The following is a 288358-nucleotide window of genomic DNA, read 5'->3' on the forward strand; positions in this document are numbered from 1 at the left end:
CTTTGCTGCAATAGGAACCAGAGCAGCTGCTCTCAGTGCTGCAAAGGTGTTTTCAGATTCCCCAGCAATTTGGTGTGGTTAGTTTTCTTTTTAATTTCTCTCTCAAGGGGAAACAAAAACAATTGACAAAGATGCTAAGAGAATCTTTGCTATCTTAAGACATATCCTGCTCTGCAGTTTACATCTTCTATTCTGCAGTTGCTTTGGTGGTGTAAGCCAATATTACAGAGTATATATTTATCTTTGTGCTTCCCACAAGCTGAGCACAGCTATTTTATCACATCCATTTCAAATTAGAGGGTTTACCTGTTTCCTTTCAGGAGACAAAGAGATTACCAAGGGTAAAGCATTGCTCAACAAAGTTCTGAACAGCATTCCTACTAAAAGGGGATTTTTTTTCCCTTTTGAAAGATGAAGTGAGAGAAGTGTAACTAGAGATGGAAGATGAAAGTATCTTTGTTGCTTTGGTGATGAAACGGAGAAAGGGAGATACAGCTTAAGAAGTTTTCTTGAGAGGAATGATCATATTAGAAGAGATAAATATTGCTTTACAAAAAAAAATAAATCAAACCACAAAAACCAAAATACAAAACAACAAAAACCAAAACAAAAAACAAATAAACACAACAGAACCCAAAGCATTCCTGTGCTTTCTATTCAGAGATTAAAACCAAGCTTATTACTTAGAAAATAACAGGAACCACTCCATGCAGGCAGGGAGCACCAGAGCCTTCTCACTGAGCAGGGGATACAAACCCAACTCCTGTATGCTCATCTTAGTGCTAGCAAGTTATTACTGATTCTTAGGTGGAATTATTTCATAGAGTAAGGGACAAAGTTTTTCAAATTTCATCCCCAGCCCAGGCTTCTTGACCACTTCTTTGCACAAGCACCAAAGAATGGGATTTTTTCCCTCTGCACAGTGGCCATTTAAATCTTACTGTTTTCGAGAGAATCAACACAGTATTAAAACCAAATGGGTTTGAAATTTCCACCACTATATGCCCTAGTTCATGGTTGAAGAAATGCATAAAATACTCTTTTTTTCTCATAGATAAGTAGTGTCTACTTAGAGTCAAAGCAGGGAGTTCATTCCATCATTTGCCAGAAAATTTTCTAAAAATTCCTCCATCTTAACATTTCAATTTACTTTTTCATTCTTGAAAATGCAGTATAGTCCAATACTAGTGAAAATTGTGGTTTGACCCCATTTGTTTCTGCTCATACTTTCTCCAAGGCTCACGTTACCTCAGGGATGCTGCGTTTTCTGTATTTCTAATGGTCAAGCTCCTTTGGAGAAGCCTCACAGATCTGGATAGAAAGCTCTATTGGCTTATGAATCAATTTATTGTTTACACACACAATAGTAACTCTTCTCACCTCCAAAAGTCAAGCCAGATACAGAATCTGAGAGCTTTGGCTCAGGGACTATCTAAGTAAGTAATTGGCCCCATGGTTATCAACTGGAAATGTGAGACATCTAACATAATCTGTTTTGCTAGCAATCCAGTTCTAGAATGCCATGATGTTTGCCATGAGAACCACAACCAGCAGCTACTGCAACCAGCTCAGCTGGGAGGTCAAAGGAAAAACAGGTTTCTTGTTCCATATTGGACTGATACAGTTTGAGCTCATGGAAATGAGATGGCCTTCTGCTCTTCTTTTCTGGACAGAAATTCTAGTTCACTCCTTCCTCCAAAAGGACAGAACTCACAGGGAGAAAAATAAACAAATAAATAAATATCCTCCAATTTGCCACTGGTTGTTATTTGACATACAACATAATACTGTCAGGAAGTAATTCCCCTTCCCAGTCATCATCAGAAGTCACTAAGCCAGTGTCTTCTAACAACTAAAAAACCTTTGACCTCAAGAGTTGGCCTTAAAGAAGGATAATCCCAGCATGTGGTACTCTGGTGCTAAATATTCAAAGGGCAGGAGGTAGAGCTGTGTAGGACACCACAGGAGAGAATCCAAAAGTGAATCAAGCTTTGATGAAATGTCTCCCTCCTTGCAGTCTGTCCCCAGTGCTGTTCCTTCTTGACAGTGTTATTTTATCTTTATCGAGTGCTCTTTGTTTTGTGGAGATGAATGCCCAGAGACAAGCATCAGCGGGTTGAGGGCACGAGGCACCAGGCATCATCATTTAACACTTAGAAATGCCATGGCACTGCTCTGTAGCTGGAAGCCAATGTGTCAGCACAGAGAAGTGGGGCAGAGTCTGTCTCAGAGCTGTGCCCATCTAGAAGACTAAATTCTATCTCAGCAAAGTAGTTGCCAAGTGTCATGATCTCCGTGGCCTTGACCTTCACTTATTAACTCCTGTTGTCTAGTAACCTGTCACAAAACTAAAATATATCTCCTACAGTAAGAAAAAAAGCAGAATTAATCCACTGACTTTCTGGATTTCAGTGAGGAATACTCCAGGCCATCCAGTTTCATCCAGTGTTACTCATTAGCAAGGTACTGACATTTTTGCTCATTGGCTCTCAGATTCTTGGGATGAGGGGAAGCTTTTCTTTAAAGAAACTTCATTCCAAAGCTTCTATTTAACTGGGAGAATTTTTACAGCCTGTAGTGTTATGTCTGTATCACTTCTTGCTGCTGGTCCCAGTGGGAGGCTGGAGAACTTGGCTACTTGCTCTATTGCTTCACTGTCTCCAGATCCCTTCACACATCCTCACACCACAGTGCCACTTACAAAGGGTTACAAAACATTTTAGTGAAAGGATTATCTATTTTGGATCCAGCAGACCCCCAGCATCTGGGGAAATTAAAACAGTGGCATACACCAAAGGTTTTCTGCAGGGAACCCTTGGTCATCTTCTCACAGTAGCTTTACAGGCATCTACACTCCACCTATAAAAAAGTAAGCTGGATGTTATTGAAGAGTATTTTAATCCAGAGGGAGTTTTTCCTCAGAGGGTGTTTCTAAGTCAGGATAGAGGAAGATGTTTTGGAGGAAACATGAATGGAAAATTTCTTTCCAGAATCCACATCTATCTGTACCTAGTGTTGAAGCCTTGAGCAAAATGTGGGCAGCAGTATATGCTTCTCCTAATTAACAAGCAGTTTTGTTTTTACAAATCCTTTCACAGTAATACCCAGGCCCTGCCAGATGTGGTACACATCAAAACTAAAATTCAGAAGTGTTTCCTTCTCTGACTTAAGGACCACATAATGAATTTGAAGAGCTTTGACCCAGTGCTGCTGACAATCCAAATGATTTGTTAAATTCTCTATAGAGAGAAACAGAGCCAAGCCTTTAATGTAATCACTCAATGCTTCAGAAGCCAAAGAAATGAGAATTCAAGTTCCACATCTTGTTCCTCCCTCAAATTTAACCATCAGACACTGACCACTTCCTGCCTCAAAACAGCCTTCACATTTTTAAGGAGAAAACATTCTGCTGGCTATACCTACACATCTTCTCTTGATTAATGCTCAGTGGAAGGAAAGAGATGAGACCAAACCCCTGCGGATTAAAAAGCTTAAAATAAATCCCACTTGAGAGTTACTTGCTCTACTCCAGACACAGAGCAATGCTGCCACTCTGCTCTTTTTCAGCCTCTTCGAAAATCTCAAAGCATGATCTTATGTGCATAGCTTTGAGCTCACAGAATGCTCCTACTACAGGGCTTTTGGGGTGCCCTTCCACCTGATATTTGGCCTCTTTCTGCATTTCTGATGCCTGGCTGCACGAAATCTATCAAGTGAAGTGCAACTGATGCTCCCATGATGCTGTCCCTGTAGGGTCATGGACTAAACACTGCTGTCCTTGTTGGTTACAAGCTCTTTTCTCTTGTTCACAATGTTAAAGAAATTCCATCCAATCACTCAGACTGTTAATTAGACCAATTTACAGTGAGTGCTTGAAATTAGAACTATTTTTCCAAGTGCCTTCTAGAAAAATCCTGTTGTAAATTCTTCTGGAAATATGAAGCAAAGTGGCTTATCTGGGACCACATGATTCTAGGCAGCTTAGTGCCAGACCTACACATGACCAGATCACTTAATTACAGAACACCAATCCATATTCTGTGCTGAGCTATGGGATACGAGTGAGACACAGATGAGATGGAAAGAAACAAAAAGCTCATCCTAGACAACCAGAAGCAGAGAGGGCCCAACCCTGGCACAGGGATACAAAAAGAAAGAGGACTAAGCTCCTGGATGAAATGCAGTGCCAGGCAGAAAGTGCAATAAAGAGCACTGCTCTCACAGACACCATTAGCAGATACAGATGTGTTTGCATCAAGATGCTGGTAGAACAAAGAAGGCAAACACCTCATGTCTGAAAGACAAACCTACCTTCTTCCTTCACCACGCAGAGGAAAAGCATGCCACTGGAAGCCAGAGAGATCAGGGATGGCTGCCTCTCAGAGACAAGGTGCCTGTGAGCTCACTAACAGTATTTATATCCCAAAAACCTCACAGGCAGGAAGGAACCAGAGACTGCCTCGCTGGGAACACCCTGGCCCTCAGCTCTCAGTCTGTGTCTCTCTCTAACCTGCCCATTTGCCCTGCTCAGGATCTGTGGAGGAGCCTGCTGTGCCTTCTGTGGACACCTTGAATATGCCAAAGAAATGCATAAACTGTGGCTTTAAGGTGATGGGCAGGATATGAAATGAGCCATAACTGCAAGGTAGCCAATTGAAACTCACAATAGAGTCATGATCCACTAAAGAGTTAGAAGTGAATAGCACCAAGGTAAGAAAAAGAAGACTCTAACTGACTGCATGATCAGAAACCACCAATATAAACACAAGTTGTGGCAGGTCAGGTTTGGCAGAGCTCCCCCAGAGGAAACCCATTGGTGAACTCGAGCACCAAGGAGAGGCACCTGCCTTGCACAGTGCTGAAGGCAGAGGAGTTTCATGTGGAGACAAAATCTGGTCCAAATCTGCAGGAGGATCATCTGATCTCTCTGTAGAAATCAACCTTTTAGTTATCAAGCTTCAGCAGCCCTGTGGTAGTGCCTGTGTCTCAGGCTACTGACTCCTGGGCTGGGGTATAGGGATCAGCAACTCCAGGCATGCCTGGGGTTACAGAAGTGACATGCAGGGTGGAAGCAAGACAGCTAACGCAAGAGCTATTTGCTTCAGTTTATCAAATGGGACTTCCATGCCCCAGCTCTCCACATCTCAGGAGATGGCTCTGCTGTGACAGATGTGTTGAACAGCCTGGACTCTGACTTTCTGCACTGCCCTGCTGCTGTTTCTTCCTCTCACTGGGGTCTTTCAAAGGAACAATTAGTTCTCCAAGTTGCTCAGCCTTCTCACCTTCACCATGGAATGAAAGACAATGGAAGGGGCACCCTTCTGAAACACCACATGTCCAGCTCATCACCAGAGTGTGCGTGACACAAGGAAACCAAAGTGTGCTAAGGTTGTTGAGTTTCTCAACCTTGTCAGTCTACAAAATAAAGACAGAAGTCTGATCAGAGACTTACTTCCTTGTAGAAGCTCAGCATGTTGCTGCTCTTCTCCTAGAGGGACTTGGGAAAGCAAGAACACAAAAAGTCTTTTATATACAGCACTGGCTCCTCCACTCTCAGATGCTGCATTGCTTTCAGATGCGTTTATTTGGAGCAATGGTGCAATCCAGTGGCCAGTTTGGATAGTAACACAGTAATACTGCACAAACTGTAATACTGCACAAACTCTAATCCACTGCAAAACCAGAAAACACCTAAAAGGAGCTACAATACCACTGAGTCAGCAGGGGAGTAATGATGTCTATCAATGAGCCGTGTTAAGAGATGCATGGAAGATCTATGTTTCTTGTTAAGAGGTGCTCTGGACTGAGGTGCTGGAATCAATAAATGGCACAGTTCTTAAGGGGCAGTAGGGCCCATCCTCACAAAATTGTACATTAGCATTTTTCCAAGAATAAGTTCCTTGTGTTGCTAAGCAGGGATGCTGTGCATAGCAGCACCAAGCCCAGCACCACACTGCACATTCCAAAAGAAGGCCTACACCCCAAAACAGGGAGCACAGCACTTCCCCAACAGCCCTCCAGTGAGGGAGGAGCCCATCATCTAAAAGGCATTAGCACTGCCATCAACATTTTAAATCAGCTGATTTTCTGAAGGCTAACATCTGGAGGCAGGAATGGGGATTTATTTGACTGGTTGCTCTACACAAGGTATTTTAGCCTAGAAAGTACATGGAGAGAGGCAAAGAAGTGGACCTGCAACATCTTTTTAGCTCACTAGGAAATGGTATATGCTTCATATCACAGCTCACCCAAGGAATCACAGAGGTGACACCATGGAAATCCTGCAGAAATAGAAAGTAGAAAATCTTTTTCTGAACACTGAAGCTACCCAGCCACTTGTGGATATCCCTCCTAGAATTGCCTCTGGACTCCTACACTGGCAAAATATCAGCTTGTGGCAATGACCTGACCAAATGTTGTGCTGTGTAGCTCCCTTGCTACACAGATTGCCTCTGGATACCCCAAGAGGTTACCAACCTTCCCCAGAGACTCCTTACTCTGTGTGGCTTTTACATATGCTTTAGCCTGGGGAAGAGACAGACGGAGGTTGTGCTGAAAAAAGCTGCTCACTATGTTTCACCATATGACATGAGAAATTGTCTTCCACGGGCCAGGCTGCAACAGGAGTATCCCCAAGGAGACACTTAAAATCACAGAATATGCTGCATTGGAAGGGACTCACCATGATCATCAAGCCCAACTCCTGTCTCTATGTATGGCAGACCCAGAATCACACCAAGTGCCTGAGAGCATCTTCCAAAAGCTTCTTGAACTCAGGTAGGCTTGCTGCTGTGATCACTTCCCTTAGGAGCTTTTTCCACTGCTCAACAGCCCTCTGGGTAAAAAACATGTTCTTGATATCTAACCTAAACCTCCTCTGATTCAGCTTCCTACCATTTCCCCCACTCTTGTCTTTAGTCACAGGAGTGAAGAAATCTGTACCAGCACCATCTCTTCCCTCATGAAGAAGTCATATACTGCAATGAAGTCACCCCTTGGCCTCCTTTTCTCCAAGCTGTACAATCCAAGTGACCTCAGCCCCTCCTCCTAAGTCATCCCTTCCAAACCTTTCACCATCATCATGGCTTTCCTTTGAACCTGGCTCTGGGCACATGTCATTGCCTCCCCTCATCAGCAAGTTTCTTGGCTGTGCAAAAAACCACATCCCAAGCCCCAACAAACATTATTGTAATGTTTGTCTTTGCAGCATATAGAGCCAACAAGATTGGTCAGAAAATGAACAGCAGCTTGATTAATGAGGGCAAAGAGGAGAAAGAGCAGAGAGTGGAAAGAGCCTGGCCATTTTGAGGCTGATGCAGTTATAGATCCCTTCTTGAACACACAGCCTGGCCACTGGCCTACTGCTTACTGAGCATCTCCTCACATGAAACCAGCAGTCAGCTTTTGCCACAGGGTCCCCGTGAGCTAGCTGGCAAGGTTACTGTACAAAAGAAATAAATATAGAATAGTCATCTGTATTAGAAAAGGCAGAGATAATTCCAGCGTGTGCCAAGAGGAGAAAAGCAGGAGTTCAAGTTTCAGTCAAAGCATCCTCTTGGAAAAAAAAAAAGGTGAAAAACCCCTGCCCACCACACACATAAATCTCTGAACTCTGCTTAACTAGCAAGAGGCAAATATGACAGTTTCAAGAGTAAAGACAAAAATATGTACATTTGTGTATGTATGAAACTGTTTAGCAATGACTTGGTTCTATGTTTGAATACTCCTATAATGTTACCTGATACATCTGCTGTCAGCATTTAAACTGAAGTATTTAAACTGTAGAGCTACCAGCCAAGAACCCCTACCCACACACAGCATTGAAGGAACAACTTTTGGAAGGTGCAAAAGGTAGAATATCAATTTAGTTCTTCAGCATGAGCAAATCATTAAGCTGACAGAAAGTTGGATTCACTTCAATCTCCAAAGTAACCCCATGCATGCCCCTTCCAGGCTGCAAATGCCAACTGGAGGCATCAATATGCAGTTTCTTTCCCTGCTGAACATGGCATCAGTTTTACTCTGGTTCTTCATCATTTGCTAATTCTGGACTGACAGGGCCAGACCCTGAGTTCTGCTGGGCTATTGCAGACTCTGACTGCAGAAGGCTCCCTGATATTTTGTGGATGATCCTAGTGGAACTACCTGACTACATCCATACCCTGTGGATAGATCATCTATAGTACCTTCCAGAGCTTGACCCATGCAAGACCAATTTCAAAATATCAGAACTGGTTGTCAATAATCAGCAGTTACTTGTTTATAGGTTGTAAAAGAAAAAGATGACACAGGGGGACTTGTGCTCCCACAGATGCGTGGCTACATCTGCAATGGACAGTAAAATTTGAAATGCCACCTTGGGTCTTGCCATTCAAAGATCATTTTGTGTGTGAACAGAGTCCTTGGTGTTTGACCCAAGAAATGGAAAAGTGAATTTAGAAAATAACTAACATCCTGAGCCTGTTTTTCTCAGCAATGTTCATGATAACCCAGGGAGTGCAGCTGATCACCTTCCCCCTTGCTGTGCACAGTAGCAGCAGGGAACTTGTAGAATTGCCTGCAATAGAACTCTTGCTTCCTCCTCTCTGTCTACGTGCCCTGGAAACCTGGAATTTTCTCCAGAAAGCATTTATCCATTTGAGTACTGACCAGTTTGCTCATGGTACAATGTACTCAGATGCCACCATGCCTCACTCCTGGAATGGATGACACAAAAAGCATTATTTAAAAAATAATTTTAAAAGCCAATGTTACCCAAGACTGGGGACATTTGGATGACAAGTCAGGATTTAAATTGAACCAGAGAAACCAAAACTTTTCCACCCTTACCCTGACAAATTCTTTACCTCACAAGCCTTACAAGATTCTCCACTCAGAGCTGTGTTCATTTTTTTCTTCAGAATAATTTCTGTTCACCCTTCTACCCCAGGGAGGCTTGAACAAGATTTATGAATAGGAGTATTGCAAAGCTGATGGTGCAGATGTGGGGCAAGGTCTTAGCTGCATTTGAATTAAGTTTAGTTTTGCCTTTAAATGGTTTGCATATTTTGCCTGCTCCAGCATCAACTTTCTTTGAATTTTCAGGTGTAGCATTTTCATTTCTATTTTCACTAATTTTATTGTGTAAAGAGATTGCCTGTGGATAGCCCCAAAGTTATCAATGTCCCCAACTTCCTGTAGTGTGTAACCATACCAGTTGATTGCATATGCATGAGATTTAAGAATGAAGTGGCTTAATAGTTCCCAGTAAATGGAATCCTTAGGAAAGATTTTTTTTTAAATTATAATTTATATCATTAGTATTTATTTACTGTTTTAGAGAATTGGACACCACAAGTACCATACCTGTATTTTAACATAAACCTGAAAGTATGATCCAAACACTTACAAACCAGCAACCTTTACATCTGTATATGGGGCAGGGGGGAAAAACAACAGTCTGAGGGATCATGAAGAGCAGAACATCATGAACTCAATTTTCTACAAAGCTGCTGCAAGTGGGAAGGTAAATTTCCCTCTTTGGAAATCAAGCCTAATTCCTTCCAGTTTTTTGATTGGAAGAGGTGGATGAAGTGTGAAGCAGAGACATTTGCTCCTGAGGGTTACTTAGCATATTCAGGACAGAATAGGAGAAGTTTCAGAGGGACCTAAACTATTTAGCTATAATGGGCAATAAGCAACTTGATGCTAATAAGAACAAAGTAAAAAACCCCAACATTAATTGCTCAAAGCTCACAGAGCATTAAAGTGATAACACCAGCCACATAAACAGAGCCTGGTGTAAATGTGTCTGTGGAGTTTGCTGTTGAGCAAGAAAGCCAAACAAGGCTTGTAGACAGATAGGGAATGGACCATAAATAAGAATTAATGGGCACATACAGACGTAAATCAGTGATGCAGCTACATTAAAAGGATATGAGGACAACAAAGCTAAATACACAAAAGTTAAATACATGAAAGTTAAAACCACAAAAGTTGAATACACAAAAGTTAAGGTTGTGTTGCTAATTTACATTCATTCTTCAATACACTGCCTCCTCTCCTCTTGCTGTCCGTATTTTATCATGAAACCCCTAAGCAACAGACAATCCACTCAATTTAAACTGCAAGAAAGACAGATAAGAACTTTATCTCCATGTTCTGAAGAGGTATAGAGCTGTTAAGTGAATTAAATCTATGCAAAAAGTCTGTGGAGGACATGGAATTAAGGCATCCCAGCCTCTGAGTTCCAGCTCAGCAACTTGATCCCAAGACTAATCCCTGTAAAGATGACAACTGTGCCCTAAGAATTCCCTTTAAATCCTGATTTCCAAACCTACTTTAGAAGGCTATGGTTTATAAAGGGAATACATTTTTAAATCTGGCTAAAGCTCTGCTTAAAACTATTAGCTTTTGCAAGGGAAAATACTGAGAACGTAAGTATGTTTTGGAAGAATTAGCAATCATATGGTGAAAATATTGAAACAGACCCTCAATAATTAAAATACAGACTTAGCCCTCCCTAACTCATCTTAAAGCAACTAACCAAGTAACTAACTAACAGCAAACCTCTGGCAGGTTTATTAGCCCAGCAGTTCCATGGGTGTTCTCACACCCCGTTTTCCCTGCCCTCTCCTCTGGCTTTGGCTGAGCATCCTGGCAGTTCCTCTCTCAGGTTGTCAATCCTGCTACAGGTAGGTGAGCAGCCAAATTGCTAATCCAATTATGGACTACAAAACCCGAGGGGTGCAGTTTACCATTTGTGAAGGAATAGGGTATTTTCATTATTTGATTACTAGACAAGTTACCTGCCTGAAAAATATTATAATGCCAGTGTAACCATGACATGAAGACGCCAGGTCAAAGCTATCTCCTTTCTGTTGCTCCCCCCAAAAACTGGCAGGGGAGGGTGATAGAGAAGAATAAATAGCAGCTTTAAGTCAAGTAGGGGATTTCAGGGAGACAATGCATTAGCTTTATTCTGAGTCTTATTAAACTAGTCAAGTTTAACCACTGGTTTTGATGGAGAAACTAGGTCAAAATACAGTATCCAGGAGAGTTACTGCCCACTTGTCTACAGTATCCTGGGCCCACATAAGAATTTGAACCACTTTCTGGGACTTCTCTGAATAGTTTGGGGAGTTCAAACATTTTGTGTCATCTCCATCCCCCAGAAATCCCTAAACAACTGGCATCTTCAGAAAATAGGCAGAACACCAAGGTGCTTCAGAACATGTGGAGGGACAACGAGCCAGCTGGATGCCTCCAGCAGCAATTCCCTGGCAACTATTTTCTGCTCAACCTTCTGGGAAGGGTGGGCTGGTGGCTGAACCACAGCAGCCCAAAAATCATGAGGTAGTCAGAGGTTTTCTGAAGCCTGCCACCAGGTAAGACAAACTACCTTAAGTAGCTCTAACCCCAGCTGGGGTTTAAGGGACACAACAGCACAGCTGCTTTCTTTCTTGCCATCTTTCACACTACACCCAGCTCAAGATGCTGGCCTGCTCTTCAGGCCTCTAGCATCATCTCCACCCTTCATATGGCAAGAGGAGTCTAGGAAATCACTGAGCACAGCAATTTGCTACTGTTGCCACCATGCCACGTGGAGAAGGGGACATTAAAAGGCTCTTAAGGATAAAATATATTTATTCTCCATTTAGAAGTGTATTTTTTCTTTTTTGGAAAGGTGCAAAAAATACTTCAGTAATTAAGGTGACTGCATATGTTATTTGCAGCATTGCCAGCTCACCTGATATGTGGGTTTCTGCTCCCTGCCTCCAAGTTTTGGTGCCATGAAAAAAGTTTTGGAACAACAATCACACCTCTGCAGACCAGAGTTCAAAAAACACTAAAGGCTTTCTGACATCTTTATTTCCAAGATGTTCTTATAGCACCTAATAAAACTGATGAAGGGGCAATCCACATAGATGTAACCAAAACCTTAGAGAGAGATCAGGTATTTTCATAGACATACAGCAGACCTAGAAGAAGGTGGCCCATAGCTCTTCTCTCAGCTTAGTGGTTCAGATATCAGAAAATAGGTTTGTTTCAGTCAAAAGCACTATCAAAACCAGCTTGCCAGGAGCTAATTGAACAATTGAAAGTAATTTTTCCTTTTTCTACAGGAAAAAAAACAAGAAAAAAAAAGAGGAAAGAAAAAGAAAAAAGAAAAAAGAAAGCGCCTCTATGTAGGCAGCATTATTTGCAGCCAATTACTCTGCAATTTCCAGCTGTACACCAGGGGGCTGTGTTACTTCTCCACAGAGATCAGCAGCTGTTCATTAGGTTACTCTCCCAGTTTCTTTTCCTTGTGTAACATTCATCCTGCAGTGCCAGATGATAGGAGCTTGAAGTGCTATCTGTTACTCTTACTCTGTACCATCCCTCTTAGGGTTTTGGAACCCATCCCAACCAGGGACAGAATAAAGTACTTTTGATTTTTGGATTAGGATAAAAAAATCTCCAGTTTATCATAACAGAACAAGGGTGGAGAGAAATAACTGGCATACTGAGAATGCTCCCTTAGGGACAAAGCTTGAGTACCACTGGTGCACTGGGACACTGCCATGAAGCAACATTTGAAAGCTGAAAGCCATCATTTCATAAATACATTTTGGCAAGGCCCTGCACTAGTTTCTTTGATACACATTTCTCCTTCCTAATGACTCCTTGATCTGTCTCCAAGACCATATTCCCTGACTTGCCTGCACAGGGATTCCTAGTAAGAGGAGGATCACAAATTAAGGTATCCTCACATTTGTGCATTATTTAATGTCACTGAACACTGGGCTCTGATTGCCTGCATACACCTGGTCCAGCACCTCTCACATCATCTGTCCTCCCAGGGCCACATCTGGCTGTGTGCCCCTTTGCACCTCACACGTTCACACACAGGATCTTGAAACTAAAAACCAGACCTGCACAAAGGCTCAAAACACAGAGCCAGAGCACAGCTTCACCTGCATCATTCTACAGAGTACATGGAGCCAAGTCACTCCACTCCTCAGGGAATTAGATGAGAAACTTCATCTCCAAGGACAAGGGAGGTGGTGGCTTTCACAGAAATTAGCCAGACCACAATTTACAGTCATATCTACCAACACATTTTAAAACTTGCAGGAGAGACAAAATGTCACCCTATCACTTATTGCAGTAGGGAACTTAACTCTTTGGATTTTTAGGCTTTTCATAGCAATCTCATTAAACTTATCATGAATTTAATTAAAAAATAGGCCTAAAACTACAGTTTGAACCTTTAGAGTCAGAATGCATTTGCTCCATCCTCAGTCATTACCCCAGTAGCAGAGCTTCAGCATAGTGGACAAAACCCTTTCGCAACTACCAAATTTGCTGGCAGAAGCAAGTTTAGTTCAGCAAGCTCTAAACCATAGCAAGAGCTTAAACCACTACAGCTTCATCAGCTTAACTCAAACTGAATCCCTTTGAGATGTTACTCACCTTACAGAAGATAAGTTTTTTACTTCAGCCCAGCACCTCAGAACAATTTCCATGAGGTCTGAACCCAACTTCCTTAAGCAGTCATTCAGCCCCATCACAGCTGATGCTCATAGCTTTGGGGGCAGAGTGGGGCTGGACTGGGCTTTGTTTGCTTTGCTTTTCTTTTCTTGCCTTCTCCAGGATGGTCTTGGTGAAAGGGCCTTGGTCTGTACTTGCTGAAAGGTCTGCATGCTGCTAATGAAAGCCTATAGAAAACCCTTCAGCTGCTGGAGCTTTGACTCTAAAGAGCCCACATAAGTGCAAAAGACATGTAAAGGTGAGGTTAGAGGTGCTGGGCTGCAATGCTACAATGCTTCTGGGCAGCTGGTTCCCCTTTCAATGTGTGTGAGAAAGCACAGTGCCCAAGAATCAGCTTTTACAACAGGCACCAGGCTGCCTGCCTTGGCCTGCAGGAAACACAGAAGAGAAGACTGCCCAAATCCTGCTCCTCTTCCAAGATTTTCTGAGGTGGCTCTTAGGAATACTCCTCTTCTGCAGTCACTGCCAATGAGCCCGATCTTTAAACAGCCTTTAAAAACAACCAGAGGAGTATCTTCATTCCCTCCATGCCTGCAGGGTGGGACAGGTTAGTTTATTGTCAGCACACCAGGGGATTCAGGGTCTCCTGTCACAGGGGAGGGCACTAACCATGCAAAAGCTCAGGTGGGAAGGATCCTAACAGTCTTTCAGTTGAAACTATTCTTAAATACTCTCCAATAATTAGGTAACCTTATGATTCTTATTACATTTAATGTTCCCTAAGGGAAGAAGGTGTGCAGAGGCCTTGATTCTCTTTATATTTAAAATTTTCTTGTAGGGGGTTGAGTCTATCTTCTCCTCCCCTGCACCGTATGCTTACAGCAGGGTTGTGGATAATGTTTTTTTTTTCCAACCTAAAAATAATTCAAGAAACAGAATGCTGCCCACCAGAAGGAACAAGGGTGGAGTCTGAGAATGCCATGCATGGGGCTTTTATTATTTTATGACACTTTTAGAAAACACTAATCCTGTCATATATGATCCAAGCCCCGCAAGATCTCCTCTCCCCCTTGTGATTTGCACAGGACCAAGGTGGCCCCAAATGTGTCTTGGGACTGCAGGTTTATCACACCCCCCAGCTAAGAGAGGGCAGGCAAACACATGTTGGTAACACCAAACAGTTGGTAGGAACCTGATAAACCTCAGATGGAAGTGAGCTGCCAGCACACTTAGTCCCACCAGGAGTGAAATGCTCCTGGGTATGCCTTGGTGCACAACAGTGGGAAGTGGCCAAATGGGTGACCAGATAAGCTGCAACTTTTACTTGCACATCCAGAGGACTTGGAAGGTGCCAGTCTCCTAAGCCACTTCATTTATTGAACCTGAAAATGCCCCCCAGGCACTGAAGCTGCTCTTGCTGAGGGCAGGTTCTGCTGCACCCCTGTTTCTGCCAGTTGCTGCCAAGTCCCTCTGCACTGACTACTCCACATCAGATGGTCCCAATCAGGTTTGGTCCCTGGCTGTGAGATTTCAGACTGCTGGAACATGGAAGCAAATATTTATCTCTGTGTGAAAGAAACTTTTAAGTGTCATCTGACTTCAGTGCCCACCTGCAGGGCAGGCTGCACAGCTGAACATGCTGAACAAAGAAGGAAAACAGACACTAAAGCTCTGCCTCATTGATGGGGCTGCTTCCTCAGCTGGCTTCTGAGGTTCTCCAATCTCTGGGTTATGTGAGGTGTCTGCACATCCATCTGGAAGTTGAAATCTCCAGCAGTGATGCAGGGCAGTAGCAAAAGACTGAGCTAACCCTTTCCAAAAGATCAAACAGTGAGGCTAAAGGAAATTAAGTATCAGAAGTGGGCCCTTGAGCCTAGAAATTAACTAAAGCCTGGGCAAAAGTTTGAGGAATGCTGGGGTCAGCAGTTCAAGCCCAGCCTGAAGCTGGAGAGTCCTTGAGCATCTGAGTGAAGTGCCAGGTTCTGCCAGACCAAACTGATGACCAGTCACTGATAAGCATCTCAGGAGTTACTGACTGACTTCTTCCAAAGGTGATGCCTAGAAGAGAGTGACTGGAGTAGTGTGAAGTAGTGAAGAGAGTGATTCTTTCTTCACTGTAAAACCATCAGATAAAAAAATCTATCAAGCATCAGGATTTCTAGTACACATAAATATCACATCAATCATCTTTAAAACCACTGACACAGCTCTTACATCACCAAGTTACTGTGAGGGAGGATCCAGTGCTCAGCACGTGCAAGTGCTGTACCAGTGCTCAGGATGAGAAGAGCTGCAAGGTTCAGTCCCCAGATACAAGACATAATTGACAGTATATGCATTACTGTATTTCTTAAGAACATAAATATATAATAAGGATTTCCATCAAGAGGTCATACTTTTATTTATTTAGAAAACAAGTAAATTGAGTTCTGCTGGAATCTCTCCATACAGTGGATGCTCCAGGAGTTGACAGTGCATTGATTTTTTGGAAGTGCCACATTCAAAGTAAATTCACAAGGCCTTAAAAGCCAGTTTCAAGACAACTCTCTCACAAACATAAGGTATTGGCTGTGAAACATAAGACATCAGGCATTGCATTACATCAGGTGGCACATTTCTGTTTATTTGCCTTTCTTCAAGAACTCTTACCATTAGGCAAGGAAGCACATACAAGATGTACAAGATTAAAAGACACTTCTTTATAACTTAGAATAAAGTGGCGCAAAGGCTCACATCTTCTAGGTTTTTTTTTGGTTTTTAAAAGGATTTTTTTTTCACTCTGGCTGAGGTGTTACAATTCAGAGAACAACCTGACGTCCACAGGAATCTCTTGAGAAAATTAAAAGTGCACACAACTTTCTGCTAGGCTGTTTTACTGAATGAACACTGCCAGCTGCACTAATAGCATTTTCTGAGACTCTTGTCAACTTGTGAACCCCTAAGAAGTTTGTAAAGACAACAGGAAATCTGACAGAGTGACAGGGACAGGAAGAAGTTGCTGGAGCTTCTTTCCCTTCACAGCAGATTTCTGTGCACTTCAGTACAGTTGTGATGACCAACAACAGAGGTTCTGCCCTAGACAAATACAGCTTGCCCACAGTTGGTCCAATTCAATACATTAGTAACTTTCATACATAATATTAAAACGCAAGGTTTGTCTCCCAGTGTCCTTCACATGATGCTCTGTCTGTTCACGTCCACGTTGTATGCTGATGAATTCGAACAGCCTCGGCCAAAATCAATAAAAATACCCTCAGAATCAGAGTCAATTGACTCCAAAATCTGATCCACTATGTTCTCAGGGCTGGAAGAGGGTACTGGAATTAAGGAAGGGTCCCTGTCCAGCTCAAATGACCTATGTGGGTCGTCCATCGAGTGGAAGAGTCCTTTCTGTTGCTCCACTGTGCTGAGTTTTCCAGAGCATTGGACTGACCCGGGGCTGGGCCTCTCCTGCTCTCCTGACAGCGAGCTTTTTGGGGCCGTCATGGAGCTCTTGGAACCGTTGTCCATGATGGTGGTGAGGTTGGAATACCCCTGTAGCTCCAGGCAGGAGGTCATTTCTGAAACAGAGTGCCTTCGGATGCCTGTTCCATTGGCAGCCATGCCCTCGGTTTCGTACTCGGCTACCGGCGTCAGCAGGGGATTGTTGTAGCTTTTTGATCGCACCACGGGGTTCTTGGCCAGGATGTCACCCGATTTTGAACGCCTGAAGAACCGCTTCTCTGTAAACAGAGAAAGACTCAGAGTCATATCTACAAAAACCTCACGTTTTCGTGGTACTAATAATTAAAAGTGTCCAAAAGAAAAGTCAAGGCCTGAATATTTACGCGCTTTTGTTGAATGGCAGAAACTTTCTTAAAAGAATACATTTTGCTGGGTTTAGAGAGCCACAGGATTCAGATTTCCTAAACTTTTTAGCATATTGAAGACCCCAAACATATCTGTACAAGTAACAGCTGAGGTGCCATTATTTGCATACAGCTTCAGCAGCTGGAGTACAACAGTAAATACTGTGGAAGCCTAATATGCCACTGCAAATACTTCCTCTAGACAAGAACAGAAAGTGCAATTCTGTTCTTGTTCAGGCTATAAAGGTCATTGCTAATTTCTAGTAGTTGAAATCTAGTTTATTTCCACCCTCTTGGGAAAATCAGGTGCCTTCAATTTTGAGGCACAAAGATTAAAACAAGCAGTTGTACTAATAAATCTGAAAAAAACTTAGATTCAAGGCATCATTTGGAGACAGCACAAGCAGAGAGCACCAAGAGTGTTTGGAAATGCTAGCTGCAGGACAGTGCTCTTAGCAAGGTTTTGAGGAACAAACTTGCATTGAATCCAGCAGTGATTGTATGAACAGTACCATTAACCAAGTGGGCTCTTTCCTAAGAATGAGCAGCAGGTGGCAGCAAGTCAGCAAGGAGATCTATCATCGTGTAAACGTTCTGCAAATCCTATTGCTCTGAATCACTTGTGGTAGGGGAAGGGAAAAAAAATGATGTGAATAACAGAAATATTGAATCATTCAGGTTGGAAAAGATCTGTAAGATTATCCAGTTCAACCTTTGACCTGACTCTACTAACCTAGGTCTTCCAGCCCACTGCACCAAGTTCTGTATCAATATGATTTTTAAGCACCTCTGGAGATGGAGATAGTAATTCAACCACTTCCCCAGGCAGCTCATTCCACTGCTTAATAACCCTTTCTGTAAAGAAGTTTTTCCTGACATCCAACCTAAACTTCCCCTGGTGCAACTTGAAGCCATTTCCCTTTGTCCTATCCCAGTTATGACTGAGGAGAGACCGACTAGCCCCTTGCTACAGCCTCCATTCAGGTAGTTGTAGAGCGATGAGGTCTCCCCTTGGCCTCCTCCTATCCAAACTAAACAGCCTCAGTTCTCTTACCAACTCCTCCTAAGGCTTGTTTTCCAGACCCTTCACTGGCTTTGCTGCTCTTTTTTTGGACACCATCCAGCAGCCCAATGTCCCTCTTTTAGTGGGGGGACCCAGAACTGAACACAGTACTCAAGGTCTGGCTTCACCTGTGCTGGCAATCACTTCCCTAATCATGGTAGTCACCCTCAGGCCAGGATGCTGTTGGCCACCTGGGCACACTGCTGGTTCACATTCAGCTGGCTGTTGACCAACACCCCCAGGTCCCTTTCTGCAGAGCACCTCTGCAGCCACTCTTCCCCAGGCCTGTAGTGTTGCATGGGTTTGTTGTAGCCAAGTGTAGGGCACACTGCTCTCATTTATGAAGTTTTTTTCCTGCTACTCTCACTTCAGGATCTCCGTGAAAGGGGCACAGCTGGAGAACAGAGCTGAATTACACTCTGGAAGTCAACCACAACCACTACATATAAACTATCTGCTTTAAATATGGATGTCATCCCCTCCAAACCATGCCATTTCCTTTACAGATACCAGTCTCTTCTAAAATTATAGTTATGTATAGTATGTATAGTTACATGCTTACCTGAACACAAATCCCAATTACATGCTGTAATAATGAAAAAACCCAACAGTTTCTATACTTTAGGTTACTTTTTTTTTTTTTTTTTTTTCAGTGGTTTCTGCCTCAGTAGTGAAATCAACTGAGCAAAGTTCACTTTCTGACTTCTTGTTTGCTAAGAGTTTGACCTGGCAAACAGAAAAGGGTCCCTGGACCTGCTCTGCCACAGGAAGTCTGGCTTTTTTGGTCACAACAAGGTGTGGCTAGAGGGGACAGCCAGACAGGGAAGAAAACAAGCCAGTGGCCTCACCAGTCCCAAGGAAAATATGGCACAGCTTTAAACCATTCAAGCAAGATAGCTGGACAGAACTAGATGCATTAGTTTAAAAACAGCAGAGACTTATGCACTCAGCTCCCCTAGATCCAATTCATTGACTACAGTAGGATGTGTTCAGGGGTACTGCCACAAACTGCAGCAAGGGGGAGTGTTCAGTCCACCAAAACCTTCCAATCTTCTGCAGTCATAATAAAACGCTTGTTTTCTAACAACCCACTTCACTGGAGTTTTATTCTCTTTGTGCACATATTTTCTGCCCTAACATACAGAAACTTGTATTCAGAACACATGAGTCTGGGGTGTCATCTAAATGCTCGTGGCCTTTTAATGGCAAGTAATGAATACGAAGTAGTAATCCTGAACCATTTTCCATGAATAACTGGCCTCCATTTATTCAGATGAAACTGATTTGTTTCTTAAACATCTACTGCAATAAAACCATTTTTCCATTCAGCTTCCAGGGAAAAATCAACTACTGTACTGACCATTTGTGACAAGTGAACAGATTAAATTGGCTGCATAGAAAACATGCAGTTAAACTTATTTTCCCCTTTATTTTATCTATTCAAGCAGGCTATCACAGTATTAACATCAAAATACTCAGGTACTGCCACATTTTCGTTTTGATTTGCACTGACAGTATCCCCCTTGCATTTTCAACAGATTTCATGATTAAATAGGATATTCCAAAGATCTTCATGGAAGTCACTGAATGCTTCAGAGCTCAAAGAACTATAGAGAATAAGCTGGAAGGGACACAAGAGAGTCACCCAGCCTCTGCCACCAGGCAGGGCCATGTTTACCCACCTTGCTCTTTGTGCATGCTTATGTATGTGATATATATAGTGCTTCTAGCAGCGAAGGCTCAACAGCTTCCAGAGGCAATTTATGTGACATTATTTTCCCATCCATATAATCTGAATATCCATTGGTATGTGTGCTCTACTATGGTTTTCTTATCTCCAGCTTGAGGGAGAACAGCATATTAATTTCCACTCTGCAGAAAACTTGTTTAAGACTTACAGCTTACTCTTCTCTACAACAAATTCCTACTCTCTTCCCTGCTTTAAAACAGCCTTGTATGACCTTTGTGCACTAATGAACAAGCACTACTCAGCACTCTAGAAATAGCTTCTTTCTTCTTCCTCTCGCTGTCCATAAAACATCCCATGTTAAAGTTCTCTCATTAAAAGGCAGAATGGGAATGCTAAATACACTCTAGAATCATGGATCTATTAATGAGCACATTTATGATGATGTTTTCATCTACCACTGGCAACTTTCACTGTAACTTTGCAGACTGCAAAATGTGTGGCCTTAGGAAAGGAACCCAACTGTGTTACATTATCACTGGCAGTCTCCTCTCATGTGGCCCTGGTCCTGTGTGCACCAAAGTTTTGGTGAAATCCTTTGTGTTGTGTCACAACGAGCCTCTGTTATTCTTACCCAAGATACAGGAAGAGTGTGTGAAGGGTCCATCACTGGAATACAGACCATATGTGCCCAAGTAAGGAGATACAACTTTCTGGATCAGGGATTCCAGTTTCAAATAATCTTCAGTCACACCTTTCGACTCATGAACCCCCTGAAAGAGAAAATATCCAAGGTGAACACTGTCCCCTCCAAACAAAAGCTTTGCTTCCTCTCTGGGGCAAGCATGAAGGCAACAAGCATTTTCACTAAGTTAAAATAGCAAAGGTGCAACAAGATGTGATACTGGTTTGTTACTGCAGTTGATTCCTCTTACTGTAAAGCTGAGGGATGTGAGTCAAACCTGAGAGCCTCACCATACAGACACTGCTCTAATACCCAGAGAGAGGCAGTAGCTACTTCCAGGATATTTAAATCCAGAAATGTACAACTTGCTTAGTGCAAATGCAGACAGGGAGGATGGAGGATGTGGTCTGTGAAGAAAAGTAACCTTGGACTTCTTGCTATTGCAATGTTACCCCGATTTCCTCAATGCACTACCACTGAGTCCTGCACTAGTGGCTGGTACCACAAGGTGTCACTGCCATCTAAGCAATACCAACAGGGCTAAGAGAAAGGTGAAACTAAGACTCTTGGAAATACTGCTTCCAGGATATTTTGAACAGCAAGTATTTCTAATGACAAGGTGTGGATCTCTTTCCTCATGCCCTCCCTGGCACCTGCCATCATCCAGACAAAAGTCACATTAAAACTTGCATGGTAAGATTCACCCACAGGCAAAATCTTTTGCCCTTAGCTATTGCCTCTGCACATGCAACCATAAACAGGTGTACAAAGCTGCAGAGGTGGCAGGAAAACCTTATGGAGATGCAGTCCCCCTTCCACTTATAGCTGCAGCATGTGTGCTCCTGCATTGCCTGAGAGAGCCTTGTGTACTCACGAGTAGGATTCCTCTTGCAGTTGGGTGTGTTGCTGTGTGGCCCTATGTTTAACATATCTTTTTGCAAACTTCAGAGCCTAAATGTCAGACTCAGCAAGAAATCTGCTGGAGTTTAGCAGAATTCTGGATTTCATATTATATGTCCCTGAATTACTGTAAAAACAACATGCTGGGATGAAAGCTTCCAGAGAGCAATATGCAGATCAAATGAGTAGAACTGCAACACTTTTTTCAGCATGTGGAAGGATCTTGATGTTCAGGATATCTCTGCTGCTCAGTATGATTCACCAAACAATCAATGTCTGCAGGTGACTATCAGCTTGCCATGCCAGTGACTTACTTCACCTCCTGGCTGCTGTGCTGCCTGAATGCCACCTGGTGTTACTTGATAAAACTTTATGAATGAACACTAAATAATGGCCAACAGAGAATAGACAGAATTTGGATTCCACTTCAGTGGGATTTAAATAATAAATAACAACCTCTGGAGATGTGCTATATCTGGTAAAACACTGGGAAAGTCACAAATACAAATATGAACAAAAGGGATTATGCAGTGAATCTGAAAGCCTGCAAACACCAAGGAACCAGCAGAATGATCCCACAGCTACTCAACCAATTTTAACCAGACAAAAATAATACAGGAATAATTCAGAAGACTTAGTGAAGGCGTATGTGTTTTTTCCAAGTTTTTTTTCACCTTTATCAGAGAAAATGTTTCAAGTAACAGGAGGAAGAGTCTGAATTCTCATCTTATAATGTGCTCTAGGGTTTCCATTCCTGCCTTGCTGGAATTTGGCCAAGATGTTTCAGCTCCTAGAAGGGCACCATGTGTGCTACCTTACTACGTATTTATAACTGCATCAAGCTCATAACCTGCTGGCACTGCTCCAGGCTCCCACTCCAATTACCTCTGGACCTGGTCTCTTAAGCATAATATATAAAACCAGTGGCAAAAGCCACTGATATTTTAGCCTTGCTCTCGCTCAGACTTCGTGGTAAGGCTCTATTAAATTTTCTGCCATTTAAGTACTTTTGATTCTTGTGAAGGAGGGTAGCTAACTATTAACTGTGGAGAATGATACCCAGTAATTCACTAGCACCATGCTGCCCACAAAATACATCACTGGCAGAACTACGGTACTTTATGAGTGATAAGTGTCTTTGCCCCACAGCATCTTAATACTGTCTGATTTCCTACCAGGCTTACATGCCTGAAAAGTTCTTGTGGTCTCCTCTGGGTTGTGAGTTATCTGTTCTGCTATACACTCCTCTTTCCCTGATGAACACCTCAAAAGCTTGGCTCTTTATAAATATAAGGAAGAATTTTTTCACTGTGAGGGTGACAGAGCACTGGCACAGGCTGCCCAGGGAGGCTGTGGAGCCTCCTTCCCTGGAGACATTCAAAGCCCACCTGGATGTGTTCCTGTGTGACCTCCTGTAGGTGACCCTGCTCTGGCAGGGGGGTTGGACCTGATTATCTTTGGAGGTACCTTCCAATCAACCCCTAACTTTCTGTGATTCTATGAAAAGGCTGAGCTGCATTCTGCCTTGACTGCTGCTCTGGCAGGGATATAAGGAAGCTTCCAGAAGCTCTGCTTTGTTGAGGTGATGCTCCTGGGGTGAGCTGAGAGGACAGAGGCTGCAGCCCCTCTCCATCATGGGGCTGAGGAGCAGCTGTGCTGGGGCACAGATTTCAGATTTCCCTCACCACTGCTGCCCAATGGTTGCTGTACCTGGAGAGCCTGTTAGCTCACTGTTAGCTGCTTCTTCAGTCTTGCCCTCACCCTTCACTCCTGCTCTCACAAGCACTGCTCATTTCCCTTTTGACTTCACCCTCTTTTAGTTCCCACCTTTGAAAGGAAGAGGCCACAAATTACCACCTGTAGAGTGTAAAACCACCCAGTTTTAACACAGCCTGTCATGAGTCTTCTTCCTCAGCTCTGTGATCATCCACAGGATGCTTTTCAAAACATATTGAAAAGTCAGCAAACATCTGGCATCCTCTGGAGTGGTGGTGACTTCTCTTCTGCTCTGCACCTTGGCACAAACGTGCCGTATCCACTTGTGATATCCTTCCTGTGTTGGCCATTGTTCCAGGCTTTCCTGCAGGTGCTGAATGGGGCAGTTCCCTTAAATATTTTTTTTTTCAGCGTTGAGCTTCTGTGAGAGCAGGAGCACAACAGGCTGCAGATCATGTCCTGAACATATAAAAGAGTGTTTTTCTTGAATTTCTTTCAACTGTGTTATTCAGTGACGAACATCCTCCAGGCTTTTATTTAACCAAATACAAATACATGCCAATATTCAGCAAGGACTACCTCAGTTTCCAAACCTTAACTTTCTACATGACCTCAACAATACTGTCACTTATTTACGAATTTCCCCAGCACAAGTGGCCTAGAGGAGTGTCAGCAAGCTCAGAGCAAGCTGGTTCCACCTCTGCCTGGCCACAGCCCCTGCCCAGGGGCAGAGCAGCACAATGCTGCTGTCACTGCATGTCCCCTCCTTTAAAGCCAGCTGGTCCTTGCTGCAGCTCTGTCAGTATGACATAGCTGGAAGAGTCCTATCCCTGGAGTCCAGGCTGTAGGCTATCAAAGATTGAGTTATGGGATGCTAGGCAGCCTCTGCTCCTCTTCATGAGCTTTTAAGATCATGGCCCAGGCAGAAGGGAGCTGCAGGTTCATACATCAGCACACAGCAGGTTAGCTGAGATATACCAAGGACAGTAACAGCAGCAGAGGTGCCTCACAACCCTATTGAGAAAGTGGGGCCTTCCAATTCTGTAGTTCTTCCAGTTTTGTTTCTTCAGGGAACCCTGGGTGTGGTGAAGCTGAAGGACAGCCAGAGAGGGGGCTGCTCTGACACCAGTGCCTCTGAGCCAGCCAGGAGCAGGACTCAGGGCAAAAGAAGCAACCCCACAGCAACTGGGGCTGCAGAAGCCAGCAGATCCCATGGCCCTGGGTGGGAGCTGCAGAGTCCCAGCTCTTTATGCTTCCCTGCTGTTAGTATACAGCATAGATGGGTTAGAGAGGGGGTCTGGAATGGTGACTGACCTGCTAATTCTTGTTACCACAGCAGTGTGCAAACCTCACTTTAGAAGGTACTGTAATTCAGCACTGAATGGGGATGGGGTGGGCAAGGAGAGGTGACCTTCAAGGGGAATCATGGACATATCCTAGAGCAGATCAGCTTCAGCAGACCAGGGGAAGCTTCTCTTTTGCTTTAGCTTTCTACATCTATATATAAATAGAGATATACCTGTATAGACATATATACCTCTACCTACATGGATATCGTATATACTTAAAGATATATAAAGTCCTTTTCAGGCCCTTTCCCAAATCTGTAGACGATTGTGTTTACAAAGGCAAAATTAGTTTTAGAACAAACCTAACCTGGGACTATCTGTGCCACAACAGTTTCTGAAAAACTGATGGCGAGACTTAAAAATCTCCAATAAAATTAAAAATAAAAAAAAATAGCTTGTAGGAAGCTAAATCGTAATTTGGAGGAAAAAAGAAAACTTGGAGCATTACCAGTAGAATAGAGTCTCTACCTTAATCTTTAATGCAGTATTTGCTCTGCAGACATGCAAACTCTTCTTTTTAAAAGATAATGATGATCCTTAATGAACCCAATTTTGTTTTAGCAGCAGAGTTTCATGCTTCTCTGCAAGGGTGAGATGTATTTATTAAATGCCTTTCAAAGGAATTTCAAAGGGCCTATTTATTTCTCAATTGAGGGCCAAAATAGCTCAACATCAAATAGCTGCAAGTACCTTAATGCTTCTGTAACAGTGTAGCATCAAATCCTCATCTTGCTCACACTGTTTTGAAATGCAACAAGAGACATCTCGTTATCTCTGAAAGGATCATAATGTAATATTATGACAAGAGTCTATCCTACTCTCAAGGCAGGCATAATTGGAATATAAGTCCAGAATATGTGAACACCATTGCAAATGGAAAAGGTCTACAGTCAGCATAAACAACAGAGACATATATTTCTGCATGTAACACAGTATCTGAGTCCCTTACTTCATTGAACTGTAATTACATAATTTAGAAATGGAGAATTGTATATAATAGTTCAAAAGCACAAAAAGGACCCTCTGCACTGTAGCAGGAGGAGCCATTCTTGCTCCTGAAGCTCGACGAGCTGCTGGTCTCTTCCAGGACTCCAGCCACCACACAGCGCTTCCAGGGTAGAAGTGTAGTGGGAAGAGCCTTTCTTGCTCCAGAGGCTCGACGAGCTGCTGGCCTCTCCATGCCTCGCACCAGAGTGAGCTCTCCTCTGTGGGTGTGTGTCCCACCTTTATTGGCCCCCTGGCCTTGCTCATGCCCAATAGGGGCCTGTCCTAACCAGGCACAGGTGGACTCACACCCACTCACTGGCAATTCAAGGCACCTGGTGTATCTTGTTTCTCTACACTGCACTACTAGTTTTGATACATATATCTATAAGTGCTCCCAGAAGGGCCATACTCCCACAAGACTACAGGTTATTGAGGTAGCTACTTTATGAAGTGACTGCCTGGTCTGCAGAACCACTGCGTTGGCCACGTGCATGCCCTGCATTGCTGCACTCAGTTTAGAAGCCAGTATAAAAAATTCCTTGTGCTTGGGAACAAAACCCCATGAGTCAAACCCATAAGTCATTGCAGTGAGAACAGATGCACTGAACTGCTCAGGTTTCCTTCCCTGTTAATTCCATAACTCAACCACAAACTCCTACTGAGTTTTTAAAGGTCACAAGGGCTTCTTACGAAAGCATGGAGGAAAGAATAAATTCTTCCTTGGCACTACAAATAAACAGATATGTTCAGAATAGCTGGAGGTTTTGTAATCCCACGTAAGGCCACAGCCTCCTTTTTCAAGGAGTCTGCCTCGAACACAAGCTTAAAACCTGCCTGAGGCTGAAGTTTATCACTTTAATACTCTGCATGCTGTACAACAAAGATGGATTGCTTCGAAAAAAGATTAATGAATGTATGTTTTAACAAAAAACATTACTAGACCATTTTCAACATTGTATCTAAGCAAAGGCTACATGACTTGCAAAACTGGCAGAAACCTGAACTCCTACTTTCATACCATTTGCCACTCTTTGTATTAAAAAAAGTATCAAAATCCTTTCTCTACTTTACTATGGCAATGAAATAACCACAAACAAAACTCTCTATTTCTTTATCCTCTTATATTAATTCATAAACACCTTGCTCTTCTCTCTATAAGCAGTGAAAAGTGACAGTGACACACAGGCAGGTCGAGGTGCCACAGATCCAACCCAGTGTAAAATGTAAACCTGACTGCAGCCTTTGTCCCCATGCGTACCTGCCAAGGCTCTGGATCCATCTTTTTATTCATCACTATAGTTGAAAACCTTTACATTTTGGTTAAAAAACCCCCACCTAACATGTAACCAGATAATATCAGCACTCCCAAACAAGTGCTCTGAAATTACCATAAACCTGACTGTACCGAGCCTGCCTGTTGAGGAGGCTTGCAGGTTGTGAGTGCCAAAGGAATCCATAAATTAATCATCTGCCTCCCACTGCTTTTCATCTGGTGTTGGCTACTTCACTTCCTCAGACGCTGGTAAAAAAAAACCCAGACATAAAGCAATCCCTTGAGACAGTCACAGCCATAAAGAAGTATTTAGGCTGATGATGGTCCAATATGTCTCATAAGACAGCCCAGCTAACTTAGGACACAGAGATTTAGGCTTCCCATGCTTCTATGAGCAGATGTAGGACATAGTATGGAAAAGACCTGGTTTGTGAAACCCTGGCACATGGCTGAAAGGGAGTTGGTTTGGGGTAATGTTTGCTGCTTATGCCTCTTGCTTCTTACCCCAAAACCAAAATGTGAAGCTGCACATCTCTTTTTTTACCTGTATTAGGGAGCCAAGACATTGCAAATTCTCACTATTTCAGAGAAAAAACTAACAACAAATTACAGTCCTAGGAGCAGAGCCTGCTCCTGGGCTATGATGCAAGCTGCATCAGTTTCTGCCCAGTCACTCCATGAATTACAGCCCACTCACCAGCGTTTGCCAGCATGATGAAATTTACTTCTCAAGTACTCCTGCTGGACAGAGCAGCCAGTTGCAGGAGAATGGTATATTCACTGCTTCATTCAAACATCTTGAAATCTTGGGAACTGACAGAAATGTCTTGGGATAGCTGACAGAAAGAGGACTTACCCTAAAAATCCTGCAATGCCTCACCCTCTTGATGGCAGGTGAGACACCAGCCCAGAGAATTGAGCTCATAAATCACAGCAGCTGGAGACAAAAGAGCTACAGCTAAAACTGTCACATCCTCTGGCTCTCAGGCATACCTGAAAGGGATATCTCATGCATGCCAAGAGGCTGGAAATAAACCTAGCTGCTGGCTGTTCTTTTTGCTACCTGCTTCTCCTGAATGCTTCTCATTGATATTTGGCTTGTATTATTCTACTTCAGTGTCTTAGCTGTATCTCCAAGTGGCCAGCACTCTCTAATGCTTGACTCTTTTTATTTTAACTCTTTGGTTTGTCCCTTTGACATCTGCTGTTTTGTAATGCCCCACATCCATTCTGAGCTCCATTTCCATGCCATGGGCAACCCCTTGTCATCTGCAGAGCTCCTCTGCTACATGAGCCTCCCTGTATTCATCTTTACTGCAGGCTGCTTCAGTTCTGGGCTGACAACCACACATTGCCCCAGGTAACTCCTCACTCATCCATCTCCAAAACAACCAAAAACTACTGTTAAACAGCAAACTGCTTTTAACTGACCAGCAGTAACTCAGTGTTTTGCTGAGTACTTATAAAAGGTCCTTTACAGTTTCCAGTTCTGACTAAAATAGCACCCACCACTATTAATACCCAGAAATTGTTTCACTCCATTTCTTTTCACTTCCCTCTTTAGCACAGAGTATTATAGGACCAGTTACGTAATAAATTATCTATGAAAAGATATCCCCAGTGTCTAAGTGTACCCCAACAATTGCATACAATTGTGAGAACTACTTCACCCCCCCCCCTGCAACTACAGATGTGCCAAAGTGTACACTGGTCAGTGATTAAATGATGTAGCACTCAATTTTAGCTTTAATGCTTTCAGCTGGTCGGGCTGCTATCACGAGTAAGTACTGGTATTGAAGAATGCCTCTTATTTCCACTGGCAAACTGCTGGATAGCTTTTCAATGAAAAATAAAATAGAATAAAATGTAAAAAAATGCATAAAATCTGTCTTCCCCTGGGTCAGGGTGGCAAAGTAAGGAGGCCAAGACCAGGGCCCTGCCAGAAGTGGACACAGCACAGAGGGAAGCCCAGCACACTTGGTGCCTGATGCAGGAGCAGCTCTCCCACAGCAGACCCCAAGCAGGAACAGCTGCAAGCCAGATTCTGGGTAATGGACTTCTGAACTCAAGAAAATGAGTAGAAGCCAGACTTCTGGAAGATTTAATGAAGCCATTTCAGCAATCGTTATTCTCGGTGACTCGATAGCTCAGATGAGCAAAGTCTCACATAGGAAGCAACTGTGTACAGCTCAGCTCACGGCCAAGTAACACAGCCTGAGCCTCACTCTGCTGGGGCATCCTCATCCTAGGTCTGTTGGGGAGTCTCTAAAGGCTGGCTTTCACCCTGGTCTACCAACAAAAATCCATGACCTACTGCTGAAGCAGTCCTGACCTTGTGCTATATGAAAAGAAACATACTGCAGGAAGCCTTCACACTGTCAAGCCCAAAGGCAAAGTAAGGTCCTGGCCTCATGTACTGCCCTGTCTTTACCACACAGGAAAACAGCTAAAAACCAAAACTGTTTTGTGCTTAAAAGCAGCAGATTCCTTGTAAGACAGAGAAACACATCAAGAAATGCATTTCTTTCTTTAACTGGCAACCAGTCAGATCAATATGACTGAAAGAAACACATGCAGTGGCTATAATCTGACAAATACTGCATAATAATGGTTGCCCAACTACTCCCAGGGAACACTGAAATTAAAAGTCACAAGACATACCACAAGGCAGACACAGAATAATATCTATAGTGAAAACATACATTACTCAGCCAACACTGCTGGTGAAGAATTGATAAGGGTGTGCAGACTGCAGCTCACACCTGGTGACCACATAAACAGCAAGTTCTGCTTCTTATTTTAGCCAAAGTGGTAGCAGCAGCCTTGCTTATATAGACATTTGGAAACCAGTGCCCTTACAAGTCATGACTACCTGTTATCCTGCTCTGGTGCACGTAACACTTGCCATTGCATCATATCTAACCTTCTAAAACTTGAACAACACAGAGCGACCTGGACTCTGAGCAGGCACAAAAATCACTGATCGGAGGAACTGGGGACAAAGGGGCCACCAGTCCTTGCCATGCCCACCACTGGCAGCAGCACATGTGCTCCCAGGTATGTTATGGGTCACATCCTGCATTAGGTCTGAATCTCTCCATTTTAATGTCCAAAGGTGAGTAACAAGAATGGTGAAGGGTCTGGAAAGGATGACTTAGGAGGAGGGGCTGAGGTCACTTAGATTGTACAGCTTGGAGAAAGGAGGCCAAGGGGTGACCTCATTGCAGTACATGGCTTCTTCATGAGGGGAAGAGATGGGGCTGGTACAGATTTCTTCACTCCTGTGACCAACAACAGGACTTGGGGAAATGGTAGGAAGATGAATCCGGGGAGGTTTAGGTTAGATTTCAAGAAAATGTTTTTCACCCAGAGGGCTGCTGAGCAGTGGAACAAGCTCCTGAGGGAAGTGGTCACAGCACCAAGCCTGAGTTCAAGAAGCATTTGGAAGATGCTCTCAGGCTCTTGGTGTGATTCTGGAGCTGCCATACACTGAAGTAGGAGTTGGGCTTGATGATTCTGATGAGTCCCTTCCAACACAGCATATTCTATGATTACTTTGAATAAATACACATGCACATACTTCATACCATCTAATGCCTAATCATCTAACTTTCACTGTTCCTGTGATGCTCACACTCACACACAAACCTAGGGCAGTGAAGTTATGTTATGGTTTATATGTTTGAGAAGAGGCTTCAGGAGTGGTTCCCAGATGTGTAGAATTTTTCTTTTCTCTAACACACAATGGCATTTTTGTTGAGCAAGCTCAAAGGAGACCACAGCTGCTCTTGGAGCAGCAACTGTTGCTCCAACATCTGAAGCTGTCCTCCTGTGTCTAGCTGGTCACAGCTGCTGCTCTTACTGCAATGCAGAACAATATCGTGGGTGTCTCCTGGACACATTTACTTCATCTTCAGCAGATGTGCACAATGCTCTACTGAAAAGCGCAAAGATCTTGCTCTTACATCCCCTGCTGAAACTCCCTGGGCCCCAACACAAAATCAGGAAGCCCAAGTAGGTGGAGATATTGGGCTCTCTAACCCTAAATTGCCCACTCACTTTGTTCCCTGTGTAGTGAATTCTCCAGTATTACACACATGGAATTTGTGAAGCAGCATCTGGCCTCCATTTACACACGGACTAAATGCAAACCCATGAGTGAATGCGTGGAAGTACCATATATGACAGCAGATTTTTCTCAGCCTTTGCAGTCTTGACACTAAAGGTAACACATTGAGTAGAATCAGCCATGCAGTGTCAGAATAAAAGTCAACTATCTGGAAGATCTTCTTGCTAACAGTGATAGCAGCAGAAGTGTAGAGGAAAAAACAAGGAAATAGGGCACGCTCAGTGTGGGGCTTCTTGTAGAATATGTTGGTGCTTCTGGCAAACAGTGATGTAAAAACTTACCACACGGGACTTGGCAACAGCCCTTAAGCATAAACAACCTGCGCTAGAAATCATTTAACCAACAAGATGAAAATGGTCAATAATTGATAGGATAACTAGTTTCCAGAAATAAGAATGAGCCAAACTACTGAGTCCTTTGAACAGGGGAGAGGATGGACTTCTTCGGTACTTTCACTAGGTGCTTTCCTTGTGTAGTTGCAGCTTTCCTATTCAGGAGGTGAGCGAGTCTAATACTGAACCCTTCTGCAGTCTGAAAGGGAAGGACAGAACTTTTGGCAATAATTATTTAGCTTAACCCTGAATGTTAGCTGCAGTTCAAGTCGACCTGTGATGGGTGACATAAGCTGGCAGTCCAACCCGACCCAGTAAGGGTGAATAAAGGATGGAAAACAATTAAGACATGGAGAGACTGATGAATTTTTTCACTTAACACTGACGAAATCCTAATGTTCACAGAATCACAGATGGCTGTGGTTGGAAGGGATTTCTGAAGTCACTTGGTCCAGCAAGGGCCAGCTTCCCAGGATCATGTCCAGACTGCTTTTGACTGTCTTCAAGGATGGAGATTCCACCACCTATTTGGGCAACTGCCAGTGCTCAGTCACCCTCACAGTAAAACAGTGTTTCCTTATGGACAGATGGACACTCCTGTATTTCAGTTTGTGCTTATTGCTTCTGGTCTTGTCACTGAGCATCAGCGAAAACAGAGTGGCTTCACTTCCTTCAGAAACATATAAATATTAACCTCTCAAGGCTGAACAGTCCTAGCTCTCTCAGCCTTTCCTTACATGAGAGATACTCCTGTTCCTTTATCATCTTCTTGGTCTTTTGTTGAACTCTCTCCAGTATGTCCTCTCATACTGGGGAGCCCAGGACTGGACACGCCACCCCAGGTGTGGCCTCACAAGTGCCTAGAAGAGTGGAAAGATCATGTCCCTAGACCTGCTGATGATACCTTATCTGATGAAGCCCAGGATACCACTAGCCTGCTTTCAAACAAGGGCATGCTGCCAGTTCACATCATTCTCTTACTTTCAATGGGGCTCAGCACTGCTGGAGGACTCTCCATCTGAGAGCTTCAAGTTCCTTAGAAACATTGAATTAAACTCTGGGAAGTCACTGACTGAGAGGGACTACAGGATCATTTGATCCATTCTGAAGAGACACCTGGGTAAAAAGAAATGCCCTATATCAAACTTACTTGGAACAGAACGGGGTCAAGGACTGGGAGTTTAATCTTTCTGCTATGAGTTCACCTGTCTGCGCTTGTCAGCATAGAAAATTTCAGGTACTTCCTCCTGGGTTTCCCTGATGATTCATCCCACTTTCATCCCAAGCAGACAACTCAGACATTTTTTAGCCTTTAGGAAACAGTCTCGAAACAGGATCAAAACTGCCTCAAGCAGGGACTAAATTTTGCTTTGTCCAAGCCTGTGTTGACTAAGCTGCACCTGATGCACTTAAACTCTGCGTGCACTTTTCCTCCAGGGGATTTCTCTGCAACAATCCAAAGGCAGAACAAGGAAATGTTCCTGGGCTGGGTAGAAATGGAGGCCATAGCTTTGCAGACTGGAATGAGCTGGCAGAAAGCAGTTTCCCCCCTTGGAGGGCTATCTCAGCCCAGTGGAGGGAGCTAGGAATTCATATAGGACTTATCTTCAGTAAACATCTAACACCATGCCACATGTGTTGACAAACAGGTAAATATCACGGCAGGAGGAAAACTGAAAACTAGGACTTGTACATCAAAATCTCAATTGCTTTAAGTCAGAATAACCTCTGGTTAATAATTTTATACTGGTTTACAGTCACTGGAGGCTGTACCCTATGTGTTACACGTCCATTTCTAGGCACTGGTGCCCTTTCTGCATTTGTTAGACAGATGTAGCCACACAATTCATGATGGTCTGTATTACTATGAGCCCCCAGCAGTGTTCCCTCACATTATTTTTTCCTCACTTCATCCTAAGCCACTGGCATACTGGCAAAGACTAGAATATTTTAAGGGTTAACTTGTATCTTGTCTCATCTCTGCCTCTTGCTTTTCTCATAGCAACAGCAATGATCAGGGGAGGGAGAGGCAGAGAAGCTTGCCACTGCAGCATTGACAGAAGTGAACACTTCAGATCCCTGTGACTGCCTCAGAAATAAAGATCTTGTCATACTCACTTTCATCTCCAGAAAGTGCCAAGTTATGTCAATGTCAGCATGAGAAGCTGCTCTGTCTCTCTCTTCCTTTCATTGGTGCCACTGAGATACAGACAAAAGATAAGGAAGACAAAACCCCCAGACATGGTTTGCATTCAGCTGTTTAAGAGTTTTTCAAATGGCTCAGCTGCAGAAAGACAGCAATAGGATTTTTCTTTCCAGAACAGATCAAATACTAAGAACAGGCTAGTCTTCCCCTGACCCACATAACTCCAATCTATTATCTTTCTTTAAACTGTTATTAAACATTTTGTATGAGACTGCAAAAGACAAAGCAGAAGATGAAGACTGAAGATAAGTAAAAAATACGAAATTATTAGAAGAAAGAAAGTTACTTTGAGGCTTTAAATAGAGTGGTTCAGATCCTGAAGAAGCTGAACTGCCAGTTTGCTAATAAAGATCCACCAAAAACAAGGTTATGCATTTCTGCCTTTCAGTTTTAGGGCTAGAGATTGTCTGATTCCTGGTTAAGTGACTCCTCTGGGCACAGAGAGATCCACAATCATCTCAGTCAAATACGCTAATATGACTTTGAAACAAACCACCAAGTGAGTCTGTGCAGAGCTGAGTGTCTGTGAAGAACTGTTCATAGAATAAATCTGAGCTGGAGTTTATCTGCATTTACAAATGCTTTGTCACTGCCACATTACAGTCATGGGCAAACACGTGTGCACAGAAGTGCATGTGCAGCCCCATGCAAAAATCACCCGGTGAATTGTCAAATAATTAGATGTGATGTTTAACGTCCAAGAGAATAAAGCTTCTAATTTCTTTTTAGTCTCTCTCCTGAAGTTCTTGCTGATCTTTACACATTAAGCTCATCTAACCTTGCTGGGGAATTGATGGCTTTTAACTCTGAGCATTCAAGTCTTTTACCTAGCCTCGGCTCCGAGTGTTTTCTCATTTAACATTTATTACAAGAAAACCCATCTTGCATTTATTTTTAGATGGTTACTCAAACTGAAAAAAGGATGGCAGAGCCCTCCCTCAGTGCATCCAGGCTCTTTTGAAGAGACATCCAAGAAATGCTTTTGAAGAGCTGCAAACATTAACTTGGCTGCTGTTACCTACTTGTGAGGATTTCTGATACTGCACACTCCCTTTTAAAATCATTAATGAACATCCACCCCCTAGCATCCTCCATGCTGCTTCATCCTTTGCAGGTGACCGAATCTACTCCACAAATTTTCTTCCTTTCTGAAGTACACTTGAATGGACTGAGCAGATGTGTCAGCTGTGCCTTCTGGATTTTTAAAATTTTTGCTACTCATGGTAGTGGCATGATTTTCACTGCAGATCACCTCCAGATCACCTACCCATCCTGGCTTAAGAAGGAAGGTGCATGGTTCAGCACCACCAGTTGGCAGCTGTCTGCTTGGGCAACCAGCCACTCAGGACAGCTACCTGCCATCAGCCTGCTGCTTGTGCAGGCACAGAGTAACCCACTGGTGTTGGAAACTAAGCAGCACATTCCTGAGAGACTCCTTTGTAGTTATCCTCTTGCACAAGGAGGCTGAGCTTCCATCAGTCCCAGAATACAGACGTTCCAGAGCTCAGATGCCTGGTAGCCCAGGCCTGCAGTAGCCCTCCTGGCTTACAGAAAAAACTTTGCTGAAAGCAACACATTTCTACTGAATAATTCAATTTTAGTAAGAAAGTCTTTATCAGTTCAAAGTACTTAGTAACCAACTGATTGGATCTAGAGCAAAAATGCTCTCTCAGCAGCTCCAAATGTGGAGGATAAAAAAGAAATTAAGAAATAAAAGCACACAAAATCTGAACTGACAGCCAGAGAGCACTGAGCTGTGTACTCCCCCCATGCAAACAGAAGAGGGATTAGGGATAGGATCACAGAAGTGGCTCTAAAGGGATGAGCTTCCCTCCTTCATCTCCACCACCCATCAGGGACACACCCATTGGCAACTCCACGTGCTAGCAAAATTCAGCAGCATTCAGGTTTTGCCACAACCATGGTAGGTCTCTATATAATGGAAACCTGTGTGGATGAAATCAACACATGCCCAAATCCACTTGCTGATATCACCCACTACTGAAATTATAGTATTTTTAAATTTCTACTCCCATCCCCTCTAAGATGGCTGATACTTTAATTCACATAACATCATAACCCCCACAGAGCAAGCCTTCTCCTGCTTCTGTTCTAATTGTTAACAACACTGCTAAATATATAAGCATATTCTAAAACTTTTAAGACAAAACTACTGTCCAATTCTTCCTCTACTATGTACAGGCTTTAGTAGAGCTGGATTGGCTTCATATTGCCTGAATGTATGTCCTAATGTGATATTTTAAGAAACAATGGAAAACCCCACTGTTTCTTCCAAGGTTTTGTTCTCTTCAACCGAACAAGGAAACCACAAGAAAGGCTCGTGAATGATACAGGAGGAATGAGGGATGTACTTTTTTTTCTTGAAACTTAACAGGCAGCCTACAATCAGAGGACAAGGATCACATTGCCCTTAGTCTCTAGAGGACATCTGGACCACTAAGGCCGACACTATCTGTTATAAAATCACTTCTAGTATTTGTCTGTCCAGACAAATGGACTGGGTCTTGCATTAGGCTGCACTTGCTTCAGTGCAGAGATGGTATTTTGATTGTGTTTATACAGCGACCAGTGCATGAAAGCTCTTGTCAATCCACACTACCCAAAAAGGAGGCTTGAAGCTACACAGCAGCCAGTAACAAGCAGCTGACAGCCTTGGCTGCTCAAGAATAAGAAATTAATTGGTTTTATGTCAGACACTCTGATTGCAACAGCTGTATTTTGCAAAATGCCTTTCTGATATATTTCAGCCAGGGTTAAACAATCACTTTTCCTTCTTGATTGCAACACACTTGCTTTTTGCTTTGCATTTAGATCGCAGAGCACCCCCTGCCTAATGACTTCAAACCAGAGGCTTCTGGGTCCATTTTGAAGGGCACATGAGTCTGGAGCCCTCCTGGCCCCACCTCATACCCTTGGCTTGCACCACCACAGTTCTCACCCTCTTTCTGCTGGATGGTTGCTTAGCAGAAAACCTGAGATGCAGCTGCCCACATGCCTGACTTGCAGGCAGAGACTTTCTCATAGTCTCACCTGGTGCTGCGGCAGTTTTGCTGCAACCACCTGGCAGTAAGCTGGAAACAACCAAAGGTTCCAGAGAGGTAATGGTTTAAATCAAAGAATGCAGTCTAAACCCTGCTCTGTCACCTGAGTAACTGTTTCCCTTTTAATTGCCTGCAATAATTGGGTAGTGGCAAATTAATGAATTTCACAGTACATGTTGCATATCACTTTGCTGCCTATTTGTTTCTTCTGCAACCAAAGCAGAGCTCAAGGGAAATTACTGATAGAAGACAATTAACCCTGTCCACTCACTATGGGAGAAATGATGCCTCCAAGAGACTTCTAGTTCAGTCACTCCCCTATCTTTTGCAGTCTGCAATACACAGAAGGTTGAGGATTTGCTGTTTTTTTTTTTTTTTTTTTTTTTGTTTGTTTTATTTTTGTTTGTTTGTTTGTTTGGGGGTTTTGTTGTTGTATTTTTTTCTTTTTTTGTGCCACCAGCCTGGTACATGCTGTCCCCACAGGTTGCTGGCTCTGGCGCAAGCAACCACAGGCTGGGAGATGAGAGGTTTGGGCAGAGGGGCTGAGTGCCACTGCAAAGCAGGAACTTCGTTTCATACCCTTCACAACTCTTTCCCTTCTAAGTATATCTTCTGGGGAGAAGGCAGAGGCTAGGACACTTGATATAATTTGGTTTAGTCACCCTGTCGACTTCAATAGAAAAACATCTTCCCATAATAATACAATTCTATAGCACAGACAGAGAAACAGGCAAACACCAAAACCCCAGGAGAAATCACTCCAGATGGAGAGCAACCAGCTGCCAGGGTTGCTTCCGAACAATTCATACAGGAAGGGATTAATTTCACTCCTCTCTAATTATAGGGGACTTTTCCACAAAGTTGCCCTTCACAACAGTGTGGGCAAACTGCGCAGTGCCTGCTGCGGGGAGAGATCCCTTTCCAGGGTAGGGAGTGCTGTCCCTGTCCCCATCTGTCCCCAGACCAAATGGGCAGCTGGCTGACAGCCAGAGACTGAAACCAGCTCCAGCTTCCACTGCCTACACAGCAAACAGAGCTTCACAGCATCTGCATTCCCACCAGCTGCAGCCTGGCTCTCCGTGACTCGCTCAGGTCCCTGCTCGCTTCAGGAGGACTCAGCAGTTTGGACACCACCGAGAGGTGCTCATCAGGCATCATCTCCCCACTGCTCTGTGTTCTGGCTCTCTGCAACCAGCTGCTCGCAGGTCTTGACCTGGTTTATGGGCATAACTGAAGACAGGAGGGGGGAAAGAGATCAGAGAAAGCTGCCTGCAAAGATGAGCTTCCAGCTGTCCTCCATGTGACCATCAGACTGTCAGCTACTGCCCCCTCAGAATTCCTCCCTTTGCCCTGTAGGAAAAAAGTAAGAGCTGGGGAAGGAGAAGAGTCAGAAGGCAACATATGGGAAAAAGAAAAAGTGACTAAGCCAAAGCAGACAGCAAGATGATGGAAGAAGCTGTGCTACCAGGAAGCAGCAGTGTTCAAAATGAAGCGTGCTGCAGCACTACAGAGCCCTCTGTACGTGGTAGGAATGGCTCAAGGAGGAGGAGGAGAAAGAGCACAAGGGCCTCTGAAATACACCAGATGCCAGATGCCACTACTGCCAGTGTTTAGGGACATCACCCATGGTGCTGGTGGCACCTAGGATGGCTTCAAGGTCTGTGGCTGGCCATGACAACTGAGAAGTTACTTCAACCTCTTGGGGAGCCCCTGCTGTACAGCCCTGGGCAATTCAGCAGCTGTGACTCCTCAGTGGCTTTACCTACCTGGGGACATCCAGAAAAATTAAAAAATATTCACTGAATCAAGAGAGAGCTATTTAGATAAATTGTGCTTAGGCCTCTGATGTAGAATTGAAGTGCCATTAATTTAATTCACCTCCCTCCCTACTCCTTTAATTCTCATAATGAGTGCCCATACAAAGTTTTAATGAGGTTTAATTAATCTTCTTTAGAAGGTAGCTTAGATTAACTTTCTTATGCTCCCCCTGTAGACAGCCCATGAATTACAGAATTAAAGCACCCTGTCTCAAAGGATTCTTTAACTGTGGGAATATTTCCTGCTCAGACTTTTTCAATACTCAAAATTTCTATACTATCTTTTATGCCAGTTTTAGTTTATTGGCCCAAATGGATTCACAAAAGACATTTGTACAAGCTAATGTAATTAGGTAAAACCTTCTCCCTCTTACTCAATAAAATTATAGGGTCTATAGGGATAGTCTAATTCAAGTTAAGAATTATTTTACTGATTTAACTCTGTTTTGGTAAGGATTAAGTATTCATCTGGCGCTGAACTTGTAATAGTTTTAATAGGTGAGTTTCACTAAAGGATGCATACGCCAGGAAACTGACATATATTTTAGTAAGGAAAATCGAGTTTAGTTGAGGTTAAACATGTGCCTAACTAGTTTGGGCTGAAACAACTCACACTTAGGTTGCACAAGTAAATTATTGTGGCTGAGGTAGTCCCAGGTGCCGTATGCAGCAGCTACACTGTAAGTCCATGCACGCCCACTCAGCCCCAAGGCAAGTGTTGGGTAATTTGAAGGAGGACAAGTAAGAGCAGTGCAAGACAGCAAATGGGCAGTATCTGCAGGGGACCTGAGGGATGTGACAGTATAACTCAGGGCAGCCTAGACAACTGCTGCAGCATTTGACCAACTTCATCTGAAGCTCTATTACTGGTTAATTACCTGGTACCCTTCACAAAAGTGACATTTTCCTTAAAGTGAGGTCCTCTTAAAATGCACTGTGAGCATATGCCCACAGGGAGTTTGCATAATGCAAATTGCCTTCCAAGCCAATTGTGTTTACTTGCTATGGACAAGGTTATGATCACGTTCCCCTGAAGCTGCTTTTCTGTTAAGTGGAGGGATAAGATGCAGATTTGAATTACTACACCATGGTGTTCAAAAGAGACATTCACAGATAGCAAAGCAATACAAGATTTTATTTTGCTTTCCTGTTTTTACACTACTTAAGGTTACAGAAGTGGCAACATGTAGTGTCATCAAACATGTTGAGAGTTAGTCTTGGAAAGTACTCCATTTCAAAACAAAATCTGTTCTTTTCATATGACAATGGACTTCCACTGAGGGTCCATATGAGAGTGTATCTCTTATGGTTCATGGTGTAGGAACACTGTCTGCAATGGAGATGCTATCAAAGAAGCCCTCTGTCAGTCATGCCTACAGAATGGTTAACAGCAACCACGCTTGCTCCCCCCCCCTTCTCTGCCCCTAGAGAAAACATACTTGTGGTGAGCTGTGAAATAAGTGCCAGGTGGAAACACAGCTAAAAACGTTAGAGGGAAAATGCCTTGGATGAGGTTTTCCTCCTTAACTATAAGCTTACAGCTCGTAAAGAGAAAATGGATAATCGACTCAAATCCTTGCCATGCACACCAAAGCCCCTTCTATGTCAGTGGAGTTGCTCTTGACTGACAGACATGCAAGCAAGTGAGGCTGTACTTTGGTTAGGACAAACGGTGTACGCAGCCTTCCTGCCTGGCACCACCGACTGACTGAAGTGTCAGCTCAGCTGTAATTTACATGCAGACCTTTCTGGTTCCCTCGTGTTGCACTCAGGCTTCGCTGCTGACACTTTTCTGAACTCCCGGTCAATACCCAGCCTCTTGTTTCATACTCATTCCAACTTCCTAGTGGCAATACCCCAAGACGTAGATGAAATAGTTCTAGTGGTTTTGCTGCTTCCATGCAGAAATTATCCCCAGCACTAGAAAACCAACCCAATAATAAAAAACATATGAAGAAATTAAAAATCAAATATGACAAATACTAGCAAAAAGGACAAGTTATTCCTTCAATAGGATCTGTATTGTGATCAATAGAATCACAATAAGTGAGACAGAATGAGAGAAGATATTGCTTAGAAGTGAGTGTTGTTTCTACAAAATACTCTGAGGTGAAAATCATGAGGGCCAGATTCTCAACTTAACATCAGTCAATACAAAATCAACTCTGCCCTTTGTGTCCTGATTGTAAGATGCTTTAGGTCTAAGGGACTTAGTAAGAAACATCTCAAAACAGCCACCAAATAAAAAACCCTATGGCCAGAAAGAATGGACCAAAGTTGGCACACACTGTGGTTTTACAGTGAATCTGTTGCTCCACAGGTAGGACCCTTCAGTTTTCTGATGACAAAGGGTTATTTTGTTTTTAACCATCACACTGTCTTTGGTTTTCTGTGTGGTTGCTCAGATGGAAAAACAGCACTCTCTGCACTTGCTTTCAGCTCTTGCAATGTGCTTTTCCACCCCATTAAAGTGCAAGGAGCTGAATCTACATTTAGGAACTTTCCAGAGATATCAGTTAGGTCCCACCGGGTAGTATTGTGTATTTACTTTGTCTTCCTTTAGAGTGAAAGGCAACAGGCAAGGGAGTTCAAATGAAGCTCTGAGAAGCCAAAAAGGAAACCACAGGTTTTGTTTTTCTCTTCAGAGCTTTTAAGTGAGGCCTGATCCCCCAGCATAAAACATACTGTGCTGTGCTTTTCTAGATTTTTTAAATGCCTTGGGTCAGCCAGAGAGATTCTGTGAACACAAATCATCCCAATATTAACCAAAAGATGCACATAAACACTCTTAAGTCCTTCTCTTCCAACTTTCTCAGGCCTCAAGAGAAATACCTGGAGATAAGATGCTGTTTAAGTGGCAAAGGTCTTCTTTCACAACAGGTTTTGGGAAATAAGTCAGACTGTTTATCCTTCAGCGATACTTTCGCTCTCTTTGGTTCACAGAGCATAAGGGAGAAAACACTGTTCTTATCCCTCTTTGTATTTATTCCTTTTCCTCCATCTTCCTAATTCCATCCAAGGAGAAAAGCCACCAAGGAGAGACTGACAACTCCACGTAGTCCCATGAGCTCCTGTGCATCTCCCTGCTCAAAAGCAGTTTTTGTTCTACTTTCCTCAGTCACAACTCTGCTCTTGAAGGTCCTAAAAGTTAAACAGGAGTATCCTGGAGGCACTTCAGATTATGTTGCCCATGAGCAACCACAAAGGAATAACATTTCAGTTTGAGCTTTTTAACTGCATCAGGCTATGCCAGCAAGAGAAAGTTTGTGTGGTATAAGGCCCTTCTTCCACACCATGGTAAAACTCACTGACTTTAACAGCATGGGAATATCACTCCATCTCCCAGTTCTGGGGGGCTGCTTCTTTCCTGGTAGATTACTGGCTTGTAATTAGTCTAGGTTACTAATTACAGTAACCTTGTGAGATGCAGAACTGGCTCTACTGGATTGGAGAAACCAAGTCTAATACTTCACCTGAGGAGTAATTTCTGATTGTTAATATGGAGGTATCTTACAAAAAAAAAATAATTCAGATGTACAATCTGCTATGGAAACACTTGCAACATTCATTCTCCACTTCATTCCAGAAGTGGAGATCCTTCTTTGAGAAGGGACGGCATAGAGAAGGTATCAGATTTTCCTGCCCCTCCCTCTTGTGCTTTTTTACCTCTCTGATGTCTCTGATATAAGGAAATCAAGGTATCTGGCTCTCTGGGTAAATTATGAGGTATCTATCAGGCTGGTGATCTCTTTTATCTCTGTCCATACTCTCTACCATGCCACTGTATGCCAGAGGACTTGTCTGAATGCTGTACTGCACGCTAGGATATTGAATGCACGGCTGGTAGGCACAATCCTATCAAATAGCTTTCTGTGGAAAGCATGAAAGATTAGATGCAAAGAAGGAAAGTCAGTCACCCAAACAATGAAGTAAGGGGCTCAGCTTCATTTCAGGCACTTTTGTTCAGAAGATCTTTGACAGGGACTTTTATTCTCCTTGCCAGAGTGTGGCCAGCTAGGCAAGCAAGGAATGCGTGCAACTTGCAATAGGTCAGTACTTCACAGAGGTCAACAAAATCACACACATGATGAAGCTGACAAAGCCAACCCACACTCAGGTAAAATGTGAAATGTCTGCTTACTGAGCTTTGCCAAATCAGCACCTATCTCCTGAATAAAGATCAAAGATGGCAGCAGCTTCCACTTCCTCTTTACAAAGCTTTCCTTTCCTTCCATAAGCCACGTGTCACCTTCTGACAAACTGAGAGCTCTTCCCTTACACCATGACAAGCTAAAACATGAGCACTACCAGATGCACTCTGCATTATTTACCAAATCTCTACCACTTTAATGCAGTGTAACAGGATAGACTGGTGCATGTCAGTCAGCATGGGCCTTTGTCAGCCTGTGACCTTCACCTGACATTACAGCTGCTGTCCTCAAGAACATGACCCACTCCTTATTTGTGTAACACAGACGCACAAGGCTGTCAAGGACAGAAACAGGGAAACTTGGTGTAAGGTTCAAAGCTTTGCTCAAGGTCAGTATCACTAGACTCATCTTCTGGCCTAGGGAATCTGCTGCAGTATCAACAAGTTTTCTGTGGATGGGATATCAATGGTAGACAGAAATAGGGATTAGAGTGTCCACAAAAAGACATCATGTCTCAGTCCGGATAATCCATGTGGACAAGACCACCATGTGCTCTTTGGACTGCTGAATTGTCATCTTTTTTCCACTCCTTTTCACATATTTAGCTAATCTAAGACAAGGAAATTCCATTATTTTGTCGTAAGTGTATAAAACCTGCTTTTGTTTAATGTGACATTTAGGACTGGGGAAAAAGTCTTTGATCCAGTTATTGACTAACACTGCTAAGCATGTAAATAGCTCATTCCCAAATCCTCTTCTGACCACTTCCTGTAATTCCATTAGATTTTAAACCACAAGTTTGGCAGAACTATTGCTGAGAATGGACTTTCACCATCCTCACCATACAACTGTAGTTAACCTATGCAGAACTAAACACCCAGGGGCAAACTCCCTCTGTTTTCGTTACTGATTTCCATCAATAGCTTTGCAATGAGAATGGATTTGGCCTTTTACCCTTAACAGCAATCTACTTTTGCTAACACCTGTAGTTATTGAAGAAAGCAGATTTGCAAAGAAATTGTTTTTTGTAGCAAATGACTTCACATCACCTCCTATGAACTTCCTAAATCAGAATGTTACTCAGTTCCAATCTCACTACTGAAGTAAATCAAAGTTGTGCCCTGCTCATAGCCAACACATTCTCTACAAAGAAACCACAAAAAAGTTAACAGATCTGTTACAATTGACACTTCTAAAGTCTGGTTTACAATGGGCAGTTTACCTCATGTCTAAGCAGGGATGAGGCCTCATATAAAACTTTCCTGTGATTAAAGTTTTCACAGTGGTTCTCTCATGGGAAGTCTCTGGTGTCTATTAACACAGCTGGGTTCACAGTTAAGTTACATGAATTCTTTGATGTCTCATTATGCAGTTAAGTCCATGCCTCAGTTTTTCCCTGAGGCTCCTCTCCTCTCTCCAGACATTAATTTCCATGAAATTCCTAGGAATCTTAATATCTCTGACATTGCTGTCATTGTGCCACAATCAGCCAGCAGTTACAGGAAGCATTTGGCAAGACAGAGGCTGGGGAGAAGAGAGACTAGGGGTAAGCAGGCAGTCCTATCACAGAAGAATCTTATTCTGAGAATACTAGGTTAAACACAACATTTACACACTCCAAGAAATGTACACTGTCATAGCAGAAACAAAATACCATCTCTCATCCGAGCACAGAGTATCTTCCTTTGCTCCATCTTCATCACTAGCCTTTAGATTATACTGCTCTTTAAACCAATTCAAGGCACAGAATGAATTCATATGATGATGAAGAGCAAAGAAGCTTTTTAAGTGAGAAACCATATCCTTTCATTTGCTTTAAATTTATTTGCTTATTAAAAAAAATCACCAGCCAGGAAAACCTCAACTTCTTCACCCACTGAGAATCCACTCCTGGCTCTCTGTCTTCTGCCTCAATCCCCTCCTCTCAACACAAGTTCATGGTTCTCTTTAATCAAGCAAAATTAAAAAAAAAAAAATCTTAAACTTACCTTTTTTTTTCCAGAATTCATCTTTTGGATTCTACTCACTACTAATTAAATAAAAACTAAAAATCTAACACTGAAGGCAAATATCATCTTTTCTTATTGTTTTTGTGACCAAATATGACCATGATTAAATCACTGTATTCACTTTGTTGCCTGCTCTAGAAGCTTCATATCCAGAACTGGTAATGCAGCAACACGCAGCATTTAATGGAAGTTGTGTTGCTACCACACACCTCTTCTGTTTGTAAAACTTTGAATTTCAAGGCCCACAGCTTCAAAATGAGTCTTCACTCTCAGACCCTCTGGATCTTAAGGCATATGATTTGAACCTTATACAGTCTCTGCTCTCAGATATTAAGAACATGTGTTTTTGCACAGAAGCTCTGGCATTCTGAGTAAGAAGTTTTCAATCAATGAGCAAAATCAGGGACTGCTTAAGAAGACTTCAGCAACACAGTACAGGAAGACAGATAAAGAAGACAGCCTGAGAAAAGTAACCAATTTACCTGAAGTATTAACAGCATCTGAATAATAGAAGGCGGAACCCTGGCTCTGGAACGTGATAATGCATCTTCCAATTTAATGTTAAGTGTAATTATATTCCTAAAGTGCAAAAGGGCCAGCTGACGAACGGAGGGCTCCTTCCCCTTAGAAACAGAAACAAAGCAATACGGATTATGAGCAGTGTGAAAATCAATTTCCAAATCCTCTGTCAAAATTCCTTCCTCCACTTCTCAAGGATTTACAAGAACAGTAAACCTGACTGAAAAGCAGAGGAAACATAACAAAGGGCACAGAGCAGCCTACGAGTCTGCACAGTGGATTTGATGTGGCAGTACTGAGCACTGCAGACAATGACAGTCTGACTGTGTATGAAGATGATGAGGGTTAGGGGTGGGACATGGGGGATCATACCTAAGCAAAGGATATATATGGATATATATTTTGTATTTCAATAGTAAAAAAACAGAAGCAACATAAAAGAGGATTTAATTTCCATTGTTTCTAAAGTACCAGCTGGGTACTGACTTTAAATTATGGTGGGAATCCTGACTCATTCTCCTTTACCCTATAGTTTGGGAGGCTTCACTATAAGGCAGAAGCAGAGCTGAAGTTTCACACTGTTTTTCCAAGATTTTGCAGTTCAAGAATACCTACTCATTGAAGAAAATCTCACCTGAGGACCTGACATCTCCAATGCTAGTTCTGCCTGCAGAGATTAACACTGATTGCCTTATAAGTAGTTGTAATACTGTTCTTATTTCTGGCATCAGGTTTGGGTTTTTTTTCTGGGTATATATGGCTGTACATTTATATATTCTTGGCTGCAGTTGTGAATGCTGTAAGCCAATTATTAACACTTCTGAAAGGTCCAGTCCTGATTTCTCTTAGTTTGGAATAAATAAGCCTGACCAACTGAACCCCACCCTTTCGTTTTGTTAATTATTTATACTGAAGTAAAGAAGGCCTCAAATCTGCTTCAGTTGCTGATGAATAGAATTTATAAGAGCATATAAGCAGCAGCTGGGCTTTTGGAAGTAATCTCAGAACATCAGGCACCTAGATCTGTTTGAAAGTACATGGGACTTGGGACTGAGGACTCTCACCCTTCTAGGTTACCTTGAAAATTCAAGCAATTATTGCCATCTGAAAGGTGAAGAGCCTTGTGTTGCTAAATTATTTTCAACAGCCTCAGGAACACAACAGTGAAAAGTGATACTTTGTGCAATTTTCAAAAAACATCTAAGCTAAGTCTAATTCAGTCAACTGCTTTGGAAAACAAGGTTGAGAACCTACCTGTATTTCTAGATGCTCAAATGCCTTTGATTTACATTATGTGGAACTTGGAAAATCTCCCACTGTGTTCTAATAGGCTTTTAGTAACAACTTATTTCTATAATGTTAAAGTTTTTACTCAGAAGACACAAGCCAGTGAGTGAAATAGTTCTGCATGGTTTTAGCATTCTTCTCTGTCAGAATCAAATTCTCTATTAACCAACAGCTTTTCCACTGAATTCAGATCTCATGCCTGTAATTATCTGCAGATGTAAATAGTAATACTGTTACCATTTACCAACCATTTTAGGCATAAAATCTACATGGAAAAATGGAAGTTTTCTGAAGTTTCCCAGATACATTCAGGCACCAAACTCCCACTGAGATCTGTAGGCATCTAGGAGCAACTTTAAAAGGTCACTTACACCTATCTGGTACAGACTTCTTTGGAATATGAGTGATAAACAATACTCTGCAGCCATACCTAAGTTACACTTAATATTCTGAGCAATCATCCAAATCAAATCAAGTACCTGTTATGAATTTATAATTACTGGAGTCAAATTTTATGCTTAGATAAACCAGTCTACTTCCACTGAATCTTGTTGTTCATTTACAGAAGCACAAAATTTGACCTTAGAAATGCATTTCCTTTTCAGAAGTGGAGATAATTCAAATTCACATGGCAGAGAAGGAAATGCATATACTGAAGCCAAGACTGCTCCACTTATTTCACTGCGTCCATGCTTCAGTTAACTGTTCATAACTATCTTTTGTTGAGTTTGAGTGTGAGTTGACATAAGGACTAAACCATCCTCTCAGTACTCCACTCCTGTTTTCAAAGTTTCCCTTCACCTTTTTCACCTAAGCACCTGAAACCCATTTCGTAAGTAACTTATTTGCATGACATGACTATACAGAACAGCTGCACTGGGAGGCTGGCCCAAGGAGAGAGAGTTAAGGATTGCATCAATCTGTTGATGAACCAGTAAAGTTTCTTTTTCCAGTTTTTCAAGATTCTGTAGTAGCAGAGTAATTTTTCACCTGCACAGGATAGAAAATAGCCTGAAGCATGGGCAGGACATCACTGAAGAAAAAATCCCAGGTTTCAGCTAAGGTATCCAGTAGTTTCTGCCCTGCAAAAACACAAAACAAACTAGTGAACCATTTAGGTTGTAATCAGCTAACTGCAAAGAGTAAAACACACAGGAAACAATGTGGATCTGCTATTATACACAAAGATGAGTCATGTAACTGCTACTATTAGCAGTATGGAATTAATATTCCTTTCACTCTATTGAATCATTCAGTATTTGTGTTTTTACATGACACATCTAATGTTCTTAGTAAACTCTGAGAGTTTGAGGTTAAAGCTTACTCAGAAAAACCCTGTGAAGAATAAAGAACAATAGCTCAGGTTACCTCCTCCTCTTCTTGCAGTAATATCTACTATACAAGACTGCAGAGAAGAGCAGTAGGAGGAGGACACAGCAGGTTAAACATGGAAACATTCCTGCAGAGAAATCTCCCACACCATGATCCCCTCTACCCTCTAAGCATTATCTGGCAGAACAAGCTATGATCTCTGGAGGACCTCCACAAAGCATTCCTTCAGGCTAATCCCTTAGCTTCCCTCACATAGAAAATCTCACCCAAGATCTACAGAAAAAAGAATGGTGTTTTGGCTCTCCTTTTTACTGTAACTTTCAAAGGATGCAGCCAAAACCTGATATGACTTTAGAGTTCCCCATGGTCCTTGCAGTAATGTCACCTCCCTCACTGCTCCCTCCCCAGCTGCAGCCACCTGGAAGCCTCCTCACTGAAGACTGGAGATGCTCTGACTAGGTCCTACAAGCAAGTTGGACATACAGTTTCTCACAGAACACTCCATACAACAGGCAAATGCAAGAGCCAAGATCTACAGGGAGGTAGTCTGGCTTGACAGCTGAATGCTGGCTTCAAATCCCTGCTATCCCAAACAGCCTGTGTGGCCTTGGCCAAGCTCTTTAGCATCCCTTTGCCCCCAGCCCAACTGTGAAAGGAGAGCAATGCCACTGCACCTCTACCAGCACCAAGTATTACAGAGATAAACACATCAATGATCATAAGGCATTCAGACAAGACAATATGACTATCAGGAAGGAAGTCCAATAGTAATCCATCAGTATGACTGCTGGTATCAGAATCCTGTACTATTCTTAATTTTGGTATTACAGCATTACTCAGCCAGGGAACATTTTTGCCCAGAAATGATGCATATCATAAAAAAACTGCATGAAAGCATCTACACTCCAAGTTAGCTAAGTGCCAATCTTTATTATAGGATACTTGGATCTCCCTGCATTTTTAAGCACATGACAAATAGTGCCAGCTCTGGCCCATCTGCAACTCCTGAATTATTCCAAGGTTGATGACTTTAAGTGCTTTCAGTGACAAATGTGGATCACCATGCTATCTATACTGCAGCTGCTGGCTTGTGAACCACACCATACTCCTTGTTTCTGCACCACCAGGCAGCAGCTCTCCCTGCCCTACACATTAGTGCACAAGAGATAACAAAGGGTGTTCTTGGTTTCAATTTTGCTACAATTTATCTTGCATTAGTTCCAGGGAAACACAGCACGGAAACAAGACAAAAATTTTCCTAGCAGCTGTAGCAGTAGTAGTAGTAGTAGTAGTAGTAGTAATCACGTTGCATTATACTCTCCATAGGTTTGTGTCTGAAACACTGAAGTATTTCCAAGATATAAATCCAATCATGAAGGAGAAGGCAACTACTCTATGCCTTGAGGGCAGTTTTAAAAATAGTCAAGTATGTTAGCTACCCAGAAGCTGAGGTTAAGTGGAAACTAAGCCCTTATAAACTCAGTTCCAGATGTGGGACATACGTACTTTTCCAATTTTGCTGCTTGAATTGCATGAAATCAATACGCCTTTACTGTCACACACTCCTTCACTCTGTGGGCACCTTGTTTTGTGAAGTGATGGATTTCTGCACAGCATCTCAGAAAGGCTGCAGAGTTAAATGCCTTCTGCCAGGCAGAAGTTTTACTGGGGGCTGTGGATCTTTAGGGTTTGTTGATGATGAGCATCTTTCACACAAAGGGATGTGACTTCAGTGTCCTTGCAAGAATATGTTTGTTTTACTGTCGGGCAAAGATCCTTATATTTACCATAAGCATTTGCCTGATTCCAGGAAGCTGGGTTACTCTAAATGCTCATTTTAATGAAGCACGATATAGTTAATTTTTTATGACACAAAAATGCATATAGTTTTCACAGGGCTTCAAAAAGTTAATTGAAACTCTTGAAAGAAACATAAAAATTTAAAAATCATCATTCCAGAACAAAAGCTGAATTTTTCAAAACCTCCAGCAGGACGAAACCCCTGCAAAGTATGTTCTGAAGTAATTCTTTTTTCTTTTTTGAAAACTTCAACAACTGAATAAGAAACTCAAGCCCATGGGATGCAGGACAATTTGAGATTTGAAGGCAGGACCACCAGTGCTGAAGACCCAGGAATGGTGCCCTGCTCAGAATGGAATTTTTTTCATGTGAATTTGTTCCCTTTTTTGTGGTGTTCAGGGCTACTATAATCTTTCCATCAGAAAAACTGGATTCCTAAGACTATCTTAATCTGATCAGCTGTACTGTCAGTAATGAAAGGTCACATTTAGGATTTATAGATAGCTGAAACTAATGGAAACAGTTGTCTCCAGGCTACTGCTTAATATGAAAGCAGCTCTAGAAAAGGAATAATGCATTCTTTAAATTTTTCTCAAGACTCCCCAAAGACCATGGGCAGTAACTCTTTATGATATTCTGAAGCTATTTCACACTCTGATGACATATACCTATATAGAGGACAACACAGCATATTTAACAGCACACCTAAATTTTGCACAGTGGCATAGGACATGAAACAAGGGTGACTGTAAAACAACACACTGGGTTATTCTTGATGTTTGCTTCCATAAGGTGTCACTTCCAGAAAGTGCAGACAGACAAATGAAGCCTGGACTATAAAAAAGAGACAGTGTCTGACCTGGTTTATGTAAGCATGAATCCTGAATAACTCTCAAAACGACCTACAGAATTGTTTTGGACTTTGCCAGACACTTCACCTAACTGGGATATTAGTGCTTAGGTTTCTATTTATTAAGATACCTGTCTTTCCACTCTTTCTTAACACTGAGCAGGCTATTATTACAGAAGCACCATGTGTCCATGCTGGAGGTCATCTCTACTCCCTTGCTGCTACTCCAGGCAATCACCTCTCCTTAGCGAAAGGAGAACACCAAGGCAGGACACCACACAAACTACAGGAGTGAATTGATACAACCTCATCTACAGTCCCAGGAAGACAGTGGGAAGCACCACACTGCCTCCAGAATGCATTTCCTAAAGTTTCTGTGACAGACATAGATAGCCATGCTAAAATCCAAGTTACCTTCATAAAACCGGATCTTGTCTCTTAGGATCACCATGCCTTTTGTGAGCAGCTGATTCTGTAAATAAAATATAGACTACCTTTACTCAATTCTGTACTTCCCTACAGCCATCATATTTCACATTTTGCTCGTTTTTCTTACAGTAAAGGGGCTCTTTTATTTTAATGATCAATCATCAAAAGACTCCTCCTGTGTCCATCTTGTTTAAATCACTTGGGACACTTGCCAAATGATGATATAATCACCTCCTGCTTTCAGGATACAGCATGTATTCTGTGGGGTAGAAAGTGCTTCTCAAACTTCAAATGGCTGACCCACAAAGCATGCACTGGCTTACAGAAGCAGAAACAATATTGCTTCAATAGACAATGTATACTTGCTACTAAATGTCCTTTCTATTACTGTACTACAATGAACTTAGGATGTTTGCTCAGGAGTTTAAGTTTTAGGCTATTTAGAGAATATCTGAAGTGTACTGAAAGACAGCAATCCCACACAGAAAAACAATGACAGCCCCAGCCAGGGCTTTTTCTATCTAACTATGTGTGTGTGTGTATATATATATATATATACATATATCTATATATATTTCACCCAAATCTCATTAGTCCATAAATGACAAAACCCAGAGAAGTCAGTGGACATTTCTGAATGGTTTCAAGGGGCTCCAGGTTAGCATTTACAGTGACTGAAATGATTTTGCTCAATAACACATAACAAAATCTGATTTAAATGAAAGAAAACACATGCCTACCTGTAGATACTCAGTGAAAAAGGATCCCAGTTCTGTTTTCAATAATTGCCTGTATTAAAAAGAATAAGAAAAGGATCTGTGTAATCAGCAAATTGTATTAGCTGTGCACTGCATGGAAAAAAGGAAGTCACTAACAGAAAAATACTTTCATACAAGCACCGAGTCTAACTACAGGGTCAGTGATACCAAGACTCCCAAACAGCATTTCTGTGTGTTGAAAAGTACGTACCGTGCTTTTAGATGACTCAGTAGCATGAATACATATGAAATAAATTAAGAAATATGTACGAAAGGAAATTAAGATTTGATAAAAAGAAGAAGCTTTCCATCCTGTATCTAACCCTTTTTAAAAATGCTCAAGTTGTCCTGTTGTGTCAGGGCTTCACTGGCACCTAAAGTTGCAGAGACAGAGGAACTTCTAGCTCTCTCTGCTCATCCATGGGTGAACCAAAAAAAAAATGAGCACATGATTTTGCTAATGCCTTCAGAGACAATTCATCTTTGTCCTGCATAGGGCTGAAAAAAGAACTGTGACAAAACATTTAGAAAGAAATCTAAAGCAGGATACTGATCTGCAGTTTGTTGCAGGCATGAAACTTGGTCAGTTTTCATTGGAACACTCACAATCTTCCAATCAGGAGACCCATGACTGGGTCATGGCTGAAGTTCTACATGGTTTCAATTAAAACACTGGTAGGAATTTAACATCCTAGCGCTGGCTCTCATGATTCCTCTACACTAAAAGCTACAGAGCCATCCCAGAGAACAAACCAAACTCATATGCAAAAAAATACCCACAAATAACCCTCGAATTCAGAAACTGAATTCAATCCAATCTACGAGCCTATTTGTATCCAGGTTAAATTCATTACATTGCTAAAGAGCTGTATGTCATTTAGGTCTCACACTTTGAATGCCAGACTTACTTCTCTGCACTCAGATGGCTGTTTAGATGCATAAATGAGAGCTCAGACCTTATAAAAATGTAGCCCCATCTGGGTTTTCTGAACATTTGCAAATCTGGCCTGCAGCTCTTTTGAAAACCTGTCCCTGTGTAATCACCTCAGATCTCATGAAGAAATGAGGTCAAATTCAGCTTAAAATCTGAGCACCCACTTCAATTGGTGTAGTTATGTAAATTATACATTGGTAGCATGTTATCATCTGTCCCTTTGGGTTATGTTTTTAAATAACAAATAACTAATTAATGAAATTATTCAACTAGTAAACAAATACACATTGGGTTTTAAAACTCAAGGATATCCCTACACTCCACAAAAAGTCTGGAGGAGTTGCATCTCATGTTTTTAACTCCAGATGCTTCAGCACATCCTCCTGAGACCTTCTGAAAGTTCAGGGAAAGGAGAACCAGGTCAGTCCTTAGGACGCCAAAATACAGTCTTATTTATTTATCTTGAAGCACATGTCCACACTGACATCAAAGCACCCTGTGGAAACACTCCAGGCATAAATGACAAAGAAAATAAACAAAAGGAACAGGGTTTTCAGATGCTTCTAAGCATCAAAATCCTTTTCTGCTATGAACCTAAATAATTTGTACAGAATAGCTACAGAAAAAAAATATCAAAAGTGAACTCAGGCTTTAGCCATTTGTCTCTTATTGCCATAAATGGCCACTGAATGGCTAATCCCCTGGTTATGCTGTTGCAACATGTGGGAGGTGACCACCCTTGTTATGAGTTGAGTCCATCCTCAATGGCACTTATTGACAACCCTTCGTGGAAGTTAAAAACCACCTCCCCCAAAGACTGATAGAATCTTAAAGCATTAGTAGTATGTCAATGAGTACATGGATACTTATAGCCAAATTGTGCCACGTTCACTCAAAGGGGAAATTTACTGTCCAAGTGGTCCGATTTTTTTCTGGATCACAAGCGATGGCACTAAAGTTTTTTTCTCACTTGGAACACAGATAGATAAATCATTTTTAGGTTAAAATAACAAGAAGGTTACAGTTTTGAATTTTTCTATGACAGTGAACTTATTCCCAGATACCTCTTCATGCCATTGTTTTAAAAAGCACTGATAATTTATGCTGACAGGTTTTACTTAATTTGCTACCCTTTCTCCTGTCTAGCAGATTTTTAAAGTCTAGTCCTGGATTCCTCATAGTCTTGCAAATACCTTCTCTTTTCATATTTTATGTTCTACTGATAATTCCTGGCAGTTTGGCAAGAAATACAAAATTATGTTCTACTTACCAATAATTAGCCCTCTGATAAAACTAAATCCCACCACATTTCCATTTTTTCAACTGTGAATGAACTGAACAACCAGCCTGTAGTTAATTATATGCACTGGACTGTATCACACCAAGCAGCACTGTGGCTACATTAGCATTTCTGTTTACAGGCTGGAAGAGGAACTGGCAGCACAGTTGATGCATCTTGCCCTTTGAATTCCCAATAATACAGATACTTCACACTGCTTAATTAATGTCTCATGAAACAGTGAGGCTCTCAGGCCGTATCAGAACACTGGTGTTTGATGTTCTCAGTGCCCATATTCATTTAAGAGAAATCCACAACAAAACTGGATCCAAGACATTGTGTGTACTTTTTTTCCATCCTTATAACAAAAAAACAGTTAGGTTGTCACCTGTCAGATCCTGGATAATTCAGATTACTGAATAACCTTATCTGGATATGTGTACATCATGGTGGAATCCAGGTAAAAATCTGATTACACCTAAAAGATATCTCTGGTCAGATAGCAGACCTAATTCCAAGGACACTTCGTTTTTAAGCCAGTCATTTTCCACCCTTATGAAGTATATAATTGGTATGAGGTCTTCATTGCCTCTTTAATGACTTCATAAATTAAGATGATCACATAAATTCACATAAAAAATGCTAAAATAGCTCCTGTATATTTTGCATCTTCCTGCTGTTACTTCTTTGGCTCATTTTGAAATGAACTCTTGCAACATTATTCAGAACGGAAAGCTCAACACTGTATAGGATCTGTTAAAGTTAAACCAAATGGAAACAAGTGCCTGGACTGGATCTGAACTCTTGCTACAAAAGAGGAAACGCCACTAAAATGTGCTTTGTTTGCATCAAATCAATTTCCTAAACCTCAGAAAAGAGGCAGCTATAAATATGTATTAGCTTTAATACAGGACATCCTGCTTCCACTGTGTTTCCCTTCCCTTCTTTTTCTTTCTTGATTTACAAGTGGTGTAAATAAACACTTTGAAGTGACATACGGTGCATGAAATGACAAAGGAAAAAGCTCTGTGTGATCACATACACACATCAAGAGAAATACTAAACTGTAAGTACATACATATAGATTTTTGTTATCTGACTTCTGAATCAATTTCCTATTAATTCACCTAGCAAGGGATCAGAAAAATTAACGTACAGGCCATGCACTGGTGATACAGCCAGTTACTGGAGCATCATCTCACCACCTATTGCATGTCATTAGCTTTAGCAGAGTTATTCAGGAGCTAAAGCAACATGAAAGAGGCTGAAGTCAACACAACAATTTTATTAGTAGTAGGGCTTCTGAGTGCTACATGACTCGGAATCTAAGGCCACTTTCTAATGACAGAGGAATGCAAGAACGGTGTCTAAGAGTACTGGTGTAAATGAGTGGAACCTTTATAAGCAAACCTAGAAGAAAAGTAAATGGCACTGTGGAGATTTTTACCCACTGATGTTTTCCTAAATAATCTGTGCATATATAACCAAAGAAGCAAAATGTGTGCTCATGAAAGGTAGCTACAAATTTTTGTTTGCCCGTATGTGGAATAGACGTGATATTCCCAAGCCAAGATGATGCTGTGCTAATATTGCAGGCATGACTTAACTGTTCAAATATTTACACTTGTTCTGTGACTCAACTAGGATATTCAAGGTTTAATTATGAAAAGTATCCTAAAACCTGCTCTAATTAAGGTGGTAAAATAAAATAACTTCTTTTACTGTCCTGTAACTGAGAGAAAAAATTTCATTTACCTTAGCGCTTCCACACTCTGATTCTGTCCATTGGAACTAATGGCTATTTGTTTCTTTTTACTTGTGTACTTGTGGGAAAAATGCATCTATAGCAACTGTAAGGCAAATATACTCTTGCTCCACTTCTGAGTTCATGCTTATGAATCAGGTATTTTTTTCATTCAGTAACAGTATCAACCCAAGGAAAGTTATTTTGAATTAAAGAACAATAGTAGAAACATACTTTTGGTTTTTGTCATATCAGTTACTTTTTAGTTAGGTTTCAGCTGAATTTAAGTGAAGAAAAAGGGCTTTGGTTACAAATAGTCAGAAGGCCCTAAAACTTTATTGACTGTGGTTGGCAGTAAAATGAAGCACACAGCAGGAGTGCAGTAGCTTCTGGAAAGAGACCCTGGCTGGAAGTCAGGAAGGCTGGAAGTTACCAGGAATGTTTAGAAAACACAACAGTCATGCTCTCCTCTAGAGAAAGATCTTTGGGCTCTTGTGTCCTCTTTGCCACTCAGTTTTCTCACCTTAGCTATTTTCTATGAATGAAGCAAGAAGGACACACACTAGAAGTTTCACAAAAACAAACTTGGAGTTGTCAACCAAGAGGATGGACACCTTTTGGCAATAACTAGAAGGCCAAGTCAAAGGTAAGAGGGAAAAACTTAAATCCAGCAGCAGACAAGAACCAGTCTTGAAACTGTATCTATGCTGCATCTCACCAAATGCTTGCTTATTCCATGGGAATTACACTGCTGATGCCTTGTTTACAAGAGCAGATTTCTAGGTCCATCTAGATTTCACAAGATTTTGTCCATCAGCTCAGGTCTAAGTCATGAAGCGTTGCTCCCCCTGAAGCAGAGCAAAACTGAACAATCAGCAAAGATAACAACAAAGCAGAATTATCCTCACCCTGACAAAAAGAAATGGGTCTATCAAGTGGTGGCAAACCCATCATGAAGTGGAAAAAAAAATCAGTCTATCTGTAGTCATCTTTCCTGTTCAGCTGCCTAGGATGCTCAGAAAAATTAATCACAAATGCATGAGCATGCATCATCAAGATGCAGGGTTTATACCCAGATAAATTAAATATCTGGGCAAAATTCACAAAAAATATCTGTCTCTGTCTCTCTATCTACTTCTATCTTTATCTCTATCTCTATCTACCTATCTACGTTTCTCTCTATCTCTCTATCTATCTCTCTCTCTCTCTATCTACCTCTCTCTCTCTGTTCTATTTGTTGGTTCATAGAAGATTATATATGTCTCTGTCACATCAGTAGATAATATTTCATCTTTTGTCCCTCACCAGCAGATGAGCATCCTGAGGCAAATGCACAGGGCCAGGAAATCTCAGCTCACAACTACCCCTTTTTTGTCATTCAGGTAAAGCTGAAGAATTCTAACTGCACTTACAGTAATAAGGATCAACCATTATTCCAATAACTAATTCAAAATGATTGATGGATCATGCTAACTGACAACCATCCTAGAAAAGCTATTCTTTGTATGTCATTTTCTCCCCAGAGAAGTAAGAAATAACTGGAGAATGAATTTCTTTTCATTTCAAAAACAGAGAGAGAGAGGGGGAAAAAGAGAGATCGCAGGTCAAATGTCATTCACATGGACCTCTTGGAAGTCATTCCCCCACATAAAGGAATCAGACTGGGCCAGCTATCCAGAGTGGGAAACAGACAGGGACAGATAAACCTAAAAGATCTGGATATTCTGTGGATTTTGTCAGACTCCAGTGCCTGGATAGAGTGGGAATAAACAGTAAAGACAAGGGAATTAGTGAAGCTCTTATCTGAAGACAGAGGGAATGTAATAAGCTGTTTGTCTTTTCTAAGAGCAGCATCTTTTCCACTGTTTATTCTTCAAAGCATTGGGACAAATTTATAAAAGGAAATCTGCTAACTTGCCCTTGTCAGTGAGAGAGGGTTTAGTAAGTAATAATGTGTGCTAGAAAAAGTAGTAAAAAATAAGATGCTATAAATCCAGGTATCAGCTTACTTCTTGGTAAACTTCTTTGCAATTGTAACTTAAATAACTAAAATGGTAGGATTTTCACCTTCTCTTTTTTATCTTTAGGGAAAAAAAACTTCCCATCATACATCACACTGGTCTCTGTTTAGTCTATTGTGAACAGTATCATCACAGTATGACAAAGAAACACAACCATAAGCTGCTTTACCAAGGTCCCTGTACTGACAAGACAGCTTTATAACATCTACCCCATATTCAGCCTGTGTAGAAGAAGCAGCTAGATATAAGGGACCACCAGGCAGACCACCTTTCCTTGCTGTGTCACACTGAGCACCTGGAGGCTTTACATTCTCCACAGATGCAACAGAAGCAACTCAGACCTAAGCCTGGCACCCATGGAAAGGTCAGCACCACTGGAGTTGCACAGGGCTGCTTTACTAGAAGGGTCCAGGCTTTCCCTTTCTTAGTTTCAGTCCAGGACATCAAGACAGAGTCTGAAATAATCCATCCTCCTCACAGCTAAATCTCTTCTCTGCAGAAGGAGGAACACTTGCCATGCTGTGAGGTGCTGACAGCAACAGCTATGCACTACAGCCAAACTGACAGTACTGGTTGAAACTACCACTGGGGAAAAACCCTGTAATCCTGATGCAGAAGCTTTGAAGTGCAAGTGTTTGCAATCAGTACTGTGCACACTGGCTCATAACACCTTGCATGGAGTTGAGTCTCTTACCTGACTCCTTCATTGAGGTTGTAAAGTTCATGGTCCGGGAGACCTTTACGCTGGAACACTGCTATTACTCCATTGTGGATACTGAAAGAAGACATAAAGAGACATTGCACTGACTACACTTTAGAAGGTTATCACTTCCACAGAAAGCATAATATCTCTGCTTAGACATTTCAGGACATTTTAAAAGTCTTAGATGACTTCTGGTACCTCACCCCAGATACTTTACAGGGACTTATTGCCCAGACAACATATGACATATTTGAAAATTGGTTCTTTTTTATTCAAATCAACTCAGTAGCTTCAACAGTTGTACATCTGAAATCAGTAATTCAAGAAAACTTAGGCTTATGTATTTAGTTACTCTGTATTAGGCATATCAAGTATAACTTTAATATATTCATATATCAAATATAATGTCTCTATGGCTCACCACAGAGACAATTATCAGCTTCACTCTGAGATCAGTGATGATATTCTTGGCATTACTGGTGCATTATTTGTCTGAGCAAGTCTATGGTTACTTGGATTCATTATCAACGAATCAACATGTATCCAGGCTGGACACCATACCATAAGTATAACCCACAAATATAGCATGCCTTTACTACAATGTAATCTCAAGAACAGTTAGGTCTTTTTAGAAAAAAAAACCCTAAAACCAACAAAAAACCCCAATACTGGACAGTATAAATTCTAAATAAATTTTACTGATCTCTCATGTCTTTTCAACAACAGTAAAGGGGCCACTGGTAACAAAGACTGCTTCCTGTTACCATTTACTCATTTCTCAAAGATTTATACTCTTCCTTCAGCTAAAGAAAAACCAAGACTGTGCTGGAAGAACAGATCTAGAGTTTCTAAGGCAGTGCAAGAGGCAGCGATGTGCTCAGCATAGTCCAACCATCTGTTCTTCAAAAATGTTCCCTTTTCGTTTTCATTGCCATTAGTAACTGTTCTGCAAGCAGATGTTGCTTAGAGGTGGTGACTTTCTGCTGCAATTAGATGCAACCAAAGACAGGACCGAGGCCTAAAAATTCTCCAGTTCAAGTGAAAGTCACATGAGCAATGCAGTCACTCCCCCGGGGACTCCCAAGGGTCACTCACTCCCTTACTGCCACTCACTTGGCTGGTGTAAGGCCAACAGCCACGCAAACTCTAGGACAGTGAATGGCAAGAATCTGCCCAGGGATTCTAGCAATCCAGAGGGGATGCTTACTGGTCCCATGAATTTAACAAGACCACACCTCAAAGGGCTACTGTTGCGGGAGGAGCCTTTCTTGCTCCCGAGGCTCGATGAGCTGCTGGCCTCTCCATTGCCTCACACAAGAGTAAGCTGAGCTTCCTCTCTGTGGGTGTGTGTCCCACCTTTATTGGCCCCCTGGTAATAGGGGGCCTGCCCTAACCAGGCACAGGTGGACTCACACCCACTCTTTGGCAACTCGAGGCACCTGGTTTATCTTGTTTCTCTACAGGCTACTGAAATGAGCATCTGCTTCAAGATGAAGCCCTGAAATGCTCCTGAAATATAACTGACACAATTAGTGTGATGACACATCTGCCTAAATCACTGAGCTCAGTTCTGAGGGCAAGGGTAAAGAAATGCCAGTGGAAGGTAAGACCGAACCTCCTCCAGCACTAGCAGAAGTGAGTAGAAATCTCCTTCCCTTTCCTCAACCCAGTACCACCTTTTATAGCCTCACAGCTTTGACTCCAAAAGTTAAGACTCACGTGGTCACTTCATCTGTCCACTCACCCCCACTCCTCCACTCATGGAACAGCTTGGCGACTTCTACCACATTTAACTACAAAGTGAAAGTCCCCAGAACACAAAGGTCTTTTACATTTCAGCTAGGGTAGAAGGAGCATCTTTTAGTGACCCAGAACATACTCCAGAGTGAGGTCAGCCTTTATTCAACATGCAGATGCCTTCGCTTTCCAACACTAACACACATCTGCTTGTAGTCCTCTATTCAGTTTCTAATATGGCTGTTTTTACTGAAATGACCATTCCTACCACTGGCAGTAACTTATTACTTGATTTTTGCCTGCCTCTTTCATCCCACACGTAAAATAAAGATGATGAGACTCAGCTGATGACTCCATTCAAGGATCTTTAAGATATATTTATGAAAATTGTAACAAAAGCAGTATAATTATCAATAGCAGTATTACATGCCATCATCACACATTTTTTCTTTTCCCCTCACAACCCTAATAATTACAAAGATAAAATACAGACTTGGGCATGAGGCTTTTCCTATCATATTCTATGTTGCACTTGAGAAGAGGAGATGACACCTTAGGGCTTATTTCTAAAAAAAGCACAAGGCAGAAGTCATCCTGCTCTGTAGTATCTTCCTAGGTACTCTCAAACTGCACGCTGACACCCATCCTGTACTCAGCAGGACTGAGGAACAGCAACAACAAGCCACAGAGGTGCTCAGGAGGTATATTTGGAGGCCACCAACTTGGAATCTCATCTCTAAAACATCTGATGAAAAGATCTTCCGAAGATTAGGTGATACATCGTGAACTTCCCTCCTGGGGATCTATTTTAACCAGTGACTCTGAAACATCGCCTTTCAAAGCCTTGGAGCTGACCTCCCCCTGCTCACACTGCACAGGAGTCTAATGCAATGGAGAAAATTCAGACTTCTCGAATGCAAAAAAAGACCAGATTTGCCTCGTACCAGGATTTGCAGTTGCCCTGTCTTGTACAGAAGAGGTAAAGATGATACTTATTTCTAAGGTCTCCAGAGGGAGGATGCCTGATTCCTACTGGTGGATGAGCTTTCTCAGCTCAGGGCCAGATCCATCCATATGTGGCTGCTCCCACTGCAATGCACTCAACATTAAACCTTAGTAGAACATCGTACGACAACCCCTTTCACTGTTTGCTCAGAGCAGAGGACTGGGCTGGAATGTAGAACTGCTGCTATTTACTGAAAGATTCAAAATGCAAGCACAAAACAACACTGAACAGCAAAGGAATGCTCTATGAGAAAAGCTCAACCACATACACCTGTGGAAAGGGGAAATTAAAAGTAGCAGGTGAAAGCTATGACCCACCGTGGAGAAATGCACAAGCACATCAAAATAGGAACCATGATTATCCTCTTCCCTCTTTTGTTCCTTTGGTGAAGTTCTAAGGACATTAAGCACCCACTTGCTGCCGTTCCCCCCCTCCCATTAGTGTCTCTCTCTTCTTTAAACCCATGTGCACAGAAATACACATTCATGATCTAACCCAGCTTATTTTGGCTGGCTTGAACAGACACACTCCATTTACGATTACTTGAAAATTGGCAGCTAAATGTCTCTGGTATACAGGGAAGCGACTTGGGTATTTTAATATTATGAGTAATATGTGAAGTACGATTAATGTAGTGGATAAAACAAGCAGTCTTTACACGCTCTTCTGATTCGGAAATGAACTTTGCAATGTTCCCTGCCAGCCTTCTGCACAGAAGAATGACTAAATATCTCTCCTAGAAGCCAGCATGCTCTCCCTGCTTCTCTCTGGCACTCGTATCTAAATGAGGGGGAGGTATTCTCTTTCCAGCTTAACAGATCCATTATTACAAATCCCCAAAGAAATAAGAGAGAAGCAGCTTTTTTAACAAGAGCTTAAGGGGACAGGTTATAAGCACAAAAGTTATTGCCTACGTAGAAGAGCTGTACCTACTTATAACATCCCAATGGTGATCTTTTAATCTGTCTAGGATCTCCTTTGCAGTGTGGGACGACTGCCTTGTCTGGCAAACAAGTCTTGGCCCTGCTACGTTGACCAGCATCATGCAGGCATGTGGTCACCAAGAGGGTATGGAGATCTGCCCCTCAACACTTGCTCAAGAAGCAACAAAGGAGATGAAGTAACAGCGATGCTATCAGTGGCATAAGCTGCTGCCAAGATAATAAAAAGCTGGCTTGTATCTTCTTAGTTACTCTAAGCTAATGGAAAAACCAAACACAATCCCTGCTTAAATCAAAGTAATGCTATGGATTCTAAGACAAATGATTGCTTAAAAGGATTTAGTCAGAGTGGTACAACCTTTTATTGTAAAGAAAATCTGAGCTGCTGCATATACACAGAAGTCCTGCAAGATGTTTGAAGTGGGTGGATCACCTTCTCTTGTGTCTGTGACCAGCTGCCACTGAGACTTAAGACAATAAAGTATTTAATTAAGCCTGCATTCTAATAGTTAACTTGAATTGGAAATGACTTGCAAACTCCCTTCTCTGACTCTTTTACAACATGCGAGTTAATAATGGGTGCATTCATACACTGACATTACTCTGAACACCTTCATTGTGGTTGCTGTGTGTATAAACGAGTGCTCAAGGTGCACAAGAACAAAGCAGTACAGAGGAGACAGAAAAGAAACCAAGAGTCAGCTCTTGAATTGTCCATGCTTAGTACTGATTAAGGTTCCAGCCTCCAATCAAGACCAGACCTTACACTGCATGTCCAGGGTTACAAATATTTCTCATTTGCTGTATTGTACCAAGAGCCACATTTTCCACAGAAGCACAGATGTAGCCTCCTACTCCTGCATCACTGCATTCTCCTGCTTAAGGCAATGAACAATCCCTCCAGCAGTATCTTCTGCTGGAACAAAGGGGACCTGGACACAGTGCACCTTTGAAACAAGCTAGAATCACCCTCATACTATAAGAAAAGGTAAATCTTAAGAGTTACAGGACTATGGCATTTCTTGAAAGCACACCACCATTCATTAGCCAACACCTGAGCTGGTAAGAACTGGGGTAAACTGCTGTGGCAATTAACTAGAATCCAAGCATTAAGATAAATTGTGCAGGCAGCTTTCCATAAAAACATATGCCATGGGTCACCCTTGGTCTAAAGATAATGGCTAGGAGAAGACATTTTGAGAGATGAACAGCAGAGCAGACAGAAGCATGGGAGGAGGCTTCTCAGAGGTCAGTGGGTAGGAAGAAAAGAAAGATGCATGGCTAGAGCAGGCTGGCTGTAGGAGGAGAAATCAGGATTGGAAAACTGCAGAGTAGGTGGTTTTTTTTTTGGTTTTTTTTTTTTGTGTGTGTTTTGTTTTGTTTGGTTTTGTTGGGTTTTTTTGATTGGGGGGTGTTGCAAAATTAAGACAAAATGTCAGCTGGCTCAAGCAATGTACTGTACTCATCTATCACACAGTTGACACAGATTGCGGTTGATTGCCCCCAAAAAACTGCATATAGCCCAGAAGGCACTCATAGCAAAAAGAATCAACACAAAACACCAGCCAAATTTCACCTCTTTGGAAAGACTACTCATACTACATTCACCTAATCCTGCAGAGAAGGTGGCAGCTCCAGGAATTTCTATTCAGCCACCCGGAACTGGGGGAATGGCAGCTCTAGCACACACAGCCCAGATCCTCCCCACTGTTTGCTTTACAGCAAAGGGATCTGGAAGGTGTAAACCCCTAGAGCACAATGTTGGATGTTTGCTGACAGCACTCTCAACCAGTCTGACAGTGCAAGAGTCAAGAGGGAGAGGGTGAAGGTTTATTATTCTGATTTTTGCATAATAGAAACCACTTCCTAAGTAGCTTAAAATACCATGAAAACATACATTTCCCTTGAGGTGCTACTTGTCCACCCAGACACCACTGCCTTTGGTGAGTGGGAGGCTGGCTCCCCCCAGCACTGAAGTACCACCCCTTGTCTTTCACTGACATTTTTAAGAAGCCAAGAAGGAAAAACTGGTGTCATTAAAACACTTCCTTCTGACAGGTCAGAAACAGTTTGTCCACAGCATTGAGGAACAACTGCAAAATTGGGCTTCTGAGTGTCTGAATATCTGATGTGTTTGCTTTGACTGTGGCCCTGGTCCTTGCAGCTTGGTGCTTCCTGGCAAAGCAGGAAACACCTGGAGTGTTCCTGGAGCAGCCCATGTTTTCATTTGGTTACAGCATGCAGGTGATCTCAGTCCTCTGAAACAAGTCACTACCTTTGCTTGCAAACAGCAATGCTGTGTGAATAATCACACCCTGCAAGTGCTGGGTTGTTAAAGGCAACGTTTTCATTTTAAAAAGATTGATTTAGGGCTCCTTTCCTCTAGACAGTTATGGCAATAGCTAATTAACACTAACTGACCTGATATACTTGTATCAAAACCTCCTTGAAGACACTCCAGCTCCAGAAAAAAACATCATTTTTCTGAATTAGCTTAATCCAATTGGGAGGAGCCCATTTTCAGCACAGCATCAGTCCAGCTGCAACTCCACAGGCCTTCTGTGATGCCCTGACCCTTTCAAAGCAAGCATGCAGCTGCTCCTTCACTTACGTTTCTGAAATTTCTACCCAAGGTAAAGCAATGTGGGAAGAGGCATGGGCTACAATTACACACTGGATCATACAAGTGAAAATAAACTGGTCTGCAAAACTCCTTCTTCAAAGACTTCTAGAAGCATTAGTTCACGGACTACAGTAACTATAAACACTACTTGTAAGTACAAAGAGGATGAGACAGACAGATGAAGGGACTTCCCTGAAGTGTTACCAAGCACTAATATCTTTAAAAAGTGTAGGACTAAAGAGATTTTTTACACCAATTATACCTGCATTCAAGCAAGTATAACTGTGTCTGGAGGCCTATGGGGAGCTGCAATTCTCCACTGCCACCACTTTCTGCTACTGTAGTCAAGGCTGGCACATGCTCCATGCTGCAGCGCTGGTTTGAACAGCTGGGAAGTCCCCTTCACTACTCCATCCCTCCTCCCCATCCTGTGGCTCAGCTCTCTCTGCCTTCCATGCATACACATGGCTGAATGCTCCAAGGAGAGCTCCCAAAAAAGGGTCAGGAAAAAGAAGGCAATCCTCAAACAGGCAGAAGTATTTAAAAATCTTTCTGAATAAACACTAAATATTGCAAGAAAGAAAATTTCAGGGTAGAATAGTAGATAAATAAGCTGGTCTGGAATATTTTCTCCCTTAGAAAAGCCTCCCTGTGATCTGAAAAAAAAAACCCCAAACCATTCATTTTTAATAAAAATATGAGATACAGTTCCCATGACTGAAAAAAATGCTTTACAGCAAGCTATTGTGGTTAATACAACCCTGTAAGAATTAGCCCAAACCATAAAACTTTTTCTGATTTCATATGTCTCCTTGGATTTACTGCTGATCTCACTAATGTCATAGGCATCTCATCTAAGTTTTCCTTCTTCGTTACCTCCTACTTCTCCATGAATTTTCCCCATTATCTTACACCAACAAGGATCTGAGTGTCTTTGACTAGAGGCTTTCCCACAGTATCACACAGTATCAGCTCCTGATTAGGCAGTTTGTTCTAGCTCAGTCAGAATAAAAACCTTGCGATGGATTTTATCTGCCCTGAGAGGGGCCCCCCTGGCTTGCAAGCTCAAGATTAAAAACCCTGAGTTTCTCAGTCCGATTGGTTTAGTCAGCATTCAGTTCTCACTTTTTGCCTCAAGCAGAGAGGGGGGGAAGAAAAGGAATTGAAGACAATGCTAGTGAAAAAATCTAAGCTATTTTAATCCACTGCAAATTCTGTGAGCTGTAATGATTCTGTGTTGTTCCACAGTGTTGCTGCTGGTTGCTAGCTAACGTGCACTGCTGGTGTGTGGCTGTACAAATCTTTTGGGGTTCATGGGAAAGCAAGCTCAGAGCTAATTTGCATAGCAGCAGACAGCAGCCGAGTTCCAATTTCCCTTTGATCTGACGCTGTCAAGAAGTCTCACAGCATTTTAATTTGGAGGTGAAAGAAAGTTATCAGGGAGGAACAGAACTGCCTTGCCAGCACTGAGTGCTCCTGTACCCCTGCACACTGAACCCTGCAATTAAGCTCCTGCAGTTTGCCCTCCCTCAGTGTCAGAAAGCAGCAGGCATCCTCTGGTACCAGCACTCTGAGGGATGAGACTGCTCTGAGCAGAGTGGAGGCAGCAGAGGGTATATCGCTGGGCAGCCAGACCACAGTAACACACAAACCAGTTGCAGATGGGGAGCCACACGTCCTCCTCAGAAAAAGCCCACGGTCACAGAGCTGCTTCTGCCTTGCAGAAGACCTCAGCAGCAAAACTTTGGGTCGTCAGCCTTCCAGCATCGTCCCTGGCAGGGCCAAGCCTTGCTCCACCTCAAAGAGCTAACTTTCAGCATGAGGTCAGCAGCCTTGTCTGAGGCAGGGCCTGCCATGGGAGATGTACTTTTCCTCTCCCCACATCAGTTTGGATGAACTCGGTTCAAAGCCTCTTTCAAAAGTAGATACACACATGCCACACCCAGGCACAGCTGCTAACATTAGGCAAGAACCCAGCAGACATTTAAATATAGAACAGCCATGCTTGGTGAGAGGGAAGAGCTCTGCTAGTGCACCTTGACTTCCTTGATCAGCGAGCTCTTAACTCCTGGATCGGCACAGAACCAAAACAGCACAGGCAATCCTCTTGTTTGGAAGAACAAATCTTCCCAGAAGCCAAAGTATGGCATGCTGGGCCTCTGCTAGGATGTCTCAGTTTCACAGGGGGAAAAAGCAAACCTTCCACAGCCCAAGATTTTCAAAACCCACCCAAGATTTCAGATGAGTCAAGGTTTAGATGCCCAGTTTGCAACACCAACATTATGGTCTCTCCAGAAGAGCTGAACCCTGACTCTTTCAAGACCAGACCCTGTTACACATGCGAAGATGGGCACGCACTGGTGGCAGACAGGAGCGACAGTGGATAACTTAATACAACTAATCCTACATCATTTAAGCCCTGGCTTTCCTGAAGATAAGCTCTAATATTACAGCCTGTAGAATAGTTGTTTCTTAAAAACAAAAGAAGATATAAGCTTCCTCGTGTCTGAACAATCACCCTCACACTCTCTTCTGCTCAGAAGAACACCTTGCATTATAAAATCAAAAAGAAAGTGGCCTTCTGTTTGCCCAAGCAGCACAACCAGCTCGTCACCTGCACTACTTGCCCTAGCTTTAGGCAGCTGTTCACCCAGGCATGTGATGCCCGCTTGACTTGCCGCTTCAGGTGGCACCTGCTTGCCACTGCATGACAGCCACCCTGCCAATATTCCCAAAGCATTTTGGAGGCACAAGCCATAAACAACAGAGGTGGCTCAGTGATCCCTGCACTGGGAAAAGGCAAACTGTGGCAGGAAAGCACAGACATGCCCGAGATCACACAAAGCAGTGACAGGACAACTCACACTTACTCCAGGCAACAGGACAGTTCTATAGGCATTTGGATGCAGAAGTGTAGGTCACTGATAAGACAACCATTTCTAGCCAGAGCGATACCTATCCCAGAGCCGTACCTGTCCTGTCCAAATTAGAACTAACAAACTCCAGTTTCGGCTCACTTAGTAAAAGCCTCTGGGTTAAGTTGCATCAGTCCTTAAGCCTGGAGCCTTCCCCATCACAGCAAGCCTGGTGCCTGACCTGCTTTATATTCATATCCATCTCCACAGCTCCCTCCCTCCAAGCAAGACCTGGAAACACTAATCCCTGCCAACAAGAGCCGTCAGCACATCATCACAAAGAGGCTTTGGGGACTGTATTCTGCCACCTTGGTAGATGCCCAGGAGTATGTTACTCCCTGCTGCTTCCCATCAGAGTACTGGCCAAATGAAGCCCCAACTGGCACAAACCAAGGTGGCTTAATCTAGCCATTAATTGCTACCAACATTCAGACTTTGGAGTCAACACAGGGTCACATAAATAGCACAATATTCAAGCAGAAATTCAGTCTCTTTTGTGACTGGTACAGATTCAGTGCCTGGGTGTTGCTGGCATTAAATAACTAATTCATAACGCAAGAATGAAATTGCAGATTGAGTGGTGAGAGGGACAGAATATTTGATATTTTTTTTCTCAGAACTCAAATACCTTTAACAAATGTGTCCTTAGTTCATGAGTATTTCTCTTCCTACAGTTGTGCCACCATATTATTATAAAACATTATGAAATTATGCTTTCCAGGCTGTGACACAGGAGATGACATTTCACTTTCAAAAAAGACATAACCTCAAAGGATTTGGAGACTTAGACTTATCTTTAAGAGTGTTCCCCAACATGGTCATTAAGATGCTTTCTGTGTTAAGTTGCACATTCTCAACCAAATATTTGCATGAGGGGTATTTTGTCAAACAATAATAAAATTAAGATGTATCATCACAATAATGAAAACAATCAGGCCTTAGTCTTCCCCGTCCACATTGTGTGTGGTTGTGGCACGCAGAGACAGACATTTGTATTGATGTGAGTAAACTGAGTGGACTGTATCATATCAGTAGCAACACTTAATGATATACAGTTATGCAAATAAAAACTGTATTAACAGTTGCATGTGACTTTTTTAATTCAACCAAATTAACCTCAAATGAGACTATCTAGATAGAAACAAAGACAATAGTTGAAGCTGGACCCTTTGAAATAAGTCCTTGCACGTCACAAGGAAGAGCAGGCTGAGCTGAGCCATCTGCAGGAAAGGCTCTTTGCCATCAGCCTTCAGAGGAAGGTTAACAGCAACAGGAAAAAAAAACCAACCCAAACGCTCCCTTCTTTTAGGTGAACACGAATTCCAATACTTGTACTGCACTAATGCAGAAAGAAACCTGATGTGCTGTAACCTTGCCAAGCTGGGAGCGAGGCAACCCAGCCTGCAAGCTGACGGAGCAGCAACCTGCACGGGAAGGCAGAAGGGGAGTCGGCACGTTGTGAGAATCCTTACCTGTTCCAGGTAGCGTTGGAGCAGGCCCGTCGCTGCTGGGTCCCCCGCTCATCCAAGGCTGCCTGCTCTCTCTTGCCCAGATCACTGAGGCTGGGCGAACTCATGAACTTCAACCTGCGAAGAGTCCTCATGGTCAAATGTGTGTTTGTGCGTGGCAGCTACAGATACACCATCCTGTTTACACACACACACGCGCGGCTGGGGCAGCGGCAGCGGCAGTGCGAGCAGTTCCCTCCGTTTGCTGTTCAAAAAAGAAACTTAAAAAAAAAGAGAAGAGAGAACCAGTCTCTACGGAGCACACCTCTGCCAGCAAAACAAACCTTTAATCAGATCAACTCTGACGTCATCAACTGTGGTTAATAATTTCTCCAGTCCTTTCAAAAAATAAAAGTCAAACTTCTGGCTGCTGCTGCAGCACTTCGAAGGGGCCCCTTGCAATCAGCGGCTGCCCCGAGTGCGAGAGCCTCCCCTCCCCCTGTCCCCAGGACCCGGGAATCTCGCTCAGCACCGCGGCAGTGTGCTCCTGCTCCACCTGTCGTGGGAACTGCTCGGCTCCTCCGGCAGCTTGGGGAGGGGGGGGGAGGGGGGGTTGTTCTGTCAGCTACTCTCAGTCTCTCCCTCTCTCTCCACTCATAAATGGAAATGAAACTGGAGAGCAACAGACGGAAAAAAAAAAACACCAAAACAACGAACTAAACAAAAAAAACCCAAACAACAACCACCACAACAAAAAACAACAACAAAAGAAGACACCCAAGCAACCAATACTGACGCACTGAGAGTTTATTGGAAAGTTTCATAATTGCATGTGCCCTGCCACGTTATGACACAGCACACACGCGCTCTACCTACCCCACTCACACGCACACGTATGCACACTCCCGCACTTCCTCTCCTCTGTACGCGCACAACACAGCCCCACGGACCCCTGAAACAGCCCCAGAGCTCCCTGGCACAGCCCCAGAGCTCCCTGGAACAGCCCCACGGCTCCCCAGCGGGATCCTTTGGCTGGAAAGTGTCACAGGAGCCACAAGGAAGTGTGCATTCACAAGCAACACAACTGCAGAATGACAAGTGCTGGTTTGGGTTTTCGCATTTTGGGGCATTTCTGGTGTGCACAGGAGAGCCAGACATGTTCTCTGCCTTTTTGTTTTTTTAAATCGCGATAACAGCTGCACTACTTAGGGCATAGTTTCTACAAAAGCCCCAGGTGTCTTATCTTCAAAGGAAAAATCTTCCTTCTCTCCCTGACTGCAGCACTGGGGCTGAAGGATGTGCTGCTACAAGACTCCAGCCCATGCTTAGCCTGCTGTCACTCACTTGCGGTTCTGTTTTAATGTCAGCAGTGCCTGGCTCATCGGCTGGGACGCAATGTAACAAAACGGTGATTATTTTTTTTTCACAAAAGAAACAGTTTGCAATAAACTAAGCCACAGCCTAAGAACTGCTCTTCTGTTGCTACAGCATTGGTCTGCAATACTCTGGTAAAAGGGTCAAGGCTCCTTGCAGAGTAGCCTTCCACTCACCGGGAGGGGCCTGCACTACAGAGGAACTTAACCTTTCTTTTTTCCCCCACTTTGTGCTCACTCATTTGTGATAACCTATTGCCTAGACTCGGGCTATAATTGGATTTGTTTGTGTCCAAATAATATGTCAAAGCTTACATTACCGAAGAACTGAATTTCTCACAGCAAGATCAGCCCTATGTGCATCACCTACTGACATTTAGTAAAAACTGATTCCTCTTTGAATTTGCTCAAACTCACATCGGCTTATTGCATATAAATATTTACTTCCAACATTTGTATTTGGTATTACTTACATGGTAAGCAGTTGCAGAATCACCAAGGGCAATAAATCCATTTTTACCTTGTGCTAGTTTTAGCAGCAGTAGTTTTATCCAGCTGCTTGGATTAGCATTATATTGATTGTCCTTCTCACACTAAAACAGTCAAGTATACAAACGAGCATCACAGTACACGGCACGTAGCATTTCACTTTGGAAGGGACCTGAAGCTCCACAACTAACCTATGTACAAAGACATTGCTATCCCTGGTGTCCTCCAGATGTTTAAATCCTTCAAACAAATGAACAACAAACCACTATGTACACAACAGCAAAAGGAAAACAAACACAACAATATATTTCTGTATTCTAAGGAATGAGATGGCTTCTACAGAATACAAATCAGCAACCAGAAATAGATGCAGCAGAACATTGCTCTGTTCAAATGGGATGAAGGGCACTCCATTGCTGTGGATCACACAGCCTGGAAGAACAGGGGAGCACAACTCAGTCTGAGCTTCTGCTGAGGGCTCAGATAAACGTGCATCTACCCTGTTAAGTCAAACAACTAGTTAGAGAAACCTGTGGCAATTCCACCTAATTTTATTTTACACTTGGCTAAGTCACTTTTCTGCTTCTCACTTGCTGTGAATTTGATAGGCCTTGCAAAATGTTATTATACTGGATTAAACCTTGGAATTTTTTAACTCTTTGATCCCTAAGCAGCACCAGAGACCTTATGAATTGCACCCTGATGATCCCAGTATGTCAGCAGGTACATAATCACACTTCATCTGCTTTTTTACCTCAAATCCTCAACTTGCTAATTGAGCTGCTGCATCAGCCTTGGATACAGCAGATGACACTGCAAAAAAGCAGTACTTTCTTCCTTGTAAAATGCCAAATCCCATGAGAAGGAAAAAAAGGACCTCTGTCTGACTGTATGTTGAAATAGTATACTGATAGAAGTCAGACTATTTTTAGGCCACCCCATCAATCTCAGTAACCAGTACCAGATTCAGAGTCAATGCATGCACAGAAAACATGAGAGAGGCAGCATTCCAGCTTCATGAAAAATTTTAGATTGAAGTAACAAGAGTACAGCCTTTTCTACACTTCTTCTTCCTTCCTATGATTGCATCTGATCAAATGTTGACTTACTGTAAAATAAGTAATTTTCAACAATCATTACCTCCACCCATAATTACACAGTAATACTTCACATTTACATTGTGCTCTGCATCCATGGACATCCTTGACTTCATGGCACTCATTACTTCAGCCCTCAGTAGCTCTCAGGTCTGAAGGTGCGGATCCAATCCGCACTTCAGCGTTAAAAGCGAAGAGAAAGGTGCTGTGACTTGCTCGGGCCACCCCGTGAGCAGGTGGCAGAGATGTCAAGAGACCCCAGGACCTCCACCTCCTGTTCCAGCACACTACTGAAGGGATGCTGCAATGACTGGAAAGCTGGGGATGCCCTGGGCCCAGGCGTCTGGAAGGCAGTGCAGAAGATGGAGCTCCTCACAGGGCTTGTGATGCGGCTGCTCTTCCGTAGCCACTTGTGAAGAGAGTTGTTGCAGCAGAGCACTGCTTCAGGACTGAGAGGCAAAGCAGCAGGGATGGATTGCCTGCTATTGGTCATGGAGAGGGATAAGAGCACTGACCGGACTAATTGGGAGGGAGGGGAGAAGGGTGGATTGGCAGGGGCCCTCCCGGAGGCTCAATAACGAGCGCTACAAGATTCTTAAATAGAACAACTGCACTCAGCACATCTGCAGCCACAACTATAAAGTAGTGTTACATTAATTCATTTAATCCCAGTGTGCTGTACACGATGCTAATACCACTATTCACTCTCAAGAAACCTGCAGCTCAAAGGTTAAGTGATTTAACCAAAGCCACACATCCCCCTCAGTGTAGAAGGCACATCCAGCCCTAGCTCCTGCTCCTTCTCTTCCTCTCCAACACTTCTCCTCTTAAAAGCAGGCCTGTCTCTGCTAGAAACTGTTCTTTCATCTTCGTGGAGCCTACATCCTGCGTGGTAAGTCCCAGAGCTGCCACAGTACTGGAGATGTAGGGGAGTTCTGCTCACTTGGGCTTGCTTGTTATCTTGAGGCCTAAAACAACGTACAGGTATGTGAATGTAGGCTGATAACCCCAGAGTTTTTATGCTGTTATTATAGGACAATGTTAGCACAGACGCAGGACCTTGTAGCAAGCAACAGCTTTGAAAATAATCACCAAAGGTAACTGTCATTAGCTACTGGTCTGTTTATAACACCTGCAACAGTCTTCCTGGGAGCTGTGGTTTGAAGATTGCATTGCTGACTCTAGCAAGCACTAAAAAAACATCTAGCAGACCTCCCCCCCCCCTCCAAAAAAAACCCCAAAACCGAAACCCTCTTTATTTACATGAAGTTATGTTCATTTTTACAGTACAATCAGATTGCCTTCTTACAAGTTTCTTTTTTACCGTGACAAGAGGAGAAAGGAAGCAAAAAATAATGTTGATGAACAGGAACACTAAGAAATTCACAATATATGAAATGTACAGTAAAGCTGCCAATGTGGTGACTGCCAGGGGTCAATGTGTTTTCAGCTGCACTGCTTTGCTACTGCAATGACAGGTTAACACTGCAGCGATGCTGGTGCCAGGGGGAGGATATATTCAGCAAGAGAATTTGCTACCTCAGCTTTATTCACCTGAGCTTTGCCACATAAAAAATCCAACTCAATAAATATAAATTTTAATTGGGGGGGAAGAACACTTTATCTCCTCTCCTCTTTTGGAGGAGAGAGCAGAAATCCCTATGGAAATGCTGAATGGGGAAGGGAAGAACAAAGAGGTAAAGTGTATCTATGGCAGAAAGGACTTCAAAACCTCCCTAGACAAATGTGCTTTAGTTTTTCATGAACTACACCACAAAACTTAGGGCATGCCTCAACACATGCAGAAGCTCAGGAATTAGACTTCTGAAAAACCACACTTCTTAAAGGCACCGCACGTCCTGCTGCACCAGCAGAGGAGTGGCAAGGCGGGAAGAAAGAAGATTTGAGTATCAAGAAAAAAAATGAAAGGAGAGGAGGGGGAAATGAAGCTGCAGACCTTATGATTCATCAATTCCTTTGCTACAAAGCTCCTTTACCATCAAAAAACAAAGAATAAAAAGAATAAATAAAGTATGAAAGCAAACAGGCACTATTTACACAGTTTCCTATCCATCCTACTGACTCCCTGCAACCCCTGGAGATAAAGGCTCTCTCAGGGAGAGCTGCCTGTTGCCTACTGAGGCTGATCACAGGACAGCTTGGGTTTTTCTAGTCCTTTGCTTGATTTCTATCCTCACTACAGTCAAGCTCTGATGTACAGGAGGGAACCGGGGTTTACTGGGCCGTCTCCCCAACCTCTGAAACACCTCCCATCTACTCCTGTACCTCTGCATCCTCTGAGCAAAAGTGCCCTTGACAACAGCTGATCCCTTTAGAAAGAGCAGGGGGGTTCTGGTCCTTCAGCTGCATGCAGGACTCATACATGGGGTTTCTTTGTCTTTTATGCTGTGAAAAAGAAGAAATGTTGAAGGCAGTACTTCCTTCCTGAGCAGAAGGTGACACCTGAGTTCTTTTTTACCACTACAAAGGGATGATCTGCTGCCCTCGCCATTTCTGCAGTAACACCTGCAAGCATAACCTGTCCTGCAAAGCTTCAGACCTGACGTGCTGCAGAGCCACTGCCTGCCCTGGAGGCACCAAACTGGCTTGCATCAAACACAAGACACTCATCAGCATGGCAACCTGTGGAGGACCAAGGCTTATCTCTTGGACCTTTCCTTCCCAGTTTTGTTTGGTATGAGGCAGAGAAGTGTGAATGTGCCTAGGAGATCTTCTCAGTAGACAGAGAGATCTGCACCTGAGCAAAAGGTCATCTGAACTGCAGCAATGTACATGGGTAGTTTCAGGTTTCTGCTGTACAGTTTTTACCTGTTCACTGGCTGCTTGAGCCCTTCAGTCTCCCCATCTTGCTCCCTTCCTCTTTCTATGTTACCCTTTGGTCTTGTGCTCCCTCTTCCTGTTCTGTCTTTCTTGGTTAGCTAATTTCACCTCAGGAAAAATTTTGAAATATAAAGGAAAGGGAAAGGAAAAAGTAAAGGAAGACCAAAATGCTGATACTAACACGGTATTTGCAAACCCCTCTTTGGCTGGCTCTAAGGGAATCTTTCTTCCTGTTTGGACTGTGAGTTGCTCTTTATCTTTCTGACTCAGAGTGTGCACTCCCACTAGCAAAACAGGGCCCTGAGCTCAGAATAAGTTCCCAGTCACCAGCCTAATCTAACGCAGGTCATGAATCTAGCAATACCTGTAAGGAAACCTTTTCTCAAAGCATGCATGAAATCCTGCTCGCTTTGCCAGGAGCAGTTTTTGGTTTACAGAGCATAACAGTATAAGCAGTTCTTAAAATACACTAGATAGCTAAATGTTTTATCTTTGTCCTTGAGGACACAGGATAGGAGAGAATTAGGATAGAAATAGCCCTGTTATATCCCCTTCCAAAATACCAGGCTTTCCATCAAATGGCAGTTCCCCTAACCTGCAGTTATCATTCCTCAACATCACACATTGGGTCAGGGAATTAAAGACAGCACAGTGACCTGAATTACCATGATGGTTATGCTGGAGGAGGTGAGGACTGATGCTGTGGATTACAGGACCTGTGTCATTACCACCTTTTCTACTCACAGGGAAGGAGGTGGGTTCCCAAGCATCAGATGTGCCAGTTCCAGGCTTCACTGTTGTCTATGCACCAAATTCACAACTCTCTGCTACCAGCATAATCTAGGGCAAGCCCTCAACTTTATTAAATAGAACCCCAACTTAAAACTCTAATTCAGAAAGTAAGGTCTTAAGAGTTCTGATCAATTAGCAAATAAAACATCTAAAATACTTTGCGCTTTTATTACAAAATCATGAGACAGAAGAATATTAAGCTTAAAAAGTAACTGAGTTCCTAATGCATATGATGTTATTTTCCTTCCTGAATTCTATGTGAATTCTTTCCTAAATTGCCTATCTTGCATAATTTTAATTGGATCCCAGAACACCATGACCTTGATGCTGCAGCTACAGTATCTCAGTGCTGTCTTCCACAGTTATATATGGTACAGCGCCTTCCAAATCTGTGAACTCAGGGAGATCACCATGGTGTGCTGCGCAGTGCTATTTTTCTTATATCCAAACATTTTTGATTCAAGGTCTTCCAAGAAGGCTCTGATTGCCTTGGAAGGTCACCAAGATAAAGAACCCAGTTCAGAAACTAGCTGAGCTTCTAATAAAGTGCACTAGTGTACAGCTATAAGTTACAAGTGATATCCTGGATTTACTCTCAAAGCCAGGATGCTGCTTGTGTGATAGTCTCTGTGAGAATGTAAGGATGGCTGGAAACATGAACCATACCTTGAGATTACTGCCACCTCCTGTGCATAAGTCAGGGAGGTCACTTCAGTACTGAGTAGTCAAAGAGAGAGCTCTGCAAATTTGGGGGATCTTTGACTGTACTACACTGCTGTTACTCAAAGAGTACTACAGCTCTCTAGAGTAAATCTTGTTGCTCTCTCAAAGTCTCAAAAGCCTGGCCTTCAATACAAATGAAAATTGATCAGAAAATTTATCATTCTCCCTTGGCATCACAAGGATATTTTTCTGAATGGAAAAGACCACCATAGAGATTTTAAATATCCAATATTGAATCATCTGTCTGTGTAGTTGGACTCTGTAGCATTCAGTATGGTGGAGCTTCCATCAGGAACTTAAAAATGTGTGTTTTTTTCCATCTTTTCACACACACATGCTGAGACAGTCCTTGCAGACTGAGATATCAGGAAATGGAAACAGCAAGAGTAGAAAAGGCCTTTAACACATAAATTATTTTACACTTGCACTTTTAAATCTTCACTTCACCAGATCAGCAGGTCCAGCACTATGACCTCCTAGTATATATCACATTAGTGTTTCCTCAGGAGGCTGTGGGAAATAACTTCTCTCAAAGAGAATTTGCAATCTCCTGCAATTTTTAAGACTCCACAGCAAGGTTTGGAAAAACTTTCACTCCAGCCTGTTAGCCAGCCTAAACCTTCAATCAGACATCAATATGATATTGTCAGTTGAGTTCTCACCTGGAAGGAATACCTTGTTATTGAGGAAATAAGGTAAATGCCATTATATACCCTTCCAGAAAACCTGGAATTCCCCCCCCCCCAGAAGGTAGCAACAACTAGATAAGTAGTTGAGGTACTCCTCCCTCCCTAAAGGCAGCATAAACACCAGCCTCCTCACACTACTGAGGGATGTGACAGAAGAACAGGGATGTCATTCAGAAGGTCTGTGCATCTTCAGCATCTTTTTCGTATCTTTCCTGTCTCTCTTTGCTGGTAAGTCCTGCTACTTCTGGTTTCTTTCCTGCCTATCAGGGTTCCTTGAATCATTTCAAATTATATGTTCTCCAAGCTCAGGCTGCATTTACTTTACACTGTAAAATAATTCAAGTTCCCTAAATGTGTCAAAACCTGAAATTCCTTTTTTTTTTTTCCCTCTCAGAAAACTGCTGAGACCACAAAGGTTTTAGGCTTGACAGCATCTAGAGTCTTTCAGGCTTCCTGCTCTAGGGCCAGCAGATTCAAAGCTCACAAAGACAGAGCTCACCTACTCCAGTGCAGAAAAGATGAAGGACTTACGTCAGGCAAGGCTCCCAGATATTCTGCTATACCACTGTGATCTTGGTGTTGAAGGCCCTAGACCATGTTTCTAGGATGCACACCTCCTTCATACAGAAAGCAGCAGGTCAGGTAATATTGGGCTTACAGCCAGCACTTGCTTAAATCAATTCCTGCAGATATTACTCTATTTTGGGAAAGTTGTTGGGAAAAAATAAATAAATTGAAATCCTCTCATGAGTAGGAAAGCCTGGAATGTGGTGAGCTCCACGCTGAAATCTCTGTCTCAGGTCCTTTTACGGTACTTTGGTCTCTACAAATAGGTTGGTACCAAACTTCACCAACTTGATGTTTTCAGTGTGACACAGGGTGATTACTGCGAGGAGGATTACAAGAGGGCAGAGAAAACTCAACTTCACAGAGAAACTGCAGGTTTTCCTCACCCCTTAAAATATGAAAAAGCTACTTGAAAAAAAGTTTTTTTTCTTATTTTTTTTTTTTTTTAATTTCAAGTCCATCTGAGCCACATGCCAGGTCTCAGCCTAATGATACCTGAAGGCTCTGGGGTCCCTTCTCAGCAGCGTGGGGGCTGCAACAGCAGCAGCAGCACTGAGCACCTCCACCCATGGAGTTCATGGGGTGGAAGCCCTGCAAACAGCCAACTAAAACACACACACACAAAAACCCAATTAAAAAAATCACCATAACGCCTGTAAGAGCGTGTTCCCTGATTTTAACTTTTTCACAGAGCCTGACGGCTTGCTACGGCTTCCTCTGAGCAGAACGCACAGAACCGCCGCCCGACCCAAGAAAACGCTGTCAGGGAAGCGGCTCCGTTCCCGCTCGCCAGAGGTGACCGAACCCCGGTTCTACCCCGGTTCCAGCGGGCCCGGCGCTGCCCCGCTCCGAGCCCCGACAGCGGCGGCGCTGCCAGATCGGGGCACAAGGGGCGGCCCCAGAAGCGCCCCCTGCCGGCCGCGCCGTCCTCGGGGGAGGAGGCACAAAATGGCAGCCGGGACAGGCAGCCCCCTGAGGCCCCCCTCACGCAACCTGCCAGACTCACGCTAACATTTATACACTGAGAACAGTTCTGACCTGTGTGTGGCTTTTTTGTTTTGTTTTTTCATACATGGTTTGTAATTTGCCCATCCTTTGGTTTTGGGCACTGAAAGTCCTCTGTCCTCAGCTCTGGTGAGGCCACACCTTGAGTACCTTGATCACTTCTGGGCACCTCACTGTAAGAGGGACACAGAAGTGCTGGAGCATGTCCAGAGAAGGGCAGTGAAGCTCATAAAGGGCCTGGAGGACACACAAGTCCTGTGAGGAGTGGCTGAGGGAGGTGGGGTTGTTCAGTCTGGAGAAGAGGAGGCTGAGAGGAGACCTTATCCCTCTCTTCAGCTGCCTCAAGGGAGGTTGGAGCAAGGAGGGAAACAGCCTCTGCTCCTTAGTAAACTGTGGCAGGGCCAGAGGAAATGGATGGAAGCTGCCCCAGGGGAGGTTTAGGCTGGATGTTAGGAAACATTTTTTCACTGAGAGGGTTGTCAGACTTTGGAATGGCCTGGCCAGGACAGTGGTGGAGTCACCATCCCTGGAGGCATTTCAAAGGCATTTGGACCTGGTCCTTAAGGACATGGTTTAGTAGCTGACTATGGCGTTGGTCAAAGGCTGGACTGGATGATCTTGCAGGTCTCTTCCAACCTAAACATTCTGTGATTCTGTAAAGAGGCAGTGGAGCAGCACCATCGCAATGGGCAGGGCTGATCCCTGGTCCCCTGCTCCCTCAGGCAGCATCCAGAAGCAGCAGCATGTCATCCTCTCCTTTGAGAGGAGGACAAAAACCTGAGGCCAGTACCCCTTTTTGGTGAGAGATGTGTCCCAAGCAAGCAAATAAAACCTTTGTGCCTCAAATTGCTCTGTTCTCAACAGGTCGGCATTGAATGGGAGGCAAATCAGCATTGTATTTTCAAGCACTGCTTCTCTTGCTCCCACTCTTCATCCACAGCCACCTCAAGCAGTGATGGTGAGGTGGGTTGGAGCAGCAAGCAGCATCAGAGGCTCCAAACCAGCCAGGGCACTCAGGTGGCTGCAGGGGTTCCCCACACCACTCCAGTCTACCTGAGGAGCGCCATAGCACTTCAAGTTCTTTGGTTATGTCATTCACCTCCTTTTCACCAGGACACACATCCATGAATCTTTTGCCCCTGCTTGCAAATGTATGTCATCATGCAAAAGACAGAAAGAATCAACCTCCTTTTTTTCTTTTCTTTTTTCCCCCCCTAAGACTCAGAAAGGTCAGATGTGGAATTAATTTTGTCCTGTGTAATGTTTTGGCTTGGTTCATATTTATTCCAAGTGAGTTCACCCATTTCTATTGCAGAAATAAAAGGTCATGAAACCAGTAAATTGTCTCTCCTAAAGGGGTAAATCGCTTCTACAGAGTGAAGCACCACTGAAGTGTACCACAAGAAAAGCAAATACAAAAAATATATTCTGTGGGACTGTAATCACAGCTGGGTGCAATTATAAACACACAAGGTCACTTTGGATGCCTTTTGTTGGCATCAATTTTTAAGCTTTCTGTTTGATTGATGAACACTGGGAGAAAAAGTAAAAACTTGCTGGAAAACTAATAATAATAATAACAACAATAATAAAGAGATGCCTTCCTTTCTGCAATATCTGGCTATGCAACAGTAGGAGACAGCAAAAAGATCTGGCCAGACTGGGAGAAGGGAGGAGGAGAGGGAAGGCAGAGTTGAATCACTTTATACACAAATCTAAACCAATCGTGGCCCCCAGCTAATACTGTTAAAAGTAGGTACGTGTGTCATGATGTTAGTTCTATTAGTCATCTGGTTTAGAGACTGGGACCAACAGAAACTTCTGAATGCTCTGAGGAAGGAGAGTATCCAGAACTGAACTTTTGATTCTTACTGGCATAAAGATAAATGGCTTTTTTAATTCAGGTTTTTGGTTCATTGACTTCATTTGGGTTTCCTTGGTTTTAGTACAAGAATTTAGCATGTCACATAAATGCAGCTAAACTTACTCAATTGCAATAAAATAGAGATTTTCACTGTTCATTTATTGTAGCACATTGCTTCCTACCTATGCTTACATGAGAAAATATTATTGGATAAAATATACTGAACTGTTTTTATTTTCTTTTGTTTTAAATTACTGTTTGTAATCAGCTGTGCTTAAAAAAAAAAGGAGCTTAAAGTTTTAAAGACTGAATCCTTAACACTGTGTAACAATTTTCCCTTTGAGAGGACCAAACCCAGAGGAATCCAAAATTATCTGATAGTTCATTAAATCCTAGTAAAATGAAAACATGACTAGAACTCACTTTTTTTATCTACATACTTTTCTCACTACTTTATCAGGAAATGCTATCTAATCTTCAACGTTAGGTACTGAAGCAGTCCCATTTCTGTTCAAATGCAGAACACAAGTTCTAAAGAAATAATTAAAAAGTAATCAATTTTCAAGCCCACATCATTATCTTTTGAGCCTGGTACATAGTTTTAAGGCCTTATTTTGGTAATCCTCATTATGTACCTTTTGGAAGATTATTTGGACCTCAGCAAGGTGACTTGTCTTCCTTTGCTCAAATCTATGGAAGCTGCTTGGGCTGCATTTGTGGAGAGGTGGAGAAAAAAAAAGGAGTGAAAGATGGTATTTTCACCTCCCTTCAGTTACAGCAAAATTAAATGTAATGTTATACACTGTCAGCTGTTTCATAGTTGACAGTTATTTTACATACAGTTAGATAGGCAGATCAATAGACAGAATATTTATGCTTTTATCTACACTTTACCACTGCCTGTATTTTACTGAGGTGGTAAATACATAACAGAAGAAAACTAGAAATAATATTTGAAATTATTTCTTACTTTTGATTAAATTCTCTATAAGTGCTGTGAAGAGAGGGGAGACACTCGTGACTGCAGCAACAGCAGCATAGTTACCTGGGAGGCCAAAACTGGAAGGTGCAATTAAGACACTCTTGTGGTAAAGTTCAGTCACTATAGCTTGGCCTTCCCATTTTGTAAGCTCATTCAGCACCAGCCACCAGGAAATGGGGTAAAGGAACAGATGTGTGAGATGTGTAGAAGTACAGATAGAGATCAACAGAAAAATCCAGGCTTTATCCTGTGACTGCCAGAAAAAAAAACCTGGGTACATCAAGGGGGCACTTCATCACATCCTAAAAAGGTTATGTAAAGCTTCTCAGCTAAGTCATGCTCAGGACACGCTTGTTCTCTCACATAATGTGAGCAGTTTTGTGACAGCTCAGATACAGATAGGGTGTTCCAAGCTGTAAATACCTAAAAATAGGTGAGATGAATGCAGTCCCCATTTTCTTACTGCCTTTTTGCTCACGATACAAATGCAAGTAATCTGACAACCAATGTGTGTTTCACTTCCTCAAGTACATGCTCTGACCCCAGGTGAAGAGAGATGTCTTTGGTTTACGAGTTTAGTTGGTATTTCAAGTAAGGAGATATTAAATTAGGTGTGTATCTGTGAAAGGCTCCTGCTCACCACCAGCATCAGAGGACTGAGGGAAAAGGGCAAAGTTTGCAGTTTTCATGGGGCAGCCTCAACAGAAAAGCAAATGGGATTTCCAGACCAAGAACATGTGCTGGCTGGGGAATCAGCTGGTATTTTAGGGAAGAGTTGAGCTGAGAGTAACACCCACTCCAGCAGTGGATAAAAGGAATTAAACAATTAAAAAAAGATACTGTCAGGTTCCTTTGTTTGTATAGGAGGAGGAGAAAAAAAAGGGCAAACAAAGCATATCAGCTTTGCCAAGAACTTTTCATAACACTAATTATGAAAAAATTGAGTGCTTACCAGCTTCGACACAGTAAACATTGCTAACCCCCTTTATTACCTCAACACTCTCCTACACTCTCTTAACTTCTGATTTCTTGTGAGCACAGCAAATGCACTACTTTGCTGGTTCTGATTAGGCCCCTGCCATGCCCAGGCTTCTCTATGTGCTGGATTTGAAACTTGTGACATTTTCATGAAATAATATGGGACCCTTGTCATCCAGAAAGTAAAACCTATGTAAACCATTTGCAGAGGCCACAGCCTGCAGACATAAACCAATGGGGGACTGAAATCTTCCGTATGTGTTTTCTATGGTCCCTGTTAATGTAGGACCAGGCTCCTAAGATGGTTAAATTAATGAAGAGCAATAATTAATAAATGCAACTGTGAAAACATGGACACTGTTGGAATATAAAATTTTACTTCAATGCTGCACCTAAAATCAGTCACCACTTAAAATGCCAGCAAATGAGAAGTCACAGCTTTTGGAGTGAAAAAAAACCAAATAACCATGTATATAAAAATGCTGGGTTTGAAGCAGGCAACCAGTGCTTTCTCATAAGGCATTGATACTTCTAGTCAGCAAACACTTGGGTCAGGGTGGTGGTTAAGTTGCTGAAGGCATAATGTCTAATAATGCCTTCTCATGTGGTGGGAACTCTGATCTGACTGTCCATCAGAGTAAGGTTACAGATTATACAGCAATGTATAAACAGTTTACACCAGGATAATTTGCAAATGCTCTGCTAAAACAGAAGGCATGCACATGTCTCTCTGTTTACTCTGAGGGACAGTTATTTAGAATACCAAGAATAAAAAGTTTAACAGTGAACAAAACAAAGATGGACTGTTCACAATAAACTTTTCAAAATATTTCAGTGAAGCATTAGAGCAGCTTTTTGTTCTGCTGGAAATGCCTGAAACCTTCCAGCAGCTGTATTTGGAGTGCTGCTCCAAGAACTTGTCTGATAACCAATTAGTTGGTAAACTGCTAACTTAGCTATGGGCAGATATGGGTATTTGCTTTTGAAAAGGTTGTTAATTTCAGGAGCAGAACTCTTCCAGGTATGCTTGAAGTAACACGGGTGGCAGAGATTTCCTGAATCAGTTCCACCTAGATTCTCACCTCAAATACTCCAAAGGAATTGCTTACAGGAGAAGAGTGATTCCCATACCCATACTCTCCATGACCCAGGACTATCAGGTTCCTGTTGTACAGCACATAGCTGTCAAATATCCCCTTTATGCTACTGGTGCTGCTAGCTCTCTTCTCAGGGAATCCAGACTGGCAATAGGTACCAACAACCTCGAAATCCTTGGGGAAAAATGTGCAGTGCAAGTGAAAATTATTTCTTCCTCTTTTAAACACCAAGTTTTAACACCAAGCTAAATTCCACTGGATTATGGTCCCAGTGGGAGCTGTAGATTATAGGCGGCTATTTACCCCCCAGCAGCTTGAGATGAGACCAAGTTACTACTGTAGCAAAATGCAGCTATCACTCCAATGAAGTAGCATGGAATAGGCATTCCCATCATTTACAGCTTAATAAAAATGGGGAAGAAAGTGTGTGTTACAGCCAAGTAAGTAAAAACAGACGTTTTCATGAGTGAATCCTCCAGGAAAGACCTCTTTGCTTAAAAGAACGTAGTAAAAAAAAAGTTGAAGCCATAGCAGAGGTTGGATTCTGCAGCTTAGTGATAAAGTAATTAAATATTCAAGAACAAATAAATCTCTTAATATGTTCAGAAAAACAATTGTTTTAGAGGAGGAAACCGGCACTTGTTTTCTTAGAAAATTTCGAAGTTGTTTGGAAAAAGAAGAGCTTCTACATGGGATGATGATGTTAAACAAAAAAACAGAACATCAAAACCAGATTAGACACTTTTACTTTCAGATACATGCACACACACACCTCCATACAGACTCTCCATCAATAGCTGGTGTTTTCTGAAAGTGGTTTCAGAAAATCTGTAAAAACTTCCTCCTTCCTGAAAACCATGAATCTCAAACACTGATCCAATTCTAGCAATGAGTATTAAAGAACTCCAGAGGGTTGTGCCAAGCACTACTGCAAAAACAGCTGCAGCTGTGTAAGATGTTACTACCACTCAGCTGTTCCTGCCTCTTCTTGCCACACCCACATATACATCAATCATATATAGGTCACTTGAGAATTCCTCGTTTGCTTCAGTGCACAGTCAGCTGGGGTGGCTTAGTCTGTTGTCTGACTGCAGTCTCAGTGAACACTATCTGAACCCTCTCATTCGGATCAAGGTTGCTGTGGTGAGTTAACACCTGAGCTCTGCATCACCCATCCCAGCTCTCTACTTCAGGGCTTTTTTCCCCAAGGACATCCCAAGTTATTCAGAGGATCCTAGTTATTCAGAGAGCAGAAATTCAAGCAGTTTTCTGTACTGCTTGCTCAGAACCCTGATTCAGCTCTAGATTGATTCACAGCTGAAAGTTCATGCATACTATTTTTCAAGCTGTACTAAAGCTAGCGGGATGTGTAGACTGACAGGAGCTGATGTGAAAAATCCCAAAGTGCTACACTGTTATTCAGATTTATTTTTTTTTTTATAGCAGAAACTACAGTGGGTTACAGGGGAAATTCTGGAAGAGAGATGTTAACCCTAGTGAGTCCAACACAATGAACTCTCCGAGTGTCTGAAATGAGAAACAATTTTCAGTTAGAAATAGTGTTGTAGAAACGTGCTTACCTGCTAAAGGGAGAAGAAAACAGGGCTGAATAGCAAATAAGGAAGAATGTGCAGCAGGTTTCCGTTAAGTCACATGAAAATTCTTGACTGATTATACAAATCTGGTTGAAAAAAAAGTCGGGCCCTTGCAAAAAAGGCAGCTCTGCAACAGAAGAGGAACAAAAATCAGTATTGCGCATATTGCTATTTTGGGAACTGTTTCTCAAGAGCATACTGATAAGCATATATACCACACACAGAGATACGAAACAAGTGCTTTTCCATCTCCTCACTGACAGAAAGAAACATTTATTCTTGCACTTTTCCCTTTTCTGTTCATTTTTCTTCAGGGGGAGCAACTCATTGACAATGCTAAGAGCCACACCTATCTGTAAAAAGGATAAGGGAGTTTCCATGAGCAAACAGTGCCACTAGTTCTGTGTTCCAGAGATGTGACAGAAAAAGTTTTGAAGTGTGCTGCTTGATCTGTGATCACCTTTGGAAGGCAGCTGTCCTACAAGGCCTAGAAAAGTCTTAAATATATCAAATGTTTCATAGAGAAATACTACTTTCTTTCTTTGTGGCTTCAAATAATGGCTATAATATCATTGCCTGTCCTGAGCTGGCCTTGAAATGCCTCTCAGAGATGACTACTAACACAAAAAGCAACCCCTGAGTGGGTATTTTTGTGTAGCAGAGAATTGATAATTATGTGACTTAAAACCTCAACACAAACATCTACTTTATTTAAATATATAGTCTTTTTTCCCACTGGTCAAGAAATATAAAACACTACTAGGAAAAAAAAAATGGATATATACAGATCAATACCCACAGATACACAATGGTATCTGCACACTTCTGCACCACATCCTGAAAACAGTTCTTCGTACCTTGCACTTTGCATAGTCATTAATACCAGCCCCAACCCACTGCTAAAATTTAACTAGGAATCTACAGACATCCTTTTTGGCTCACTTTATTCTGGGTACAAACTGCTCTTGCTTTTGGTTTTTTGTGGCATGTCATGCCCACTTTACAAGGATATAAATAACTTCATGTGTTTAAAAATACATATTTGAAGGCTAATCTTTCCCGCATTTGAGAGAACTAAACAAACCCCTTATATTCCCACTTTTTGTCTGCTTAATGGGTGCGAGCTTCATTTTGTTGCCCCTTCCTTAAGTCAAAATCAGAGGTGTTTAAACAACAGTGCTGTGCAGAGTCAGTGCATTCTGACTGCAATGCGTTAAGGAGTACACACACAAGCAGCTCAGCAGACAGCCTGCAGAATGGGGGAAATCACCCACAGCTTGTAGGCTACAGAGACAAGAACTCACATTTTGAGTACCTGGGGGCAAGGTAGGGAAAGCAACCTGCTCAGTAAAGTACATACATCTGGCAGGTGACACACAAAAAATCTGAAGTGAGGGATGTATAGCAAAAAAACCAAGATATAAGCATAGCACACTGGGCATTATAATGTTATACCAACAAAAATGACTGTGGACACAGCTAGTCCTTGTACTACTATAAAAAAACTTGCTCTAAGCAAAGCAAGCTGTATCACAGCAGAACTTTCTGAGTATAGAGTGGTTTATATTATATACAGAGGTTTTGCAAAAACTTTCAGGGTGGCCAAGACACTGAGGTCTTCCAAAAGCTACAGCCAACAGCTGGAAGTGAATGCTTTCAAAGTATGTGTCAAAAATAATAGGCTTTGTCATTAATTTTGGGGTTTTTTTTCCCCTCCCAGCTTAAGAGAAAAATTGAAGGAATTCTTAATCTTTTCATTGAAAGTCTATGAGAAACTCTATTGATTTCCACACAGAAAGTGTAACAAGATTCTTATGGTCATAAAAATAGTGTCTTGCTTGGAGATCCTGCTTTCACATTTCTGTGCTAGCAGATTAAAAAAAAAACCCTCTCCATTTTGCCTATAACCTGAAATAATTTTATTCATGGGGATAACAAACCAATATCACAGTGCTATTTCTTCAGTATTTGAGGGGGTTATTTCAGAACCAAACTCTGCTGTCTTTTTTATTTAAATTGACCTAACTTCAATGATCAAAGCTGAGCTATTCCTTCAATGTATGCATGAAGTATAAATTATTATTTTTTAAAGCTCATGAATTACATTTATCTTGCTTTAACATCCTGTGTATCTTAAAATATTTATAGATTCAGGGGAAAGGGAAAAATGCTTTTAAAAAGCCCAACCCATTATGCTGTTGTGAAGAAGTTCCAGGAGACTGTAATTAAGCATATTCCTCACACCAGCTGAGCAACCAGTATGTTACTTTGGCAGGTAAAGCAAATTAAGAATTAATATAGCCTTTTGTTATTAGGTGTTGATACCATGCCCCAAAACCAGGCATTTCAGTGCTGTTCTAACAGTTGTCTCAGGCACACACTGCTTGTCCATCCCTCCACTTGGCTACAGGGAACACAGCAATACAGTTCCCTGAGGGCAACCGTGTTGAATGAACCCAAATACTTTTGCAGACAGAACCATCACGCTGTAGCTTCAGAGACCTCCTGAACAGCATGGTAAGAAACATAATTTCTGAGGTTTTTGGACCCCGAAGATGCCACAAATCCAGATTCAGCTCAAACTGATGAATATACTGCAGAATATACTCCACACGGTATGTTCTGCACTTGTGAGGCAGCGGAGGAAAAAGTGGTGATGCTACATGAAAGCACTGCTGGTTTGGAATTTGCTCATCTCCAGATGTTCTGTCAGAGAGGCTAGCTGCCCACATAAAATACAGGATCATGTATTACAGGTGCATTATAAATAAGACATTAAAATAACTGACCTCCTTTTCTAGAGTGACTGCGTTTTAACTTATTTGTGAGTGTGGATGAAATTAATTTTTCATACAGCATGAATGTGCTCAGCAAAGGGGCTGTCAGCTCCTCCTCAGGACTGATAAGGAGAGCTGCTGCACATCAGTATTCCAGTGGAACTGACACAGTTACCCTACTTACACCTACTGCTTCAGCCAGCTACGGCCAGAAAAATCAGACACAGGGACTCTCATTCCAGGTATTGCTGTGCAGACCTTTCAATTCAGCCCTGAGTGGATGGTAAATCAGCTCTATCATCCCAGTGACTGCAGTTTGCAAAGGGCCAAGCCAAGAATCAACACACTGACTGGAAATGGTGATTGCAATTAGGCTACAATCAGCCTGGCAGGCTGATGTGATGAAGGTTTGTTGTGTAAAAACCCACAGCAGCACTACTGCAGGCCTTCTTCTATTGGAAGGTTTTAATTTGGGGCTGAAATGGCTGGGAAGAATATTGATGGCTGGAAATAGCAAAGGGCTGGTCACTACTTTCAGAGCTTTGCAAGCTCAGCTCGATCAACCAGAAGTGTGGAAAAAAAGTGCCTGGGAAGAATGAAGTGGAAAGACATCGATATAAAATGTACCATCTGTACTCTTGGCTTTAGTCCTTGAGTTACATACGTGTAGATTTTCCTTCAGGCTAGCTAAGCCTTATTTCAAACTATGAAGCAAGTGGTCATTTTTGCACTTGGCCTTCCCTTTTCTGACAATTCAACAAGCCAGTCTGTAACTGGTCTCAACAAGCAAAACCATGGGGTTTAGCCTATGCTGTAGTTTCAGACTTGTGAAGGATTTGCAGTTTTTTGGGGGTTTTTTTCCTGCCAAAGATAAAAAGATGGCAGTATGCCTTCTGGGCTTTACTTCCCTGATCTTATTCCTTTAAATAAATATTTCACTGTAATGGAATTAAAACTAGTATTATAAATTCAAATTATAACTAAAGGATGAATTCTGGTGAATTCTTGTGACAGAAATGGAAACGAAAGCCTCTCTAGACTTTCCCTGGGGCAACATTGTGCCTCAGACAAATAATATGATTGTTTTTAATGCTGACTTCGTGTAGCTGATTTTTTTTTTTGCTGACAGTCTGTTTCTGTTGCAAGTATTGCTGAGTTTTGTTTCTGCTGCTATAGTGACACTTTATCTGCTCTTATATCTCCAAGGATATCCATTTATGAAGACAGAAACCTAAAGTTGATAATTTCTCCTGGAAATATTTGGTGCTACTCTTTTAAATAGGATGTAAAAGTCATAGAAAGCTCTGCATTAAAATGTGTCAAATTTTAGTGCACAAAGCCAAAACCAAAACTATAATCTTCAGGGGCTCATTCCAGGATCAACTGAGTCTCAAAGGAGCAAAAGATCTACCATCTTTACTCAGATTCTTACTTTCTCCACATTTAGAAGTCCTACTTAAAACCTCTCTCCATGCTCAAAACTACAAAAACTCATATTTAAACCCTCTCTCATTCTTCATTTCCTGTAAATGGAATCTGAAATGTAAGGACTAATTGACAGCACAGACAGGTGGCACACAGATTACTGCAACCGTGCCTGCACAGACGTAGGTGGTGATGCTCCAGTTCATAGAGAGCATCCTGTGAACTGGATTTCACAGGACCCCCAGTTTAATGCCTATTCAGCTAAGTGAAAACATATCACACACAAAGCTTGCAAATGCAACAGCATCACTGCCACTGCCTTCACGCTGCAGACAAGCTGTGAATTTAATTGTGGAGGTAGAAAAATAACATGTCTTTCAAGGGTGACTACCACTTAACCAAACAGATTTAAAAAAAAAAATACTTTAAATCTTTCTGCACTGCCCTGGCTCTGGTTTAATGAAAATTTTAGAAAAATATTCAACAATTGCAGCAAAAAGAGACCAGAAAATCCTAATCATAACATGCATCATTTTAAGCTAAATTCATATTTGATACATGAGTACCTTGGTTTTGCAGGTTGCCCATGTGTAAGTCTCACATGAAAGTCAACAACCCCTAACAATTTCCATAAAACATTAAAGCTTCAGGTTACTCGGGGAGAAGAAGCTCTTGGATGGGTGAACGCAGCATAACTGAAGACTCAAAGGTCCCTTTGAACTTTCCACAGGCTTTTTCAAGATGAAACAGAAAAGTCTCTCCTTTGTTTCCATTAAAGCACTCAAAAGCATTAATTTTTGAAACAGCATTTGAAGGAATTTACTGAGAAAGGATGCTGTAAGTGTAAACAAGGGCATTTGAGAAAAATTTTGCTTGAGCACCTGCTAGGTCCCCCTTGCTGGCTCAGTCACTTTCAGCAATCTCATGGACAGGGACTGTCGACTGCTTTACCCCTTTATTTGAAAACTGAGCAAATCCAGGCAGGATTTTTTTGCACAGCAGTCTGGCACTATCTCTGCAGCAACAGAAAAAGAAGAAAAAAAAGAAAAAAAAAAGAAAAAAAAAAGACATTCCCCTTCAGCTGCCTTTGCTTTTGACTAAAATGCCAACATTTCCTATTTAGCCTCCTTCCTCATCCCCAAGAAAAGCAGCAGGTGGAAAGCCAAAAAGGGAACATTTCAATTTGGCTCCTATTTATAAGCAACTCCTGCCCCATAGGGAGGTCTTGCCCACAGCCATCCTCATCTTGGCCCCAATCTGAGCCCAGTGCTCAGCCTCTGACTGCAGAGGTGCCAGACCACATTTAAGGCAGCTGCTTCTGAAACCTATGTGAAAAACATCCACCGTGACCAGTAGCTTCCTATTAAGAACAGCAGCAACCCTCCATGGAGGGATTAGAAGACTGATGGATTCTGGGCAACTGAGATTCATAGGCAGCTTAGAGAAACAAATCACACCCTTCACATCCGAACCATTGCTCCTGGCACAGCCAGCTTTGGAAGAAGCAACAGGAGAGGGAGAGAGAGAGGCACCTGACAGCAGATTGGAGCCAGAAGTGACTTGTAATGTAGCAAGAATTTAAAGTCTGCAAAAAGGAATGACAAGGTCACGGTCCAAAACCCCCCTTGACAACTTTATCTGTCTCTTTTCACAAATCTGTGAACTTTGCTGAACATGTTCTAAGGCCCACCAACATTAACATGGACTTTCACCAAGCTTCTGGTTCATCACGTTTCACAGCAAAAGATACTCACATTTCTCTGTTCTTAGAACAGAGCTGGGATTATTGATGATAACAGCCCGGATAACCAAGCCTAACAATGTCAGCATTGCCACCAGATTAGACATGTATGAAGGACCAGTAGTTGAGTTAGACAAGAAAAACAGATGCTTACAAGACCTAACTGGAAAAGAACATTTTGGTTGGGTAGCATGGATTTGGCAAAAGGGATGTGAAACACCATAATTTTCCATTGCTAGGATCACCATGATTGCAGGAGAAAAAAGAAAGAACAAACAAACAAACAAGAATCCTATCCTATCCTTGCATAGGTAGTGCTCCACAATCATGCATTCTGAAAGCAGGATTCAAGCAGTTCATCTTAAGCTCATCACAGCCTTTTTTAAAGTCTAAAAAGATAAACTAAAGAAATCATGACACTGCCACCCCTCTGCCCCTTACCCTGATCTACCTAAGCAGAGTTGGAAGAGATGTGTTATACTGCATCTGTCTCTGCGCAAACTCCAGTGATGTGAGGTTTGCTGCCAAGGAAGGTGAGGTTCCAGTGAAGCTGACAGATACAATACTGAGATACTTTCTGCTCTACCAGCCTTGCAGATTTTGAAGAGAAGCAGCAAATAGCTGGAGGCAGCAACTTTTTGTATTTCCTCTGATTTCTATTGCACTCTGAGACTCCGCTTCTGACTATGCATGAGACAGCAGCTGCTTAGTCAAAAGCTTCCCAAGGAAACCCAGTAACCTGAGAATACAACTCCAGAGCTCCACATTTGTTGCCATTCTTGAAGCAGGTACTGCTGCCTGAAACCCTTAAGAATAAAAGGAGGAAAGGATATAAGTAAGGAAAGGAGTTTTTGTCTCATTCCTAGCGAGGATGATGTGACTGGACAGGAGAGGACAAAGCACTGTTGGGATAAGACTCTGGGACTCTTATCTCTCAGTTGCCAAAATCTGGGGAGACATAAATGTTGGGCTTGGACTTAAACAGAAGTTGGCAAGTTTGTGGCTCCATCACTGAAACAAGCCAGAGGTCAGATAAACTGTACAGCAATGTCAGGACTTCGTGTGTTAGGGGCAGAAGATAGGGAAGGATTTAATGAGAAATAAGCAAGCTCCAAAAAAGCAGAGGTAAACAGAAGTAGCAGCACTTCCAGTACTACCATAAAAAGTACCTGGATTCAGCTCAGCTACCATTCTATGCACCTGCCATCAATAATTTATTGTCCTACAGCACAAACATTAGGGAGCTTTAATGTCACCTCATTATCACTGCTTTGAACAGCTATGAGAGACACACTGAACCTCTAAATAATATTCAATTTTTCAATAATGACTGAAGTATAGACCTCTACTTGGGGATTAACAACTGCCTGAATGGTTCTTCATGCTCAGGAAGGGACACTTGCCAGTGACTAATCTCTGGAAAAATCTCTGATCATCATTAATACCAGGTGAGGAAAACAAAAAATAGTGTTGGGCTAGATACTGGGTACACAAGATATTCTTTTATTGACATCAACAGATACTGCACCAGGACCTATGTTCTTCTGTGGCCCCCCTGAAGAGTCTCCAGGAGAGGTGCGGCGGACTCCACACCCACCTTGGCACTGGGGGAACCCCTCAGACACCTCATGAGAAAATCCCCACTGAGATTTCAAGAAAGGTGTGTTCACAAAAAGCCCATTCACAACAGCCCACTATACCCTCGGTATTTTTGTTTAGTTTCTAGTACTTGTTACCTTGAAGTCCATGTTTGTTTGCCATGTTTCCGAAGCAACAGATGCAAAATGCATATTTTTCACAAATAGAAGGAGGGCATCTTCCACATGCCTCCGGAGCTGAGACTGCCAGAAACTGTGCAACCCCACGTAGCAGATGGAGGCCTTGAGCTAAAGAAGCAGTAAAGCACATCCTTAACTAATTTTAAGCATAGAAGTAGACCCACCACAGCTCCAACTGGATGTTCCCCTTTGCTTCTAGGTAACCTTTTAATGTTCCAGAACTGATCACACTGCATTCAGAGAGGTACGGGATCTGATCCAGAGAAAAAAAAAGCGTACTGAAATTATGTTTGGCTTCTAAATTCTCTTCAGAGAGAAGGGAGAAATTAAAGAGGAGAGGAAGAGTGTACCTAAGGTTTCCAAGCAGCTAGAGGTTCTGCCTCCGGGTACGGTTTATTCTGACCAGGCTACTTTCTGTAAGTATTAATCTTAAGTGGTTTGTGTTGACAGTGCAAATCATTTGGCTGTCTGTGCTGAGCGGAGAGGCAGCAACCCCATCAGTGGCAGCGCACAGATGGCGAGGCCACCGCTCGATCCTTTTCTCCCCACATTTCCTTCCTCCCCTTCTCTCCCCCACCTCCCCCCCCAGTTCTTTCAGTGGGGGGGAGGGCGAGTGACTTGGACCTCAACGTGCTTGAAAAGCCAATTAAATTCTCCTAATCCTTCCTTCCCCAGCCTCCGTACCAGCAACCTGTCCTCACCCCAGACAGGCGGCGGCTGCTGCCTCACAGCTGCTGCGGCGCTGGCAGAGCCAGGGGATGGAGGGGAGGTGGGAGCTGGTCTGGCCCAGCAGCTGCAAAGGCAGCAAGGAAGGGAAAACTCTGCCCATTGTGGTCTGGAAGGTGTTCCTGCAGGATGGCTGGTGGTTTATCGAAGAAGAATCTAATACATACCTGTCCATCAGGACTTGGACAGTTGACACTGGGCATTTTTGGGGTGTCTGGAGGAGGGCGTAGCATCCTCACTGGTGCTGGCTCTAGCCATCTTCTCACTCCAAGGAGCTCTTACCAGACCTCTTGTTTTTTATTAACTTAGACTGTGTATACACACATTTCTGTGTACACATATGCATTTAAGCGTCTATTCCCATGTACTTATTAAATTATAATACAATGGTTCTGCTAATAAGTTGCTTAAGTACAATAATAATCAACTTTAACAGCAGCAAAAGCACAAACCATCTCCCATCGGTCACTTGACAGCCAGAATATGATGTCACTTTTGTCAACCATAACAGCACTGCTTTGCCCCAACCTGCCATTGTTGTGAGCATATAAACATCAAAGCCTCAGGACAATCTTGAGGGTTAAACTGGTATCAGTTGAACCAAAAGGAAATATTCTTACTATATGAATAAGAAAGTAAAGAAACCCTGATTAGTCAATAAAAATTAAACCCTAAATCTCCTTTCCCGTTCTCCTCCACTAAGAAAGACTGAGTTATCCTTGACTGCCCAACTGGCTCCCAACTTGGCTAAAATCCTACACAACTTTAAACTTCTTTTAAAAAGACCCTTTTCACTCCAATTTGGGTGATGGTGTCTTTCTCATTTTTATTTGCCAACTTGTCCTGAGATACTTCTATTGTCATGTCTTCATTCCTACCAAAGTTTCCATGACGGTTGAGATTTTTTACAGATGAACAGATGGGTAAATTTGTTTCCAGGAAAGGAAGAGTCTCAGCTGCCTGCTGAGAAGCCACAGGCAGCCTGCTACCTGCACACTGCTCTGCCAGCTTTGGGAGCAGGTACCAAAACACAAAAAAACACTCATACATGGAAGCCTCAAGTGTTAGCTTCTCAGGCCAGAGGAGAGGGAAAAGAGCTGCTAGAAAAACAATACTGGGCAATATAAAGGTGAAGATTTTGCAAATACAAAACCTAACATGTTGTGCAGGCTCCCAGGAGCACTTCAGTTCTGCCAAAACACGATTGATGCACTAAATTGTTTTTTTTAATCCACTCTGTGCTTCTGTTTAGATACTGTCACACTGTGCAAACAGATCCTTTGCAAATGCAAGGGGGAAGGGCTACAACAGTCCCCATGCTCCAGGGATCCCTCTTGTCCCAGGCAGAGGAGAAGTAGTCACACCAAGGCTAAGGCAGCCACGCTCATTTAAGCAGCTCCCATTTGCAGTTTAGATTGAGCTTTCTGATTGTGCCTGAAATGTTTCAAGAAGGTTCACAGCCTATTTTGCTAAGCTTATGGGTGCAAGACTATCTCCTGGCAAAAGGGCAACGGGAGCATCAAACAGCAAGGGCACAGGGTGCCTCTCCATATTTTAACCAGCAGCAGCAGTCTGTGAAGTGGATGGCAGTGCAGCACCTTTGCTATGTGTTTTCTGAGGCCTCCAGCCACAGTCCCAATGCAATTTTCAGCTGGTGCAAGGAGAAAAGCAAAGCTACAAACTTTCTCAACACTATTTCCACAACTCTTTTTGTGAGCAGGTAACAACCCTATGCAAGCAGGAGGAGTCCTTTAAAACCTGAACAGAACTACTTCTTTAAGAAATTATGTGAGCTGGAAAATTTTCAAGCCTCCACAAAACCAAAGGAAACACTACCCAATACCATGTAGGTGAAGGGTAACATGATTTAGATTCAGCAGCACAACCCAACCAGATGATCCCATTACAGATGAAACCAAACTTTGTGAAACCTAACAAAAACTCTGTGTTACAATAGGAAATGTTAGGTGATAACCAAAGAGAGGGAATAATCTGGATATTAAGACACATTGTAGAGTTTATCAAAATGGTGCTGGTGAACAGTTCTGGCTGGTAAGGGCTTTGATGATGAATTTACCTAGAGTCTTGTTTATCATCTTTCTGAATTACACAGAGACACAATCATCTGTATAGAATTTAAAATGAAGGGAGGGAGAGGGGGGCTTTTGCCAGGGCCACAGTTATTTATACTGGAGGATCTGTTATTACACTCATGTGTAGTGAAATGAGGCAACCAGGTGCCACTAATTGCCAGGGAGTGAGCATGAGCTTGTGTCAAGCCCACCTGTGCCTAATAAGGGTGGGCCTCCACTGCGCATGAGCAGGATTAGGGGGCCAATAAAAGGTAAGGCCTGATACACAAACTCAGCTCACACTGGAGCTCACAATCTTGGCATGCTTGGCTTTAAATACTTCTCTCAGCACTGCACTACCTTCATTGCACCACTAGCACTCATCGCCCTTAGGGTGAGACTCTGAGGAGTCTCAAACCCGCAGCCTCGGCATTGCGGTACTGCGTGCTAGCCGGCTGTGCCCCTCAAGCCTCACCCTTACCTTTTATTGGCCCCCTAATCCTGCTCATGGGCAGTGGAGGCCCACCCTAATTAGGCACAGGTGGGCTTAACACAAGATCATGCCACTCCCTGGCAATTAGTGGCACCTGGTTGCCTCATTTCACTACACTCCTGCAATAAAAAAAGAAAAAATATGCAAAAAGCCTGAACAACACTGAATCAGAAGAATCCTGAAGAGCAATGGCCAGCTTTGGCAGTACTTACCTGCACTGAGGCACGGCCAAGTACAACGGTGAGGAACCACAAGCTAATGCACATGTGGGGTAGGTGATTCTGCACCTATCCTCAGCCAGCATCTCTGACCTTTACCTAAAGTTATCACTTAATCTCTGCTGAATTAGCAGCGAGAGCACTGCTCCTCCACTTGTTCACAGCAGGTCAGAGAACAATGCTGGAAAGCTGCCAAGGTTTCAGATGCAAAGAGAATGAAGAAGGGGAAACCCTGAAGAATGCAAACCCCAAACCTGAAAGCTGGTCGAGAGGCTGCACAAGCCTCCTGTCATCAGTTTCTCATCAGGCTTTTTATTCCAGGAAAATTCTCTCTGAGCTTCAAAGGCAGTCATACCTCAATAAAAATTAAGTACAAGTAGGACAATTTTTCCTCCAAGTTTTACCAAGCAGGCTCCTAAGCATCTACAATATAGCATAAAGGTAGTTGTATCTAAAGATTTTTTTTATTATTATTTATTAGGGGGTTTTGAAACTTTGCAATAGTTATTTTCCAACTATGGAGCCTCAATCACTGATTCAAGACCAAAATTTGGTTGTGGAAGGTGCTGTAGGAAGGCAGCAAAGAAAAGATAATTAAGCACAAGCAAAACCAGAAGCATATGTTCTCTCAGGATATGTTCTAGGTACAATAATTCATGGGTAACTAAAGAGTAGTGAAAGCATTTCCATATAATCTCATAGCCGCAAGCCAGATGACTCAAAAAATTACTTCCTATTTCCCTTCATTTTAATGAGAGAGAAAAGGGCTTTTACAAAGGAAAGGCTGGTGGGCTCACTTTAACACAGAGCTGGCATTCGTCTCTACTGAAGACCTCACCAAGACAACTACAACACAGTGGTCCCCACAAAAGGATGGTCTGGGTCATCGTTGCTCCATCCCCTACAGAGAACTGATGCAGCTTTTTTTACTCCTCAGAGCTCTATTTAAAGGTAATTTAAAAATTACTTCCCTGCCTTGAAATTAATTCCAAAGCCTCAGAATAAGGTGAAAGCCTACTACTAATTCTGTATGACTGTTAAAAATCCTGCAGTTTTTTCTTCCATTTGTTTTCCTTCGGTATACATTAAGAATCTCCTGCTTTTGCTGAAACATTTGTTTATTGGTATTTGGTAGCTCTCATCCACCAGTTAAAAGGCAAGAGAAGAAAAATTCAGTTTCTGATGACTGTGATGCTCAAGGAATTGTAAAAAAGTACAAATAAAAATAGCCTTCCAATGTGAAAAACAAAGGAATCCCTCCCTTCTCTGCAGTTTTACTATAGTTTTGCTATAGTTTTATTCACTCATTTTATCCAGTGATGGAGCAGTCTGCAGGCAGGCTTTTATCTACTGCCCCTCTAAGGTGGTGCAGTTTGGCCAGAAAGCTACAAGTTTTGCTAAAGAAAGAAATGCAAGAGTCCCTCCCTGACTTTCTATGGTCATGAAGACTCACAGGCTGGAGTAGATCTGACTTTCTATGAAAAAAAGCAAATAAATAAAGAAGTTGATGTCCTTTCACAGTAATTTTCAAATCTGGAAAACTTGGGTCAATCCCCCTTACACACATCTGTTCCTCATTTTTACCAAATTGTACTTCAACTTTAGGAGAAATTTCAGAAAAATGAGGTGGGCAGGGGCTGGAAAAGAACGCTGAATCGCCTGAAAAATGAGATATTAACGCAGATGCCTTTGTATTCACAGAAAACACTCAATGAAATGCAACATCAGGAGCACTGCCAGGGTGCCATGAGAGCACGGCAAATAAAGACGCTGCAGCCGTCATCCTGCGAACACACCAGAGATGGGGATTTGTGATTTAGTAAAAAGATTTTCTTGTTCTTATTTGAATATAAATGTCTTCATTTAGACATTTTGCTAGAGGACTCTCCAGCCCTGGTACCCCCCATGAAAGGAAAGCTCTTCCCCAAGGAGTTGGCCAGACCAGCTCTTCAAAATATACAGCTGGAATACTGCCCTAGGGGCCAATTACAGAAGGGTTTGGGTGGCTGAACCAGAACTAACTGAAATGACGACCAGATTTCTGCTCTCCAGCAAGGGGGTGTCTTGACTTGAGTTTTTAAACTGCTTTAGCTCTGAGATGGCATCGAGAAGCCCAGGTTTTCCTAGGAGGGAGGAGAGACAACTGGAAGGTGGCTTCCCTTCTGTCCTCATTTCTTGCTGCCACAGTCCCCCACTGCACAACCTTGCTGGGACAAGGCAGGAGGTCACAGCTACATCAAGCTCATCTTCCATTTGGGTACCAGGGAGCTGCACTGCCTTTCACTTAGGTGTCCTGAGTACAGCCAGGTTGGAAAATTTGCACTCTCCCCTGGCAAAGTTAATCCATGCAGAGAGGCTGCAGTAAGTATTTCCCATATAGCTCTTCAAGCTTGCAATATTTGCTCTTCCACTTAGTGGGAAATAAAACCCTCCAACATGACCTAGTATGCTAATTAACATGGTCTTATCTTTCAGGGTTCCATTCAGTAAAACCAGCAACAGACAAACATAACCCCAGAGAGCAATAGGTTTACTCTAGTAATTTACAGTTCTCAAATAGAAGAATCTGAAAAGTAATCAGAAGGAGTAGGAAACAGGGAGGGATGGGAAATAGGACAGCACACAAGACTTTGCTGTCAGTACTGCAGACATCAGATAGCACTGGTTTCATGGAAAAATTCCAAGGGAAGAGGGCACATGGTGCTGCTTATAGACAGGATTCACACCTAAAAACCCAATACAGAATTAATCTATACCTTTAGCTACTCCAAATGCATGTGCTTACTTGACTACTCTGCACTTGTTGACATAAACCTCCTGCTACCACCAAAAGCACCACAACCCATTTGACCTCCTCTCAATGAACAAAAAGCATTATAAATTAAGAACTAAACTGAGTGCTGGTCTAAGAGTGACCTGCATCACCAGCATGCTGAAGGTTTTGTATTTTTTTTCCCAAGGTAAAAAGATAGGGGCTTTGCTGTAGAGTCAGCAAAACAAGTTGTTTTTAAAACAGAGGCAAAACAAGTCTCTCTCATATGACTTCAAGCATTCCTCATGACTCTGGACACCCTGACCAAGGGCAACATCTTTCAGCTTTATTCCAGCACACCATGCTGAGCTTCCCAGAAGTCACAACTGTCACAACTGTCTTCAAATTCGACTAAATTCACTGTTGCTTCCTGTTCTTTAATCTATCAGTTTAATAAATCTGCTCCACCACTGTCTCATTTGTAGAGCAAACAGAAGACTGTGCAAAAAAGCAAATGCAGGAGTTAAAAACAAAAGAAAACAAAAGGCTGTAGGGAGAACCTCAGCAAAGGGGTTTTATTTTATGATATTTGGGATTTCTGAATGCATACACCAAACTGCTGGGAACAGCAAAAGCAGTAGCAATGGTCACTTAAGCTCCCCATGCTCCTCCAGGCAATGTTCTCCTAATCACTGTGTCCATCCCAAACCACAACAATCCTCTAGACTTTATGTGGAATCATGCCGTGGTAAAGAGCTGGGTCACACCCAAAGATCACACCACAGGGCATCCTGCCCCAAGTTTTGTAAATATTGCTCCATAGGAAGGATAAAAAGTCATTTCAGCTCTTCAGGGCTCTACCAGATACATATCACCAGGCTTTAGAAACTGAAAGGGTAGGAACACCAACAAATTTGCCAGCTGCTTCACTGCTCTTCATGGCTATGTAGCATTCCATGTAATCCCTGTAAGAGCATGAAGCAAGAAGCATTCAAGGGCACTCTTGGCAGCATAAAGCCACAACCATTCCTCCTAGCACCTGCTGGTGATGGGATCATTGCACAGAAGCCATCTGGGGTCTGTCTGGACATGGATTAAAAGAACGGCAAGCTCCATACACTTTTTTCACCAGCTGTGTCAATGGAGGAAAGGCATCACCCAGGTACCCAGTGTGTCTTTCTGGCAGCTATATTCCATTAGATTTCCCAAATAATGTTAAGTGGGGCACTAGGGAGAACACCCTGCAAAGCCTGCAGAGTGGTGGCCTCTATTTTAAGAGCAGTGGGTCAGCCATCACGTTTTCTCTGCTAAACATCATGTGCCTGCATGTGTATCTATAGCTGCCTCTGCACGTTTAAGCACCCATACAGAAAACAAATGGAAAAACAAGGAATGCTTAAGAGAGCCCAGTTCAGTGAACTGCTCTCTGACATCCCCAGCCTCTGAGCCTCTGTGGCTGCTTACAAAATGGGACTCCAGGCTGTGGTCTTCAAAGGGTACAGTGTTCCACACAGGGGTTTTCACTCACCAGTGCAATGATTTTTATATTTCACTGTGTTTTTACCATTCTTCTGTCCATCACAAATTTTATAGCCAGCAAGGAACCTTTCTGGTTTGATCATTTGTGGAGAGAAGCAGAACATCTGTCTTACAGGATTATGTGACAACAGATTACCTCCATTTTTAGTAGTGGTTCTCTTCTGCTGTTGCTTAACACTTACCAGTGAAGTTGTTGAAAGAAGGCAAGCTAACAAGACAGACAAAAGGAGGAGCACATTCTGCCTGAGTGTTCATCAGCACATTTGCTTGAATGAGGGGAAAAGCAAGGCAAAGAGCAGCACATTTCTGTCTATGCACATCAATGATTGGAAGGCTTCAGAAACCTAAAAGCACAAGGTTGTTTTGGTTTTTTTTTTATGGGGTTTGTTTGTTTGTTTGTTTTCCCAAGAGGTGCACTCAGTTTTAAACTGCTTTGCCTAAATTGGGAATTTACTTTCTGGAATATCTAAATGCTGCTGAAGTGGCAACTGAGAGTCTGGCGAGGTCTGCGAGCAGATCAGTTAACAGGAATCTTTATTTAATCTTAAAGTGTTATTGTGCAGGGCAGGGACTGCACTTTGCTTTGTGTTTGTACTCTGCCAAGCACAGGGGGTCTTAGTTCACCAACTCAAGGGTTTAAAAGCAGAAAAAAAAAATCACCAATAAACAATTGATAGTAAGGCAGACAGATGAGGAAATGGAACAATGTGTTAAATAAGCATGACAAAGGCTACCAGAATAAGCATGTACAGGACTTTCCATATGCTACAAAATAATTATGAGGGCCACGATTAAAATGTGAATGGGAATTAAAGAAAGACCTCCATGTATTCAGAGGGTGATAATAGCTGTGCAATTCAGTTGCATTTCTCATTAAACATTGTTAAAAACTCCATGAAAGAGAAATTAAGTGAATTTAAATCAGCTAATAAATATTCTTTTGGATAACTTTTCCCAGCAAAAGTGCAAAAGGGGATGATGCCAGTAGTGTGTTATCAATGTAAAAAAAAACCTGAACCTAAGAACAGCAAAAAAAAAAAAAAAAAAAAAAAAAAAAAAGAGAGAGGAACTTACTATACATGAGTATGCTGAGTATAAACCTTGCAGCCTGTTTCTGGCTAGCACCGATCTTTAAATTAAATCTTCTGGTAAACTTTAAAAAATCCTTTTTGACTATAACAAGGTATACACAGTGCTGCAGATGTGACAAGTTTCTCTTCAAACCTGCATTAGTATTTCCTGTCCTGCCTGTATAACCACAGACAATTCTGGTGGTCACACAAACACATACTTAAGACTTGAGTATCTCCAGGAAATTGTTTCATAATGATAAATGAACAAAAGTCATGCAGAATAAAATGGAAAATCAACTTGTGCTGGAATTTTATGTTACAGAATTAACTTGGGAGGCATGCAGTAATGCCAAATTTGATTCATGCAAGTAAATCTCATAAGTTTGGGCCAACATCTGGCTTCTCACTTGACCTTTCCAAGCTGCTTCTCAGCTATACAAAACCGACGTGGATATTTCATGAGAACAAGCTCTCTGTCAAATCTTCTAATACTTTCTATCTTCAAGGATGCCAGAATTACCACAAGAATGTCTTTTTCCTGGCACTTCGAATTGCAGTGTTTCAGACCTCACTGACAGGACATACTACAGGACAAGTTATACCAGGAATGATGCTTTATTTCGTAGAAGATTTGTTATGCCAAGCCAACCCAATCATCTGTTAAGTTTGATAACCTGCTAACAGCAGCCTTTGCCTAGTCCACCAGAGCAAAATTTAAAATAAATACATAAAAAAGCCCCCCCCTCCAAAAAAAAAACACCAACAAAAAACCACCACGACAAAAAACAGCAAAACAAAAAAGCAGAACCATGACCAGAAAGTCACAGTGACAACAAACTCATAGCAATCACCAGTGGAGATGTCAGGAGGGAATCAAGACTTTCTGCATGTTATCCTCAGTGCCCATGGTCCAAAAGTAATTGGTACTGTAAACTCAAGTCATATTTGAAAACTAATGTAGCAAACAGTGAGTGTTTCTCTTACAGGGACAACTGGATGTGAAATTAATTTACTCATTGGAATCCATGAAAATAACCAAATTCAACCAGTTCACTGGTATTTCTCTAGATCAGGATATAAGTGGTTAAGCAAAGGAAAAGAAGAGGCTCTCCATTCTTCCTTGAGAGAACCTACATAAGGTATTTTACAGAAAGAAAAACTAATACAGTTTTGAAAAGAAAACCAGCAGTACTGGCTTAGGGAGAGACTGGACAATCACATCCAAGCTGGATTAATGCACTTTCTGGAAGAATGCTAAACTTCTCTCAGTTTTCTGATTTTCTTTCCAATTGAGACAACAATATTTCACATATTTTTTTCTCGCAACTTTCCATTTCAAATGGACAAAACAATAAGCAAAAACCTGGTACCAAGTCAGCAGATGAGGAAATTTTGGGTCTCAAGTTACACTTAAGCAAAGGAGAGTCATCATAAGTATTAAATGTTTGTCAATGTTTTCCCTGCCTGCCCTCCAATAAACCCTTCATGCTGAAAACAGTCCAAAAAGTCTCCAGTTTTTAAAGCAGCCACTATGAATCAGAATAAAAATATTCCCCTCCATCTAGCAACAACATACCATCTTGGAGCACTTATAACTCCACCTGTTATGCAGTAAGAGCATGTCTAGTTTATATAAACTCTGGTTTATTCTGGGATACAAGAAATTCAGTGGAGGAATGTTAAGACATCAAACCACCCCCTGAGTGTTGCGTTATCATACATCACACTAAGTCAGTGCTCTGTTTAATCAGAATTTTCATGAACTGACCCACCTCACATCTGAAGAGAGAAATAGAACAATAATCAGTAGTGTACAATAATGCCATAAACTGACTTAAGTTCAAAGCTGCATGTGCTTTATATCCTTAGAACTGAATTCTAAAAAAATACCTTAAGCCCAAAGAAATTGATTAAATCCAAACATAAGCAAACATGAGATCTTGGACTGAACACAACTGCTGGAGCTGATCCAAAGCAGCAGTCTCTCCCCAAGTCTGGTGCCTTCTGGATCACAGCCCTCGGCCCTTCTCATCTGTTTGTGCACCCAGCAGAGCTGCACACCCCTTTGAAGTTGTTCTTCACATTTCATTAAGTACCCAATGTTGTGTCTATTACAGGACTCAGATAAGGAAGGGGTAACTACTGTCCAAGAATATATATATGTTTGGGTTTTTTCCCCCTAATAATGGCTGGAAATTAAAGCAGGAAAACACCCCAAAGCATGTTGCTTTCTAGTTGTTCTTTGAAAATTTTTCCTTGACAATTCAACATGGGTCGAAGGACACAAAAGAGGCTTTAATGTAAATTGAGAAGTATTTCTAGCCCAGTCTGCTGTGCTCTACAGATAACGCATCTTCCACCACATCTCTCTTCCCATCCACCCTCACCCTGTGACCAAAAGTTACATGAGATGCGACAGCATTTGTTTTATGGAATAAGGGAGTGCATTTCAGCTGTAAGCAAGATAAATATTTGTATTTTTCTGGATCCCAGGCTCATGTGAGCTAAAGCTGGAATAAGATCTATTAATTTCTCCAGTTCATCTCCTTCCCTATGAGCATCTCATCCAGGCTGTCTGGAAGATGACTGTCCCTTCCATCAAAGCATCAGGGGAGCTGAGAAGTTGACCGCAAGCAGAGTTGATGCCTGCTAACTAAAGAGCCTTGTTTCTAAAACCTCTGCCCTAATCCCTGGGCACAGTTCAACCAGGCGAGATGTGACCCTGAGCTGCCAGCCCTGCAAAACCTTTTCCAGGGCTCTCTAAGAGCTTTGCAAAACCTCAACTGATAAGGCTACCAACATTTTCCATGGAAGATTATTTAGCTTCATTCCATCAAGAAGGTTTTGCTGATGTTCAAGCTACCATGTCTTTTGCAGCCTGCTTGGTTGTAACCTCCCGAAAAGACTAAATACTTATTTCTTGAGTACTCACACCTGAAATTGTGGGTATCTTTGCTTCTGAGATAATCTACCTATATATAATCTACCTATACCCAAGATTTTTTTAACCATGCCTCAAAAATCAGCCCCTTTGCTCTCTTAATCAGATCCTTCCCTTCCGTCTCAAACTTTCAAAGGGCAGGTGGCCTGTATTTAAGGCAGGGAGCCAGACGCATTCACACAGCACACATAAAGCCTGTTATTCTTCCATTCATAACCAGGATATCATGGACAACTGAGCTGCCTTCTATTACTGCATCACTGCAGCAGCCATGCCTGACCACAGGCCCTTGATTTGTTTCAGCCTGGTGACTCTGCCTGTGCTCTTTCCCACCCAATACACACATTAACCTATCATTCATTTTATTTTCCTGCTTCCATCCCCCAGTCTCCTACAATTTTTCTGCACCATTGCTCTGTCTGCAGAGGGAGAATTTGTTGCCAGTAACTGCAGACACTCAAGTTTTACACATGAAAAGGTAAAAGGCACTGAGCTCTTCTGATGCCTTTCATGTTCTTTCTTCAGTTGTCATCATCCTGGCTTCTACATCACACTGCCACCAAGCATAAATACAGTTTATTCTTATATAGGAGATACATCACTAAGTGTCTCCAAAAGAGCAGCTGCTTTGTCTGCTCACACAAGCAGTGCCAAGGGTACCTCCCTGGTGATACCCAATACTTTTCAGATCACAACTGTGCCTCAAACCACTTGTCCCAAGCAGAATGCACTTCAGTCTGAGCAACACAAAGACATACATTGTGGGGAGCTGATGGGCAGGAATGGATTTGGGGTGTACAGTTTCTCTGAATCTTCCAGAAGTCACGGGGTAATGTGACAGAAGAAAAACCCCGTAACACCTTTCAAGTGAAAACAGCTTGGAATAAAACTGATACCCCATTTTTTCCCCTGCATCTCTCTTTGTTTAAGTTCCATAATAATTAAAAGAAGCAATCTTCAACTCAACTGTCCAAGTGAGGGAATGTCCAGCATCATTATGTGCCACTTTCTGAGTTAACTGTCAGATTTCATTTAGCATTCTGCACGGGTCCTACAGTTTCATTTGCCTGGAAATTTTAAATGCAAATGTATTTGCAGAGTGGCATCAAAGAACAATATCAGAATTTTACCTCACACTACCACTCCACTACTCAGCTCCATTCAACTCCCTTTTGCTCCATGCCATATACAGAGATTTTCCAGCTAATAACAAAAATGCTTAAACAAGAAAATCTTTGCCTACTAGTATTCCTTTTTAAGGACTATCCCTGGCCTTCCTGCTTTAACAGTCCTAAACAACAGTTTAGAAAATGCTTTAAAATTGCCTACAGCTCCAACTGGGCAAGTAGAGAAGGCAAGCAATTTCTTTAATAGCAGGGAATAACAGTAATTAATTTTAAGCCTCCCCATACAGTATTTTTCATCTTCTAAGGGCTAGAAATGCACTAGCTCATTAATTGCTGTTTTCTCCACATCCCAAACTCGCCAGTCTTATCCTAAGAAACCAGGAGGAAAGCAAACGCCCCCGAGAGAATGTGCTTCTGGACAAGCATTTGTCATTTTCTTCATTTCTTTGTGCTCAGTGTCAATGAGTCCCAGGCCAATGATGTAGGGAGGTAATTACCAGCTCTCACAATTCAACAGATCCTTGAGAGGCTGCAGCCAGGCCTATGGGAGAGGCAAATTTATCATTGGACTTAATGTAAAGGCATTTGTCTAGTAGTGATATTGAAACACTTCAGACACTGTTGAATGATCAGAACCAGACCTGAGTGCTTTCTTTCTGGCAGAAGAATGTTCTTGCCCATGCGTGGGACCAACCACTTCTCTGAAGCCAGGCACAACCTGAATGCAGCTCAGCACAAACTGCTGAGCTACACACGATCAGAGTGTGCTGCAGAAATTACAGTGCCACTATTGTGAAGCAAAAAAAGCAACAATTTTCCCCTTAAAACTGAGGGGCTTGGGGCTTGGTTTTTTTTTAATCTGGTTGGTTGGTTGGTTTTGTGATTTACTATCAAACATATATGCAAGAGTGATTATTTAAAGGAAAACAAAGAAGTAAACCAGAATGTCAGCTGGTACCAATGGTCAGAGCCTCCAGCACCCACCAATCTACCCTGTTAATATCCATTACAATATTTAACTCTATTGTTGAGACGGGGAATACTATTTTTAGCCATTACCTATTATTTTTTGTTCAATGATTAAGTGCCACTTACAGTTCTACTACCAATCTTGCATTTTATCATGTGTACCTGTGGAGCTTTTCTTTAATACTAGAAGTAATTGTACTGGTTTGCTTTAGTGAGACTACATTTTACAGCTATAATTTTAACTCCCATAAAAATTAAAAGGAAATGCCTCTAAAATGGAAATGGTGGGAGGTATGACTGTAACCCAAGGATCAGATCTTTTTAAGTGCTCAGGGATAGATTATTTAAGGGTTCAAAGTCTCAGACCTTGGCTTATGCAGACAGATTTCAAGGTCCCCCAAAGAATTTTGGATACAAGTAAAGAACTAACATGAACAAAATCTAGAAATTTACTCTGGATCCTAAACACAAGCCTAGGAGTGCTCAAACCCTGGTTCTGCCTTGGGTGATGAGTACTTTTGGAAATTCCTCACACTGTCTACTTAGCGATGTCTTTTTTATTGTATATCCACTGGGAACGTGCCTTAATTCCATATTCCTTCCAGAGTCTTCCCCTGATTAGATTATTAATGAGAAAAAGAATGATGAAGCATGAAGTTATTCAATCAGTGGTGTATATTAGAAATACAAAACCACTGTCAATACATGTTTTATAGTAAATCACATATTAATAGACTGCCATAGAGAAACTGGACCTGCATTCAGTATCATCCTATTCTGAGTAATTAAGTTTTAGATATGCTATTCTTTGGTTACAGAAGTTATGAACAAAGAAGAGTTTTGCTATGCAGCAGCACAGCTGTACATTCAGCTATGTGCTAGGTGCCAAATGTGTCCATTATTCTATAACCAGCCTATACCAAGCCATTTCTGTTATTCAAAGTTTATGAAAGCCGCCTAATCATCCCCTCCTACTTCTTTCCTAAAAGTGAATAGGTATGGGAGAAAAGAAATTAAAATATACCATCAAAATTTAGTTTTATACCTATCTTTCCATGATTAATCAATATGCTGGTAACTGCTAAAACTGATTGCTTCCTGTAATTTAAAATGAAACACTTAAAAGTATGCTGGCTGGAAATGGTGAACATAAGAAAAGCTCAATCATTTCCTCGATCCTTTTTCTAAGGCTGCCTCTCTTGTTGCTTCTACAATACGAAACCACTCTCATACATCAAACTTAATGTACTCTTAAAAAGATACCGGACCTTTACCAATGATCCCTTACAACAAAACTGCATATCAACACACAAAAATTGAAACGGGCAAGCCCATCTTCTGCAAAAGCTACTAGGGGTTATACACTTCGGAGTACAAACATGCAAAATCATTCTGAAAAAATAAATAAATAATCTTACTCATGCATATAGATCTTACTTGGGTGAATAAGGCTTACAGCAGTCAACCCACAGGAATCACATTTAGAGTCAACTCCAGTTACCTGAGAGAGCTATTTCAGACTGCAAAGAAAAGGATATGAGTGTCTGCACAAATACGAGTTTAACATTCACGTTGTGTGCAAAAACTGCGAGCCCGAGGTCTAGAATCAGCCTTAATCACCAGAATGGCTAGGAGGGCGGTATATTACTGCAGTTCACATGAATAAACAAAGCCGGGAGCACCCCCACGATGAGAACAGGGAGCCCGGTCCCCGGCAGCCTGACCCTGTCTGACTGGGAGCCCCCCCACTGCCGCACGGCCCCGGGGTGACAAGCGGGGTCCTGGGAGCCGCTCCCCAGACCCCCAGCTCCCAGGGAACATTCCGCACCCCCCGCGGAAGGCGCCCTGTCCGCTGTGGGGAACGGGACAGGGACAGGGACAGACCCGCTTCCCATTCCGCAATTTTTCGGGGCGAGCCCCAGGCTGGGCACAGACGCTGCAGCGCCCGGTCCCCCCAAGACCGCGCCACCGGGCGTGCGTGGACCCCGCCGCCCCCCACTCACCGTGTCCAACTGTGACCGGCGCCGCCAAGGGAAGGAGCTGGAGGCCCGACCCGGCCCGGAGGATGTGTTGAGGGAGGTCCAGAGACTCCACAGCGCAGACCTGATGCCTGTGCCGCCCCCCGGGGCAGCGGCGCGATGCACAATGCGCGGCCGCGGGAGCCGCGCCGGCGGGGCGGGACGGGGAGAGGCGGGGAGAGGGGGGGCGGTGCCCGCCGGGAGGGGCAGCGAAGGGGCGGGGGGCTACGGGGGAAAACGAATGCTCAAAACCACCAAATCCACGGAGCCCCCGTTGTCCCTCCAGTCGTGGAGGGGCTGAGGCCCCTGGGGCTGGTGTTTGCTGCGGTTCTGTCTCTCTGTCCATGGGTCCGCAGGCCCCTCCCTGCCCGGGGATGGATGGACGGGCGGACGGACGGACGGGCCCTTCGCGGCGGGGTCTCCCGGCTGTGGCTTGGGCTCGGCCTCGGCGCCTTTCCCCCCACCCCCCGGCGTCTAAAGGCAGCCCCTTCCCTTCCCTGTCTTCCTCCTGCCGCTGGGTGGGCAGGGTGCCCCGGTTCCCCTTGCCCGGTACCGGGTATGGGCGGCGGGTGGCGGTGCGGGGTAGCTCCGCTCTGATCGTGTTGGTGCAGCCCCCGAGGGGGTGGTTGTGCGGAGCTACCGCCCAAGCAAAGCCTGGCTGATGAGCCCCCTCCTGACTCTAGCGACCTGCTGGGTTGCGGCTGCTGAAGGGGAAGTAAAGGCAGTAGTACCCAGGCGGAAAATCAAACGTGTAGTTCCTACAAGAAAAGTGCAGATGGAGGCTGGAGTTTGGTGAGGCAGGAGTACAAACGAGCCTGTCCACGGGTGTCATGCAAACCACGTCGTTTCTCGAGGTATGTCGATAATGCTCTGGTGATGGAAGAGGTGCCCTCCAACCCAAACCAGTCTGTGAGTCTGTGAGCTGGAAGCCCCCTGGGAAGCTTCCCGCCTTGTGCTGAAAATTGGCAGCAGGGCTCGTGTGTGCGGAGGTCCCAGAAGAGGATTTCTCCAGAGCATGAAATCTTGTGCAGGAACAGTTTAACGCTGGCCAGGTGAAGTTTGCTTTAATAAGGCTGTATATCAAGCAAAACTTGTGTCTCCTGGTCTGTAGTTGCTAGTTTTGATGTGAGTTACGAGATTTAAAGTACACCCTGCAGGGATTTAAACCAAAGGAAATTTTATACAAATCAATTCCACCACAAGTTTCAGCCACATCAAATCGTAGCTCGTTTGGGGTATCTGGCAGGCAAACTGCTCTGGTTTCCTAGCTCCTTCAGATGTCCCGACTGAGGGACTGACAAACCCGAGGAGCAGACTCAAATGATGGCTGGTTTTGGGTGTTAGTGCCACAACATCATATCACACTGAAGACGTGGATTCCTGATCTCAGAAGGGGCTGCTCATGCTTCACTTTTGCCCATCTCAGTGGAAGCAGGACGTCGCCAATGACTTGCTACATTGATTTGATACAGCTTAACTGACCCAGAAATCTAGAGAAGACAACTTTGCCCTTCTAAACCAGAGGTGGAGGAATAAAAGGAACGTTCCTGATTGCCCTTGTCTATGAATGCAGAGTTAATCTGAGGATCAAAGAGCAGTTTTCTCTCCAGATCCGGCATTTTTCTCAAACAGTATGTCTCCAGAACAAAGTAAAGCTCCTGGAAGAGACATTTTCATCAGTGTTTTAAGCTGTCTCTATTTTAGAAAATCTGAACAGTATTACTATAAAAATTAATTAACATGAGTTGTGTTTTTGATCCACAAATGTCATGGAAATCATTATTGAAAATATTTGTTTTGTTTGTTTGTTTTATAGAAAGTGGTATCTGAATTTGTCATCAAAAGCACCAAATACATTGGTTTATTTAACAAAGCAAAAGTGTACAGGTGACATTCTCTCTGGAAGTTTTCCAGAAACTCTGTTTTAAAAACTATGTACTCCCTAGCAGTCATTAAAATGAGAAAACAGGCACTTAAAATTTATTTTAATTAATACTACCAGCATCATAGCTACAGCCAAATGAGCAGCCTCTCTATACCTCTCCACAGCCCAAGTGGCTTCCATCAAAACCAGCATGGACACAAACCCCCTTCTGTTAGGAACCTCTTACGGGATCAGAGCCTCATTTTGCAATATTAATTTGTAATTACTCAGGTGGGTGAAATACCACCCTGATATGGTATCTTGGTGTGAAAAATATTTAAAGATGCTTGGTTTTTACAACAGGAAAAAATACTAAAAGATTCAGATTAATCTCAGAGCCAGATGGGGATAACATCAGTCAGACTACACAAAAAATACTTTGCTAAAAGCCAAAAGTATCCAGTTGCTTCAGAAAGAAACACACATTACTAGCCACATCTCATACTTTCTACTGCAGTAAGTGCAAGAAATTGTGAAGAGTTTAGTCCAGCATAGCTACACTGATAACAGTTCCAACATGCAAAATACAACAGTTCAGAGAAAGTGTCAACTGACTTTATTGCGCCCCATCAGTTCAATACTGATATAAATGCATCAACAAGCAGACTAGGAGTGTTATAACTGTAGTCAGCCCAGGTGGCCAGGTCAGCAAAATTGGCTGCTGTAGGAACATAGCAGGAACATCATAGTCTGTACATACAAACTAATCATTAATTTTTCCCCCCTTTCTTAAAGGTTGCATCCAGAGAGAAAGCAAGCCTGCTTCAGCAGCTGTATAATACTAGAATTGATCAACCAAAGCATACCCACCCAAAGGAAGGCAGCAGGAGCCCAATCAACAGGCAGCTCAGCCCCATTTTCTCTATTTCTCATCCTCACTTCTCAGAGCCAGTTTTAGATTCCTGTCTGAAGATGTGCTTCCAGCAAAACAGGAGGTGAGTGAAGCCAGCCAGCTGGGGTGATGAAACAGAAGGATCCCCTCACTGGTCCTCACTTTCTTTCAAAGATGGCTTTGCTAGTAGGCCATGTGTGAGAGCTGGCAGGGCACACTTACACTGCAAAAGCCTAAACTGCTGCCTTGTCATATGCAAGCACACTCTCAATCAGCTGTTGAGGGAGGCAGAAGTATTTATGGCTAGAGCTGGGAGTTTTCTGTACCTGTAGGACCTTGCCTAGCAGAGGATCTGCGCTAAGCAGCAAGGTGAAGATGCCTCACAGGAGGGGCCAAGTCCTGGGGGCTACCTTGCTGAAAGGATCCTAACTTCCATCTCACTTCATTTTCCTGCACTAAGTGATCAAAGGGAGCAGCAGCATCACACACACAGCCTGAGATGTGGATAGAGACAGCAGCAGCTTTTAAGTTAGATCACCAGGTTTATGATCTCCTTTTCTCTCCCACAGGTAATGCCACTGAGGAGACTTGATTAGATGGCAAAAATCAACACGAATATTTTCAAGGGCTGTCACTACCAGAGGTGTTACTCATTGGGACAGCCTGAGTGGCAGTAGTAAAGGCTGAGGTGATCAGCAGGAACATCTATATCAGCTGTGCTGAGCTGGGCTGTTGAGCTCTGAGGCAGCTCTACAAGAAACGTGGTCATCCATGTGCTGTTGGAAACTGGTGCCCTATGAGCTGGTGCTCTCAGGCTGCCAGAGAGACAGGAGGTGGGTAAAGCAAACACTTTAAGCAAACATTTCCTGGTGCCTAGTATGCTGAGGTGGCACGTTTTTTAGATGTCTCAGCTCTAGCAGCAGATAGAATATGTAGGGCTTTGGGAAATGTAGGGTGTTAGCTGTTAGCACTTTTTTTTTTTTTTTTTTTTTGTGCCCTCAGCAGTTCAGAATTATCAAAGCAAGGACAAACCTCTTGCCTCCTAAAGTAAAAGCTGCACAACAAAGTTATGGATGGAAGGAAATTCACACTAAAACAAGCACAGGAAACCACAGAGCTGCAGAAAGGATGAGTTAATGGAAAAAGGTTGATGTCCTGATACTAGCTAAAGGCTGTGGAAAACTACCAGCTCACACTGGCAACAGAGTATGACTGCCAGAATGTCCTCAGCTAAGCTGCAGCATGCCCACTCCAGGCAACTTCATTCCACAGATGTTAACTGGAGTCAGAAACTTCCCTCCATCTGCAAGAACAATACCTTGCCAACCAGTTATTTTTCTAAATAATGAAGTAAGAGCACAGAGAAAGCTCAGTTTTCACCAGCTGGTTAAAATTAATAAGAAGCCGGATTTACTTTATTGTAGACAGTTACAGGTTTTGGGTGCACACTGGTTTTACATGTCCCTGCTGGTGCATCTCTGTTAATTACACAAGAGATTGTTGTCAGAGGCACTGAAAATGGGAAGCTCAGGGAAGGCGAAGATGAACCATAATAAAAAAATTTCAAATAGGTCTTTCAGTACAGAGGTGCAGTTGCAGGCAGGGGAGAAGAAAACATACCTAGGCAACCAAGGCACAAGTAGATGATGAAATAATTTTCTGAGCTATGGGACACCTGGGATAAAGACCTCTACCCCCTGATTCTTAATAGAGCTATAGAACTTTGGCTTTCTAAATAGCTTAAGTGGCTCAGAAGTGGGATGCTTGTCTCAACCTTCTTCCCACACCCCTTCTCTAGCCGCAAAGTAATTACCCCCTATTTAACTTAGCATGGGAAGACTTTATTGTTTCTTGGCTAGTGAAATTGTTCAGTGTAGATGTCTTTTTCATGTGAGAAAGAAACGTCTTCTCTGATTAAGGATGCCCTTAGGTATCCTACTTTTTTTTTTTTTAATTAGCTTGTTGGGTTTTGCCATCAGCCTTAGATAAAGCAAGTATTTAAGAATGGAGTGGAATCTGATTTACAACATAAGGGATAATAATTTGGTTTTTTTGTAGTGTCTGTTATATCCAAGAATACCAAATGCTTCACTAACTTTAATTAATTAGCTCTCTCAGAGCATCCAGTTGAGACAGTAATAGCTGTTCTGCAAAACAGCTGCAGTAGCTAAAACACCAAAATACATGTAATTGTGCTTGCACCAAAACAAAAGAAGGTGTAAGTTGCTGAAGGACATGTAGCAAATCAGCAGTGTACCACTGATACATCTTTGACATCCTATATCTAATCTCATATTGCTTCTTTGTGGTCCAAGAGGTTTCCAACCTCAAGATGCCTCCTAGGAAACTCTCAGCAAGACAAGAGGGCACGGTCTCAAGTTGTGCCAGGAGAGGTTTAGGTTGGATATTAGAAAGAATTTCTTTACCGAGAGGATGATCAGACATTGGAATGGGCTGCCCAGGGAAGTAGTGGATTCTCCATCCCTGGAGATATTTAAAAAGAGACTGGATGTGGCACTCAGTGCCATGGTCTGGTAACCGCTTTGGTAGTGGATCAAGGGTTGGACTTGATGATCTCAGAGGTCCCTTCCAACCCAGCCAATTCTATGATTCTATGATTCTATGTTTTGGTAAGTTAAATTTAAGTACAGCAGTAGATGGCTGCCACCATGGATTCAGCATAAACAAACAGGTTTGAACATTAGAACAATTTTTTATTTTTGAGATGTTTTGACCAACATTGGAGAATATATGAAATTAAACAGAGGTTTCAACTTCACAGTCAGCAGAGAAGGAAAAGGAACTGCAGTTCAGCTGACATTTCAAAACCCAGCATCTTTGATGATGCAATTCAGTGCAATGTCAGCCCTGAGCACAGTTACTGGTAGCAGTACTGTAGTATTCTGCAGAGATGCCAGCTGGGATCTCTGCTCTTTTCACAACTAGCATTGCTCAAACACACACTTGGGTGAAGTCTGGCAGAAGCCCACAGTCCTAAACCCAGTGTCCCAGATATAACTTGGCTGTGAACTGCAGAAAGGTGAGAGAGGCACCATCCTTCCTTCTGTTTTTATCTTATCTTGTAAACTAACCAGGGTTGGATAATTTTCAAATGAAGCTTTTATTAGGGAGAGAGTCTCCAATCCAGACGGAAGCTTTTGAGCCAAATCAGCAAGGTTGCCCTGAGAATACATGATGCCCTGGAGGACTGAAGAATCTTGTCCTAGATGCCAGGGACCCAAGTTCCTGCTTTGATTCAGTTGCTGAAATTGCATGCAGATCTCCAACAGCTTCAATAGGAGCAAAACTACAACTTTGACTTTGGCTGCTGGAGGGAGAACCTCTCTCTGTCATGTCTTTGGAGCTATTAAATTAGGTGTCTTTGCTATGAACTGGGCAAAGAAACAGACTCTTGCTCAGAGACCTTCAGGTTGAGCATCAGGAAACTTCACAGTGATGATGTGAATCGTGGGAGTGCCTCCATCCCTAGCACATCGGATCCACAAGCAAAAAGGAATCTATCAAAGAAGCTGTTGCTGCCCTCTCATGCTATTCCCACCCTTACTTGCAAGGGCTGCAGAGGGGCTCACCCTCCCTCACAGTGTAACAAGGCTTCAATCACCACTCTCTCCTCCATCCCTCCATTTCTCAAACCTCCCTTGCACTCCTACACTGCCCCTGGGTCTAGCTGCTAAGCAGGGACCGGGACTTTCTTGGCCACCCGGGGTATCTGATGACTCCCTCGAAGCAGAACGGCTCTAACAAACCAACAAAAATTGGATCTTGCTAAGTTGTTGCAGAGAGGAAAAACTTCCTATGTTGATCTGCTGCAGCTCCTGCTGGCAATAAGGCAAATGGTTTCTAGCTGTCACCTGCTTGCCATTCTGAATCAGTAGAATCATAGAATCATAGAATCATAGAATTGTCTGGGTTGGAAGGGACCTCAGAGATCATCAAGTCCAACCCTTGATCCACTACCACTGTGGTTACCAGCCCATGGCACTGAGTGCCACATCCAGTCTCTTTTTAAATACCTCCCGGGACGGAGAATCCACTACTTCCCTGGGCAGCCCATTCCAATGCCTGATCATCCTCTTCATAAAGAAATTCTTTCTAATATCCAACCTAAACCTGCCCTGGCACAACTTAAGACCAAAAAAAGTAACTCGCTTTGGTCCAGGGAATTAGGTTATAAGACTTCTCTGGCCACCTGTTCTAAGGTTTTAGGTGATGAATTATTTTGGACCACTGTTTATTTCACTGATGGATCCGGCTCACCTGTTCCTTCCATGACTGTGAAGTCACACAGCACATTTGCCTTGTTAATAAGCAGTTGCCACACTACCTGGCAGGCCTGGCTTCATTTCCCTTATTACAAAAGTGACTCTTACATCTCATAATATTATAAGTTTTGTAAGTGCTAAGGATCTTTGTCAAAGAAGAGATGGTACATAATTACACTGATTAAATTTCCCAGAACAATGAAATGCTCAGAAGCCAGTGTGAAATGACACAGAGACTTTAAGGAAAAATATTTGGCTAAAGAATCCACATTTATCATTTCCAGTGAATCCAAGTTCTTGCAAAAATTTTTTCATTTTTTGTCTGATCCTTTTTTTAAACAATTTGTGTATCACAGTGCCTAAGTTCTTCCTTAAGAGAGTGTTTTATTTTTTAAGTACTGTTTTTCATACCCTGAAGTAGTCCTACGTAACAGATTTTAAATATTAATAGCAGCACACTAGGAATGCTGTAGGGAATAACATCTTCTTTAAAATCCATATACCAAAATTACTTTAATAAATAACATTACAAATTTGGCGCTAGACTAAAAGTAATGAAATTATAACTTACACATATTTCCTTCCTTATATCCATGGTTATAACAGTTCTTTCAAAAAGAAAGACCTGAAATTTCAGTAAGAGTTGAACAGCATATCCTATTTATCTTTTTGCAGCCACTGCTGTTTCTGAATAAAAAACCAAATGTTTGGTGTCTCTTAATGTATCCAAGCACCTTGCTTGCTTCCATAATGACTGGCTGCTCAGGACTGTTTATATCCACTCCATCTTATTTATACTTTGGCTTGCATGTCTTTGCAGCAGGACCCATAGCTGACCTTTGTCCAACTGCAAATTAACTCAAATTTTGTATGTTTTTGGCTAAGGAATTTCTTGAGTTTAAGCTCCTGGCCTGTATGGCTACACAAGGCATCAAGGCATTCCAGACACCTTTATACAGCACACATCAGGGGAGAGAAGCAGTAAGGGGAGGCTGAGAAAAAGAATTCCAGCTGTTCATAAGGATTACCATTTCTGGGCAATGGCTGAAGAGTTTGGGAGTTGTATGAAACAGAATGTCAGTAGGTAATCTGCTACTCAGTTGAGATACAAAGTCTGCAAATTTTGTATTTTCAGAAAGTCAAGCTACAGATATCCCTGTAGGTAGGTACCTCCCGAGGTTTGTGGCACTCCTGCTCCAAGGAGAGCTTTACTATCATGAGCAGCTCAGCTCCCTGGCCAGCCCACCGTGACATTTCCAGAGAACAGTCCTGTGAAACAGAAGTATCTTTGATCATGGAGCAATGTAGTCATTATGGAGGTTTTCTTTTTGATACCTTTGCGAGAGACAGTTCTAAAAAATTTTAAAATAGGGAAAAAAAAACATTGATCAATACAGAAAGAAAAACAACCTATGCAAATAACTGGAAGGAAAGCTTGTGTGCTATCACAGCAGTAAACACTCCCTATGTGGTTCAGTCCCTTTGGAGAAGGCCTTTGCTCCAATGTGGCCATTATCACTCAGCCAAAACATACATGGGTACAAGTGTGATAATCCTTTCTGTTCTCATCAAATCTAGGGTTTTCAATTTCCTTTTAGCTGTGCAGTTGTAAGGCCTTCCAAGTGATTCTGCAGCCTCCTACATGCCCATTGTGAGCCCACCTACCAGCAGGATGGCTTTTTTGTTTGTACGTTTGGGTGGACCCCTTAAAATCAGAGACATTCAAGAGTCCATAGAATGAAAAAAAACCAACAAAAAGCACAAATTTAAAAGGCTACCCCACAGGAGCAGCAGGAAACCTGTTGCATAGAAATTAAAGAAAAACAAAGTAGAAAAGCCCACTAAGAGCAACAGTCATAGATGAAGGCAGTGGGCAGAAGTTGGGGCATTTGCAAGTTGGGTTGCAAATATCTGCAGCATCCCCTCAGCTCTCTAAGTCTTCTCTTACATCAGCACAGAATACTGGGGCATTTTCTGACTCCTGACTGCTCCAACAGTGGAAATCCCCTGTGTGTACTCAGGAATTTTTTATCCCTGCCACTGAAGCAGCATTACTTTCCATGCACACAAAAGCAAGGTGTGTTCTAAAGATTGGTTAGAGCTCTTTTTCCCCTGCGCTAGAGATGTTATCTATGCCACGTGTTGCAGTTTCTGCCCTAATAAATACCTTTGTTTAATGAATAATATGTAGGGGAAGATTCCATGATGTAAAACACTGGTTAGACCAGCTACAAACCCACTGAAGGGTTTCAGAGTTATATTGTATAACATTATTCTATTTCAGCTGCACACTGATTATGCATTTTTTTTTCTTTCTTCTTTTTTTCTCTTTTTTTTTTCCTGTGGAAGCTAACTATTTTCCTTTTACTGTGCTTTCTTCTCACATGGACAATATGGCCTTGATAAACACCAGCATGTTTGTGAATACTAGGCAGAAAAGGGCTTATTCCTTCTCCCCAAGAAATTTTCCTCTTCCCTTGCCAAAGCTTAATGCTGGTGATAAGTCTAAAACTAGAGAGGGGGTGGAGGGTCTAGAGGACCAGAAGGAAATCATATAGCTCTGCTGATTCCTGGAGTCAGGGGAGGATGTACTTTTGCCTTGGTCAGGGCAGGGTCAATCCATAAGGAGCTGTGGAGAAGGGAAGGGAGAGCAGAGCTACTGAACCATCCCTCAGGGAGATTTAATGTGTCCTCCAGCCTCACAGAGTTTGGTTTGCTTGTGAGTATGAGTGAGGCAATATGACTAAATGCATCTTCCCCAGGGCAGCACAACATCAGTATACCTGATCTGCTAAGGTCAGAAAAAAAAAGAAAAATGCTCCTTTTCAGAGCATCTTCCAGCAACCTTAACCCAGAGGGACACCATCCATGTGCACTGTACAGTCACACAGCACAAGACAGCTCCTGGCCCAAGGGGTGCCAGCTCAACAGAGATGTGCAGAAGAAAAAGACACACAAAGAGGTGTTATTCCTTCCATCACATACCTCTCATCTGATCACCACTCCAGGTCCCTGACTGTGCCCTCTACTCCCCAGGACAGAGGAAAGTGTAACCTACCCCAAAACATTGCAAAACATTTTGTAGAGGCAGTTTCTCAGTGCTAGAGATGTACAGTGCCCTGATGAAGGAGAAAACTGAAGTTTCCACATTTCTGCAAAGATGAAGTCCCTCCACCTAGGCAGAGATAGCCCAAACATGCACTTCAGAGCAGAGCCCAGGCACAGAGGACAGAAAAGCACCATGATGATTCTGATGATTCAGGCTCAGGATTTTCTGTTAAGTGTGGTTACATGAGTACCAAGTGTCATTTACAACTATGGCAATTCAAATCAAGTCAGATTGCTAACTTATTTTATAAGAACTACTAGGTTGTGTGATGGGACCCCAGACTAGACCAAGCTTTCACACAAATATGTTAAGACCTTCCCTGTCACAGGGAGCTCCTCAAAAACATCATAGAAGGTGTTCAAAATTATTTAAAGCAAGTCTCTATCAGACCAAAAACCTGACTTGCTTACTTTTTACATCAGAAGATGCCAGGTGACTAGGTAAAACAGAGGAGTATTTTAAAAGGCTTATGAACACATCTCCTCCTGCCTATTGTATCCCAGAAAGGCAGGCCATTGCCTTTGGAGTATATTTGGAGGGGGTTTTGTGGGTTGCAAATATCTGCAGCATCCCCTCAGCTCTCTAAGTCTTCTCTTACATCAGCACAGAGCTTGAAGCATGCTCGTCGCTTCTCTCAGCAATCTCTCTCTTCCTCACCAGGCTGCAAATTGCTGCCTGGCTAAAGCCTTGCTGCTGCTTCCTCTGATCCACCCCATAATCCGGATGTTTCTCTTCCTTGGGCAGATCCAATTGCTCCCTAAGGCAAGGAGCATCCCTTCCCCTTTACAGAGGCCTCTTCACCCAGCTACTTTCTTCTTACAGTATGAAGTGAGAACTAGCAAAAGAGATATTCTCTGTCACAGACAGCTGTCATTGTTAGCCAGCAGATGTCAATTAATAGTTGTTATTCTCTATTCTGTGCTAGGCTACCTGGTGACATGACTTGATTTCTTTTGATTGCATCAGTGACACAGGAGCTCCAGCACAAGGTCCTGTTCACAGGACCAGCATCAAGAAATGCATTTTCCAGCCTCATTAGGAGACACAAGCAAGGCTAGAGGGGCCCATGCAGTGAGGGATCAGCCATCCAGTCTGCAGGGCAGGAACAGCTGATTTGCTGCCCATGATGATAAAAAGAGTAGACGTCATCAGATCCTCCCACAAGCTAGACTTAGCAAATATAAAGAGGAACTTTCAGCATGCAAAACTTGGAAAGAGGACATTTCTAAAGAAAGCCACTTGCTCTGACAGTATTTTGGGGGTGGTGGGTGTGAGATTCACAGTGTTGAGACACTGAATTTGTCAAAAGATTGGGAACATGCTTTAGCCAAGAAGCCCCAACAAATATCTGTTGGGAACAGACTCCTTGTCAGATCTGATTGAAGCTATCAAAGGAGTCAACTTGAAAATGGTATCACCGTATCTGCTGTCAGAGAGTGTTCTGAGAGAGTGACATAAAACTAAGCTACATGTATTTAAAGTAAAGCAACATAAGACTTACTCTAGATCTCATTTTCTCACATTTCGCATCAGAGAAGGCTGTAGAATCAAAGGGAGACCAGCACAATTCTAATTTTTTGCAGGAGTTTGCATAAATGTATGGTCAGTCATAGTGTGTGTGTATGTTTGTGTGCTACACATGCCAAATTAATTGCCAACAAAAGCCTGATGACTGAAGGAGTAATGAACAAGCTCTTCCTTGTTCTGCCAACAGTTTAAGATTTTAGTACCTCAAAGCTCATTTTTTTCCAAAAACACTTTCTTTTTTTAACATAGATTTTACTTGTGCATGAGGAGATAATTCCCACACAGTCAACTTCATCTTTCCAAAGTCTTAACTACACTATGAAGATCTCTGGAGCACCACCATGACAACAGCAAGAGGAACAGAAGCTGTTCCACATACACACGTCATGCTGTCTCCAGGTGAAACTGAGACTTCACCAGGTTGAAGAGGAAATTTACACTCTGCTGTCCCTGGGAAAAAACAGCCCTGTCCAGCAGTAAACCTTGTTCATCAATAGGTTTTGTTGTCTAAGAGAAGAGGTTCTTGCTCAGCCCTAGCAGCAGGTCTTCTGCAAAGTATCCTTGAAAGAGAACAAGATACAGGAATGTGTTACCCTGTGCTCATGGACTGTCACCCAAACACTTGGCTGTCCTTCTAAGTTAACTGTGTAGGGTCTTTCTGCACTCTTTGTGAAGAAAGAATTATATACACACTGTGAGCTAGGAAAGCTCAGCAAAATATGGAGAGAACCACTCACATAGGCAGCACAAAGGTGCCCAGTCCCTTAGGACAGCTTTTGGTGACAAATGGCCACTGAAAGATAAAGGCCATGGATTCTTGCAGGGGAAACACCACAATACCACTCCCACGTGTAATTAGTACTCAAAATTTATTACTCATGAACTAGCACATTATTAATACAGGCAGACAGCTCCCAGTCCAGCCAAAGTACTATGGCGTTCCTTCTGTGCCCATTTCATCCATTTTGACTCCTGTGAGGGTGCAGCTTTCCAACAGGAGGGCTTGCAGTAGTACCTCTAAGGATGCATGTAGCTCTCTGGAGGCCCTGAGCTAAAAACTCTGTAACTAAATGAAAACCATCCATGCCAGAAATTGGGCACACCCCAAGCTCAGGGAGGCTGAAACCAGGGGGTTTTGCAAGTTCCACCCATTTTGCTCCTCTAGCATTTTCACTCAACAATGCTAAATTAATTGAGAAAGCTTCAGGGGAAGAAAACAAACAAAACTCAGCAGTGCAAAACCTCGCTGCAGAAAATTATTCCTCACTCAGCAAAAAAGAAAAGGAAAGCGAGTAAAACAATGTGAACGATTTATATCACTCCACTTAAACAGCTTTTCAAAGGGTGGTGTGTGGGCACGCCACAATTATTCATTTTTAAGCTGTGTCTCACTACTGTTATGAAGTGGATTCTTTAAATTGGTTGGCTGAGGCCCCCTGGGGCTGCACCCCAGCATCTCTCCCAGTTTAACCTTTCAGAGGTTAAACTCTGAACATATCTTCAGTATATCACATGTCATTTTCACAACAAGAATCACTATCTTATCAACAATGGCATTGCAGCTGAAGCAATGAGCTGTGGGCATTTTGTGTGCAGAAGTGCCAGCCTCAGCAGTCAGCGGGGGCACACCGTGGAAGAATAGAATATCATGTGGTCTTGAGAAGATCTTTTGCTTAAAAAATCTTGCCATATATATAATATAATATACCACACACAGGTATGATGAAGCATACACATGTGCAGGTGCCTGGACTCAGAGGGCTCAGCTCTCAGTGAAACCAGCAGGGAAGGATATACACACTTTTCACTTTTGGAACAGTCTATAAGAGCCCAGCATACACAAAAGTTTTCTCTTCCTGAACTGCTTGAGCAGTAGGTCAAAACATATGTGAAGTGTGGTGAATATTTAATTTTCCTACATACACATTTGGATATCATTCATGGGTGTCTTTGCTCAGTAATCTGGACTTTCTGCTTTCTGTAAGCATCCTCTAATGAGCCCCTCTGCTAACCCGGTGCAATTTTCAAGCATACATGAAAGAACCGATCAGAATCTTATTTTTGCTTGAGTTTTAAGTGATGTTTTGCTTAATTAGAGCATTCTTTCATTTTTGAAATTTTTCTTTCCAAATGTCAAAGCTGGCTGCTTCAAAGGATCATTTCAATCACCCCTGCAGGAAGAGAGAAAATTGCTCAGAAAGATTAAAGAGAGCACAAGAGAGGGAGGTGCAGACAGATAGACAGAGTGCAGAACAAAATATCTGACGAAAGCCTGATCCTACTCCTACTACAGTGAATATGCAGAGAAAGTGGAGAGATCAAATATAATTTTTGCATCTAAGACACCTTCATGATAATATATCAGAATAGTAAATGCAATTTTTGTGGCATTCATGAGATATTTTAGATGAAGCTCCTCTCCAACAAGAGAGATCATAGCAATTTTGTGCTCCAGGTATCATATTGCTGATACACATTCCAGCTCAGAAGAGCTCCAGAAAAGCCAATTTTAATTCTGCTTTCTCAATTCCTTTCCTCTTTCCCCCAGTTGAACTTAAATAGGACAGACTTTAAACCACCATAATTTGTTGTTGTTTTGGGGTTTTTGTTTTGTTTTGTTTTTCCAAAATACACATGATATGAAAGCCTTATGGTAGAAATGCATTGATTGACATATTTCTGTAATATTTTAATGCTTTAATGCTCTGCAGTCACTTCACTGTGTTTCTGTTGTAGGTCATAATGACAAATAGAGGAATGTGTAAATGCAGAAGAATTCCAAAGAATGAAGTCTAGCTGCATCATTATGCACATATCAAAAATATCAGTCTTGCTTCAGCCTGGGCTACAGTGAAGTATCTGTATATTTTAACAACTGAAGCTGAGGATGTCAAGCTTCAAACAGTCTGTACATACACAACCACTTACTTCAGTGAGACTTTGCCTGAAAATAACAATACCTTTACACAGCACTGCACCATGCCATGAAGATGGAAAAATTCCCACCAGCTTCTTCAGGCATTTATCTGAAGCTCCTTTCATATTTGGACTAATGCTTATGCTGTCTTTGTAGTTAGTGAATAACAAAGGGGATGTGTGCTGGTGGGGGGAAGGGATGATTAAGAGCTCTGAGGCTTAATGCCAGCAGCAGCTGATGTGATTAAGGCCTTCCCAAAAACATCATCCCAAACAGACATCTCTTAGCTCTTGGAGGAAGAACCTACCCATGTTTAAAAATGTTCTTAGAAAAGCAGGTCTGCGTTGTATCACACAGAGGCACAAGTAAATCTAAGAAGCATGGATATTTCTAGCCTAAGTCTAGTATTAAGCAAATGCCCAGATTCCTGTGTGAAAGGAAAAGGAAAATTCATTGGCAAGAATAAACAATTTCACAAGTTCAACTCTCTCTCAATTTTCCCTGTTTTTAATTGCAAGGAAACAGATTCTCTACTGGTGTTTGTATTTAAAAAAAAAATAAAAAGAAGGTATACAGGTAAGATGGATGACCTGAGGACTGGAAACCCTGCCTTCATTTCATCACACAAGAGAGACATGTGAGAAGACCTGATAATTGTCTCTTAACAAGCTCTGGACAGAAAAAACTTGTGATATTAGATAAATAATTAAGCTAGTAGGAAATGGTAGCATAAAATGCATTGAATGCAAGGGAAAAATTTTGGAGCTAGAGAAAAGACACCTACCTTATTTTGAGGTATCACACCATTAAAATGGTGTCCAGGTAGGGAACCATTTCACTGACATCACCTCCTGAGTCTCTGCTCTGTAGTGACCTAAACACACTCCAACCCCAAACATGTTTGAGACACAATCTGTTTGGCTTAAAGTTAACTTCTTGGATATGTTATAGGTGTAAACAAACATACACACGCAGAGTCACAAAGGCGCACAAGTGTCAGTCACATGAGTCTCACAAGACTGCTTTTCTTGACTCTTTAGCCAAAGAATGTAAGGAATACATGGTCTAGGCAAAGCAGTAAGCCTGGTAAACATCCTTGCCTCAACTTTCTTGCTTTCTCATGGGTTCTTGAGTTTGGACTCATTTCCTCTGGATAGACAGGACCTCCTACTCAAAGGTTATCTTGTGATCCTTTATTCTCCCATTTCACCTGTGTATTCCTGGCCTTTTAGTAAGGTCAGAGGCAAAAGTCTCAACTCAGAGAATAAATTGAATGAAATAAACACCAACTTCTGATCATGAAATTAAGTAATTTGTTTGAGGGACAAAGGACTGAAAACACTTAAGACCTTTACTTTCCCCTGCCTTAGGCTCAACTTAAAGCAAACACTTCTTTCTCCTTCCAGCTTCCAAGTTTTTGCAGAAGGTCACTCTCTATCCAACCCAGTTCCTCTGGTGAGGAGCTGGGCAGCTCTGGAGGTTGGGGTTGTACATCTAAAGCTTTTATTCCTGCTACCCATGACTTTTCTCCCTCTGCTGCAGCACAGGACATCCACAGACACCTGCAGGCATCCCTGCTCTGGTGTGGACCACCATCCCCCTCAAGGGCACCCCTGTTCTTATAAACGCATCTGAAACTCTACTATCAACATCATCACAATCTTTTATATATTTTCTTTATTAAAATTCTCCCCTTTGTCCCTGGGGATCAGACTGTATGGGCTGGTCACAACATGGCAGCAAAACACACATGCACTCAATCTCTGGGAAACTAGTTACTGGGATTAACATCACCACAGACTGAATTTACTATTTGTCTCAACTTCCTCCTCCTCTTGCCCCTGCACACAAGACTGTTGGGTCAAATAATCTGTAATATGACTGATATCTATACCAATCTCAATTTGTACTTATTAAAATTCCACACGTTGCCCCATGAACCAGTTCCCAGGGGTGGTCACTGTAGCTATCTGAATATAAATTGATTACACACTCCACCACTTGCTCCTGTCAGCTGAACCATAAGGGTTAACACTGTCATAACCAGAATATCAAGGTGCAAACTTTATATCTTGTCCTTGCTAACCTTACAAGCAAAAACTTTATACCAGTTTAAGGTATTCATAAAAATAACCTAAGGTCAAAAATTAACATAATCACTGTGTTATTAATAAGTTCCTAAGTCAAACAGGGCTTCATCCAGATCTCAAATGGATGGTGAGCACTGTTCACTTGATAAACGTGAACATTTCCCCTTTTGGGGAGTAAAATGATGCACTGAGGAGAACAGCTCTTCTGGAGCTTTCTCCATGTCCTCTTGTATGAACAGAGGACATGGAGAGGACATGGAATGCTTCAGCACTAGAAATTCCTTAACCCTCACCTCCCCTTCTCCATTCAGGAACCTACATGAGTCCTTTAATATTAAAATAAATATAAAAAAACCCAACACAACAAAAATACCAAAACTGCAAAATATTTGGTTGCACTTACAATTCCAACCAAATGAGAGGTTGTACAGAGAGCAGCTATGGTTTTCCATTTTATTTCTTATCATCTACTACTGTGCTGAATGCACTAGAACCACACTTGCTTTATATAGCCAAGGCTGTGTCTCATTTTACAAGCTTTCAGAAAGGCATGAGTACATTTAGTTAATATTTGAGTTAAACCAAATGGGATGCTGAAGATAAAGCTCTGCAGAAGGCTAGCCAGGCAATGCAATTACATTTAATTAGGCTACAGCAGAAAAAAAAAGCTATGTAGGCACCACACACAAACACATATGCAAAGCCAGAACAATAAAGGAGGAAAAAGAGAAAGAGAGAAAACATAGAAAGCATGTCAGAAAAACAAATAGGAAGAACCAGGAGAGAAGGGGGTGACAAGGGAAGGCCTGGAGCCTTGCCTAGCTGAAAACTACAGGGAGGATCAGGCTCATTCAGAAATATTCTTAGGGTAAAAGAGAGCCCAACATTACCTAGAAGAAAAATCTTTAGCTCCTCAGGGAATTTTGGGCACAGAATGAAGACAGATTCCTGGCTGGGATTCAGAACACATGTCTAATCTCCACATCTTTTTGGCCTCAGAAAGAATTGCACTGAATGTACAGGGTGGATTTGCTACATTTTTTATCTTCTGCTACTGTGAGGGTAGCATGCTCCTCATACACTGAAAAAAACTGCATAGAAGAAGTAGCTGTAGATTATCAAAGTAGTCACTGTGAACTTGAAAGAAGTGAATACTTTTTGTCCCTTCTTTTGCTGCAAAAACTTTTGCTCTTTTACTTGGCCACAAGTCTTGAAACCACCTGCAGCCAGTGTGGAAATTCTAATGATATTCCAGTGAAATAATCATTGTTTGCTCCATAGCTACCTGCATTTGTTTCTGCTAAGGAAGGAGACAAGTAATCAGTGAGGAGAATGGGCTTCATAAATCATTTTCTAAAGGAGATAATAAATAAAATCTACATGGTTTAAAACACAAACGCATCAGAAGAGAAGCCAATAAATGTACTTGTCCTCAAAGCCCCCTGTAGCTAACAAGGCAGAAACACTTTGCTGCATTTCTTTACTCAGCATGCACATATGGCAAGTGACATTCCTAAATCTTTGCTACACTTACTAGTTCTTTACATGTGCCAGCTTTTTTTTTTTTTTTTTTTTTTTTCTTGTATTCACAGTAATCATCTCTGAGGTAGCTGAGGTAGCCCTCTTTCCAACATCTCCCTTTTAGGAAGATTTGCAGAGGAAAGGAACACACTATTACATTTTTAGGAGACCTGCATCACTTGATGCAGGGCTCCTCCAAACTCTCCTAAATTAATGCATTCTTCATCTGAGATGTTTTTTATTAGATTAGGCAAAAAAAACCAAAAACCAACAAGAAAATCAAAGAACTATGATCATGAATGGGAATGCTGACTTTAATCTGCTTGCAAGGTTGCCATGTTCATACCTCAGGAATACTTAGATGGCCTGAGGATATACCTACCTACCTGAAGAGAAGCCAAGTTTGTGAGATAAATGAAAACTAGATTATAACAGCAACAAAAATGCTCCCTGCTACCAAATTTGCACGAACTGCAAAAGAAAAGATTGTTTTTTGTAAAATTCTGTTCCCTGTTTGGAATTAAATTCTATATTCTATGTGAAATACAGATTTCATACAATGAGCTTTCCCAAAAGGAAGGACTTACAGTTTACACAACCTGTCCTTTTTTTTTGTCTGCTTGCAACTTGGATTTTAGATTGCATTCTGGAAGCGACCACAAAAGATAAGTAAATAATGAATTACATTAATCACTTTTTATTAACTCTTCTTTCATTTCTTTGTCTCCTACGTAAGGATTTAGGAGCAACTCAGAGCAATTGCCTTTAAACCTACAAACAATGTTAAGAATATTAGTAGGACTTAGTAGCACAGCTTAATATTATTCCTAATGATGCCTAAATGCAGGTGCTGGACTCACCTCTCTTGGCTGTTCCCTCCCATTACTTTTATTGTATCAAATACAGATTTTGTAGCCATGAGTTGAATCAGATCAGTTTGCAGAAACAAGAAAAGAAACTTGCCTTTGAGATGAATGAGGTGATCTCCTGCCAGTGAGCCTGCAAGCCACCATTTTCAGTACAGAGAGACTAATGGGGACAGGGCTGCCCTTATCAGCAGATCATAAATCCAAGGAGAAAACAGAAGTTGTTGTGTGGTCCATCCACCACATTTCTTTCATGTCCATAAAAGCAGCAATCTAAATCCGAGTTACAAATGTTAAGGTCAACAACCAACAAAGAGGAGGCAGCAATAAGGTGCCCTGGTTACTTGGTGAGTGGTTATGAGCCAGAGAACCAGTGCTCTATAATTGAAATCAGTTTGTCAAACATTTGGAAGCCCAGGAAGGATTAGTTTGGAATGCAATGCAATAACTATGGTCGTCAATCTGTTTTCAATTATAAGCTCCTTAAGACATATATTAGATGTGCAGTAGCACAAATAGTACTCTTGTGCTATTTGCAACAGAGCAGTGATCGTGCTATTAGCTTTCAACAGTACCTAAATGATGAGCATGAAATTAAAGCAATGCATAAACTAGACTGGAATAACAATTGTAATCAGAAAGAAATAAAAAAATAAATAATCACAGGTAAATTGCCAGGGCATAACTCAGAGACAGGCGTGGATCTACCATGCCAACATGTTTTAAAAAGGATGGGCTATAATGCAGTCTATAAAGTTGTGATGACGAAAAAGCTGAAAAAAGTTCCCTTTTTAATTGCACGTCTGCTGAGATATAGCAACAATATTGCACTTTGCCAAAGATAGTAAAGTTGGAACTGGAGGCCTTCATTCATCACAGGCAGTAGTGAACAGTCACCTTTCTGCTTTATTCTTTGACTTACCAACATGCATATTCTGAAGGGTCTTTTTGTTAAAGTTCAGCTAGCAACCAAAAATCTTATTCAGCAGCCTGCCACTTTGAGCCACAGCCCACCTAGCAGATACACTATCAAAGACCATGAGTAAAAAATATTCATCCCTTTTTTGGGCCACAGACATAATGGTTATAGCAAATCCATGCTGTTGATGGTGAATTCCTTAATGATTAATCTGTAAATGGAAGTAGAGAATTATGTATCCAGTGCATTGAAGAAGAGATATGTTGAAAGCAAATTGCTACATCTGTTTAATATAACTTGCAAATAATATATGTGTTAAATATTTTTCTTTTATTAAAAAAAGCTTTCTAGAAATGCTTTTTTCTTTCAGACTGTTTTTCTAACAGCTCTTTAATGCCATATCAGAGCAGTCTGGAAATTCCTACACAAGCACAGTGGCACTGAACAACAAACTTGTCCAATCTGAACTTGACAAATTCCACATTACTAACAGTCTGTGACTTGCATGAATTCAATTTTCATTGGTCATTGGTAATTTTCTCTGGAAGGTGTTCAGTTCCCCAACCTTAGAGCACTGAAGAAGGCAGAGTCTTTCTCCAATTTTCTTCCAAAAAATGTGAGCAAAAAGCAAGCATGGTGACAGGCATTCATGGGTAATTAAATTTTACAGCCTTGGCTGAAATTCAGATGATTTTTAAATGGGTGGTCTGCCTGCATCCTACAGAATGATGATACTACATCATAAGGAAATTATTCACAGGACAGAGTAAGGTATAAATTGTGTATCAGTATAGCTGTGATTGCATCAGCTGCATCAGATTATCACTGACAGATCTTTCCTGTGTCTGTACCCATTAAAAGAAGATGACTATGAATACCAGCATTGTTAGAATGTGAAAATCCTGTACACTGTGTACAAAAAGTTCTGAGGATAAAACTGATGCATTGCATTTAGTCTAGTAATAGGTATCATACAGACCCCAAATTCTTAGTTTTACCTCAAACATCCTCTAGTTTCTGGGTGCTCCATAAAGATGATCAGGATGTGGATAAAAGTTTTAGACTCGGCTGGCAGAACAGAGTCCTCAGTTGAAGCTGTGAAGTAAACTGTGTAAAGGAGAAGTGGGCTAAAAAATCATTTAGTCCTCCTCTGTTCACAAACACAGACCAAAGATGTTTAAGTACTTAAAGTCTGGCCATGGGCTTAGCAAACCCCCTAAGACAAAACCCAAATGAAATGCAATTGACTGTAAGTGATAAACAAGATGCTTAACTCAGTGGAGAAAGTGAGGTATGGAGCAGTTCAGGAGGTAAAAAGGGTTTCAGTAATAGCCCTACTAATTGAAAGACCTCTGTCAAAAGTAGAGGAGAATGGAAAATCTGGACTTTGTTAGTGTCAAATTTAGAGACCTGCAACCCACCACAAGTGTCAGAGCAGTGCTTCTGCCTCACCCTTTTGATTGTTTCAGAATTACACCTACTTCATTTAACATGCTCTTTTTACTCATCTGTTTACAGCAAATACTCAAAGGTTCACAGCAATTGGCTGGATGCAGCATTCTGCCTTTCTAAGGATGTCTCTGACAGTCATTGGCACTTCCTTCAAAAGATGTCTGGAACAAGCATTTGGCTGAACATCAAATTTGATGTCTGTCATCATTAAGAAAGTGGCTGCTGTTTTAACTGCTTTCCTTGACTCTCACAGCTTCACAGAATGTCCACAGCTGACCTTTACCAGACACATGGTCCTATTACTTGCAAAACACAGATGGATTCACTTCATCCTCTGAAGCATAAACAGCTATTTGGAAGGTAAAAATGAACAGCAGTGGCAGTAGAAAACAGCTACAGTTGTATGACTGGGTAGAGAACTCTCATTTGTAGGAGTAACATTTGTTCTGACTGAACATACGGAGAATTAAGATAATATCTTTGCATTGCACCAATATTAATGATGACTTTGGTACCCTATAATTACATAGTGACATATTGAACCAGAATGAGTTCTTCCGAGTCACCCCTATAAGACTTAGTCAGTAATACTTAGCAGAGCTGGCTGGAGCAGAAATAGGTGTGGGAAGGGAATAAGATGAAGCTGTAAAAGTTAAAACACCTGACAAGTCCATCAGTTAATTGTTCAGTCCCTTCTTTTTTATAACATGAGAAGAAATGTAGGATGCTCTGAAGTCTCATCTGACTGTGAGTTAATATTTACAGGAGCTGTAAAGTGACATACCAACTCTGCATAAACATCAGGAGTATCACATGGACTGATTCTCCAGAGTCTTTCTGTATAAAAAGGTAGGAATCAGTTGCAGAAAGGGAATGTAAGCTGTTAGACCACAGTACTATCAGCTAAAGAGTTTATAGGAAGTAAGTAGGAGCTTTATATCCAGTATGCATTTGCTTCAGTGCCTGTGAGATGCTTGGCACCTAACCACCTTTAACCATTCTTCCCTACGTAAATTGTTTGAAAACTTGCCACAGTCACTGTTGAAATACTTCCCCTGAAGGGAAGTGAATTGTAGAGTGTTTTCTGAGCTGTTCTCTTCATATACTGGTACAAGCTTTTTGCCATTGGAGGCAAGAGCTGCAGATCAAGTTTTGAAGCATCAGTTACACTGCCTTGATTCTCATCCAGAGACCTGGAGAAGTTAAGCTAAAACCTTCTAGTTCAAACAATTTAATGTTTTACTCAACAATTATCCTAGCTCCCATGCCCCCAGGGAGACCAAACAAGATGATATTAAGACATTTAATTCCTCAAGTACAGCTCTAAGTGTCCCAGAGCTCTCCCCTCTGGAAAGACAGCTGCTGTGATCAAGTTGCTTCCTTTCTCAACCCTACTTGTGGGAACTGCTCTACACTCTGGGACTATGAAGGGTCACTTGGTATCAAGACCTGTTCCAAGTCACCCCTGGTCTGGTGCCATGACCTGTTTCTCCTCTGCTACCCAGCCCTCATTCTGCTTGCCCACCTCTCCCAGGAGTATTCACAGAGACAAGCAGGTCCCAGATCAAGGCAGGAAGTCTGTCCATGGGCTGAGGTCCACAAAAAGGGTGATTGTAGCAGAAGCTGTAGACTTGCACTTCTCCACAATAGTTTGGGTAACAACAAATGACTCAGGGCTGAGTTTAAATGGAGGCCATGGTTGTCTGTGGAGGCCCCAGGTGAGGGCTAATCAAGGCCTTGACAGAACTCTGCTAAAGAGCAGTAAAAACTTTTCAAAACCTTCTTACCTTCCTCCAACCAGAGCCCTGTTAGCTTTTGGGAACAGGGAGAGGACATCACTTCTCTTTTAGGCTTCTGATGAAGTGTATTCATGCTTCTGTATGTTCCACCATCCATAGATCTATGCATAGCTGCATTTATATGTTTTAGAGATGACCGGTACTGCTTAGCAATAGAGCAGTAACTATCACAGGGAGTATCTGAAATGGAAAACATTTCCCTATGTGCTTACACATAATTCCAAAATAACAAGCTCTAAGATACTTTTCCTCATCCCCTGAACTGCTGCAAACTGGCTGCTGCTGGGCATGAGGTATAGGAACAGCTGGACCTTGCTCGTAGTAGACAAATTCTCTATCAAATTTCTCCACTGAGTGAGGAGCATCCATCTTCTTTCCTGGTGGCTGGTACTCTGTTTCAGATCTAGACCTTCTGCTGTCACCAGGACTGGCCAGAGAATTCAGCAGCATTTGAAACATGAATAAAGTGTTAGCATTCAGAGCATGAACCACCATGTCCCTGTCACAGCTGCTCTCCCAGTGCAGCACAACAACCTTGGAAAATCCATGTGGGAATGCCTTAATGGTCTCCTTCACCTGCTCTAACTCCAGGCATGACCTCTCCTGTGAAGCTTAGTACCTAACAAAGCTCAGTTTTAGCCAGAAACCCCTCACATCACGAAAATGCTGGTACTGTCACCAGTGGGAAACGAGGACCACACAGTGTTGAAGCATGGATTTACACCCCCTTCAGCTGAATGTGCCTTCAACCCCTAATCTACCTCCCCAATTACTGTGAAAGGGGACGAAGAGTTTCATTCTACTGCAGAGATTGACCAGGGGGCCTTGATTCTCCTCCTGCTACCCTGCTTAACCCCAGTCTCATGCTCTGTGGCTGTGCTGCAGAGATGGGCTGTAGGGCTACAGCTCCTTCTGCTCCCCCCTGAAACCCTCCTTCTGCAGAGGACAGAATGAAATTATGCCTTCAAGGCACCAGCTGTAGTGGGGGGGAGGAGCTAATGCCATTAATTAATAACAATTAATGTGCAAATTACTGCCTGAAGACTTTTTAAGCGAAGAGTGTTTTATCTCTTCTTGATCTCAATTTTCTGATTTTTATGTAGCAGAGGAGGAGAAAATGCAGGTTTTTGTCATTGTCTCTTCCTTAAAAACCTCTTCTGCACCTTTCAAATTCTTTTCCCCTTCTTTCCTTGTTTTCCTTAGCAGCATGCTGAGATTGGAAAAGGATAGATGGTGAGACAAAAAGGATATGGAAGAGGGAATACTAGACAGAAGACTATGAAAATGTTTGGAAGCTGTGTTGGGCACACAAAATTATCTCCTTTCACTACCTGTAGACTGAAAATTAATTAAAAAGAGGGCAACTTCTCCAATTTTTAGTCTTTTTTGTTTGTTTTGGTTTGTTTTGTTATCAATGTTTCCAGCATCACATTCATGTAATAGTGACTTTTCAGATGACAGAATCTTGCAAGAGGCATCCTAGCATGACAAACAACACTTCCAGGAGCACAGCTGTCACAGTTTAGGCCCAGTTGGTACCAACCGGGCCTCCCCTCACTCATCCCCCACCCCAACTGTGGGACAGGGAGGAGAAAATTCACCTAAAGGCTCCTTAATCAGGACAAGGACAGAGAGGTTTGCATTCCCTGGTTACGGTAACAGGCAAAAAACAGACCAAGTCAACTTGGGGGAAAAAAACCCCAAAACCAACAAACTAGTTAAATCTACAAGGGCAACAAGAAAACATGGCCAGACCTTAACACCTTCCCCCACCCTCCCCTCTTTCCGGGCCCGGATCGCTTCACTGCTGCCTCCCCCTCAAGGCACAGGGCACAGGCAGAGGGGTTTGGGGTCAGTTCCCCACACGGTGTTTCTGCCGCTCCTTCCTCCTCATGGCCTCCCAGCATCACAGCCTTCCCCAGCTCCAGCGTGAGGTCCCTCTCACTGGAGAGTCCTTCAGGAACCCCTCCAACACAAGTCCCACAGGTACAGTCCCTCAGGAACTGCTCCAGCCTGGGCTGCACACAGAATCACGGCTGCTGTGGGATCAGTCACCTCCTCGAGCACAGGGTCCTACATGGCTGCAGATCCACATCTGCCCCTCTCTGCAATCCTGCACAGGCTGCTGCTTCACATCTGCTCACCTGTGACACTTTGGGGGATACAAATCCACATTTATCCCATTGTGGTCCTTCAGGGACTGCTCCATTGTGCTCCTCCATGGGCTGAAGAGGCACAGCTGCCATCCCACCATGGGCTGTGGGGAAACCTTTGCTCGGGCACCTTTGCACCTCCATCTCCACTGACCTTGGTGTCTTTTTTCTGGCATCAGTCTTTGACCTCATCCTCTACCTTTTTTATATTTTTACTATTTCGTTTTCCCTTTCTTGAATATATTACTGGCAGAGGCATGTCCAGTGTCCCATATCTGCTTGGTCTTGGGCAGAAGCAGGGCAGAGATTGGAACCAGAGGAGCTTCCAGCAGCTCCTCACAGGAGCCATCCCTGTGCCCCCCCCTGCTTCCAAAGCACCACTGCACTAACCCAAGACAACAACCCAAAAAGGTACTTAACATGTTCACTGTGCTCAGGTTTACACATACCCAGTTGTCAGTTTTAGTAAGCACATTTCAGGTTAAGTCTTACAGGGTGTGACATACAGGAATAATAAAGGAGGAAAAATCATCACTTTGGGATATAATCAATTCACATGAAACATTGCATTGCGACAAGCAGAGAAGGGATAAAATGAAGACAGTTATAATTTTTTTAATAAACTGGCATAATGGTATGAAAATACTATGAGTTACATTGTCATGGAGGGTTAAACCATGAATCCTACATATATATTCTCATTGCATCAAGAGTCAATTGCTCAAAGAGTCTCTGACACATTAAATTTGTTTAAAAGTGCCAGAGCCTCAAGCAGCATAGAGTCACCTCCTTGCAATTAATAGAGCTGTGTAGATTTAACACAGAATATATGACCCTGACTTTTTTTTTATGAGCTAGTAAAACAGGAAAAGACTTCAGATGAGAACAATTCAAAACAAACAAAAATATGCCTGTGTCTTGTTCTGATTTATGAAGATGCACTCATAAAATTGGATTTCTTTTTTTAAACCTCAGTGTTTCCTTCATGTTTGGATACTGGATTCATTAAGATATTCATAGCCTGAATTTCCACTGTCTCTCCAGGGATTCTGGCAGCAATGGAGCTGCCTGGAAGCAAAGACTGAACTGTAGCTTGTTTTCCAGCTGCCAATAGAGGGAAGAGGGCATCAGGAATCTGGTGTCTCTGTGTCTTTCTCTCCCTGCGTGGGTAGCAGGGAGTCTGTACTGCATGTGAATTTCCTCTGATGCCCTGGAAACTTGTGTTAAAGACTCAAAAAGTACTGCCACAGTTTTCAAGAAAGGAAATCAAGTACCCATGTCTGGTTCAAAAATAGTCAGAAAATGTTATATAGAAGAAAACTGAATAGCTGTTGAGGAAGCCCTACAGCGTGGAAAGTGTTTTGGGTTTTTTTGCTATGCTGTGAAATTTGATGTATATGCATTTGCAACAGCAGTAGGCAGAGACCCTCATGACTGAATAAGCTGAAATCTTCTGTCTGTGATCATGTTATCCTATTCCTGCCTGATAAAGGGCTATGTTGTGGTTCATGAGATCCAAGCCTGCTGAAAAGACACAAAATAAAGTTCCTGTGGTTTGTTGTCCTTGAAGGTTTCTCAGGCCATTTATTAAGAAGGGAGATATGAACCAAATCATTGCGATCACCATCACTTCGCACTGAATCTCCTCCTGTACCTAAACTTGTTAAAGGTGTGTCTGATTCCATTAATTAAAGTCACATTACAGCTAAATGTATGTCATAGTCCTGCTGCTTTTCAGCAGAGGGTAAGGGATTGTACCCATGGCTCTGCACAAGGCACACTTCCCTTTATTTGCAGCCCAGCTGACTTACCCAGTTGACACAGTCAGCTGTGACAGTCCTGCCTTCTACATGCTTCAGGGTGAAAGATGTTAAATAGTCTAAGATATGGCATAAATTTGTCCCTAAATTTTATGGATTCTTGAGACAGGAATCTTCCAGAGATAAAGAATGAAAACTGGGCTCCACTGAGCTTTGCAAATTGATGGGAATCCTTCTAAAGAGGAGGCAAGTCCAAGCTAACCTGCTGAGGAACTGCAGAGTAAGCCTGCCTGACTGGCATCACTACTGGCAGGGCAACTGGTTGAACATCTGAAATTTAATGTGACTGGAAGGAGAAGCTTGAGACTATTTAATATGAATTATTGCCGTTTATCCAGAATTGCATCACTTGCTTTGGAATGAGAGCTAATTGAAGCCAATGGGAGCAGCAGAGCTAGTTAACAAAATTATTCAACTTCTTAACAGAAAGATTTCCCATTTTTTTTTTTTTGGTCTCATTGGAGTTCTAATTCAAAGTTTTGTTTAATTCCAATTGCTATTTTAAAACCAAATTTCAGACAACAGCTTAACAGTCATTGAAATGTTCACTGTACTGTTTATGTAGGCGAAGCCATGAGAAGTACTAAATGAATTCCTCTGAGTGATAAAAAAAAAAAGAAAAATACAAAGCATCCAAAGTTACACGGCTGTGACAAAACCAGATGCATATCATTACACAGCTCTGGATTTGATGTTTTTCCCAGGCAAGGGTATGCAGTCAAGGACTCCCCTCTCCTTTTCCCACAGAAGCTCAGTACTGATTTGACAGATTTTATTTGTGTGGTGTGGTATTTGCCAAGTTTGGCTGCAAATTCTTAGCTGTTGCCCTGGGTCTCATTCAAATCTTGATTTGCTTGTTTTCAGCCATCAGATGTGATTCTGGAGCATTCAATCAGTATACTCAAGTCTGAAATTCCTAATTTTGTTCCATGGTCCTGTCTTCATGGTCTGAAACAACATATTTTTCTTATCTAGTACCTTGAGCAGCTATGATCTCCCACACCTCGTTTGCTGAGATCTACTCTTCTCAGCTGGTTCTCATTCTGGGGACAATTAGTGAAACTTTGGATGCACAAGCCTGTCCTTTCAAGAAAAGTGAAAGGATTACCCAAAGTGAGAGAATGTAAGGAGAAAATACCTGGAAAAAGACATCATGGTTCAATGGTGAAATATTCTGCTGTTTTGTTTCTTTTCCCCAGATTTTATGCTGTTTCTTTTTGAGCAAAACAGACACAGCCACTCTTAAATGTAAAAATAGGGTACTGTAGTAAGGTCAGTCTTTAGTGCAGATTTGTGTTTCAGCAGACTGGGGGAAAAGCAAATGGATGAGAAAGCCAGTGAAGAAGAGGTATGGTTTTACTCCTAGGAACATTAAACATACTTGGAAAAGGATATTGGAAAGATCAGCTCACAGAGCTCAAACCATACACTGAAAAAACTCAGCAAACATTGCTGAAGGTACCACTCCACTGAGATGCCTGACAGGGTTGTAATAGGAATTAAAATTATTTCTGGGCAAAGGGGGATGGGCTCAGAAATGCTTTCTGTCCAGATTCCATTAAATTCCATTCCTGTAAATATTAAAACATAGACTTAGGAATCAAGAAGCATTATAGACTAAAAAAGACCCTCAGGAACATTAAATTCTTTTTGGATTTTCCTTAAGTCGCAAACAAGGGTCTGGATCATATGCATGATTTTAAATGTCACCAATCTTATTAATACTGTTTTCAGCCAACACCAAACTGAAAGGAACAGAAAATTGGACAGAAATATGTGGAACAGCTTGATTCTTGCTGTGGTTTCTTTTGTCACCTATAAGCTGAGTTAGAGGGTACAGGGATAATTGAGATCTCAGATAATCATCAGGTGGGGGTTCTCCCTGCAGTCCTAGAAACAGCACCTCCTCACTCTGACATAGGACAAGTCTCTGACATCAGTCCATGTCTCTGCTTGGATTCTCCTTTTCTGGAAGCAGTATTGTCTTAGCTGTATTTGCCTTGGGATAACTCACCTGCAAAAGCTTTTAAAATGTAAATATAAGAAAACCAAGTGGTAGTGCAGAAGACAAAAATATGAGCTAATGTCATTACCATGTTAACAGAGGTACGTTCTGCAACAGCCTGAACCTCTCTTTGATCTCATCATGTGCAAGGTTCAAGCTCATGCCAGCCTACCTGGCTGTGAATGCCTTGCCTCTGTCAGCAGGGGTATCACAGCTGTCTCTAGGATGTGACACTGAAACAATAAAGCCAGCAGGGAAAAGCTTTACAGCTTTCTGGCATGGGCATTTTGAAATCCCTTCTAGTGTCAGAAATAAACCCGCAGCTGCTAGGTGTGATAACTAATGCTGCTGAATGAAAAATAAGGGACTGCAGAGTAGTACCAGAGAGCTACAAGATACACTACTTGCTGCAGAGAAAAAGAAATAGGCATGACAGTCACAAGCTGACATAGCTGAGCAAATGAAAGCCTATCTGAGAACAGCCAAAAGGAACTGTTCTCTGTAAGAACAAAATAAAATAAAACACATATAAAACAAAATGAAAAAATTCCGTAACATTTAGGGATGGAGTTTTAATCTGTCCCATTCTGTGCAGAACCACAAAACCATAAATCAAAATTAATTTAGATAGATGAATTTTCTACAAAAATCTAGTGTCACCAAGATGAGTTTCTTCCTCTGTGCCAAGTACTTATGCTGTTTTCTGAAGCTCATGAACACACTGTATAGTTCCTGCATCCTGTCCAGCTTTTATTTTTCACCTCTAAGGGAATACAGGGCACAAACTCTTCTGAGACATTTGCCATGCTATGAAGGAAACCAAGAGAGCATCTCACATCAGTTGCTACCCAAAGGTGAATGCCATCATGGACACGTGTGACTGTGGTTCTCCGAGCTCTCCTAAGATCCCCTCTTAGTTATTATTGCCCTGCCAATGTCAGTCCTTTCCATGGTTGGAGATGGCCTTCCCTTGGCCAGCTATTCACTGCTGACACTGCCCATGGGACCTCTGGCAATGCCACACTCAGGTGTTTGAAATACTTCCCAGCGTGGCTTTCTGTAGCTGCACACAGAGCAGGTGCCGATGTCTGAAGGAGGAGAGGGTGACAGGGTTGTATGTAAACCAGGAAACCAAATCCTCTGAATGCCTCATCCAGCATAGCCAAACATATGAATACTTATCTCTAGTCTAGAGTAGACAAAGCAGCAAGCACTTAAAGCCTGCTGCAGGTATTGATGGCTTCCTTTAACACAGCACAGCCCTCTGCTTTACATAGACCAGCTGCACAAAGACCACTGAGGTGGTACAAGATCTCCTTTCAGATAAGGTCTTGGGCCAGAATGGTGCCTTGTTGAGAACGGTGGTGTGTCCTACCTCATGGACACCAAGGCACTTAATGCTCCAGGGGAATATTCCTTCCTTCCTTCCTTCCTTCCTTCCTGGCCAGTTTCAGTGTGAACAGTTGTCTTTCTCTGGGACAATGAATTTTGTCATTTATGTCTGTCTCCCTCCTGCCTTCCCAGTTTTATTTTTGAAGGTGTGCAGATCTGCAGGCAGCCTGTCTTTTGCAACTAGGCTGCCTTTGGCAGTGACAGGAATGTACAGCTCTTTTCCTGATGGTCAGGAGCAAAGTGTATGAGGAGCTGCGCCCAGAGGAAGGGCAGGCTAGCAGGATCTCCCCAGCTTCCTAAGCTCCTGAAGTGAGAGGCAGGCACTGAAACAGCTTAGTGTTGGATGGCCACCACTTGGGGTTGCCATGCAAGGACTATTCTCACCCAGGGAAGACTACGGTTTTCCAGCAAAGCTAAAAAACATCTCATTACTTGAGTTCTTTTCCAAATTTCCCTCATTCTGAAATGGCCCGGCATGACTGACTCTGGCTGGGGAACCCTCTCATTCCTGGAGCCTGGTTTTTACATGATGTTGCTTCACACAAGGTGACACATTATGAAGATAACCTAATACATACTAGCCCACTGTTATTCGTTTCAGGTTTGTTTCATTTAGTGAATAATGGAAGTAAATGTTTGTTCCATTTTTTTTTATTCAGATTGCCAACATATACTAAAGAGATGAAAAATGTTGATCAGTTCTCTGATGGGAAAAGTGTGGTCCTCTATCACTGTTAATACAAAGGGATAATATTCCTTTTGATGGTAAAAAACATTCACTTTTAGTAACAGAGCAATCCACAATAAGACCTATTCTTGTGTTTGTAAACATCTGAACAGCTCTTCTTAAAATGCAAAAAATTCTTCCAGTGCATGCAGTCCCACTCTTTTCTGTGCACTCCCACGTGTGCCTTGTGATCTGGACAAAAGTTTTACACTGCTGTTCAGTCATTTTGATTAATGTATTTGAAAACCTGCTGAACAGTAATACTTATTATACAATAATACTTATACAAACAGATTTGAAAACTTATCCGTTCCATAAATTTAAGTCTAATGCTTGTAACTCTACTTTAGGGGAAGATCTGTGCTTGCACAGCACTGCAGTTGGAAGCATGTTGTGCAAAACAGAGTTCAGAACACAATGTCCAGTTTGTAGGTACCTGAAGAAGCACGTTCATGGAACACAATAACTATTAGCTAAGAATAATAGAATTTACTATGCATGTAATACACACAGAAAACCAATATGACTAGCCATAAACTGACTATCCTCTAACTACCCTTTAATGATATATACAGTGTTAAAATGGCCTTGAGGCAGCAGTGGATGCTGAGAGCCATTCTTGGGTGACGCCTCTGTGCCCATCTGGACACGGAACAGAGCCACAGCAGGGATGTGCCTGCACCATCTCTGTTTCCCATGGGTGGGTCTTGCAGCCCAGCTGAAAGAAGTGGGCTGGGGGTGATTTTTCTCTGGGAAATTGTGTTTTCTATAGCTAGGCAGATGTATCCTATTACATAGTGCTTTCCACATTTCACGTACTTGCAGCCAAAGCATCCATTAATCAAATCAGGAGAAACAAAAACGCCTCCTGAAACTGTTCATTATAGTCTTCAGAACAATATTTTCTTGTACATCTTGTACTTCTTGCTTTGTGCAGGACTGCATGTTGCAAAGAAAAAAGGGAATATATTTTTAATCTGAGAAGAAAACTCCCTGCTCCAAAAAGAAAGAAAGCAATTCCAACCCATGTCAAGGGGTGTTTTCCCACTGACAGCTCTGGGCATTTGAGCAGTTCTTTAATTCTTCTGCTGTAGTAATTCTGAAAGAAAGGAGGTAGAACTACATTTCTGTACAGGCCTGCTGCAGATTAACTTTTGCTGCTTGGATCCAGGATCCAAGAACTAAGAGAAGGCACTGAAGTAGTGCAAAAAACCTCATACCTGCAAACCTCCACATCTAGTTATGTCCAATGTTTCACGGGATCTGACATAACATTTGTATGTTCATAAATAAGAACCTGGAATATTTCCTTTCTAATATGAGTGAAAAAACGACTACTTATACTTTCTAAGTGTTAAGCTCACTCAGCAAATCTGATTTTGAATTTACAAGCTTTTCCAATGCCCTCAGTGTGGATCATGCCCATGAAGCAGTTTCTTTGTTGTCCTGAAAGTGGGGCCTCCTGCCCAGTGTGCAAGAAGCTGATCCACACACGGAGCCAAGATATTTGCTTGAATTTCCAGTTCTGTGAGGAAAAGGGAGCCAGGTGGTATTTCACAAAGCAAACTCAATTTCCTGAAACACAAGTGCTACTTTTATACTCAGGAACATGTCAAATTATTTTCTCCCCAATTATATTCTATCACTTACATCCATGAGGGGTTAACCAGTTCTCCACTTCCATTTAAAGTCACTGCTTAAAAATTTCACCACATGTCCTCAAAGGTTAGGGGGCTTTCTGTTAGTAAGAGTCCCTCTACTCTAAGGGTGGGTATTTTAGTATGGTAATAGTATATTAATATGCTGATGAAATGTTAGTACAGCAAGTCCATTTAATGAGTGTTTTCTACCTAATGCTCAAGCCTAGGACCAAGAAAAGTTGTCAGGAGTACTCTCTTCCATCTCTTTCATCTGTCTTTGGGGCCTGTTTTTCAAGGACAGGCTGTTGATATATTTTTCTTGAATTTTTTGCTGTTTCAGTGTTGTGTACACTCTGTTTTTGTTCTACGTGTCTCTTTGTTCTCTTTTGTGTGATCTTCTCCCAAAATTTTACTTACATCAGTTACACACAGACATCACCTTTAGCCCTAGGATTTACATGTACCTGAAAACTTGAAGTGCTTTGAAAACTTTTCCTGCTGTCTCAAATTCTGTTTAGATGAAATCCAGAACTACAGATTATTTTAATAATGAATTCACCTTAGAGGGCTAAGGGTACTAAACATCAGAGAATCCCTTTTTCATTCCTATATTTCATGGAAACAAAAAATGCAAACTCACTTCTGCAGATAAGTTGGTTTGAACACAGCAGGATGGAAGGTTGTGGACAGTATAGCCCAGAAAATAGGAGCTTGCACCCAGAATAATTTTCTCAATGCTATGATGCCTATGTATAGCAGACTTTGACTTCTGTAGATTTTTCTTCCCTCTACAAGATGAGAAGAAAGCTCTCTGTTTCTCTGCTTACATGAAGGTATTCATTGTAATGGAATTGCAAGTCAAATCTACACAACTTCAGTAAAAATCGAAGCAAACCTCAAGGCCCCATGAAATTTGGAAAGGCACCAAACCTTAGTGTACAAATATGATTTATTGCTCTTGCTATTGGCAAACAACACATGACAGTTAATATTGCAAAATAATCTGAAGTTGTAAATTCCCATTGTCACTTCTTTAGTACCATCTTCAAAGGATCAGTTTCACATCAAAAGTTCCTTAAATTCAAGGAATATTTTATCACTCATATTTGAAACTATATTTTAGCAAATTACACCTTTAAGCAATACTATTTTCCAGACATCAGCTGCTTGCCAAACCATGCAAAGACAGCAAGTGATTGAGAGAATGAACTCTTGGATGTGTTAGACATTAAAAATGGATGGTGTCTGCATCTGGCCTTAACTCTAAAGCACTTGCACCACATTAGAAAAAAAGGCAGGACTTGCCAGCCCCATACACTTCCACCAATGCAAATAGCTGAACACTGCTTCGACAGAAAATCTTGAAAGGGATTGTCAAAAAATAGTTGCAAATGGAAGAAATGATAAATAAGTTTGTTCCTTCAGGCAATTCTAATGATGTGTGGTCTGCTGAAACAACAAAGTGTGCAACAAGCAGGACACTAAAAGCACAACTGTACTTATAACAAGCTACAAATTCCTCAACACAATGCAGAAGAATAAATATAAATGTACCCAATTAAAACCTAGCTAAAAGGATGAAGTTGCATGTTCCCAGTATTCCTACAGTAGTTTAAGTTGTAAGCAGACCACCTGGAAAGAAGACTGAGATTTCACTCAGTGCTTACAACATGAAGATAGTGATGGCAGCTGAAATAAGTGAATTTTTTAATGTGGTGATGCTAAAACTGGCACAAATGAGGCATAGAATGGATGCACAAGGGAAACCAAAACACATGCCCACAACAGAAAATGCACTGTCACATCCTTGCAGGAGTTGCTAAAAGATGATCAGGATACTTCTGCATAAACATAGATACCAAATACATTTCAGCTAGCATAAAATGATTCAGCTGCTGCTGAAAGTAACAATTATATACAAAGAAGTGTGTAAGAATTGAGAGTAATAAAACCAATTTTTTAATGAAATTATCCAGCCTATGCTAAGAGCATATGAGATACTGAGGATTCAGGAAGCTTCACCTTTGCAAAGAACAAAGCATCTGCGCCTGAAAAAGAGTTCCTTCCTAAAAGTCAAAGGAGTATTGCATAACTTGGCCCAACCCAGAATGTAGTCAGGAGTTCATGCCAAAGAGAATTAATGGAGAAAAAATACAGTCATATCATCAAATTCGGACACCACTTCATAGATACAGATGGTTGAGAGTGTTTAGAGATCAAATTGCCTGCAGAACACTATCTAAGTTTCCACAAAGATATGTTAATAGGTCTCACAGGGATCAACATCTTTATCACATTCTTGTATAAAAATATGGCCAAAAAAAAAAAAGAAGAAGTAACTATAGAAGGTTACAATCATAGTGTCACTTCTCCCACAGAAAAGTTTGGGGAACTAACCATAAACTGGAGGAAGAAGAGGTGAAATTGTGATTAAATGTGTAACAAAGCCAATCTTACTTTTAATGGTTACATTTTAGCCCCTCAAAATTTAAAACCTGAAGAACAGTTCTGTATAACTAATGACACTGAATCAGTTAGGGACCACTGGAGTTTGTAAAGTATTTGAGAACTTACCTCCATGATCTCTTAGGTACGTATGATGACTGAAGCAGCCACTAGAGGAAGGTGCTCAGATATAATTAGTTTAAATAAATGCAATCCCTAGAAACAGCAACAGAATGGTGGCAAAACTATTTCATTGGAAGCTAAAGAAGGAGACTCCAGTGAGACGAGGCATCTCTTGCATAAAAGACCAGCTTGTACATCTATATCACTGCTCTCAAGAGAGCCAAAAAAGCAAAGGGGTACTTGTGTTAAAGTTGTACACACCTAAGATGTGACTAGTATTTCCAAAGATATGATTTCAGGAAAGAAAAAGCTCTTGTAAAATGCCACAGGGATTTTCATAAAGTGTCTGAGGTTGGAAGGGACCTTAGAGATCATCTACTCCAACTTCCTGCCATGGGTGGGGGTGGATTTTATTAAAAACCATACCCCACCAAATGCCTTTGATGCACACTCTTGAACTGTCAATGCTCTGCTTAAGAGCATTTTCCCTTCCTTACCTGTACCTCCATGCAGCACAGAAATAAGGCTATTGCATATGTTTTTTCTGATGCCATTAAAAAAGCCAGTTATATGCCATTTTCATAGCAGAGGCCAGAATGAATAATTTATAATGCAGATTTTCATTAGTTCATGTCCAGGATGGCATGCCACTAGGTCAAAATGCCAATTTGTCTTTCAAGAATACTTGAACTTCTTAAAACAAATTGAGGAGAAAAAAAAAAAAAAGTCTTATACAAGAGCAGTGAAAGACAGATCACTTGATACATACTTGATAGCTCTTTATACACTACAGTGTGTCTGCTAGACAGCTGAAGACTTTATCTTGGTAAGCAAATCGCAGTTCAAGGTCCTGGAGACAAAGCCCCGTGGGGGACAGAGGGGCCAACCGAGGCTCCAGCTGCCTTTTGCACAGAGCAGCAAATGGTCTTTTCTGTTGAAAACTGTCCAAATTATTTCATTACTCTGCTCTTCTTCTCAAGTGTCTGGGAATGAGGAATTGGAGTGTCCAGGAGCACTTACTTATTGTGCACAAAGCAATGACATGTCATGGTCAATCAGTACAGGATTGTGAGATGGACATATGGACAGCTTTTCTGTGGTGGGAGGTGTCATGCCCTCTCACCCCTGCTGCACTGTAGGTCACAAGGCTAAACCAAAATTAAACTGGCAGTTTTAATGATCTTATTTTAGAGAGCTCTAGGTTCATCCCTTCTAGCATTGGAATGGGCTGCCCAGGGAAGTAGTGGATTCTCCATCCCTGGAGATATTTAAAAAGAGACTGGATGTGGCACTCAGTGCCATGGTCTGGTAACCGCAACGGTGGTTCAAGGGTTGGACTCGGTGATCTCTGAGATCCCTTCCAACCCAGCCAATTCTATGATTCTATGATTCTAAAGGAGACCAATATTGCAGATTGTTTGATGAAAAGGCACAACTATACCTTGTTGCCTGCAAGAGTGTTACTGATCTGGCATTGGTGGGCTTGCTTGTCAGGAAGGAGCAGCAAAGGGGTCTATGCTGCGCTCAGTGTACTTATGGATGAATAAATTTCTGCAAAATCTTTCTTTTCAGTTCTGTACACAAGCAGAGAGACAAATATTATAATCCATTAAATATATATTCAGTTTAATCTGATCACTTATTGCAATCCACAACATATACGTCCAGTTGAATCTAACCACTAGAAAGCAATGAAAAGACAATGAAAAACAAAAATACAATTATCAAATATACTGATGCACCACAGAGCTGTGAATCCTTGCCATGGCTGTGGCATGGGTGACTACCCATACCTGTCACTATAGATCAAACATATAGATACAGTTCCCATTTCAGCCTTCTGTCAGACAAAGCAGCAGTGCCCAGAGACAAAGGCAGAGAAAAATTCTTTCTGACTCAACACTGCCTAGAGCACTGGACCAGGGTACTGGGCATGGCCATAACCTTCCCAGCTCTGATACTGCTGTGTTGGAGCCTGCAAAGTTCCCCATTTCTAAATCAATATGTTTCAAGCATAAAATGGTCTGAAATCTCCTGATGAAGACTCAGAGAGCAATACGTTGCAATTCTGGATTATAACGGTAAAAAAAAATCCCTATTGTAAATGCTCTGTTCACACGTGTCTTGAACATCCACAAAAATGGAAGATGATTTGTAATCTGTAACATTTGCTAGTTTTGGCTTTTTCTTTTCCTTTTTTAAAACAAAATCCACACAAAATTCATTTTTTCCCTAAGCCCAGCTAAGCCTTGCCTGTATAAGCTCTGAGCACATCTTTTTTCCCCCAGCTTGCAGCTACAGCTGGAAGCGTTTCCACAAGACAAAAGATGAGGTCAGAAACTGCAATGCTTCATGTTTTGACAGCAACACTAGCTTGGCTTTGTTGCTCACATCCATAATTTTCTCCTTTTTCTTTTAGTTGTTCCTCCAGTGTGGAAACTCCTCTTCATCTCCTCTGAATGCTCACACTCTTAGTGGCTCAGAGGCCAATCATCTGGAAGCACAGATCAGTGCTGTGGAGATAGCTATTTCTTAAGAAATATTAAAAAGAAGGGGAGACATCTGTCTCTCCTAGGTGGGGCAGTAACAATCTTCAGCACAGTTTTTCTTTTTTGTAGAAACTGAGATTTCTACAAAATATTCCTGCTCTCTCCTTAGAGGTACTGCCCCACACCCCTTCTCTGTCTTTGTGGCTCCTCTCCAGTGCAAACTCTTTTTTCTTTGCACCAGTGTCAGTCCAGTGTTGCTCCTCAAGGCCATGGCTATGCAGTATGTGCAGTGCCATGCAGATACTGGAGACAATTTCACACCAGCAGACCTCTGACTCTGGGAGAAGTCTAATCACAGCAACATGGCATTCAGATGAGGCCACTGTCTCAGCATCCTTCCTTTCTCTCCAGCAATTTTTGCCACTTGTTCCCATAGGATTGTTACAGAGGAAAAGGAAGGGGTAGGTAGAAGAAACAGGTACCAACAGCTTGAAAAAAAAAATTAATAGGTTTCACTGGAATTTGTGAATCTACTCTTTCTTAGCCAAGTCCCTACTTCCTCCTGAAAACCTGTCCCAGTTGTAATAAATGCAAAGCTTTAGAAATCTCAGCTGTTTACAACTTAAAGTATTTGCTTCATATGACCAAAATTATCTAGGGACACAGAAAAGAGTACTAGAGGAGCTAGTAAGTCAGTGGTCAGAGATTTGAGTTGCAGCTCAAATACAAATACAACTGATGTAACATACTCAGCCCAAGCTGTATAGCCAAATGATCTTTTAACATAGCTCTTCTTATAAGAGCTGTTAGAAAACAGACAAAAAATGCAAAAAAAGGTTCTAGATACTTTCTTCTGTTTGATTTGGGTTTTGCTTTGGTTTGGGTTTTTTTTGTGTGTGTGTTTTCTTTTTTTTTTTTTTTTTACTTGCCATTTCCAAAGAGAATGTGAGTGCAAATGTAAAATTCAATCACAATACTCTTCTGATACACAGAAAACATAAATAGTAAACTAAACAGATAATTGAATAACATACCTGATGCATTTTTTCTCCATTAAGAGTAGCAAAATATTTTCAAATGCTGTAAATGAATATGTATCTGTATTGTATTTCCTTCCTGGAAAGGCCAACAGGCTTTCAGAAACAGTAAACAATAGTATGTCTCAGAATCCAAATGAAACTCACAAGAAACTGTTAAAAATCTTTTCATATCCAGTAGAGCTCAAAGCAGCCACTCCTGGGATGGAACATGGCATGCTTTCTGCACCTGATGCTGTAATCCCTCTAATGAAAAGACAGAATACTATGCCCTGTTGAAATTTAAAAGGGAAAGTATATAGGAAGACTACCTTCACCCTTGCTATTATTATGTGTTTAGGTAGCTGATGTCAACATTCTTATTATTTACTTCTATAAAATTCTAGCTCTGTTTTCATTTTGGCAGCCTAACCCCTGGCACCAGGATGGAAGTATCATTCAGGAAAGTGCCTGTTTGAGTCCATGTCACTGTGAACAGCTCCTGCAAGCACAGATGCTGTCTCAGGACCTCACCTGTACGTCCCAACATGGCTGGGTATGTTCTGACCCATAATTCAAGACATGAGATCACAGGTCTCCCAGATCCTACAAAAGGAAATCTAGATCTAACTAGGACTCATATACTTTTATTCTGGCCTCTCCTGATTGTTTTCATCACATGATTTGACTTCCTCCCACTGCACAAGTCAGACTTTAATCATCATTAATGGGTCATAGAGGAGTAGATTTAACTAATTTGTAGTCTGGAAAAAACTTGTGCCAGTTTTCCTTAGGGACTTCAGGAACTTTCCAAATGCAAGCAAACAAAAGTGAAAGCTCCTTAGGATATGTAATCAATTCATCTCCTTTCCATCTTCAGGATAAAAAGTGCAACCTGTACCTCCAAGCTTGGTGTGAAATAGAGATAAATAGCCATGCCACACCATTCACAGCAAGGGGCTTGATTTTCTCAGTAGGACAAAAAATGGGGACTGAGGCATGGTGATGCCTTGCTCCAGTCATGTTTGAGGTTAAGGGACCTGAGGGCAATACACATGCATATACATGTATACATATGTACATTGCTAACACTGGAAAAATAAACTTTGGCTTTAGAAAGCTTCCTAACTTCACCTAAAAGTGTGGAGGCATCACAAAAGCCTCATCCCATCCACATACCACCTTCTGAGGTGATATATAATGTATATGTCTAAGAGCATGGTGCACAAGGACTGCAGATAAAGTGCCTCATCTTACTCATTACTGATGTGAACTTTTTAGCCCACAATAAATCAGGACTGCGTTTCTTGCCCTCTTCCTGACACTACAGTATATAAGATGATGTCTGTCTGCAGGTTAGAGGAAGTATAGCTCCAAGTAGATGGAGAAGCAGCCATGCTGTGAAGCACATATATGTTTGACATACTCTCTCTCTCTCTCATACTCTCTCTCAGTCATATGCTATTTTTATTTTGAGTTAGAATGAAATCTGCCCTAAAAATCACTGATGTGCAGCTGCTGTTGCAAATGTGGTAGTATGCTGACAGCATACTTCAAAATGTCCCCCAAAACAAGCAAGATGCAGGTGGAAGGCATGAGAAAGACATAAAAAGCAAATGAAGGTGGCAGGTGGTTCAAGAAAGTACTGAGAGCCTTCATGTGTGCAGCAGCATAATTTATTTCGTTCTAATGAAGAAGAAACTTACAGCATGGGATCTGTCATGTCCTTCTGAGATGCCTACAGGCAATTGCTGCCAATATTAAAACTTTCATTGACTTCATCAGGATGAAGATTTTACCCCAGGCCAGTTTATAAGACATGTATTTTGAGGAAAGTGGAACTAAGGACAACAAAAAATCATATGTCCCTAGCATTAAGTAGCTAGAAGGGATCCCCAGTCACTCCAGAAGAACTGAGGAATAACTGTATCCTCTTTACATCAATTCACAGATGTTAGATGTGTCTTAATTTGAAATGATGACAAGAAGACAACTCTCTGGGAAAAATAAATTCTACGGGGAGGCAAGAGACATAAACAAAACTTTTCCAATCAAAACCCGAGTATTTTCTTCTTTCAGGTGTCAGAACCCATAAATATAGTCTGTCAAACTTCTGGAAAACATTTTCTGTGCTGGTAACAACTTAGTTTGATTTTCTCTTATGCATATATTCCTATTTAATTTGGTTTGGTGTAAACTTAGTATGAGAAGGCATAAGTTATTTTCATCATGAATACATGGAATATGGAAGGTAATCACAACAGGCTTTCTAAGAAAACGGGAAATAGAAATAGATGGAGAGAATAACATTGTGTAGAACTGGTAAAATGAAAACTGAGAAGGTATTTGCTTCCCTAAAAATAGAAACTATTTTCGTCAGAGAACTGGTATGTTCTCAGTTTAGTCCCATTTTTTTTAGTATCAGAAGTGAAATACTGCACCTTCCAAATGGCTTCCAGTATTGAATACCACACTGTTTGTTACATCTCCCATATTTTCCTCACACAAAGCAACCCAGAAGCAGCTAAGAAAATAGCGTAAGGCAAAACAGGCAGAAGTAGCATCCTATCAAATTGAAATATAAGCAATCAGAGAAAATATAAGGGAGCTGGGGCTGTTCAGCCTAAAGAACAGGTGGCTCAGGGGAGACCTCATCGCTCTCTACAACTCCCTGAAAGGAGGCTGTAGCCAGGTGGGGGTTGGTCTGTTTTGCCAAACGACTTTCAACAAGACAAGAGGGCATGGACTTAAGTTGTGCCAGGGGAAGTTCAGGTTAGATATTAGAAAGAATTTCTTTACGGAGAGGGTGATCAAGCATTGGAATGGGCTGCCCAGGGAAGTAGTGGATTCTCCATCCCTGGAGATATTTAAAAAGAGACTGGATGTGGCACTCAGTGCCATGGTCTAGCAACCACAACGGTGGTTCAAGGGTTGGACTCGATGATCTCTGAGGTCCCTTCCAACCCAGCCAGTTCTATGATTCTATGATTCTATGATATTTTATTTGTTAATGAATCAATGAATCTTATGAAACAATTTGAATGCCTACTGAACTCTGTGTCATCTTGTTGGTGTTGTTACTGTTCTCTTTTCTTTCTGTACCTTGATTGATTAGGGCTTTCCTATTGTATGAGTTACTATTTAATAAGAGATATAAGCTAACCCAGATATACAATGAAATGCATAGATTTCAAGATTATTTGGCTTATAATAAATAATCTTTAGTGAAGTTCCTTGGGGAGATATTTAAAGATGGCATTCCTGAAACCTGTGCAGCACCTTGCTTGATCAGACCAGGATCACAAAAGTATCTTCTCTCTACTGTTGGATGGGGCTTCTTGGGGGATACTGCCACAATAGAAACAAAATGCTTACCCCAGTCTTCTAACACTCTTTTCCTTGCTAACAGGGAACATAAGCAACTGCTTTAGGGCTTTCCACTCCTCTAGTAGCTGTTGCTGCCCGCAAGCCCTCACCAAAAGCACACAAGGGAAAGCCAAAGCATCACAGATGGCTGCCCAGTAAAGGCTGCAGCAGCAGAGGAAGGCACTGCAGATGAGTTACCTGCAAGAAGTTTATTCAGGCCATAAGAAAGCATGTCAAGATGAGAATAAATTATTTAATACTGATCCTAAGTGTAGCACATAGGAGATTTTGGGAAGTAGAAAAGAACGCGTATTCCAGTGCCTGGCGTGTTGCAAGACTAAAGAAATCTGTCTTTTTAAGGCCCTGTGAAGTATTTATTCTTATGATTGAATGAAAATGATACATTTTCCATGGAAGTTACAGTGAAAAACAGCCTTTTCTGTAAAAAAACCCAAAATACAGTGTTTTATTTACTCTTACAAAATTGATGGAGCTATTATAACTGCTCTCTCACTGCAATAACACTTGTTTTAGAAATTGTACATTGACCTGCTGAACAAAACTGGGCTAATCATTCTTAGTTTTCCAGAGGTAAGCTGAGATATTTAATGTGAACATGAGACTTAAAGTAAACTCGTAGTATAAATGACAATACATGATCTAAAGCAGTATAAAATAGGGAGCACAACCAATTTTATAATGGACTTTTGCACTTCTTCTCATTCTTCATTCTTACTCACATCTCAAATGCTAGCCAGACAAATGTGCTCCTCTCTTCAAGACTTTTCCATCACTGTCAATAAAACGTGGCTGTCTATAATTTGTTAAACTACTTTTGTGTAAAAGATTTGTAGCTTGAATGTGATGCTAACAAGTTTTTCATATTTTCTACCATAAAAATGTATTATGAGACATTTTATAGCCACTGAGAGGTAATTTTTATTTAAAGAAAATAATGAAATTTTTAACTATAAGCCATCATTTATGTAATAACCTAGTCAAAAATTTAATAATTTTTTCTCTTTTTTTAACTACAGCAAGCTGAATGTTTTATGATTTCCCATAGCCTTGGGAATATTTACTACAAGTTTCCTACTCTTTTTATGCTTCTGAAAGGAACTTTCTCAAGTCTGGTTCAAGGATTCTGCCAGTGAGTTCACTAATCCCAGTCCTGCCTGTAGGTTAAATAAACATAGTTAAGGAATTTAAGGGTGAAAAAGCTCTTTTTCTTCACCAAGGCATTGTGAAGTTTACATGTTATCCTGTTTGGGGACATGAAGCAGCACTGCTGATACTAAAAGATACCACAAAGGCATGAAATTGGGTAGCATGAAAATAGTGAGGGAAAATTTAATGATTTAGATATTCTTTCTTGCACATTTAGAAAGAGGGAAGAATGTGAAAACATACATTCATAAAGAATTCTTTTGCCATAGAAAATACAATTTTCTCTCAAGGATTTTTTTCCCTCTGCTGTTCAACTATTCTGCTACAAATAGAAAACAAACCTCTGGGGAAAGGGGGTGGGATTGTGTAGGGCCTTCTAGGGAGCAGGCAAATATGTTAATATTTTGATAGAAGTGTTACTACTGATTCTGTATATCAGTCTTTCTCTGGCATAAAACTAGAGAAAACAGTATTTCTTCCAATCTGTGAGGATATGCCCAAGCAAGTATAATGCTGTCACTAGATGTCACTTAATAAATTAAGACAGATTGTAATAACACCTCAAATCCAACAATTCACACTCAAATTGGAGAGAAAAATAACAAGTAGGAATTACTACATACTGCCAACTCAGAGGGCTGAACATATAGGAGGCCTTGTAAAGGTCATGAGAGAACAAAATACAATGGAGACAAGCAGGTTTCTACGTAAGGTCATACAAGATTTTCAAGATTCGTTTTAGCAATCCCTTCCCTATAACCATGCAAATTAGAAAAAATTGTCTTAAAAGGGAAGTTTCATGTTGCCATATTACCTGTAATGCTAGAAAGATATCATAGTTTTAAGATAGAACATATTATCTAGACTGGGACAGAGCTTGCTCTCTCTCTATATATATAATCTCTCATTAAGAACCTTCAATATTATATATGCCCTCTCAAGAAAACTACTATTTAATGTAACTAGGAAGTTTCCAGGGTTGAAAAATACACACTTTAATATTTACAACTGACAAAAAAATCCTCCAACACTAGCACCTCAAAACAAGTAAGCAACTGGAAGTAATTCAATCCTTTCAAAAACATCCACTCTTCAAAGCTGTCAGGAGGCAGCCGTGGCCCTTGCCTAGGTGGGAAAGCCAGCGGGGGATGAGGCATTTAAGGCCCATGAGGAATGGTGTTCATCACTCAGATGCAACTGACACTTATAGCAGTTCAATATATGTGCTTGCTCTAATGTAATCTCTTAATGAGGCAGAATGGGATGCAATCCTTTAATGAGGCAGAGCCTCAGCTGCTCTACAGCTGTCCTACTTGAGCTGAAGGCCCCTGGAGGGGTGAGCAGCACCCTTCATGACCCTGCTCCTGCTTCTCAACTCAGCTCCTGGAAAATGTTGCTGAGGTGCCTTGAGTGCTTTGTCTAGGCATAACCTTCATAATTAATTCTTCTTGTGCATCCATCTGAACCCAGGGCTAACATTCATACACACAAATGGCACGGGTGCACCTGTGAGCACTCAGTTGCTCTGGACATGGGCTGTGTGAGACTTTGCTTTTGGAAATTGATCCTTTGCATGATTTTGTCTGCAAAACAGTGACAAAGGCTGAACTAAACTAAAGGCTCATGTTGAATTTTCATGGGTTTAAATTGATTGTGTTCTGGTTTACCACAGTGATTGTCCTGATGATTTTGCTTTCTAAAACCCATTCCAGCTCCTGATCTTAATGCTTAGCAGGGAATTTGGAGTGACTGTGGAAACCTGAGAACCACAATTAGGAACAGAATAACAGTTACTAGGCATTTTCTCTCTTTTTTGCATGGAAGCTGCATATGTAATATTACTGAAATGAGGGTATGAGAAACATTACACAGGTATAATTCATATTTCATGAGATACTCACAGAGAAGGGAATAGTTTAAGGGAAGAGTAAGTTATATTAAATATTTAAGAATTTGCTACATTCCATAAAAGCGTTAGCAATGTGGTAAGCAACTAGTAGATGCTTATCAATGCTGTTGGGGTCTTAAATTACTCTTTAACTATTTAGATTAGGATTAAAATATGCAGACAGCAAGCGGTGGGATCCAACAGTGGGGAAGAATTAGGTCATATCTTCTGAGAAAGAAAATTATGGTTGAGTAAATAATTGTTACTCTTATTTAAAAAGCTAGTTGCGTGTATTTTTTTTAACTAAATAATGAGTTCCTTGACTGAGAATCAAGTCAAAGGTTCCCACAGAGATCAAGCACTCCACCAAAAGTCATTGACACATTTCCTCCGATTCACTTGGGCTTTTTGCAGAATGTAGATGTGATGGGTTCTGCTGTGTTTGAAAACATCCTTCTTTTAATGGGAGCATTTGCAGTATCAGATACCAAAATATAAAATACCATTATCACTTTTTATTTGCAGCTGATCAGCCTTTGTACATGTTTGGTTTCTAAGATCACATTTTTACTAGCTCATGATGTAATCTAACCTCATATACTTCTAGTTTTACCCTACAATATTTGCTGCCCCTTGATACTGTGTGTATGATGTACATCATGAATGTATGAGGGAAAGTATTAGCTACCTGAAAGTGAACATTTTAATAATGAGTTAGGTATAGAGAAAAAAAAAATATCTAGGATTTGTGCTTTTTCATGTTTTCCTGTCAAAAGTTTGTCAATCCATAGCTAAAGGAATATACTTTTGACATTGATACAGCTTGTACATATGGAATGCAAAGAATGAAGTAGCTGCAGTGTTTATATGAAAAAAGCTGCAGGAATGGTGCACAGTCCTTCCTAGCTGCTGTGGGACAGTCACCCTGGCAGCTGTGCTCTGGTTTTCCTAACGCTGTTTGTTTGAAACCAGATTTAACTGAAAGCTAGAGCAAATTTCTGAGAAAATGTTCAACAAATTTCATCCTCTTGTGAATTTAAGGAGCAAATGCCAGAACTTCCTAAATGTCAGCTTTCTCCAGGGTTTTGGAACCTTCCTTATTTACCCAACAGTCTTGTTCAGGTTCTTGCTCTAAGAGCTGTCCTTGGGTGTGGTAAGTAAAATTAATAAAGCTGAAATCAAGATGGACTATGCTTTGCTACTATGAGGGGGTAGAGGAATGTAAAGTTCTAATAAATCAATCTTTGAGAAATCAATTGCTTCTTTCTCCCCCCACCCCATCCTTATCTTTTTTCTTCTGTCTGAGGCAGCCACAATTTGCTGTGGTTTTCACCATTTTACATTGCACTCTAACAACGTACTGCAACACTTGTGCCTGATCTTTTTATGACCAAATGCCTTGATGGAAGGGGATAGGAGGAAAGGAAAGAATTAGCTGGCATGACTGAGAGTATTTTGGCAGGCTACAGTCAGCCATTTGTTCATCCCTTTTTCATTCCAACAGAACTGAAAGGCTTTTGCTGATCAGCCCTCTGAGGAGGTGGACCCCGGTGGTCTCCACAGACTCCCATGTTTCCACTTATCCATTCCTTGTTTCTTCCTGCATCATGGTACAGCCTTTGGCCTTACTACCAGCATATTGTCTGGACCACTGAGATCTTCTTTGAGACAGGACTTCCAGACACTGGAGACATTCAAGGTCAGACTTCATGGGGCTATGAGCAACCTGATCTAGTTAAAGATGTCCCTGCTCACTGTAGGGGGGTTGGACTTGATGACCTTTAAAGGCCCCTTCCAACCCAAGACATTCTATGGTCCTATGTTATTTATATACATAGCAGGAAAAAAAAATCTGTGATTTGAGCACTTAGGTGCTAGGTGAAGTACAAACACCTCAGAAAACTAAAGTAGTCTTGCCTGGGATGTCAGCCACAAAGAGCAAGCACAGAGACGCAATGGTGGGTGAGAAAAACAAGGGGAAAGCAGAGAGAAGGACAGATAAAGGTGAAATCTTCAACACAGCAGAGTTCCTCAGCATAGCTTTTCATTTGAGGAGACAAGTTTTTATTCCATCCCTCCACTGTCTCCTTACTTTCTTCCTTCTCCCTTCCCTCTGCCCCTCCTTTTCTCCTTAGTTTGTTACTGCTCATCCTTCCATCCTCTTCCCCCGCTTCCCCAGTCTCACCAGCACTAAACCATGTCCTTCGTTTTAATAACCTTGTTTTAACTATATTTTGTCTGTAGATAAAGCAATCCAGGGTTATGGGATCATAGCTGAGGGGACTTTCAGAACATTTATGTATACATAATTTGATTTTCTTAATCCTTAATTCTAGACTCAAATTTCTAGAAATAATATCTGCCCCACAGTACTGACAATATCATAGGGCTGGTACCACACTTAGGGAAATATTTTTTTTGGATTTATAGAGCCATAAATTACATTATAAGGATACAGGAGAAAACCATTAACTGCTTTCATGCACAAACTGTCACTTTGGTTGGAGCTCTGATATCTGAGAGTTAATTTAAAGCAGAGGACTGGAGGAGACAGGAACAGGACAATATATATTTATTATTGGGATACCCTAAGAAACTGAAAATAAGAATTTCTTACATATTTTTGATATATTAGAGATTTTACATTTTCTAAATAACTTAAATTGTTTTAACAGTTCAGAAATAGAAAGATGTGGAAAAAAAGCCTTGGCAGTAGAGATGTATATGTTTTGCAATATTTAGGCTGAGAGTGACAACAAAATTACACTTATAGTTGCTGTTCTGCACTCTAAATTGCCTAACTGCAACAGTGCAATCATTCACTGCATGAAAATATCAGTCTTTATAGGATGGTGGGCTGCTTGCTGACACACAGAGCTGAAAATGAAGGAGTTTGTGTCCAAATGCAAATATGATTATATGCTTATAATTTTAATATTGCCTGTGTGTTCCAGGTGGCAAATGATTGTATTTTTCTCAGCTCCTGGTAACAGGAAGATGATATCTCCCAGGGAAAGAATTGGCAGGTTTGCATAAGTCTAAAAGTCCACTCTTGGGGATTTTTTTTTTTCACAGAGGTGACTTCTATTTCTGATGTCAGTGGACATAATTCTGCTATTAAGCCCCCCAGCAAAACTAACAGAAAAAGGCAACATTCAAGACAAAACACATTCTTGAGGTACAGTTAGTCCCATCTGACATAGTTTATGTAGAGAATTGAAATTTTTCCAGTCTTCTTTAGAAAGAAAGTTATAATTTAAAAGATTTATCCAGAGATGGTAATGTAAAACAAATACATCTCATACTTAAAATTTTGTGACAAATGATGTATTATCGATCAGGGAGAAAAAGAGATCATCCTAAAAATGTTGGCAGGTGTGTTCATTTCTCATTAGCTCAGAGATGGAAATTATTGATCTCTGGTGAATGATGGCTAAAATGTTTTCATGGGTGGAAGTAGCTTTGCTGAAGGACATTGGAAAATACTTCTTAACTCTGTAAGTACAATATTAAGTGTTGGATCCTTTAGGAAAAGATACTCAAGTGGAAAATCCAGACAGCTCCTGTTTAACCATAGTCCCATAAGAGGCAAGAACAGCATTTCACTGGTATGGGTGACAGGAGCAGTGCACATCTCTAGATCCAAGTCTCTTTATGGAAGAGGAAAAATGACTGAGAGAGAAAAAAATTAAATTAAATCATAATTTCTGCCAGTCTGCAGTTCTTTTTGGCTGATTGTGAGAAGAGCTTTGCTTGCAGCGTCAGCTAGTGGCCATGGAAGAAACTGATGAAAACAGGAGAACTCAGGATTTCGTGCCTCTGGAGTACTTGAAAGCTGCTGCCTTCTGATAAAAGCCATCCACTGGCTGTAGTGGATCATCACAATTTTGCTTGGCTGTTTTTTTTCCCCAGACCCTCAGTCATTTCTGTGCAAGGTTTCTTTTGGCATTAACTTCCTGATCTTGAGCAAGTCTTGTAAACCCTCTGAACAAGTTTTTTCATTTTCATTCTCATATATTTATTTCTTTCCTTCTGGGGCAATTTCCATAGACTCACACAGATATTAAGCTGAGCACCCAGACCTTACCACAGCCAGCATTATTTTCTTATTGGGATTTATGTCAGCTCTAAGGGACATCAACTAAAGAAGAAGGCTCCCTTTTGCAGAATTCTCTGTATTAAGAGGAAAAAGAAAAGCTGCTGTGCTCTAGTGACACATCAGGTTAAGTACTGTGTTTGGTTTGCAAAGTTTTGGTAGCTGGGGGGGTACTGGGGTGGTTTCTATGAGAAGGTGTTAGAATGTCCAATGTCCCATGTCCAACAGAGCCAATGCCAGCGGGCTCCAAGACACACCCACCACTGAGGATGTCAAGGCAAGCCCACTGGCAATGGTGGAAACACCTCGGTGATAACGTGTAACACAGGGAAAAAAAAACCAACCTGTACAACTGCAGCCAGAGAGAGGAGTGAGAATGTGTGAGAGTAACAACTCTGTAGAGACGAAGGTCAATGAAGAAGAAGAGGGAGGAGCTGCTCCAGGCACCAGAGCAGAGGTTCATTCCCCTGCAGGCCATGGTGAAGACTATCGTGAGCCAGGCCATCCTCCAGCAGCTCATGGAGGTCCAGGGTGGAGCAGGTGGATGCCTGAAGGAGGCTGTGACCCTGTGAAGATCCAGCCCTGGATAGGACCTATGGAGAGAGGAGTCCACTCTTCTTCAGGTTTGTGCCCCTGTGGGGGGACCCATGCTGGAGCAATCTGTTCCTGAAGACCTGCACCCCATGGAAGGGACCCATGTTGAAGCAGTTAATGAAGAACTGCAGCCCCTGGGAAAGATTTACATTGGGACAGTTTGTGGAGAACACGGAGTTCCTTGTGAAGGAACCCATGCTGGAGCAGGGGAAGAAGGTCAGGAGTCCTCCCCTGAAGGGGAAGGAACAGCAGAGGTAATGTGTGATAAACTGATGGCAACCCCCATTTCGCATCCCTCTGTGCCACTTGGAGAGGAGGGAGAGAAACCAGGAGTGAACCTGAGCCTGGGCAGAACAAGGGGGGTGGGGGGTGGGAGAAAGGTATTTTTAAGATTTGATTTGAATTCTCATTACCCTGCTGAGTTGATTAGTAATAAATTAAACTCATTTCCTCAAGAAGAGCCTGTTTTGTCCATGAAAGTAACTGCTGAGTGATCTCTCCCTCTCCTCATCTCGACCCAGGAGCCTTTTCTTGTATTTTCTTTATTCTGTCCAGCTGCGAGGGGGAACAATAGAGCAGCTTGGTGGGCACATGGCATCCAGCCAGAGTCAACCCACCACAAACATAAAGATGACAAGATTAGTATTGATCTTGAAAATGGTATTGATCCCAAACACTTTAGGGAGAAAAATTCAAAGAAACAGCCCAAAGAGACTTGACTTCCATAACAGATCTTTGCATAATCCTTGGACAAAATGTCTTGGTGACTTCATTTTAGTGTAACTCAAGTCAGGTTGATCTGATTTGCCTTATAATATTTATTCGTATGTGTTAAACTACTACTCATAACCTTATCCTTCTCTGAGAAGATTAGAATAAAGGATTTCCTCTGTTATCATACAGAAAATTGTAGATGTGGGACAGATAAAAGGATTATTAAATAACAGAGCTTCAGCAGATACCAGAGGTACAGCATGAAATGCTACTGACAGCATCTGGAGATAATGGCATCATAACACCCACCTGCTCACTGGAGAATTTTGCAGTCAAAAATTATATGGACTGTTCATACAACGTCTGTGCAATAGGATCTATAAAAGTATTTGAAGGTGATTGTAGAGCAAGCAAAATAATCACATTTTCAAAAAGTCCTTAAAAATGGTAAAGACATTTTCATAAAATTAATTTATTTAAAAAAAATAAAAAAGTAGCACTTTTTCATAAACTTCTCTGATTGACAAATGGCATGAAACTTCTGAGACATTTTCCTACATTTATAGAAATGTAGGTGACAAACTGAAAAACTGTGAAATGGGGAGGTTGCTCTGGAAGTACTACTAATGATGGCTACCAATGATACCCTGAGCTTCAATCCTAAACCCTGATTTCTCTGTTGCTATTGTATGTTATTCCCAAGTTCCAGACTCTGGTCATCACTGGGAAACTGAATTATGAGGAGACCCTTCCTGTGCCACTGCTGCTGTCACCTTCCCCTGACACAGAGCTGTGCCCTGACCTAACTGTGGTCACTTTGCCCCTCAGTACAAGAAGGAAATTGAGTTGCTGGACTGTGTCCTGGGAAGGGCAGCCAAGCTGATGGAGGGTGTAGAGAACAAGTCCTGTGAGAAGAAGCAAGAAGGAATTGAGAGTGTTTAGTCTGGAGAAGAGAAAACCGAGGGGAGACCTTATCACTCTCTACAGCTACCTGAAAGGAGGTTGTAGGGAGGTGGGTGTTGGACTCTTCTCTCGAGTAAATAATGATAGGACCAGAGGAAATGGCCTGAAGTTGCACCAGGGGAGGTTATATATTAGGAAGAACTTATTTACTGGAAGAGTAGTCAGGTGCTGGAATGGGCTGCCCAGGGAAGGGATGGAGTCACTATCCCTGGCGGTGCTCAAAACCCGTGTAGATGAGGCACCTCAGGAGATGCTTTAGTGGGCAGGGTGATTTCTCTGGGCTGATGGTTGGACTCGATGATCTTAGAGATCTTTTCCAACAGGGACAGCCCTATGATTCTGTGATCCACACAGGCGTGGCTGTTCTTACATCACACTGAACGCCGTTCTTTGATCAGAATCGTCACTCCCTGTTTCTTCTTCCCATTTTTCTCCCTCATACTCCAAATTAAGGAGGTGAGGGGGGTTGTGGTGCCGGTCCGCACGGGCGGTTTCGCTTCGACACCACCAGGGGGCAGCCGCATCCCAGCCAAGAGTCCCGGCCCCGCCGCCGTGGGGAGGGCATGGAGGGGATGGGATGCGGGTCAGGGGGGGTAGCCAAGCAGAACATCTCTGCCGCACACTGGAACACATGTTCTGGTACCTTGCTGCTCACAGCGGAGAGCGCTGGAGTCCAAAGAGAAGGGTCCTGGGTGGACAGACCTGCTGCATTGGGTTGACAGAGCACAGGGAAAGGAAGCAGGGGCTGCTGGGCTTCTTTCCAGCGCTGGTGATGTGCTGGTACCAGCAGCCACCCAGTTTCGGAATGGGGCCTCCTCTGCCTTTTGGTTCTGGGATTTTGTGTTGAAAGGAATTTAAATATCCAATGGCTTGCTTATTAAAAGCCAACACATTTTTCTGGTTCTTTATCTTCAGGACCATACAGCCAGACCAGAAACAAATAAAGTAAGTTTGTAAGCCTTTCAACTATTTGTACGTTCACAAGCATCATGTGCTGAAGAACAAAGACAAGATTTTTTTTTCCATCTGATTCTGTCTAAGCCTTTTCTCCTTGTCACCAGCCAACTTTTTGCAAGAAAATTTCACTGGGAAGATTAATGCTGATTTTACTGCACACCAAGGCACCTCCTGACAGAGCTGTGTGTGCACACAGGCAAAGGCATATTTGCAGCCTTTGTTCTACTCTTGTCCTCTTGCCTCCAGAACTAACACTAAAGCACACCTTGAAGCAGAGAGGGAATTAGATATGCAGATTTATTTGAATGACTGTGCCTAAGACTGCACACATAAGGATGTTCTAAAAGACAGTAACATAATTATATGCAAACACATTACTGTTTGACATTTGCTTCCCCTGTGAGCAAATTATCCCAGCATCTTATTGTTAAAAATCTATTATTTAGCAGAACCTCTTTGGCTGCCAGAAGCCCAAACATAACTGTGTAACTTCATGGGCTATGTTAATAACAGTGATGGTTATACTATGCAGAAGAAAAACTATTCTAAAAGAGCACTGAAGCTACAAAAGTAAGCACTCATAAAGCTTTCCTGGGCAACCTTGACTTGACCCTTTCTCTCATGTGTGTTCTAATACAACTTTACTTAAGGGATAATGAGGAATTTCCTCTAACTTCTCCTGAAATCCTAATTGTTCATTATGCCTTTTTCCTGTCTTTTCACTGTAGGAATTTGCTCATAAAAGACAAATTATTGTTTAGAAAACAGTAAATTACATTGACTCTTCCTAATGCCCAGGCCCCTCAAGACTCTGATTGCATTCTGATAATGAATTAATTGAAGTGATTTAACTTTCCTCTAAATGTCATGAGATACTGAGGAATGCAAAGCACCTGTAGGAGAAGAGAACTTAAACCAAATACAGATAAAATTTGAAAACCACTCTGAGAACACCATTGGCTTAATTTCAACCAAGATCACAGGAAAATTTTGAGCTAAAAATAGTAATTTTACTGATCTAGAAAAAGCACAAAGCTAAACTATTAATTTTGCAAAAAATATTTCATTTGAAAAGCTCAATGAGGAGAAGAGCTGAGAAAGAATGCAAGTAGAAGTATCGAAGCAGAAAATCTGGAACTTGGCTTCATAATTACTGGTGCATAAGACAGAAACATGAGGAACATACTTGATTTCACCACTAAATGCAAGAGTTTGGAGTCTTTGTAAAGTCAGTCTTGCTTGACGGACAAGGAGCATGTTGTAAAGATACAACTTCCCTGGGTTTAGCTTTATTTCTGTTGTGGTTTCCTCAGCCAGAGATAGCTCTGTGAAAATCTACATGCATTTGTGTACTGGGTCTGGCTGGCACAGGGTTAGTTTTCTTTCTAGCAGCTGTAGGGTGCTGTGTTTTAGAGTGATGATAAAAACAGTGATGGCAACACACCGGTGTTCAAGCTATTGCTGAACAGTGCTCACACCACAGCAAGGACATCTCTGTTTCTCTCTCTGCCCCCAAACTGAGGAGGCTGGTGGTGGGCAGAAGTCCAGAAAGGGACACAGCTGGAACAGCAACCTGGGATGGCCCAAGTGTCATTCCGTGCCATCTAGCTTTAAGTTCAGCAGTAACACTGATGCAGAAGTTTCCACAGCAGCCATTGCTCAGAGACTTGCTGAGCATTGCTTGTTGGTGGGAGGTAGTGATTGCCTTTGCATCACCTTTTTCCTTTTTTTTTTTTTCCCCCCCATTTGCTTCTTACAGTCCCTATATGTCAACCTAGAGTTCTTCTCACTTTTGCTCTTGTGATTCTCTACCCCATCCTGACAGAGTTGGGGGTGAGCAAGTGGCTGGTAGGTGGTTGACTGCTGGCCGGGGTCATCCCAACACAAGGTTATTAATTGCTTAGGGTTCAGGTTGGAAGTGTTATTTAAAGGTCATCTATTCCAACCATGGTTAGGGGGATCTTCAACTAGATCATGTTTCTTAGAGCCCCATCCAACATGACATTGAATGTTACCAGGAATGGGGCTTCTACCATCTCCCTGGGCAACCTGTTCTGAGGTTGCACCACCCTCATTGTAAAAAATTTCTTTGTAATAGGCAGTCTAAATTTATCCTCTTTCAGTTTACCACCATCACCCCTTGTCCTATCACTACAGGCCCTGCTAAAAGGATGGGCACTACAGACTCATCTTTCTGATAGGCCCCATTCAAGTTTAGTATACATCTAATATGTGAATGATTTTGGGATGGACGAGGAATAAAAATAGCAGATTTTGCTTGCAGATATGTGTTCAGAATTCCCTTTTCTGCAGAGCTGGCATTTCTATGTTGCCATACTGTGGTAGAAGCCAGGGCCTTAAATCAGGAATTTTGCCACTATGTGAATTTCTACAGAAGCAGTTGAATACTTTTACTGTTTTATGGTTCTATATAGCTCTGCCACTAGCAGGGGATGTATGTGTAATGGGACCTTGTTTCACTGAGGATAAGGAAGAGCTCTAAAATGTACATAAAGCCTATCTTGTTCAATCTTTTTGGTTTCAGGATCAAATGGAAGACCAGTCATTTGAATTAATTATCTCTTCAAAATATTATAAGAAGTTAGCAATTAAATAAACTGATTAGGGAAAATAACAATAACCCCTTGGGTTACTGGTTTTTAACACTGTTTCTTCTAATAAAAATGTCTGGCTCTGAAATTATTGGTTTTCTTCAGGGTTTTTTTGTACTTTACATGCCTATCCTTTCAGTGATCTCTTTGCATTCCTGAAATGGCATCCTCTGCCTTTACAGATCAATATAACATTGTTTAATGGAGGAAGAGCAGGCATGCCCAAGTGTCCTTCATAATAAAAAATTTTTAAAATTGAACTTTCCAGAACCCTAAACCAGAAGATCCCCTCCAACTGCAAATTTCAGAAAAACTGGTCAGAATATGTTGGTAGTGATACTTCCAGTGGAATGGAACTACCTATAAAGAAGGAAATCTTTAAACTGCTGGTTATTTCTCACCAACTAACATAGACCCAGGAGCTAAAGTACAAACTCTGGTGACACTGAGTCTTACAATGCCTGGACTGTGCAGTAAAGTTTTAGTTATTCAGTTATCCCAATTGCTTTGATCTTATTCTCTTACCTATTAGAATTAATATTCTACATATAATGAAGACAGAAATGGTGTCAAAGAAAAGTTTCTATAAACTCATCCCAGCAGCATAAAGTTCATAGCAACGAGTCTGTTCAACTTTCTTCCTTAAATATAGCTGTCTTGAAATAATGTTTCCTCTCCTATCCATTTGAGCTAGCTACTGGAAGCTATCACCACATATTCAGCCAGACTCTGAGTAGAGGCTAAAGGCAGACGCTTATTTCCAGAAAAGCTGTATATTTAAACTATAAATTCTTGATAGGGAGTGTCTCAATCTGCATTCAGTGCACTTAATACCAAAGTTGTGGTACTCCATGGTGCTACTGTAACACAAAAAACAGGACTCCTTTTATATTGTATGTCAAAACATAGCTCAGTAAGTCTTTTAGTAAACTGGGAGCAGTTGGTCCTACACAGACACCTCCTTGTACTACAACTGTATGGCATATGCCTTACCCTAACAATTTTGCCCTTGGACACAATGTTAGTAAGTACTAAAAGAAGATGTGGCATTTGGGAACCATCACATTGTAACCACTGTGAAGCTAAGATGGCTCTTCAGACTCCATCTATCAGCTCTCAGCTCATTTATAGAAACAGATATTCCCATATTCTGTAGTCCTATTTACAACAATGCTTGTGGATCACAGCAGGCAGAAGAAGGAAGAGCCATGCCTCTCCTTATTTTGAAAATCAGACATTTAAAACTGTCCACAGTATCATAATCACATTCTGTGGCATATGTGAAATTAAATCTACTGAAGTCTGGTTGAGAGTCCAAGTGAAAAACAGTGCCTTTGGGGTATGCTGTCCTACCACAGACACATTCTGGAGTTCCCATCAGCTATCCTGGCAGTTAAGATGACAAATTAAATACTAATGCCAAAGATATTGAGAGGTCTGGCTTGCAGTCAAGTTTGGGGTTGTTCCCCTTAGCATGCAGGCTCTGTTTGGAGTAAACCAAAATATACAAAAACTTATGTGAACTAAAATTTACTTGAGATGTCTGGAGAGAAATTAATGGCCTACAGATCTTTTTTTCCAGTATAAAGAAAGAGGAAAGCAGGAATATCAATATCTCTGAAATACAGGGTATGAAAAAATTTAACCATTTAGGGACAAAATTATTTGAAAGTTCTAAAATGTAAATTGCTGTAATTCAAGTTGAGCTTTTCTGTTTTGACATGGATTTGAAATGGAGGTGATGTGAAATGAACACATATTAATTCATGTCTGAACCCATATTATTTCTGAAATAATTGTACTTAATTTTAATCTATTTCTGATACTTGATTTTTCCTAATTTATTTTCAGCACAACTTTTGTCAGTCCTATTCGCAGCATGAAAAATGTGCACCTGGTTTTACATATGATGATTTTTTGCCAGTGAATGTGCTGGACAACATTTGTCAAGATTATAAGGCCTTATATATCATTGAATGTCTCACAGCAATGTTGGAAAGACTGCAGTGAACAGGAGGATTACTGAAGAACTGAAATCAACACAGTTGATCACTTCAAATTCCAGAGAATTAACTGTGTTATTTAGGTACTATTTACAGTATTGCCCAAAGAAATGCAAACTTATGAGTCATAACACAGCACTCATTGAATGCTGATATTTGATGAAATACTACTTGTAATCCAAATTAATTTCTCAACTTCCTTTGAGACCACAGAATAATTTATCTTCTGCATTGCTATATCTATACTGTGTTTATATGCTGAAATATTTACTAGAAGATGGATACAATTAGTCTTGGCATTAGGATCATTTGCATGAACAGTTTGCTTGACATGAAATCTGTAGAGAATACCTCCAGTTATGCTTAATTTCTTAAATACCATTTCATGTTGAGTGTTTATTCTTGGCAGTAGAGATAACTTCAGAGAAACATACAGTACACCTCCCACTAGTGAATAAAGTGAGTGACATTTCAAAGAAATACTGTAGAGCTGGTAAATAATGCTCAGTTCTATTCTGCTAATTAGTTTGCAGCTTAGAAAGAATTCAGCAATTAATTTCCTCCACAATAGCTGTTAATGCCTCCAGTGGACAGTGATGCATCACACAATCTACTTATTTCAGGAAAGGATAAGATAATATTACCATCAAATATTTGTATTTATATAGTAACTTCAAGCAATTAATGAGAGGGGGAGTTGGGTTTACATAAGAACTTTTATAAGAAGATAGAAAAACCCTTCCCACGCTGATCTTTATCTGTGAATTTCCTTCCAATTAAAGTCTGATCCAGTAGAAAACACTGAGATCTCTACTGCTGACCATAGTTTACAGAACCTTTGGAAAACAAAAATCTCTTCTTCAGTTAAACTGTAGTGGAAAACATATATAACTTTACCTCATCCGTGAGAGCAGTGAGGCTTAGTAAAATTTCAGTGCATTTCATTAAAGTGCTAAAAGCATTTCAAAATAGTATTGCCTGAGGACCCAAACATGCCAAGTTAACTTAAAGTTTACAGAAATTCATATTTGTGAGAGCACCAAGAGGAAATTACAACTTCTGTCATTTTAGAGGTTGACAGCTAAAGGCTTGATAGCTGCAGCTGAAGGAATGAAAATGGTGTATTGGGACATCAAGCAACCACATGGCCCATGGGTTGGAGAGACTTATTAAAAGTTGGCAGGTGCTTTATTACCAACTTGCACATTAAGTAACCAGCTACAGTATGGCCAATTTTGAGGACAACACAAGCAAGAGGTAAAACAAGCATCAGTTGCCAGGACAGGAGAAATAAATGTTTTGATGGAACAAGCCAACCAGTGCTGGGTCTTGTAAGACCAAATTTATCAGGTAACAGGTGTAAGGAAATGCTTGGGAGTGCTCAGAAACCTGAAGTGGTTGGAGGAAAAAGGGAGCAGGAAGCAATATCTGCAACTGGAAGCTAATAGCAACCCAGTGGGAGAGGCAGTCCCCTGGAAAGCACAAAGAGGGAGAAGAAGCACCCCCACGATGGTGAAGCCAACAGATGAATTACTACCACGTAGCAGACCAAGACTTTAGTATGATTTGCCCATTGTCTTGCATGTAGGATGCCACATTTTTTCATATTCCTTTGTTTCAACATTTTCCTTAGAATTGCCAAAACCCAAGTAGCTTCCTATTATAAGCTCTGTCATAAACCACTCAATTTTCTTCTCCTAAACCCATTTAAAACAAATGGATTGTACGTGCATTCAATACTTACTGTGACCTCCACTAAAACCAGAGAACCTCAAAGAATATGAAGCATAACAGTTATAATTTCCTGTGCAGAGGTAGTTTGATGAATAGGAAAAAAATGCAAGACAGCTTTGTGTTTTGCCTGGTAAAGCTTAGCTAGAAACAAATAGTTTCATGATATGGAATAAATATGTAAAGCAAAACAACATCAGTCTCTTTTAGTTGCTGAATCTTTCGGTTTATGGCAAACATAACTTAAAAGTCCATGATATTATTATTCGTTGGTGTTCAAAGAAAAAACACTTATCTTTGACTGTCTAGTGCATTTGCTAGGGTGACCCAATGCCTTATGGCCACAATAGTTTTTACCCACATTATCTATCTATATAAATTATTTTATTGAAATCTGAAGTGTTCAGTAAGAAACTTTAATCAAATGATCCGGTACAACTGGATGCTTAATGATATCATATTCTAACCCCGAATCTCCTACTGTGAATACTTTGCTCACAAAACAGTTTTATTTCCTTCTAACATCCCAAGGGAAAAAGAAGGGGAAAACTATTGTTTTCAACAATAATATTATAGTGGGTGATTAACAATCTAAGTATTATAAATCAAGTAAGTGTAGAGGAAGATCACAGTCTCCTGAAGAGTGCATGATCTCCTTGAAAATAGAAATGGCAGTGGTTTTCCTATTATCATTGGAAACTGTAACCAGAGAAAAACAAAGCAGTAGAAGTTCCATGCTTAAAATATAATAATGGTTTATTGGACTGTTGTTTAGATGTTTCAAAATGCTTCATGGAAATTGGCCAAAGACATTTCTGAGGTGTTAAAGTGAGTCTGGCTGCATAAGCTTCATTTTCTTAGGAAACACATTTGAAGAAAAGGCAGATGACTTACCTGGTTTCTCATGGCAAGCAAATGATAGCTCTAGGAAGTTCTACTGGTGTCCTTTGTTTCCCAGCTTCATTCCCTTTCCTGCAGAGTCCTGTGGTGCAAGAGTAAGTCATAAACTGACCCTCTTCAAGTACCCTCCTTTTGTTCCCTGTCTTTAGGTTAGAACAAAATACCTTATCTATTGTATTTTAAAGGATTTGGTAACATCATTATTTCTCCCAAGGTTGTTTTCTGAGTTTGATGTCACTTGCAACCTACTGAGAAATTTTGTTTTTTATTGTTGTTTGTTTGCCATTAATTAACTTAATTGATTTTACCTTCTTTCTCCCTCTCTTTTCATCTGTCACACACTTGTGCTCTCTTTTATCTCATTCAGCTTAATATAATTTTGAAAGAATGATGATGATCATCATAAAACATTATTAGTGTGAATGGTCAGAAGAATATAGGAAAAATCATCATAAAAACAACAAAAAGAGGCATCTGCTGCATCTGTGACTGTCAGTATATTGATATATTGGTTTGGTGACATTTTGAGCTAAGTAACAGCTGCTACCATGATCGCATGGAGCAGAACAGATCCCATAAAGTCCCAAGTAACAAGATATACAGAATCCCCAAATGTGAAGTTTGCTTCTCCATGGCTATTTTTCTTGTAGATATTCACACCTGCACAATATGGCTGTTAAAATGGTGTCAAATCAAAAGCTTTCAAGCCATTTAATGACAGCATTTTGCTATCTAGACCTGATTGAGATTCACAGGTGTCAGATGTGAAACAATAATGGAACCTGGAGTAATCAATGGTTTCAGTGAAACAGAATTTGAATGCAATTACAAATCCAGTACTTAAAATCAACCTAACATAAACACAAGTCTTTCATGCATATCCCCTGTTAATATTTAACATCTGCAGCTTTTTTACACAAAGCAGAAGAGGCTAAATGGAAAGTAAACTCTTACAGCAACAAAGAAGAAGAACAGTTAGTCAGCTGCAAGAAAGTAATTATTATCACCAGAGTAATTAGTATCACCAGAGAACTGTGACCCTCCAAAGTATTTGCCAACTCTGTAGGGCTGTCCTCATACATAACAGACAAAAGGTAAAGCATTTCCTTCAGAGACTCTGAGAAAGCTCTATCCCCAGCTTGCGAACATTTGCATCAAAGTTATTAGTTCTGATTCTTTGTGACACGAAGCCTAATTATATCTGAATATCTTCTCATAATAAGCGAGGTTACTGACACCGTGTCAAAACCACTAATCTGTTCTGATTACATTTAGAGATTTTTTTTTCAGGTTGCCCTGTTTTTTCCCCTCTTCTTTTGTCTGATGCTTACACATCATACTTTAGCATCTTTTCTTTCATTGCTCATGATAGCCTGTTCATCTGGGACTCATGAAGTTATGTAAATAACAAAGGCAGAAAATTGTGCTCATGAGAACAATTTTTCATCAGCGCTTAAGACTTGATTTAGATGCTGTGTTATGGCCTATTGCGTTGGAAAAAAGAAGATTTTCAGTACAGAAAAGACCACAAAGTTGCTGTGTTACAAGAGATCTGTCACCAGCCAATAAATGTCAGTTAGAATGTCAGGTTGGAAGGGACCTCAAAGATCATCTGGTCCAACCCTTCCAGTATTATTGTTTATATGATATATCTAAAAAAAGTCATCAAGCTGAGACTTAAAACTTTCCAAAGTGGGGGAATCCACCACCTCTCCTGGGAGACCATTGTGATGTCTGACTGTCCTCATAGTGGAAAATTTTAGTCTTGTATTCAAATGGAACCCCATCAGGAGTAACTTGTGCCCATTGGCCCTTGTCTTGTCCATGTGACTCCTCGTAAATAGGGAGTCTCCATCTTCCTTGTAGCCACCCTTTAAGTACAGGAACTTTGGAATTAGGTCTCCCCTAAGCCTTCTCTTCTCAAGGCTGAACAAACCCAGTCTTCTCAGGCTCTCCTCAGATGGCAGGTGCTCCAGTCCTCTGATCATCCTTCTGGCTCTTCTCTGGGCCTTCTCCAGCCTGTCCACATCCTTTTCGTACAGCAGGGACCAAAACTGGATGTAATATTCCAGGTGTCATCTGGCAAACTCCAAGTAGAGTGACCCATGGAGGGCCAATTAGAGGATGAACTATTTTCTATTACCCTGTGGGTACATTCTGTCGGTCAGTTCTTCACCCACTGCCCAGACCATTTGAACAGGCCATGCTGAGTCAATTTCTTGAGGAGGAGGCTGTGGGGTACTGTATCAAAAGCCTTGGAAAAGTCCAGGCAGTTAATGTCCACTGCTTGCCCTGGATGAACCAAATGGGTTACTTTGTCATAGAAGGCAATCAGGTTTGTTTGGCAGGATTAGCCCCTGATAAATCCATGTCAGCTTTTCACAATCTTTTCCCAAAAACTTTCCCAAAGTTTTAACTGACCGTGATAGTCCCCAGGAGGACTCACTCCATGACTTTCCCAGGGACTGAAGTGAGGCTAATGGGTCTATATTTGCCTGGGTCCTCTTTGAAACCCTTCTTTAAGACGGGGGTGATGTCAGAGTCCTCCAGTCTTCAGAGATGTCTCCCAATCTCCACAAGTTCTCAAAGAGAAGAAGCTTCACAATGACCTCACCCAGCTCTCCCAACACCCTGAGGTGGATGGCATCTGGACCCACTGATTTGGATGGGCCAATCTCCTGTAATAGTTGATACACCAACTTTTGCTTCACTGACAGAGGATCAGTGTCTGCTTTGACTTGAACTTTTGTTCCTATGTCCTGGGACCTGACAGCACTGGTAAAGACAGAGGTGAAGAAGGGTTGAAAACCTCTACTTTTTCAGCATTGTTGGTCACTAGTTCACCTCTCCTGTTTAATAGTGGGAAAATATTATTCCTCTATTTCTGCTTGCTGTTGATATACCTGAAGAACCCTTTGAAGTTTTTGACATCCCTGGCCAAATTTAGCTCAAGTTGAGCTTTGGCTTTCCTCACTGCTTCTCAGCATAGCCTGGTAATGGACTTGTAATTTTCAACTGGTAATGTTCCACTTTTGAACCTCTGGAGCATTTCACTTTAGGTTCTGAGAAGACCCAGAAGCTCAGTGTTAAGCCCTGGGGGTTGCTTGCTCCACCTACTTCCCTTCCAGCCTTTAAAGAGCTGGAGCATTAGCTTCAGAGAAACATGGGAATCAGGTTCAGAACAGAGTGGCATATAAACTTCTGAAATATACATGGTTTCCAGTAGATCCTTAGTGGTGCTCAGGTTGCCTCACTACTGCAGTCTCACAAATGTGGATACCAGCTTTGCTCCAATTGTCAGCTGTACAGCCCATCTCCACATCATTTCCTTCCAGATCCTTGGAGGTGTGCCTTACTATGAAGCAACCAAATCAGCTTGAGGGAGCAGTTGTTTGGAACAAAGAGGAAGAAAATCCACCAGGGATTTGAACTGTAAGGAACATTGTCAGGACCTTATCAGGACTATACTGAGCATACAAAGTGGATGGTCAGAGAATCAATGTACCTTTGATGAGTGGTGCAGTTATTACAAGCCCTGTCTAGAAATACAAGCCTTGTAGGAGTTCTCAATATTCACTCTTCCATAAACAGAGATGACACAGGGAGGAACCCATTGTTTATGCTGTTCTTCAGTTTCCAGCAGCAGTTGCTTATTTGGTGCATCAGAACTGCCCTCAGAGTCAATGCAAATAGTGGGAATGTTGCCAAGGAAAGAGGAGTTAGCACTCAGCAAAAGTGATGGCTGTACCAAAAGAAACTGCAGAGAGAATATTCACTCTTTCAGGAACTGGCTTGTCAGACTACCTCAATAATAGGACCTCTCCCAAAATGGCTTACTATTTCTTTGCAAAACACTCACTAAAATGGAGCTATGGACATTTTACCTGAATTTCCTGTGTATTCTTGTAATCCTGTCAGAGAGAAATATATCTTTTCATTTTTTCATTTGCTGCCAGCTGAAAAAAAAAAAAAAAAAGCAGTTTTCTTGTGCTCCAAAATCTGAAATGCCCTTTTGTCCCCCTCATGCTTTTCTCCACACACATCCTTTTTGCACCCCCTCAATACCATTCTACTGTCTGATCTTTGGAAAACAGCAAGCAGCTAGGGATTAAACTCAAAGCCTGACATTGTGCTGAGTGAATCGATTAGCAGATAACACCAGCTGGCTTCAGTAACTGATGGACGTGAAATTTGTCATGTGCTAACTCCAAAGGATCTGAGTGACAGTAATGAGTTATGTTGCTGTACCTCCCCAGAGCGTGACAGTTGCTTTGCAAACACAGTAATTGCAGAGTTACATATTAAACACTAATAGTGAGGAGGGGTGCTTGTGTAGAAATTGTAAAGGTTCTTGGGGTTACTTATTTTTCCAAGAAAGAACCTGTTTTTTCCTTATCCCTGTCAATTTGCTTCACTGAAAGAAAAATCAAACGCCGGCTATGACTCAACGGCAGACTGAATAAATTAAAAATAAATGGCATCCTTATCACTGACTTGCAGTGACTCTGAAAAACTGCTGGAACATGCTAGGAGTAGCACGTAGTTCACACATCATAGTGTTCTCTTCTTGGGTGATGTGGCAAACAAAAGAATTTAAGGAAAATAATGTCCTGTGTTTATAGTGATGCCTGGTTAATAAAGCCTTTAAGCATATTAGCATATATATGGGGACTATTTAGCAGAGCAGTTTCCTAAGACACACATAAACATCTGTAAATATAAATATGTAAAAAATATGTAAGTATAAATAAGCACACTGTTGGTTCTCAAACTAAAATAATTTTTACTTCTACCAAAAAGACAAAGAATTATGGAAGGCTTGTACTTAAGCCTAACTTTATGCAGATAAAAGGAAATATTTCCATTTCAGAGCATGAAGTCCTTCTAGGAAAGTGCTTGCCATAAAAACATACCTGAGACATATTCGACAGTGGAGTTTTTCTTTAAACAAGCAAAAAACAAACTTACAACAAAGGAACTCTTGAAAATTGCAGGAAAACCTATGCCAGAACAGTAACTTAATAGTGCTTCAGAGCTCAATCTGATTAGTTTTATTAGAAAGCCATATATGAGCATCTGGGTTTTCTTCTGTTTTAGAAGGATTTCAAAATCTGCCACCAAAGGCAGGATTTTGAACTAAATCTAACTCTGAAGTGAAAACCTGTGATGAACAGTGTCCAAGTAAAAACAACTCATCGCAGCCTTACCTTCTTTCCTGATTTAATTGAAATTACATGAAATTACGTTAAAGCTAATGCTATTCAAAATGTTCACAGCCTTGTTCTCAGAGAACAAGAATAACACTCTCCTAAGAACACAAGATCACCTTAAACATTTTCCTCTCTTCTTTACCCATGCAGTATTTCCTTAGAGTCAATAGATTTATAATTACAGACTCTGTGATTGCTTTGCTGGGCAAAGCTGGGCAAATTTTTATCACGTGGGACCATATACTCTTTATCTTCCCCTTCATTCAAGAACTCCATCTTTTGCATCTCCCTGGAGGAGCTGGCCAGAGCTGTGGACAGCATCCCACATGAAGCCACTCATGCTGGGTGTATTGGTGTCAACATCTCCCTCTCTTTACTGAAATCACATCCATAGACAGGCATCCAAGAGAGCACATTGGCCCTTGTATCACACTGTAGTATCAAATTGCTGTCAGATGCTCTGCCTCCATCCTGTACCTTTTCAGTGCCTTTTGAGAGCTCTTGCATCTGCTTTAGGCATCTCCTTCAAGGGATTTGGCTTCATAATACTCTCTGCACATATCCTGTCAAATACCAGATGTTGTAGGAGTTGCTTGCATCAGAGTAGTAGAACAGTAGTTCTCCGAGAGAACTGAGAGAAGAGCTGTTGGCAGCTGAGTACCAGCCCTCAGCCAAGCAGGGATGTTGCATGTCAACAGCTGTGCCTCCCTGGTTTGTCTTCTCCAGCCACATACCCACTCACTTGTTTATATTAGCAATTCCTACAGTGTATTAAATCCCTCCTCTCCCATTTGCCAGTTCTGGCTCTTTGCCAGGGTTTGTGCCCAACTCAAACAAGAGTTTGTGCCTGATAATGCTGCCTGGCTGCTGGCACAGGGGTCTCTGCCACTGGGACACAAGTCTCTTTATTGACTGAGGAGGCTGGAGGAAGAGCAGCTCCAAGCAACTGCAGTTTGGGTAAAGGAGACAAAATGGGCAGTAAGGATGAGAAGCTAAAGGCAGTTCTGCCAGTGACTTAAGCAGCTGAATTTATGCTTGCATATATCAAGCATCTAGACATTGCTGTGGTGGGAGTGTGTAAAACCAAAAAGCTGATATCATGCAGTCAGAACTTGCGGCTACAGTTCTTGATGGTCTTAGACACCAAAAGTGAACAAGACTGAGAGCTTTTTGAGGAGATAAGCCGAAAATTAGGTGAATATCTCCCTTTTTCCACCTTGCTGCTCAAATTTGGGAACATGGTCCTCTACAAGATGGTTCCCAGTCTTTGCCTTCTGTCTCTGATTACATACTGTGGGATGCAGGATGGTGGTTGCAGGGGGTTACTTCCTCAGGCTGGGCAAGCAAGTGCCTTATCCTGATGCTGCTTCTTCCTTCCTACTCCCATTTTCTGTTTTCTTAACACAAAACAACTCTTCCCCCATATCTCAAGGCCATGATTTTTTCAATGACCACCAGTGTGTCATGGGGTCTGTATTTTCAAGGCCTTTGCTGTTATCCCATGCCTAAACTGTATTTGTAAAGAGAAACACCTGGGACAAAATTCTGGCTCACACAGTTTTAAAAAGAAGCTGGTAACAACCCTAACAGACCAGGACTATGGCCTCACACTGTGAGTATCTGGCACAGTTAGATTAAGATGGGTGGCCTGTTACTAGCACTGACACCACCAGATTTACTGGACCACTGGGTACAAAAATTCTCTCATAATTGTGCCATATATGTGTTTGTGGGTTTTTAAAAAGTTATATTAACATCTGTGTACTGCAGTGCTCATTTCACAGTTGCTTTGGATGCACTTCTGTGTAACCTTGAGTAAATCACCTTCTCCCCAGGTCTCAGAGGTACTCATTTCTTCATTACTGCAGTGCTTTTGTGGAATCCCAGCCCTGAATTAGGTTCTCTGTAGAAGATGTCAAGACAACTTGATATCTTGATCCCTAGGCAATAGCCAAACAAAAAGCCACGACTCAGGAATGAAATGCAGAAGGCATCTTTTATCAGTGCTCAGAATCCTAAATCATTAATATGGACCTGGGGATCTTTGTCAGTATTTCTGTTATTAAATTAACAGAGAAAGAGAGAGAGAGAGAAAGAGAGAGATACCCAGTAGCCTACACTTACAAAGCACACCTGGCGTATGATTGTTGTGAGCTGAAATCATTGCCCAGTTTGATTAAACTCAGAGGTCTGATTTTCTCTCATGTGAATAAGAGATTTGTGAATTTCAGCGAACATTGCTCATCCACTCATAGAGCCACTTACTGATACTGGTTACCTTAGTCCAAACCTGACTCTAAACCTCTCCAAACAAGAGGTGGGTATGCCACCCACTTGTGGTGTAAATAGTTTAAATAGTTTGGCTTGTGTACATATTTGAATGCATGCAAAACCTCGTTCAATGAATACTTCAGAAAAAATAGTTATTTTGAAGATCTTGCTCTTGAGAAAGTGTAAGAGAAAAGCTTCTTATTAGCTTCTTATTTAGGGGTCATTTAGGCAGAATATGTGCTGGAGGACAGAACTGTTGTAAAGAAGAATGTTGTAGTTTTGAGACTACTAAGGTAGCTGGAGACATCCATCTTCCTTCCTATATAACCTATAGGCTTACCACTGGATCTAACCAGGGAATTCTAGTGCCTGGCTGCAGAAAGAGAATTACCAAGTCTGTGTTAAGGAATGAAGGTCCCTGTGGAGGGGCTCAGGAGAATTAAGCAGGTAGTGCTCGGGATTCAGGGTAGGCAGCACATTTTTTGACAGGCCCTGCCAAAAAGGCCAACACTTTCAAGGGGAACATTTGTGAACCTTTTTATCTCCTCACAGATATGGACACATATGAGTATCCAGTGTTAAGTGTCACGGGAAGAGATGGATTCACAGTGTATAATTTTCTCCACTTTTCTCTCACTCTTTTCCTCTGCGTACTGATAAATGGTTTAGCCTTTCTTTGGAAACATATGCAGTTTGGGTGCAGATCCATCACAATGTGGGTAAAGTACTACTCCAGGGAGAGTAAGCTGCTTCTGAGATCAAAGGGCATGAAACTATTCTTCCATTTCCCATACTTTCACTGCCATGCTCAGGAAAAAAAGGAAACACTAGACTAGAAGAAGCTGTGGGGTCTTCTGTGGCACTGTGGGGTGATAAAATACCTTTCATGTGAGCAGAGAGGAGAGAAGAGCTGCTGCCAGTTCCCTTGCAGTCAAGCTCTGATCCCCCTTCTGCTGGAGCTAATGGTAGCACAACACCCCACCCTACAAGGATGGCTGAAGCAATAACATTGGAATAAGGATAAAAATTCATTCTTTTGAGCTCAAAATTTATTGTTCTAAATTCACATCTGGAAATACTAAAACAAGCTTCTGAGAAACAGATTTTAAGCCTTGTTATTGTCTGTGTTTCACTGGTTTCACGCCAGTGTGCTCTAATGACCCTTTGCATGGTTCAGTTGAGGTTTAAGTCTGCAGGTTTTATTCCACTTGTCATCTGCAGCTTTAAAGAATAAATTTGGAAATGGAAAAGGGTATAATAGGTATCTTCCTCTGTGTTGTGTTTCAGGTTTTTTTTGGTTTGGTTTGGTTTGGTTTGGTTTGGTTTGGTTTGGTTTGGGTTGGTTTGGTTTTTTAGGGGCGATGGAAAGGAGGGGAGCAGGGGGACTTAACTCAGAGAAACAGCATAGTTTATTGTCTTTACTTTGAACAGAGGAAGAAAATTCCCCAAATACATATGAAGATATTTCAAGGCCTTTAGAGACTAAATGGCATGTCTAAAATAGTACAGCACCTTAAAAGAAAAGTTGGAGTGTGAGGGATAGTCCAGTGACTTAACTATAAACCAAATCTTTCTTTCAGGACGTAATACTTGCTGAGGACAGCATAAATATTTCAGTGCTTTGATTGAGATCTTTTACAAAATTAATCATGTATGGGTAGCATTTGCAACATAGATATAACAAAAGTGCCAATTATGCGCTTGCATCCTCACTGGATACTTTTTCCAAATCTTGCCTCTTGACTTTTCCACATACTAAGAAATTCAGGGCTCACCAACCCTCTGGTGCAAGGAAGGAAGAGATAGACTTCCTGTGCCATGGAGAGGAGTACCTGGTAGGGTAAAGTCTGTAATGTCTATAGTGCTGTACTGGCTGTATGAAGTGCTGTCAATGGATCTTCCAATTGGTAGCTGCATCGCTTTAGCCTTTGACAACAAAGATTTCATGAAGAAACAGAAATAGTGATTTATAGAAATAGACAAGGTAGAGGTCCCACTGAAAGTTTCTGGTATCTCCCTTTACTTGTTTGTTCTCAAATAAGATGCAAGGTAGCTGCTCCAAGTCCAACCTCCTAACTCCTGTGTGTGTGAAGAGCTGCCTTTGATCTCTCATCAATAAACAAATACATCGGATGGGAGCAGCCCTGTTTCCAGGTAACCATGTCCTTTCCTCATTGATCACTATGGAAACCTGATTCCTTCCTTCTCTTTCCTCTAAATGAGAAAGCATGTTTCCCAGCTAGCAGAGAGGGGAACTCTTTGATTTCCTACTCCAGACCTTGACTCCACAACAGCAGAGCATTACTTTCAACTTGAAGGTGAGATGCTTAAATTTCAGCAATGTTGAAACAAACAGACATCCCAGGCAGTTTCACAGCTACTTAAGAACAACCATCTCAAAATTCACTGAAAATAAATTAAAGCCCTTTTTATTAGAGAATTGTACAATTCTGCACAAAGAAAGACAAGGAACACAATGCAGCTTCCATGCCTTCCACCAGATCTTGGTTGATCAGGCCTTTCCACTTTGCGTTAATTATCATCATTCCTACCTGATGCAAAGAAGTTTTTGAAAGACTTTCATCACAAACTTGAACTGCCCTAAGGTCAGGATGAAACTTTCTGAGAACACGGTTTCCATCTTAAGGAGTGTTTTCCAAACCACCTCCTGTCTACATTTGTTCAAGCCTTCTTACCTATTTGTAAGAGTGCCCCAGCTGACATGAAGTGCCACTACAAAAATATAGGTGTACTTCAACTTTGTTTTTTCTTAAAATGCCCACGAGACAGTACTGATTTCACTTATGCTTCTACCTTAATCTCAGATTTTTCCAGTTCAGAAAAAAAAAGAAAGGCAGTAACAAGTCCCAAGCTCCTAAGCATGATCAAGTGCCTAACTTTTGTTGGAATGCTTTTGGTGACACAAAGCTGATTTTTTTATTTCTGAAGGTTTTAAGTATTCTGTCTCATGATGTTATTTCAGTTCTGCAATATTCAGTGGTTTTAGAAACATAAAGATCTATGGTGGGGTTTTTGGTTTTTTTTTGGTAATCCCATCATGTGTGTGAAGTTGTTAAAATATATGGCAGTATGACTTGTCAGTACCTCAGATAGGAAACCCCTAGTTTCTAAGTGTGCATGCTGAGATCTTAACTTTACTCACATTTCAACTTGTATATTTGTGTCTTTATCTCACAATTTTTGCAGGTCTACAGCCACAACTGACACTATCCATTCATCCTCAAATTATCATTATTGCTTTAAAGCTAAAGACATCTGGAGTTCCAGACAACCAAGTAAAACAAAACAGCCCTTTCCTGTTATTAGCTTCCATGACAATCAGAGAATTAGCTTCCAGTCTAATTGATAATTTCCAACAAAATTACATTGCTCTTTTAAAATGCTGCCACTGAAGTTGGAGTGGGGAGAACAATGGGAAGACAGCATTTTGCTCCTTATATTCATGTTGCTTTAGCGTGATTTTTTCATATTGGAATTCCTCATAACAAGACAAGGATACTCTTCCAGAGTAAAATGTGAACTAAGAGCCAAGAGTTTCAATTTTTCTTGCATAAATTATAAAAATTTAATAACTTGGTTTAGCTGGCATGTTGTTGCATTTTCCTTTTAAATTTCTGAGTGATCTAAAAAAAAATAAAATTTTACCTGATGTTCCTCTGGATATTTTTAAGACTACTTTTTATCCCCCTTCAAGTGCACTCCAGTTGAAATTGGCAGACGTTGGTCACACACTATGTGCAGTATTGGTCCAATTCTATTTTTATAGACCTATTATCTATTTTTATATACACCCAAGGAGAAGAAAATGTGGCATAAGCAAAAAGCCACAGAGCTTTTCCTCAAAGTGTGTTGTCAGAAGCTCTCTCTCTGCAAGAGAAGCCAGTCCTGCAGTTCTTGAGAGATCTATCTATGTGAGTTTTGTTGCAGACTTCAAAGGGCCAGGATTTCATTCCAGATGAAAACCTTGGAAAAGAGCCTCACTTTGGCCACTGCATCAAAGGACTGGAGTGATGTGAAATAAAAGCTAAATGCCCCTTTTCTGGTCCAGGGGATGACTCCCTCCAGCAGAGACACCACATAAAACAGCACACAGCCCCACTCCAGATGCCTGTGCATTGCTTCTGCTGTGCAAGTTGCTATTTCTTATAATAATTAATATATAAAAATAATACTCACTGAATCTTTCCAACCCCCAGTAACTGTCCTTTTTGACAGGCAGCAAATTCCACTTTGTGATAAAACTAACCATTAGCCAATGGGAGAGGAGACTAAATAGGGGTTTGGGATTCTGTTATCAAGCCCCACTTTGGTTTCACATCAGCTTTAGTTATGGTTTTTGGTTTTACACTGCAGTAGCAAAACATGCAGGAGCAGCAGCTCTGAGGGATTCTTTGGGTTGCTGTCATCTCCTAAGGAAGAGCAGCTGTTTACATATAGACTGCATAAATATGGGCTGTGGCTTTTAAAAGCTGAATACAGCTGTAGGCTTGGAGTTCTCATTCCATGTTCAGTCCTGGAGAGATATCAGAAGCCCTGTTAAGTGCTACATTTTGTATGTGTGGATATATGTGCATGCATGCATGCACATATTTGTATTCTGATACCTTACAGACATCATTTTTGTGTCATATTAGGAGAGAAAAGAACTCTAGTTGGATTCTTGAACCAGCTACCTAGGAGAGATGGCTCTTTCAATAAATGTCTGCTGGCAGCATATGCACACCATGTGGAGATGCTCACCCTGCTCCCTCCAGGTAAGCTCCAGGATCAGCACAACTATGCCCTTGCAGAATTCCTGTTAAATAGAGATTATAAAAAACACTGCATTAACACAGCAGGAATGCTCCAGCAGTGCAAAGGTGCTGCCTCTCAGCGTGCTGAGCTCTGCAGGCATCCTGGCAGATTTACAGCAAGCTGGCCTCTGCCTGGTGCTGCACAGACTGGGCAATAGTCCTTCTGCTCCTTTGCACAGCAAAATAGATGTCACGAGGCAACTGAGTATTTTAAAAGGGTTTTGCTCAGGGCTGCTCCCCCCAAATGCTGGTTTTTAAACACCAACATTCTAGTTTTAATGTTGCAGTGTTGAAATTGCTTATAAGTCACAGTGTTTTTCACAAAGGAAAAAATAAAAATCATAGGAAGAAGCAATTAGTAGATTTCTTTTCCTCACAGAAACCATAAATTAATAGCTTCTTAGTAAAGACCCCTTGCACTCAAATTAATCATGTTGATTGCAAATATCAAAATTTGAAATAGAAAATGTTTGCAGAACCAAAATATGTTTCTAACAAAGCCACACAAATGATTTGAAGATGTTTTCAAAATCTGTTTTTTCATCAGCATTTTGTGAAATAATTGACTGTCTTATCCAGCTTTGTAGGATGTGCTAGTGATTTGTGCATCAGAAAGAGGATAATACACAGCATCACCTAGACAGTAAGGCATAGCTTGTGAATCTTTGCAAAGCAGAATTGAGAATCTTAGAAATAAAAACTAATCATAAATCCTTCAGAAAATACATTCTGCAATAGGGCTATACTTAGGTTACACATACTAATAAAAAGTTCAGTAAAATAGGCTAATAGGACTGGTATGAAATGTGAAGTTTCTCTAGAAACACACAAACAGAATCAAAGTAAGTTATCAAAATATTAAAGAACTATTGGAAAATAGTGTAGTCTATAAACTCAAAAGGGTGATTTTGACTTTTAGCTGTTGCTGCTTTCAAAGAAATTTAGTGGCAATGTCTGCAATGTTTAGAAGTGCCAAACTCACTTGCATGCTCCTGAAAATATTATCTGTGAGACACCTTGCCACTTTTTGTAAGTTTAATATTTATTAGAAAATAGGCCACTGACCTGTCTGTAATTGCCAGTACCAGAAATTTCAAAGGATATTAATACCAGATTAGGTCCTTAAGCTACCAGTGCCCCTCACTTTGTTATCTTCATTGAGAAGGCTGCTTTGACCCCAGCACTCATATTTCCAGGAAGGGTTGCACAGAAGGAACAGGCTTCTGAGCATCTCTCAAGAAGTCATACATTATCTGAACATAAAAACTTCTTGAAAATTTGTGTCATTGTGAACAAAATCTAAACTGTGAACCCTGACTGCAAATGCATTATGCAAGAGAAGAAGCTGTTCAGGTGCATGGTGCATGCAGTCAGTTTCCTCATTCTTTTTTCACTCTTGGTGCAGTGTAATTTCCCTTTATTCCAGCAGGTAGAGCTATGGCTTCAAATATTTCCCAGAAAAGCCTCTGGCCCATTCGTTTACGTTGCGCAGCGTCTCCCCTACTGCATGACTTCGTGTTTTAGATTAGGGCTCTGAAAAAATAAATCCAAACAAAAGCATAAGCATTCTGCTTGCACTCCCATAATTGGTAGGAAGCTAAAACTGGAATCCCATCAACTGGACAAGTCTTAATCTCACTGTGACAACTGTAAGACTGCCCACAAACAAATACTTTGTTATATGGGCTGAAAAACTATGATAAGAGCCCAGTTCACTGAAAGGGGTGTGCTGTGGGATAACACGAGGTAGTATGATTTTCTGTCATGAACAAAGAAGGAACATCCATAGCTTTTAACTCCTAAAGCAAGCATCACCAGAAAACCCAAAAAGTTTCTTTTTTTCTTAACAGTCCCTCTCCCAAAGGGACAAAAAAGAAACTTTAAAATGGATTATAATCCTATGGATTAACATATTTTTCTATTTTTTTTTAGCTAAGACTCAAAACACAGAAAAAAGGAGAATCTGGAAATTTTTCAGTTCTTCAAATCAGAGTTTGTTTAAGCAGTTTCCTTTTTTTGCCCCTAGATTGTTCATGTATTTCTTAAATCATTCAGAACTGGCTGGTTCAGATAAAGCCTCACCACACCCATAGTACTATTATTATTCATGGATTTTCATGGTTAGTTTATAAACTAACATCTTGACCTAGCCTTTTCTGAACCTGGACCTGGTCTGCAGTGACAATTACACAGATATTTGCTGACTGGAATCAGATCTCTGCTCTCATTTCAGTTCCTGATGAAAGGCTGCCTGTACCTGAACGAGAAACATCCTGAGTGGTCCCTCCCATGAGGAAGCTCACACTGGACATGAAGACTGAATAGCAAGACCTCTCCAGCCCAGCTCTGAGCTGCAGTGCCAGACAAATGAAGGGGGTGGTTTCTCCATATACATCTGCCTGCAGGTGTACATTGCCTGAGCAACATCTTTGGAGACTGAATCAATGAGATATCTAGGGATAATAATTAAAGTCTGAACACAAAGGGACAATTATTTGCATTTTACTACCCTTTCTGGATTTAATTGAAAGTCTTATGATAATCTGTTTAGTCCTTTTGAAAAATATCAGTCCCACCCAGGGCATAACACTTGTGTGGCAGAGCTGTAATGATTGAACTGTTTGAAATTGCTTATATGTCACAGTTAGAGGATGTGCAGGAAAACGTGAATATTGGGTGTTATAAAGAAAAAGAATGCCATTCAGAATGCCTCCAGTGCTATGTAAAGAGGAACTGAATTAATGTGTTCTGACATCAGTGAACAGTGGTGTTTTCAGTGCAGGCAATGCTAATTATACTGCTTTTCATGGAATTGGCGTGGCAAGTGCAATTTGTTTGGGCTGGGTTTTCAAAAGGTAGAAGTTTGTGTAGTTCCATCAAAATCAATGAACCTACGGTTGCAGAGAATCAGAGCAGTAGCATTTTGGTTTTTTCCCTGCAGCCTGCTGATATTATGTAATTTTACTCTGCTGTCTTTCATTATGAACATCAGTTGATAACAGTTCTGAAAATGTTTGGGCCATTCACACAGAGCAGAGCTGCACACACTGGCTTAGGCAACACCAGAGGTGGTGAGTTAACCTCACTAGTATGTCTTCCTTAATCCAATATTAGAATTGCCATAGAAACCCCTTAGCAACATAGAAGATGAAAATGGAACTAGAAAGGAAAGATGCAGTCATCTAGTTCTAGGGGCAAAAAAACCCCAACACCACATAAACTCACCAGCCTTGGGAAAACACAAGAAACATAACTAAGCTGCGTCTGAGAAATGCATTTAGCAGACTCCTGGGTGGATTTTCTCCTCATGTCTTTCACATCCTGAGCATAAATAGTCAGGCTGTTGTGATGCCTGCCTTGAACTGCTCTGAAATTAGAGATTGCACTGCTCTGCTCCAGCCTTTGCACAAGTTTGCTTTTGCCTGCTGGGAGCTCGTGGGTAATTCTGGTACTTGAGCAGCAGCTTGTTGTTTCTCTGTGGCTGGCCATTCTTTTTAGAATTTTTAAGATGCACTATGATTCAGATACCCACCCTATTTTTTGTTTTAATAACAAGCAGTTTTACCTGAAACTCGGCTTCAAGTCTTGAGCTTTTTTTCTTTTTTTTTTTTTTTTTTTTAAACTATGAGAATTTTCTTCTCAGACTCTGTATTATCCTGTAGAATACATTGAACATTGAGCAATAGATGTTTATTCAGTCCCTTACAAATGGTTTTTCTGTGGTTTGACATATTTTGACTGCACGGGCAAAATTTAAGAGATTATTCATGAAGTTAGATAGCTAGACTGACACATGTTGAAGGTGCCTGAGGAAACATCTGTAACACAGTGCAGATAAACCTCACCTCTGAGATGGTTAGACATGAATCAGCTCCAGTCTGAAACAATGAAGCCCTGGTAACATCTAAGATAATGTATACATTGAATACTTAAAATGTACATTCAGTGGAGCACAACACTGAGACAACTTTTCCACACAGCTTGGGACTTCCGTAAAGGAACTTGGATTTGTCCTTTTTTCGACTTGCAGATGCTCTGAATTTAAGAGTCCCAGTGTTTAGACTTCTGTGAGAGATCAGCTGCTGATTTTCATCCCTACTGTTAAAATTCCTTCGAACTCCATTCATCTTCATATGCAGACTTTATTCTCATGCTTTCCTACCACTGCAGCCCACAAAGTCAACTGTAGCCTGGGCGGCATCAAAAGAAGTGTGGTCAGAAGATCAAGGGAGGTGATTTACCCTTTGTACTCAGCTCTTGTGAGACCTCACCTGGAGTACTGTGTCCAGATATGGAGCCCCCAACACAAGAAGGACAAGGAACTGCTGGAGCAAGTCCAAAGGAGGGCCACAAGTCTCATCAGAGGTCTGGAGATCTTCTCCCTTGAAGACAGGCTGAGAAAGTTGGGGTTGTTTAGCCTGCAGAAGAGAAGGCTCTGGGGAGACATTATAGTGGCCTTTCAGTACCTGAAGGAGACCTACAGGAAAACTGGGGAGGGGTTTATTACAAAGGCCTGTAATGACAGGTCAAGGTTTAGTGATTTAAAATTGAAAGAGGATAGATTTTGACTAGTTTTTAGGAAGAAATGTTTTGCAATGAGGATGTTGAGGCACTGATACATTTTGCCCAGGGAAGTTGTGGATGCTCCATCCCTGGCAGTGTACAAGTCCACGTTGGATGGGTCTTTAAGCAACCTGATCTAGTGGCAGGTGTCTCTGTCCATGCAGGAGAGTTGGAACTCTGAGCTGGTGATCTTTAAGGTGCCTTCCAGCCCAAACCGTTCTATGATTCTATGACTCTGTGATTCTGTCGTTCTGTGATTCTATTCATCAAGTGCACATGCAGTAAACTCCACGCTGTTTCTTCTCTAAGTGATCTTTAACAAGTTTGTGCAGTACACACAAAAGGTAGGCTGTGTAAATGACCCAGAAATCAGGATTTTCACAGGACTGACAGCTGACATCATACATTACAGCACTAAGAGGTTCCACTCCTACCAGAATTTGCAAGGAAAAGTCAAACAGTGAATAGCATTCCTTTCAGCAAGGCCACCTTCAACAGCTACAAAAATGCCTATGACAAGCCAAACTAATCACTGTTTACAGATTTCTGATGTCTAAATGTCATGTTGGATAGTCACAGGAAACTGCTTTCTTTAAACAAGAAACATACTTTATACAGGTCTTTTACAGTATTGCAGATTTTTTTTGCTGTTTTTGATTTTGAGGAGAGGCCAAATAAAATTCCCAGGAAGTAAATGCAGAAGGAAAAATGTCTTTCAAGTTCAAACACAAATTACCCAGTAATATCAACTTAGGCTAAAAGGTAAAGGAGAATTAATAAGCTATAAAATTAAATATCTTACTAGATTGCCAAAACCTTCAAAAGCAACAGTGCACTGTGTGAATATTGAAAAAGCAGGCATTTTCTATTACCCATAGGCTTCTGATAAGCTTGAGTTTTATCAATGGACATTTATTAATGGATAGATAAAAGCAATTTTGTGCAGATACATTAAAGAATAATGTTTGTGAAAATCAACAAAGCAACTTTTCCTTTTTTATACCAGACTCATGATCAAAAGATTTACTGTCAGGTTAAACCTTTTAATATTTGCATTTAATTATAAAAGGTGATGTCCACACACACAGATGGGTAAAAAATGCTGTCCTTCTAAGTCACTGCAAATCCTACTTTCATATATTTGCAAAACATAATTTTATCTCTCACATTCAGACATAGTACCATCTTGCCTCTTTCTGAGCATGTGAATCCCATTTCTGCTATCAGACAGTTGCTAATCCCACTTTCTTTAAAACATTTTTTCTTATTCTTTATTCATTACAGTTTTTGGAACTTCAATCATTGATAAATAAGACTATTCTTATACTACTAACTCAGACAAAAGCACATCAAAAAATGTTTCACTCTTTGCAAGGAGTGAAGTTCTGAAATACCTGTCAGAGAAACTGTAGATGGGGAAAATTGGTCACCTCTGAATGAGAATTGACAATGTGGCTGCCTTGAAAGAAGCAGGAAACTAGACATGATGGCCCAGAAAATCACTGTCACTGTAACAGGCTTTGATTTCCTGACTCTTCAAATAAGGTTATGAATATTTTACTTGTTGGTCTAGAAAGCAGCAAGATAACAAACTTCTAACATAAAAAACCTAGCTATTCTGCTGCAATAGTTTAGAAAACAATCTAATTTGAGCTATTTTTTTCTTCTCTTGCATGTCTTTTTCATTCACAATACAGTCCATTGTTTTAAGTCTGTGACTACTCTTTATAACACTAATAAACAGATACTGATTCCAGAACGATTCTTAGATGGAGAAATCCACATACTGAGTAGACCATAATGAGCTAATCTTTTAAGGAAAACTGGAGCTAAATGGTGGCTCGAAAAAGTCCAGTAGAAATAGAAACCCTCTAGAAATGCTGGTTTTGAAAAAATTATGTTTGAATATTATCTGGCTGTATGCATGCCTCTGGCATTAAATTAGACCAAAGGAGAGAGAAGCAGTTGGTTATATTGGCAATTAGGGGTTATACCTCTTCCATGTAATGTATATGTTGGTTTCAACTTATTTCAATATGCACATAGACAGAGTGCTTTAAATTTTCAGGAAATAAGCCCCCTAAGTGCAAGAGGAAGAAAGGTTGAAGAAGTGAGTTTACTGAGTGGACAACTCACAGTTTGATAACAGTGTAACCTCATTTATTTCTCCTCTATTTATTTCAGATGCATTGAGAAGAGCTTTTTCCATTGGTGCTCCCTTTAAGCTCCTGACCCACCTGACCCTGGATACTACCTCCACAAATTTCCTCCAAGACACACCGAAGATTTCCCACTGAATCCCAACAAATCCTTCCCAGTTGGCAGCTCAGTGCCTCATGGCATGGGGTTAGTTAATCATGGTGAGAGGGAGTGACAGTCTGGCAATGAAAAAAACTTCAGAAGGGAGGGTCAGTTTAAAACACTAAAATTTGACTATTTGTTCTGGGTTTGATCCTACCCTCAAATAATCCAATGGGAGAAGAAATTTTTTTAATTAAGTACAGCAAATTGTCCTTAATTACTCTGCAGAGGTTGTGTGTATGGATACTGTTTCCTGAAATTTAAACTTCCATGAAAAGCTAAAGGAAAAACTTAATTAAAGCTTTCCATAAAATTATTTGTATATGGAATCAAAATTGCAATTCTTCATTTGTTAGCTCATGACAGTAACTAGGTTAGGAGCCAGTTAAATTCAGCTGTAAACTGGTTATGTGTGGTAACAAGAACTCAGTGTTGGATCAAGATGGGATTCCAGTGTGGATTTTTTACATCTGAGAATGGCTTAGCCCCACAGATGTTGCTGATCTGTGGCAGAGGGACAATATCTATTCCTTTTCAATACATGTCCTTTGGAAGAAGAATGGTATTGGATGCATCTGTTTACGCATTTCTAGAAACTACGTAAAGAAACAAGCATTTCAGAGGTTAAATGTCAGAACAGTACAAGGGAGGATTTCATTCAGCCAAGGCTGGGACTGAAGCCCTGCCATTTGCATGAGGAAGCAGGAGAAAGCAGCTGAATAGTTGGAGTCAGCCCATCAGCAGATCTCCAAAAGTGCCACATTTCCTGAAAGTAGCAAATTGTACAAAATTTGAATAAAGTACCCCAGAGGATTAATATGTAACAGCAAGGCCGGAAGCAAGGGCTTAAGAAAGCCTGGCTGTAGTTACACTCTCTCACTTGTGTATCTCTGCAACCAAATTTAATGAATAGGAAAGCATTTGAAGCACAGTTTACTTTACACTGTTACTCCTGACCAAAAATGAACATTTTTCCAAGGAAATCACATCGTGGCAAAGGGAACCTGTTAAAACAAAAGCAAAAGGAATAGAATTTCAAGCATTCCTGATCTCCAAATCAATTATTGTCAGTACATTTTACCATTGTGCCCATTCATGTGGTTGAAAGAGCACTCCATTGAAGTGGGTTCATCCTCCAAAACCATGGCACTGTTTCTGTTCTTTTATGTTTGCTTTCCATTTCTTATTGCTAAGAACATATGAATGTGACAGAAAAAGTGTACCTGAACCAAAACTGCACATTGTGGTGATAGTAATATTAGGGGAATTGCCTAGAGAAGACATCCGTGGTCATTTTTCTGTCAGCTCCCCTCTACTTGATCAGTGTAAAGCACAGCACTGACTGGCTCTGAAGGTGGGGGACAGTTGTTCCACTGGTGGAGCAATCATTGAGTTGAAAGTTCAGGGTAACATAAACAATAAAAGACAGGGTAACCTGCAGGCTCAGGTGCTCACTGTGCTGAGCGATCTGATCCGTGGCTGAATTCACCTGATTCAACACAGGAAACAATTATTCTGGTCCCTGGTGCTCCATTTGAAGCTGAAAAGTTTGGCACAAGTCTGCTCAAGGATTTGGAAATTGTACCCTACCATGAATTCTATTTAAAAAGCAATGCTGTATAGCAGTTAAGAAGGCACCCCAGTATTTCTACAGAGAGCCTCAACAGGGGTACTCTTTTCAGCTCTGAAATAGCAGGTATTAGAACGAAACAGACCAAAAGTGGCTTTCTATTAAAACAAAACCCAAGCACCCATGTATTTTCCATCACTCACCCTTTATAATTCTGTATCTCTTTTCTCTTCCTAAAGGCTCATGTCCTTTCTTTTAAAGAAAGAAAATATTTTTCACCTATTCTTAATTTTCTTGTTAAAAATGTGATCGAAGGAATGAATACTTTCTGTAATCTTGAGTTTTAAAGTGACCAGATATCCAGAGAGATCCAATGCTTCCTGTCTCTTACACCACAGCAAGCTCAGCATGAAGTTCCTGGGCTAAAAAGGTCATAATTACACAAATTCATAACTGAAGGAGCTTGCCTGCTGCAGGGTCACACCATGTTATTTCAATGCACTTTGTTCATCTTTGTATCTACAATGTACTGGCACAGTGTAAATTGAATTATGCCAGCTGGCATAGAAAAAGTTAACAGAAAGAAAAGCAAATAGATGTCTTGCTTCTATAGCAAGTAAGAGGTGATTTAGTCTCTATTAAATATGTGGTTTTTGTTAGCTTTATAGCAGATTCCATCTCATAAATCTGTCCAATTTCTTAAAGCCATCAGAGAAGTGCCTGCCTGACTGGTGATATCTTATGCTAAATGTTTTGTGCACAATTGCTATTACAAGGGTAGAACAAAGGGTGGGTGAGGGCACTCCCCTGCTGTTAAGCACCAGTCGAAGGGAAAAACGGAGGAGTGTGTGGGTGCTTAGCAATATGTTTTATACATGCATTTGTTAGGAGTTTGGGAAACTTGCTATATTTTTTACTTTTTTGTAAACATTTGCCCTAACAAAAAGCAAAGAGAAAGAGCCTAATTTAACTTTGGTGTCTTGAAAAGATCCTCATGAATTTTGAATACTCCCAGTAGAGTAGATTCGAAGAAAAGTATCATTGCCATTTACTGATCTCCTTCTTCAGTTTAATATTACAAAGAATAACCTTTCCTTGTTTAAAATTTAAATTATGCTCTGTAATCTCTTTCCCCAGTATAAGGCCAGATGATGTTTCTCCCCACAGAGTATTTATCAAGCTATTGATATGCATCCTAGTATCACTCTCTCACCTCCTGAGTTCCTGTTGCCCATAAAATATTCTGAAGGAGCTCTTGGAATGTTTGGTTTTCCAGAGCACAAATATCAAATGAGTACAGTAAGGCTCCTGCTTACTATCAATATCAAATGAATATTTTGAGTAAAGGAAACAAATGGACACTTTAGAGCTTCCCCTTCCCTCAATATAGCATTTGCTGCTAAATTGGTCAACACAAATGCTGGGAGGGTAGAATTGACTACCAGAACAGATTACAAATTCACTGAGGAAAAGTCAGGCAGGACAGAGGATAGGAACGGGCAGAAAAGGGGTATCCAAACTAAAGCAAAAGTCTCCACTACATCTTCTATCTCATGGAGCGTGCCTCTAAATTATACAGCTTCACCATAACATGCAATCCTGGCTATATTTTATCTATAAAATATATTTTATCTATTATATTTTATCTAATACTTGTAGATTTTTTTAGCTCTTAAGGGGAACAGGTTTTATATAAATAAAAAAGCAAAAGGCTTATCTATGTATACCTGAATAAAATATACTTATTCATCTTTATAACTTCCTCCTGTAACTACCTCTCACAGCACACAATGTGCCACAAACCTCTGCCACCCAGAAGGTGACACGTTTGCTTTATAGCTGACTGAAAATAGCCCAGACTGCCCAAACTGGTGAATATGAATTAACCTATGCTGAGTTCCACTCTGTTGGAACTATCATGCTCTCTGTACCTCAGATATCTTGTTTAAAGTTACCTCAGATTTGTCTACAATCTACTTGATGGGGTGATGCATATATCATATAATCTGAGTATATAACTTACCTTTTGAGTAGCATAATTTTCCCCCATGTGACCTCCTGTAATGTGAACTGTCATTATGATGAAGAGTAATACAGCCAGGCCAAACGTGGAATTGCTGTATGCACTTATAATAGTCATTACAATACAAGATATGGGAAAAAGATATGGCAGCTATCAACCGTGTCCTTTCTACTCCTGTGAACATCAGTAAACATTTTGAGAAGGTAACCTGATAATCTGCTTGAATGCCACATATTCTTAGGAAACAAATAGATATGCCAAGCCTCACCACACATTTCCCTTTTTTTTTTTTTTTTTGTGGAGCTTCTTTCCTGAGAAATATATTTCAGTACTTGGCTGAACTAAATCTGAAAAGGGAATGCTTTTTGAAGAGAACTGAAGCAGTTTTATACTCTCAAGTGGATCAAAAAGCCTTTACTGATAATTGAGCCCCAACAGATTCCCTTTGAGATCAAGGGTTCTAAATGCTATTTTCAAAAAAGGGCAATAAGCAAAATTCAGGCATCTTGATCTTGCTAAAAAATATTCTTGCTGTTTTCCAGAGCAGCTTGTACTTTACACAGTGGAAGGTTTGTAGCATAATGATTGTCTGTGCCTAAGGGTCTGCAGGAGGTTCCTTGCCCAGGGTGGTCTGCATCTCTCCAAGCTACCCAATCAGCAAGACATGGTGACAACTACATGAGGTGTGCAGGTTGACCTGCTTAAATCCAAATAAAATTTCTAACAGACCAGTTGATAAACAAACAAACAATCAAACAAAACACATGTAAAAAGGTGAAATTTGGATTCCATCAAAGTTAATGAGAATACTCATTTATTTTAATTGTGCTGGAGCCAGGATTTCAGCCTGTGAAGCTTATAATTGGAAACCTTAACTGAACGACATAAGACTGAAAAATTAATGCATATTTGAATATCCCAATTAACTCCATAATTCTGCTGACTATTTATAAGCCTAAATATATTTGCCCTTCTCTAAGAACATCTCCAATGAAATGACTGAGGTTTGAAAGCCAGCTGAGAGATCCCTTTCTTCCAGTAACTCTTGTTGCACTACCACCAGTGCATATGTAGCAATGCAAAGGCTGTCAGCTCTTCACTTCCATTGCCTTCTTACTCTCCAAGATACAATTGAGGGCTGTATTCAGCCTTGCTTCAGCTTAATTAACAACCCTGTTGATAGAAAAGCTATAAAAGAGCAGATCTAAAAAGGACTGAAAAAGTAGCCAAAACATATTTGCATTCTTGAGCTAAACAGTTATGCTTTCAATTGTCTGTAGGAAAGCCCAGTTTTAAGAGTAAGATTTCCCTTATGTGGAGTTAAAGGAAGTTAAATGATAGACTGATGCTTTGTGATCTAACTTCAGTGTATTTGGCAGACTTTCTCTCTGGAAGAAGTGAGATGCATTAGCCTGCTCCCCAGTACCTGCCTATATCTTCCTTTCCTTACCCCCCTGAAATTGCTTGATCTGAAAGGGAACAACAGGCTATCAGCCACAGACTTCCCTTTTACACACAGTTCAGACAGGTGAGCACTTGGGTTTTCTTTATGACAATCTTGGCTTTAGAGCAGGAATGCAGCTTTTTATAGCTAAACTCAAAGGACACTTCACCTTTTCCTGCTCCCTGTAAGAAGTAACTTTGAACTCAGGTAACACTGGAAAGGCAGTGGAAGGTATTTACCTTTGCCCATTCTGACCATCACACCTTAAAAAAAAAATTCATGTTCTTCTTGTGTGATTTTCACTTCCCATGCTCCAACCACTCAATTTAGCAAAGCCACATCAAACAACAGCTTCATTGCTCAACTCATGCAACTCATGACAGGTTCTCTGACACTCCCAGAAAGAAAAGTGGCATGAGTATATCCCTGTCCATGTCAGGGGTTTGGAACTAGATGGTCTTTAAGGTCCCTTTCATCCCAAACCATTCTATTATTCTATAATTCTGTGAATAACCTTGAAACCAAGAGAAGAGAGATTATGGCTCATGCAGTGCTTCTTCTGCAAGGATTGTCTACCTTGATGTTTTACCCATTTGTATAAATGCCTCTGCTGTAATCTGGACTCAAAATTTCAAGGAACAGAGGACTTCAAAGCTCTGCTATAAAAAATAATTTTTTGCAACTGCCAGTCTGAACTCCATTGAAAAGGAGAATGCAAAGTAGGAATCCCTTACCCTTGTTTCCAATCCCTATGAGATGTACAAGTGGTTTAGATAGTAACTAGATGTGTTTTTTCTCATTTTTGAGAAGGACAAGCAAAAATTCCTGGACTTTTCCCACAGTTCTTCTCACATTTTGTCAAAATAGGAAGCTAACAGGAAGCAGAGGGTATTTTTATTAAAATTAATTGAATCGCACAGTTAACAATTAGAACTTCCCCTGAAGATGCAAAGGTTCTTGTGCAACAAAATGAAAAGGGAATCAAAGTCAAGGATATTTCTTAGGAAAAGAAAGATTGATATGACCATCCTGAGGCAAACTGTCATCACTGTAATCAGGAGCAGCAGCCATAAGAGAAAAGGAATAGTGTCACGGATTGTCTGACAGAACATGACAACTTGGTTCATAAATAGCTTCTGTGAAAATAGATCCCACAGCAGAGAGGCAAAAACATATTGTAAAGGGAATCAGCTTTATGTTGTGCTAGCCTCATTCTAATTAACATGCTAGTCCTCAAGCAAAAGAAGCCCTCTTCTTAAGCCCACATTCTAGATTTCTGAGGTATCGTATCTCTTAAAACAAAAACAAAGTTCATTTTTCTGGATGAAACTGATGTATTAAATCCATATAGTCAAACTACTTCACGAGGACCCACAGACTCTGCCCTAGAAGCACCAACTAAGCAGGAACTTCAGTAGAGGCTATTTTTCATCTCCACTTACTGCTTTTTTCAGAAGATTGGTATAGCATGCAAGAATATTTCTGTGAAGTGCAAGACGCCACTGGGAATTAGGTCTATAAAAAGGAAATGAAGTATGAATAAAAAATTGCAGTGTATTAGAATGAATATGCACATTCAACATGAATATATCTATTTTTAATGACACTTTTTATAACTGTCAGTGAAGTAGAAGGTTATGGATTTCTAATTCTGAGAGGGTAATAATAGAAAATTACATTGCCTTCAAACAAGGTCATTCTTATAGAGTGGGCATGAACCCTAGTCAGCTAGATATTGCTAGTCCAGTGCACACAGTATTCACAGTAAAGGAAAACCCTGCATATTCTTAAGAGCTATGCAAAGAAGTTTAGTAATTATTTAAGAAGAACTGATTAATTTTTATGCATTCCAGGCTATGCTGTCAAACTGAAGCACTGTACCAACAGCTCTCACAGACCTGTGGCCTCTCAAATAGCATGGTTACCAGTTATGTTCCTTTTAATTTAATCCTGATTTTTCCTTGGTTTTAATGCAGGTTAAAATGCAAGAAAATATAACCTAACATTCCTGTAGTACTACATAGCAGACCCAGATTCTAATGGAGGTAAAAAATAAAGTATCAGTCAAAATAATGGTTCTAATACTTTGCCCTTCCAATAATTTCCTTAGTTTATGCTGATGGATTTGTCCTTGATGATGACAAATTTAGTAGTAAATTTTAATATTACTGTGTATTTAAGAGCCTATCATGCTTTTTATTTGCCTTCCTGAGTTTCCACGTGCATCTCTCCTCCTCCGTATCACAACCAAATTGAAATTAATACATCTCTGATGCAGTTTATATCTTACAGAGAGGTAGCAAGGGATACTCAGAGGACCCTCTCCAGAGGTGAGCCCCAGGCTTTTTGGAGCAGCTCCTGCTGCTTCCCTGCACAGATACACCAGAGAGACAATGAGGGCTTAACCTCATGGCTGTTGAAAAATCTCTCTAGTGTGTGAAAATCCCAGGAAGAGGGGTGAGAGGCAGAGAATTGGGACCCTGCCAACAGACCCTGGGCACCACCTGTGGAGTGGGACAGAGTTTAGTCAGGCACAAGAGACTTCTGAACTATGGCGGTGAGGCCGAGGTGGGAGCCCTCCCTCTGCACCAGGGAGCGTGCCAGAGCCTGCAGGCACCAACAGCCCTGACCGGCCCAATCCGGACCCAGTTTCAGCGACACCGCTGGCAGCCTCCAGCTTCCCCCAGCCCCGCCTGACCCCCAGCCCCACCGAGCCGGCACCACTCGTGGGCCCCAGGGTGCAGCCCGGCCTCAGCCCGGCACCTGGGCACTGCCATGAGCCCAGAGCTGGAGCGTACCCTTCCCTGCTCCTCAGCAGGGTGGAGGGATGTGCCCTGGCTCTCAGACCCCACCTGGACACCTCCCAAACACCTCCAAGATACCTCCCAGACACCTCCCGGACCCCGTGAGGCCATCCTGATCCTGCTGCTCTCCAGCTCAGCCCATCCCTGAGAGGCATGGCAGAAGCTGTAGCCCTGGGACCCTCCAGGGGCATTGAGGAGCTGTGCTATGAGGTAAAGTTATTTAACAGGCTCTTTTTTTGGCACTAACCGCGATGGTGTGTTGTTTGAGCTGCATGCTTGCTGGCGTCTTGTATGAAGGAGCCTTCTCTCGGCGGGGCTGAGCAGGTGGGCGGATGTCCCACTATAGCGGACATGTCGTGTCACCACGTCTGCCATGGCGGGCACCTCCTGACTGTGTGTGGGTCCTGGGGTGATAAGACAGGCAGGGACGGATCTCTCAGCTTCTTGAAGTGCCAAAAAAAAAAAAAAAAAAGCGCTGCAGAAATGTGACAGCCGAGCTGACAGGACAAGTTCTTTGTAGAGCAAGGGAGAAGGCATGAAAGGGATGCTTTCCCTCCCCCACCCCTTTTCTTTTTTTTTCTTTTTTTTTTGAGAAAAAAATGTGAGTTCTTCAGTACCACACTTCAGTTTTCTTTGGCTCTGCTACTCGTTTTCCCTGTGGGTCAATGTAGTGAAATGAGGCAACCAGGTGCCACTAATTACCAGGTAGTGGGCATGAGCTTGCATTAAGCCCACCTGTGCCTAATTAGGGCGGTCCCCCACTGCGCATGAGCAGGATTAGGGGGCCAATAAAAGGTGAGTCTTGAAGCACAGGCTCAGCTCAGTCCTGAGCATGCCTGTATAGAGGTTGGTTGCTTCTCTCAGCACTGCACTACATTTGTTGTGCCACTAGCGCTCATTGCCCTTAGGGTGATGCTCTGAGGAGTCTCAAACCTGCAGCCTCAGTATTGTTCAGGTTGTCCATATAACAGCGTGCTAGCTGGCTGCGCCACTCAAGCCTCACCCTGGAACTCACCATCTCGGCATGCTTGGCTTTAACTGCTTTTTTCAGCACTGCACTACCTTCATTGCTCCACTAGAGCTCATCACCATCAGGGTGAGGCTTGAGTGGCGCAGCCGGCTAGCATGCAGTAACAAGACAACCTCCTTTTATTGGCCCCCTAATCCTGCTCATGCACAATGGGGGCCTAATTAGGCACAGGTGGGCTTAACACAAGCTCATGCCCACACCCTGGCAATTAGTGGCACCTGGCTGCCTCATTTCACTACAGGTCAGCAAAAGGGTGGCTGAGTAAGGCTGCAGCAGAGCCCAGGCGGTGCCTGAGCTGCCCCTGGGGGTTGTTGTGAGGCTGCCCCTCCTCAGTCCTCAGGCACAGCTGCAGAGACCACTCCCACCGAGCTGCAGAATGCAGGGCAAACCTCCCCTGCAGCTGCAGGCTGAGCTAACTCACCTGAAGTGAAGGCATTAAGGTCTGAAAAAGTTGGCCTAGTGGCTAGCACCATCACATGTTACAGAAATTTGTGGAGTCCAGTGCCAGGCACAAGTGAAGACTCCAAAATATAGCTGCTCAGGTGCCATAAGTTGACAAGCTTATATGAAGGAACAGCTAAATCATCTCTACAATTTTACAATAAGCCAACAATTTCAGATAAGTGGTCTTCTTTCTTCATATTCTTTTCTCTTTATGACTTTAAGCCCAGTACTAACAAACGTGTCTGCTTTCATGTACCTTTTAAAGTTGTGATAAATTTGTTTTAAACAGAATCTGTGGTAGTGTTACTTGACATGGCAGAAAGATTGGGTATACAGCATGTTGCACAATAAAGGGTCTGCTAAACACTTGGCTGCATGGCATAGGCACACTTTCAGGATTTGCTTTTAAAACCAAGATCAGCTGGAAAATTGTGGGTTAGAATTGCAGGACTGTTTTATTTGCAGGACTATTTATTTTAGTCTTAATTGCTTGTATTCTCTATGACTTGGATTTCTGCATGCAACTCATCTCAGGGCAGAGCTATTGGGATCATTTCTGAGGCCTTTTGAAGTGGTCTTGTGAGAAGCAAATGAAAAATTAAACATAGTAATGAAATGCTACCAGCCTATCATGCAAATCCAAGATCACAATACAGTGATTCAATTCCTGCTCATATCACCTTGAAAGGCTCACTTTTTGTTTCAGCAGTGGTGATCCCAGTCAGGGAAGAAAAGATTTTGGTTTATTTAAAAGGTGTTGTTGAATAAAAGAGCAGCTTGCGGTGATTGCTGCATGAGAAAAATCCTAATTTTCCATTTTAATAATATTCAAAATAGTCTAATTAAAATATGAATTTTGTTTTCCTTTCTGGGAGAAAAACCTGGAAGCTTGGGATAAGCAATTATAAAGATGAATAACTGCATAACAAATACTAATCTGAGCCTTGGTAATTAGACCCTGCAGGTCTTTGATTTTTAAATGTGAATCTGGTTCTGAATGGATACAAAATAAAGGCAAGTAGTGTGTAACAGATTCAAAGAAGTAGCTTAAAGTCATCTTTGTTCAAGACTGATGTATGTGTGGTGTGCTTCAGTACAGAACTTACACTGTATTTTGCCACAGGGAATTCAATAGATTTTTTTTGTACTCAGCTATAATCTAAAGGCCCTCCGTGTAACAGATAGGGTTTGGATGTGACAGTCTCAAACATAAATAATCAGGGCATTTAGGACCTAGCCACAATAGCAAAGATTAGAAATTGGCCCTAGAAAGTCTTGTTCCTCGGATCATACTGCATATCTTGTGATAAAATGTAGGGCAACTAACTGTTCAAAGTAATGTCAGTAATCTTACATTTGTACTACAGATTAAACTGGATTCAGGCACAGAGTAAGTTTGTTAAATCTTTTTGTTTTTTTTTAAACAAAACTTTAAATTAGTAGACTAGAAGCTGGATCACATTTTAATATTTAAAGAACAACATCTCCATCTGAGCTTCTTAGATTCCTAATTCTGAAATTTCAGGAATAAGCATAGGAATTTATGTAAATATCAAATGATTACTCTCTATTGTACTACTTGCAATATGGCCATGTAAGGAAGTATTCTCTGATGGATATGTTGAAGAGTATTAGAAATAAACTTCCTTCAGTTGGTTGTTCACTTAACAGCACCACAGTTGATTATATCAATCTTGGCAAATTGCTGCCTGGAGGCTAAGAAAAATCCACAAACCCAAGTTGAAATTCTGCATTGATGAGTTTATGTGCAGCATGGATAGCTCTATTTTCATATCCCTTATTGAAATGAATGACTTTCTCAAGGAAAAAAAAAAGAAATTTAAGGAGGAATTTATTTTATTGATGTGTGGTATGCATGTAAAGAAAAATTTACAAGACAGAAAAATAATGAAACTCAGTATCAAAAAAAAGTCTAAACTTTGTTCTGAAGCATCTCCAAGGAATGTAGGAAATTCAGGGTTTTTAAAGTGCATAAGCTTTCACTTGTCAAACCTATGATGTTCCTCTTCCAATTTCATAGCAATTGCACAGTGGATTTAAGTATAATATAACTTACTTGGCTTTATTTTCTATACAATATTTTTTATTTCAGTTGATTTTAGTCTTGTTCTTTCAAGTTAGAACGAAGATCCCTCTTCTGCAGATAGAAGCAGGCCCCAAATATTTCAGTATTCAATTTTCTCCTTTGACCTCTCTTATTCCATTTACAAGCAAATGAGGTATCACTGATGAAGTGAACACTGACTGCTGTAGTATCAATTCATTATTTTCTTCTACTTTTGCCATTGTATCCATGTGCTGAGATTTGATTTAGACTAGAATTCTGTCTGGCAGGACAGCCTGTCAGGTACTTGCATGCTCCCTTGGAAGAGCAAAGGTCCTACCTCCTACAAACTGCTGTAGAAAGAAATGTTAAATCCTAGTTAATTTAAATGGAAATATATGAATAAGATTAAATGTATGACTTGGCTGAGAATTAAATTTTTAAAACTCAAGAGCACTGCATTATCACTCAGTCTCTTCTCTAGTCAGAGCTCTGTGCAGATACCAAGGTATTAGACAGGCTTACGTTTGATGTATTTAGTTTGTATTTTTCTAGTTTTGTTTTGATAAAGGGCTTTTTGACTGATGGGAATTCCAAGATTTCACTCATTTAAATGGCTTACATTCAGTACTTCTAAACTTAGAAGAAATGTGCTTATGCCAGCTCTATCCTAATAAATCTGACTATTACCTTGAATCACCATCTGATTCTTTAAATTCTTATTTCCATTCGTTATTTGAAAGGAGAGCAATGCATGTTATAGGTCCAACCAGTTTTTTCTGTCTTCTGTGACCTGTAGTAGGTAAGAGCTTCCCAAAAGAAGGGTTCCTCTGGCTCTGACCCACTCCTTTTCCTCTTTACAGTACCCTTTGCCTTCCTGCTATCTGTAAGCTCCCACTACTTACCTTCAGAGTGTGTCCTCTTTGAGCTGATTCAGGTAACTAAGCAGACACAAAGCTAGCTTGGACAAACAAAATGGATGTACTTTTACTGCAGTAGCAAGCTGAACCAGGCAACAAATTAGTCTGAGAGCACTGGTGCAGGGAAGGAGGTGAAGGAAGCAGCAGTATTTTCTCTTTCCACCACAAAAGAGCTGGTAGTTGGGTACACTTTCTTTGTAGGATCACAACCTGGAGAGCTCATCAGTTCTTTGACTTCACTTGCTAAGTAGCAGGGTTAAAAAAACATTTTGATGGGAGATGTTGCTGTGATTGTAACAGCTGGCAAAAGGGTGAGGCTTGCACAGTTGTGAATTTATTCTGCTCAGCTTCCTTTATTGCTGTTGTGCTGTGGTTTTCACTGAGTTAATTCTCTGCTACCCTGGTCAGCTGAAGTCACTCAGAGAGGGACTCAGGGAATACTGGAATACTAGCACTGGAAGCAAGCAAAGGGCAGGTGGCTGTGGAGTGACACCGTGTTCCAAACTCAGCCCTCTCTGTCCAGTTGACTGCAGAGTTTCATTAACATCAGGCTCAACTCTCTACTTCATCTCTGGAATTGCCAGGATTGTAACATCAGACTGAGAAAATACATCTTGATAGTCCAAGTCGACGGAAAAAAAGGAGTTGTGGGGAGATGGAGATGACCTGTCACATGCTTCATTCTTTCTCTGTGTAGAAGTATCCTTTTCTATTGGGTATCACACCTTGGATCTGGTAATATGCTTAGTAGTGGCTGCTAACACAGATAGTAACACAGTAACCTGCTCTGTTCTCTGCCAGCTGAGTTGAATAGAATGAAAAGATGCTTCAGGTTTTGTTGCTTAGTTTAATTCATCAATTGGCAACCAACTTGGCAGAGCTGATACCTCCTTTTTATCCATAATAAGCATAAAGCGTGAGTTGTCTTTAATGGATAATCCAACCCAAAGTTTTAGGATGTTACGTTAAATCCTGAGGATAGCAAAAATAATTGTGAAAGCAATGGATTTATTTAAACCAGAAAATGTAATAAGACTTAATTGGAATGCATTAATCTCAGAGTCTCCCAGCTTTATAATTTTTTCCACAATATAGATATTTTGGTAACACAGGTTTTTAAATCTAGAGATCCTGTCTTGCTCATTTAATTCCTATCCTTTTATTCTGTCATTTCTTACTGGCCTTTTTGGCCATGATCAGTCAGGTATCTAGCAGTCTCATGGCATATTATCTTTTAGCTGAGTTGATTCTATACATTCGTTCATCTTTGACTGCAATACTAATAATACTTTGAATAATAGTATAAAACAGCATGGTAGGAGCCTTATTGATACTGGCGACTGGTAAGCAAAGTTACAGGCTTTTACTTGTAGGATAATGTAGTTTTACTGAGTCATCACATGATGTGGAATGAGATTTAGCTGTTAAATAAATGATTCTTTGCTATCTTCAGATTAAAGAAATGTTAGGAAAAAATGAGGTATGACAGACCAGAAGGTGATTACTAGTGTCAGGGGGTTACTTGTAGCTTAACACACTTGGAAAAAAAGTCTCCCTGACTTTGTTTTTAAGCCTTTTCCTATTGTATCCAGAAGAAGGATGGGATTTGGCAGCATTCTTTGGGAAATCAATCATTACAGCCTGGGTCCGGAGCCCAGTGAAATAGGTAAAAATTTGACTGCCCAGGGAGATAATTCCCAGAGCGTGGTGTGTAGGGTTGGTGATAAAAACTGCTTCATTGCTAAGCTTTTTTAAAATGCTGCTATCACATTAGGATTGGGGAGAAGCTTCAGAATTATAATCGCAAGCAAACAGACCTGTACTGCAGTGAGACTTCTCTGCCTCTCTGTCAGTATGGTCACACTCCCTGAAGCAAATTTTAATTTTGCTATTAGTGTTGGTTATTTATTTTTTTCCCCAGTCTTTTCCACTACTGATTTATATTTCTTTTGTTAACCTTCTTTTACATTAAATTATTTTTCTTTCTGGCTTTTTATTATGTTTACACAGATTCTCTCAAAGGCTCTTAGGAATCCTAGGAAACTCTGCCTTCATGTAGAGAATATAAGATGTGTTATGTGGTGGAGTGAGTCCTTTGTTAAAACATCCTTTTCTGGAAATAACTATAGGCCACCACTGCCAACAGCTTCTGTTTGACCTCAGTCAAGTGCCTTCATTCAGAGTGTGGTCTGTGATGTGACAGTGGCCTTTGTGCAATTGAGAATGCAGTGCTTCTACATTGTAAGTATAACAAAATGGCACACTTTCCACTTTCTAAATCAGTACAGCTGAAGCTCTGCAGTTAATATTAAGCTACTCATAAAGTAACCCTTGTTTAAAGAGATATGTTTTTACCTTTTTGTGTGAATACAACTCTTCTTTAGATCAGATTAATAAATATAAAGGCTTTAATAAGTCGGTGTTTTATCTTCTGCTGTCCTGGACAATATTACTCCAGTTCAGCAACTTCTGGTGACAGCCTTCTAAAGCTATGTGGATACTGGAAGCTCCCAGTGGTGACTGTCAGGATATATGGTGCTGAATGCAATGACTTACCAATAGAATGTATTCAATATATACTGGGTTGTATATTTATAAAAATCTATACCAGGCTGTCATAGAAAAGTTAAGGAGCTTAACAGAGTATTACAGTGAGAAAATCCAATTCAGAAAATGAGCCTTTCCTTAGTGTAAAAGTAGTACTGTTCAGATAACTCAGTGAATTTCAGTTGTAATCAGAAACAGAAAATGGATAGCACTAGGGGAAGGTGTGATGATGAAGTTCTTGAAGTTTTATTTTAACTTGTATCTGATAGTGGAAGTCATATTTTTTCCATGAGTGGAACTATGATGTCCTTACACAAATATTTTTTATCTCATATTTCTGGGATAAACGTACAGATTTTTGCCTAAGAAGCTGATGTTTATCAGCTGATAACAGTATCAGCTCCTACCTAATCGTATCTTTAATTCCAAGAAATTCAGACATGAAATCTTGTTTCTGTCCAAAGACTGACTGATAAAGCTCTTTTGGTCCAGTGAGACATTCTCAGTATATGAAAGCATTAACATCTGTTATCAAAATTAGCTTCAGACAGAGCAGATCACCTCTGCAAATGAGTTGCCCAGATTCCCAATGAGACGCAGTCATGACCTTGCATCATGACCTCACCTTAAAAGTCATGATTTTCAACCTGATATGAGGTAGAAATTAAAGTTACAGTAATTGACTCAACACCTGTCTGGCATCAGAGCAAAACATTTGACTAATTGTTACAGCATCTTTCCATTTGGGAATTTCAAGAAGTCTAGGAAATTCCCTGCAGGCAGTGTCTGCAGGGTATAGAACTGTCCATGGGAACTATTTGTGTGCTTTAATGTGTTGATTACCAACCCTGGGAGAACCCTGGGACAGTTTTAAACATAAATTTGGCAGAACATCAGTTCAGGGAGACTTCCCCAAGCTAGATGAAGACACCGGGATCCTTGTTGCCAATTAGACAGCAAACAACTATTCTGTTGTTTCTGGAAATTCTTCATCTGAGTGCTGCTGCATGCAAAAGATCCCAGCAAATTAGAGATTTTAATCAATACTCTGTGTCTGTACAACACTAGAGAAAAGTTACATCATAATAAGAGTTTATACTAAGATTTGAGGGCTTTGCCTCAGACCTTTTGAGTTTCATTTATGTACCATTGCAGATATGATCCTTCCCGTGGCTCCTTTTGAAACCAAATAATGCAGTAGAAGACACTTTTGTGTAATGCATGATATGGGTTATAGATGGCATATTAATATACATCAGTTGAAGAACATGCATGAGTGAATTTTGTTAATCAGTTGCTCACTGCATGCAAAATATTACTGCTGATAAACTACAATGAGATGTAATATACTGTTTCATAAATAAGTTTTCTGTTAACCAAGGAACCACATAGCTAAGTATTTAGTACAGCTTCTTTTCTTTACAATATTCCTGAATAACTAAAGCCTTAAAACTAATTCCAGATCTCACAACTCCTATATAGTCTTATAGTAGGGGATGTAGCTGGAAGTGTTGTGCTTGTGCCCACTCATTTGGAGTCCTCAGCACAGGAAAGACATGAGCTTGATGGAGCAAATCCAAAGAAGGGCCACAGAAATGATTAGAGGGATGGAACATCTTTCCTGTGAAGAAAGGCAGAGAGAGTTGGGGTTGTTCAGCCTAGGCAAGAGGAGGCTCCAGGGACACCTTACTATGGCTTAAAGGGGACCTATTAAAAAGATCAGGACAAACAGTTTAGCAGGGCCTGTAGTGACAGGGCAAAGTTGAATGATTTTAAGCTAAAAGAGAGCAGACTTAGACTAGATATAAGGAAGACATTTTTTACAATGAGTGGTGAAACAGTGGAACAGGTTTCTCAGAGAGTAGGTAGAAGCCCCATAGTTGGAAATGTTTGAGGTCCAGTTGGATGAGGCTCTGAGCAACCTGATCTAGTTAGTGGAAGATGTCCCTGCTTGTTGCAGAGGCATTGGACTAGATGACCTTTAAAGTTCCCTGATTCTGACTAAAGGCTTGGTTCTTACCCAAGCTACTCTGGGATTCTATGATGAATTCCCAGTAGTCTGTATGTGAGTGGCATTCACCACTGATACTTGACTGCTTGTAGTTCATTTCTTCTTCAGCTTTGAGTTAGGTGAGGCTCAAGACTTGGCCATGCTACAAAATTCTGTATTCAAAAATGATTAGCTGCAGTAATTAGCTGATGTTCCTGCCAACAAATAATCTTTTCAGTTCCATGTCACCAGCTTGTGCAGTGTAGTGAAGATGTCCAGGATTGCACCACAGCCTTTCATAGAATTACAGAGTCACATCATGACTGAGGCTGGAACAGACCTCTGAGGTCATCTGGTCCAAGCCCACTGCTCAAGGTGCACCTAGAGCCAGTTGCCCTGGGCTATGTCCAGGTGGCTTTTGAATATCTCTAAGGAGGGAGACTCCACAGCCTTTCTGGGCAACCTGTTCCAGTCAGTGGGCAGTCACTCACACTGGAAAAAAGTGTTTCCTGATGTTCAGACAGACCCCTCTCTGATTTAATTTGTGCCCATTGCCTCTTGTCCTGTCACTGTCCACCAGTGAAAAGAGCCTATCTCTTGTCTTCTTTACATCCTCTGTTCAGGTATCTATATACCTCGATGAGATTCCTCCTGAGCCTTCTCCTCTCCAGCCTACATGACCCCAGCTCTCTCTGCCTTTTCTCACAGAAGAGATGTTCCAGTCCCTTTATCATGAGTGGTCTTTTGCTGGACTCTCTCCAGTAGCTCCCTGTTCCTCTTGTACTGGGGAGCCCAGAAGTGAACATAATACTTGATGCATTACCTGGGTTCTGGCTAGAGAACCGCTGGATTTTCTGGTGACAATGTCCAGGATTAGAAGGAAATTCCCTGGCAGGAATCTGCCAAAGGGAGCCAAGAGAGGTGGCAGGCTCTGAGTTGTGCTTGGGGAGCTCTTCTTCCAAGGTAAGAACAATTTTTAACCACTTATCTAGCTCTGGGAAAAGGAAATGATGTATCAGTGTGTTTTACTGGGATTTTTCATGGCAATTGAGGGCTTTTTGGCTGAATTCTTTAATCCTGTTTTCTGGAAGACGATGGTGGCAGTGAAAAGCTGCTTCAGTGAAGGATCATCAGATAGGATGAAGGCAGGGACAGTAACATCATCAGAAGCAGACTTGTAGATAGGAAGTGACAAATGATCCTAGAGTATGTTTACAGGCATGGAAATACCTTGTCTTCTGGGAGACATTAAATACACAATATCCACTCAGCAAGTCTCTTTGCCATCACCCAGGTTTTCTAGCTGCAGGCACCAAGTAATTTCATCACAAACTCTACAGCTTCTCTAGCACTCCTGAGTGAAGTTCATTACTTCATTTTTCATATAAGCACTGGCAGAGTCACAAAAGCTTATTCTGAAACACTTCATTCCAGGTAATCTGCTCTCTACTGTATCAACTAGACCCAGATACATGAAGGCAGTGTGCTAATACAGAAACTCTTTGAGTCTCCTACCTCCTACTCTCATATTAGGCATATAAAAATAACCAGGTTTATCCATATTGGCTTTAATGTATTTATCTACCTACTCATCCATCTAAAGAATGATTGCTCCAATATGACTGGAAGGGCTGTTGTGGCTCTTCAATAATGTTTCCCAAAACATCGTGCCACCTGTATTTCTACATCTAATTAGATATTTTTATGCATGATTTTTGGTTTTCCTTAGAGTACCAATTTATAGCTCTTTTGTCCTCAGTTTTGAAGGTCTTGACTATAGTTCATTGATGTACATATCTAAGCCACTCTTTGCATGCTGTGTTAAGAAGGTGCTTTAAAAGTTAGTGGTAATAAACCTTACAACAAAAAGTATCAGTAAATGTATCAGTAAAATGTATCCTTACATCTGTCTGTTAGGATGCAGTCAAACCTCTAGGATATGTACTGCTCAAAATACTAGAGCACCAAAGTCCAAGTGTAAAAGGAGGCAGTGAAATAATTCTACTGGTGAAAAAAGTTGAGTAAACTCTAGGTGGTTATCTTTTCAGACAGCAGCCTAATAGGCACTGCAGGCAACTTTTAAATCAAATAAAATCTGATGCCTGAACATCATGCGGAAGACCATTTTATTGAAAAATAGCAGTAGTTAAGGAACCTGAAATGTTATGACTCAGCAATCCTAGATTTAGCAATAGATCTTATTTTATCAACAAAGTCAAAGTAGGATTCCAGAATGCTTTGCTCTGTATGCAAGGTTTTGTCCAGGATTGTTTCTTGTCATCTTCTCACTTGCACTGCTAAGAGGAAGTTCCTTCCTAGCTTTGCATAGTACAGCTGCCAGATCATTTAGCTGACTGCTCTTGTTAAGCTCGTCCCTGCATCTCTTGACCACTATTAAGAACCTTTCATGGGTAACTTTCTGTCAAAGCTTCATAATTATGTTGAAAGCTGTGTATGTTCTGTAAAATACATGTGGGGTTATTTTCTGACTTTGTGTTATTCTCACAGAAAATGGGGAGATGTGTGTGTCCACCTGCCTAAAACCACCAATCCAACATAAAGCTATGTTTATATTTTTGCTGCTTTGTGTTGTGGCTTTTGGTTTTGTTTTTGGTTTTTCCCTGATATTTGCCATGGCTTTGACTTTTCCTTTAGCTATAGATGCCGATTTGTCTCAGATCTTACATATAAAGAGAGCTAGGATGATATAAAACACATACACAACTCTGTGAAGGACTGTATAGAGCCTCCTCCTGGAAAAGCCTCCTTATACCTTAAAACTGGTTCAACTTTTGAGCTAGGAGCCCCTCCCCGAAGTTGCAAATATTCAATGGCTTGGTCAGGGTGCTTTTATTTGAAATGTGCATGTAGCAGCCCTGCATTAAGCATCCTTGCCTGAAAGTTTGGCTGTAAGCCTCAATGCCAGTGAATAAAGACAATGAAATCTGTCAGGTTTAATTATCTGTGCAGTACAACACCACTGAAGGAAGTACTCTCCTCTGGCTCCTAATTCTCCTTATCTTTGGTACAAGTTGAAGCAAAAAGGCTGTTTCTTTCATAACTTGCCTGAAGCTTATTATCATGAGAAGCCTGCCACCCATTATTAAATAGCACTGCAGGTCTTTTTAACAAGTAATTACTATGAAAATGCATAAAGTACCAAGGTTGCATTATACCTCATAATTCTCAAACTGGTGGCAGGCACAGGGCCTGCTTTCAGATGCCTCACAGGTTTCATGCCCGCTGCTTCTGAAAACCTTATGTGCCAAGCTTAATTATTAAAAAAAAACCAAAAAAACTGTAAAGAGAATCATGTCATCTGTAAGGAGTTAATTCTTGCTGTCAGTGCTTAAATGTGTAATGTTTATTTTTGAAATAATCTTTATTATTATTCAGATCCTAAGACACTTTTTTCTTCCACAAGCGCAGATATTCTAATTAAATAAAATGCAGTAATTGGAGCAGTTCTGTTTTGAAAGAGTCTTTTGAATAAACAGTTGTGGAAGGAGAATATAAAATGAATATGTAAACTTTTTGTGGTAGTGTTATCAGCACAGAATAATTGCTAAGCAAGCTACTCTGAGACAGAACAGATCTAGAAGTCACAGTAAAAGTCAGTGCCCACAAAACTTGGATGGAGTTGTGATTTCACATTAAGAGTAAATGACTAGACTGTTAAAATGCTTCTAAGTATTCTAAATTATTTCCCCTGTAGTGCACTGATTCCTAGCCAACACTAAACAGTCCATGAAAATAAGTTTGATGAAGATTCAAAAATCATTTGATGGGGATTCAGAGGAATGTGCTACTCACCAGCCTTGTAAATATTTGTCAAACTTCATCCCAAATACATCAGTATCTGCTCTGCCACATGTGTAAGGGAGCAGGAAAACCAGAATTCATAGTGGCATCTTAAGAAAGAAGGATTCCATTTGCTTGTTTTTCACAGACTGGGATAGAAGATAATCACTCTTTAAAAGCCAGGCTGCTATTTTTTATTTTGGATGTGAATTGCCCCTAGGGTAAACCTGACCTTGAAGACCCTTTCAACACATATTTCAAAAAAGAACCAAGAAAAAACATCACTGTGCATCAGTTCCTTTAAAAATGTTGCCTGCTACTTCAAACCTCAGGCTCAGCAATCCTAGGCTGGAGCTCTGATTTTGCTCTATCAGACTGGTGTGACTCCCTTAGGAATGTTTGGATTATAAATACAGAGATTTTGTAACATCTATATATTAAGACTTGAGTTAGAAAAAGGTAGTAGACAGTAAAAAATGTCTAGTGAATACCTATCACAACAGCTTTAGGGAGCTTAAATGAGATCAGACACTGCATTTCTTTATCACCTATAAATCCACCTTTGGTTTCTTGGAATCTAGAATTCCAAACCAATAGTGACTTTTAGATATTTATTTGCATGAGATATGAGTCCAAATAATCTCCAGGGCTTACATCCACCTTAATATCAGTTTGGATCGGCAGCTGGGCTGTTCTTTAAGTCATACTCTTTGAGCCCCTGGAATGCACTTCCAAAGGAAAACTTCATACCAAAGACATTTAAAATGGGACCTGCAACAGTCTCAGCAGAGACCTTGGACTCCCTGATTGTGCCATGCACAAGTAATGACTCCCCTGGTATATTTCTGTTTCTGTCTTCCACAGCTTAATGACTGTGGTCCCTATGCCCTTGCTGGTGTAGTTTCTGAGTTTGCCTGTACTTTTTTTTTTTTTTTTTTTTGTGCTGCTCAATGCAGGGAAGATAGCTGCATTAGTTAATTGCAGGTATAATGTTCTGGTCATCACAGAATGAGATGCCACTCTGACATTTTTCTGGCTCACTTCATGCCTTTGTGTCAGCTCCTTTCGTAAACCCAAGAGGCAAGACTTCATTAATGTAAAGGGAATTTCAGGTATGTAATTATAAGGCACTATGTTGGCCTTGTCATCACTGAAGTACTAAATTAAGAGTCACCAGAAAATTGAATTACTCAGTTGTATAATGGTCACAGGGATGCTTTTCTCACCTATCAATTGCAATCTCTTCCACTGGCAAAACCAAAGTTTGCTGGCAGAAGAACGCAGCCCTTGGTCTTTACTCCTGTTAGAAGACATCACAGGAATTTATTGAAAAGGGAATCAAAAAAGAAGAGTCTGCCCCTTTTTAGTTTTTCATAGTATGTATATTAGTACCAATGTATTAGTACTAATGTACTAATTCTACAGCTCAAGAACACATTTATGCTTTGTTATTTGCTTTGTTATTTTAGCTAGCACTTAGATGCCTAGTAACACTTAGATGCTCTGCTTGTTTGTTGCTCAACTGTTCTGATAGCAACAGAGTAGTGCTCAGGCTGCCAAGACTACTCAGATCAACACTTCTGTGTTTATTTAAATATCATTAATTAATGATAGAACTAGGACTGTCAACTCCTTCTGCAACAAAGACCATTTACAAAAAAGGTGGCATTTTGTTCCACCTTTATTTCTTGGTGCTGCACGAAGAAAATATAAGCCATGTGCAAAGTCTGCAGCCAGCCTGTCAGACTTGGCTGGGACATGTTATACTCTCTATATTTACACTGAGGTTTGCTCTATTTTTAATTATTTTATTCCTGAGGTATTTTATTGCAAAGGCAGAAGAAGCACCTGAAAATAAACTACTCAAGCAGTAGCTGCTGCCTGGCACATGTAATTGTCAGCTAATGGGATTCTGATACTGGGCTATTTGCTGATGCACACAGTAGCAATGACTGCAAGGGGTACAGAGTAGAAGACAAATGGCATCTATTTGCAATGAAAGAAGGCTTGACAAGTCTCTCTGTCACTTGTGCTGGCAATAGAAACTTTGTCTCTGCTTTTCCAATTACTGGCTCTGTTTCTGTTGTCCTGTTCTTGGGATTTAATCCTTATCATCCATGTTTCAATCGTTCAAGAGGAGAGAAGCTTAGATTAAAATTAAATTCAGATTAAAGTAAACAGGTAAACAGTCTTGGAATTTAAAGTGGATGGTACTAATCCAAATTGTGAATGCTTTAATGTACTGTACTATAATTCTGACAGTAATTTATAAGGAAAAGAAGGAAAGACTTGGAATAGGCTCAGATAGTAGTTGCGTATGTCTAACATTGGAAAGACTCTCAGGTACTGTTTTTCAACTTATTGCATTTTGTTAAAATGCCATTCCATCTTCTTACCTGACAAAGATAAATAAAATCCTAATAATGATCTTAGAACTGACAACTCTGTGTACACAGGTAAATTCTGTGAATACAGACAGGTGAATGTACACATGTGAATAAGGGCTTTGGTAAAGTTGCCAGTTTCATGTGCTTTCTTGTTCTAGACTTGCAGGAGGAAAAACTAAAATACCTCCTTTTTAGGGAAAGTTTCCCTGTGGATATTATTTTCGACAGTAAGCAATACCTACCTGAGCATCTGCACAACAGTGAGTAACCTTTCAACAAAGGACAGGAAAAGGAGTGAAACACCGGAAGATTTCTGTTGCACTGCCACCTGCCTGGGTTCAGAGTTCACAGTTCACAGCCTGCACCAGTTCCTTGGCTGTCAGAGTTTTTCTCTTTACCCCCTGAGGTCTGCCAGTGTTGAAATGTACTTAGGAGTTTGTGCAAGTTGCATGCAGTTTGTGAAAGAGAAAATGTTGTTTCTAGCTGCTCAGAGGCCAAGCGGAGTGAAATGTTTCTTTTAAATAACTGTTTGACACAGAGAGTCAGGTTTTTCACAGGACTACTGTGCCTGGCAGCAAAGTTGGCTTTAGAGTTGAAGAAAAAGCACTTGTGATCTGCTGGATACAAATCTTCAGTAAATTTGGAACTGGCAAGAAATTCTTTTCTATAGTTCAAGAAGCATTTTTTAGATTAAACTACAGAAATGTGGGTGCAAAGGTTGTCTCACAGTGGTGTAAGGAAAATCTCTCATGGCTCAAGTCTCGGTTTTGACTGGACATGAATCCCAGCCTTGCTGCACAGGTTTGGTCAAAATTCCTACCTCTGACAGGTGGGATCTGCTTTGCTTCCATTTAGGGCTCTTGAAAGAAGTAATCCTCTACTGAGGTCCTTTCTAGCCTCAAATTGTCCATCTAAGGCTGATAAATTAATTAAGCTCTATTAATAAGCTTAAAAACTCATCACAGGAGCTCTTTTGATAATTTTAAAATAATTTTTGCCCATAGCAGTAGGATTATATGGGGAAGAATAGAGGTAAAGTTTCTGTTCATAGCATATTGTATAGACACCTCTATTTAGACTAATAATCTCTCAAAGTTAAGAAATACGTAGTACTCAAGGCCAACAAAACAAAGCTGGAGTTTTAGAAATTTAATAAACGTTGAAAGTAAAGATGTCTTCTTTATAAATTAGTTTTTCATACAGGAAGCTTCATATTTAGATGAGATCTGCCATGAAAAAAAGGAGTTTACTTGTTAAAGAAGTTACTATCGGTAGTCTGAATTGTATAGGTAGATATGAAGTATGATGTTTAATGAACATGGATTTTATTTTTTAGGTTAGTAAGACTTTCTTTTCCTTGCCTTTTGAAGGAAAAAACTATTATGATTAGATCAAAACTGTAGAAAGCAACGAAGTGTTCATCCTTTGTGTAGTAAAGGATCATTTTTAAAGGTACAGTGTGTAACTGAAAAACACAGTTAAATTAATTATCTGTCACTAGCTGAACTCTCCCTCTTTTCCTATTAGGGAAAATATTTTGGGCTGTCTTCCCATACTCCTTATAGACATGCTGTTAACATTCTAATGGCAAAGGACCCACAAGGTGCTATTTTAATTTTTTTATTATTATTACTGCATACCAGGGTTTTGTTGTAATGAAAAGCTCAGAAAACAACAAGCACTCACTCATTCTGCTCTAGGGACTGATCTTCCATTATGCTCACCCAGACCTAGACTCAATGATTTAGTGTAAACAGCTGTCAGGTTAAATGGGAATAATTTTTTTTCTTGGCACTTTTGCTGCTGTACTCTGCAGCTTTTCCACAACTGTAATACTTTTAAATTCAGCTCAGACCACATCTGGATCTCAAAGCCTAACTTCCCATTATAAACATTTTCTTTTTCTATAAATATTTCCATTTGTGTGTGTGCTTTCAAAGAACTGCTCTTCTCTACCTACTGTGTTCCACATGTTTAATTTTGCATTTGCTGCTTCTAGTCCTTAGAATGGTGCTGGTGTGGGAAGTTTGCTCTTAGGAATAAAGTGTGCTATAGTCAGTCACTGTAAATTTAAGGTATATCTGACAGATGTGAATGCAACCATTGGCATGGATGAAGCTCCATAGGTAGGCAAACCTCTACCACTCTGATTTCACCATTACTACTTACTGTCCCATTTTCTGGAACAACCACTTCGTAATCTTGATATTTATTTTAGTCCAGATCCATTCTGTAAGTCTTTTGAGCTAGTGAGAGGTGTTATCCTAAATTTAAATGTCTGTCAGTTGTATGATGTCACCTACCAAAGATAAGAGCCTTAAATCTTGACTTGTTCACCTTTCTTACATGTAGTTAAAGAATGCAGAAAATAAGTGAAGAAAATCACTGGTCATTCAAGGTCTTGGCTCACTCTGAACTCTGAGTCCATCAGTTCTTTTAGTTCCATTGAAACTCACCACACAACCTTGTTAAAGGAAGTCTTTGCTCACTGTGTAAGGCTTGGAAATCTTGCAAAAGCAAGAAGACATCTAAAAAAAGCCCAATACACTACAAAACCTTCATTCAAAATGAAAAATTGAATAAGATTCCCAAAGCCTCTTTAGTGCCAAAATGTTTCATGTTAGTGCTTGAATCAAGGTTCGACAGAGACAGTAGCTACAAATGCTGCAATTACAATGAAAGGTGGGTTTGGTTTGGTTTTGTTTTTTAAAAGAAAGGGATGTATTTTGTGTAATAGTCATTTTGGTGGCTTTTATAAATACAAAGAAAATGCAATCATATTAGCTGAGCAAAAGGCTAATGAACAAGTCTAAAGCATCATCTTTAACAACAGGAAACCAGTTCATATGAGGGCATTATATGTAAGTATGTAAACTGAATACTTTATGTGCATAGAGCAAGCCCAGAAAATCTAATTTTATGCCTTTGCTAATTAACTGCAAAGGAATAATTTCTTCAGTGCTATGTGTTGTACTAGGAAGTCATTATATTAGAAATAGTATCAGAAATTTAGACTTGAGTCAAGGTTGTTGTTACTAGTAGTACATACTGCTTTAAATGCATTTGCTGCTATGCTGCAGTTTGATCCAGAAATCATTTTACAGTGCTCTGTTAGATACAGATGAAAATATACACTCTGGCCTTTGTGGGTTTTCTGTATCATGGATCCACATGAGACATTATATAATCATAACTTCACTATAAAGACAATTGCTGGTTTTTAGTATCAATACTGTTTAGTATTTATTATTATTTATCACTGGAAAGCATAATAGTGTGGTGAAGGGAACTCTGGCTCTGCTGCAAGGCAAACTAGAGTCAAAGAGAGTTGGGACTTCCTCATGCATGACAAGTTTGTCCCTCAAAAAAACATTATTTCCATTAACATCTGTGAAATATTCACCTACCACCATACATTACAGGAAAATCAGTAAAAATAGAGATGCTGTCCAAAGCAAAGCTTCACTTGCTCCTGATAAAAGAGGTGTGAAGATCACACTTCTTGCCAGTCCATGAAACATTTTTATTGATGATCTTCATTTTGATGCTGTGGAGAATGTGTACTTTATTTTTGGAAATTTGCATTCAGTGAAAACTGGTTTTAAACCTTAAGAGAAAGAATATGACATATCCAACATTCCCTACACCCAGTGTGAAAATAGGGAAATGTCACATTTAAAAGTGGCTGGAAAGGCAATCAATTAAAATGAGTTACAATCAAACCCTTTGATATCCATTTTCACTGTAATGAAGCTTTTTTTCCACACTGTAACAGAGTAAACCTGTAATTGGTGCTCAAATCAAGCATGTGAATTAAATGCTACTTGTAATTACATCACCTTGCTAACGCAGTAGGATTTTACTGGATTTTTGTATTGGATTTTCTCTTTATCAAAAAGATGTGTTGAGAACTCTTTACGGCTGCCTCAGGCATAGAGTGTGCTTGAGGGGAGTCAGGTTTGCATTCACCTCTGATTCTGTTTCTGTGACTGAAAGGAGTTGTTTGGCCTCTTTATCATTTGACTCCTTGAAAAGTAAAATGAAGAAACTATATACTTGAGGGTCAGGAAGTAAATCAACACTTTTTTTTCTTAAATTTGGCAGTGCCTGGCATCTTATGACAGGCTACTGGGACCTCTTTGCAAAAAAAATAACATTTATTCATCTAAGTAGTACTTAGGTATCTAAAGAAGCAGATAGGTGTTCAGAGAGATTTAGAAAAATAACTAAACAGATTAGGCACATACACTTTTTAGTCTATGTGCAAACTATGTTTGACCTGCAGCTTCAAACTAAGATGGACTCCTACATCCTTTAGCAGTTCTGGTCTCAAAACCTGGTTTTAGCAAACCTATAAAGCATTTATGCAAGCTAACTTAGAAAGTGAAACAAAACCCGTCATTCTTCCAGTGAAAGTTGTTTTCAAGGTTATTGCTGACAAGCAGAATACTGCAAAAACAGTCATGGTGCAAACGACACAGGAACAGCAACTTGACTTAAATGGGAACATCTTTCTTAATAAGAAAATCTACACTTTGTCAAACAGGGGAAATAATTTTTACAGTGACTGGCTGCAGATTTCTAAGAGAAATCTCCTCACAAGAGATTGCTAGGAACAGAGACAGTAAAGCTCCTTCTTTACTGTCAGAGTGCCATTTTTTCCAGAAAATAAAATTTTAATGTTGGTCCTATGTCTAGAATCTTTCGAAAATTGTGATCTATAGCTTCTTCTCATATTTGCAATCCACAGTCTCTAATAAACATTTTTGCCACTATAAGTCATATAAAAGTCAGTGGTGGTGTTTGACAGTAGAAGTAATTGAGGTTTTCACCTTCTGAAACAGATTGCAAAGGCATATAATGAAATCACACAAATAATTTCATGCTTTTCCTCACAGTTTGCCTGCAGAAAAGATTTGAAATTACGTTTACAAAATTATAGTTAACATAGCTTCCAGTAAAAAGTTTTGGTGGAAAAAAAACTGTCTTGAAATACCAAGCCAAGTATCTCAAAGGATCATGGATAGGGTTTCTCATGGAAACAAAGATATGGGATACTTTGCTGAGCAAAATAAATGGAAGGGGCTTTTTTAGGTAATAGTTTGCAGGAGGAACAAGGATAGGATTATAACCCTCACCATAATGTAAAATAAGACAGTCAGTGGACCTCCACTACTAATAAACCAAAAATTGCATGTAAGTACTGTTTATTTTAGAGGTCAATTTTGAGTGTGTATCCACTACAAGCATGTAAGGCTCTTTCTTTTCTAATACAGAAAAAAAAAAATGAGCTTGAAGAAGCATAATAAATGTGGCCTGTCTTTCAAACCTGCCTCAGCACAGGACTCCTTATAGTTTCTCATTGACACATGCAAATTGTTTTGCACAGGCAATTGTTAAATTGTCACTGTGTTTGGCACAGTGACAATTTTTTTCTCTTCTGATAGCCAGTTTAATGAGATCAAGCCATACTATTAAGGGACTGTTTTGAAGGATTCAGTCCACTGACAACTTTTTGGCTCATGTGCAGAGCGCAAAATTAGTTCTGAATGTAAGGAAGTTTTCAGGTGCTCAGGGTAAGAGATGTGGTGGAGATCACCTCTGTATAATTCTGAAGATAATACCTAGAGGCACTACTTCATGCAGACCGTTGTATTATTACCTTTTTTTGAAGGCAGGTATTTCTTCCTCCACTGCTTGAGCACTGATTATAAATTGACTTCTTCTGTGATTTGAGTACGTGAAAGTTAGACTGTGCTCGCATGGTAAAAATGAAAATTAGTGAATCAGAAGCTGTCTATAACACATGGAAAAATTAATCTTAAGGTGCCCTTGGCTGAAGTCTGTTAAAAAAGAACAAGGAAGAAATTGTAGCTTGTGTTGGTGGAATTCATTTACACTGTAAAATATGGAGTATTAGCGGATATTGATTTTCAGCAGAAAGATGCAGATTTTTAATTTTATATAATTTTTGTATTTTTAGTGGAAACACATCAAACTGCTGTTCTTCTGTGTTGCCATTCATAGGGAATGAACAGAGACTTAACCTTTTAGAAATAATTTCAGCTGTTAGGCTCCAATACTTACCTGAAATCACTGAAATGCAATAACCTGTATTGCTCATGAATTAAAATTATTTCCAAATCTGCTTGTTGGAAATAAACTGGTGTTGTTGTACAGGCAGCATTGAGTACTTCAGGAACACAGCTGGCATAGCTAATTCCCAGACACTCACATTTTTCTTTGAAAAAAAAATTAAATATAAAAAATTAATTCAAGTTACAGGACTTTCAAACTTCAGTCTCATGATACCCTTGTTTGACAGCTGTAAACACATGGTATCCATCTCCTCTCTGCTGGGATACTGTGCCATCTTTTGAGTCTTGAGTGATTTTTAACAGGAAGTGAGAAAACCAGGACAGGATTGAAATAGCATCCTCACTGGGGGCGAATGGCAAGCCTCCAGCTGACCGCAGTGGAAATGGGAAGTTTAGAGAGTTTCTGCCTGAAGCACAGAATCTACAATGCTGTTCAGATGACTGATGGTGTGTCTGGGAAACCTGAGAGTTGCTGCATTTCTGTCTTGTCCCTCACTACTCTCCTGAATTTTCTTTCTTCAGAGGTGATCAGATTACCTTAGTTCCTTTACATGTATTTCTATTTCTTGGATAAAAGCTTACACTTTGAAGTTCCCCAGCAAGAGAGGCTTCCTTCCATGATCACTGTAGGTATGTGATACTATAAGCAGACAAAGCATCAGAAGGAGGAAGTGCTGCATTTTGATGCTGCTACAGTTCCCTTAACTACTACTTTTCAGACTGAAGGAACTGAGTTTTCTGAAACCACTTTTACTCTTGGTAGGGTTGCAGGTGTGTTTTAAGTGTGAAAGGAGAATGAGGCGAACATCAATATATTTTAATTTTACTGCTGATCATAACCACTTTCATATCCCCTAGTTCCCCATGCTGTTGTGGTTTTCCCTCAAATTAGTGTAAGAGGAACAAGAGTGGAGAATAAATGCCTCATTCTACTCTCTGACTATAGACTGGATCACTTTCTACTCAAAAGCTGCAATAGCTTTTGTTTGAAATGACCTCCTGCTGTCTCACAAATACATGGTGAAACCTGAGATAAAACTTTGAGCTTTTTATTTGTCTATTTATTTTAGTAATTGTCATTGTGTGAAACAGATTGCAAGTGGCACACACTGTGCTTTGAATGCTAATTTTTTTTTCTTTTCTGCTGCACTGCAGTTATCAATAAGATATTGCTATAAATGCAAACTGCTGCATGTTCTTTGGTAGTCCAGGTTTTAAGGGAAAACACACAGCTGCCTTTGAAGCTGATTAATATAACCAAAATCAGGACCACATATGCTGAAACAGTTAATGTCTCACTGTCACCAGCAAAAAATTGTTATGGCCAAAGCCCCCAGTTTCTTAAGCACCTTTTAAAAAGTGCCATTTCTCTCCATTTCTGAGGTGGGAGACTAATTTTTGGAAGATGTCTTGTGTGCATAGAGACACTCAATTATTATCCAAGCTTTATTTAAGAGCTCTGTCTTAAAAATATGGATAAATAAGTTTTTTGGTTTTTTATGATGTGGGTAATAGGTGAGAGTCTATATTCTGCTTCTCTTGTACCTTACAAAGAAAATTAATTATGAGATGTCTGTACTGAAACAGAATTGATGATATGTTTTATTACTGCTGAACAGAAAATATAATCTTAGATAATAAATTTAATACTAATTTTGCAAGCTGAAAGAGGATATATAATCTGGTACTAGCCAATTAAGATTTTAAATGAGATAAATCATCATATTTATGTGAAAACCTGCTTAAACATTTCCTGAACAACTCATAGTTTGTATTATGTAAATGCTGAAAAATCCTACGGTCACCGAGGCAAGTAGTAATTTCATATTCCACAAAATATTACCTAGTTCTGTGTGTTTTGAATATGAACATTATTTGTTAAAATCAAGATTCCTCTTTACTTGAGATGAGTTTGTTTTAGCCTTTGGTCTGTTTGCAGACCTAAGATTTCAAGCTGGAAGTATTTAGCCAATACCTGGGTCCTGCACTTTGGCCACAACCACCCCCAGCAGCTCTGCAGGCTTGGGGAGGAGAGGCTGGAGAGCTGCCCAGTAGAGAGGGACCTGGGGGTGCTGACTGACAGGCAGCTGAATATGAGCCAGCAGTGTGCCCAGGTAGCCAAGAAGGCCAATGGCATCCTGGCCTCTATCAGGAGCAATGTGGCCAGCAGGACCAGGAGGTGATCTTACCCATGTACTTGGCCTTGGTGAGGCCACACCTCGGGTACTGTGTGCAGTTTTGGGCACTGCAGTATAAGAAGGACATGGAGGTGCTGGAGAGGTTGCAGAGAAAGGCAACCAAGCTGCTTAGGGGTCTGGAGAACAGGACTTAAGAGGACTGTTATGAGGTAACTGGGGCTGTTCAGCTTGGAGATTTTCTTGGAGGTTGAGGGGAGACCTTATCACTCTCTACAGATACCTGAAAGGTTGCAGTGAGGTGGGTGTTGGCCTCTTCTCTCTGGTGATGAGCAATAGGATAAGAGGAAACAGGTTCAAGTTGCACCAAGGAAGGTTCAGATTGCATATTAGGAAAAAAAATTTTTACTGAAAGAGTGGTGAAGCATTGGAAGAGGCTGCCCAGGGAAGTGGTGGAGTCATTGTCCCTGGGGGTGTTCAAAAAATGGGTAGATGTGGTGCTTCAGGAGATAGTTGAGTGGTTACCGTGGTACAGGACTGATGGTTGGACTTTTTTATCTTGAAGGTCCTTTTCAACCTTGAGGATTTTATGATTCAGTGATTTTGTAACTGCTGGTATTTTATTGCCACTTTGTGGAAATGGTAATCTATATTATGGTGCTGCTGCAAATAATAGCTTTCTCCCTCACTGTAGTATTTTTTCGTAATGTTCTGTTAATGTACTTCTTAATGTTTTTACAGAACTTTTTCACTTAGTTGCTCTGATTTTGTTTTTTATCATAAAAAACTAAGTGTTCTGGGTTCAAATGTAAATTGACATAAGGTTATCAACTTCTACAGTGGGATTTATTAATCAGTACTTAGTAAAATTACAACATGAATGACATTATTTGGAGAAAAAAGATTTCCCATTAGCCCTCAGTTGCTGATCAGTAAGTTTTGCTTCTCTATGAACCATATCCGTGGACATTTTTTGCAATAAAAGCTTGTGTAAACAACCTATTGTATTTAAAATAGCTCATATAATGATAAATAGTAAATGACATCTAAAACCTCTCCTTGTTGAAAGAAAAACAGATTGACTAGAAGAGAAAAGTAATAACAGTTAGTTATTAGCTGGCTGTGATTGTACAGTAAATCCAAATTAGCAGACCCCTTGCAGTTCTCTTGAGGTTAGAGGGTTCTGTTTAGATCTGAGCACTGGTGCTAGAAAATGCTGCATAGAATCATAGAATCATAGAATCCTAGGGGTTGGAAGGGACCTCGAAAGATCATCTAGTCCAACCCCCCCTGCCAGAGCAGGGCCACCTAGAGTACCTCGCATAGGAATGTGTCCAGGCGGGTTTTGAATGTCTCCAGTGAAGGAGACTCCACGACCCCCCTGGGCAGCCTGTTCCAGGGCTCTGTCACCCTTACAGTAAAAAAATTTTTCCGGATATTCAACTTGAACCTCCTATGCTCCAATTTACACCCATTACCCCCTGTCCTATCACTGGTCACCACTGAGAAAAGCCTAACTCCATCTCCCTGACACTCACCCCTTACATATTTGAAAACATTGATGAGGTCACCCCTCAGTCTCCTTTTCTCCAAACTAAAGAGACCCAGCTCCCTCAGCCTTTCCTCATAAGGGAGATGTTCCACTCCCTTGATCATCTTAGTAGCTCTGCGCTGGACTCTTTCAAGCACTTCCCTGTCCTTCTTGAACTGAGGGGCCCAGAACTGGACACAATACTCCAGGTGCGGCCTCACCAATGCAGAATAGAGGGGGAGGAGAACCTCTCTTGACCTACTAACCACACCCTTTCTAATGCACCCCAGGATGCCATTGGCCTTCTTGGCCACAAGGGCACATTGCTGGCTCATGGTCATCCTCTTGTCTACCAGGACCCCCAGGTCTCTTTCACCTACACTGCTCTCCAGCAGGTCAGCCCCCAACCTATACTGGGACATCGGGTTGTTCTTCCCCAAATGCAAAACTCTACACTTCCCCTTGTTGAATTTCATCATGTTTCTCCCTGCCCAACTCTCCAGCCTGTCTAAGTCTCTCTGAATGGCAGCACAGCCCTCTGGTGTGTCAGCCACTCCTCCCAGCTAGTGTCATCAGCAAACTTGCTGAGGGTACATTCTATACCCTCATCCAAGTCGTTGATGAAGATATTGAACAACACCGGTCCCAGTACCGACCCCTGAGGGACTCCACTAGTCACACACCTCCAACCAGATTCTGCCCCGTTGACTACAACTCTCTGACTCCTTCCTTTCAACCAGTTCCTGATCCACCTCACTACCTGATCACCAAACCCATACTTGATCAACTTATCTACAAGGATGCTGTGAGAGACGGTGTCAAATGCTTTACTGAAATCAAGATAAACCACATCTACCGCTCTTCCATCATCTATCCACCTAGTAATTTCCTCATAGAAGGCTATGAGGTTAGTCAAACATGATTTACCCTTGATAAAACCATGCTGACTGCTCTTGATGACCCCCATGTCCTTGATACGCCTGGAGATAGTGACAAGAACAAGTTGTTCCATCACCTTTCCAGGGATGGAGGTGAGGCTGACCGGTCTATAGTTACCCGGGTCCTCCTTCTTGCCCTTCTTGTAGACTGGAGTGACATTTGCTATCCTCCAGTCCTCAGGCACCTCTCCTGTTACCCATGACTTACTGAAGACGATGGAGAGTGGCCTAGCAATGACCTCCGCCAGGATGAGTCTGTGTGATGCTACTCACCATGTCAACAAGAGGGTTCCCAATCACTTCACCTTCACTTCCCATCTTTGGGACATCATCCTCTGACCTTCAAAGCATGATCCTGACCACAGAGATGTTTGTTTTGATCCCTTATCCCCCTTTTTTGAGCCTAGGTTTTCCCTCTGAGTACAGTAGAAGAATTTTCTTCTTTGTGAGATATGATTTTCTAGGTGTGCTTTGCTTTGATATTCAGAGATCACACTGCTTATACTAAAGGAGGAAATATATATTTGAGGATGCTTTCCCAGATACTGATTGCTTCTGGAGAAATTACAGGCTGCAGCTGTTATGAAAAAGAGCTTCAAATGATAACCACTTCTCTTCTCAGATCAACAGATAAAATGTCAACTAATGGTAGTTTTGGTAGGATATTGGAAAAAGCCTATCTGACTCAGAACCTCAGGCATAAGAATGAAAACTGAAATAAGTATGGACTTCTTTTTTTCCAAGAATTTAGTGTTATTCCTTTGGGACACCCGAATTGTATTCAATACCTGCCTTTCAAAATCTCACCACTGTGTGATTTTACTTGTTCTGCAGTCCTTTCTGGTTCATGCAAAGTGAAATGGTAATGAGACTATTTATTTCTTTTTGCTTGGTTTATTTTATTTTGTGTCCACTGCAGTACCCATAAAATATGGAGAAAGAAGAAAAAGAAGACCATCCTGTTGTATTTTCGTGTTACCATTGACATTTCTTTTGCTAAACTTGATGTGGATAATCCCACTAACATTAGGAAATTATTATTACCAATAGAAGTTTTTTGAACTGAAGTCTGACACATTAATTTCACTTGATAAATGGTCTGTCTAAAGACAGATATATCATCAGTGTCATCCAGCAACCCATCTACAAGTAATGAAGCCACTAACTTAAAGTGTAATTATAACCAAGGCATCATAGTGTTTCCCTAAGCCTGGAACCTCAGTTTGCTCTGGCAAGCACAGATGTGCAGCAAGAAAAACCCTCTCACTTGAAAAGCAAAGATACAGTCTTGCTCTCTCTCTGCTGCATGCTCCTAGCTACTTAGTTGATATTCTTTGATGTTTTAAAGCTGATTTCTTCTTTTTCTATCATCCTTCAATGTTAGTTTAGGTCTTGAATAGAAAAGTGAATGGCACAGGAATGTCTTGCAAGGAACGTTTATTTCTAATAAATAATCTACTAATGATAGAAGCTCATGATATTTTACTCCTATTGCAGGGTTTTGGGGGTTTTTTGGTTTTTGGTTTTGTTTTTCTTGTCTAGTGCTCCCAGGAATTCCCTGTGTTGCATGTTTTCTGGATCACTGGAAAGTACATCTCTAAAACAGTCCTTAATGTAAATCATCTTCTTAGTGAGAAGAGACTTGGGACCTGCTACTGACTTTAAATTAGTGTGAGTGTCCTCTGGAATGAGTTTTTTGCTCTCTTCTATTTAGTAAACCTGCTCAACAAGCCAATAGTAAGTTTGTCATCACACAGCAATATTCATAGGGGTACATCCATCACAACTTGAAATCCCCAGAGGTGCATGCACCTCAGCTCAGAGTCCAAGTGACTGCTCTTTCCAATGTGGCAAAGGGCTTGGGCATTGCTTAGTCTGGGCTCAGCATCCTTCTTAAGGCAAAGTACTCTTGCAGAAACTGAAAGGTGTTTCTAGGCTGGGCATTTACCTTGCAATGCTGCCTGCATGAAGGGGGGGGGATCCTGCACAGTGGAACATACAGCCCCTGCACTGTGGTGCTGCAGCTTTACCTGATCATTTTCCTACACTAAAGAGCCTAAATCTTCTTTTATCTTCTGTTGGGAAAGGCCCAGCATCTTTTTCTGTCCTGTGTTTGGGTACTCTGTCCTTGTAATGAGAAGCAATTCCATGTCAGGTGAGCTGTGCTAGGACGTGGTTGCTGTCTGCATAGTCACTGTGTGTAGTCTGTAGTGAGCATCCCCTGCACATAGCTAGGTCTCCTCAATCTTTTAGATTATTTCATGACAGTTTACCTAAATTGTGCTCAACTCTAAAAAAACTTACTGAAGTTATCTGCCTAGGGCTGCTTTTATTGTCTCCTTTGGCATGACAAAGATGCTACATTATACACAGTCAGAGAGGGCAAACAGGTCAGGCCAGGGTGGCTTCATCACAAAGCACTTAACCTTGCTCTGCCCTATCCATAATCTCCGTTGTAAGTATCTCTGTCTTTTAAATGGCAGTGTTTGAGGGAAAATGGGTCAGACTAAAGGTCTTGCAGACCCATGAGCCTGTGGCAGCAGCTTGCATAAGATGTTTGAGGCACGTGAATACATCCATGAGAGTACATACAGATGAGGTTTCCTACTTGCACAGGCTTTTAAAATTTTTTAAAATTATTATTATTATTATTATTATTATTATTAAGTTCTAATTCACAAAGTGATTTCAAGAAGCTGAAATCTTTCTGAAGGTCTTGTGCCTTTAGGGCAGTACCAAATAGCTCTTGTGTCTACAGCCCAAATGCCAACCTCTGCTTTTCACCTCTGTTCAGAGACTTTGGTGAACCAAAACCCTCTGGTCTCTGGAAACCATCCTTGGCAAAGCAAAGCCTAAAGGATTTGAAAGGAAAGGTATGAATTTCAGTCAGTAAGTGCAGTTTAACCTCTGCTGTGGGTTATGTGGGGCACTAACTCTAGTGGAGGACAAAGAAATTTCCTGTCTTGCTGAAGGACTGTTTAAGCCAGCACAGAAATGCTTTCCCTGTTGCATAGAAGACACTCCCCAACTTTGAAATTAAATAAAAGGTGAAAGAGAAAGCTAAGGAAATGCTGTATCAGAGGAAATGTCTGATGCAGAAAACTTTAGTGTAATTTTTTACTATCTTCCATTATGGATTGGATTATATCTTAAAAAATAAGAATAAGCCCCATATCACTTGAAACAGAAAACGAGGAACCTTTCAACCTAAAAATGACAGAATGTCTCCCAGTCTTAAAAAAGCAAGATACCACTAGAAAATATATGAAAAATAATGTTTCTTGTGAATTGCTTTCCATAATCAAAATAAATTAGAAGAAAACAAAATTATACTAATACAACTCTGAGTCCAGTTCTGACCAGCTGTAGCCTGAGAAAACTGCAGTCTAGGTAACCATAATGTTTTTGTTGTACTCATAGTGTCTATGATGCCAAAAGTTTGTGTGGTAGGCTTCTGGTAAACATTAAAACAGAGCCTAATTTTTAGTTACATCCTGCACTGTTTTATCAAGGACCCATTTTTCTTTTAGTAATGTGTTTCTCATTCTCTGGGATTCATCAGAGGGATTTATCTGTCTACTAAATACGTCCACTCTGTCTATACTTTTAATGTTTCCTGATTAAAATATAAGCTGTTTATCTCTCTTAGCTTCAATGATTGTATGTAAACAAGGATTAAGTATCCAGGAATCTCATCCCCGTTCCCAGTTTGCTGCATGTTCAGGCTTTGTTTGGGAATAACTATTGTGGGAAGCATTTGCCTTCCTGAACACACACAAATAGTTTAGAGTTAATCTGAATACAGGGAGAAATACAGAACAATCTGTTCTCTTGTGTTTTGTGTATATATGTGCACTTTATTCTTAATCACAATGTAACACAAAACCATGACCTTGTAAGGGTGGAACAATTCTTGATTCAAGACACAATTTCTTTTTACCACTCCTCTTCCAAAAGGAAGAAAACTTGTATAATACCATTTTTATTTCTAAATAATCCGTTGATAAAAACTATATGATGATAAGATAGTTGCATCTTTGGAAAACAACCTGAACTGTGAGAGGGTGTAAATTATCCCACAAAAAAACAAAATGCAAAATCTTGTGAGAAGTGCAACCTGTGGAGGCTCTACAAGGAAGCTCAGGGATAAACCTGGACCTTGTAAAACTTCCTGCTGAGCAGAATCACACTATGTTTTACACGTATTTAACAGATTCTATGAATATAGAAATATGGATATTTTTGCTTAGCAAAGGCCTTGGAAAAAGCATGATCTTACTCAATATGTACTGCCTCTGGTGACTTGTTGGTCTTATGTATCAACAAGCAGGTAGTTACGTGCTCTCTTCTTACTTACCCCTTACCAATTCTTACAAGTTTTCACTACCATGCAGAGAGACTGTGGGTTTTCCTCCTGTAGTGATGAACCAGTATTGAATCTTGTTTAGCAAATTTGCATCATCCTTGGATATATGAGCTACTAAAATCCTGCCCATCTGAATTCATTCTGACCTGATATTGTCTTATCCTAACAGTTTTGCATACCATAGCATTCTCTGTGTCCAGATTTCTCACTGTAAAAACCTAATTGTTTGCTATGCTATGGTTATTGTAGGGGCAGCAGTGCTGTTCTCCTGCTCTAAGTGTTTTTTTTCTTTGGCTCAACACATTCAGGGCTCTCCAAGATTAATTGGAGAAAAAAATTATTTACAGCCAATTCCAATGTATTGCATACAGGCACTTGCAAGACTATGCTCAGATTAGTTAGGAACAAACAGTTTTATTATGGCAAACCTTTAACCACCACAGTTTGAAACAGATGTAGGATAATATTGCTCTTAATGCAGCATGCACTTACTCACTCAATTTAATGAAGTTTCACAACACCTTTTCCAGGATTGTCCTCATTATACAGATTGAAAAACCAGATCAGTTTAAATTCTTTTTTTTTTTTTTTTTTATTTCCACCATTAATCCATTTTGATGAAGTTCTCCTGCTTTCCTAGTCTCTTTTTTTTTTTTTTTTTTTTTTTTTGTAAAAGAGGGAAATGAACCAGCTGTTGGCTTTTGAGTAGAGTCACTGTAGGAAAAGGTCATTGTATGCTCTGGAATCTCCTTTTCGGGTGCCAGTCTGAGGAGGCTTGCTCTGAGGCACCTGGCAGAGGAGGAGTTTTACTCTGTTTTTTCAGGATGTGTTGCAAAATAGGGTTGCTTCATTAATGTAGTTAATGTAATAAGATCCTAGAGCACTGAAATTCTGGTTCAAAATTCAGATTTCTTACCATTCCATATAGAATACCACATGCTGTGGATTAACGACAGATACTACGGTTTGTAATGTGACAATATTTGGACATCTAAACAGTGCTAATCGTCACTTTTTAGCCCATATGGAAAGAGGAGTACCCTTTTCTGTCTGCTATATTCTGTGTTGTGAAGATGGTTTCTCTTTCACCTTAGGCTGTGGGGAAGGCACAAAAGAGCCTGCCTGGACCAGGGGTGGGCAAGATGTTAATGGAATTGTCTGTGGAAAAGTTTTTAATTTATCACTTCATAAATTTTGCTTCACATGTCTCATAGTTATGTTCCCTTTCTATTTCATTAACATTCTCCTTGATTGATGTAAATACATCATGCTGTTTTCATGCTTTTAATTTCACTGTATAGCTATAAGAGATGATTTTGAAACAGGATTCAGTATTTCTGTCAGATGTCCATAAGGGCAAGAAGCAGTTACTTGGTTATGTTCTTCCTGCTGGTTTTGCAGGTGGCAACAACCTGTTCAGGCTCATGTAAAAAATTCCTAGAGTCTATGCCAGTTTCTTTTTTAATAAATTGTTAGTGAAGAAATATGCTTACTTTCTGTACTTGAAATAACATCTCTTTCTCATGAGAGGCTGAACATTACATTTTGTAACTTGGAGACTAGAGACAGGGCTTCTTGACCATAAAAGAAACATTGAGGTGTGAGGCTTTTAGTCTGATATTTCCAATTATTAAATGGAAATACTAAACTAGCTACTTAGTCTGTTGTAGTATTTGTATAGATAAAAATATACAGTGTATGTTTATATGCCTTTAAGCCCATATGCTGGGACTATCAGCAGCAGCCTGTTCACAAATGTTCTATATAAGTGCTGAGTACTTAGGGCCATTTAAGTAAACCCCATTTCTTTCAGAGATTAGATAAGTGATTGTGAAGTACTCAAGTGCTCTGTTTCAGGTATAGAACTTAACAAATTCAGTGGTTCTGGGGATGACCAAACTTTCTTATGTTTGAATGCATGGAAAACAAATTATAATTGGTAGTAAGGCTATTCATCCTTAATTTTATGTAATTTTCCTTGTATTTTCTTGACATAAACTGTTTCTCTGTATTTTCCCTAAAACAGCTTCATCTCCTGTAGTTCTTGGAATTCTTTGTGCTCATCAAAGTTGAATTCAGTTGAACCAGTTGTGCCCCAGAATTCACCTGTCCTGATCAGCAGTGGTAATTTTTCTGACGTTGATTTCTTCAGAGGTGTAAGGTTCTTGCATCCTCGTTCAACAGCACAAAATTGAGCTGCAAGTGGCTTTCTATAGATTCCTGTTTTCTTTCTAAAAACATTGAATGTTTCTTTATATTTTTTTTCCTAAATATCATCTTGATCTGTTTGGCTCTGACACTTTCTAAAGTGTGGTTTGTCAAGCGGGTAGTATCTGAGAAGGTAAAAGCTTTGCTAGTAAGATGAAAAAGCTGTATGTACCTTTGATTTGCTTTTATCTTTTTCCTACCAAAACCAATAGTGAATGCTCTCTGGACAACATGCTTTGGAGATGAGTATAACAGTGATAAAAACTCACCCCACCCACAGAGTCTAATGCTACATTTTGAGGTGAATAACTGTGCAAGAATCACTTAAAACATTTTGGCATATACACAGTATCATGTGAATGTTAGGACCCTCCTCACAAAAAGTTTGTGCTCTGACATTACATTCCTCATATAGCAAGATATTAAGCACGTATGTAACTGTAAGAGAGTAGTATAATGCATGTTCTCACAGCAAATGCATGTATTCTTATCTCTAGTCTAAATGACCAGTAAGTTATGCGATAAGGGAACTTTAGGCCATTGTTTGGTAAGGGCTCAGTAACAAAATGCCTGATTTCTTAGTACATTTTTATATAAATAAATATTTTTGGCACTGATTTGATATCTAGAGGTAGATGATATTTTAAAAGCTTGTTTGTAATAAGTCAAAGCCGAAACTTTGCATGGTAACTTTAAGAGTTTAATTAACATTATAGAAAATTTGAGAGTTTAATTAACATTATAGATAATTTGTACTCCTGACCAAAATGAGAACGTCAGTCTTCTGTTGTAGCAAATACTTAGATGTCTAAAGCACAGAGCAGACATATGAAAGATTTCAGTCCATACCCCTGATCTGAATTTCACATTTGGTAGGGACTGAGACCTGTGTGAATATGTTTGTAATTATTTACTTCCCTAGTTTTTTTCCTTTTGTTGTCTAATGGTAGAAGTTCCCTGTTTTCCCTTGTTATTCAGTAACACTCTTACATAAAACTCAGTTTCCTTAAATGAGAGAGTCTCTTCACTCTCAGCTCTGGTTGGAATGTGAAGCACAAACCTTCATTTTTAAGCTTGATGGAGAAGTACTTACACCTCCTAAACTTATTCATCCAATCTTGTTACACTAGAGGCTGCTACTTTCAGTGGCCCAGTGTATACTTCTTGGAATTGCACCAGGAAATACTGGAACTGGGAAAAGAAATCCGAATTAGCAGATCCAGTTCTTACAGACAGGAACAGCTGCAGTCCTTATGCCACAACAGAATCCTACATTTCCAGGAGATTTAACAAGGAGTGGCACTAAGTCAGCAGAAGCAAGTGACAGCTGAGATCTGCCTGTAACACATTCATCAGGCCAACTGCTTTTTAGTTGATTATAACCTTTGGATAGACCTTTGTCACTTTTTTTTATATTAAAGCAAGTTGTCAGGTAGTGTGTGGTGGGCTGTGCAATATGCACACGTTTTGAGAACAAGCATCACTTCAGGTTTCTAGCACCATTTTTTCCTGTATAATTTCAAGAAAAAGTTGCTGGTGTTGCTTAGAGTGTGTAATTGATCTCCTTCTACAATGAGGCATAAACTACATAGATTTTTATGTCAAGGACCATGCATAAAAGCAACTTCATGTCAAGTCAGGACTATAAAATCGAGGAGTTCTCTTTTTTTTTCCAGGCAGGATTCATTCCCAGCCTCCATTTTAATTTTGTTGTATCAATCAGCAATCTATAGTTCAGGATGATTTTGTTGTATGTATTTGGTGAGTCAGTCTTTGAGGCAGTACAGCCTCAGACTGTCAGCACCGAACAATTGCTGATAATTTCAGCATAAGCCTTGGGCTACGTGCAAGGACAATGCTGCTTGAAGCAACTTTTGTAACCGCAGGGACCAGTACGTTAGAACACTCGAAGGTTAAGGAGTAAGCAAGACGATTAGATTAAGGGACTCGGCACGATTGTAACGTCTACAAAGAAGCTCAAATGTGTGAAAGACAAGCTTTGTTAGTTAATTGTTGCTAAATGCTTTGTAACCAATCAAGTTAAAACGTGTGTAACGAGATGTAGAAATCACCAATCAGCAATATGTATACGTGGCATTAGCTCTTAGATTGGTGTATAAATATCGCCTTCGGATTCAATAAAGTCGGACAATTTGTTTGCATCAAACAGGTCTCCGTCTTGCACTGCGACAAGTCTTGGGCTTGGGGCAGTGTAGAGAACAACCCAAAAGCTCTAGGAAAACCACTGCCTGACTTTATGTGCATGCTGTCTAATTGTCTGAGTTTCAGAAGTGATATTCTCCACCTGGTCCTGCAATACAGTAGCTCCAGGATCCACCACAAAAATAGTAGAGGATTGTTTCAACCTAAGTAAAAGAAAGTATTTTTTATTGCTCGCAGAGAGCTTCTGAGGCTTGTAGAAATTTCAGGAAATAGATGTGTCTGCAGCATCTAAAAGGGATTAAATAATCCTGGGTAGCAGAGTCACAAATGTTTCTTTATGGACTAGGCATGGATGTGCCTCCTCACATTCACAGTGCAACCCTTCTGGATACAGGGGGTAGGGTGAAGTGGATTGCAGAAAGTGGCCACACACGCACCTGTTCTATATAAAAAACTTCTAAATAGCACCAGCACTTCTGGGGCAGATTTCTGGCTGAGGTACAAGGGCATTTTTTTCATTATAAAGCAGAGATCTGGAAATTCTATCCAGAGTGAAAATATATGATTTATTATTCCCTGATGAAGAGCATTCACAAGCCTTGCCTGGGCAAGAGTAACAACCACTTGAACTGTCCTCGAGCAAAAAAAAAAATAGTGTTTCACAGAATCATTAAGGTTGGAAAAGACCTCTGAGATCATCAAGTACAATCATCAACCCAACACCACCATGCCAACTAAAGTTTAGTGCTTGGCAGCTGTGCTTACTGGCTACAGGAAAAATGAGAACTAAGAGAGCATTGTCCTACCTGGCTCCCAGTCTGATTGTAATGAATTTTCTGCCATGACTTTGGGCATGCTCATCAGTGGATTTAAGGTTGAGAAGTTCTGCTCCTTGCTCATCTTTTTGATCAAAGAATAGCATTACTCACACAATTGTTCCCTTCACAATTGCCTGTGTTACGTGTAGCAGGAGTAACTCGAGATTCTCTGTCTTCTTTATGATGCTTTTCAACATGATTAAGCTTTGCTTGGAGACAGGGTGGTGAGATGGACCACTAAGACAATACAAGCTGACAAGTCCAGTGTTTCTGTCAGTATGGCAGAGGTCCTACTGTACCATTCATTTCTCAACTGTACAAGAACTTCACCTGAATGACATATGGAAATGTACAGGGCAGAAAATCTAAATTGAACATATTCTTCTAAATCAACTTTTACTTGCTAGTACAATATATTAAAGCTTATAAAAATCTTTGCTTTTGATTTTTCTGATCTATTCCCTATCGATTTTAAGCATTTATTTGAAATGCCTTCTTACCCCCTTTTTCCACTCCTCTCCCCCAGTAGACCTTTTTCAATCATCTGTATTTTCTATGTGGGCAGCTTATACATGTAGTTGTTACAGGAATAGTGTTTCATTACTTTTAGTAAGGAAAAGGAAGCACCCCAGCCAGTGTACTTTTGTGCTTGTCTAACTGTCCATCTTACCAGCTTGCATTCACATTGTTGCTTCTATAAAAATAATCTTTGGAAGCAAGATTATTGAACCAATGGAAATAATTTCATAAAATCCTAGAACTGGGAAATTGTATTACATAATGGCTAATCATAGTCTAAATTAGAGTTTTCCTCTTTAGACACTGAAAAAATATAGTTTTCAGTAACTCCTTAGTACCATTTAGATGCAAACAGAATTTTTGTTAAAAATTACCATTCATTTGGTGGTGGAAAATAAATTTAAATTGAAAATTCTAATCCTAATCATGTTTTATTGAATGTGTAAAGAAAGAAAAGGTTATTGTGTACATTTATACATTGTATTGTATACATTTAATGTATCAGTGAATTATAAATATGGCTGAAGACCAGGTGATGCAGGAAAAAATTGGAATTATCATTGGTCTCATGGCATAAACTCCAGCAGTTGGGAGGAAGGTGACTCTGCATTGTCTGCTCTCCTTTGCTTGTTTGCTACCTCTCATAAATAGCAAATGAGGATGAGTGGTCTTCCTTCTGTTGATACAGGTTGTCAGACATTTCTGAAGCTGTGTAGTTTTGCCTCTCTTCATTGCCCTACACTAATGGGAAAGTCACACTCACAAATCTCCAAAGCAAAACTAGGAGACAGACAAGTACTCAGGCTATGGTTTGTTAGTTTTTCTTTTACTTACATGGCAAACAAGTTCATAAATCCTTAACTATCCTTGCAGACTCCTGTTTACAATGAGAAGTGAGAGTCTCTGCCAATATATCCTACTTTCACAGAAAACTTTTCTAATATATTTTTTTTTTTTATCCATGGGATGCAAGTCTGTATAGTAGGAATGACGCTTTATAAGGCAAATATGGTACTTAAATGGCCATTCTCCATCCAAAATAATAATGAATTGGAAATGCAGGGCCCACCTGATTCTATATGTACTCTAATACAACCATCTTTAAGTTTTATTTATGTAAATCCTAGAATTAAGGGATCTCTCTGTAAAAAATCAGCAACTGATTGCAAAAGTAGCGTCCTATACAGGGAGTCTGACAATGCAGGAAACATCTTACCTTGAAATTGTGGGTCCCTCATCTCAAAATATATCTATTTGAATATATATATACCTTTTATACCACTGAATGCTTTCAAAGTACCCTCATATTTCATCTTTTACCATCCTCTGAAATTTAGAGCAAAATTCTCTCTGAGGTAGAACCTGTATAAACTGTAGCTGACAGAGCTATTTTGCTCTTTGATTTTCAGTTACTGCTCTCAGGACTGCATGCAGAAAACAGTTTTAGGATAGAGCAGCTGTCTGAAACAGCTCTGAGTGCTATGTATGTGCTATAGCCTGCTTGCCTGTTGTGTTATGTCAGTGACAGTGTGCTTATCAGCAATTTTAAAGCCCTTTTCAGAACTGTGCATAAAATGAAAGCAGTGCAGAAGATAGGTGTTCATTTTGTCAAATGAACAAAGCCAGCTAAAAAGTTTTGTTTTCTTTTATTTCAAAGTAGTTTAATTTTCTTTCTCTGACCTGATCAGAAAGTTTTGCTGTTTGACTCTCAGAAGGAAAGAGGTAGGATGGCAACTGGAGAGGACATGAGGATTTACATAGCAATAAAGCAGCAGATGTGATGAGCCATGAAGTTAATTAAAACCCTACCTGTAATCTAAGATAACCAGACCTCTGTGAGCATATAAAACCGTTTTTTTCCACCAGTACCATCTTTGCAGATGAGAGAGTGACTGTAGGCATAAATGCGTCTCCATTTTATGCCATTTATTTCATTGCTGGAGTGAAGAATCCATCCAAAAAAACCTCTGCTCAAAGGACAATTGCTGATGTTATTGAGTTCTCCAAAATATTTCTTTGGTTTGCTGGAGGGGGAATAGCTCTCTGCTGAAGTCAAGTCACAACCTAGTAAATCAACTTACCAAGTAAAGAAATCCTTCACAAGTACCAGTGGATTATATATACCAAAATTTTAATATTGTCATTTGGCATAGGACTCCACATCCTGTCCTGTGATGGGGGAGTTATACAGCAAAACCCTTGTGGGGTGGGAGCAGCTCCACTGAAATAGTAGGCTGTGGCATAAAGCATTAATTAGAAGTACTCTCTGTAGGAAAGGGGTTCCATTCAGTAATTATTGTTGGACAGTAGTGAGCAATGAAAGAAAGCTGAGTTTGTAACTCATTATACACAACATAGGCAACAAAGCTCCAAATTGTTTTGGAGTCTTTATTAGACAATGAAGAAAGATGACTTTTCTTCTCTAGGTGTAACTTCAGACAGTAACAAGCACAGAATCCCTGACACCACAAACATGGTCCTTGACCAGGAGTGATTAAAACCAAGATAGAAAGATTAGAAAATCAGGGGTGTGATAAATTATATCAATTATGAAAATGGAATTTTTTAATGTAACTCTCCTAAATGGAAGAATTAAGGCAATTACTTCTACTCCCAGTTTTACCCTCTCAAATTTAACTTAGCTTTTGTATCATATTTGGCCATGCTTTGTTTCCTTTATCAGAGTAAAACATTTTATTTCAAGGTGAATGTAAAAGTTTCTTCTTATTCACAATATTTTACTTAATGTGTTTTACTGGAACTGAAAGGGTTTTCAAGAGACAAGGGAGTGTGGTTTTTGACTGTTTTTTTAAAGTGGTATGAACTAATTTTGTGGTTTTCTCACTGGAGAAAAAAAATTGTATAAGCTCAAAATGCGCATTATTTTTAGTGAGTGTTTCAGACAGTGAATGAAATACAGATCTAGTTCAGACCATCTGTTTATATTACTAATATCTGCTTGAGTTTTACAGCATTTTATTTTTATTTCTTTTCCCATTACTCATAGTGTTTCCCATTCAGACATCAGCACTCCTCTGCTTATGCTCCCTCTCATTCTTTTAATGTGGTTCTATGAAGCTTTTCTTTCCAAAAAGCTTAGACAAAATTGTCATTTACTTTCGTCATCTTATCACTGTGCAGCACATTGAGTACTTGCTTTCTACCCTCACAAATCATGATTTTTTTGTTTCTTAGGCTCAGAATCTTGTAGCTCACCGTGATCACCTGATCATCCTAAACCTGGATTGTCTAATCAATATATTCTTCCCCAAGACAGTGTCCCTCCTTGTGTCTTGATGCCATATTTCAGCTGCAGCACTTGAAAAATGAACGTTCACAAAATGAATATTCAAAGCACCTGCTGTTTTTGAAAGCTTCTGAGAATGATTTTCTTCCTCTTGAGTCCTTTCTATGTTTTACTTTCCTTTCCTTAAATTGCAGTGGAAAAGAAGCCTGCGGAAATAAAAAGTGGACAAAGCAGACTGAAATAAACAGCACAAAAAAAATCTGTTTTCTTTAAAAGTTAAGATTTCAGTGACATTTTGTCTCCAGCAAAAAAAGAATAGAGAGTGGGGAAACAAGTCCATGGAAAGCTGTTTTTAGAGATGATTTCTATGGAGTAGGGTGAGTTTAAGGAAGGAATAAACTGTTCCAAACTCACCTATAAACTGATAATTACTCATTTTTTCTGACATTGGTCCATTTGCAGTTGACGGGGAGAGTGACAGCTCCTTATTTCAAGCCTTAAGGCATTCTCACTGAATCCTCAGCTGTGCTGGCTTTCTGCCAAGGAGGTATGGTGGCAGGGTTATTTTATTGTTTACTGTACCAAGGAGGATTACAGAAGAAACATACTTTCATTATTTATGGAAGACATCCAGAAAAGAGGGGGAAATAGTCAACAGTGCAGTGTTACCACCCACAGCTCCCTGCTGGTGATGCTGATGGGGTGTAAAGCTGTTGCCCATCATTTTGCAAGCAAGATCTGCTGCTGCTACTAGAAAGAGGAAGAAAATTATAGTGACAAATGATAATGTTGTTGGCTCCCTGGTAAGAAAGTGGAAGCTATATTGCTCCACAATCAAACAAACAACTTCCTTTGTATCTAATGAATAGGTTCAGCTCCAAGTCAAACATAATTGCAGATAAACTCTGCTTAATATAAAAGCTTTGAGCAAGTAAAGTCCCTAAACTCCGTCAGTTCTGTCTCAGTGACAGTTGTCACACAAATTGCAAGAAGGAAAATCTGCATGCAAAGATCTTGTAATACATTGGATCAGAATGGTTCATTACAAAGTGTAAGCTCTGAATAAAGTGAATAGTGAGAATATAATTTCTGTGATTGCTTTGGGTCTTCACACCAAAGTTCTTATGTAAGGTGCCACATTGTTTTTATTTATTAGCTTGGTGTAGGGGCACTGTCAGGGAATTCAAGGTTGCAAGAACTATACTGCTGACTTCAGTGTGCAGTAGGATTTTTTAAAATTTTTTATTTTATTTTATTTTATTTTTACATTTCAGCAAAGGAAGAAAATGGCTGTTTAGCAATCTCAAAATTCGTAATCCAAGGCAGTGCAGAAGCTACACAGGGAGACGCTGGAGACTATTTGTGTTTTGGTTTTTTTGAAAGAGACTGAAATGGTTAGTGTATTCATACTGGATATAATGAAAACAACTATAAATCACTGCTCTGAGCAAGGTAGGAAGGTATGAAGATGACTCTTCTACTCACTAAGGATCACTAAGAGCCTGACATCAGACATAAAATAGCTGTAAGATAATTTCTCACTTTGACCAAAGAACTCATCTCTGAGACCTATTAAATTTTCCTGCTGAATCCAGCAAAAGATTTTCATCCACCAGTATCTTCCAGTTAAAAATGTTAGCTAGAAAGTAAATGATCAAGTTCATTTTTGTACAGTGACCATGAGTACATTGCTATAAATGAAAAGACTCCTCTTCTGGTTTAAGAGCCTTTTAAAGGCTTCCAAGCAAATGCTTCTGTTTATCACCTGACACTGCTCCCGGGACACAGAAGTTTTTGAAGGTAGAAGTCTCATCTCTTATGTAATTTAGGAGGCAAATGTTTATTTGAGTGACAAAGAAGTAAACACAGACTAGTTCACCTACCTTTGTTAAATACCTTTCTGGTTTGGGGTTAGTAGAAAACAAAGATGTATCTAGTGAGGTATTTAAAAACTGCTTTTCTCAAAGAAATTAATTTCTAGGTCCCATTTCAGCAGGAATAGAAAGATCCATATGCTTTCTACTTTTCCCATAAGGCTAATTCATAAGCTTGTTCCAGAAAATGTAGATCAGACAACCATTCAGGAGTTGCTAATGTGTTCAGGCCCAGAATGTGGTATGTTTCCTCAATAAGCACCACTGCTAGAAATTTAAATTTACTTTTTCCCAGCCAGTAAAGAGATTTTTTTTCTAAAAAGCAGCTTCAGAAGAGGAGGTGGAATAAAAGATTGAAAAGTGACAGGTAGGTTACTTTACTTTCTCAGACTGAAAAGGTCATGCCAGTCATATCTTCTTTATGCTGGCCAACAGAACAGGCTACAGGATAAACATGTAGGGCAAGCAAGAGTGGAAAGGGGAACGCAAGACTTGAAAGGTCAAGATGAGCACCCATTACCACTGAACAAATTTGCTTTCTTAGAGATGCTGACACTTTCTTTTAAATAAAACTCTGCTTAGTTGTGCTTTAGATACGCTTTGGGTATCCTTACCTACTTCTAGCTTATCATTGGAAACCTTTGGTAAGGAGAGGCACTAAGGACTCTTGGTTAGCCAAAATATGTGCTAGAGGCACAGTGATTCTCAGCTGTGTAAAAGTAACAGGTGAAAGAGTGTTATGTACCTAGATAGATTAGCTTGCATTTTAATGTCTAAGGGGATTACATTTCATAATCCCATTCTTGGACACAGATGAGTCCAAATCTCTTTGTCCAAGTCTCTTTTATCTCAGTTATGGATATAAGGCTTAAGGAGACTGCTTGAGGCACTTAAGTATATTAAAATCATTATGGAAGGTAGAAAATAATAACCAATCTGAAACTAGAGCTACAGTTGTAAAAAATCTATTCTCATTTCTGTGCTTCTTTAATGTACCTAGAGGAAAGGTAAATTAATTTGGAAATTTTGGCGTATCTATATAGTACCTGTCAGAAAGGAGTAACATAATCACTAAAAGTCAAATGTAGAGACAAATTAAGATATTATACAAAAAAGCCCCACTGAAGTTACATTAACGATTTAGAACAGCTACCATCATGGAGATCCTGGATTAGGAGGGGGAAAGATAATGGAAAAAAATCATAAATACTTGAAGGGATAGTGGAAAGATATAGGGATAGTGAGGGAGGAAGTTTCCCTAGAGAGTAATTAATACGAACTGCCTTTTGTATTTCTTATAAATCATGTTGTGGTTTGGGGGTCATTACATCCATTATGCTTTCAAAAGTGGTGTGCAGGCATTGATCTGTGGTTTGCATGATAGTTACAGAGGTGCTGCTTGTGTAGGACTGGGAAATCCTGGTGGCCTGGTATTCCTGGTGCTCCTGTGGACTCTCCTGTCTGCCCACCTGCCCTAATACAGCTAAGCATGCTGCCTCACCCAGGCTTCTCTGGGTCTTGTTTGTTGTTTTATTGATCAAATAAAAAGCTGCAGTAAAGAAGGTCTTTTAAAAAAAGAGTAAACATTACAGAAAACCTCAGTTGCTGGTTTTGCCTTTGCTTTGCACCTAGCACTACAGCTGCCTGAGGTTACAGTAGCAGCTGAACCTCTTTTCATTTTTTCTCCTAGTGAAAATTCAGAGATATGTGTTCAAGCTTTCTCATCTTTTGGTTTGATGAACAAGGAAGATATGCTTCTCTGGTGTCTGTATACTGGTTTTATATTTTCAGTGCTTCATCCATGCCCCTCATGTTCCTCATGAAATCTGTGCTGTAACATGGCCTCTGGCAAAGTGAATTTGTTATTCACTTTGGATGAATATTTAAAACAGCAAATAAAATATGACTGAAATTCATGAAAAAATTTTTGAAGATCCTCTCTTCCTGCTGCATGCCATGGTGGTCAAAGCTTTCTGTGTACTCACAAAAATATTCCACTCATGAGTCTGAATGGGGTGAATTTACCCTTGCTTGTGTGTTTGATGGCACAGTCTCTTGCCTCCTTGTGGCCACTGCCTCATCCATGAGACATCAAGGGAATATCCTACCAGTTAAAACTGTTTTGGCTGATATTTCTTCATTATTCTTGCAACAGTGGGGGATTATTACTGATGTGCACTATTCAGTCCGATAGCTGATACATTTGAATTTGATCTTGTGTGGAGTTCTGGTGCTGTGGAGATGGCTTAACTCAGATGAGCCATGACCTTTTACAGCATGTAAGAAACTTGCAAGATCCAACTTCTGTGGGCTGTCCCTTAGCCAAAATACGTATTTCTAAGACCTTGGTGAAGAAATCCTCTCTAATCATTAATCCATAACCCGTCCCTGGTAGTGGCATTGGTGGCCTGGACCCACAATGTGTACCACTACAACATTCAGACAGCTCTTTCATGTACTCTGAGAAGGACACAGTAATGAACAACTGTGTGTATAGACAGTTTCCACCATTTCTAGCACCAGAAGACCTATACCCATGCTATCATTAAAGCATGCACTTTCCCTAGAAGCTACTTAGAGAAAGTATTAAAGTTTCAACACTGTATTTTGTAGCAGATTTGGGTTTATTACTTTACTGAGTTTTCCATCCATGACTTTAATGATTGTTTTTGCATCAATCTGTTTTCAGTGTAAATGAACAATTATATTTCATGCCTCAGGCTGTTTAATTTCTCATTACCACATTAAATACTAAAGGCTGTTTTCCTGCATCCACAAAATCTGTCAGTACTTGTCTAAAAATTTTTTTCTGCCTTGGAAGTCAGTGTGGTATCTGACTGAGTCACTATCAAGCTAAAACTTAAAATATGTCTCTAGCATTCCTGATAAAACTTTCAAAATTGAAGAAGTGCTTGTGTTTTTTATTTTTTTGCCCCAGAAAGCCCTAAAAGTAATATATATGAGGTTATGAGAAAAGCATATAGTGAATTCCTACCTCTAGGAAAAAAAGACATCATTAAGGGTACATACATAACGGTATGAGCAATGAATAAGGATCATACCCTTACTTTATATAAATCACTTCAGTTTTGTTGCTATCAGTAAAACTTTGCTCATTCATCTCAACCAAGAATTTGGTTCAAGTGGCATATTATAATTAACTGCTGTCCTTCACTTCTTCCTGTAAGATGAGTGGACCCTTCAGAACAGAAAGTCAGCGTTCAAGGATGTGAGGTCTAATTGTACATTTAATCTAATGTGCTTCTTTAATCATTTATATATGATTATATACCTTAATATATGAAGGTAGGACACAAAAAAGTGTACAAGTCCCTGAAAATGATATTATTCTTATAATCTGTAATGGTTCTAGTGTAACAAAAGGAAATGAGAGGATTTGATATTTGAGTATCTGAATAGGGTACAAGAGAGCTCTGATTTCATTTACAAGAGAAATCGAGCTGTCTGTGTACCAGTTAACAATTAAAACTTTTCACTTTCTTTCTGGTGTGCTTTATTCTTTAGACTTTCAGGTTGGCTGGGAATCAGTATCAGCTAGAGACAAAAAAACCACCTCCTAATTATTCACAGATTTAGAAAACAGTCCTCCAGTGTACATATAGTGGAAATCCAAGGAATCAATCCATGCTTCTTATGCAATTTCTGCCTGCTCTTCCCCTTTTTCATTTCTTTGCCAATGTATTGTCACTTCTGCATCAGGCCTCACTCAGTCTTGAGTTGTGTGGCTGTTTCTTAAAAGCCTCCATTTCAAAGGCTGTCAAATTTCCTTACGATCTCCTATTCCCATTCCCAGCTTGTCACCGGAATGAATGAGAGAGTCTTCAAAATAAGAGAGAAAAAGAGAAACTCTGTTTCTGACACTTTGAGGATAATATTTTCTTTCAGAGATTAAATTAAATCAGTTTAGTTCATTACTGGAACAGCAGATGCCAGCCATTTGTGTGACCATCAATCCCTCAATAGAGATCATTAACAAAAGGTTCTTTAGGCTTTGCAAGTTGTTAATGTAAGACAGTGACTCTGTGGGCATATGAGTCATTATTTCACAGATGCTTATGTGATGATTTTTCTTCTCTTAGATTTTCAAGTTGCTGTTCTATAAAAAAAAATTTGAATCAAAAAATAATTTGAAACCTAGTATTATGATTAATAAAAAAATACTAGGTTGTTGGTTAAGATAAGGGATATGTGAATTGAATCAGTTCCACATGATTCTCAGCATTAATATCATGGAACTGAAAAGCTCGTCACCTCTTTTCTTTTGTGATTTGCATCCTTGAGCTCTTTGCCTGTCATCTGCCTCCAAAAACAAGAGTGGACCAGTGGGGCTCTATATAAAGAGCAAACTCCTCCTAAAGGGCAGATAGAAAGTTTCTGGGAAAGGAGAGAAAAAGTTAGAGGAAATAAATGGTAATTCTCTTTGCTTAAACTCATAAATGCTCCATAGTCAGTCTCTTAGTATTTACTGCTAAAAGCATGACTCAATGGCATGGTTTTCTTCCATGGTTCTGCTGAATTTTAAAGGATGTCAGAATTTCTAATTTAGTATTATTAAAGAATAAGAGGTTCTGACCTCTTCTTGGAAAAATGAGATATTCTATCCTCAGAAGTTTAAAAGAAAGTTGGAAACCCCATAATACCTACACTTGGTGAAAATTATTTTGGACTGTAATTTAGTCTTATAAACTGCTGAAAATTGTGCAAATGGGTAAGCTGTGAGTAACTTCCCTCTCTGCCTCACTTGCTAATATGAACACATTCTGCTACTCTTTAAATTGCTCTGAAAAACATGCCAAAGAATTGCAGTTCCCTCTCTCCTCAACATACCAGAATCATGAGAAGAAGTGATTTCCAAGAACTGATAACAACCAGCAAAGCCTTCTGACATGTAGCAAGATACTGTGCATTTGAACCTGTTGATTCTAACAGGCTTTTGAATGTGAGCAAACCAAAATATTTACCAACACCTAGCTACTATAACTGTAGTTGCAGTATAAGCATGGTCTTCTTGAAAAGTGAAATCTTTTTAAGACAATAAAAATTCTAAAGCCAAAATAACTTTTTTATTTTTTTTCCCTGCATTGAGAATGTTTTTCAAAAAATTAAAGTATCCTGGGAGGTCCTCCTGTCAAAACTAAGGTTCCCATGTAAGCTTGGGGAGAAGAAGGTAATTTAGCTTAGCTGTAATGAATTCCATTAAGAAAAGTTAGGGCACAGTTCTGCAGCTTAAAATTAAGCATGTGTGTTTCCCTGAACCAGGATTTTGATAGTACATAGGAAAGCGTTTTGTTCAAATCCAAGCTAAACAGTCTTGATATACAGAGAAGTCTAATTTTATAATGCTATTGACCCTACTCTGCTAGTATCAACTGCATTGTTTCTATTGAATTTATTTAGTCTGGGTTTACCACAATGTGCTTTTCTACATCAGCTGCCTCTCTAAATCTCTCCGACAAGGATTTTTAATGGCAGGAAAAAGGGTCTAAGCAAAACTAGTAACTAAATTTTCACTTCTTAAGCTTCTAGAAAGCAAAATCAAATGTGGGCTTCTCTGATGGAATTTTAAACCACTTACTAAAATGAGAAACTTCCAGCTCCATTAGCAGACACTTATGAAATGAGCACTACCAGATGGATGCTTCTGTGCCAGGACCTGTCTGGCAACTCATCAATTCTAGCTACAGAGAAAAGCCTTTATGTTAGCAGGAGCAGAGAGGTCTCCCTAGCCCTCCCAGACTGGTCCTTGCACTTGGACAATCTTTCTCAGGGAAGTCATCAGCACCACTCCTAAACTAAGTATATAAACTGTTCCTAATTTCATGCAATTCCTTTCCTAACTAAAATAAATGAACTTAGGGTCTGAAGAGCTATATAATGAATGATCTTCTTAATTCTGTGCCTTGTGAAGGCTGCAGAGATTTGAGGCAGGAAGTCCATCCTTTGAAATTCTGAAATAGCAGCTTATTCACTTCTGGACCACAGCTAAGACTGAAAAAAAAAACCAGCAGGGAGATTTGTGCTTTCTGGTTAGAATCAGAGATAAGTATGTTTGAAAGTCTCAGAAATGTTCCTTGATCAAACAGACTGTAATATTTTTTGATCCTATTTGATTGGGTGAGAAGACAAAATGGGTCTTGGCACTTTTTTGACCCATATTGTTTTCCTCTAAATATTCCCAGCTGTGAGCTATTTGTTACGAGTTTCCAAAAAAAAAATCTCAGTTTTTAAGTTGACTAAAAGAGATATTTCCAGAAGAAAGACTGGATCTTTATGTAGGTAAATATTTCTGGTATAAAACAGACTTCTAAGAGCAATAGTATACATTCAGCCAGGAGCATTGCTAAGGGAATTAGTATCCAGTGACAACAACCTGGTGTTTGAAATACTAGGCACACATAATGAACTCGCTTGAGAACAATCTTCATAGATAAATACCCATAAAATGAACGTTTTCTGGCTAGTAAATAAATATGAAGACATTATGTTCCTCATGAACAGATAAAAGCCATTTAAAAATGAGTCATTGTGGACTGTTAGCTGATTCTCCATAGAAAAAAATGTTCTCATGAAGTTTGCAGCCCATGTTTGCAGACTTATGTGGTTTGGATAAAGCAGATAAAAAAGAAAATTTCTAGCAACACAGGAAAGCTAAAGCTTTCTGAAACTTGCTGATCCTTCTGTGCTTGTCATTTTTGTGCAGTTACAGAACTTTGTGATATTTTTTCCCCTCCTGAAACCGTCTGCTACTCAGTCATGTGGCTTTGTTGATTCCAGTCCTTTCATATTGTACAAGCAGCTATAAATTGAATGCAAGGAAAAGATCTTCTTGCATACCCAAGATCTTCTTGCATTTTCTGCTGTCACGACCCAGATAGGGCACCCGGGGAGACACAGATTGGACCCCCTTGCTTTTTTAACTCTGTATCAGAGAGGAGCCCACGTGCGGCTGGATCCAACCTCATAGTGTCAGATATGGCCCTCCCCAGGAGAGTGATTTGTTTACAGTCTGAGGAGGTGTCTGCTCAGCTGGCAGACACCCCTTGATCAGATTAAGGTGAAGCAACACTCAAGGTCTGTATTTGAACATAATGATTAATTAGAACTAACTCATTCCAATTCATAATAACTCATAAAAGCTGATACTTAGACTATTATACGTGCTCAGGCTGTGCAGTCATAAAGGCTGATTATTTTGATCACAAAAGTAAGCTCAAGCTGTTCAACCTGAGAAAAAATTGTGGCAAGCATTGAAGCATTGTGTTAGTTCAGAAAAGAGAAAGACAAAGCGAGAGTAGGAGGAAGAAATGTTAAGATAGATAGCAGAAATTGCTGGTCCTGGTTCCAACACTGGGCCAACCAACAGGAGAGGGTTGGTGTCAATAAAACTCCCCAAGCCCAGCAGTGCAGCCCCTCATTTTATAGCCTGGTTGAGTCATCACAGCTGACCAGCTGGAATGGACTTCAGCCCTCTCTGCTCCTCAGTCATTTTCATTCTCAATCATTATCATGATACACAGGACCCAGGCCATGTGCAGACCCTTGTTGTTGTCTCCATCCTTTCCAGCAGTCCATCTGGAATGCTAGTGGGGGTCTGTCTGGGGGCTTACAGTGATGTTTCACACCACTTCTCAGAATACACGTCCTGAGGACTGTTCCCTCACATCCACAGCCTCTGAACTGCCAGAAAACTATCTGCTCATACCTACACCATTACACTTCCCTGCAACAATATTTTCACCTTCCAAAATAGAGATTCCCCTACTCTAGTTTCAAAGGAGAAGCACCGTAACACTAATCCATGTACATTTCCCATATAATTTCCATGGAGCTGCTTGGAGACAAGGGGTAAAGGTATGTGTCTCAATCAGCTCTGCTTCACTCTCTGATCTGCCAGTGTCCCTCCTTCCCAAGCTAAAAGCTTTTTGAAGTGACCCTCTGAAATAGAGCACACTCTTTCTATTTTTCAAATAGAAGGTGAGAAATCTCATGACATTTAAAACTGGGAATACTCAGAAGACCTCAGAGCAGCTGCTAAAAATCCTAATAGTTGTGTGCTCACATTAGTTTCACCACCTTTGCCTCTATTGCAGCAGCATGGGGATGTGCCATTGAAAGACTGCTGTGTTAGGATGGTGCCTATGAAAAAAACCCCTTTTCTGTCTATCTCCCAAGTAATAATTAGTTTTGATGACTGTGGTATAGTGAGTAATGCTCCTGCACTGAGGTTATTTATAGTAGTGTGTTGGTGATAGCCTCATTGCTCCCTATTAAATACAGCTGACTTCCAACTTTACAGTAAGTACAGATAAGGATAGAAAAACATATTTGCTATCCAGCTGTTTTGGGGAATTTAATATTGAATTGACCTTCTGGTGTACCCAGTCCACTTTGACTTGTTCTCACAGGCATGACATTCAGTAATACATTCTCTGTTACAGAAAATGTCTTAGATCTTCAGCCCAGGACAGTTTTTCTTTGGATTCATTGGGTTAGTGTTTCAGACACATACTTTTCTGTTACAGATCTCTCCTACTGTCTTGTCTAGATTTATTTATAGTTTGATTCTGTGCCAATGTTCTCCAGTAGCTTAAATAATTTTATTCCTGTACATTACTGACATGAGATCTTTGGATAATGAACTGTAGGCAGGGATGATATTCCTGTCCTTGGCTTCTCTGGTTGGGATGCAAAACAACAAAGTCTGCTGTGGTGGAGCTGACCAACCCCTGGTCACTTAAAAGACTCTTTGTGCCTCTTCCTATTGATCTTTCATCACCCTGGACAACCAGGAGGACTATCCACAGGATTTAACGTGAGTTTTTCTGAGTTCCTTTTATAATGCTACCTTGTACAAGACTTCACTGGAAATAACTTGTCATAGGGTGCTTTTTTAAAGTATTTTGGAACTGAAAAGGCATAAAGTTCTTCTAAGCAATGGAAAACACTTTAACCAGTGCATGGTTCTGTCTCTCCTTTCTGTTTGCCACATGATTGTAACACTAAAGCTTGAATAAGAGAAGCAGATGCTATTTTTTACTGATCTGACCTAAAGAAGGGTTCTGTGTAGATAAAAACATGAACAGTTTTGGGTAGTCTCAGACAATTATAAACCTAATTAATAACAACTGTTAAATTTTTTCTGATTCTTGCCTTGTACATTAAACCGTTAATATCTCTACTTCTATTGTACAACAAAATGGATCATATATAATCTACACTAATAATAAATATTTCTAAGCATTTACGTAGTTGTATCAGAAGCTTCTAATTCTCCATTTACGTGAGATGTAAAGCACAGAGAGATGGTTTCTATTGTATAAATTCCAGGACAGAAACTTTTTTGTCAGGAACTGAAATCATATCCTATATGCATCTATAGGTTTCACGTGGTTTCTTACACCACTACTCCCATCTACACTGGAAATCCTTATCCTCCTTTCCTGGCTGAATAGAGTCTGAGCTTGCAAGTGCTGTTCAGTTTTCAAGTATGCAGCCAATTGAGCTGTTCTTATCCTTTGTACTCTGCCTCCTTGTCGAGTGGTTACGGAACATCTGGAAGCAACTGGGTGTGAAAACAAGTGGGTTTTTTAAAATAGATATTCTTTTAACTGCTCCTTCACTAGTTTGTTTTTTTTTTTTTTTCTTCCAACTCCTCCTCTGTCCTCTAGTCTGCAGAAGATGAGTAGTATTTTACATCAGCTTCTTTGGGTTTTAGTTACACATTTTCCAATTGGGCTGCTTCAGACTGCCTGTGTAACACTTCAGCCATCACACTGTCTGCCAGGCCAAGCCTGTGCTGCCAGTATGCAGCTTGGGGGCCAGAGGGTTACTCACGTTCCCAATAATGCCCAGAATATTGTTCAAGGAAGCACAGGGTTGGCATCAGCAGAAACATAGATCATATGTCTTGGATGCTGTGCCAGAAGCGAAAGAAAGACTGAAACAATTATACCAGGAGGCAAAGGATACTAACCACAAATATAGCTGAGTCCCTGCTTTTATATTTCTGCTCTGTGGAGGCTGACAAAGTACATGCTGGTGTTCCAAGAGCTGAACTCACTGATCCCTCCCTGTGACACTGTTTGCCTACAGATGAGAGGGGACAGGGAATAAGAGGCAGCAGCGAGTGAGATTTCACCTGGGAGAAGGGAGAGGGTTCACCATCAGGCTGTCCCACCAGACATCCTGGGAAGAATCATCCAGGACTCCTACACAGGTGGGTTCTCAGGCACACATAAGGTGGGAATGGAGGAGTGGGAATTGCAACACAGCACACCATCTCCATCCTATTGTTTTGACAGGTGCCTATGTCCAAAGACAAGGTGGCTAATGAACTCCACAGGTATTTTGTAACTGAGGTATGCTGGGCTGCCCACGGATTTATACAGCTTTTCCCTTTTCTCCTTCCATCTTCCCTCCAGGGCTCCTTGTTGCCTCCTGTCTTTTGTGTCTTTTGTGGTTTGTCCACAGTGAACCAGATTAGAGAGCTGAGGTCAAAAATGGAAGCTCTGTTTATAAATTTTATCCTGTGACTGCTTTTGCAGGGAAAAAGAAATGTCATATTTACTTCAGACTTTCAAGAAAGTTTTATTAAGATAAAGCTTTTTGCAGTGATCTTACTTTGCTATGTTCAACTGTCTTGTGGGCTGAGACCTGCAGTTCCAAGAAAGGTGAGTTCAGAAACAAAAAAAGGAAGAATAAATAAATGATGCAGAGTGCCAGCTAGGGCCTTGCAATGCAAAAATGAATGGGAGAAAATAATTTCTTACATTTCCTTCCTCCAAGGAAGAAAGATAATAAGCAGGATGTCTCTGCTAGAGTACTAGATCCCATGTCAAGTCCAACACACATGCAGATCCTTGCATGGAGCAAGTCACCAAGAAGACAAAGTCCCTCTGGTAACACAAGTTCCTCTGCTAGTATTCGACCAAATGTACAGAGCTGCTCAAGCCCTTGCTCCTCTATCCTCCCCAGAGCACTTCTGGGACATGCAGGCTGTCTGGGAGCTGAAATTTGAGTGTTTTTCAGGAGACAGATGAGTCAGGTGCTTCCAAGAAGGAAAACATCTCTTGTTCTCCTTGTCTCCATGCATTCTTATGGTGCATAGTGCCTGTGCTTCCAAAAAAGAAGTTGAAAGGGGCAGAGATTCTGTATTCATTTGCCTGTACTTTGATATTACACGAATACCTTGGGAATGGTTTAATTAATTCTAATATGCATTTTAATTTTATTTATTGCACTTTCTGTCACACTGCACAATTTTTTGGCTTATAATAAGGATAAGCAGCCAGATCAGCTAACTACAAATTGATTTTTCTTCCCTAAATATGACCGTAAGTTTAACAAGATTTTGTTTGGCATTTACTGCTCCAATTGTGCCTATGTTTAGCATATATTGTTACTTGTAATGAAATAAACTACCACTACTATGCCAAAAAGTTTTATTAAAATATCAGAAAACTGTAAGCAGTGTATGTAAGTCAGTTAGATGGCACTCCAAGAACATAAACTAGCAGTCACTGACATTGCCACTGAGATTTTATATGGTAAGAAAAATCAGCCTGCACCAATGCTGTCCATAAAAATATTCAGGCAAGAAAATCCTTAAAAAGATCAGTGGCTCCTTCATCACAGGTTGATGAACTTCAACCCCCCCACATAAAACTGCAACCAATTTAAAACCATATAGTTTAATATAGTACAATATGTTCCACAATAAAGTAGAACCTATGCAGGAAAAAAAGTACTTGCATTTGAGAAGAACCACCCATCAAATCACCACTGTTTCTCAGGAGATGAGCACAGGAGACATTCTGAATTTTCATTTCCAGTATTGAATCTGTGTTTGTGTTGCTAGTGGGAAAGACATGAAGATGGATGATTTAATAATTTACACAAATTACCAAGGACATCCATAGGAGTCCAAAATTCAGCTCATTTTTCTGTTTAGTGTTTTTCTAAGATTTCAAATATATCACAGAGGGCAAAGCAGCATATCTCCATAAATGTAATGTTTGTAATAATTACATTAGCTCTGAATGGTAGCTCTAGCTTGTCCCCAGAATAAATGCTGAAGTTTCAAAGAATTTGATTAAATTATCTGTAGGTCCTCCTATCTTACATGCTCCCTAAGCAATTCTGTAAGGAATGGGAAATGCTCCCCTAAAATGTGTTCATAACTATGTAGTGGGAGAAGAGTGCTTGCTCTGTGACCTCCTTAACCCCCCAGCTTTATGGACTTTCCAAGTACTTCCCAAACTGGTATTATCAATCCTGTATCTGGGATAGCCTGAGCCCAGCACAGCCAGGGATGGCCCTGTGCTTATCAGCTTTGCAGGAAACAACTTTCTGTATTGATTTGTAAACCAGCAGTTGCTCGGAGCAGCTTGGAGTCTTCATTCTTTCAAAGGCAGCAGCATTTCCACATTTCATTTGCCACATCTGGCAGGTAAAGATATTTCATAACAGCATCATGGGCCTGCAGCACAAATAATCCATCATTTGGTATATGGAAATAAAGCAGCCAGCTCCAGAGGTGTGAACTCCCTCAGTTAGGAGGTATAGGACAGGCTGCATTTCCATGAAAGTCGAGTTCCTCCTGAGGTAGCTGGAGTCATCTCATGTCTAATGAATTATCTGATCCCACACATTCTCTTGTACCAGAAGTGATGAGCACCAGCCAGTAATAAGAGGGTGGAACCTTTCTATTAAAGCTGTCCTTAAAGTGTTTGAATAAGAAAAAAGCCTATAGACTAGGTCAGGAGCACTGATACTGAGTCCTTATGAATTGTCTGCTTTCCATCCAAAGTGGTTTGTCTATATGGAAGAAGTTGCTATTATTTGTGAAGAAAATGAAGAATATTCACAACATCTGCATCAGACCTAGTTTTGAAAAAGGTTTTTATGTCATGTATTTCTCTGTTGCATCTTACACCTGAGCTAGGGGATCACTGCACCCAATAGAGCAGCCAATTCCTATTCCCTTCCAACTACATGAAACAAAGGATGAGGGATTAAAGCAGAATGAGTTGTCAGAATCTGGATGGCAAATCCAGCATCCACCCTGGGGATTAGGTTATTTGTTTCGTTTGTACTTCATTTGTATTATCCTGTTTTACTATCACTGTATTTCTTGTGAATATCCCATGTTCTACCTAACCTCCACCTTTATTAGTATGATAAATAAACACATTACATTGGTCAGTTATTTAAGAGATTAAAAGAAATAAAATAAATCAATACATCAAGGTTTTCGGTCCCTTGCTGAATTTTTTTCCTTCATGAAGGGAAGCTGTACTTAGTTTTTCCAGAAGCATCTTCTCTCTTCAGATCTTGTCTCCAAGGTCTTGCAACACCTAGATTTTGGCTTTACCTACCAGCACCCTGCAGGGTTCAAATATTATTATTTTTTTTTCTTTAGGTATCTTAAACATCTAAGTTTTTTTTAGCTGGCATTTTGCTGACTAAAATCTTTTATGTATTTCTGACTCAACAAGGTTAGAATATGGAGGCTTTTTGATAAGTTCCTTTGATAAGTTCCTTTGATAAGTTCCTTTGATAGTTTGTAAAACATGGAATGTGCATTTCAGAAACTGTTGCTTCTATTTTAAATTGAAGGTGAGATTAGGAAGGAAAGGAGATGTGTCTGGAATAAGAATTTCTGAATGGTATTACCTTATTGTAGTCTAAACATTCCCTTAATGCAGTTACCTATTTGTGCAAGTTTTCTCTACAATAAATGATTCTTTAGAATTTTTTTCTGATAGCTGTGCAGCATTTGCCATTGATTTTCTATCTACAAATGCCGTTTTCTCATAAGTAACTTGCTAATCTCATTTTGACTCTTTATTAAGAGTTGCCTTTGTTAACATGCTGGGGCAGTGATTTCTATATGAGTTATAGATAACTTTCAAATGCATTTGTTGGAGAATGAGAATCATTTGCATTTATGAACTTCTAGTGGACATCAATATATTCTAGAGAACAATTTTTAGAGTTCAAGAGGCAGTGACACTGTGTCATTGAAAAGGACAATCTCTTTATACAGGCTATTAACCTTCACATACAGCTTTTTGATCTCGCTCTCTCTCTAGGGCTGTATCAACAATCTTTATTCTGCTTTTAATCCTAATCCACGATTTTTACAACATTCCTTATGAAGACATATGTCAGATGGTGACAGTTCTGTTTCTGGCAGCAAACCAGCCTCTCAAATTGTATAATTTTTTCTGTTGCAGAGATCACGTGTTGCTGTTAAGTCCTCATTGCCCTTAAATTGACTTCATCTTGTTCAGGAACATAGCTTGCTACTTCCTGAAGCACAAGTTAATAATTCTGTCTAATCTGAGCATACTTTTAATTCTTTCTTTAACTTTATTTTTGAGTTGCAAGACAGCATTAGTGTTTTTTACTGCACAGGTTTTATGGGTTAAGAATTTTATTAAATGAAGTCCTAAGCATTTAGCTTTGACCATTACTGTATGCTGCAGCTTCCTAAGTTAACATTTATACACAGTTTTACATTACTTCTGGTCTTTGTTTAATCTCACCATATAGAAAATGTTTATTGTATTCTACATCAGGGTAATACTGCTGGCAAACAATAGTGGTGGCTATTCTATCTGTTTGAGTTGATTTGAAGTATGTTTAGTACATATATGACAAAAGGTATCATGTATGTATATTATCTATTTGTGCCAGACATTTAAAATGGTTTAAACTTTTCAATCATTTTTCTATGCAAAAAATAAAAAAAATCAATCTATAAAATCAAAAATCTATAAAAACAAAAACCAGTCCTTAGCAATGGGAAGAATTTGGACTGGGTGTGGTATACCTCCCTTTCTTTTACCATTACAAAACCCGGTGTCTCCACCCATATGATGAGTACCTCTTTGCCTTATAATTTAAATGCAGCGTGCTGCTTTGGTCTGCCTCATGTTTTCTCCAGATACCTTGGAAGACACTGTGTATACCTAAGATATATGCATATATATATCATGCAAAAATCCATTATTTTCACTGCTCTTTTTGGCACTAAACAAGTTTGTAAGATCCTAAGGACAGAGCTGCCTCTTCTCTGAGTCCATATGCTACTAAACACATTGGGAGCACTCAAAGAATAAGCCAACACACATTTGAAGAGCGTCCCTGTTAATGCTAAATGAAGTTTCCATACTTAAACATTCAGATGCTAGAATGCTCTGCTGAGGGAGCTGGGGGTGTTCAGCCTGGAGAAGAGGAGGCTCAGAGGAGACCTCATCACTCTCTACAGCTCCCTGAAAGGAGGTTGGAGCCGGGGGGGGGAGTTGGTCTCTTCTGCCAAGTAGCTACCAGTAAGACAAGAGTGCATGGACTTAAGCTCTGCCAGGAGAGGTTTAGGTTGGATATTAGGAAGAAACTCTTTACAGAGAAGGTGATCTGACTGGAATGGGCTGCCCAGGGAGGTGGTGGATTCTGCATCCCTGGATGTTTTTAGGAAGAGACTGGATGTGGCACTCAGTGCCATGGTCTGGTAACTACAGTGGCAGTAGATTAAGGGTTGGACTTGATGATCTCGGAGGTCCTTTCCAACCTGGAAGATTCTGTGAAATGTAAAATTTAGGACTGTACTAATAACCTCACATATGCAGTCTATGAAACAGTGAAGTCAAAAGCCCTCAACTTTAATGTGCTTCATATGAGATATTTTTATTTTTTTCAGATTTAGTGTTCAAAAATACAAACATAATAAAGCTTTATACCACAAAATCCTGATGTAATGTTTTCACTGGGCCCTACTGGGCATTGGCACAGGTAAGGGTAGTCACTAGCAGCCTGTTGACCTGTCCAGTAGCAAGTATATCTCTGTTCCAAAAAGTATTGCTGGGCTTTCTTGGGACCAAGAGTATAGAGTTTTTGCATAGCATTTCCTTTGTTGGGAATAAACCTTTCTTTCATAACATTATGTCTATAAATCTGCAAGGCTTCATTTGTCACTGTAAAACACACTCCTTAAAGCTGAACTCATAAAAGTAAGCTGAAGGGCAAATAACATTTTCAGCTAGGTTTTGCACTACTAATTTAGCAGGAATTTAAAGCAGTGAAAAGCTGCAGTGTGTTCCCACATGGGTGCCATGGGCTTCAACCTTCCTATGATAGGGATTTCCTGCTGCAAAACCTTCCTTCTCAGGGTAGTACCTAGCTGGTGTAGAACTGTCCCAAAGGTCTAGAGAAGTATGACTTTTCACAGTCATGGTCATATTGTTCCAGACTTTTATAAGGAGTGCCCATCACAGCAGGGCATATTCATGCTGGATATGTTTAGACTGTAAACTACCAAAAAAATCAAATGCACAGTGAGCTTTTATACTGTAAATATGTTCAGCAAATGGAGTTTGGTGGGATGAGGATAATTTTTGAACCGAATCCATTCCCAAGAGTAACTCTTCTGTTTCATTGCCTGTTGCAGGCACTTCTCGTGGTAATGGGTTGGAACATTATCATTACAAATGATGCAAGCCTGAAGTTCATCTGGTGGGTTAATACAAAATGCAGGATGATAATTTCTGGCAGTTTCTCACTGTGTTTCTTCAAGCACAGAGGATTTGGACTGTGATAAATGCTGGTAAACCTTAGACAGCTGTCAGGTATGTTGATGGTGGGGAACTGGGTGGGAGAGACTGTATACACTAAAACTGACTTTGTTCACACAATGATTTGCTCCAAATATAATTAAAACTGAGCCCAACCAGCAGTAATTTTTCACTCAGCTCTCACTTCCCATTCTGCTTCAACTGAGCAAAGAGGAACTGGTGGTCCCCTCTGACCTCCATTCCCTGCATTGAAAGCTTCTCTTGTTCTGCTGAAATTATATGCCACTCACATTTGACTTGGAAGGGTTTCACTTACTGTTTTTCTTCCTTACATTTTTATCAGCAGTGACATTGCTGTGAAGCCTTATGCACCTCTGGATGACATTTATGCAAATTATGAGCTAGACCATTTTGTACATTTGCTAATAATTTGCCTACAACTGTACAGTTCAGCTTAATATATTCATACTGAGCACTGGGGAAAAGCTTGGAAGTGAGGGGCCAGGTATCTGTTGCAGTCTACCCACAGTGACCTTTTCCAAGCTCTCACTTTTTTTTAAAGCATGAAGCAATTAAAATTGCCTTTCTTCTGAGGAAAGGCTCTGTAACTTGACTCTACAGTAAGCACAGCAGAAATGCAGAAGCGGTTCCAGCACTGGGCAGGAGAGGGAGTATCAAAATATGTAGCTCCAATCCAGCCCCTCTCCCTTTTACCCTTTAAGCCAGGCATGCATGTGTAAAGTCACACATACACTCTCCTGCTCTTTCTATCCCTCCTCCACCATCACTTAGTACTCTGACCTCTGTTTACCTGTGTCCTGGTTTGGCCCAGGATAAAGGTGATTTTCTGTCTTGTACTTTTGCTTTTAGCTAAGTCTCTTGTAAGTAGTTGCACTTGCAGAAATTAACAGCAAGTTTCTCAGACAGTCTGTGCTTCTAGGACTCGATGCTTATAGTTACTGCTAGAGAGTGGTATGCAGAGCCAAGGACACTGCTCAGCTCTGATGAGAACATTTTACCATCCAGGAGGATAAAGAGGTCTCACCTGCAGCCCTCCTTTGGGGAGGAACAGACAAGATAGATGCCAGAATTGACCAAACAGAGTATTCCATCCCATATGCGTCATACTCAGTATTAATTTGAGGCATCACGAGGGCCAAGCCATTGATTTCCTGCTTCCAGCTTCCAACTGCCTGTCCTTCTTGCCTTTCCTGCTTCCCTTCCTTCACCCAGCATCCTGGAAGGATTCTGTCCGTTCACCTGCCTGTGGTCCTGGTCCATGCCAGCCCATATCTGTGTGTTCCTGCCTCCAGTTCCCGACTGCTGCCAACTCCAGGAGTCCAGCCTGCACTTTTCCAGGGCTGCCCTGCAGCCTCGGTGGTGACGTGAGAGTTATTGGGGGAAAGGGGGAGGAATGTGGTTTCCATTTTCCTGTATATTTGTATATATTTAGTAATTTCTCCTATTTATCATTACTGTTTCATTAAAGTTGTGTAGTTTAGTTTCCAACCCATAAGTCTCTCTCCCTTATTCTCTCTCCTTTCTTTATCAAGGAGGAGAGAGAGATTAATAGAGAGCGTCTTTTACTTGGTTTAATTGCCAGGCCGGTGTTAAACTGTGACAACCTGTTTCTATGTCTCTGTTACAGGAAGGTGAACAGTGAAATGTTGATACTTAACTTTAAGGTGGCATAAGTAGCATCCTTTTGATGTGGTTGTCAGTGTATACCTCCTTAGAGGTATACACAGTCATCATCTTAAATGCTAATTAATGTTTAAAAAAAATCTCCCATGAAAATATGAAATGTAGTTTGCTGTGGAAGATGAACTATTTGAAGTAAATCTACACAAATTATAACTTTGTAAAACTTGTCTGTAATGATGAAATGCAGTGTGGGTGTAAACATATTTTGTTTTGTTGGGGTTTGTGTTTGCATTTTTATTAATACATCTGTAGGGCTTTTTTCCTGAATAAAACACACATATATTTAATAGTGGGGAAGTCATCAGAGACAGGCACTGTCCTGCTAAAAAATTATCTTAAAGGAAATTTTTTAGAGAAGAATGGGAATCTGTGCATTGTGGAATTCCCTTTAGAAAACTTTGCCTGTTTTATATTGACTTTGATACAGAGGCTAAACTACATTTAAATATTTTACAGCAATACTGCCTTTAAATGGGTTATAAATAATTCACTCAATAGCTGAACAGATGTCTCTGTGGAGTGCAGACTCTCTACGTCTTAATGAGTAGATTTAATAGAGTAAAACAAACTTCCAAGCTTTCGTTTATTGGAAAACAGATGACAGGAAATCTAGCATGCTGCTTTGTATAGAAGAAACAGATAAACTAGAAATAAAAGCAACAGGGAGTGACTAGATATTTTTTGTTATTATTTTTGAGCAGCCAAATTGCACAATATCATGGCCAATACTGTTTTGTTCTCACTTTTATGTTTAGAGGAAGCCTTGATTTTTATTTTTCCTGAACGGTCTTCACACAGAAATGGGAAAGACAAGAATTTGCTTTAAACAGAACTCGAAAAATTTTAAAAAAGCCTGTTCAAAACCCAAGGTGCTTCTGAAAATGTAACATAACAAAATTTCTTCATGACTGACTTCAAAAGACCCTCCTGCTGAAGTAGAGACACAATGTGACAGCAGAAGTATTGCTGTCCTCTGCTACTGGAAGGCTTGCAGATGCTTTCTCCAGCCATCCAGTATCCCTCTGCACTGCTGTGGGTCAGCACTCTTCAGAAAATTGGGTAAGAACTTGGAATCAGGACAACAATAGAACCTTGTGATGGAAAATATTTTCACCCTTCTCCCTTCACCCTCTTCAATTGATTGGTTTGAAATCTTTAAAGTCCTTATAGTATAAAAAATACATGTTTGGAGATAACAATCCAGATTATCAAATTTTAGAAATTAATCTATCTTCAGTGATTTAAAAATCTTAAGGAAAAAGAAAATCCAAAAATGAGATGATCAGTCCAGACTCCTTATCTTCCCTTCTTTCACTTAACACGCACCTGACATGAAATTCAAAAAAACCCCAAACTCTTGTTATATCTGATCTGCAATTTTCTTGCTGTGCCATTTTTCCCTATTCTAACTTTAGCATTAAATCCCTTATTTTGGGTGAAGACTGTAGGTCTGTACGTAATTATATACTGTAAGACTTCTGCTTGACATTCCAAGTCTTTTCCCAGTACTTATAAAATTCTTGAAGCTGTTACTAGTAGGAAATATTACTGTTACAAAAGCAAATATTTCTTTATAAAATCTTATGGTGTAAGTGTGTAGAATTGTATCATCCAAAAGGGCATAGTAATATAATACTTCTGTGAACTTCTCAAACATTTTTTTCCCAATTAGAAAAAAAAATGGATTTTAAAATGTAATTCCAAATAGAAATCCAGATTTTAAACAAGCACTAGTTCCTAGTAGCTGTCTGTGTATTTTTGGATAGTAGGTTTGAACAGATATCTAATAAACCCTCAAAGGGTAGGCAAAGCCCCAAGCTTTCACTTTTAAGAAGAATGACTTTGAAACTTTCATACTGCTGAAAGAAATTTGACTATATCAAGTGTTTGAAATTGAAAGGTAAAAAGCAAACCAGAAATAACCACAATTTATTGTTTGTTTGTTATTTATTATTATTGTTAAAAATCTATTGGCTTTTTATTATCTGAGTGAGGGATATGGAAAGTTACTTAGATTGCAGCCTTTGTCAACACTAAGGTAACTTAAGACACCTTTATTCTATCTCTTTTTAAGATCAACCTCTGAGGGCAAGCAGCACAAAGTCTGTCTTAAGAACAATAAATAAGAAAAGTGTAAGGTTGTAAAAAGTCAATGAAGTCCAATAAAACCACTGCTGTAGTATCAAAGGCCTCCAGAACTTCTGAGTAATTCAGACTGTACTTGCCTGGAAAACAAGACCTATGAGTAAGAATATAAGAGAAACTGTCTCTGAGCACGCAGTGGCATTTGTGCCACTCTGAGAGGTGCATTGCTCACCAGGGGCATTCGTGGATACCAGGAGCCTGGAATTTTGCAAGGCCACTCAGGTTCCCTCCTAGCTCATCCCTGAACCCACCCAAAAGAAGTTGTCTCAGCAGAAAAGGCTGCATGTAACATTGCAAGTTAAAACCCCTTACAAAGTGTATTTTCAGGGGAATACTTAAATTTGTTGCTTTTTTCCTGTTTAGTGTTTTTGTTTGGTTGGGTTGTCTGTTTTGTTTTTTTTTTCCATGCTAGCCTTTGTTAAACTCTGACAAAAGTCTTAATTCAGCCAAGTGGAGTTCAACACTTTCATCCTGTATGTTCAGACCTGCTCTATATACTGAGTATACTGATATTTTCTACTGTGGGACCCTGGTCCCCATGTATCAGACCCTTTGTAAGCATACTGGAAGGTTTGTGGGAGCAAAGCCAACCACCTCCACATAGCAGCTAATGTTCTTTTATTATCAGATCCCTGTCAGCCTGTGCCCCAGTGCCACGTCTCATCCTCTAGATTAATTTTCACAATTGCTGCTTGCATTATGGGGAATTTTGAAATGCATGTACCTAATTTAATTCCCTGTTTTCTCTGTATACAATAGACATCATTTAAGAAGGTTGTACTCTCTCAACCTCTGTAGGCTGTTTTCCAAGTGAGTGCTGAACCAGGTGTATTGCAGGCACAGTGTAATGCAGTGTAGTAGAAAATATTCTGCATCTGTCCTGACAGGACCAGACTTGCAAGTTCCTTATCTAAAGTAATGGTGACATCTGTTGTAATGTGCACTTATCCAGCTTGGCACTGAGCTGCAGAGGCTGCAGCTTGGGTTCACACTTACACACCTGCCTCAGTGTTTAGCATAGGCAGTTGTGGCTGCTGGTGCCAGTCAAGGGTTGCTGCAGAGAGCAATCCCCATCTCTGTGCTCAGAATCACAGTGCACACTCTAAAATTTGTAGTTTTAGACACATGGAGACACATTAAGCATTCAGTTTGGGTGTATCTTTGAATTTCGTAGGTAACTTCTGTTGTCACTTTTTGCATTTGACAACTTTTTTCTTTGTTGTTTTGAATGAACCTCCTGTTCTGAATCTCTCCTGAATGAGTTCTCTCTATTAGAAACATTCTCAAATGTGTTATTTTAGCATAAATAAATAAATAATGTGTTATTTTATCATAAACCATGTTTTTCATATTTCTGATGCCTAGTAGCAAAAAGTATCATTGCCATTGTCAATTGATGTTGAGTTTATAATTTTGAAAAGTTTAAATTGTTGTAGGTCAAATTTCTTTTTTTCACCTAGAATAACAATTGTCTATCCTTTAAATAAAAGCTTTGCTTTTAAAGTAGCATAAACCAAAGTTTATTATCAGATGAGAAACTGGAAATTATGCTAGCCATGCTTGGATTAGATTACTGAAGGAACAAGTGATAGTAAGTGTTAGCACATGTCTACAAACATAATTTATGGAAAGATTTCTCAGCTTTTCCTCTTAAGTGTCTCTATATTAGCCATTTTTATTTTTAAATATTGTTTCTGATTGTATTTCAAGAAATCACTTGTCACTAATCATGTTGGGAGAATGTTGCCTTTATTATTTGCCACAAGATTAGTTCAGATTTTCATGAAAATGTAAGCTGCATGTTGTGAGGATTTCCACCCCCCTTTCCCAGCTGTGGCACCGTTTCTCCTCCACAGCAACATCCTTAGAGGAAGCCTGGGATGGGTGCCGTGCCATCCTCATACCAAAAACTCAACTTTGTTTTTCACTGAAGTAAGTGGTGATAACAATACAGTTTTCTCATCACCGAGCTGACAAGCTGGCTGATGAAATCGCCTGCTGTGGTTCTCAGAGAGCTGCCTTCAAATCAACCTCTGCAAGGCAAGGGACAGCCTTTTAGCACAAGCATCCAGAACAGTGGTTAGGACTCTGTCAGCAGCAATTACTGAGGTGGTCCTTCTGCTCTTGTCAAATTATTTTGCAGCCGGTGGATATTTGTGGCTACCTTTGTCCTCAGTTCTCAGATAGCAGACAGGTCTTGTTATCATCTGGGGCAGACCTGGAAATCAAGATTTTTCTCTCTCCTGTGGTGTTTGTTTGTTAGCTGTGCTGTAAATGTCTCCAGCCAGTTTATCCTAGCAGGTGGGAAAGCATTTAGCTTCCCATTTAAACACTGAAGTAAATGATTGAACTCATTTGGCAACAATACAGTTTGAACCATTGAATGGACAGAAGTCTATTCACACATCTCTTGGTGAATTACACCCCTGCTAAGAGTCTCTGTGAAGATGCCTTCCTGTAAACAACAATACTCAGAGACACCCTGGGTACAGGAGAGGAAAGAAGGGAGGATGATTTTGCAGTCATCTTACTTCTATCTTGGAAAATAGAGAAAATGACAATTGAGAACTAATTTTTGTGAATTTTGGTTATCCGTGATACAGACCCAATCCCCCTTGTCTTCCTGGCATAGTTGATTTGAAGCTGAGATCAATATTTAACTGTGTTCAGGAGGCAGAATTCATTACTTTGTCTTAGAGGGTGAGAGCAGCTGGCAGAAATCTGTGAAATAATTGGCACACAACTAATCGTCAGATGATTATCCCAGCTGAGCTCTTCACAAAATAATTGCCAAACTACTTTAAATGTGTGACCATCCAGTGCTTCACAAATTTTCACTTTTTTATAGTGCTCAGTTTTCAGTCTAGAGTGTTTTCTATGAGACAGACAAGGTTCCTGCACCCAAGATTTTACAGATAAGGCTCAATAGTACAAAACCAAACCAACACAGTCATTACAGGACGCTGTTTCCTGGCCTGTATCAGAAACAGCGTCACCAGCAGGTCCAGGGAGGTGATTCTGCCCCTGTACTCAGCGCTGGTTAGGCCACACCTCGAGTACTGTGTCCAGTTCTGGGCCCCTCAGTTTAAGAAGGATGTAGAGGTCCTGGAACAGGTCCAAAGGAGGGCAACCAGGCTGGTGAAGGGACTCAAGCACAGGCCCTATGAGGAGAGGCTGAGAGAGCTGGGGCTGTTCAGCCTGAAGAAGTGGAGGCTCAGGGGAGACCTCATTGCTGTCTACAACTACCTGAAAGGAGGCTGTAGCGAGGTGGGAACTGGACTCTTTTCACAACCTTCAACAAGACAAGAGGACACAGTCTTAAGTTGTGCCAGGGGAGGTTTGGGTTAGATATTAGAAAGAATTTCTTCACGGAGCGGGTGATTAGGCTATGGAATGGACTGCCCGGAGAGGTGGTAGATTCTCCGTCCCTGGAGACATTTAAAAAAAGACTGGATGTGGCACTCAGTGCCATGGTCTAGCAACTGCTCCGGTGGGTCAAGGGTTGGACTAGATGATCTCTGAGGTCCCTTCCAACCCGGCTAATTCTATGATTCTATGATTCTATACTTCTCACCTATATTTTCTTAGATTATTTTTTTCTGGAAACCTCTAAGTGCTTTAGAATGAGAAGAAATTTGTTTTAATTCATTATCTAGAAAAAAAGAATTAGCTTATCTGTGTATCTGTGTGGGTCAAGATGAAAAATTATTACCTTTTCTGAACAAAAATGAAAACAAACATTTCTTTCTAGTAATGTAATACAAAATCGTTTTAGATGTTTTAGCCAAACATTTAGTCTTCCTTCTACAAGTTAGTACAACGCTTGCTTATGACTGATTCTTTAAAATCTGCCTTCAAAATCTTTTAAAAGTTTTTGGTTTTTTTTAACAACTTCTTTAACAATTCTCTGCACACACAGCTTTCCAGGTGAATTTCCCCCGTCCTTTTTTCCCATTTTATGCCATAAAAATGGCATAAATGAGCTGTAATATGAAGCATTTTATGCAGTTTTCAGCTTATTACCAGAGAGGAAAGAAAATATTCACCTCTTTGTTGATATGATTTGCACAAAGTATTTCACTGTGCAATTTCTTTAATGTAAGAATTCAAATGCTGTTTTAAAAAGATGCCATATAGCTATATTCACCATAAATTCTTGTGAAGTTTTTTTTGACTTTGCAGCTCTTGATGCACTATTTTCAATATAAATATGACCTGTCAATCATAACAACATATCAGGAGTGAACTTCATAATAAATATTTGATCATATGAAAAGCGATTAAATAAAATATAGAATTCATGAATATGTGAACTGTTGATATATAGTAACCATCATCTCAAATATAATCCTAACTTTTTGGAAGAAAAAAACCCTGTGTTTCCAAAGCCATGAAACTCTCTGCCCTTGACTCGCCAATGGTGAAATTGTTTTCTAAACCTGCCTGGATTTATCTGACTCATTTAATTCTTTTGATGAGTTTCTTTAGATTTCTGCCTTATTTAAATCAAGAACTGTTTTGGCATCTAAGCACCACTCTCTATTTTAATGGCCTTTTAGTGAGAAGTGCTCATCCGTTTATTAAGCATTTCTCATAAATGTATTAGTTACCTAAGTTACTTATTAGTAACTTATTACCTTAGTTACCTAAGACCGTAGCAAGAGGATTTGATTCCTCTGCTGCCTGAGTCTGCCTAAGTAAGCCAGGTTTGCAGCTGGCAGGAACTGAGGTACAAAAATCAGTATTCAGTCAAACCATCAGTCACATTTTCTTGAGGAGTTTCATGCATTTGATGGGTACTATCATCTGTGATTCCTTCCACCAGCCCAAGCTCCCACCTCAGCCATGTTTTTTCTTCGGAAATCCATCTAAAAGCCCCATTGTCAGAGCCCCTTTTCATTCTGATAAGAGGCATGTAATGAAACCAAGTTTCACAGTGGACCTTCAGGACTGTCTTAGCAGCTCACGAGTCATAAGCAATAGGGAAAACCCAGTAACATGAATATCTGCCACCAAGCAGTATGTGGGAATTCTGTTTATGCTGAGTTAAAGGGGAATGAAGTTTTTATTAGTGCACTGTGAAAATATGAATGTGAGGTATGAGAGCTGTGTGCTGCACATATGGGGAAAAGCTACTGGTAAGGGCTGTTGGGTTTGTTATTACCTCTTATTCTAGACCTTTGTCTAAGTTTGTCAATATGTTGTTAGCTCCATCAATAATACACCAAAATTAGCATCACAGTTATTTTAACAATGTGGAGAAAATCTACCAGAAAATAGATGTGACTCCCTTCATTTGTATTCAGCCAGCCATTCAAATCAGGACCTTGTTATGTTACATTTCCTAAGAGTAGGATAAGGAGACATTTCTGATTTTACTCAGGTCTGCTTTTTAAAATATCTGGAAGATAGATGGTGTATGTGTGGGTTTTGTTACTTTGCTTTGACTGTGATGGAAGGAATTTTATGTTCCAGTTCAGGATCCAAAGTGGCATTTCTAATAGAAATGTATTCATGAATATCATAGAAACCTTTTTACTGGGTACAAGTTCTCTCCTTTTCTTGCAATGTAAACATTTCAGCATTGTGCAAATGCATTATGGCTTGAACTTGAACCTAAATAATCACCTTCCATTTTCACAGCTGAGTCTAGTGCAAATAGTAAAGTTGTACAGATGATGAAAAGCAATTAAAGCTATTATCTTAATAACATGTACACACATGAATAGTTCCATCAAACACAAAAGAGCTAATTTACTGCATGAATGTCTTAGCTATTTGACATGCTTTCAATGTTAATAACTTAGCATGGAATATTTTAAATAAGTGTTTTAGCCTTTGAACAGTGTTTTTGACTGCACTCACACTGGCACAGTGCTGCTGTTTCCTCTGACCTTGTTTGCAGTAAGCTTTGTGTGTGTTGATTAACATACAGAAGCTTTTGGGTACTGCAAAGAAAAAACACCTTGATTGCAAGTCATGAGGAAAGCTGCACTACCCCTGCAAAGAACGGATAAAAGGACTGAAGACTTAAAAAGATAAATTAATAGGAATGAGTTGCTAAAATGGATGCCTTTTCACATAAAATATGTTTAAAGAAAAGTGAGTGATATGAGTGCCATAGGAGTATATGATCCCTTTTTACTAACAGTCTACATAACAGATAGCAACCTCAAAGTTTTACTGATAGTATTTTCAGTCCTTCAAACAACAACAAAAAAAATCAGTTCAAGAAGGATACTAAATCATAAAGAGCAGTTCCTCATATTTTCCTGTAAAATCAGATTCTTACTAAGAATCAATCTGTAACCTTCTGGTCCTTAGAAAATACTGTCTTTCTTACTGACTACCCACGGCCAGGTTACATGTGAAAAAAATATGAAGTATTGTTTTCTTTCTTATTTTTGCCTGAGTGGCAGAGTAATAATCTGAGGAAATAAGAATATTTACTCATTATAGAATATTTCTTTGTATTTCTCTCTGCTTCCTTCATGCGGTCTGCTTGGTCTGTGATACGCAGGAGACAACCATGGTTCCTCCTGAATAATTTCTTACCAATTGCTTTCATAAGGGGACCTGATTTTCAGCACACAGTGTGGATTGTCTCTAACATTTGTGCTGAGCAACTTGGGCAACAACAGTTCTGTAAATGCTACAGAGTCTTTGTTTCTGTCTTTATGGGAATGCTTCTAATGCATAGCCTTCTGACTTGGACATGCCTGTGATAAGCCAGGAGCCTCTGGGGTTTGAGAGAAAAAGTCTTGCTCAGATTCTCTCTCTTCTTCTGAAGAGTCTGAAAGTCCTCAATGGAAAGGCTGTAAGGTGAGTGCTTTCAGAGGAGAAACATTTCTGGAGTAAGTGACATGAATCTCAGAATTTCCAACACCAGGGACATTTCTACACTGATTTTTTTTCCTGATTCAACCTGACAATTGGCAGTCCATCTTCGGATGAGACCACAGATGTTATAGCAAGATAGCTCCATAGCGTACTGAGTTGTGCTGTCTTGCAAAGTAAAAAATAAAAGACACATTGTCACGGTTTAACACTGGCCCGGCAATTAAACCGAATAACAGACGCTCTCTATTAATCTGTCTCTCCTTGATAGAGAAAGGAGAGAGAATAAGGGAGAGAGACTTATGGGTTGGAAACTAAACTACACAACTTTAATGAAACAGTAGTGATAAATAGGTAAAATTACTAAATATATACAAATATACAGGAAAATGGAAACCACATTCCTCCCTCCTTTCCCCCAATAACTCTCACGTCACCACCGAGGCTGTAGGGCAGCCCTGGGAAAGTCCAGGCTGGACTCCTGGAGTCGGCAGCAGTTGGGAACCGGAGGCAGGAACACACAGATAGGGGCTGGCACGGATCAGGACCACAGGCAGATGAACAGACAGGATCCTTCCAGGATGCTGGGTGAAGGAAGGGAAGCAGGAAAAGATCTGGCTCGGCCCACGTGATGCCTCAAATTTATACTGAGTGTGACGTATATGGGATGGAATACTCTGGTCAATTCTGGCATCTATCTTGTCCGTTCCTCCCTAAAGGAGGGTTCAGGTGGGGCCTCTGTGTCCTTGGCTCTGCATACCAGTCTCTAGCAGTAACTATAAACATCAAGTGTTATCAGTCCTAAAAGCACACACACTGCATGAGAAACTTGCTGTTAATTTCAGCAAATGCAACTACTTACAAGGGACTTAGCTAAAAGCAAAAGTACAGAAACAGAAAACCACCTTTATCCTGGCCCAAACCAGGACACACATAAAGAACTAAAGTGAAAGATGAGACTTTCAGTAAAAGTGTCTGCTGTTGATAATGCCATCTAGGTGAATTTTAAAATACTTTTTTTTTTTTTAATCTCAAGAGCTAGCAACAATATTTCATTGCATTTCAAAGAGAAATACAATTGTAAAAGTCTTTGTAAAAGCAAAGTTAGAAAGGAATTCATGTCTCTAATAGGGCAAAGTAAAGCTATCCTAACTCATAAGTTCTTTTGGTGAGCACTGGCCAAGTTTATAAATTTGACCATTGCTTCTTTTTCGATTGCTGTAAATATTGAAGTTCATTCATACATTGAAGTTCATTCAAAGATCCAGAGAAAGAGTCCAATAATTCTGTCACCTATGTGGTAGTAATATAAGGACTGTGTTGAAAAATGAGGAGAAAAACATCTTCCATAGAGAACAGAATTCTTTAGGAAAGGTTTTAGACCCTGGTAAAGCTGTAAGGAACTGAATTTATCTAATCTCTCTGTACAATTATAGATAGGTGGAGATGAAGACTTAAATATCTGTCTAGATAAAAATAGTAGGTTTTTTACTATCCAAATGAGAAAGTTCTTTTGCACTACTGGAAACCAGCTACTAAAACAAACCCACCATTCTGTAAGATGGAACAGAAACCAGCTGTTGTTTAGGAATTATAAAATGAGATTACTGATCAGAAAAAGTTAAGATGGGAAAGCAATACAACTCTAACAGTCTGAAAAAATCTAGACCTATTTTCAAACTGTTTGTCCCTACTAACTCGCTTTGCATGTTATACAAATATATCAGACTAACCAAAAGCAAGTACTAAGGGAGCTATCACCCAATCACCTTTGCATTTTACTGCAGGGAGGGGTAATGTGATAGATAAGGGGGGCTGAAGGGAAGTAATTTTCTTCAGCACTCGTATTTATCTGTAGAACACACAAGCAGATGGAAAGTCTGGAGTCTGCAGGACCAGTGCAGGGGACTGGGACAAGGGAATGTTGCAGCTGGGATAGGGGATTCTAGGATCATTGAGGAAAAGCTTACTTTTTTAGTTTACTTTATTTGGCTTTAACAATTAATGGTAGCTATTTTAATTTCAGTATTGCTGGTACTACATATATCCTAATATAATGTGGTTTTTCTTTTATGTCCTTGGTGTTGTAGCAAGTAAGAAAATATTTTTTTGCTAAAAGAAAAGGAGAGTTAAAATTACTAACTTTGGAACAAAGGATTATCCAGACAGGGTGTTCTGATTTATTGCAAGGGTTTATAGCCAAATTGGGTGCAGGCTGCTTGGAGGAAAACCAGACTCAATCAATTCTCTTACCTAAGTGAGAAAATTCAAAGCTCAGGGAGCTTCTCACCATGGAGAAGACCTCAAGCCTTCCTCCCAGAGATCCCCACCCATGACCACCAGGAAGTAGTACATATGTGGAAATGGGAGGAATTTTTATGATAATGAAATCCAAGCCTAATGGGCCAAATCCTGCCAACCCTTGGAAACATCATGCCTATCTATAATTTAACTGTATAAATTATTTGTGATGTACCCAAAGGGTGTGCATGCATATTGGCCAGGCGTGCACCCAGCATGTAATAAAGTATTCTTTGCTCCACTGTTTTTGTCCTGCCTGATGAAATTTATCTACAGTGAGCCATTTCTCTAACAGGTAACAAAAGCAATAGGATTGTAGGTAATTATTTGACCTTTTCCTAAATGTAAAAGCAAATTGAATGGAACTGGTATTTTACACTCAGTATGTCAGTCAATAGTCCATTCAGCATAGAAAGGAAATTTGTGCTGGCAGGGATGCCACATTCTAACCATAGTCAGGTCAAAGTGCTTTTGCCTGGAAAAATTGGTTCCTACTGTGCTTCTCAAAGAGTTCAGCTCATGCAGGTGTGATTGTTACTCAAACCCATGCCTGTATCCATGTCCTACCAACCCATTCATCTGTTTCTTTCCACTGGTGCAGGGAGGTTAGTACAGCTAATAATTTGAGTACAGCATCATCAACAAAAGAGTTAACAAGTTTTAATGACAGCCTGTGTTACTGGTCATTACCAGTAATGGCATGAAAGCAAGAGAGAGCAGGACTTCCAATCATTTCTCAGGGCTGAAATCACTGAGGCACTGTAATTTGATATGATGAAGTACCTACCATTTTCACAGCAAAACACTACAGAGTACAACTGCTCTTTAATTCCCACACACATAACTCAGAGCTAATGAAAATGACTTTTCTTCTACTATTCTTTTGTGGTTTAAAAAAAAAAAATACAAGAATGGAGAATTTACTGGAGTTCCTGAGAGTTCTGTTATCATTCAGATTTATACCCTCCTGAGAGACCCCAAGGTGCTTTGACAATAAAAGAGTAAAGTACAGGTGAAACACAGCTATTTTCTACTCTAATACCCGCAGGATCAAGAAGTTTTTAACTGGGCTGTTTCCCTTTTAACTGAGAGGGTGCAAGTAGTGAAACATGTGGTATCCTAGGCAGGGAAATTGCAAGATAGTAGAAAAATGTTGGAGCTGTGATGCTGAAACTGGGACTCATGTGAAAGCTAGTCATCTGTGGATTTTTGTTACCATCTGTGTGTTGTTAGTTACTAATATTAATAGGATTATTTAACACTTATTTTTATATTGCTGTCAAAATACTATCTTAGAAGTTATTATCATAGCATTCTGTAGGAAGCATAAAGTAATTAGATGAATATCTGTTATGAAAAACATTTCAAGTCTGAGTTTTTGTACCAGGATTTGATGAATGATTGAGGTGTGGTACAGAATTCTCAGCTAAATAGGGGAATGTCTGAAAATGTTTGCTGGGTCATGTACTGTTACTGAGATAATCTTACTTATCTGTTCACTGGTAATTTTACTTTTTGATTACGTATATGAATTTTACAGCACTGTATATTCCCTGCAGCACTGTAGATGCAATGCATATTACTATATTATATATATAGCTATGTACAATTAATAGTATAGTCTAGATATAATGTAGAATGTAAAAATACACTAGGAAAGCCTCCAAATGGCAACTTTTAAATTACCCAGATTTCATGGATTCAAAAAACCAACATACCCACTAACTCTTTGTTTTTATTGCAGGCAAAATAACATGGTGCATCTGTGTCGTGATAAAGAGAAGTGAGAAAAGAAGTTTAATTTTGCTGCAGAATAGTTCAGAACACTGAGCACAGGCTGCTAGCTATTCTAAAGTAAGTCTGCACTAAAATCCACAGTGCTTTTAATCTGCAGGTTTGTACAGAAATGTTGCTGACAGGTTAATTGTCTCATAATAAAACTAAAAGCAGGTTACCCACAATCTCTTTCCACTGAAAAATGTAGAATGAAATCCAAGAGTCGTATCCTTGTGTGCTACAATTTTATGGGAAAACAAAAATACATTTCAGCTTTCAATTCTGCCACAATATTAAGCCAAAAAAACTCTTGTCAGATCGATCCCTGTGAAACAGGCCTGTGACTGCATATTTCATTTCTACATCAATTTCTCTGATTTCACTGTAGACACTCATTCCTTAAATATGGTCTGAAAGAGCTGAATATGAATACAAAATGTAAAGTTGATTAGGGTCTCCTGTTCCATTTAAGAGAGAAAATCTGACACAGGGAGAGGGACTTCTCCTGGTTTCTACAGGAGGAAGAAATTAAATTTAAGACCAAATTCTCATACTTGCTTTAAATTTGAAAGGACAATCAATACAAATGCATTTGGCAGACTCCTAAAACTTTTTTCCCTCATCTGTACTTTTAGAATTAGCATTCCCTTCATGAAATGTATATAGTTGGCCTATAGTTGTAAATGCTTTGACACGAAAGTAGGATTTTTCAGTACAGTTATAACATCAGAAGTTTTTGTTATGTGTGGATGAGTTAACAGCTTTGATTCAGATTAGGATGTCAAGCAAGGCTTCACACCATTTGCTTAGTGATATTGCTTTGGAAGCTAAGGCTTGGGGAGGCTGAGACAATAACAGTCGTTCTCTGAAAATCATAAATCCTAAAATAGAGAAAATGTGATGCCCTGTCCTTGGAAGAGATGAAAAATATTTATTAGATAATGTAGCTGTTACTTGCTCTACTTAAAACATCTTCATTTAGGATCCTCAGGTCATCACTCTCATAAATAGAGTAACAATCAGTGAAAACAAATCTGGGGACTTGTTTTCACAGATCTGAGACAACAGGAGGAGGCTGTGGCAGTAACAGTGTGGGCTGGTCTAAGATTAGACCGTCATTGTGAACAGTTTTCTAGAGGACTTAAACTGAGCTGTGTGTGGCTTGGCAATACCAGTAGAGAAATTCAAAATTTCTTGAAGGGTTATGGAGAAATATAAAGCCTGAAGCTTTCATTGTGATCTTATGTACTTTTTGTGAGGCTGTTTGCAATGTCTTACTCAGAAGTGTACATCTGCAGTCCTAAAAGAGAGATGGCCTCTTGTGTTCCAGGGGAGATGAAGATCCACCTGAAGGCCATTCTGGGGGTCTGGGTTTACATAAATGTCTCTGTGGGACATCAGAATATCCATCCCCATAAATTCCTAAAGCCATGCTTGAGAATTAACCCCATCCTGGTGTCCTAAACTTACCCACAAATATGTCAAACTACTTTGATCTGTAACAGCATGATGTATTTGGCTCCATTGTTAGAAGTTGGTATCTACTGATTCGTATCTTTCATTCCCTGTAACTCTGCTCATCAAGTCTGCCTTCTTGTCTGCTGTTTGAGGAGAGCTGTGGTGATACAGACATTCAATGGGGAGTCTGGTATAAAATATTTTGCTTTGAAATGCCATTGTTTGGACCTTCTGTCCCATGGGAAGTTGACAAGAACTTTATTTGGGTACATGGTTTATTGATTTAGTATATTTTGCTTTCTGAGTTAATACTGCTTTTCCTAGTTACATTTCAGGCTTCTTTTACTAGAAACCATGGGGGCATGACTGACTTCCATTCTGGTAGCTGAAGGACTGGAAATACTGAGGGGATCTGGGGCAAAAGGTGATGATGAACTTTTGGCTATACTCTTGCAATTGGGAAGAGTAACAAAAGAAAGGAGTAGAGGAGTATGATAGAAAGAGGTGAGAGGGGAGTAGCTGACCCTCCTTTGAGCAGAGTGGTGGAGAGGTGGTCTCCAGAGGTGCCTTCCAACCTCAGCCATTCTGTGCTACTGTGATCCTCATCATGTGAGTGGAACTGGGAAATACACTGGAGTCTCCTCTGTGCCTTCCAGTAACAAATCTTTATTACAGTTTTCATTTCTAAGTTCTCAGATCCAATTTATAAAATTGGAATGTCTTTAGCTGGCACTGAAACACATAATTTTAAACTAGATGGAAGGAGATGTTCCCAGTGACATATTTTTGTCAAATGCTTTTTACTTAATTCAAAAACATAATGTGTTAAGACAATGCACCATTAGACAACAACAACAACCTGACTGTTGGGATAATTAAAGATGCTGAGAATGCTCAAGAAGAAAATTAGTGGAGCATTCAGTGACATTTTAGATCAAATAAATGAATTTTTTTGTTTGTGACAATTTTATTATATTCTAGAGATAGTTTTTCTACAGCAATCCAATCATAAGCTTACTGTGCTTCTTGAGTTCTAGAATCTCTCTTAAAGAAGAAAATTAGCCTTTACAGGACATAGATATTTTTCAAATACTATTTTATTCATCTTGGAATAATGTTTCCTTATTCTGCTTGTTTATAGATTCTTCATACTGGATATTTGCTAGTTATTTGCTGTTCAATCCTAAGGTTTAGTTTTGGATGTTTATTTAATAAAGCATCACATACTTTAACATCTGTTGCATGAGGATTGTCAATCTGCCACTTGGTGCTTTCCAGCATTTCTGAGAAAAGGGCTGTGTCACTTTGTGGCTGCTGTACACCCTTACCTTGTTTCTGAAGACAATAACCCCTTCAGCCCACCTGCTCAAGCAGGTACCAAGGTGAAATCACAGGCAATGTTAGAGTTGGAGTGTTCTCTCACTCTTTCTTGTGGTAGGTAGAAAGAAAGAGGCAGGATAACCATGTAAGAGTTGCTCTCGCAGCCAGGACATTCAGGCTGTGAGTAGGACATTGGTTCTGTTCCTGCTTTGGCTGCTTTGGTGCCACCTAGCACTGGGGTTGCCACTTTGTTGCCCTAAAACTTGCAAAATTTGGATTCTGGCACCAAGGCGAAGATCACAACCATTAGAACAGAACTGCTGGTAAACCTTGTTTCACCTGAAAACTAGGTGATTGTTTGAAATACTTTGCTTCCTCTAAAGGATGTTCCAGGGAACATCTGCATATGATTGAAAGGATGTTCTGTTTTCAGAACAGAAATAGAAATTAAAATTTTGAGATGTTTGTTTTGTTGGGTTGATTTTTTTGTTTGTTTTACTCTATTTCTGCCATTTAATGCAGTAAGATAGGATAGTTCTTTCTTCTTCCCCTTGGTTACTTTACATAACATTTTCAGTTAATTTCTCTCTCATTTGCCACAACTGTTTAAAATGTTTGGTGTTGTCATATAGGTGAAGCTAATAGTCTGTGAGGAGAGGAATAACGAGGACATTGATGATTATGTGTATATGTTATTTGGGCAGTTGACAAAGATTTTTCTGAAGGTGAATAGGGTGTTTACCACATGAGAACAAAGACAACTCTGGGACAGAAATACTGTGAAATGGGGCTTGCCACCTTAGTGAAAAATAGGCATATAAATTTTTATAAATCAGGAGATTTCTAATTGCCTCATTTAAAGCAAACAAGCAAACTAATCTTTTCCTGGTAAATTTAAATATAAGAATAAGTCACTTTTCTAGTTATCCTTTGCAGCTTTTTAAAAAATCTCAGTGGATTCTCACATTGATCTCAAGATCAAAATTTAAAACTCACAGTGGCAAAGAGAAAGGAAGTATTTCAGTTTTGAAAGGAAGTATTTTAAATACATGCTTTGCCTCCTTAATGTATGCATAGTCTTGTAGAATATTAACTTCAGGAGCCAAGATCTTAGTTGAAATCCTGTAAGCATTTAATCTTTGTTTCAACATCTGAGCTCAGTTGCATAATCACTTGTAACAAATCACCCACAAAATACCTTGAATTACTCTCTAAGAGTTCTAATACAAAGCTGTAAAGTCATAAATTCCAGCTTTTAGGAGTATTCCCCTGACAAACCCTATGTAAATAGAGGGTTCTACATGATTTAAATTAAAGTTCTTCATAAAACATAAATCTATAGTAGTCCAAACTCCCTTTCAGTGATTTCTTCCTGGAACATGGGATCGTTTTGGGATGAACTAAAGCAAGTGTTTTAGTAAAATAATGGTAGGACAAGGGGTAGTGGTTTTAAAATGGAAGAGGCTAGATTTAGGTTAGACATGAGGAAGAAATTCTTCACTGTGAGGATGGTGAGACACTGGAACAGGTTGTGCAGGAAGGTTGAGGATGAACCCTTCCTGAAAGTGTTCAAGGCCAGGTTGGATGGGGCTTTGAGCAACCTGGTCTAGTGGGAGGTGTCCTTGCCCATGGCTGGGGGGGTCAGAACTGAATGATCTTTAAGGTTCCTTCCAGCACAAACCATTCTATGATTGTATGATTGTATGAAATATTAGAGTATCAACTCAGAATTGTTATTTCTTGGTGAGGCTGGCTGGGGAGCACAGCTTTTGGAAGACGCTGTCTTGTGATTATCTGTTCGTTAATAGAATCATAGAATTGGCTGGGTTGGAAGAGACCTCAGAGATCCTCAAGTCCAACCCCTAATCCACTACCTCTGTGGTTACCAGACCATGGCACTGAATGCCACATCCAGTCTCTTTTTAAATATCTCCAAGGACGGAGAATCCACTACTTCCCTGGGCAGCCCATTCCAATGCTTGATCACCCTCTCCGTAAAGAAATTCTTTCTAATATCCAACCTAAACCTCCCCTGGCACAACTTAAGACCATGCCCTCTTGTCTTGCTGAGAGTTGCCTGGGAAAAGAGACCAACCCCCACCCAATAATTTGTTTTTGTTCTGTATCAGATCCTCCACATATGTTACGAGGATCCAGGTAGATTAGGAGTGCATATAGTGATATCTGACAAACAAGGGGGCTTTTCTGTTTTGCCCTCTGTATTTGTTCATTCAAAAAATGGATGGGTTTAAAGCACTAGTGATTCAAAATAGCTGAGTGGTCACAGTGCAGTGTTGAAGGGGAGAACAAGGGATGAATGTTTAGAAGATGGGGTTCCTGCTTCTGTCAGTCCAGCACTACATGTGGATCCTAAAAGAGATCCCCACTACTTTCCTCCCTGTCATGGACTGTTAAGTAGCATTTTGTCAACTAGGCTGTGATCATGTATTCTATTTCACATATACCTGTTTTCACAAAAAAATATTACTTCTTCTCAGCTCTTTGTTATCCTGCCCCTCTGGCAGAGAATATTGCCCCTGCACAGGCAGCTACCAGAGGTGTCCCCAGACATCTCTTTCTGGTGAATCTACAACAGGAGCAGAAGTAGTCACTGAAGATATTCTGGGAGATCCTGGTTGCCAAGTCAGTGGGAAGCAGCAGGAGATAGTAATAAATTATTAAAACTGATTGATGTTATATGGCCATGTCTATACAGTGCTTCAGTAATGTATGTTAAACAGAAGAAATTTTCAAAAATTTTCTTGTCCTTTTCAAAAAGGACAAGACCTTAAAACTCCATGTGATTTGGTAGTTCAAAGGGTGGGATTTACCAGTTTCCTTTATATTCCTCAACAATATTAAATCCTTCAGGATAAACACAGCAATTTTTTTCATTTCTCTCTTCTGTGGCTTCTCAAGTGAAACAACCTTATGTTTTTTCCTGCAGAATGCCAACTTGCTTCCCATTTTCTCTGTCAAGTTAGTAATAAATATTCTAATACTAGGTGCCCCAGTGTCTGAACTTGCTATTAACCCCTCCCACCTCTGAGAATTATCTGTTCTCTAATTCCTTGTTTCCTGCTACTTCATCAGGTTTTTTTAAATCTATGAAAACATCTAATAGCCTTCCATTAGATCTTACAGAAATGGAGGGGTTGTTTTTTCTCATTAACAGTGCAAGAATCAGTTTGAACTTTCTCTAGTAAAACCTATGTCAACAGGTACTGCATGGGTAATTCTCCTGTCTGCAGCAGCAGTACCATAGAAGTTGTCTTAGATGTACTCACTGAGCTGGTCCTAAAAATTCTCTTAAGCACAGAAATAGTTTTCTAGTATCACAACTGATGAAGAAGAAGGAAGACCTTTGAAGAAGAAAGAAAATCTCTAAGCCTCTAAGGGGTATGCTGGGTGTTATACCCAGGGCTGTGATGGCAGTTCCCGTGCCCTGGCACTCTCACCCATCTGTACCAAGGGGCTCAAGCCCCATCCATGAGCAGTCCCTAAGGCAGAGGCAATGCAGCAGCAACTCTGATCAATTAAGCAAAATGTCTGGAGGCAGTCTGAATCCTGCCTGTAGTGGTTTGGTTTTTTTACTAGCTTTTTTGTCTCACCCTGTCTACAAGATGGCCGATGACTTTTGAAAGGCAACCTGGAAAAAAAAAAGAAAAAGATTTGTTGGGTCAAAGAGCTGCTTTTAGGGCAGCTGTCCACAGTTGCAGCAATTTGGAGGAGGAGTAGGCTTTGCACAGCACAAAACTGCTCCAGCAGAAGTGCTTTTGAGGGGGGAATAAGCAGACAATTACTGAGGCAGAGGAACCTCCCCGGGGCCAGGTTGAAGCCGGGCTGGGCTTGGGTCTGGATCAGCAGGGCCCATGTCTAGACAAGAATGATTTGAGAGGCATCTTCAGCTCAAGACTGATGGCAGAGCTGGGTCCAGCAGTTGCTGCAGCCAAGGGCCCAGTGTGGCTGTGCCATGCTGCAGCCTGGGCAGCCCAAGTGGGCTCTCTAGGGACCTGCCTGAAAAGGGAAGCCTTTAGCTTGGTCTTGTGCAGGGCCGAGGCACATCTAAGACAGCAAGATGACTGCTCAGTGGTAAAATCTTTTGATTATTTTCTGCCATAAAACATAGTTACTATGCTTCCTACATCTCCCAGGGACTATCAATTATGGAGAAATGAAAAGGATTTTCTAGTAGATATTTATACTATACGAGTGGAACTGCTTCTTCCCTGACATTGCACTAGTTCAACTACATTTTTTTTTCAGGGAAAAAACCCTCCGTTAGTATCAAAATCCTTACTGTTAAGTTTTAACTCTGGGCTAGCAATTGAACAAATGACAGATGCTCTCTATTAACCCTTCTCCCTTCCCCTGTAGAGAAATGAGAGAGAATAAAGGAGAGATACTTGTGGGTTGGAAACTAAACTACACAGCTTTAATGGAACAGTAGCAACTGAAAAGGAAAATAATGAAATATCTATAAATATATACAAAGCCACTGTCATGCTCCTCCTCAATAACATGTCACCACTAAAGCTGCAGAGCAGGCCCTGGAAAAGTCCCAGACTGGGCTTCTGGAATCAGCATCATACTGGAGCTGGATACCAGAATGCATGGATCAGAATGAAATGCAGATAGACAGATGAAATCCTCCCAGGTCTCTGGACATGTTAAAGAGAGCTTGATCCTTATGGTCCCTCAGATTTATACTGAGTGTTACATGTATGGGATGGAATACTTAACTTGGTCAACTTTGGTCACCTGTCTGGTCTTCTCTTCCCTAAAGGGGGGTTGCAGATGTGACCCCTTAACTCCTTTTTGTTTCCAGAGCATAAGCTGTACATCAGAACCTAACAGTGGCCGTGGTTCTGCATATCATTCTCTAGTAGTAACTATAAACAAGTGTTGCCAGTCCTAGAAGCAGACACTGACTGAAAAATATGCTGATAATTTCAGCAAATGCAGCTACTTAGAAGAGACTTCACAGAAAGTGAAATCACTAGAAAGAAATCTGGTTCTGTCCTGGCTAAAACCAGGACACACTGAGAAATGTCTCAAAGCCCTTGCTACATGCCAAGAGAAACCAAAGGATAGTCCAGAGCCATCACATTACTTTGGTCAAAACTGCCAGCAGATCCACATCTCCCTGTTGGAACACAATATTCACAACACAGCTGAATTCACGGAGCCCTTTTCTAGAGCATTCAAACACACTTTCCCGAGTTAAGATATTTTTCTTCTCTTATTTCCCTTTTAATCCTGCCCTTTCTTTGCTGTCCTTTGGGGCTTACATGGCCCCACTGCTGCTGTAAGCTCCTGTGCCCTGGGAAAGGCTGGGACTGCAGCAGGGAATACCTGGGGTAAATGGCTGGAGTGGGGATGAACATGCTCAGGTTTTGTCAACCTGAAATACCTTCCTTCTACTACAGATAGGTTATTATGGAATGAGAAACACCATTGTCCTCCCTTAAAAGCTGCCTGTAAAACAAGGGTGGCAGGGGGAGAAGAAGGTGAGAGAACGAATGGATTTTTGTATGTGGTTTGTTGTTTGTTTTTTTTTTTAAAAAAAAAAGCTTTTGACACACTGTCATACTGTAAACACCAAAGCAAATGGTAGCAGAAGTCACCATAGCAACAAAACCTGGGTCACTAAAAGACTTCCCAAGAAGTGGTGATTATGTCCTTCAGGTAGCAAAGAATAAGACCTCATTATATACAGTCTTTGAATACTTTAATTTGCACTTTTCTTTAAAGGAAAAGGCAAAATTAGGAAGGAAAGCAATGAACGGGATTGTCTTTGTTTTCCTCTGGAGTGGATGGAGTAGTATAAAAATACAAGCAACAATAATCCTGTCACCATCCTTTCACTCCAGAAGAAGAATAAAGGATAAACGTTTCCTGATCCTTTTTTAAGGTTACAAAAGATTATTACTCCTTAGTGATGGTGGTAACATTCTTTCTTCCTTCTAACCCTCTAACCCCATATTAAGCCCTTTTGAAATCAGCAGAACACAAAAAATATTTTAACAAAGAAGCAGTTAAGTACGGGTGCTAAAGGAAAATGAAGCCTTTTTCTGATGAGCCTGGTGCTGGGAGAGTATCCCTCTGCCACCCTATGGCAGAAGGCCTGGGCTGGAATCTGAAGCATCCCAAGGCTTTGGGGCATCTGCTGGAAAGCTGAGGGTGTGCTAGTTTTGCAGCATGGCATTGCCTGAGGCTTGCTTTGCTACAGCCCTTGAGAGACTGGACCATTCTCCAGAAAAACTGGACTTGGATGCTCTCCAAAAATGTGAAAAATGAGCCAATAACACACAACTCTGTTGTTGCCTGATGATGCTCTGAAGAGTGAGGTAGTGTACTTCGTGTGTTTAAAACCCAGAGCAGCAAGAAGCTTGGTCACAAGTGGTTTGTCATCAGCCTTTTTAGGATTTCAGTTATCTGTAAACATAACCCTGTGGCAGAATGAAAGGCTCTCTGGATTCCCTGAGGAAGATGGGATGACCTAATAATAGACATATTTAGCAACCATCAAGAGAAAGTATCTGTATCAAGTTACAGATACTCTTCATAAACATTTGAGTTTTTGAGAGGAAAATTAACTTGTATTTTAGAATTTTACTTTTAGCTAGCCTGAGAAAAGAGGATTTGGAGCCTAACTAGCAGCCACCATCTAGCACACTGAAACCAACTAGTTTTGAGAAACTCTTAAGATCCCCAAAACTGAACAGGCTGACATTCTGTAACATTTTTTTCCTTGAATCAATAGATTTAGACTACAAGACCTTGTGGATTTCTTCCCTTTTCTTCAGGTCTGTTAATCACATCCAGGCACAAGTATGAATTCCAAACAAAGAAAGGTTTAATCTTTTGGAAGTCTAGACAAATGCTAAAAAAGAACATTAGCCTAATTGCTTTTTCTTTTACTTAATACATTTTGAAATTATCCTCTTTTGTGATATGACTTGTCCCATTGTTTTTTATATCAGGCAGCTTCTGAATGGTACTTTCATCTTCCTATAATTCAAAATCAAGACCTGCCCAGTGGGACCACAGCAGTAAATTGTTCAGTCTGGAAGCATGATTGCTTGTTCTGATAAGAGGTTACAGAACTGGTATCTTCTGCCTCCATAGAACAGTTCCCATTTTTGCTTCAGATTTATCACTTGACTTTTTCATTGCCTTTGTTTAATCCTATTGGTCTCCTAGGGCTAATACAGCTAATAATGAGTGCAGTTCCTAAATTATATGGCCTCATTTTTATTTGTAATGTAGTTCAGGTTATACATCTACAAGAAAATGGCTGATACTGTATTGTTTTCACCCATGGAAGCTCACTGAGCTCAAATAGGTCAGCTGCTTTTCACAGACCCACAGGACTTCTGTTACTCTTCTGTATGGCGTATGTGGCATTTAGAAGTTTATACAAAGAGAAAGAGGGGTGTCTCTAGGAACAGCTGTTACAAAGTCCCTCTCTTTGTTGGTTAACACAATATGATTTCAACAGAATGAGAGAAGCCCTATGAAGTCAGTACCTTGATGTCATTTTAACAGACATTTTTTTTTAGTACCATCTGTGGGAACGTTACCAGAAATAGCACTGTTTGTATAGGGAGTCCAGGGAACCATGCAAACCTTTTGATTTTCTCAACAAATGGAAAATCTGTATTATCCCATGCATGAACAGAAGGAAGTCAAACGTGCTACCATAGTTAGGACTCTGAAAATAGCTTAACATTTGATCATCATCATCATCATTTTTATTGACTTGTCTGTATATGAACTTGGATATATATTTTGACCCACTTCCACTCATTTTAATGAATAAATAAAGCGTGTGTGAGTTACTGGCAGAACAAAACCAAAGTCTTTGAGAGCACAGTAAGTCCACAGCAAGGGGACAGCTGAGTAATGTAGTTTGACATCTTTCCTTACCTGCCCATCATCTCTTTCACCCCACGTCAACATAGCAGAACACAGCTGTCTCTACGTCAGTTATCTTAAAGAATAGATATGTATCAGAAATACTTTGGGAAATTATTTGGCTTGGCATTGTTGAGATGTCAAGGAAACTTGGCACAGCTGTTGTGGAGAATGAAAATTGCAGAAGTGAGAATCTGTTGGTTGGAAAACTCCAAGGAAAGGAAAGAATCCTGGAAGATGAAGAGGTGGGTCTGTGGTTATTTGTCATCCGTCAGGGCCATAATCTTGGTTTGTGTATAGAATTTGTTAATTAGAGCTGTAATGAACTTGAGTTCACTTTGTTCATGCACTAGCTTGCAGACTTAGGGACAAAAGCCAGTTCTTGAAGACTCAAGGGACTAATTAAGTACACAATGTTTCAACTAATTAACATCCTAGTCAGACGTTTTCAGTGACAGTAAGTATATTATGCTGTCATTGCCTTGCCCTAGAGCATTCTCAGGTCAGTTTTTTTAAGCACTCCTGTTCTGTAATCTATTTTATCTGTTAACCCCCCCAAATGTCAGGGTTCTTTAACAAATTTATAAAATAAAGCTTTAGCTTATTTGTTCTTGCCAGAGAAGTCATTGTCATGATGAGATGACCCAAGCTGTGATCCTTAAAATCAATTATTTGTGTGTAATTTTAAACTAAATAGACCTATTGGCAGAAGATACTTTTGCAGAGGGGTGATGCCAGACTTCTGTAACTGTTTATTGGATTATTTATTAATGTAGATTAAAAGACCTGTTTGAGATCTTGTTGCATATTGACAATTTTCCATTAGATCTTGTACCTTTGTGAGTGGTATATTTAATATTTCAACTATCACTGTGCCCCTGATGAAGAATAATTACTAAAAATGCCAAAGCTCCTGCAGTTTTCCCCATCCTTTGACTGTCTTTGTGCTTAAAGCATAAATGATGGTGATATTACCTGAGCTGGATGAAAAGGAGGAGGAATACCACTATCTCAGTATCTGCCGCTGTGGTAATGTCTTCTTAAATTCCCCCTGAACAAATTGAACTTGGTATTAGCCTTGGTAAAATGTAGCAGTTTAAAGCCCAGCAACAGTAAAAAATATGCATCTTCTTTTTAAACAACCAGTAAGTTATCAAAAGAATTTCTAGTCTGGAAGAATAGGGCAGATATATCTTGAAGAAAGTGTCTAAGTAACAAAAGGTAAAATAATTCAGAGGCACTAATAAGATTTAATTTCTAAAGAGTTAGTTCCTTTAACCATCATGAGATGATGTTAAGAAGACATTGCTACATGTCTTGCTAGTTGAGGTCAGTGTGTTTGCCTAACCTTTTGCATTATCTATTCAGACTGCTATGCTGATATTTCTGCTTTTTCTGTTCCCTTTTTAGTCAGCAATAGACATCCTGGTTTAAGAAGACCTTCTGTGAAAGATCATGTGTAATTTTCATGATTTTGCAGCCTTGGAAATGGTGTGTGTGACTATTTGTTACTTTGCATCCCCAGACTGAGTCTAGCCCCACTTGCTCCTTGTACTTGCCCTAGTTATATTAATTAGAGGATTCGGTGTTTGTCTCCTTTGATGTTTCCAGGTTTTATCAAAATTTAAAACCAGCCCTTGCTGGCTGTAGCTAGCAGGTAGCAGGCTTTTACCTGTGGGTGCAGTAGTTCAGTTTTATACATTCACCTACTCCCCCTCCCATACAGAGTTATCAGTTATGTGCCAGCATCCACGATTTATTTTTTTGTCCACCACAAAAGCCAAGTCCCAGGACAATATGGTATTCCCATGTACATACCTTGGCTCCAATCTCTCCTGTATGTAACTTTATGATGATAAATCAGATTTGTAATTTCCATTACAATATGATTGGGGCTGCTCTAAAGTGTACTCATCATAACTCATAGTAATAACTCCTATGTGTACTTCACAAAGTGTGTCAAGCATCCCCAGCAATGACTGGGAAGTAGCAGAACCCACTAGAGGGCACAGTCTCTGTCTGGTGGGCTTGTGGTGGTGGAGTGTATTTTTGTGAAGTGTATTCCAGGCACAGTATTCCTCAAAGATTGTGTTCAGTTTTGGGCCCCTCATTAAAAGAAGGATGCTGAGATACTGGAGCATGTCCAAAGAAAGACAAAAAAGCTGTTGGAGAGTCTGGAGAAGTCTTAGGAGAAGCATCTGAGGGAACCGAGGTTGGTTGGAGAAAAGGAGACTCAGGAGAGACCTCCTAGGTCTCAATGACTTATTGAAAGGAGGTTGTAGTGAGGTGGAAGTCAGTGTCTTCTTCCAAGTAACAAGTGATAGAACAAGAGGAAATGGCCCTGTGTTGTGCCAGGGCAGGTTTAGATTAGATAACAGGAAAAATCTCTTCAGTGAAAGACTTGTCAAGCACTGGAACAGGCTGCCCAGGGAAGTGGTCAAGTCACCATCCCTGCAGGTGTTTGAAAGACACGTAGGTGTGGTGTTTAGGGACATGGATTAGTGGTGGATTTGGCAGTGCTGGTTTAATGATTGGCCTTGATGATCTTAAAGGCCTTTTCCAACAAAAACAATTCTATGGAAGTTTTCTTCGAGTATTGCAGCATATGCCTTTTTTTTTTTTTTTTTTTTTTTTTTATGATAGCTATTATCAATCACTTGTCTATTTAATTTCTACAGAGAACAGGTTCCCTAGGTATCGTAACATTTTATTTCCACATCTGAATCTGAGTACAGTTATATTTTCTAACTTTCCTTATGAATTAGTAGTTCATTTTGACATAGTTTAAATACGTTAGCTGAAGTGCTAGTCCCTTCTATCCTCTTTGCCTAGATTTTCCCAGATTTTCCCAGTTAGGAGATAGTCCAACTCTATGCTCTACCACAAATACTACTCATTCGTAAGTTTATTTCTCATCCATAATTTCACAACAAAGAGGATTGCTGTGAAGCAGCAGCCCAATTAATGTTCCTTAGTATCTTCCTTTATGTTTGCTTTTTTTGAGCAATCAATAACCTTCAGAAGGGAAGAACTGCTACACAAATGGAACAGTAGGGATTTGGAAACAGAATCCCATAACTTTTTGTTTTGTTTTGTTTTCCTTGCTGTTAAAAGTGTTGGTGCAGACAAACCAATTCAAGCCACTGAGTATAAAATACATGCGTGTGCATCTCTAAGATATGCAGCTAATATGTCTCATTGGAAATACTTTTGCAGTTAAGATAATGGAGTTTAAATTTCCCTTGAGACTTGAGACTTGCTGCTTCTCTGTAGTCCATGAGGATGTTAGACAGATGACCTTGTTTTTATGCAAATTAATTGTTTTAAATACATTATATCTTTTATTTAGGCTTACTGTACTGAGGACCTAATGGCAAATGGAGCAAATTCTTAAGTATAATTTAAATTGTCACACCCAATGAATTAGACTAATCTTTATTGGAATATATTTTGTCATTCACATCACTTCCAATTTTAATTTATTATGGACAGAAGAAATTGCACTCATGTCCCAGTTTTTCTGTTGTTCACTGTGAGAAATAATAATTTAAAAGAAAGCCTTCCCAAAGCTTAGGCAGAAGTAAGTGGGCATGTGGACAGGGAGATAATATAGGAAATGTGGGTGGGAAGTCCCTCCAACAGCTGGCAAGGCTGCATGGTTGAAATGCACACTGCTAACAGATGCTTTCTGAATGTCAGGATAAATTTCCCATTGACTTTCGGGTCAGGATTTCACCCTTTATTGTTCAAGGAAAAAAGGAAATTAAGAGCTATTTCTTTGGAGTTATTTATGTGTCGTTGTAATCAGCACACTAAAAAATACCAGAATTCCTTCTGTCTGCTCAAGGACAGATACTCTCACTGAAACAAAAGGCTTGAAGAGTCTTCCCATCCTTTCAAGTCCAGGCAACTGTATTTTGTAATGAGCTTTTTACTAAATATTCTCATTTTCTTTTTTTGGGTCCCAATGGTCCTAATGGATGTTTATTTTTGAAGCTCTTTCCTCTGGTTTGGCAGGTTCTATTTCTACCAACAGAATGGTATCCTCAGAATTAGCAATTCTGCTTTTCAAAAGGCACTAGAGGATTTTGAGGAAATTTAAAATGCCCCAGAGATATCTTTGCTGTACCTCAATATTACTGCCAGACAAGACAGTCATATCAGTCAGATCTTTCTTAGAGCCCTGGGATGAAAAATACTCAATGTCATCAAGGGTGAAAATCTCTGTTTAAGAAACAATTGCATTAATCTCTTGGTTTCTTGCATATCTGAATGTGAAAGTTCTGCTTGTATAGTGATTTATAGAGGTGCATTGAAATTAATTGCCTTATTTTGAAATTATAAATTGTTATTGTCATGTCAAATAAATGCTCAGATGATGCTGAGAAACAATCCTGATTAAGGCTTCTTTCCCCCTTGACAGACTTCTTTTGTGGTCTGAATGTATTTCATCAGATTCCTCCTTGCTTTTGGCATGTTTGTATCACTTGGCATTTTTATGAGCCATCATTTATTTTCCTTTTAAAAATAGCTTATTCATCACTCTGTGATTTCTCCTGCTACTTTGTGATAATTTTTCTGATAAATCTGTTTATTTTGCCAGTGTTAGAGATGCAAAGATATTTACAATGGCCGCATTTAAAAACAGTCTTTAATTTAAAGTGTTTATGAGTCTGAAGAAGGTCTCAGCCCTTTACCTTTATTTAATATATATGTCCTGTAGTGCCTGAATGCCAAGCAGCAAAGTAAGGAGAACAGGCAACCCAGCAAGGTGGGTTTTGCAAAGGAAATAACAGTAGAGAATAAAAATACATATACTAATAATTTTGAAGTAGAAAGTGCCGATAAAATGAGAAATCTTCCCCAAAGTAGAAGATGATTTAAAGAACACTTGATAAAGGTTTTGCTTCTCCCTTTCCAGAAACCCTCAGATTTGTAGTGGCTTGGCTACAATTCAGAACTATTTCTTGTAGATGGAAGTGTTATCAATAATCTCCAGGATAACATTTTTCCCTGTAAAGCAATAATTAGAGGGTATGTCTTGTTTTTCACAAGCAATGTACTGTTTTAAAGCTTTCTGTGTCATTCTGGCTTGAGTATATATGTATTTTTATTTATTTCTATGTATTGATTCCTTAAAAAGCAGTGTCATAACTTAAACAGTCACAAATTTCTAATGGAATTCTTGTTTGTTTTCTGGCTATAGGTTCAACAGGGTTTAGATTGCATATCAACCAATGATAAAACCAAGACTGGTGAAATGTGATAAGACAGAAGACACTGTTTTTAGGGACAAATGCAAAGTATTATTATACTTGGGCAGAAATACTGCCCTGCAGAGATTTTGGTTGGGAAACTTCTGGTATGAAACTTTGTGTAAATGACTATCTGGGGATCAGAGTAAAAGTTTCACATGCAGAAGTGCTCAGGTTTGGACATAGCACTTAGAGGAAGATGTGCTTTGTACTGAGGACAGTCTTGCATAGAGCAATGTGATCAGTCAGAGGTTAGAAAGGATGATTTATAGAGAAAGTGTGAATGTGTTCTAGTAGCCTGAATAACAGGACTGAAGAAGGATATGATAGAGGCTAAGGTATGCAAAAGGCTGTTGCAAAGGAAAGAGGATTATAGTTTTCAGTGTTCTTAGTAGAATAGGCAGGAAATAGTTGGCTTCAATTGCAAAATGGATGACTTGGACTTGATATTAGAGAATACTGGTATTGCAAGAAAGTTAAGTGTTCTCAGCTTCTGAATGGTTATAGTACCTGAGTAACCAGCACAGCTACAAACTTTTCCATTATGTTGTCTTCCTCAAAGTCAGTAAATACTTTCAAAGTGCAACACCTCATTTAGCCAGCAAGGGTATATAATAAGTAGAAGCTGGACTTTCTTACCCAGAATCTGAACTCTTATCACTTCCCCTTATCACTAACTGCAGCCTGCATCAGTCCAAGGGAGACAGAGCCCCGAGGGGCCTATAATCAATCAGTCAGCAACACACGGGCCATTGCACATCCAGATGCTGTAGGGAAGAGGAAAAGGGCTTTAAAGCTGCCTCAGGAAAGAAAGTATCAAATTGATGCAAGGGTGAGTGCATCAAGGAGACATGCTCCCTGGTGCTTTCCACCCTGCAATCTGAACCACCAGGACCAGAGTCTTCATTAAGGGCACACCAAGCACTTTGTGACCATTTCACAGGAGTAACTGGTAATTTGTTTCACAGACTCACAGGGTAGCTGGGGTTGGAACCTCTGAGACAGTCTAAGTCCATTTGCCCTGTTCAGGCAGATCAGCTGGAGGAGGCTACCTAGGACACTATCTGATTTTACATTTTATGTAAATTTAAGTATATTTTTGAGTGTATGTTTCCTTTGACTCAGAGAAACAGCATCAGTAGGGAACACAGCACATTCTCAGTTTTCATAGTAGTCACAGAGAGTCAAGGATGTATGTATGATGTATTTAGGGTAAGACTACTTGGTCAGAGGGGATTGCATGATGTAGCCCATAATTTTTGCTTGGGGATACTTTCACTGAAATGTACTGGGTAGTAATTTCCCACTTCTGTTATCTGTATGCCCCCAAAGCAACTACTACAAGGTAAATGGGAATATTTTAAAATTAAATTCTCAGTTATACACTTAACAATACTGAGCTCTGAATCAGACTAAGTTTTGGTTTTATTAATATCCTAGGTTTCAAAAAGAGGTGATTTTCGAATATCTTAGAATTATTTATTGACCAGCAATGTTTTCTATGCTTGTTTTGCTGTTAAACAAAGTTGGATCATGGGTCCTCAAAACTCTTACAGCAGTTTTGTCTAAGCTATGTCAAGAAGTGATGAGCAATTTAGAAAGAAGTCTTCTGCTAACTTGAATATCAATTTTAGGGAGATAAAAATACACTAGACCTAGGACAGGAGAAAAAACATGGAATGGCTGCTATGTGTATTAATTTAATATATGCAGAAACTGAAATGAAACTGTTTGACTCACATGAATGGAAATGTCACTGTTGCATCATAAATATTCAACCTGCCACTTGAATAATAAGCAGATACTCAGCTTGTTTGGATCCATGAGTCTGTAGAGAGGAGCCCACTGTAAAGTTTTTTTGACTCTTTTTCAGATTTGTAATATTTTTTCTTCCACCTCCAGAAGATCTCTCTTCTGATACTTGCTGGCACATTTGACTGGCATGTTTAGGTGCCAATTGATTCATCTTCTGACCAAGCAGGGTTGTACTCTGTTAAGTCTTATACTGGAGTTGCTGATGACCCAGCAGTTGTTCCTACTCCAGAACCACACTGGCAACCTCACCTCACCAGCATTTTGCCTGTGCCAGAGCAGCAGGGTTAGTGAGCACTGGGAGACAGACCTGGCTTCTCCTTTCTCTTGTGAATCACCCGGGCAAAAGGTGTAGCTGTGAATCTGTCTCTGTAACACAGTGTAAGGCTGTGAAGAGTAGCTCCAGGTTGCTGTTGGTGGGTAAACTGGTGGCCTCAGCCAGTCACAAATACAAGTGGAAGACAAATCTGATGAACACACTGAGGCTGAGAATGCATTTGATTATCATAGAATCATAGAGTTGTCTGGGTTGGAAGGGACCTCAGAGATCATCAAGTCCAACCCTTGCTCCACTACCACCGCGGTTACCAGACCATGGCACTGAGTGCCACATCCAGTCTCTTTTTAAATATCTCCAGGGACAGAGAATCCACTGCTTCCCTGGGCAGCCCATTCCAGTGTTTGATCACCCTCTCGATAAAGAAATTCTTTCTAATGTCCAACCTAAAACTCCCCCGGCACAACTTGAGACCATGCCCTCTTGTCTTGCTGAGAGTTGTCTGGCAAAAGAGACCAACCCCCCCCCTGGCTACACCCTTCTTTCAGGGAGTTGTAGAGAGCGATGAGGTCTCCCCTGAGCCGCCTCTTCTCCAGGCTGAACAGCCCCAGTTCCCTCAGCCTCACCTCACAGGACTTGTGCTCGAGTCCCTTCACCAGCCTGGTTGCCCTCCTTTGGACCTGCTCCAGTACCTCAATCTCCTTCCTGAACTGGGGGGCCCAGAACTGGACACAGTACTCGAGGTGTGGCCTCACCAGTGCTGAGTATAGGGGCAGAATCACTTCCTTGGACCTGCTGGTGACGCTGTTCCTGATACAGGCCAGGATGCCATTGGCCTTCTTGGCCACCTGGGCACACTGCTGGCTCATGTTCAGCTTCCTATCAATCCAGACTCCCAGGTCCCTTTCTGCCTGGCTGCTCTCCAGCCACTCTGTGCCCAGCTCGGAGCTCCCCATGGGGTTGTTGTGGCCAAAGTGCAGGACCCGGCATTGGTCTTGTTGAACCTCATCCCATTGGAATCAGCCCAACTCTCCAGTCTGTCCAGGTCCCTCTGCAGAGCCCTCCTGCCTTCCAGCTGATCCTCACACCCCCCCAGCTTAGTGTCATCTGTGATTTTGCTGATGATGGACTCAATCCCCTCAATCTAAATCATCAATAAAGATATTTGACAGAATTGGGCCCAGCACTGATCCCTGGGAGACACTACTGGTGACCGGCTGCCAACTGGATGCAGCCCCGTTCAGCACCACTCTCTGGGCCCAGCCCTTCAGCCAGTTCCTAACCCAGCACAGGGTGCCCCTGTCCAAGCTGCAGGCTGCCAGCTCTTTCAGGAGGATGCTGTGTGAGACAGTGTCAAAGGCCTTGCTGCAGTCCAGATAGACCACATCCACAGCCTTCCCCTCATCCACCAGGCGGGTCATCCGATCATAAAAGGAGATCAGGTTGGTCAGACAGGATCTGCCCTTCCTAAACGCATGCTGGCTGGGTCTAATCCCTTGCCTATCCTGCAGGTGCTGTGTGATTGCCCCAGGATGATCTGTTCCATGACCCTGCCAGGCACTGAGGTCAGGCTGACGGGCCTGTAGTTTCCTGGGTCCTCTTTCCGGCCCTTTTTGTGGATTGGCGTGACATTCGCCAACTTCCAGTCATCTGGGATGCCCCTGGTGAGCCAGGACTGTTGGTAGATGATACAGGCTTGGCAAGCTCTTCTGCCAGCTCCCTCATCACCCCTGGGTGGATCCCATCTGGTCCCATAGATTTGGGGGGACCCCACTCACACTGTCCACTGGTGCTAACACAGGCTCAGACACTCTACACAGCCAGAGACCTGAACAGCTACGTCCCTCTTCAGGGGTTCCGTCTGTGTGGACACAACCTGTAACTTAACAGCACCAGGTTTTGCTTTTTTGGGGACCATTGCTCCTTCAAGAGAGCTGGCTGTGCCCCTCCTGCTTGACCTACCTGCATGAACTACAGTGCCCCGTTCCTGTTTACCTGCTCCTCTTTGCCACGCTGCAGGTTGCTGGCACTCCTCCCAGCCCCTTTTATCCTTCTGGGTAGTGCTGGGTGCCCTTATCAGCTGATTGGCCTCACCTGACAC

At 40.7% G+C, this 288358-nt stretch overlaps 1 protein-coding gene across 6 annotated transcripts; it reads right to left on the reverse strand.

Moving 5' to 3' along the window:
* Window positions 1-15831: 15831 nt before the first annotated feature.
* PRR5 (proline rich 5) lies at window positions 15832-108903 on the reverse strand. 6 transcript variants are annotated; one of them, XM_030468937.1, is made up of 10 exons: window positions 108722-108903; window positions 85073-85214; window positions 69020-69133; window positions 58317-58397; window positions 51627-51675; window positions 50872-50929; window positions 47466-47557; window positions 45152-45292; window positions 20688-20826; window positions 15832-17177 (listed from the first exon to the last, which is right to left on the reverse strand). In XM_030468937.1, the coding sequence occupies exons 3-10, from the start codon at window positions 69121-69123 to the stop codon at window positions 16627-16629; spliced, it is 1215 nt and encodes a 404-aa protein (XP_030324797.1). In that variant the 5' UTR covers window positions 69124-69133; window positions 85073-85214; window positions 108722-108903; the 3' UTR covers window positions 15832-16626. The 6 variants fall into 6 exon arrangements, with proteins under 6 accessions (XP_030324797.1, XP_030324796.1, XP_030324798.1 ...); XM_030468936.1 differs by having other exon boundaries at window positions 69020-69276; window positions 108722-108832; XM_030468938.1 differs by lacking the exon at window positions 108722-108903 and adding an exon at window positions 81071-81143 and having other exon boundaries at window positions 85073-85125.
* Window positions 108904-288358: the final 179455 nt, after the last annotated feature.

This window comes from Calypte anna, chromosome 1, assembly GCF_003957555.1.
Source record: "Calypte anna isolate BGI_N300 chromosome 1, bCalAnn1_v1.p, whole genome shotgun sequence".
Taxonomy (NCBI): domain Eukaryota; kingdom Metazoa; phylum Chordata; class Aves; order Apodiformes; family Trochilidae; genus Calypte; species Calypte anna.

Coding starts and splice junctions, on each gene's coding strand:
- PRR5 (XM_030468936.1), bottom strand. CDS start 69,150: ATGAGGACTCTTCGCAGGTTGAAGTTCATGAGTTCGCCCAGCCTCAGT. Junction 45,293..47,465: donor CTATTTTCTATCCTGTGCAG/GTGAAAAATTAC, acceptor TCTGTTTCTAAG/GGGAAGGAGCCCTCCGTTCG. Junction 17,178..20,687: donor ACACTCTTCCTGTATCTTGG/GTAAGAATAACA, acceptor CTCTGTTTACAG/AGAAGCGGTTCTTCAGGCGT.